At 42.2% G+C, this 288,358-nt stretch overlaps 4 protein-coding genes and 2 long non-coding RNA genes across 12 annotated transcripts in view; 3 read left to right on the top strand and 3 right to left on the bottom strand.

Moving 5' to 3' along the window:
* Positions 1-752: 752 nt before the first annotated feature.
* Positions 753-100,160, top strand: MITF (melanocyte inducing transcription factor). Of its 6 annotated transcripts, none has more exons than XM_064433025.1 (10): positions 754-1,195; positions 55,999-56,245; positions 79,967-80,194; positions 81,303-81,386; positions 82,664-82,759; positions 88,246-88,363; positions 90,864-90,938; positions 91,928-92,003; positions 93,119-93,266; positions 95,327-100,160. In XM_064433025.1, the coding sequence occupies exons 1-10, from the start codon at positions 1,092-1,094 to the stop codon at positions 95,726-95,728; spliced, it is 1,578 nt and encodes a 525-aa protein (XP_064289095.1). In that variant the 5' UTR covers positions 754-1,091; the 3' UTR covers positions 95,729-100,160. The 6 variants fall into 6 exon arrangements, with proteins under 6 accessions (XP_064289098.1, XP_064289095.1, XP_064289099.1 ...); XM_064433027.1 differs by having other exon boundaries at positions 756-1,195; positions 90,882-90,938; XM_064433030.1 differs by lacking the exon at positions 754-1,195 and adding an exon at positions 8,625-8,766.
* LOC135307394 (uncharacterized) lies at positions 15,804-19,764 on the bottom strand. Its single transcript, XR_010368112.1, has 3 exons — positions 19,315-19,764; positions 16,256-16,369; positions 15,804-15,939 (listed from the first exon to the last, which is right to left on the bottom strand). It is a non-coding gene; the product is annotated as an uncharacterized LOC135307394 (long non-coding RNA).
* Positions 100,161-103,090: 2,930 nt separating the features above from the next.
* On the bottom strand, positions 103,091-111,550 carry LOC135307067 (2-epi-5-epi-valiolone synthase-like). The gene is made up of 5 exons (XM_064431739.1): positions 111,378-111,550; positions 108,435-109,068; positions 106,825-107,058; positions 105,922-106,174; positions 103,091-105,301 (listed from the first exon to the last, which is right to left on the bottom strand). The coding sequence occupies exons 1-5, from the start codon at positions 111,548-111,550 to the stop codon at positions 105,162-105,164; spliced, it is 1,434 nt and encodes a 477-aa protein (XP_064287809.1). The 3' UTR covers positions 103,091-105,161.
* On the top strand, positions 107,648-147,458 carry LOC135308178 (D-threitol dehydrogenase-like). 2 transcript variants are annotated; one of them, XM_064433024.1, is made up of 11 exons: positions 107,648-107,714; positions 117,756-117,915; positions 119,574-119,665; positions 120,678-120,910; positions 127,837-128,073; positions 128,698-128,775; positions 129,974-130,190; positions 134,831-135,039; positions 135,555-135,627; positions 140,657-140,774; positions 146,777-147,458. In XM_064433024.1, exons 2-11 carry the CDS (start codon positions 117,899-117,901, stop codon positions 146,970-146,972), a joined length of 1,470 nt encoding a protein of 489 aa, XP_064289094.1. In that variant the 5' UTR covers positions 107,648-107,714; positions 117,756-117,898; the 3' UTR covers positions 146,973-147,458. The 2 variants fall into 2 exon arrangements, with proteins under 2 accessions (XP_064289094.1, XP_064289093.1); XM_064433023.1 differs by lacking the exon at positions 107,648-107,714 and adding an exon at positions 113,933-114,129.
* Positions 147,459-189,857: 42,399 nt separating this feature from the next.
* MDFIC2 (MyoD family inhibitor domain containing 2) lies at positions 189,858-236,788 on the bottom strand. The gene is made up of 5 exons (XM_064433032.1): positions 236,451-236,788; positions 235,692-235,779; positions 202,072-202,140; positions 196,946-197,167; positions 189,858-193,542 (listed from the first exon to the last, which is right to left on the bottom strand). Exons 2-5 carry the CDS (start codon positions 235,777-235,779, stop codon positions 193,283-193,285), a joined length of 639 nt encoding a protein of 212 aa, XP_064289102.1. The 5' UTR covers positions 236,451-236,788; the 3' UTR covers positions 189,858-193,282.
* The window catches only part of LOC135308181 (uncharacterized), a 240,331-nt gene continuing 161,702 nt past the window's right edge, over positions 209,730-288,358 (top strand). Inside the window, exons 1-3 of the long non-coding RNA XR_010368722.1 lie at positions 209,730-210,840; positions 211,614-211,720; positions 230,516-230,627. This is a non-coding gene — a long non-coding RNA (uncharacterized LOC135308181). The remainder of the gene's footprint in view (positions 210,841-211,613; positions 211,721-230,515; positions 230,628-288,358) is intronic.

Consider the following 288,358-nt stretch of genomic DNA (forward strand, 5'->3'; position numbering starts at 1 on the left):
CACTTAGAGCTGTCAATTCTTGTGCTGGGAACTTAACTGGAGAAGTGCAAAGTCCTGGCATGCAAATGCTCATTGCTTTTGTACCCGTCAAAGTAAGTTACAATAAATGTCCCACGCTCTGTCACCACTTGATCTCTGCCGTGGGCATTCAAACCCATCACCGGGTTTAACTCCTGGGTTCTGACTGAAGCTGAGTCCCTGGCAGGGCTGATTCCCGGCTCTGCAGCAGTGCAGGAATGTTGTTTGCAGCGGGACACCTGCAGCCTGTGCTGGTGTTCCCAGGGGGAGATGGAGAGCCCTTTGTGCTGCTCTCTTCCAGTACCTAAAAAAGACAGAGAGGGACTTCTTACAAGAGCCTGTAGTGACATGACGAGGGAGAATGGATTCAAACGGAGGGAGTGCAGGTTTAGGTTGTAAATGAGGAGGACACTGTTCCCTGTGAGGCGCTGGCACGGACAAGCTGTGGCTGCCACGTCCTTGGCAGTGTCCCAGGCCAGCCGGGACGGGGCTTGGAGCAGCCTGGGACAGCGGGAGGTGTCCCTGCCACGGCAGGGGGTGGATGCGATGTGCTTTGAGGTCCCCTCCAGCCCAAACCACCCCGCGATTCTGCGGGTTCAGCGACACCCGCAGCGCTTTGCGGAGGGGGCAGGCCCGCTGAGGGGGCTGCGGGCAGCGTGACGTCACGCGCGGCACCTGTGCCGTCAGAGCCGCGTGACGTCACGGCGCGGGGAGGGGGCGGCAGGTGGCGCGCACGGCCGGGCCGGGAATGGGAACGGCAGCGGGCTGGGAATGGGCTGGCAATGGGGCGGGATGGACGGCCCCGCTCCCCGGCTGACAGCGCCGGCCCGGCCCGGCCCTGCCCTCCCGGCGCGGCGCGGCGGGACTTGTAGTGCGCGGCGGGCGGAGGCGGCCGGGCCGGCCCCGGGGCGGACTACAAGTCCCAGGCGGGGCGGGCGGCGCCGTGAGCGCGCCGAGCCAGCGGCGCGGAGCGGAGCGGAGCCGAGCCGAGCGGGGCGGGCGGCGCGGCGGGGCTCGCTGGGCGCCGCAGCCGTAACCTCCCGTCTCTCCCTCTCGCAGCGGCCGCGGCGACGATGCAGGCGGAGTCGGGGATCGTGCCGGACTTCGAGGTGGGCGAGGAGTTCCACGAGGAGCCCAAGACGTACTACGAGCTGAAGAGCCAGCCCCTCAAGAGCAGGTGGGTCGCGGAGCATCCCCGCGGCCGGCGCTGCGCAGCGGGGCGGCCGCCGAGCGCTCCGTGCCATAATAGCGGCGTTGTTGGCGGAGGGCGGGCCGGGCCCGCGTTATGTAAAGGGCATTGTTGGCCGTGCGGGCCCGGCTGTCACCCGGGGCAGCCCCGCCGGCAGCGGGGGCGAGGCCGCGGCCGCGCCTGCCCCGGTGAGCGCCGCGGCCGAGAGCCGCTCCGAGCTGCGGAGCGTCCCGCAGGGTCTTGTAGCGTCTGAGGTTGTTCGTGGTTGTTTGGCTTTTGGTTGGTTGTTTATTTCCTTTTTGTGTGTGTCTGTTTTTTATTTATTTTTTTTTTTTTTTTGAGCCTCAGAGCGGGTTTGTTACTTGCTTGGGGACTAAAACTTTTGCTAGGTAGGTCACTTTCTTCCTAGAGCGGTTCTTCCCTGAAATAGACTATGTTTGCTTATCTGGAGCGGCTGCATCGCGCAGATACGCTCTGTAAAGGGAAATAAGGCGGTCTGTGTGTGTTTCCCTCCCTCGAGGGCTGTTGGCGACCCGTTGTCCGTCCTAGTGCTGGAAAAAGAAAGTCAGTGCTCTCCCGCGCCTTGAGCATCCTCCTTGCCAGCTACGGCACGTTTCTCCCTCTGTTTTTTCATTCAAGGAACCCTCCATTTCACCTCAACACTCCCCTTGGCAGCACTCTGCTGAATGTAAGGTCATTGCTGTGAGTGTATCGTGTTTGTAATCAGGTCTGTTGCTAGCCTGCCTCTGTATTCGCATTTTAGTTTTGAACACTGCTCTCCGTACGTCTCTGTGTAGTGGAAAAATAAATAAGATTGTAAATGTTAAAAAAAAACAAGGTGCTAGAATGAGTTTGGATTGTACAGGCTGTCAGACAAACTTCAAAGTAAATAAATGACTTTTTTGATCATTTTCACAATGTTTCAGAAGCACTGAAGATTTCTAGTAAGAGGTGTTAAAAATTCTGTTGCTGACAGAAGTGGGGCCACCTCCTGTGGCCTGTCTTCACGGCAGCCCTGCCTCACACCCTGCCCCTGGTCTGGCTCAGAAATGGTGCAGGTAGTGTGGTGACGTGCAGCCTGACAGGCCATCCAACCAAACCGAATTTGGCAGAAGTCCTTTGCTCCCTAAGGTTATGCAGGGAAATTGCCATTACCCAGGTAATTATCTGAGAGCCAGGCTAATGTGCAGAGCAGATGGGGTTCACCAGCACTGATGGGTTCCAGCTGTGATGGAGGCAGCTGAGAGACACACAGAGCTTTGGGTTTAGTGCTTGTGCTGCCAGTGGCGTGCAGCAGTCGTGACTGCTGTGCTGTGGCCCAGTAGCCCTGTTTGTACCAGCTGTGTGTCCTGACTGGTGTGCAGGAGTTGTCCCTTTGTGGCTGTCCTCTCTGTAGTCAGCAGTTTGTGCTTGCCTGGTGTGAGCATGGATAGCAGGTCTGCACTGGAGCTTAGGTGGCAGGTCTGCATTTGCCATTGCACAGATGCTGCAACTGCTTTTGATTCCTGTGACTTGGTGCTTTGGGACCCAAATGCAGCCTTGCGTTGTTCACCTCTCTCAGGGAGGAGTGAATAAGCTCTCTAATGAAGCACTGGAGTATTTTACTGTCTTCTAAATGTTGTCACTTCAAACTTCCCTGCAGTGAATTTCCCCAGTTCATCCTTACCTGATATTCCTGCAGAGACAGCACTGCTCACTGTTTGGGTTTAAAGGGGTCTGTCATCCTGACATCCTGGAGGTGCCTCAGACCAACATCTGCCCTGATGTTTCCAGGACAGCTTTTTGGAGCAGTGACCAACTCGTCCCAGTCTGCCTCGTGTCCCTCCACATGTAGCCATGTGTGTGAGGAGAGGCAGCCCCGAGGGTGGAATAGCAATCCATGGTTTTTCTGGCAGATAGTGAGCTGACATGTTAACCTCAGTGTGGAGCCTGCCCAGCTCACGTACAGCTCGTACCTCGAGGGAGAGTCTCAGCTGTCTTCCTGCTTTTGTGGGAGATGAAGATGCAAAGGAGTCAGGGGCCCTGCCAGGTCCATATAAACCTGTCCCTGGAGCCAGGCTGATAAAACTTGATGATAACAGGAGGCAGAAGTTGCTCCCAAACCTGTTTGTTTCATGATCGTATCTCAGAGGACTTCTGTAGTCCTTCAGCTTTGCTCAGGCCTAGAACCAGTCTGACTGATGATTATCGAGGCTATCAGCATCACCCTGCTGCTTTCTCCTGTGGATGTAAATCAGGAGTAATTGCATAGCAGTGAGTGGAGTAGCAGCAGGTCAGCGTGGTGTAGTTGTGGGACTGTGGCCATGGGAATTGCTTTCTTACCCTCTCCACAGCCTGGCTCTGGAAGGGTGCCTGGGGAGCAGGCAAACCAGAGCTGATGTGAGGAGCTGAGTCTAAACAGCAATCTGCTCTTTTCCCTGGTGAGAACTGCTGATTTCCTAGCAACATTCAGGGCTTTCTCTGATCTTTTTAACCATAAGAGTTGAGAAGCATCCTTGGCTTACTCATAGCAGCTGAAATTGGGAGTACAGAGAAAATTTCATCCTGCTCAGAAATAGGTAAGAATGTCAGTGCCCTGAACCAAGAAAAAGCAGTTGTGTTGACCAGTTTAACTCAGCCCTGCTGATACTGCTGTCTTTCTCTCCATGAAACTCTCCTATTTGTTTCCTCCCAGATTTCTTGTTTTCCAATATGTGACATCCAGTTAAAGATTTCTCCTCTCCACTGTGCCCTCACAGTTACTCCATCCCTGTTTCATAATTCAAGTCTGCAATCCAAAGCCGCAAGGGGTCCAATAATAAAAGCTTTTTGCAGTAAATACTGTACTAGCTTAGGCCAAGCCACAATTGAATGCTAGAGGCCAAGTTAAAATGTAAGCCCAGCAAAAGCTTTAATCACAGGGGGTGGAGAGGATACATGGGGCTGAGATAGATCAGTCAAACACATACTTCCCAAACCCTCCCAACTCATGAGAAGTTGGATCCTTGGGCAAAGTCATACCTACATTCATGGGATCTCTGGAATTTGCCATGGTCAAATGTCTTTGAAAACTGAGATGATGTTTCAGTTGATTTGGTTTCTCCAGAGTAATTTTTCTCTGTGGGAGGAAAATGGGCTTTCAGGCTACCCAGCAAGACAATGAGATCTATTTTTTTCCCCCTCATATTCATATTTTATTCCTCTCCTACCATATTCACAAAGTATAATAGTCTTAATCTACAAGTACATACACTTAAATATGCATGTGTTTATGTAATGAGCAAGCAAATAAGATTTGTTTCCTGGTACAAGAAGTGTACAGTGAAATCGATGGAGTTTTATTACCAAAAGTAAACACAGGTCCTGACGTGTCTGCACGCAGTCAGCAGGGCACTGGAGGATTGAGTTACGTCTCCAATGTGGACACTTTAAATCATTTGGCAATGTTTTGGATGTCAAACTGGTATTGGAGGTAAAGGCTGTACAGCCTGCCATTGCACAGGGCACTCTGAACCAACCCAGCTGTGGCAAATGCAGCAAAATTTTCTATATTAAGTTGATTTTCTCCATATTTTTTTGTTGTCTGCAATGTGTTTCCATTTGGATGGTCTGTGTGACATGGCAAGCAAATTATTGTCAGCTGTTGTAATTTACTGCCATGCTCTTAATAAAGCCTGCAGATAAATTACTGCTATTTGTGCCCTTTTCTGTTGCCTATATTTTCAGACTGGTTAAAAAGCACCTGAATGATGCAGTTACTGAAGTATTTTTAGTGGAAGAAAATATTAGGAAATACATTTAATTTGCATGATAGTTTCTTAGGAGGCTTATTTTTGTTTTATGAGCAATAACATTGGGATGTAGAGTTTGTCATTAATAAAGCAGTGATGTCTTTATAAAATTCTCTTCATTCCTGCTGTCCAAAAACCTTTTCCTTTGTGCAAACCTTCAATATTTTACTCATATCAGCTGGTGCCTCATCTCTTTCCAGTTAGGATCCTCTGTAAAGCTTTCCTTTTTGTTTTTTTTTCCTCCTATCTGCTCAACACTAAAGTTTTGATGTAGTTAAAGCTTCCCTTTTAATACACTATGATTGTTGAGGAAATATTAATTTTGTCAATAGAGACAGGTTTTTGAAATGCGTGCTTACTCTGGAGCCAGAGAGGACTCTTCTGAAGTGCCCTAGTGCCTTAGCCTGCAGATGATCAAATTTAATTTTGTAAATGAACTTTGCAGCGTGATTGAATTTGAACTTGATTACATTAGGCTTAACATTGAGTTTGTGCCTTATTGGAGGTAGTCTTTTCATATTACTGCTATTTATGGATCTTGTTCAAGTGTTTTATATTCTGGTTGGGTTCTGCAATGCAGTTTGTTCAAGCTACTGCTTATATCTGTTCCAGTTGTGCAAGAAGTGGAAAATATCCTTTATTTAGAACAGGTCACATGTTCTTGCATCCAGGAACCGTGTCTCAGTGTGATTAAAAAAAAGTCAAAATGTATCTTGGAGGAACAGATTTAAAAAGTTCCTGAAATATTTTTCCGTCTGTTACAGAGGAACATTACATATTTTAAACTAAAAGGTAATAATAGCTGAGCTGGAAGTGCTACGTAGGCCAGCACTGCCTGAAATCAGTGGTAGAAGTCTGAACCAACGTCAGTGGGAGTAGAGCTAAGCCAGAAGTATGTCTCTGAAATCTCTCTGGTAACATTTTTGTGACTGAGTCAATAATTCCATGTTTATTCTGCACCTCAAATTCGCTGCACTGGGAAGGAAACCCTCACCACAGCTTTTTGTACTTTTTTATTTTTGAAAACAGTCTTAAAAGGAAAGGCTGCTGTTGGAGTGTCTGTTGTATAAACATGTGGAGACAATAAGTGGTATTTCCGTATATTTCTTTACGCAGGGAGCTGGTGCTGCTCCCTGTCTGTAGCACAGCATTTGCCATGGTGAGAGATCCTGGGTGACCTTTTCTCTCCTGCAAAACTCTCACTCTGTTATTTGCAGTAGGCCTTTGCTATTTAGCAAGGAAACAGAAATAGCCCATGAAATTCAGTTCAGCATTTGCTTTGATACGAACTATTGAGCGTCACCTTTTTGCTTCCCTGGCCTGCTTTCCTCGGGAGGGTTTTGTGTGGCTGCCAAGCTGATCAGAGAGGGCACAGATATTTTGAGGCTGAGCTGGCTGCACTGACTGTGCATCTTTTAGCAAGCACATGTGTTTGCTTTTTATTTATCGGACTGCTGGCTGCATTAGCTGTGTACAAGTACATATGCATTCTGCTTGAAAGAAACCCATACTTTTCTGGTGAGCAGGAAACTTCCCTAGCTGGCTGCTGTTGGTTTGCAGATTCCAGGTGATCATTTGAATCAATATATTCTGTCTCTTAAAAGGCTGAAGATAAGCCTGTGCAGCCCTGCTGATGGAGAGCTGGGCTGCCCCTGGTACTGCTCATTTCCCCATGTAGTGTGGAGGTCATTTCACAAGCTTCTGGTATAGAATTTGTGGGGCTGCTGTGAATCTGTCCACTGTCATTAACAAGTAATTGCAGAGCCTCTTGTGCACTGTGTGTGTTTTTATTTGGCACTTAGGGCAATGTATCAGAGGTCCTTCCCAGCACGGTGGTAGGCAGCATGACTAATTCCTGCTGTACAGCCTGGTCAGGATCTAGAAGAAAACTGGAAGCGAGAGCAGAAGAGGTTTGCAGATGCACTGTTTTGCAAGCACATTCAGCCTCTTAAACATGTTCTCTGATTAAAAGTTGATTGGGAAAAAATCAGCACAGCTGCTTAAAAATGAGGGTACAGGAGAAACCTGTTGTGACACTTTAACGATGCTGTCCTGTTTCTGTGTTTGCTTTTAAAAGCAACATGCTTTAAGACTTAGAAAATGAAACAGAAGGAGTAATTTTCTGTTTACTTTTCTGCTAAAAAAAGTTGAAATTGTGTGTTGGCTGTTAATTGTGTTCTGTGAACAATCTGCTGTTTCAGTGTTGGGAACAAAATGAGAGTCCAACTTCCATTAAGCTGGTCAGGCTCTTGGCCATTATTGTCTGTCTCGTTCTATTTTGGATTCAAAAAGTTTTTGAAATACACAGGCTGTAACATTTTTGCTTGGAAAAATTAACTGTCTTTTAATATAATTTTTTGCTGGAACAAAGACAACATGATTAAGCAGCCTGGCATGGCAGATTTTGCTGGACAGTTAACTGTTGCATCACTATCACATTATACAAGAACTGTGATGATTTATTTTTTATAATCTCTAGTTAAACAGTAAAAGTACAACTAATGGCTTGTGTGTAGTTATACACTTCATTTCATACTGGTGAAAAAAAAAAACCCAGCAAAGGAAAATGAATTTTATTGCATATTAACAATATAACTATGCCACTGCTTTATCTGCAGCAGCTGTGGAAAACTTCATGCTGCTTTGAGTGTCAAGATTGAAATATCCAGGTTGAGTGTCAAGATTGAAATATCCAGGTTCACTGGAGCCAAAGTCTTGGAAGAGGTGATCCTGTTCTCCAGTCCATCTGGAGCAGAAGTGCAGTTTTCAGTGTTAGGCACCCCAAGGCTCTGCTTGCTGTGGGTGGGCACTAACAGTTTAGGGTGCCTTTTGAAAGGCTCTGTCTCAGTGTCTTTACCCAGAAATTCAGCTTGTGACTTGCACAGGCCTTAGTCACTGCTGCCTGTGGGCTTCACCTGGGAATAGGTGTTTCAGAGAGGCTACAGTAGTGTCCAAGTGAAACAGGATAGTGTGGGTATCACTGGTACAGGCACAAAAAAGGTGACAATTACTAAGGAGGGCTTGCACTACAACTCTCAGCTTATACTTCTACTCTGATAGTCCCCTTGGACCGAGCTCACTTTTTCTGGTAACATCCCTGCTGCAAGGCCTGCTGTAATGTTTGTGTTAGCAGCTTTCTGCCAAGCATGCAAGCCAGGGGCTGGTGGTTTTTAGCTTTTTTTCCTTCAGTGGTAAGTGATTATGTAGAAACACTCTGTAGGCTCCCCCCACCCTGACCTGCTGCTCGCAGCTGCTGCATGGACTGGACTGGCAGGTTGAAGGGCAAAATTGTGTTGCTGTGATATATAATTACTTCTTCCAGCATGAGCCAACAGAGCAGCTTGCTGTGATGATTGTTACGTGTACTGCTATGTAAAACAGAATGCAAGTATAATGTGGGGTTCGGGCTAGTATTTTAATGTTGTAATTAGCAGCCTCTAACCGTAAACAAGTTTTTTTTTAAAAATCAGTTCCCATGAAGATTATTCCTTTACAATGCAGGCAGACATACATTTGCAGATGTGGGCTTTATGAATTCTGTGTTCCGTGCAGAAATGAGCATCAAGAACAACCAAATGCCTTTTTTTCAGACCCTTTTTCTCTTACTCTAGAGCACCTCAGGTGCAGTGTCAGGTGGCTGGAGCCCTGTCCTGCAGTTGGTATTTCATAGGGATATTACAGCTCAGGGAAACAGTTGCATTGGGGACGATGCTGCAGCTGCCACCTCTGGGAAGACTTGGATTCATCCTCCTCGACTGCTCCCCAAAAAACACTGATCTAGATTCACAGGTACGTTGCACCTTCCTTCGTGCTCCTCTTCTGGCACAAAATGGGCATAAACCCACCTGAACCTGCTGTTTGGGCTGGTGTGGCTGGGGAGAACATGTTGGGGGTCTGGTCTGCTCAGACCACCCTGTGAGGCTGCTACTGAAGAGAGCACAAGTTTTGGAGACCTTGAAGGATGTCTGTGTCTGTTTAAACCTACAAAAACAATCTCTGTGTGCAAGGATTACGTGCCTGGTTTGGCCTGCTGTTACATTAAAGAATTTATTTGTGGTGAATTCTGAGAAAATCTGGGTGAATATTGGTATTTTGGGTTCCTGGAAAGATGTTGATAATCTCTGAGATATTTGGGTGCTGGAATCTTGCCAGTTTTAATGTGATGATAACATAGTATATTGTTAAAGCTTGCCTGTAACCCAAATGCTGAGATGTTGTCTCTTTTCTTTGCAAATCTGTGACAGCACAAACTGCTGGAGGAATGGGGGAAACAAGTAGGGCAGGGGAATTGGGGTCTGCAGGTGGGAGAAAAGTAACAAGAAGTGAGGACAACCAGAATGTCCCAAGTGAAGGATGCTTGGTAGGCTGGAGACTGGAGCAATCAGTGATTGTTACTGATCTTACTGCCAGCTGTCCTGTTGTAACATATAAACAAATAAAACAGGAACTGCTGTGATCCTTCCTGGAAGAGAAGCAGAAAACTGGGGCTGGAGGTACTGCTTCAGGGTGAGAAGATGGGAGCAGACTTAGGAAGCTGTCAGATGGTGAGAAATTGGGAATATGGGCAAGGGGAACATGTGGTTCTGGGGCTTCAAACTGGGAGGTCGGAATAATGCCATAGAAGTGGAAAAGGATCTGGGAGAGCTGAGTGGGAGAGAGCTGAGCATGTTTTATGCACATGTACTACTTCCTTTCAGGATTCTTTGGGTTTTTATCTAAATAAAGGAGAAAACTTGTGTAAAGTATGACTTTGGAAATGCTGTTTCTGGATGTGTCACTGCATGGTAATATGCAGCTGTAAAGCCAAATTAGGAATACAGACCCTTTCCATAATGTTTGTGAACTTCGGTCTGGGTAAAAGTTGCAACCTGAGAGAGTGAAATCAGAATGGTATTGATGTGTGTACACATGCAGGAGGGGATGATCTTAGAGAAAAGCAAGGGAAAAAAAAAACCTAAGGGCTGGAAGGAGTTCAGGGGCCTGTGGGTTTCTTGCACTGTGTCCCCTGGATGCCATTAACTACTGTGTTTGGGTTTCTGCTCAGTCTAGCAAGCTTTATTTTATTTGTAGCAAATATTTACAACTCTGCCCAAGCTCAGCCAGCTAAATGCACATTCCAGCTGTCAGTCTGTCTAGTGAAGCCACAGGCACGATTCACAAGAGTTGCTGGGATCATTTATTTATTTATTGCTGTTGTATCATGAAGGTTGCTATCAGATAAATAATTATTCCACCCTTGGAGAAGGTACATTGTAAATCTGCTAAGCTGCTCCTTTGTTTGTTAGGCTTGTGCATAATGAGTTTGGAATTTAAGATTAGTAGTGTGCTGTGCAAAGTGCTCATTTCGTGACCTCATCTCGGCTGGGCTCGCCTGCCCCTCCACCTGTCACATCCTGTTGGACACTTGGGGCTGTGTTCATTAGGGGAGCTTCGGGTTAGCCTTGCATCATCTCATTTTTATGTGTTCTCTTGCCTAGTGGAATTTAAAAAAAAAAACCCACAAGGTGGGTGTCTGGGTTCCTTAAAGAACTCGGGGTGGCTTCAAAGTAGGCTGGTGAGCACTGGCCTGGAGCTGGGGAATGCCTCAGTTGGCCAGAGCAGGCTGTGAGAGGCTGCTGAGCTGAGCTGAGCTGGGTGTCAGGTCCAGGGGAGCTGTTGCTAAACCCTCCTTGGAGTGACGTGCCCAGGGCAGGAGTGCTCTGACAGAAATGAGGAAGAGCAGGTAGTATGACATCCCCCTGCCCCAGCTTTGTCCACTCAGCACATAGAAGTTTTGAGTTCCAGTCCTGACTGTGACTCAAGACACAGGATTTTGAGTGCCCAAACATAAACCATGAACTTTGAGAAGTGTCTTTTTTTGCAGAAGCTACTCCATTTTGAATTGTAGTGTTGTTTGAGCCTGGTAGGGGCAGGAGTGGCTTGGTGTAACACAAGGGAGAGAATATTTGCATTGGATGTTCTGACTTTGCTCCAGAAAATAGTCACTGGTACAAAGTGGAACAGCTCTACCAGGAAGCAAGTAAGATGTGCTCAGAAATTAGATGGTTTTTGTCTCCATCTAAAAGATAGTTGTCCAAATTTCTGTAGTTGAGGTCGCAGCATGACATATGGGGACCTGCTCAAAGTAAGAATGGTGATATTTGGGGCAGAGAGAGTTGGGTGAAGGGAAGGAGCCCTGAAATGTTGCAGGAAGGCAAGGAAGATGAAGGGTGGTGTGGGCTCTGGTGCCCAGAAGGCCTCTCAGAGTGCTGTGTGTTGGTGAAGCAGCTTCAGGCAAAGGTGGGTATTAAGAGTGACGACAAACATACGTTAGTTCTTAAGAGTGCTTAATTTTTTAGGAATGTGCAGTCATTTGTGGTACAGCAAAAGAAGCTTGAATCTGTGTAGAAACAAGTTACAAAGGAGTAAGGTTAGTAAGGCAGGAGCTGAATTAAGATTATGTCTGTATCATGAACTTGTTTTTTAATTTAGCTGGTTGCGTAATTTACAGTTTCATTCTAATTGCAAAACTACTGTGCAAGTGATAATTTGGTTCCCAGCTAATGCAACTTTTGATACTGTACAAAGCTGTGCTGTAGGGGCTGTTAACCCTGAAAATGCTGTGGGCCAGCAAAGACTTAGTGTTTTTCAAGTGCGTCAAGTAATGTAGAAAAGTGTGAAATGGATCTGCCTGTTACGAGGCTCTCAAAGGTGCTGGAGCTGCCCCTACAACAAAACCAGGGTTGGCTGGAAGGGGCCTGGTGCTGCTGCTGGACATTTTCAGAGCTGAGGAGGGGATCTTCCTTGCAGCTTTTTTGGTATTTCCCAGGGAATTGGCCGCCCAACCTTTACAGCAGCCTCCTGCTTTCTGGGAGAGATCCCTCTGAGCAGGCAGTAATTGCTGTCTTTCCAAAGCAGTCCTCCTTTGTGGAGGAGTCATAATTATCCCTCACTTAGCCTTTCTAATGAAGGTGCTTGTAAGAGTTGTGCTGGGGTGCAAAGATGTCCATAAGGCAAAGTTTCCCTGTCTGTGCCTGCAGTGGTCTCTTGCCCCAGACTGGGGCGTGCATTCTTGGTTTTCAGGTGGGATCTACAGGCACTTGCTCTTTGAAACCGGGGGATCATTTGGCTTTTTTGCCTTGCAGCACTACTTAAGTCTGTAAACAGACCTGCAGAGGAACAGGTCCAGTGATCTTGTGTTCCTGAAGGCTGCTCTGCTGTGCTGAGAGGCACGCTGGGCACCAGCTCTGTGACAGGCAGCTGCTGAGAAAAGGTGACTCTTGCAGTGAGCTTCAACCAGGGGCACCTGATGGTGGCTTTACCAGCTGCTGAACCCACCATTTCTATCCTCAGAGCTTTTCCTGGCAGCCTGAAGAGCTGTTTTAGGAAGGCACAGGGTCCTGCTCTCCCCAAGGGCTGCGAGAGCATCGCTGCGCTGTCGCTGTGCTGCGCGCTCAGCAGGGCTGGGGGTGAGGCCAGCCAGCAGCCCTGCATGAGAAAACATGCTAATGATCTAAAGGGATTTCTTCCTGTTTGAGAAACTCACTTTAAGTACTGAGTTTGCTCACTGGCCTGTTTTTTCCTCTCATTTTTGGGGTATACTCAGCAGGAAGGTGCTGGTTTGTGTGATAACCAGTCCCATCTCCTGCTGTGGGATAACTCCTGCCCTGTTGCTATGAAACATTTTAGTTAGATGCCATGTGAAAGGGATGAATATCCATCTCTGACTGCAGAGAGATTTTTTTTGTGGCTCATCTCTTGCTGATCAGTTTTTTGTTTCTGCTGGTGGTGGATTGAATGATTTCAGGTGTTGTGTAATTACATAGATGCTTGTTTCTCTATCTGTAATTTAATTCCTTTGCATTGATATTTATTAAATAGCACAGCACAGAAAATTGCAGTATCTATCCTCATCTTTTCTCAGTAGGTTTATTTTCTGTGGCAAGGACTTTCACAGCTCTTGAAATTCTAAATCTGTAATCACTATTTAATCTAAGACAGTTTTCCCTGTATTTAAGAGCTGCAGAATCAGGCTGTGCTTTGGAGAAAATAGCAAATTTGCTAAATTTGGCTGCTTGCAGAGTCATTCAAAGTACATAGGTTGTTCAGCAGGTGCTCTTTGGCTTCTTGTGCTGTAGGGAATGCTGAGTTTTGGAGGTTAAGTGGGTGGGAGTGCAGTTCCTCCTTTCTGCATGTAGCACAGGAAAAATGAAGTGGTTGAACTGCATGCAGTTTATTTGGTGGTGCTTACAGCTGCAGAACACCCCTGGCAGCAGAAAGCTGGGTCCTTTAGAAATGCAAGACTGTATTGATTGTGCTGCATTTCTGCTGGAACAAAAATATAATGGGCTCAGCATTTGCACTTTCCACTTGTGCATTGTTTTCTCTTTATTTTGTGTATTTAGAAAACGCTATGCTTTGCAGACTGCTGGTTTAGTATTTTCTGTGGAATGAAAACCATCTGGATAATTTAACTGAATTTTATCGAAATTTTTGGGAACAGGCTCTTTTCTGTTTCCTGGCATCTTGTTAGAAAAAGATGAGAATTTGAGTTAAACTTCAGGGAGGTATCTGATGTGCTGGAATTTTAGAAACAATTTGGGCTTGTTTGAGGTTGTAGAAGCATTTGAAATATTAAAATGATGTATAGTGTCTCCCAAAAGCATTCTTCCTGAGCAAATGCCTACGTAGACTGTCCTCCTCCCTAAATGTACTTTAAATCCTTGGCGTAGTGGGAGCTGCAGGCTAAGAAAGCATCCAGTGTTCAGGATGAGGCTTCTTTGAAAGAGATCAGACTTAAATGCCAGCTGAAGTTAAGCATATGTTTAAAGATCTGCCTCAATCAGACCTTTGTTCAACACAACACTTCTGTGTAGTCTTTATTTCAGAATCCTAAATAATTCAATTGGTTCTGTACTGGTAGGTTTCATCTTGTTGCAGCCCCAGGCCTGTAACAAACACAGGAGGGATGCACCAAGCCTGAAGCATGTGAGCTGTGCTGCTCAGAACTGTTTGTGCTTCACTTTCAGCTCATGGTTTGAGCTCAGATCTATGTTGTTGGACTGGGAGAACAGTGTTCAGCATATGGCAAGATCCTAAATCTGATGTACTTTCCAGCCTGACACTGTGATTTTAATATGTTCCACTTTCACTGAAATACTACTTAGAAAAGTGAAAAATCCCACTAGAAGAAGATAAATTCATAATCTTTTCAGCATGAGATGCAGAATTAACTGAATTTTGGTATATAGTCTGTTGAGCAGAGGATGAACACTATCAGCTGTTTTTTTTTTGTTTTCCTCTTTTTTTCCCCGAAAGACTTAACTGCCCATTTAGTTTCTGATGTCTTGTTGATAATGTTTGAGATGAGTATTTAGATCTGCACACGCTTATATCACAGAACAGTTCCTTCAGCCCCCACATGTGTGTTTGCCTGCTGTGACAGGGCATGCTCGTGTGGCGTCCCTGGAAAAGGAGCTTGAAATGACCACAGCTTTCTGAATCCAAAACTGGGTTGTTCTCAAAGCCAGCCACAAAGTTGTCATATCTGATGCTGGGTGTCACAGGGACAGCATCTGAAAGTCTGGAATACAGTTATTTCCAGCAGTCTGAAGCTTTTCCCAGTGGCTAGACAGACTCAGAGTCACTGAGGTGCCACCTCTGCAGATCATCTTGTCCAGCTCCACTGCTCAGAACCATGTCATGCTGGGTTTTGAGTATCTCCAAAGACAAAGACTTCACAGCTTCTCTGGATGACTTCTTCCAGTACTGATGACTCTCACAGTGAAAAAAGGTGTGGAGCTTTTTTTTTATGTTTTGGGTTATTTCTTTAGTTGTACATAACCTGTTTCCTGACCTTTTTGTCACAGTGCACACAAGATGGACTGTGCAGGAGGCTGCACATGTCTCCAAGCTGCACCCCCTCAGCTTTGTTCTTTGAAGTAAAACAAGGGGCTGCATTTATTAGCTAAACTGTTGAGTTTTGCCCTAAAAACAATGCATTGTACAGGTTAAGCTTAAAACCTGGTGGGCAAAACTTCTGCATCCTTCAGTCGTGGCTCAAGGGCTGACAAGTTTTCTTCCTCATCTTGATTCAGCCCTATTTGACATAGTTGAGTTTTTAGCTCTGCCATTGCCCATTGTGGATGGATGCAAAGCACCTACAACATAACCTTGCATTTAATGAGCAGTTCAGCCTCAGAGCAGAGGCTGTGTCCAGTGCTGCAGAACTGTGCCTTGGTGTTGTTTGTGCAGAGCACTTGACAGATGCTCATCGCTTGCGATGTTATCTGGACTCCTTAACATGTATAATAATTCCACCAGGCTGTTGACTAAAATATTCCTGTTCTTTGATGCACCAGCACTAACTTGTCTGTTATGAATTCATACAGTGAAGTTGAAATTACTTCCAAAATAGTAAACATGAACTTTGGCCATTTCTTGCTCTGGGATATTTCTAGAATCAGTTCCTTGGTGAGCCGTGCACAAAGTGGCTTTCTGTAACCTGTAGCTGTTTCTGTTCATCAGGACAGCATACAATGCACTTTGGCCAAGCTACATTAAATACATATCACATGGAATTGAGCATCTGATCTTTAGCTGGGACTGATCTTGTCTTGACTCTGTAGGACTATGCTTCAGTCTTGTGCAGATTGTTCTTGGCAGCTTCAAGGGCTAATAAACTGGAGATTTTAAAGAATATGTTCTTTAACATAAAGAAAATTTTATTGGAATTACTGGAAAAGTTTATTTCAGAGATGTCTTCCAGGATAAAATGAAGTGTAGCAATTAAATAGAAATCTTCAACGACAGTGTGAATAACAAATGAGAGTACAGTGCTATGTCCTGCCATAGCAATCTCACTTGATTTACTTGGTAGCAGCCATCAAGGTGGCCGTGTTCAGTCTCCAGTCTGTGTTTTCTGAGTCTGCCTTCATTTCTGTATATTCTCCAGCTCGGACATGTTTGGATAATTGCAGATGACTGGCAGCAACAAAACATCACATATAGAAAATAAGCCATGTTTACTGTTCAGACTTCGTTCCTTTTGCATTTACAATAACTGTAGAGAAATAACCAGAAAGTTGTAGGTGATTTCCCAAAGCAGCATTTTTTGGGGAAGAGATAAGATTTCTTAATGCCATCTAGAAGCTCCAAAGCAACTGGGACCCTGTGGATTCAGTGGTCCTTCTTACTTTACGATTTTAGATGAAGATGGTATTAGCATTTATGCAATCCTTCTGGGCATTTCTTGTGGAGGTTAGAGTGTCTGTGGGTGGTTAACAGTGAGCAGCAATACCTGCATAAATCAGGATACTTCTGGCATGGTTAGCTGTTCAGTGCTTTGGTGACATAATTAACACCATGTGAATGCTGAATCTTGGCAGATCTTGATTGCAGTTTTTGCCTCTACCTGTAATTCATGAAGTGAGAGCTCTTTTTACCCATTGCTTTTCATTGTCTCCCCATGTTTATCCTAAGGCTCAGTGGTGTGGATGAGGCAGGTGGGGGAGAGGTCTGGACATCTGCTTACGAGGCCATCACAAAATGCCACTTAGTGGCTCACTGCAAATGCAAGAGTCGGGGTCAGGAGTCCTGTCCCCTGTCATCTGTGTAAAATGTGGGATCCTGGGAGGTCTTAATGTGTGAGCTGCAGCTTGAGTAAAGCTGTTGGGGCAGTTTAACTCTGCAATGCTTAACTTCAATTAAGTTGTCAAGTTTAGCATTGCTTTAGGCATTAATAGAGTTTTACTCTCACTTAAAAATCTGGTTTAGTAATTAACCTCCATTTTATTCTGGAGTTCAGAAGGTGCTCATTTAGTGCAGCAAATCTAATGTCATGTGAATTAAAACATGAAAGATATGCAGTAATGAGAAACCGAAACAGGGTAATGCAGAAATTTGATTATATGCAGTTTACAGGGAGCTGAGTTCTTAATGAGAAGTGTGTTAAAGGCACACTTCTGTTAAAGTCTTGCCTCTGCACTTGCAAGGTTAAGGGATGTTCTGAATTAAATTGGGAGTTAGTAGTGGAGCTGGTATTTGTCGTGTTGCACACAGAGTTTTTGTTGCACTGAGGTTTTATTATACAGCTTTTTCTGGAATCTGGATGTGGGATGGCTGTGACTGTACAACTACCAAAAGGTGTGAGGCATTTGCAGGGGCTGGGAGAGGTGTATAAAGATGAAGATCCCATTTTCTGTTCTAATGGAAGTCTGAACCCCAACTCCAGCATATTCTGCAGAGTTTATTGTTGGAGAGAGGTGCAGAAGGTGGTACATGAAGGAGAATTACACCTGTAGGCAGCAGAGTTGCTCCACAGAAATTGGCCTGGTCTTTGTGATGTAGTTGGTAGAGCTTTTCACACTGCTGTGCCTGTATTTTACCACAGCCATTAGTGTTATAAAGAAAAGTCCCCAGCTCCTTTGACAAGGGGACTGTTTAACTGCTCCTAGCACTGAGTACAGATGGGTTTAATTTTCCTCAGAAAGTGTCAGTTTATTGCACGTGTGATGTGTGGAGTATGTGCCAGCTGGTACGTCCTGCACTTTTTAGGGCTGGACTGCTGGCATCACACCAGTTCATACAGGCTGACTTGCCTTTGGATATAAGGTACAGGCCCTCAAACAGCCTGGAAAACTGCACCAGTTTCTGCTGCCCAAGAGTTTTGGGTGACTGCAATGATAAAGCACAGGTTTCCCCTTTTACACTGGACATTGCATGCACAAAATGCTGATTACACATCTCTTTTTGGTCTGGGAGCCAGAGACTGTGTAAAAAATCGAGTTCAGAACATGAACATTTGCAGAGCAGTGCTGTCTATCATGCTTTTGCCCTGTAATGTGCATTCTCACATGAAAGTGCACTTTTACCGATTCTTTGTCGTTGTCTGCTTCAGAAAATGTTGGTGGCAAAGATGCAGAAGGCTCAGTGTTTTCCAGCCATCTCCTCTCTAACTTAGGTATGTGAAATCAGAGGCTTTGTCTTCACTATCATTTGAGTGATTTAAGGTGAAAAATAGCTTCTTATCACTTACTTAGCTGCTTGATTTCCAAGGCAGTAATGCGGGGTAAAAGTTCACCTCACGCGTGTCAGAAGGACTCTGCACTACGCGGGTGTGGTGTTGTGCTACACCTGATCCCTGCAAGGCATGGCTGTGCCCAGTCCTGAGAAGGATCTGGGCTGCTGAATGACTGTAACGAGAGTTGGTTGAGTGATTCAGTGGGAAGGGACCACACATGTTCAAAAACAAAAGGTTTTCTATCTGCTGACAGAACTGACTTGTGCTATGGCCACACAGTTACAAGACCCAACCCAAGGGAGGATTGAGAAGCAGACTGTGGGCCAGACTCCTCCTGCTGTGGCAGCTTGCAGTTATGCTGGGTTGGATGGAACTTAAAATCATGTTGCTGACCTTACAAAAACATGGTAAAAGTCATGTGTAAGTTGCATGGTTGCTGGTCTGTAGTTGTTTCTTTGTATTCCGTTGAATTTTGCTGTCTTAAAACCAGCATTCCAGTAAAAGTGTGACACGTACCACACTTACAGCCCGTGCCACCTTTACCAATGAGTCCAGTTTGAGGACTTTGTGTCTGATTCTTGACATATTGAATTTCTGAAATTAACAAGAAGCATATGCCACTGGTCTGTTAACCTGCCAGGGCTCTCTTCTTGAGCTTTATGCTTACTCCAGAGGAACCATGACCCAAAAATACAGGCTCACTGAGCTAATCATCTTACAGCTCAAGCATAGTTGAGTTAATTCTGTGTAATAATTTACTGCTGTCAGCTCTACAGCAGGAGTTATCTGTGTGCAAAGTCCTGGTTCACAGCAAATACCACGTAATACAGGTTAACACTAACCCCTCTGACTACAGACTAAGCTGAACTGCCTTAAAACACGCTGGCTGTTGTCTAACCACACACTTGGCTGCTCTGTCTGCTCTGCTGCTGGATGGTAACTTGTTTAGCCAAGGGATTTTGATAGACTGCTGGAGTCCTCCTGCCACCATGGAGGCCTGGAACCATTTGTGTTGACTGAGGCAGTGATGGCCAAGTTGTGCCGTGTTAATCCATTTTTCATGGAAGACAGAAAGTGTAGGTAAAGGATGAAATGGGGTTAAATTCTTCCTGTGAGTAGCTGCTGCTGGTGACTGTGGACTAGTTTGACAGGGTTCACATCTGTGTTAACTTTCAGAAGACAACATGAAGCTATTATGCAGTTACTACCCACTCCAGGATCTGCACATCAATTAGGAGAGGCTGCTTACTCATGCTCCTCAAAAGTTGTGCCAAAATAGCTATTACATTATGTCAGAGCCCATATTTTCATCCTGAACAATTAATCAGAATATAAACCTTGTTTCTCCTCAGCAGAAAGACCTACAACTTTGATACATGTTGCTTTCAGCTGCACTGGTTGAAGAGGGCTCCTCTGCTGTTGACACACATCAGGGAAATTGTGATGAAATGTGATATTATTTTGTCAGCAGTATATCTGGGAAGCTCCAGCAACACCATGTTCTGTAAACAGCTTTAGTTCCATGTGTTGTGACTTATTCTACTGTAACACTTTGGGTCCCTGCTCGGGACGCAGCATCCCGTGCTGCTGGTAGGTGCTGTGTGAGCATGAGGGGAGGTGGTGGGCTGCTTCACAGCAGCTCTGCCATCTCAGAATAAGGCACAAGAAGCAGATGGCTGCAGGGGGAAACAATGAGGCAGAGCTGTCAGCGTGATGGGATGGAGTCCTAGCACACCCACTGCCTTGCTGCTGGCAGAACCCTGCTCTGTGTCCTGCCCTGGAGAGGGCTCTTGATGGACTTGGTCAGGGCAGGTACACTTGGAGGTACCTCTGAGATCCTCCTTTGTAAGTGGGATAAAGCACTGAGCAGGTGTTGTTGGAGAAATGTGGCGTTGTTGGTCACCAGCTTCCAGCTTTCCTTCTTGAGGATCAGGAGCCTGAGGCTCTGGATCCCAGCTCTGTCCCCTTGGGTATTTGTGGTGGTTTATTACAGCCCAGAGATTGATGGTAGGTGTAGGGTCTCAGGTAAGATAGGACATGCTGAGGAAGTAATGCCTGTGCTGAAGTGACAAAACCTGTTGTAACTTAAGCAGAATATTTGTTTTACTGATGTTTCTGGTTTTAGATGTGGAGGAACATGGAGACACATTTGTCTCCTCATTTTCCAGGCTGTCCTCCTGTAATAGCTGCCTGATAATGCTGTTCAGGAGCTCCTCTTGTGGGAATATTTGTACTGTGCAGCACAAGACTTGAATGAGGATTCTATACAGAAATCAGTACCATCATGTTGATGGCCAGACTAAGCTCCGTGCTGTAGTTCTTGATCCTAATTCACAATTTTCTTTCTTTTTTTGTCTTTTGCCAAATACCTTTAATGCAGAGAACATTATAACTCAGAAGAGATGGTGTATGATAAAAATAGAAGCACTAGCTCCAGTTCTTCCATATGTTAATGGCTGGATTTTCAGGCAAGAGATTCCAGTAAGGTGTGCCAGCAGTCTGAATACCTGCATGTGCTGTGGCTCTCTTTGCATGAAAAAGCTGTTTGGGTTGGAGACAAGGGTGAGGTCATTGGGAGTTTGATATCTCTAAATTGGATCCAATTCCATGTGATTTTATTAGAAGAAATGAAGTATTGTAATTCCTGAGGTACGTGCAAGGTTCTTGCTTTGGAAATTCTGTCTTGCTTCCATTTATTTCTTCTCCATTATAAAATCGTGAGTGCATAACTTCAACACTGGAGGCCATCTGGAAATAGCTGGAGCAGGCTAAATTACACATTACATTTGATAAAAACTTTTCAAAGACCCTTTCTCAGGGGAAAGGGAAGGATGGAAGCCTGGAAAAAACTTCAGTAGGAAAAACAGACAGAGATTAGGGTTCAATAAATAGGAAATTATGGTAATGTTTTCATTCAGAGAAAATGCACAGGCAGAGATATTAGATGATGATTGAATACAAATGTTGAACCATCAAAGTGGTCCCTTGCCAGTGGCTGTTCTCCTGGTTTATTCTTTCTTCTACCAGCTAATGTATATGACTTCAAGATGCAAACCACTTTTCATCATTTCACGAGATACCTACCTGGATTAAAATAAAAGTAAACATATTAAATTAAATAATACAGGCTTGTAGGGAAAGTAATAATCTTAAGCAGGTAGTTAACACATGGATTTGGCTATTAGGGAAGCTGTGGAGGTAGATTGTACTGGGAGGCTCAAAAAGATTGGGCAGTTTCGTGGACAAACCAGACAGAGCAGCTGAACTGGGGTTGCTGTATCCCTCAGTTAATGACTGTGGATGCTGGAGGGGAGCAGAGCACAGAGTAGCTGGCCTCGTGTCCTTTCCCACTGGAGACAGGGTGCTGACCAGGACAGAGTGACTCTGCCATGCCCTTGCCCAGCACCTGGGTCTGGGCACCACTCAGCCAAGCTCTGGCAGGTTGGATGTCTCGTTCCTTCTTTCCCTCCTTGTTTCCAACCCAGGAACAACTCGTCAAAGTGTGGACTAATGAATCATTGCAAGTGCTTGATGTGTTGGCAGCTCCTTGCCACCCAGCTTCACACTCTGTTCTGCTGCCGTAATTTTAAGAAACTATTGGAACAGTGCCCTCCTCCCCCAAAAAAAGTCTATCCAGAGATCTGGGAAGTAATATATGCAGCCCTCCCCCAGTTTATTTGTACCAAGCCATTTGGGTAGGCCTTGATGTTAGTTTTAGCAGCAGAGCAGGTTCTAGTGAAGGAATCAAAATCTTGGATATAGTTTACCCTGAGAAGGTAATTGAGTGAGTTATTCCAGAATTGGTGAAAACAAACTCATCTGGGTTGGGAGAATACAGTCCAAGACACCAAAATCTCCCAAGTCCATAAGTGTTTTGCTTTACACGGGGTATTAGTCATTATCCTGTCAGTAATGTTTGTTAGTTTGATTTAGAATTCATGTAGCAGTCTCTCACGCCAAGCTGTGTTCTCTGTTCATCTTTGCATGTACAGGAGACTTGTTTGTTCTCCCAGTGTCTTAGTTTGGTTGAAAAACTGACATCTGTACTTTCATCAGCTATTTGTCATATTTTATTTGACTCACAAAGTCCATATCATGATGTACTTCAGTGTACATGTTAAAACAACTTAGTCCAGTGTTTCTAGAAGGCTCCTGTCTCTGGGGAGCAGATGCCTTGTGAGGGGGACCTGCTTCCCTTGGCTTGGCTGTGGGGTCAGTAGGTGGTATTTGTGCTCGCAGCAGAGAAGAAATAGGGAGTTATGGAAGTTTATGGTCTTCTCCTGACTGGGTACTCAGTGAATCTTTGGGTTTTCACCCCACATCCCTATACTACCTTGGCCCTTTGCTTTTTGAAGCAACCACAAGTCACATTGCAGGTGAGCCTGGCCAGAGGAAGGGTTTCCATTTTACAGAGAGGTGAAATCAGGGACAGTGTTTCATCTGGAAGTTCCTTCAAATCCAGAGGAACAGTCCCCTTCTCCAAGAGCTTAAACCCTTTTCCAGTATTTGAAAAGTTGCCTGCTTGCCTCTGCTAGTATTCCTGCCTTTTATTTTCCTCCATTTCTGCAGTGTCAGGAAGAAAAAATAAATCTGTAATCCAAGTAACATCCTAAATATAGAAGTGCTAGTTTACAAATGAGAAGTCTTTCTGATGGCTTCAAAATGGTTTTGTAATAAAAGGAAATGTATTTGACACTGCCAGAATTTACAGTCCCACCAGAGACTTGTGAAAGAGCTGCTATACCAAACAGCCTGGGCTGGAATGGAGCTTGTTGACACGTAGGGGTTACTGAAGGGTATTTCTGGCTGTTGCCATGAGAATGGCTTAGCAAGAAAAAATACCTTCTCTGCAACTACTGTAGGGCCTGTCTGTACCATCAGCTTTAAGAAAAAGTATTTTAATGGATGGTGGTTAAAGGGGGAGCTGCTTTTCAAATTTGGTACCAAGATATGGCCCCTGAGAGCCAGGAGGAAGGGTTCTGAGCAAATCTGGTGTGGGTGGTACAATCTAATACTACTTTTGGCTGTTTAACCGAGTAAAAAACAGTTTTTCTGGAGTCTCTGCAACTTTCAGGCTTTTTTTTTTCTCCTTCTCTTTCTTTCTCCAAAATCTGTCAAATTTTGACTCTCTCATGTGTTCAGTTATAATTGCAGGAAGGTGTCACAGTGGTGCTCAGGTGCTGTTTGATGAGATTTCAGCTCTGGGTTTAGAAGTGAATGGTCTTATTCCATTTGACAGCAATTATTTACAGCTGCATCCAGGGGTCCAGTTCTGTTTGGCATTTAGAGGCATAACCATAAAGGAGTTAGCAAAAATGGGTAGTTTGCCATGGTTCTGCTTGGTCTGCCTTTGGAGGCACTGTCAGCGTGTTGGGGAGAGAGGAACCTTCCACCCAGCTTCTGAGAGTGTCCAAAAATAAAATGGGAGGACTTAAAAAAGTGGCTGATGATAGAAGGGAATAAATAGTCTTTAATGAACCTATGCCCTACCAAAAGTAGTTTTCAGAGTGAAATAAGATGGCTAAAACAAGTATTGGAAGCTTGATCAATATAATTGTCTATCAAACTGAGGATCTAATGCTTCATTGTCTTCAGATGAAATTCCTTTCTTATTCACTGTTACACACAAGTTTTGCACTATATTATTTTCATCTGCAGGCCTCTTAAGGGCTTTATGGCTTGCCTGGGAATCCTGTGTTGCTGCACAATCAGAAAATGAAATGTCATGGTATGCTGAACATTGAGGAATTGCTTAAACATTTTGCCAAAGATCAGTTCCCCAAGCTGTGTGGCAGCAGTTTAAACAGCAAAACCCCAGTTTTTAAGGCTTAGTTTTCATCCACGTTTAGGCCTGTGATTGTATAACTTGTTTCTGTGGGTGCTGGGGCTTTGCTCTGCTTTTTGCTGTGATTTTAACTTGAGGGCTTCTGCTGCCCTCACACCACTGGCTCTTGTTTGAATCCCCACTGTGCTGGGGACCACCAGGCTCTGCTCCTCCTTGGTACGCAGTGAAAATACCTCCATGAGCTCTCAGAGATGTTTCAGGTTACATAAACCAGGATTTAAAATAGTATCTTTTTCACAACATTTGGAACACGTGTTCGTGAATATAAATTTTCAGCGCAGTGCCAACAGAGTTAGTTTAACAGATGCAGAACTCTGTTACTAAGTATAGTTTCTGCAGTTATCTCCCCACACAAATTTCTCCCTGGGCATTTGCTATGTGCTTATCAACACTGCAGAAGATCATATGCATGTTCTTTTTTTTTCAGAAGTCTGCAAGCTTTCTGCTTTCAGAAGCTATTGAAAGCACGTTCTTCTGAAGCCACATTGAGTTTCAAGTGATGAATCAGAATTCTGCATGGAAAGATTTGGGTACAAACACAATAAGAAAATCTAGCAATACTTCTTTTTTCTCGTGTTTTTTTTCCCCCCATTCTTGCTTTCCCTTGGTAAACAGCAACACTTGCTGGCAAGAATGGGAATAACAGATCAATCTGCTTATTTTCAGTTGTTGGATTCATGTGTGTCAGTCATCCAGCTCTTTTCCAGCTGTTACCCAGTGAGAATTTACCTGGTAGAGAGGAAGATTTAATGTCTTGGCAAACGATCAGACTCCTCCCTAGTGACATTAAGCCCACAAGAGAACCAGAAGTCAGTTTCAGATTTTGTTTGGATGAAAGCCGAATTCTTGGAGTTTTCCCACCAAAATAAAATACTCTCATGGGTTAGGCAAACGGGATTTGTAAGCTCAGGAAACTATATTTAAACAAGAAAGAAGGAGTTAATTGAAGGTTGCCTGTTCCTCTTTTGCCAAGCAGCAGGACTTTTGTAGGGTGTGAAACCGTGGTTATTAGCCAGGGCTAATGGGGATTGTCTCATTCATTACCATGCACTGTTAAGAGTAACTGTTGGTTCCTCTGTTCAAGCAGTGCCTCTGTTGCCAGTGCTGTCAGGAGATCTGCTTCATTTAAAAAAAAAACAAAGTCCTGGGCTTGGTATGTTAGTAGCCATTGAAGGAGAACATAAAAGAAATACAATAGGAACAACATACTGAAAAGAAACACGGCTTTTAAGGTTGTTGAGTGCTTAATTCTTTTGTAATCAAAGAGAATTCAAGTGCCCACACACAGTAAAAATAGGGCTGGGGAAAAGAAAGCATCAAAACTAGCAAAAAGGCTTTGGGTTTGCTGAAGTAAAAGGGGAAAAAAATGGGGGGAAGTATCAAAAAACCCTAAAACTAACTTAAAAAACAAATAAGAAAATCCCTAACCAGGCAGAAACCCCACCTTGTTTTGGAGGAAGCCGAGGGACATAACTTGATTTAACCATGATATACTTGATATAACCATGATCCACTTTCTGTCCCATCACATCTGACAGGTGGCAGTGGAACACGGGGGTTCTGCATCAAGTGTGAGCACTGCAGAATTACTTGTCTTCTGTTCTGCTTTGATGTCCAGTAACTTATCAATGGATGTAATTTTAGAGAAACATTGGTGTTGAGGTTTTACGTCTCTATTTTTGTGCATGTTTAGGTTTTGTTGTTAAGATTGCGTTGTTTCTTTTTTGTAGGACGGCACAGTCCTAAATCTTTGATTAAGGAAAAAATAAAAGAGTTTCTATGAAAGTGTGTGGAGTGATGTGTGTGGCATTGCTTGGGAGAGGGAAGCCCTTGCCTGTGTCCTGTGAACATCACTGCTCTTGGGTTGTTGCTGGGAGATTGGCAGAGTTGGGTGTGCTTGGATAATTCTGAGGCAAGTGAGCATCTGCTAGAGTGGAGACAGCTCTGTGCTTTGGGAATAACAAGGGATAAGCTTCTCTAATAAGTAGGTATTTTATTTTATTGAAATTGATAGCTGTTGTGGAGGTTGCTGGGATTGGTGGTGTGGTCTGTAGTGTCAATTCTCATCTTCCTAATTTGCAGTTCAGTTTGTTGGCATCACTGGCCTCCCTAGTTGTCCCTTCCCCACCCTGGTGGTCTTAACAAAAAATGGATTTTTCAGCAATTTAAAGCTTTTTCCATAGGTGCTATTTCTTTCTGCTCAGCTTTTGCAGGCTTCAGCATTTGCGGTGCAAAAAAAATCTGTGCTGGGGTATTTTCAGGATTCCCTAAACAAGCAATTACTACTGCTCCAAGTCTGGCTCTGAGTGTTGCTGTCCCTTTCCTTGCATAAAGACCACCCGTGTAGTTGGATTCTGCGTGGACTCATCTCCTAAAAGTAACTTCAGGGGCTGCTGTTGGGAGAAGAAAACATAGCTGGGCCAAGGCATCTGGAGCCTGCTGTCATGTACTTCTCTTGTCTGCACCTGGGGGCAAAACTGACTCCTGAAGTTGTGTAGGACTTCCCCCTTGAAACAGGGAGCAGGAATATGGGGAGGCAAAGGAAAGCTTGGGATTTTCCATATCCTTGTGCTTAATTTAAGGCAGTGATTCAGCCAGCCAAGGGAGACAGTTTTATCTGTTCAGCTCTGGTACAGGCGTTGCCTCTTCTTGTGCCAAATACCTTAGAGGATGGGAAGAGACAGCATGGTCCTTCTGGAAACCTGAGAAGAATTTTGGTGGTTAAAAAGAAATAAAATAAACTTGAATCTGCTGAGTTTGTGCTGCCATTTACACCTAATAGAAGAGAGTAGGGATTACAGCAGAGCTCAAGAAAAAAGCCTTGAGTCTATGAGTGTGTAATATTAAGGAAGCCTTTTATTTCTGACTGATCTGTGTACCTTGGTATTTTCATGTCTCCTGGAGGAGGCTGCTGTGTGTGGTTTGTCCATCCAGCAGCTGTGGTAGCCCATAACTCTAAAGTGCTGTGCTGCAGGTCTGAGATTAGTGTTGAAATCTGCACGTTTATTTCTGAAACACGATACAAATGTAACAACTTCTGCAGATCAGCTATAGATTAGCAAATACTTGGTGAGTCATACCTTCCCCTTGCTGCCTTTTTTTTTTTTTCTTAAGCATGTCATAAACGTTTAGGAAGGCTCATTCATCCCAGATAGGTGTGAAATCAATCTTTGATGCATAGGGCTGTGACTCAGGGAGTGGAAACAAAAAGGCTACTTGGTGTAATGTCTGCTGCTGTGCTCTTGCCAAATGCCATGAGCAGAGGGGGAAATCTCTCCTGCTCTAGTTTGTTTGGGAGATGCTTTGAAGATTATGGATCTCTTCCATATAGCAGACACCCAATTAACTGTGATTAGGAGTGTTGTAGGTAATAGCTCTGCTATGAGGATGAAGAGAAGATGAGAAAGATGAATAGCACAGGATGTGCAGGTATTGGCTGGATGTGTGAGGGGAGGTGATGGGGTATTGGGAGTTCTGTTCCACAGGGAACAAGACAGCAGGAGAAGGGAACAAGACAGCAGGGCAGTGTGAGACATCCCGGCCTGGAGGGAGCTTTTTCAGGAGGGTTTCTAGGGCAGGTGTCAGCAGCCTGGCTGGGAGCTGATGTCAAGGTGAGTTTCTGCTTCATCTCCTCTCTCTGGCTTCAGTCCCTCTCTTTGTTGTGTATGTGCCTTTGGCCCTTCTGATGGAATAAGTGGGACTGCATCTCTACAAGATCCTTAGTTCTTTTATGCAGCACAAAGAGGAACTCAGAGCCTTTAGAATCTATCTCTTGTCCATTCTTCTTTTTTGGCTTGAAATTAAGTATGTCAAATATATCTTTAGCTGTGAGAACTTTCCTTATCCTTCCATGTCCATCTTCTGTCCCCAGGATGCTCCCCATCCCCTTCTTCTTGTACCTGCTCTTTCAGCATGGAGGTGGTTCTGTCTGTTGGTAAATGGAGCTGGCTGCCATAATTTCCCACATGTTCTTCACCTTCTTCCTTCTCATCTTAGAAGTCACTATTCCAGATTTGTCTTGTGCTACATCACACCTGCTTCCCCTTCCCAAAGCTTTTGCTGTGTCCAACAGATCGCGTTCCATGACTGTTACCTTTGTGAGCCATTTAAAATGATTTTATTAGGGAACTGTGCTGTAAGTTGAGAGATGGAAGAGAGTGGGTGTCATGTTTTCACAGCTCTTGGTGGCACATAGGAGCCTCTACACTGTTCCCAGTGGGTGCTGTGTACTCTAGAGCTTGCTGTCCCAGGCACAGATTCTGCCCAGCCTCTTGCACTCGGGCAGCTGGGGCTGATGGAGCAGCTCTCAGGGCTCTCTGAGTGTTTGAGCAGTGTTGCTGTTCCTGTAATTGCACTGGGTGGACAAACAGGCTGCTTATTGCTCCTGTGATTGCCCAGGAAATGTTCTGTCAACTCCACCCTTTTTTTCCTGATGTGTAGCACATCCCTCTGATCCAGTGTTGAGCTAAGCTGGAGAGGGGAGCAGAGCACGGGGTGAGTCATCTCACAAAGCTTTTGCAGCAGGTGTCTGGCTGACTCTGCTTACCTGCCTTTCTTTCCTCATGGTCTTTTTTTTGCCCCATCTCTCCAGTTTCTTTGGGTTGTTGTTTAGCAAGGTGCTCTTAATAGAAAGAGATTTATTAGCTTATTTTTTGCCATCTGTTTTCCATTCTTTCCCTTGTGATATTCAGCTTCCAGTGTGGGAGATAAATTGGCAGGTAAAGATGATGTTTAGGTACATTCTGCTGCAACACTTCTATGGCAGCTTCATCCAAAGAAAGGGAAGGGGAAGGGTCAGTAGTGCAGCACTTGGGGAGGAAGGAGAGGGAGCTACAATGCTGTTTCAAGTAAAATTTTGTGTTGGCTTTGTTGCATCAAAATGAGTTGACCATTTCATATGGAAAAGATATTTCTCCTTCCTTCAAAGGGAAGAAGAGATCCACAGTATGAAGTGGTTCAGGCTTTTTTGTCATTATTAAAAAAGACAAACAAACCCTTTGGCTAGCATCTATTGTAAGGACTGCTGCTGTCTCCTGGCACTCTTCTGTCTCCCCTCATGTTTCTTATGTTGTCTGTCTTCTATAATTAAAGTTTTTCAGGACATGAGTGGTCATGTTTGCTATTTGTGTGGTGTTTGTACAAGATGCTGATTGATGTTGACTGCTCCTGTGTTCTGTGGCAGTGCAAACAAGTAATTAAGTAGCAGATAGAGATTTGGTGTATGTATGAGTGGATGTGCATAACCCCCCTGATATGCTAATATAGAGGGGGAAATACAGAGCTTTAGGTTTTGTGACTTTGATAAATTAACTGTTTTCAGGTAGTAGGTAAAATACCCAATGTGCTCAAAGGAATGTGGCAAATTAAAAGCCTTTGAGTACAGAAATCTGTGAGGAATTGCAGACAAGAGTCATTCAGCAGCTGCATTGTTTAATACTTTTAAATGTTACTGTAACTTTTAATGCAGATGTACAAACCTTTACCCATTTAAGCATTTAATTTTGTTCAAATGTCCTTAATAGTGTATTAATGCTTTTGGTCCTCATCGCTTTTTTACCAGTCAGAAAGAGAAAGCTGTAATAGGATCTCCAGTAAGTCCATTTTGATATAAGTCCACTCTTCAACTCCTCCATCACTGGATAAATGCTGTATGGTTTCTTTTCACAACATAAATATTTAAAGGGAACATAACTTGTCGGTGGAAACCATCTAATTAAAAGTATTAGGAGCTGTGTTTATTTATAACATGTATGAATAATTATTACTCAAAGTCTGGGTATTATTTTCTTGGGAAGTCCCTCATTAGAAACTCTGCATCATCCAGGGTGAACTGCACTGTTAACTTAACCAGTTTCGGTTTGCATCTGGGCAGAGGCATCAGAAGAAATTGCAGAGGCAAAAGGAACTTGCTGTGAATATGAAAGCAAATTTTCCAGCATCCCAGCATTTTTTGAAATTATTTTTATATATGTATCTGGAGCTTAAATGCTCTCAGAGCTGAGCTGCTTGAGCAGTGCAGTGTTAGTGCGTGGAGTGTTGTTCTGGGTGGTGCAGGGAGGAAGGGGAGAGCAGTCAGGGAGGGGGGAGTGTTTCCTCCCCTTAATGCCAGTGCTGCTGAGCATCTCTGGGCTGCCATGCACCTTCTGCCAGACTGCACTCCCTTGGTGCAGCTCTGCTTGGATTGTACATCCAAGCATTTGGCCCCTCTCCATTTCCTTTAGAACAGGGACCATTGTTTGCGCTTGGACAACAGTGGCTGTGTTTTCTAATTCAAAAAATGCCTTATAGAAGAGGCCTTTATCATCATCCCTGCTTTGCAAATGGAGAAATAAAGAGAGAGGGGAGCAGCTTACCCTCAGGTGATGGGAGATGAGCAGCAGTGAGGAACAGGATCCTTGTCTTTGCCAAGTCCTGCAGTTATTTAATCTGATGTTAGTGCCATCAAGTAAAACTCTCCTGTGAGCTTGTAAAATAAGAGTTTATTGCAAAGTATTTCAGAACATGGACAACTTTTCCCTCCATGCAGCCAGAGCTGGATTAGTTGCAATTACTAGTAATCATGGCCTTAAGCTACTGGCAGTGATATTCTTTGACAGGTAGGGATATTGAGAGCTCAATAGTTAGTGCTGGAACTTTGAGTTGGAGAGGCCTGGCAGACAATAACAGCACTAGCAGGCTGCTTCTCATCCTTCAGGTTCCTGAGAAGGAAGTTTCTGTACTTTGTGCTCATGGCTGGGGCTGGGAAGTGCTCTTGTCGTGGTCCCATGCATGGGGAGTGAATTCTGACTTGCTCACTTTGTGAAGCTGCTCCTTAGATTTTGTTACACACTTGTCCTTTCCTTAAAGAGAACAAAACCAAAAGCCTTTGGGGTTTCTTGTCCCTATATTCTCAATTCTTCAGTGTTGTTTTTTTTCTACATGACTTCCCTTTTTTTAAGATCTGATGGTGAAGTTCTTCCTGAGCCTGTAAATACTGATCTCCTGTCCCATCTGTCTATCTCTACATACACCCTTCAGCTACTCCTCCATCTTTACTACAGTGATACTCAGTTGTGCTCTCCACACTTTCCTGGCCCTGTCTTTTTTTGCCTCTTACCTCAGCTGCCCTATCTCCTACCTTTCTCATGCTGCTGATGTTTCAGACTCCACCTGTGCCATATCTCTTGGGAATGTTCCTCACAATCTGACACTGACTCTGTCCTGACAGCTTCTTCTCTGCATCTCTTTTTTTTCTTGCATTTTCCTGTGCCCTTTTCTCCTGAAGGAGAAGGCTTCTTGTGCTGCCTTCTTCCTTTGGCGTTATATTTTCTTCACTTTATTCTCTGCCCTCTCTTTTTACTATTGAAGAAATTAAATTTCTGTACCTTTGTAGGTGTCAGCTAGATATTTGAATTTTCACAGTATAAAGGAATCCCAGCAATACCTCTCTATTGTATAGTGTATTGTACAGCACAAACCCAAGGGTGATCCCCACAACTCTTGTTTTGTGAACTTAGTTAATTTGAGGAGCAAAGGATAGGAAAATAATATAAAAACAGAGAATGGTAGTAGTAGTTAGAAATTCAGCTTGCAGGACAAGGAGAGGCTGCTCTCTGTATTAAGAGCTTATTGTTCAAAAGTGGAAATTGTAAGGATTTTGCTAACTGTCCACTTTTGAGACCAGGCTAGGGTGGAGAGCAAGCACTTGTGGCAGGATATGAGTTTGTTTTGTGTTCAGGGTAGGGTGACAAGGGATTCTGACCTCTCTGTCACTTTTTTTCTTTTATCCTCTGTTTGCTATCCATTAATCCCTATATCCATGACCCAAACTAACCATAATGTGTGCTTTGTAGCTGTCATCTCACTGTGATTTATTTCTGCCTGTTTGCTCAGAACTGTTTGCTTGTGTGGCTAGAAGTGGGGTAACCAGGATCTAGCATGAGGGCTGTGCTGCATGATGCCAGTGATGTTAAAGCCTTGCTGTGCTTCTGTCGTGGAAGAGGAGGAATCCAGCCTTGAATTTGCATGTTCCCATTATACAGCAAAGGAAAACTGAATTGGAAGCTGAGGCTTGATTACATTTTTCTATTCTGTTCCTAAACTATTATTTCCTGTCCACCCACCCCTTCCCTCCCCAAGATTAATAGAATTTAAGCAGTCAGCTTTGCATCTAAGAACCGGGCTTCTGAAAAATGCAGTGGAAATGAATCAATTAATGCCTTAAGAACTTTACCATAGAAACATCTCAGTTCTTCCACAATAGCAGCATTTTTCTTGGTTTATGCAACCAGTAGCATGTGAAAAAACTGTGTTGCTAAGGACGATCCACATGTTGACATGCTGTTGGAACACCAATGCACTTCATGGTATTTTAGATTTGGTCAGCCATCAATCAAAGCGTTTTCTGATACTTTGGTAGTTTTCCTTAATCTTGTGACATTGTAGATGCTGGAACTGGAATATAACCATGCAGAGCTCACAGGAGAGAAATGCCTTTGTCCTGTGCCCTCCTTCTGTCTTGTGTGAGAAATACCAAAACCGAAAAGGTGTGCCTTGGAGCCTGGTGGTGCTGTGAGTGCTGTGAGCACCAGGAAGCCTAATGAACAATTTGTCTGCTAAAAGCTTGTGCTTTCCCTTCTCAGTGTTGCTGTTGATCTAAAGAAAAAATCTCCTTGCAAACTCTGGAATTGTTCATGCCCTGTGATTGGCGTGGCTGCCAGCACATGGCTTTTTGTTATTATAAGAATGTAACTTTTGATGTCTGGGCAGAATGTGTTTGTTCATCAGCTGCTCTTAACAAGTGCTTTGTGGATCTGCATCCTGCAGGCATCTGTCCTGGTTTTCTTTATATTTAGGCGAGGCAAAGGAGCTGTACTGAATACTGTCAAGATTGACCCAGGGTGATCTGGGCCATCTCCTTTGAGTCTTGAAGCTCTGACCAGGGTCTTCAAACAATGACTTTGCTGTGTGGGTGCCCGAGTCCAGCTCATGGGATCTGCAGCCTGTCATCCTGAGTCTGGGGTAAGAAACACCAAGCTGGAAGGAGGAAAAGAGGATAGAGACAGGCAGGCAACTTTCTGTCTTGAAGCTCAAAGCCTGACTTAGGGAGGAGATGTGAGAAGTGGGGGTTTCTGTAGGATTTTCTGGTTTGTTTTCTACATGGACATTAATACTTGTGCTCTTGTCAGTGACAATGCAGCTGGAATCAGAGGCAAGTGCTGGGGCATTGGGGTCTCCCCTCTCCCCACCTGTGCTCTGCAGAAGCTGGAGACATCATGAGTGTTTCCTTCAGGAGCTTTGGAAGACTTGCTGTGTCAAGATGTCTGTGCTGCAGTGTCTGGTGGCTTGAGTGACACTGCCAGATGGACTCTGTGCTCAAGTGGCTCTGACCACTGGCCACATCTTCACATGTCTGAGGGCTGAGTCACCTATTAGATGATGGTTTTTGAAATATTTTTTATTTTAGTTTATCAACCAAGGCTTACTAAATTATTCCAAAACCTATGGAATAGTGTTTGTCCTCAGTCCAATAGAAACAGTCATTTTAAAGCGTTTGGAGAAAGTGTATCCCAAGATATGCTCTGGTGTTTCTGTTGACTGAAATTGCTTATTAACTTGGTGATGCAGCAAGGCTGCTGTCTGGTATAGATCATCTAAGACACCCTCTACTGCTCTGCTCAGTCAGTGTGTGTGTTTCCTTAAAAGTGCTACAAGAAGCACAAATATAGCTGGAGCACCTAGTCTGGAGTCAGGGACAAAAATAAACATGACATTATTATATTAGACTTGGCCACAGTTCTGACTGGTGGTGAGCTTTGATAACTTTGACATCTAATATTTTTAAGCAGACTTTAGGGTTCACAAGCTTTGCTAGTTTGGTGGATAAGCCTTTCTCAGTCAGTTTTTTTCTTTGCTGTTCTTGTTTTGGTGTTTGTATCCTTCTCTTAAAGCTGCAATTACAGAAAGCCAGGGTTGTGCTTTTCCCTGCTTATACCAAAGTGGCACTTGGATGCGATGCCCCAGCTGCCAGCTGCAAATGCTTTTTTTTGGTACAGCAAGGTCAAAATTACACAGACCTGCAATCAGCTTGCTCTGCTACCTTACTAAAGCATTTTTGTAGCTCTCCTACCTCCCTTCCTGCACTGAAACACCTAAATTTAGAAACGTTTGAAGCCCAAGGGTTAGATTGTGCTGTGAATTTGCCACAACTCATTTGGTGTGCATTATGCCCATTCAGACAGTTCAATGTGAGTTCCCTTTCTCCCGCTTGTGTTTTGGGAAGCCACGGGCTGCTTGCCAGCAGAGTTTGGCCACTGGGCTGCTTTGGGTCCATGTCACTGCTGTTACTCCCACTGCTATAGCAATAGCTGTATTTATATTTGCAGTATCACCAGCTACAGCCTTTCTATTTTAAGAATCCCTGGCATGCTGTAGCCTTTCCAGAACATGATTTGCACTCTTAGGGAGAATGAAAGATGCATCCAGCAGAAAGGAGCAAGCTTGCAGAAGTTTGGATGTACATCAAGTTTTCTTGGGGCGTACCTTAAGAGAAGTGATGGATGGTTATGAATTATGACTGCTAGAAGATTTCTACCACTTACAGAAAACTAACAAGGAGAGATTTTGACTGATTCTGATTAATTTTTTCCAATGCATATACACTGGTCTAGTACTTCTTGTTTTCAGTTCTGAATAACTATTAACTCAATATTGTGGATTTGTAACTGAAACTGATGTTCAGTAAAGAAGCTGCTTCTCCAAGCCATAATCTTTTCCTAAACTTGCTTAAAGGTGATAAAAAAGTGCTCTGAGACACTGGCACTGCTGTGGAATAGCAGTATGATGAACAACCTGTGTGTGTATGTGTTGGGCTTGAGCAGGAAAACTGCTGAAGGCTGACTCTTGTTTCGGAGGAAGAAGGGGAATTCAGCCACTCAGTGCAGTCAGATTTGATCCTTTAGTGTTTAAGAAGGCAGTCAGGAAATTTGCTGCCTCCACTTGAGGTTCTGTGGTTGATGAGGAAAGGAGAACATGTGTAAGGTTTCAGTGGTTTCTTGTTGGCTCAGCTAACTGAATTTTAGTAGTTGTCAACATTATTAAAAGCTTACATGATATCTCTAGTTAATTCTATTAAAAGAGTTTGGCTAGTATGAACATTCAATCTCTGAATCTCTTAAAATTACAGCAGGTCAACAGACAAACTTACAAGGATTAATAAAGAATTTAACAACAAGGCCCAGAGGGTAAATGACTTGTGTAGAGCCTGTGCAGCAATACATGCACAGAGGAGTTACTGAAGAGTATCAAGAGTCTTGTTGCAGCTATAAATGTTCTTATTAATCTTTCCAGTGGGTGATGCAGTGCCTGGGCCACATCATTCTTGATCCTGTGGCTGAGACCTTTCTAATGTAGATGAACGAAATATTTTTAAGTATATGATAAGTAAATTAAGAGACAAGGATTGAGTCACCGTTTCTGGACCAGAAATAATTTGGGTTGGAAGGGACCCCCAAAGGTCTTCTGGACCCCTTTGCTCTGCCCTTCTAACAGCCCCAGCTCTAAACCATCTTGGCATGAGCAGCCAGCCAAGGAACCAAGACAGGCCCACTGATTTCTAAGGTATTTCCTTTTTGTCAGAGGGCTCAGCAGTGCCAGGGCTGTGGGCTGCTGCTTTTCCTTCCTAGTGCCAGTGCTGGGCACTTCCCAATGCACTTCACAGCCTGGATGTTCCAGGTTTCAGAACATTCTCAGCTGTGCTGATAGGTACATGGTGGGTGGGAAGAGTTTGTTTCCTATTGAAGAAATTAATTGCTGGTAACTTCCCACATTCTTCTTTCTTGGTTTTGTCACTGAATATTTTCCAGGACCTGGGGTTTTTTTCTGGTAGCAGTTTTGGCTGGAAAAGCTATAGGCTGCTTCTCAGTGCTGTTCACTCAAAAGCAGCTAATATTAAGAAGAAAGCTCATTTGCATTTTCAGAACTTGTGGATGATTAATTTTTTGGTAGCAGAGGTTTTTTTTTTCTTTATTTAAGTGCTAACAAAATATGTGCATGTACAAAAGCTGTGTTTGAGTGCACAGAGATTAAGCCAGCTAAAAATAGCGACTTCTGTGACCCTGCTGGAATTTTCTTTAAGCTTGGAAACACTGAAGTGTGTGTTTTGTCAGATTTGAATCATGAACCTTGAAGAAGAGCTAATGACTTCTTATTTCTCACCCCTAATCTTCAACTCGAGCATTCTTTATGTGAACAGCAGATCAGTCTGAAACTGTACCTCAGGCTTTACCTACCATATTTAACTTTGCTTACTTGCTTTGTTCATTGTAACATCTTTTTCTGCTCCAGTGAGTGTGTTTATGAAAATCATTATTTTCAACCCTTATTGTCAGACCCATGCAAGCTGTGCAATTGTTGCTGGGGGTGACAGTTCCCCAAATCTGCCTTCTTTTCTGTTGTGCTTAAAACCAAGCTTTTTCTCTTGAGCATCTTGTAACTCTTTCCCTCATGAAATGTGTGGCTTTCTCTGTTACTCCATCTTGTTTTCCTGGCAGCTTAATGAAGATATTTTAGGTGGGGCTAAATAATCAGCTCTTGGGACAAAAGCTGTATTCTCTGCTACCTGTCCTGGTGGATCTGGTGTTAGGCAAGGGATGGCAAAGCTCTCATTTGCTTTTGGGGCTGAGATTCTGTTCTGGCCTTCAAAAGTGTTCCCTGGATGTGCTGCACCCAAAGTTGCTGGGGTGCAATTAGCATTGCCATTAATTATGCTTTACCAACAAAGGGACAAAAAGAGATTGAAATGCCCCAGTTTGGTTGAAATTGAAATGTTCTGGTAGCAAGCAATTGTAAAGCCTTGCACATCCCCTTTTGATGCAGATTTTCTTTCAGATATATTAGTATTTAAACTCTAATAGATGTTTTAGTAATTGGTTGAATCCTCGCTTCAAAAAGTCTTTTCTTTAAATTTGTCTCTGTTTCTGTGTAGAACAGAATTGCAAAAAATAAATTCCAGTGCTTGACTAGCTCTTGTTTGGCATGAAGTTGTAGAGCACTTAAAATTCCTCATACAACAGCTTTAATTGCTTGCTAATCTTGCCTAAAGATTGGCTGAGAATGTCGGCTCAGTTCTCCTGTTGCTTATTCTCAGTAGCACAGACTGCAAATGCTTGGGGAAAATGTACTGGGAGCGTTTTCTGCAGAACGAGGGTGAAGGGGTATGGAAACACTTGCCTAGAGGTCAAACTGTTGACGTTTTAGTAGTTGGTTATTGATCTCTATCAGCAGCCTGACAGCTGTATGGCTTTTGTAGAATGAGTTAATAATTTCTTGGTGTGATGCAAAATCAACACCCAATTGACCCGAGCCCCTGAGTGTGACCCTGTGGCAGGGGATGGTGTGAGATGCTGCTCCCAGCAGGTCTGCTGTGCTCCACAGAGCCCTCCTCAATGAGCAGCTCTTCTGGACAAAGCCTCCCCATAGCTGTGCCTTCCTCTTTCCTTCCCACGTTGCGCTGGCCTTTGATGAATGTGTTACTGCTCATGTTGGTGGCTTGTTCCCTTTTTTTAGAAACAAATCTTACCCACAGTAACTCTATATCCACAGTGAGTAATGGAGAAATCATTGCTCGTTAATGATTCACTTGCAGGTTCCTGTATTGCTCTTGCTCAGTCACTGGTGTTGCTGTTGGCTCCAAAGCGTTGCTCAGCCGAGCACTTAGACCTGATTTTCATAGTTTCTGTGGGGTTGTTGTAATGACAGGGTGGTGGGTGGCTGCCCTTGGTTACTGGTTGTCTGGTCCAAAATATATCCCTCCAGAGCTGGTCCTGATGATGCTCTTGGCAGGATTGAAGAACCTTTTCAACTGCTTGAAGACCACTTTTACCAGTTATTTTTTGTTAGTTTGCATAAACTGGTGTTGGGTGTTTGCTTAAAAACTACCTCATTATTTACCTCTCCTTCTGTGTGTATCCCCTCTGTGCTCAAAGGTTAAATACTAAATTTGGAATTTCCATTTTGAACCTTATTTTCGGGTAGAGTTCCCATCCCAGCCTCTCCAAAGTGTTTGTTTTCTGTGTGCACACTTGGTGATCCACTTTCTTGGGAAATGCCAGTGCTTTGCTGCTGCACTTATATGAATGGTGCCTCTAATCAAGGAGCAAAAGCATACTTCAGCTTTTAATAACTCAGAAAGAGAATCCTGAAGAATGCCTGGGGTCACAGAGTCCAGTCCTTTGTCTTGGTCGTGCCTGTCATATCCTCCCTGGGCTGATTGAGTTACGCAGACAGAGCTTGCCTAATAATTCAGCTTCCTATTTTGTAACAGTCATTATTGTAGGCTGTTTCATGGTGCTATTGTTCAAATAAACTAAGGAAAAAAATAATAGAAAAGGGCTCACACAAGAACAAGAGGATGCTTTCGCTGCTTTTGACTTGGTTACTTCCTGTGAAAAAAAACATTCACCGGGCAGTGCTTGGGATCATTCAGCAGCAGTCAGCCCAATATCAGAAATTAATAAGCTAAAATCCCCTAGAGCCTTTAGGATGGAAAAATGCTGTGGCTGGACTTTTGAATATTCAGCATTTTTTTTTTTTGATGCCTATTCACCTTCCAGCATGGGCAGCCAAAGCTGAGTGGCACCGAGTCATTTTCCAGCATCATTTGTAGGATAACAGAGGCCTTGGGCTTGATTGTGCTACATTTCAATCCATGATTGGTGTAAAACCTGCACCCCAAAAAAACGAAGGGGAGAGACATGGCCTTTGCTTGGCCAGGGGCATGAGCATGGAGAGGAGCAGGAGGCTACAGCTGACCCCAGGCCAAAGGAGGTGTGTGGTGGGAGGCTTCATCAAATAAAGCGTGGCAGACTTGGGGTGATTTGTGACCCTGTTATTTTTATTGCTTTAAGAAGTTCCTGTAATTAATTTGATTGCAGAGAGGAAAAGCAGAATTTTGTACCGACAGTAGTTCTTGTGGCTTTTCTTGTTTCTTTTTCTCACACAAGGGAAGGCTTTCCTGCGGTCGTTCTCCCACTGTCACTTCACAGCAATGGCTTCATCCCCTCTCTGTTTTCTTCCTCTCTTCTTGCCCTTCTCCACTTTCTCTTCCCCACATGCTGCCCTTTCCCTGTGTGCCACCTGTTTGCTCCTGGCACAGTTGGGCTGGGCAGGAGCTGGGAGCTGCCGGAGCTCCTCTGCCTCCCTGAATCCATCAGCTCTCCTGCCAGGGAGCTCAGACCTGCCTCTGCCTTCCAGTTTGTGCAAGAATGTCTCTGGTCAGATTTATTTTTTAATTGAACTCACAGTGTCTCAAATGAAGGAGCACAAAACGTGATTTTAATTTTTTTTTTTTTGAGGCAAGCCCCTTTGAACAGCCTGAGATTGCTCCACATCATGTTGATCACAGAAATTGTTCCAGAGTCCTGGGCCTAAGCTCATATGGGGAAACGGCCCTGGATCAATGAAAGAAAACATTCAGCAATGTGCATTTTATACAAGCATTTAAACTTTTTTTTTTTTGGTTTTGTTTAGTAATAAAAGGAACAAAGCTATTATTAGTGACCATGGGCTTGGGAGTTTGCTAAAGCAGCAATAGTTACTCATCTGTTTTCATTTGCAGAAGTGTTCTAACAAAGGCAGCCACAAATGCAGCAGCAGGGTTAGGAGGTGGATGGTAGGAGTGGAAGTGCAGTTTCTGGAAGCCAGTGCTTACTGAGACCTTTCTGTTTAGTCTTGGTTCTGTGGCCAGCAGGAGCTCAGGTCCCAGGGAGCTCTTGCCTTGCCTTGGATTGAAACGTGGAAGGATGAATCCCCTGGGTAAGTCCTTGGTCTTTTTCTTCTCCGAGCTGCAGCAGAGCTCCACAGAGCAGTTGTCCCTCCTGGTGCCAGCCTGGGGTTGTGCCTGCACGTCAGCTCCTGCAGCTGGCTGGCAGAGATGGAGAAGCAGCAGTGGTATATGATCATTTTGTTTTAGTTTTCCCTCTCTCCTCCTGGCCCAGGTAGGAATAAAATAGAGAAATAGCCTGACTTGGAACCACAAAAAGCTCCAATATTTTCTCGCTCATTTATTTTTCTTTTTCAAACCAGCTGAGCAAGCATGCACAGGACCTTTTGCATGTGCTTTCATGTGCAGCCAGCTGGGTCAGGGTTTGCTCTGTGGCAGATGCTGTGGACTGCAGAGCTGGCTCTGTACACTGGGGGATCCGCACTGCCTGCGAGGGCAGTGTCCTCAGGTGCAGCAAGGGCAGGCAGGTTTTTGGCTCAAAATGCTCTGCTGTGCCCGAAGATTCTGTGGGAAGTCAGAATGAAATACTGCTGTTGATTTCCTTGGGTTTGGGACCGTGTCCCACCTAAGTTTGGTTGTGATGTGCTGAATCCATACCTGAATTTAATGCTGGAATTAAGTGGTCTGTGAGAGTTGCTGTGTAAAAATCTCAACCAGCCTCTTTTTCTCCCCAATCCTGCAGCAGTTAAAAGCCTGATTTGCAATTTGAGTTTTCATCCTGAGGCTGGCATGACGAATACCATGAGAAATATCTTGAGTAAGTAACAAATTTCAGGAATTGCTGTTTGCCCACATGTCTGCGTGCTGAAGATACAAACTTAAAACCATGGAATTGCAGAAGACCTAACTGGAAAGGAGAGATGCAGAAGGAAAACTCTTGTAACTCTTGTTAGTGCACAGAGATCCGTTGGGGCAGCTGAGCCACAACCTAGAAAGTTGCAATTACTTTTCTAGTGTCAGAAATGATACTGGGATAACAGATAAGCAGGGGAGGAGTCACTGAGCTTCTTTATCGTGCTGCTTACAGAAATGTGAAATTTAGCATGATAATTGAATAAAAGGTCTTATCTGTAGCTACGGTTGTTAATGTCCAGAAACTGACATCTAAGAGGACAGATTATGTAATTTGCAACAACGTTGTAAATGCTTTTTTTTTTTTCCTGAATTTCATGCAAACATTTTTTAAAAAAACAAACCTTCTCTCTGCCCTGCGTGAATAATATTTTGCTTTCAAAGATGCCAGACTTTTGGGAGTAGACTGATGGAATAAGAAAGATGTCAAACTTGATGATATTTTTACACGTGGCATGTTGGAAGGCCTTTTTGGTTTTTAGGAGTGGGTTATTAAAATTTTTCATCTTCTAGTTCTCTTTCCTTTTATCATTTTGAAGGTTTTGCAAGCATAATAAAGTATGTAGGCACAAAAGTTTGAAGTGACCTGGCACTAGAGGGAACAAAGAAACCTTCACCCTCTTGAAACAGGATTCTGCACACAGAACTCCAGCTTGCTCGGTTTTCCTCCGTGGCAAACAAATTTTTGAAGTTTACTTTGGCAGGAATTCCCACCACCATTATGTTAAACAGAAATGGGTGTTTCCAAGCAGCCTGTTTCTTTGTTGCCATGCGGAAATACAATTTTAAATCTGTTTTCTGTAGGCACTTTGTTTTGCTTTTCATTTCCTTGTCTTCTTCCCATGCATCCATAGCTTCCCAACACCACTGGGAATCCTGGAATAATAGATTGCTTTGGGTTGGAAGGGACCTTAAAGATCATCCAGTTCCAACCCCCCTGCCGTGGGCAGGGACACCTTCTACTAGACCAGATTGCTCAAACTATTTTGGGATAAATAGTTATATTCATGTTTTTAATTGAATGAGGGAAGAACTTTGTTCTGGCTTGAACTTCACTGTTTACATTTTTTTTTGCATGTGAAATGTTAACTGATAAAAAATGCCTGCAGGTTGGGATCCACCTTAGATTTACGTATTTTTTTAGTCCTAAGGAACTTATTACATTTAATCTCAAATGAAAAATTATAAAGAGGGACTTTGCTGTAGAAAACCTATCAGTTTTCTGCCAACATATTTTTTTTTCTTTTGTGCTGCAGTGATTATGGAAAACCTTATAGAAAACCCCTTGTGTATTGCTTCTTGGAGGGTAGGATTTGAGAGGTTGATAAAATGATGCTGCTGTTGAATAATGCAATGAGAAAATGATAAATCTGGGAGTTTTTGTGCTTAAAACCTGTTTTTTCACCAGGCTAAGGCTATTCAGCCCATCCCTCCTATCTCCAGCTGTTACTTGCATGTGGACATGGAAAGGGCTTTTTTTTCACCCTCTCTAACATTCACTGGAGTCTCAGTAGCCTTTTATTGCCTTTTTATTTTTAATGGTAGTATGTTGAGGTTTTTCTTAACTAAGGAGTGGTACAGCTTACCTGAAGAAGTAACTCTCAGGCTGGTTTTGGTGTCAGCACCTCCCTTCTGGCACTTGCTAATGCTTCATCTGCATTTTTTGTCCTGGGCCACCACAGTACCAAGGTCTTGGACCTGGTTGAAAGCCCTTTGGCCTGGGAACTGCTTTATTCTGGCTGACTCTGCAATCCCCAATTTACCTGATGCTGGTTCTGCAGCGGCATGTGGTGGGATGGGTGGAGAAAATTGATTATTATGGTTTTTTGCCTAGGGCTTTTTTCCTCTTGTTTCAGGGAATTTCTCAATCCCAGGCTGTAAAGATTTAATGTGCTGGTTTTTCAGTAGTACTTAGCACTTGTAAGATTTTTAAAAACATATATAACCACTCAAATATTAAAGACTACAGTTTCAACAACTTGGATATGGACTTAATTTAATCACACGAATATATTAATGCATTTGATCTCCTTTGGGTTTTTTTTTAGTGTAACTTTTTCAGCTTAGCATTGCTGCCTGTTTTTGAGCTCATCTTTGCTTTTCCCGAGTTACTTTTAATAAACGATTTTAGCAGCAGGAGCTAGTGTAAGTGTCCTTAGAAAACACTTGCTCTGCCAGACAGGAAGGTGTTTTTCAGGTTCCATACTTTGGTTTTGTGTACTTAATTATTATTTCTTTCAGAATAAATTAGCCTGTATTAAAAGCGCACCGGAGGCTGGAGTTCTTTGTTCCCAGGCTGGAAATAACATGGTCAGTGAAGGTGTTTTCATTATGCTCCACTCTTGAACTTCAGGGGAAATTTTGGATGGCATGTTCAGGGTGTTGAACTGTTAGAGGCTGTAAGAGGTTTGGGTTTTCATGCTGCTGTAGCAAACTGAAAGGTTCTTCTCTTCTAAGCCTGTGAGCAGGTGTTGTAAGAGCCTGGCAGCTTCAGCTTCAGTTCTGTGTTCCTTGTCAGTGCTGAGTAGGATAACAGGACATGGCTGTTGGCTACAGAGGATGGAGCATTCTGGGGTTTAGAGGTGTGGTTTCCCCTTCTGTCTGTACTGCCCAGGCTGTGTGTCCCCAAGGGGCTCTGCTCTGAAGCCTTGTGATGGAAGTCATTGTGGGTGATGGTGGCTAAAGGTATCCCTCTTAAATCTGCTCTGGATGAAACCCCCTGCCCTGCATGCCTTCTGTCTACTTTAGGATGTCTCTTTTTTGTAGTACCTATTTCTTGAGTTTGTTTGTTTTGGGGGAGCCTCTAATCTTTAATTTAGAAAGGAGGGGTTGCATTTTGAGGTATTATTTACTGCTTTAATCCAGCACAGTGTATGTGAAAGCAAGAGCTCCTGTTGTGTGCAATATTCCAGCACTACTTCAGATCCGTCTGCTTTGCTAGAGTTTGCTTTGCTCTGCATCTGTCCTTTTGGAGCCTCTGGCTGCAGGGCATCTTCTGTGTTCAGGAAATGGCTGGACATGGCACTCAGTGCTCCGTTCTGGTTCACAAGGTGGTGGCTGGTCAAAGGTTGGACTTGATCATCTAAAGGTCTTCTCCAACCTTATTGATTCTGTGATTCTGTGTCCTGCTATTCATTGCTGGCTGCTTTATTCCACAGTGACCTACTTTGATTAGGCAACCAGTCTTTATTTGCAAAGGAGCATGTTGTTCCTTCACCAGTCTTCCAGCTGGAAATGGTTTCAGGTCTGAACTTCTCAGAATGAGACTGTTGATACCAATTTAATCTTGTTCATGGCTGGTTTATATCGCTTGGTGATGTGCCAGGGTTGTTCTCTCCTGGGTGTTTGTTTCTCTGCTGTATTTATAGACAGCAACACTCACTCCTGTCAACCTCCAAACTTTTCTTTAGCTTCCCACTGTAACATGGGCTTGTTTCCCTTGTCCCCTCAAGTTTAGCTCCATGTTCTTGAGCACGTTGCCCCAGCAGGAGCCCTTGCCCACAAGGCACACACAGGTTTTGCACTTGGGACACAGTGCTTCTCCATCCTCTCTGGCATTGCCTTGTCTGATATAGCCTGAGGCTGCTGCTTTTTGTGCTTTGCAGTGCTTGGCCACTTCTGACATCGGGAGTGACTCATTCCCCTGGGCTCCTCTCAATCCCATTGAGTTTAAATTCATCAGGGAAATACAGATGATGTACCATATCCTGTTGTGCTTTGAGAGATCCTAATGGAGCTGTGGCAGCTCACCAGAAGGATGAGCTGTTTCTCTTGACCTGTGATCTGAAACAATACAGACCAAATCCAGCAGATACAAATCAAGGGGAATTTTATCCATGAGTTGCTTCCCCGAAATGTCAGTGGATCCAAGGCTGGAGCCTGAGCAGACACATTCGGAACAGATGTTTCAGGTTAATAGAGAAGAGTTGGAAGAACTTGTTTTGAAAGAAAATAACTGGGAATATGAAGAGGGATGCAGGAAAGCCAGTGAGCAATTCAGGTGTGTAATCTGGTAATAAACTTAAATGTTGTCCCTTTATATGGAGAGGAAAAGAAGTGTAATTTGACTGTGGTGTGAGCTCAGGCAGTGCCTTGCAGCCATGGTAAAGGCTGGTAGAAGCTCAGCATGGATTGGGACTTGGGATTGTTGAAATCTTCCATTCTTCAAAAATGGCAAAACAGGGCTCTGTTAGAGAGCCAGGAGGGCAGGGTGAGAGCCCAGGTCCTGGCTGGTGTCTTGCTGTTCTGTAGCCACTGCTGCAGGCTGTTTATTTGGGGTGACGCTGCTGTTTCACCCTTTGCCTCTTTACCCTTTTTATCCCAGCTCAGGGCTCTGCCAGACAGCTGGGGAAGAGGGAACAAAGCTCCATCTAGTGTGGAAAGGGAGATGTCTGGGAGCTGGCCAAATGAGAAATCCTTCAGAAGCTGCCTTCCCCTAGTCCAGGCATGGGGGTTGTTTTCTTGGCTGTTTTTATTTTGGGGTTTGTTTTGGCAGCTTGTGTATAGGATTTCAAAGTGCTTTGGCTGTGCAAGTGTTAATTGACTGACTCTGGCATTGAGAGCTGATGTTCATTTTTGGTACTCTGAAAGTGTGTGGAGGATAATACTGGCTTTAATGCAACTTTAAGTAGTCTGTAGTGCCAATTCAAGGCGAATTTAAATATATATCCTTCTACTAAGATTAGGAATTCTGTAGCCAGGTTGTAGCTGTGTGAAGGGAATTGGCACAGAAGTATAACGCTTTTGAGGTAGAATATCTTCGTTGAAGATGAAGTTCAAGATTTGTACAAAAATAAACTATGGTAAGATGGATGATAAAAGCTGTTATCCATTTATACTTGCATTATGTGCTTTTAAAAACAAGAAATAATAGAAAAGAATCTTGTTTGTTCTGGAGTTTGTAAAAAAAAAAAGCCTTCCCCCCCTCAATACTTGTAAAGCCAATTGCAGTTCCTGAATGTGGAAGGCAAAAATATTTTCAGTGTATTAGATATATATTGGCAACTAAGCATCAGGCAGCCACTAAATTTCTGAATTCAATAGTGGTTGTATGAAAAAAAAAAAGCTACTACAGGTTAATCCAGATTTATGTGGGTTATGATGGAAACATTTTTTTGTTTTCCTTAATCCATCTGTGATGTCCCATTCTTATCCAAGCACAGGCTGCTTGTCCTCCTGCCTGCAGTACCACAGTGCCAAAGACCACTGGGCAGAACTGGTCCCTTCCCAAAGTGGTAGATCAATGTCATCTGTGGGAACTTGGGATCAAGCATCTCTGTGGGTTTTCGTTGTTGTTTTGGGGGTTTTCATGGTTTCCAGCTTGTTGGGAATATTGGCCTGCCTTTTGTTTCCAGCGTGTTGGGAATATTGGGGATTGTTCCTGCTGGAGGAGGATCATGAGGAATAGAAGATGGTGAGTGCAGAGAAGGTGAAGTTTTCTTCCACACTGGTAGCTGAGGTGAAGGCAGGGTTTGTAGCACTGCCTTTTCTGAGCCAAGAGGATGAAGAAGTGGCAGGGCCACTTTGCTCCAGCAGCATGTTTCCCCCAAAGGTGCAGCTGCACGTCCTGACTGAGAGCTGCTACAATACTGCTTTTTAGGGACAGCAGTACAGTTGGCTGCTGGGCTCCAGCAAGTCTGGAGCTGCACATCATTTCCAGGTGACTTTGCTGCATGTTTATGAACCTGGCTCACTAATGTAGCACTGTACAGTCGCCTGCTGAAGCCTAAAATAACAGAAGGTGTGAAATGCTGCTCCACAACAATGGTGGGTGCTCCAGCAGGTACTTTGCCAAGGTCATAAATGCTAAGTAAACCAGATTAAACAAAACCCTGTTGCAGGAATGCGTGATTAACTGTAGTCTTTGCAGGATTTATTGGTTATAAGCTAAGCCCTGCCTTTATTTTTTTGTCCTAGTAACTAAGGCAGATGTGAACTTCAAGTCCAGTGAAACATTTTTTTGGCTCTTGACTCTGTTTACATGATTCAGGAGTTTGCAGTAGTTCCACAACAAATATAGCTTTGAACAGAAATAGCCATTCAAGTGCTGTGCTTCTGGCAGTGCAGAACAGATTAGGAGGGTCTGACAGAAAGGCTTGTAAATAGTTTTGAGTTGGCTGCTCTTTTTCCAAAAGTAAACCAAGGGCTGTAATGTATTTTGAAAAGTAAGAAGTGGTGTTCCTGCTACAAGTGAAATGGACAACATGGCTTAGTTGTCACTGAACTGTGCAAAGCATGGGCTGTGCTGTACAGTTTTACTTGAGAAAAATCCCATTTTCTAGAAACTCAGCAGCCGTGTTAATCTTTGAGATTGTATTTGGTAGCATGAAGTTATTTCTGAAGATTTTTCCTGTCTCCTCTTTCAGACGTGCTTGTGCATTTTAGATACAACATAAGACATGCAGAGCAGAAGGGTGATTGCAAAATTAAATTAAGGCTGTGTATTAGCAGGGTCATATTTGAGGTGTTAAAAGACCTATAAATAGGTTAGGGTGGATCTTTATGTATATATTTTTGACTTTATGAAATCAAGAAGTATAAATTGTTTGCATGTTTTTATTTTGAACAAGACTTCATTCTGTACCATGGTTTTCATTTGATATTTCTTTTATTTACGTGTGACCCCATGTTTTAAGTAATTATTTTCCTTATTCCCTCTCCGATGTTCATGAGCAGTTTCTGGCTTGAAACAAGATGCAGAATTATTTTGATGAGGGAAGAGGAGGAATTTCCATAATAGTCCTTGGAGATTCAGTTCCCCAGTGCTGAAGGCTTTAAATCAATGCCAAATATTTCTGTGAAAGACTGCAGTTCCTGCAAATGTGGCAGATTTAAAACAGAATTTACAGCTGTTGCGTGGCAGGTGAAAAGGTCCCTCCAAATATTTGCACTGTCCTGCCTCAGCCATCCTGCCCCACAGTGCACACTCTGAGGTTGTAAGCACACAGAATCTGTACCCAACTTTGGGAATCCCCAAACTTGGGTTTGGGAGAGGTGCCTGGTGACAGAGGGGCTCTTTACTGGGCGTGCCTGTACAGAGGATGCTGCTGACAGCATAGCAATGATGCCTGATGAACTGAGAAGGTTTTCTTCCTCCAGGAGCCTTAGTTTGGGATTCTCCCATGTCAGGGATGTTGTGGGGGCACAGAGTGGCCTAAGCCAGGGAATTGAAGGCCGCCTGCCTTTAGTTGTTTGCAGTCGGGCAATTCCTCTGTTTTGCTTTGCCTCAATTAGCAAGTTTGTAAACATCACTAATGCTTCCTTACGTGGACAGCTGTAGCTTATCCCACCTTCCTGTCTGTGCTGTGAAAACCCAAGGCAGCAAGTCTGGCACATCTGTCCTGCAATTGCAGTGTAAATATCCAAGCGGTTGGTAAAGTAACTTGCTGCTGAATAAGGGCTTTTTTACTCCCACCCCGAGTAGTTCAGCTTGCACAACCCTCTTTGCCCCAATAACTTTTCCACAAATAGATAAAAAGGTAGAAGAAACATGAGCAGTGCTTAAGGGACTCTAAAATTGAAGTTTGTTCCGAGCATGTGGACGCTGAGGAATTGGTTTATGCAGCCTGGGGAATTGCTTTGTTAGAAAGAAGAGTTGCTAAAGACATTTACTGATCAGATCAGGTCCAGTAATGAACAGCTAGTGCTGTGGCTAGAGACTGAAGTGAGAGTTTGCATAATATCTGTCCAAGACTGGTTTAATGTTACAATCATCACAGTGATGGGTTGTTTGTTCCCTTGCATGTTGTTTTTAGTGTTGTGAGCAAGTCCTACGTGCTGACAATGCTGACATACCGAGCACAGAATTCACTGTGTGGTTCTCATCATGACTGTTTGGGATTCTTAATCATTTAAAACAAATCTTCATAAACACTTTCCCTTTTGCTCCTCAAGATCCTGTTTGCTCAGCATGCCAGAGCGAGGGTGTCATCTGCAGGAGATGATGCTTCCAGCTGCCTCATCCTCTTTGGAAAGCCTTGAATAGTGCTGTAACAGTGGAGTCAATAAGCAGAAAACCTTGGATGAATGGGAGGGTTTAGGCTGGGGGTTGCTGGTCCTGGTAAGCCTTGAGGGACACCATTTATTTTTAGTTGGGAAGAACTCTGGGCATTTGAATTATGGATACAGGCTGTGGGCACTACATGGTTGACCCTTGTCTTCTGCTGAAAACTGCCTCTGTGAATAAACTTGCTATCCAGCTGTGGAAGTGATAATTTCTAAACCAAGATACGATGGCAAGGTGCTGTGAAGCCAGACCTGGGCCCCGTGTAGTTGTAAAGTATCAAAAAGTGTGGTGGTCATACGTCATCTTCCCTGTCAGCGACAGTGTTATCATCACTGTTTACCCAGATTAAAAAAGGTAAATTCTGCATTACAAAATCAAAAACTACAGAGATTGCTAGTGGAGCCTTATCTCCTCCCTTTTTCTTTTATCACCTTTTGGTTGTTCTAGCAATCTGGCTTTTTGTTTTGCAAATTTGTGTAGAGCCCTTTAGAGAGGGAAGTGCCCATAGATGTGTTGTCTGAAAAATGGTTCAAAAAGCCTTTAACAAGGTCAGACTTTTAAATGAAAGTCAAATCTGCGTCATGTCTTTTTTTCCCCTCTTTTATTTTTTGGCAATATTTTCTCTAAGTTTGTGATGGAAACTTCAAAACTTTGAGGAAAAGCATCAAACCAATATCAGGTAATGCAGTCAACTACATTTTAAATTCCTTTAGCCCTTCATAGGACAATTTTGGGAGCTTGAGGTATTTTTATAGTTGTGTTTTCTTTTCCAGCCTGTTTGAGCAGAGGTGGAGCTGGGGAAATGGTGTGTGCCCTGTCACATCGGCTCTGTACCGCTACAGATGTAGTTCAGGCTCTTGAGAGATGCATGTCCAGTGGTTCCTAGGAGGTTTGCCTAGGTGAACCTCGAACGCGAAGAAGTTACATCCCAGAAAACAAATTTGTCTTGCACCCACCCTTTCCCTTCATCTTTTTGGTGATAAAGATCGTGAGAAAAGGTGCTGTTACAGACAGCCCTTATCCACTGATGGTGTTAATGGCCTGATCACACCCCTTTTAATTAATGAATGGGAGAAGTGCTTTCAATGCCAGCCCGTGTCTTCGGTTTCTCCCATTCCTTGCGGGGCTGCGAGGGTGGTGCAGCCCCTGGGATCCGCTCAGCCCCCGGCAGTGCCGGGAATTTACCCCAAATCCCGCGGATCCAGGTGCCCATCCGGAGGCTGCGCGGCGCTCCCATGCAGGTGAGACAGGATGCGGCAGGATGCTGGCTCCAAACTCCTGGGCTGTTCTGGAGTTCTTTCGTGGTACCCCCCGGCCGTGCTGCCTCCAGCCCGTTGTTTTCTCCTCGGTAGGTGCTGGATTGCACAGGTCTGCAGTGCCGGGAGCCGCTGCTCCCTGGGGATTGGAGTTGCCAGGTCCTTATCTGGAGCCTCCCCTGGAGACACGGCCGGCCCGGACGCTGCTTGGCTTTCACCCGGGGGTGCTCAGCAAAGCCCTTGGACACCAAATTTGGGGGGAAAGATGGAAGCTGTTCAGATGTTCGTGCCCTGCTCCTTTGACAGCCCCTGTCTGTGAGTGATGCTTTGCCGGGGTTGGTTTGGTGCGGTGGAGGTTGTGCTCTGGGAATTGAGGATTGCTGTGCTTGGGATGACCACTGTCCTCTGCAGAGCCACAGCAGCTGGGCTGATCAGCTCAGCTACTGATGATGACTTTCAGGAGGGGAAGACTCTGTTTAAATATATATACATACGTATGTCTCTAGTTCTGTTCTGAAACTTGATGGCAAAACCGCAGATTTGGGCTCACAGAGGTTCAGTTTGTGTAAAAAGACTTGGTGTATTATCACTGTTGTAATATGGAAATCTTTGAGGATACTTTAGGTTTGCAATTTTTCATCTCCCTTTTATCAGCAATGGTAGTAAGGGATTGTAAAATGTGACCTTTGCAGCTTCTGGATCAAACCTCTTAATTTTACCTTGTTCCTTAATCTGGACAAGATCAAGCTTTCCAGGCTATACTGCAAGCTGTGTCCCCAAGTAAATGGGCATTCAAGCAGATCAACTTACGGCATTTTATTAAGTCAACACTCATGCAAAAGCCACCTCCAGAGCTTAATAATTATTTACTGAGTGCTCCTGGGTCATGAGAGAGGTTTTCATTAAGTTCAGAAAGCATTATGTTCAGCCACTTGTGAAGGTGTGTTTTAAAGACAGGAAGAAAAATGGAAAACTACTACATGGTGTACAACAACTTAAAATTTCTTAGCTGAGGATTGAATATTTTTGTTTGTGGGTTTTGTATGTGTGTGTTTTTTAATTTTTTTTTTCAAAGCAGGTTGATCCTCTGAAATAATTTGATTTGAAATTCAGCCCTTATCTCCTTGGTGTAGTAGGTGTGCATGGTGGATGGATATTGCAGGGTTTTGCCTTCCCTCCCCAGCCAGGTGTACTCAGTGCATCCAGGCAGATGGGTGGGTGCCTCGTGGGCTGTGTTCTGTTCTGTGGCTGCAGCCCATGGTGCAGGGCAAGCAGTGCAGGTCAGGATACAAAAGCATTTAGGAGGCATAGAAAACATTTATTTTGATGATGGAGCAAGGGCAGGCAGCTTATTTCTTTAAACATGTAACCTTCAAGTGCGGAAACCTTTCATGTAGGAGCCTGAAAAGTCGTCCTGGCTTTATTATAAAAGCTGATAAAGGTCTCCACACCGTTTTTGTAACTGCTTTGTCCTTGGCAAGTCAGGACGTAGGAGGGTGCCAAATCTTGGGCTTGTTTTTTTTGCATTGATACTTCAAGCAGCGCCAGGCAGTTGGCGGTGAGCGCAGCGTCGCTGTAACCCACAATCAATTATTAAATGTTAGGAATGAAGTACAAAGTGCTCCAGGGAAAATGCTGTAGTAGTTGGAATCCCTTACCTTGGCTGAAGGGGAAAAGGGATTGTGTAGGGTAATTTTTTATTGTTTGTGGACTTTCTGTGTTTTGTATTAGACTTTTTTTTGGAGTGGTGGTTGTGCGTGCCATCTGGCTTCTGCTTGCATTTATTTTTTTCTTTTGCTATTCTTCAGTTTTCTGTCACTTCTTTCTGAGGCAAACAGCATGGCTGACCTGCTGTGTTGCTTCAGCCACATCTACAGTACAGGGAACTAAAAACTTCTTGAGGTTTTGCTGCTTGGTAGAGAGATTGAAAACAGAATTTGTGCAAATCAACTTTAATTTTGAAGAAACTCTAGTGATTTTGTATGAGTGGTGTTGGGAGCTGTGTGGTGGTCTCATCTGAAAATGTCTTCTGGAGGTCAAGTATTTAAGTAGCCACCATTATAGCATAGAACAATCTTAATCTTTAAAACAAGGAGATGAGAGGTTGTCAACATTACAGCTCAAATGTGGATGCCTTTATTTTCTCTGTGAATAATTATGAAGGAGATAAGGGTAAGACATAAACAAAAGCATTTAAATCCAGTGTTATTTCTTTCCTCTGAGATCTGGTGCAGCTCAGTGGATTTCTTGAGGTCCTAAAACTGCTTTTCTTGGCTGATTTCTCAGTGGACTAACCCATTAACAGTTGGCATGAATGGAGGGAAGAGAGCAGCAGCCTCCCTCATATGTGCCATTTCTCAATTAAGAGCAGGGTAGTCCATCCTGCTCAGAACAAGTGGCTTTGGAGGGTCTTTGTCTAATTTGTCTAAGATGCATTACTTTGGAGACTTTTAAAAGAAATATTCAAAAATAGTTAAAGTTAAAAAGCAAAGTTAAGTTTTTGGTTTTTTTTAGTTCAAAGTCTTCAGAGAGGTTTCTTAATCAATGCATAGATAGTGCAAAATAATGCTTGTACATCAGATAAGTCATAACTAATGCATGTGAACCAGAGCATTTGTTTGATCAATTTATAGAATCTGAAAACAAAACTGTCCAACGAAAGATGAGTTTGTCTTTATGCCTAGGGAGACAGATAAAATAATCAGTAAACATGCGGGAAGGTTATGGTCGGTTATGGTCTCTGTGGGTTGATGGCAGCAAAATCAAACTTGATTTTAATGTGATCAGTTGCCTTATGTTATGTAATGGCTACCTGCATAATAACTCATGTATGCAGTCGCTAACATTTCCCAGGCATCTGTGCAAAGGATATGTAATTTAAACTATTTAATAAAGCTTTATCACTTCATGATTAATTGGATTGGCTCATGACACATAACTAATAACTCCCAGTCTGTATTGCACTGTGCTTATTAGAGTGCTAATGGATAACTGGTTTAATCATGTGTCAATTAAAAGGATGAGTCGTTTCATTTATTGCAATTAGATGGTTTCCATAAACTGTTTGCAGGAAGTATCTGAATTGCATCGTGTATTAGCTGTGTGTGGGCTCTGCTCCTGGCTCCACGTAATCTGGGGGTGAATCAGTTCGTGTAGGGGAGTTTTGGATCCACGTGTCCACTCAGGATTGTTCTGTGGTGCATGGCACTGAGCGTGGGCACAGGGCATCTGCCTGTGCACCAGCATGTAAGGGTCAAGAAGCTTTAAAAATAACCATTTTCAAAACTCTCTGGATGAAGCTTTTGAAATAGCAAGTTTTTAATCGCTTCTTTGGTTGGAAAAGTGAGTTTCTGACAACCCTCCTGTTTGCTCTATGGAGGTATATGGTCATGAAACCCAAACCATCTGTTCCTTCTATTCTGTGCTTGAGGAGATGAGGAGACATGGGAAGATGAGGAGAAGCTGGATGGGAGAATGACCTGTGTGATGCATGGGACAGACTTAGAGGATGAGATACCAAAGCTTCAAAGTGTTTTCTATGTTTGATCAGTGCCACTCATGGTGGGTGGAAGGAATGCTGGTGTGGGGAGACTGTCATGCACACAGGAGGAGCTTTGCAGACACCTGGGAATAAATAACAGGAAATCTGTCCATGTTCCTTCCCAGTGCTTGTGACAGAAGCATCTGGTTAGGCAGGCAGGTGTTGTGCAGCAGCTTTTATCCCAGAATAAGCATTATTTGAGCTCACCTGCACTGATGATGTGATGGTTGGGTGCCCATCTCCCTTTCCCAGTAAGTTAAGGGTAGGATAAGAGATGGCCCCAAGCTGTGCCAGAGGAAGTTTAGATTGAGCATTACAAAGAGTGTCTTCACTGAAAGAGTTGTCAAGCACTGGAACAGCCTGTCAGGGAGATGGTTGAGTCACCATTGCTGGAGGTATAAAAAAGATACATAGATGTGGCACTTGGGGACATGGTTTAGTGGTGGGCTTGGCAGTGCTGGGTTAATGGTTGGACCTGATGATCCTGGAGATCTCTTCCAACCTAAACAATTCCATGATTCTGTGGCAGTAGCTGCAGTCTGGCAGCATGTGGCTGTCCATACTCTCTGTGTTCAGGGTTTGTCTGCCTCTTTGCCATGTGAAATACTGAGCAGAATTGCAGAGGAAATAAAGCCTGGGAGGATCTTTGCCCTTTGGGGAAGAATTTTCCCTAAAGAACAGCATTTTCTAAGGCTGTTATCTCATTAAAAGACACAATACTTGAAGCTTTTGTTTACAATTTCTGATCAACAGTAGAGCCCTGAATCACCTGTGGAAGCTGGAAGGACTTAGTGCAAGTAGGTAAAATAGTTGCATGAGCAAGATGAGGTTCCTGGCAGGAGCTGTTTGAAATGCTGTGGAAATAATTTCTCCTTCCTGCTCCCTCTCTTTCACCAACACTTTTGTATATAGAAAAGTTCTGAGATGGTTTCCAGCACACTTGGCTTTGGTAGGCGGAGAAACAGTTCAAAATGAAAGAAGGTGGGAGGAACTGCTGGGTTACCAATTCTGCAACATTAGGTATCTGTAAAAATTGCCAGTAGCACACAAATGAGAATGCTGACAAGTGTGGTACAAAACTGGCCTTTTTCCAACATGAGAAGAATGAATCCTTTCCTGAATGCAGCATTTGGGTGGCTTTTTTTTCCTCATGTATTACAGTGGTCTCCGAGGGGGGATGCACAGTGTTATTAGTGAGCAGAAAGAAAATATAAGCACTTCAGCAATACATGTATATAGTTCATAAATAAATAAGTAAACATTTTGGGGATGCATGTTCAGACATTGCTAGTAGGAATGTATAATCAAAACAATTGGGAGACCACTGATCTATAACTATCTTGGTCATGGAAATGAAGCATCTCTTCGGTTTGGAAATGTGAAAGTGGTTCAGATGTGCAGCCAGAAAACAAACTGCTGGATTTAGATGTGAGAATGCTTCACCCTTAATTGAAAAGGGAGTGTTTTTTACAAGTATCACAGTCAATGACTTGTCTTGAGCAGCTAATTAGTACGATTATTCCGCAGCTGCATTAGTTTCACCACAAAGGTTTTCTCTTGTTTTATCAAAAGGATCAGTGTCTCTGTGAATGTTTCAACATGACAGGTCTTAAATAGCAAGATGGTCCCCTGCCTCCCTGCCCCCAAAATATGTGCTCTGGAAGAGCAGAGTTTGATCTCTTGGGGCAGTAAGCGTGGGTTCTCCTTTTTTTTTGTTTTTGCTCTGAACTGTGTTCAACATCAGTCCTAAACAAAGCCAGAAAACTTCCAGCAGTGCTGGCCCTGGCTGTCACAGCACAAGCAGCGCTTGGTGCCTGCAGCTTTGAGCAAGACCTGGAAGGGATGCTGGCTCCCAGACTTGTGTGTCCTGCCAGCATCCCACAGGTATCAGCTGGAGCCAGAGGTGGGGGTTTCAAGAGCAACTTCCTCCTAGAGCCAGGAGGGTTATTGCTGGCTTGCCAGGGCATAGCCCATGGATTTTGGTTCTGTCGGCTAAGAATATGATGAGTTGCTCTAGAAAATGTCCCTGCAGTCCCTGGTGAAGTCCTATGGTCTGTCCCATGCTCTCTAAGCCAATGGCTTAGATATATCTCCTAGGTGGTGAAGCTGAGCTGTGTGCTGGCTTGGGCCAGCCTGTTGCTCTTTGTAAAGGATGACTGGAATAAAGCTGTTATTTTTGTTTATTTTGCCTGTTTTTTGTATCTGACAGTGCTCAGAAGATGCTGGTGGGCCTGGGGTGGGAGTTGGGTTTTTTGTAGAGGTCTGTTTTCTAACTCTGAAAAGTCACTGCCAGCAAGCCCAACCCTGGGGTGATATTATACAGGAAATAAGTAACTATATTTTGTTGTGTTTTCATGGGAGAGGTAGATTTACTTTGAGCTAGATCATTGGACTGGAGTATTATCCACACCAATCATTAGACTTGCTTCAGCTCTTTTTTTATTAAGGAAAAAGGAATAAATGTGCCTACTACTGTCTGTATAAGCATTTGTTTTTCTCGTGGGTGGTTGCTGTAAAATTTGAAAGAGCAAATGGCTCTTTACAGCTGGATGTTGATGTTGGGTGAATGGTTTGGCTGCAGTCAGGTTGAGGCAATCTAAGGTGGCCGCCAAGTACCTGAAGTAGTTCGGCTCCGAGTTCCCCTCTTGCGGTGCCGCGGATCCTCACACCCCACGTTCCCCTGTAATTCCACCAGCTCCGGCCTCCGGAGCTGCCATCCCTCTTGGTGGAAGCTGAGCTGTCTTTCTCTGGTCTTCCCACAGCAATTCCGAGCATCCTGGCGCTTCCAAGCCTCCCTTAAGCTCCTCCAGCATGACCTCACGAATCCTGCTCCGACAGCAGCTCATGCGTGAGCAGATGCAGGAGCAGGAGCGTCGGGAGCAGCAGCAGAAGCAGCAGGCAGCCCAGTTCATGCAGCAGCGAGTGCCCGTCAGCCAGACACCTGCCATCAACGTCAGCGTCCCCACCAGCCTGCCCCCCGCCACCCAGGTGCCCATGGAGGTCCTCAAGGTACGCACCTTTCCGCTCAGGAGCTCCTCAAAACCCGCTTTATTTTACAGGGATGTGGTTCTAGGCGTTTTCGGCAACCAAGTTTTGCAAATAAGCTGCGCCCTGGCTTAGTTTGCAGCTTGTTTTGTTGGCCTGGTAGCGAAGAATGGAAGAACTTTTAAAAAAAAGTTTGTGTAACTTTTGTTTTCTTTCAACTTTGAGGTCTCCGGAGGGAGGTTTTGTAACAAAACTAAGTTTTCCGTCATTTTCCCTTTGGAAAACGCTTCTCCATCTTTCTACTGCTTAATTACTTTCAATATGAAGAAATTATTAGCAGATAACAAATGTTTTGGTTTTTAGAGGAAAATAATAAAATAGTTTTGTAAGATGGAGTCAAAACTCTTTACAAAAGAGCTCCTCAGAAAGCCTTAATCTGAAATATGGGTGAGTTTCCAGCTACTTGCAACGAGTCTTTGTAATCCTTTTTTTGTTTAAATGACTTGTTTGCTATTAGTAGCTTTGGATTCCTTGTCCCACTGGAAACTATAGGAGCTTGTTAGTGTCCATCTGTCAAAGGGGATGTAGCTTGCTAATTACTCAGGGAAGAACGTGCACAGCTATAAGAAAAGAGATAATTTCACGCGCTGCTTAAATTCAAGTAGGCTGAAGCACCGTGAAATGTGTGAGTAAAACAATGTCAAATGTTTTGGAGAAGTTTGCTGACATATTTCATGAAAATATGATTTTCACCATTTTTGTAGAGTTTGCTTCGCATTATTGCTGGATCTTTTTATTACAGTTTGTTGTTTAGTCAGTGAGCATATTCTTACCACATAAGTTAGCTGAGCTCGGTGACAAACCACTCATGTTGTGCTTGTTGCTGTTGTATACCAGTGATATGCAGTCAGAAATTCTGTTTTAAAATAGACTTGCTGGCTCAGGATTTTGAGGTGTTCTGTGTGACAGGTTTATGGGGAAAATATAGGATAATTATATGTATTGAATCTGCATTATGGTGTTGTGTTGTCAGCACTAAAACTAGCACTTGATTTGGGATAGTAGAGTCATAGTCCAGTATGTGATCTAGGAGCAAAAAGGCAGCAGTTGAATTTTGAATTCTCTTTCTCCATACACACATTTCCATTAAAAATTAAATGTAATATTCTTTGAGCATGTGTGCATGTATCTATAGTAAGGAGTCTGAAATTGTCTGGGAAGAATTGTTTTGTCTAATGTTTGTGTATTACTTGCAGTGTTTGTGTATAGCAATTTCTTCAGCTTGTTTCCAGGTTATGGCTGTGGTTATAATTCAGATCCAGCAGATGTGTAGGTGCTATGATTTTTTTTTTTTAACTCACATAGCTAAATAAGCATATATTACATTTTTTACATCCTTTCATCCTAATCTGTTACAATATGAATTTTAGGGTATTTTTAAAATACTGTGAACACTTGTAGGAAAATGTTTACTATTTTACTGATAAGGAAGAAGCATCTTGAAGAAGCATTAGCAGTTGTCATTATTGTTCATTTTGCAAATGGCTCTTTCGATGGGAGAGGAGGGAAGGCAGCCCTTGATTTCTGAGGGACAAACTTCAGAAATCTCTGCAGCCAAAAGGTGGTGCAAATGGGGTTCCTGGGACCTGCCTTGTCACAGGATATGTGTGCAAAGCTATAACCTGCTGGAGCACTGCTAGGAAACTTCACCCACAGGACTTGAACCTGACCCCTTGTCCCTTGGGATTCCAAAAAGGGTATTTGTCCCCCATTTCCCTCTGATGGAGAAGGATCTCCTGGAAAGAGGTAGGACACCTCTCCTCCACTTGTCTTTAGCCCAAAGAAGAGTGCATGACCCCGTGGAATAAAAAATTTGGAGAATGTGTCCTTAAGCAGCTTGTAAAATAAAAATAGTTACTGGCAACAGGTACCTTTTGGCAATGGAATTCCATTTTGAAGGTGATAGTTGTGGAAATATGAGCAACCTGCTGGACTAAAATGATGTCTGTTATCTCATCACCTACATTTCCATAAGTAACAGTCAAAATTAGGAAAACCCAGTCCTCTTGGGCTCTGCCTGTGAGAGGAGAAAAAAACTGCAAACTGAGGAAAACAGCAAAACTGCTTTGCATGGTTTTTCTGCTTGTGTTTTTGGTGGAGGAAAGCAGTGAAAGATTCACCTTTTTATCCTTACTCATAACAGTGGACCAGTTCTGTACAAAAACAAAATGCCAGGTTTGAAGTCATGATCTTCCTGAAAATTACCACTGAGGCTTCAGTGAGAGTAAGATTTGGCAACAGATCCATATAGTTTCTTTGTGATTTTGGGGGGGATTGTCTTGGGGTTTTTTGTTTGTCGTTTTTCCAAATAGGATATTTGGCTCAAAAGCTGAGATTAACAATAACTCAGGATCTTCCTGGTGCCAGTGTGCTGACAGCCAGCTCTGGCTGCAGTGACATCATTTCCCTGCAGCTGCTTTTTACACTTCAGTTGTTTTTTAGCTGTAGACAAATTTTCCATATGAGCTGTACAGAAGTTTTAATAGATAAATAGGGAGCTAAGTTGCTAACTTAACTATGCATATGGTCTGGATTTAGTGACCGTAAAGAATGAGGTAGACAAAAAGAGGATTTTTTACTTTCAGGAATGTTAACTTGCAAGGCAACTTTGTTTAAAAGTGATCTTTTTCAATGTTACTTCACAAACAACACCAAATCTAGCAGCTGGTTTTGTTGTTGTGTTTGCTTGTTTGTTTGTTTTGGTACTTTGCATCAAAAAATCCCACTCTAAGCCTGTTGAATTTGTCAGTGTTTAGTGGTTTTAATTATGTTGTGTGACTTGCCCTTTCACCCATATCTCACAGTGTGAGAAGGAGAATAATACTTGCATATCTGAGGATGGTAATTCAGAATGACTGGTTTAAAAAGAAGCCAGAGGTGTTAATGAGCTTGGATTTTATATTTGTTTTCAAGATGTCCATTTAGAAACAATACAGAAAGAGAAATATGTACTAATCTATGTCACGTTGCATAGGCATCTCCAAATTGCATAACATTTTATGCTCAAGGCCATGTGAATAAATTGGATTTCATTTTCTTGAGTAATGACTTCTCATTGCATCACTCCTCTGCCAAGTAATGTAGCTTGGCAAGGTAGGAGATGACCTTCTGGAATTCAAATTTTGCATTGCTTTGTGCTGCCTAATTAAGAGATGGACTGGGATAGGTTTGATGCTTTTGGAACAGTATCCCTTCAACTCTGATAGCAAAAGGAAGATTTGTTACAGCTTGTGGTTATCCTTCTGCAGAGCTGGGATTGGCTTCATGGGCTGGTTTGTCTTTGAGCACCTTCTCATCCATCTCCAATGGTACAGAGAGATGTCACCAGGAATTCTTTGGTTCTGCTGTAATTTACTTTCTTCCTCTGCCTTGGAAATAGGAATATAACATAAAAAATTGTTTATTGGAGTAGTTTCAAGACTTGGTAAATCCTATTAAGGATGAGATCCATGAGGACTCATGGGTCCCATAAAGACACATTCCTTATGTTTTTATTCATTTATATTGAAAAGGATTAGCATCATTGCAAAAAGTTCATCTTAAAACTGAATTGTTGCTGTGGTGTGTGACTTTACCTGTATTATTTTATCTGATTTCTGGATCAGGCTTATTGTATAGAAGAAGTATGACAAAATCCTCTAAATCCTTTGAACCTGCCTGCCCAAAAAACAATGTGGCACTGCAGGAACTGTGGCTGGTCTGTGTCCTCTGTGGGAGCAGCAGCACACGAGGCTCAGGGCCAGCACCGGCCCACAGGATTGCAAATCAGTTCCACTGAAAATATTACCAGTTCTTGCAGGATTGAAAACATTTCTGGTGGGCAGCTGACACCCAGCCCTCTGCATGTCTCACTAAGCAGATGGAAGGTGGAAAATGAAGGGTGAACATTTCTTCCCTCTGGCCCTCCAAGTTACTTGTTGGCATTTTTCGGTGCGTGGATGTGACACTTGCTGTCATGTTTCTGATGTGATGCACCAGGTCACGGGTTGATGGAACCTGAACTGGATGTGCTCTGGGTCCCTGTCCCTGCTGCTGCATGCAAATGCTCCCAGGGATGAGGTTGCTGCACATCCTCTTTGTCCTGAGTGTTGTCACACCAAATGCATAGCATGACAGAAATCTGCTGCACTTCTCATACCTCTTCCTCCTTCTTTGTCTGCCTTTGGGGTTTGAAGAATGTAACTTTTCTTTGGCACAGATGGGAGATGCTTGATACTACTGCCAAGAACAGCCTCCAGGGCTGCAGTGAGAACCTGCAGCGGTACAGATATCTTTGGTGAGCTGCATAAATGCTTTGCAGGTAGTGAGGAAAAAGCAGGTCTCCTCACCAGCAGATGATGTAGTAGGTCCATTTCATCCCCTCTTAGCTTGTTTTTGGAGAATAAGAAAACAGTTCCCTTGCTCCAGGGAATCTGGAGAACATGGTCCTGCCTTGGGGATCTAAATGTTGAGGTCTCTGCTTTCTGGATAAAAATCTCTACTTGTGCATATACTTCCAGCCCTGGCTAATAGGGCAGTTCACCCCAAAATATACACAGGTAAATTTTTTATATATATTTATCTAAAACATATGTATAGAAGCATAGGCCACAAACTAATTTTTAATGTCTGTCCTTAAGCCATTTTAATAGTCTATCTCCATACAACAATGCTTATAGTATGCTAAATATTAAAAAATTTGTTTGCCACTAAAGCCCTCACTTCAGATTCCCGCTGCTCACTTGCCTGGTTTTGTGTTTTCATGGCAGATGTTAATTCATCTTTTGGTGCCAGAATTTCATCATGGCCTTTCTTTCTTGTCCTAAGAAAGGTAAAACCTTTTCAAAGCCTAGAGCCATATCCTGTGTACTGGATTCCCTCTCTTTATTATTCCAACATCTTTGCCCACATCATGGCAGTACTGTGGGCTGATCACTGCTGATACCAGAGTGGATGTGGTTGTCTTCTGCTCAGTGCCATCCCATTGCTGCACTTTGTGCTCATCTTTTCCTGTTCCCACTTTTTCTGAGTGGACAGGAGTGCAGGCAGCCAGCCTTCTCCTTCACCCTCATGTCGTTACTCATTCAGACTTTAAACGTGCCACCATGATAATCTCTGCATCAGAAACCTGTATTTCTTCATTTTTGAAATGCCAAGCATTTTTTCCATTTGATGTTAATGACTGTTGGACATATATAAAAAAATATCTCCTCCTATTCTTTTTCCAGTGTGCTTACTCCAGAGAGTGACCTGTGGAAGTTCTGTCTGGCAGGGAAGGCTCAGCAGCTGGCAGTAGTGCTCTTGGTGTAATAATTACCATAAGACTTCGTTGTGTGGAGGACTTATCTCACAGTTCTGAAGAACAGAACAATGGGATGGCAAGATAAACGTGTGGTAGTGCCTGCCCCAGCAAATGTGTGTTTGTGGACACGTTTATCTGATTGAAGTTAATTTAATCTCACCTGACAATGGTAGATAGTAGTGTGTGCTGGTGTGTTAGGTAAGCCTGGTGTGAATTTGCAATCAAGAACTTAGACAAGTGATTTGCCAGACTGAGTCTTGGTGAGCTGCAGATAAAACATTTAAACTAAAGTTACTCTTGGTGACATACCTTAAGTCATCAGTAAATTCTTCATAAAGAAGAACTTGAGTTTAACCAGAGAACCACTAAAGTCTGCCTTGCCTCTTCAGCCTTCATGTAAGTAAAAGTATCTCTCAAGCCTTAAATCTTTTGCTTGCTCATTGGGTTGAAAGCTATTTTAAAACAAGCACTGGTGCTTGAGGTCTGCATCAGTAATAGAGGTAAAATGTAAACTCTTGCTTAACACCCAGGGTATTAGACATTAAAAATGCACGGAATTTGAGGGGGCAACATACTTCTGTGTACAAGTATCTGATGGTTGACTGCTTGTGTAAAATGCTGCTCTCACTCTTCGTCCCAAATGCCCTTTTCCTATGCATGCAAACACGTGTGATGCTTGGCTATGGAGAGAAATGGTAGTTCCTGATGAAGGCGTCTGTTCTTTCCATCTTGTTTCTTCACCTGTGGTCACTGTGGCACAAATATGGAGCCCCCAAAGTTGTGAGACAAACTGTGCTTGCTGCTGGGGGTGAGAGAATTTCTTGGGAAAATGATGTGAGCAGAGTGGGAAAATAGGTGAGAAACTGCTGCTCATCACAGAGCTATTGCCTTGTAAGTTCACTGTAGTTACCTGGAAGTTTGAAATAACTCATTTGCCACAGAGGAAATCAGGATATATTCAGGCAAAATGATGCAGATAGCTGGAGGTCCAAGCTCTGATTGCTCCTTGGAAATTCTTGCTGGTTTATATCCTAGTTGGTGGTCTCAAGGATTTGCTGTCTTCCTGCTGGCAGGGGAACATCCACAAAATTAAGAAGAACTTGCTAAGTTTGGTCTGTTACAGCTTCAAAGCTCTCTTTTTTTTTTATGGTCTAGACATATTATCTGCTGGCTGAGTTACCAGACCTTGGGAAAATGGTGGTTCACCACGTGTCAGTGGCTGTTTTGGACCTGCAGAAGATGAGTTAATCTTGTGCAGATTAAGATTTGTAGGTGCCCATAGTTGTGGGTATTAAGAGCATTGATGAGGCTCCACAGCCCCCAGCTAACAGGTTTTAGCAGCTTGTACCAAGTCCTTTATCAGGCAACATGAATTTAATAACCACCTAACTCCTGGAGCCAAGGCTGTAAGAAGAGGGTGAGTGCTGGTCACTGCAGTTGTGTTTGCTGAAGCCATGGCTTAATTTAGCAGAAAATAATGCCCAGAGCCACACACAGTGCTGGAAATGTGGGGGCTGGGGGGAGATCCAGGGGGGCCTCTGCTGACACCTTTGATAGGTGTTAAATTTTAAATGTGAAAACTCAGATCTGCTTAAAGTAATCGTTGGGTATTAGGTATACTCACAAATATTTCAGTTCTTCAGCTGGTTTGGCAGCATTATTCTCCGAGATGCTGAACCTGTGTAGTGAATGAATTCAAAGTGACAAGCTGGAGGCATTCCTGCCATTCAAGAGAGGCTTAAGGAATTTCTTATTGGCTAAATTACAAATATGTAGCGTTTTGCCCAGCACTGCATGGCAATTTCAACCTGCCTGACCGTGACAAGATTAGTACTTTTCTTCCCCCTCCCCAGCAGTAATTTTTTCTTTTTTAAATTAGATTAAGAAGTACCAGGCAGAGATGCAAAAGCTTGAAAGAGTGAAAACCAGCCTTACCTTGAATGATTCTGTCTGTCATTGGATTGGTTCCTTAATTAGCCCCATGTCCTTTAACCTCTTGAGAAATAAGTAAGGGATAAATTTGGGGATAAAGACAAAGACGCCTGGAGATTTACCACACACCGCTAGGTAATTCATCAAGGAATGTTGGTAATTAGCCCTGCCTCTTTCCTTTCTGGCTCATTTAATAAAACTGGTTGATTTAAAATAATGCCTGCTGGTTCATTATCAACTACTTTAAGAGCCAAGTTATGAACTTGAAACAAAACCCAGTATTGTGTTGTCTGCAAAGGACCTGGCAAGTGTGTTTTGTTTTGTGTTTTATGAAAAAGAAATTGCTCTGTCTGGTCATCAGTCTCCCCAGCTTGATAATTAAATATTACTTTGTTTGGATTAGCATTTGGCTTTTTGGGTGTATTTATTCCTAGTGTCTACTGCTGAGAGGCAGAGAAGAGGGGAAAAACTCCAAGATCTTGAAAAGGTACGTGTCAGTTTGTGTTAAGAAAGCATGGCCTGATGGAATTCAGCTGAATAAGGACTTTACAATAGTAGTAGTTGTCCAGTTGAGGAAATGGGCAACTGTTTTAACCCTTTATCTCTCAGAAGTGAGTGCCAGCTAAGTTCCTTGAGCAGAATGATCCATTTTATTAACCCATCTCTTTAGTGCTTGTAGTGGAAATTTTCTCTGAGATGAGGACAGAGCTCATCTAGTTTGTATTTGCTTGGGAAGCCGTGCATCTTTTTCTTTGTAGATGGGACTAGCATTACTTGGAAGTTAAATGGGAGGATCAGGCTGACACTGGATCAGCACTGCTGCCTCTGCAGTGTCTGGGAGAGTATCTCAGTGCCCACCTTGAGTTTGTTACAGCAACAATGGATCTGGTTGGGTCTGGGCTGGTTGGGTCAGTCTGCCTGAATTGAAGAATGAACTTACTGTAAATCGCCCTTTAATAATTAATGTCTGTCTGAGGTTGCAACACCTCTGAAACTGTTGTGGGGTAGAGGAAAAGCTGGCAGTGCTGGCCTTCTGCTGATGGAATCCTCTGTAAGACTTTGTGAACATGGAATCTCTCGGTATCATTTGGAGCAGAATTGGATGTTGTGTGTCAGTGCAAATAAGAAAGAACATCCTCCTGCTCATCTTCCATCCATCTCTTTCCCATCCCCTGGGGTAGTGCTTATTCTTGGAATCTTGTGTTCCATAGGTGCTTTTGTGACCCAGCAAAACTAGGTGTCTGATTTTATATTCTTGGCAGATTAATAAATAAAAAAAGAAATTAAATGTGATGGCCTCTGTAGAACTATAACTCTGCCCGTGATTTTTTTGTCATCCATGATAAAAATAACTTTCTCCTGCAAACAATTGCAGAGAGGCCTCTGGGATGTTGGGGTAACAGCTCAACCCTGCAGGTTGTCACTGGAAGTTCTGCCACTGGATGCCAGTTACCTACTTATTTATTATGTTGAGACCTGTTAATAAACTCTGATAGTTTAAATTAATTTTAAACTATGTTTGTTTTTTCCAGCTTGTAACAATGTGGAACAGAAAATTGAGTTATTCTTTAACCAAAATAACCCCCAACAAATGAAACTCTAATACCAGTTTTTGTAAAGTTAGAATGTCCATGCCAAATGAATAGTTTGGGTTTTACACATCATACTGGAACAATATTTATTATGGACCTCTGTGACTTTGTGTCCTAGATTTACTGAATATCAGTAGTTGAAGTTCCAGTCAGTTGTTTGAAAATTCTTGTGTATGTTCTATAGTGCAAACAGATTGTTTTTGAGTTCATCCCCAGTAGCAGGCACTTCCACATCAGTGTTACAGTAATTAAACAGTAATTCATAGTACTGCACTTCCATAATTTCTCAGCAGATGGCATTACATTTTCCAAGACTGTGTATTCCTTGGGAAAGCTCTCAGTTGTCAGGGAATTCATCATTCTAAACGATTCCCTTCAATAATGAAGGCTAATACTCAGCTGTTAAGCCTGTTTTGACACATTATATTAATTGTGTTGTTTGGTTGTGTTGTTGTATTTTATTTTCCCAGAGGTGCCTTGACGCCATTAACCAGGTAAAAAGCTGTATGTGATAGTTACTGCATTCAAAAACTAAGGCAGGCTCCCTGTTTTTAAATAAAACTGCTGCTGGTATCCAGCAGAAGTAATAAACTTTTTCAGCAGGTAAAAAGAGCATTAAAAAAGGTTAAAAGACAATGCTTTCTATTGAACATTCCCAATCCTCAAAGCTACGTAAGACACAACTGTTCTGTGTTAAATTCTGCCCCCCTTCCTGCTTTGTGCTGCAGCTCCTGGATTTTGTACAAAAAGTCAGCTAGTGGAAGAAGAATCATTTGGAGCAGAATTTGATGCCATTGTGGAAACAGTAACAAATATAATTATTTAGAATAATAAATACTAAATATTATTATTTATTATTCTAAATAAATGTGGCTTGCAGAGCACAGAAGGCATCCGCTGTTTTGGGGCACCCCTCCTCTGTGCATCCCTGGCTTCTGACAATGATTTTGTCCCTGACCTGGCTGGAATCCGTGTCCTGTCCCCCAGTGGACGCTCTGACATCAGCAGGAGCGTGTCTTGCGTGTCTGAAGAAACCAAAGTTTCAAAGAGCTGGTTTTCTTTCTTGGAACAATGTGCTCCTTGTATCTGTCTGTGTGTCCATCCTCCCCTTCTGAGTGCAGAGAGGGGCAGATCTGCTCACCAGGGAGCATCACAGGCCATGCCTGTGCCATGGATCCGGAATATCTGGCAGCGCCGCGAGCTCGGGGCACCTGGAGTTATCCTGACCTACAACCCAAACCACTCCTTTAATCTCAGAGGAAGCTTGGAAGTTAAGCAAGGCGAATCAAAGCTTGTATTTCAGGCTGCCTTCCTAAAAGTCACCCAGAAGTTCCTGGTTGAAACCAAAACTAAATTTTGTTGGTGGACATAATGGTTGGCTGTGAATTAAATCTTTCTGTTCTGTCAGAGGAAAATAGGAGTTCTCTTCTTGGAAATTAGTCCCTTCTTTGAAGACACTTGAAGGCTGAGGTGTTGCAAACAGCCTGTCTGCCTCTCTCAGGTCTTCGTGAAGCTTGTGCCAAGGACCTGTAGGCAACACACTAAACTTTTAAGACTACTTCTAACTTCTCAGGCTGTGACTTGTCTGCTTGTGTTTTTTTCTAGAGGTGTGTACATTTCTTTTTTTTTTTGGTGGATTTGGGCAGCCCTGGGAGTTGTATTGTCAGGAAAAACTTATTCTAGTTTACCAATATCAGTGATCCAGAGCGCCTTTGCCCTTAACCAGCATCTCTGTCCTGATAGCACCTAAGTGATAAACCTGCTTTTGGGGAGACAGCTTGTTTTTACTGGGGGGCAAGACCTGCTGTTAGTTCTGCTACAGCCTCATGTGAAGTAGAGCTGTTCCGTTGAGCAATGTTAACATTTCAGAAACTGCTTAAAAATTAATTATAATAGTGCTTTAAAGTTAATTTTTGTCTTGTTAAACAGAAAATTCTGAGAAGTGAAACTTCTGTTTAAAAAATCATGGCAATCATCTATATTGTCAAAAGTTACTGATTGAAATTGAAAGTCCATTGAGCTGTCTGAAAGCATTTTTTCTGTAGTATTAATTTGTCTATTATACAGTTCTGCTTTCTGACTGCCATCAAAACCGTACTTTGCTGAAATACCTGTCTCTCAAAGAAACAGTTTGTTTAGGGAGAGAATAAAATGACCTTGAATGAGTCAGCACTTGTGTGTAGCAGTTGTAAGCCTTCCGTGCTCTTTGCTTTCCAAAAGGAAATGAATTCTGGACCGCAGGCACCATTCATTGCAGGGCACTTAATGGGCTCCATTCACATGAAAGTTCATATATTCCTTAAGGCTTCTGCCCTGTATGGTTTGCTGTGTAAAAGGAAGAATACTATTTAATCATGCTAGTTTGGCTTTTCAAAAGAGTTTATCCTTTTTGTGCACTGGCTTTTTGAGGGAAGGAGTGATTCCTTCTGCTCTGGAGTGCTGCTTATGCAGTTAGTGTTTGCTCTGTGCCAAGTGCCATTTCCTCTGCAGGTCATTGTTCCAAATTGCCTTTTGCCTTTCCCTGCACTGTTTGATCTAAGACATGAGGAGAAAGCTTCCAATCAGGGATTCTGCAGGATTGTCCTTAGAAAACCCTTCTCTCTGAACTTGCACCTTCCCCAAGGAAATGCATGAATTCCATTTATCTGCTTTGGTTAAAGGCTGCAAGGACTGAGTTGGGTCTCGATGGCTCTGCATGATCTGAACAGAGTCTGGATGCTCCTCCTTGGATGCAGAGTGAGGAATGTGCTGATTGCTGCTGGAGCCAGGGAACAATGACAGATGCCTGTTAGAGGAACACTGTTTAACTTTGTGGTTTTTTCCCTGGTAGCTGCAATTCCAGAAGACATGCCCAGATAGCTATTGCTGCCAGCTGTACATGGTCAACAGGCATCTTGGTGGGGTAAATCAGGAGCAGCTTTGGCTGGTACTCAGTCATGGAATCCTGGAATAATTTGGGTTGGAAGGAACCTTAAGCATCATCTAGTCCAATCCTGCTGCCATAGAAAGGTGACTTTTTAAACATCACTTTAGTGGTTTTGATTGCCTGGGCTGGTGTAATCCTGCAGACATCTGTACCTGTGTCACAGGGAGCTGCTGTGGCAGGGCAAGAACAAGCAGTTGGACATCAGCCCTGGCACCTTCTGGGGCTCACTCTGCCTTTAGTGTGGAGCAGCAACACGATTTTGAATTCCCAATTGCCCCCACATATTACATATTAGCTTATTTTTGCTCAGTGCTGTTGATGAGTATTAATTAGATTCTTGTCAGAGGAAATTAAATCAGGAGACCTCATGTTATCCAGCCACTCCTGGGAGTTCAGTCTGAGAGCAGACTAGAGCTGGTCTGACACCAGTGGCTTGAAATGTGTCATGGTGTTCTGAACCATTCACCTGTGGGTCCCACATTTCAGACCACATTGTTGGTAATTGTGGATGTACTGGCATCTCCTTGGCTCCAGCAGATGTTAAAATGTCCTAAACTTTCACTTTTCACCTGTTCAAACTTCATTTAAAATCAACTCCATAGTGTGAGCTTATTTGTATTTTTAAAGCAAATTAAAAACAATTTGTTCCATCCTGTAGTGTTATGCTAAAATGGGTTTATACTTGAGGTTTAAAAAAGGGCAAGGTGGGGAAGTCTGAGTTAAGATCTAGTTAATCTCCATCTAGTCTCTAATTACATCCCTAGCATCTGGTTGCCTTGAATTGTGTTACGTTCCCATACAGTTTCTTGAGTAGCTACAACCTTGTGTGTGTTGTCAATTAGTGATGGGAGGCATGTTGTGAAGTACATGTCATGATGTTTGTATTTTTCAGTGTTAAAAGGAGATGCACTTTTTTTGCATAAATACAATTTTAGTGAAAGATACTTTGCCTGTTTCCCCTTGTGAACATGAAGCTGTTCTTGCAATAGCACTTCAAGGGTTACATTAGTGAGGGTCAAGTGCGGTTTAAAATAGGATTCTTCTGAGACCAAGCCTGCAGGCCCTGAATTTCTTTCTCAAAAGGCATTTTGATCTTCTGACAAACTATTGCTTCTGAATTTCTTGGTGCTTCATATTTGCAGCTAACCTTTGGAGAACTGGAATGATAACACACACTCCTCTTTGTGTTTTGTGAATGTGCCTCCCCTGGTGAGTCGATGGCTTGTGCTTTTTGAAGTTCAGATGAAAATCATTAAAAAGAGTTTTCTGTAAGATGTTTGGAAAGATGGAATTTTTCTGGTGTCATGTAATAAAATGTGTTTCCAGTCTTGCAGAAAGAGCCCTAACCCTTACCTTGACAGGACTTCACAAAGAGAATCAAGAGCTTGTAGTCCCTTACAAGCTGGAGGCTTTATATTTGCTCACATGCTGCAAATGCTGCTCTGACTGGTTTGTGCATATGTTGGAAAAACACCATGTCAGAATTTCAGACTATCTCTTTATATAACCTGTTTTTCAGTCCTAAAATTTTCGCGATAAGGAACACGCTTGTGCAACATCTGTTGAAGTAATGAACCTGAGTGCAGTTCTTTATTACAGCTGTGGTATAAACTGGGCTCCTGACAGCTGACTGGGGTTTTGTCCAGGATTTGACTCCTTCATTTGATGGTCCTGCCAGCGCCTCATCCTTTGGCTACATTGAATGTCATTTATATGGGCAGCAGCTTCTCATTTCACAGGGTAAATCATTATTTGCCTGCCATATGTGCAATAACACGAGGAGGAGGATTTTCAACAGCTCATCTCGGGAAGATGTGGAGGGGCAGGTGTGGGGAAGGTTAAAAAAATCGGCCAAGGGGATGTATCATGTTTTTGTAGGTATAAAATAGATGGTGATGTCATGGCTTCATGCATGTAAAGATTGAGATCTTAAAGGGCTGAATTGCTGGCATCCTTGTTTAATAAATGAGCCCATGTTACTCCTGGTTTTTTTTTGGGAGCCAGACGACAGCTACTGTCTGACTGTTGTGGGAATAAGATCATGGGGTGCAGAGGCCAGGTCATGCAGCCTAATGCCTATTTGTCCTAAATATGTCTTTACAGAATTATTATGGTGGCATGCCTTTAGCTAAGAAATAACTATAACACTAAATTCCATTGTGGGCTCTGCGTTTAAAATTAAGAGTGAAATAAGCATACTTAATTTCTTACTCTTGTTACTTCTAATCTCTTGTGGCCGCTGTGATGTCTGCTCTGGCATCTACTTTGTAAGTGATATGTCAGGAAAGAAAAGATGTGAAGTTGCTTAATGGAAGTGTTGGATTTAAGCACTCCAGTCCCAAGGAAGAGCCACCATCATTCAAAAGCAACCCTGACAGTGTGGCTTTCAGTTTGAATTCTCTGTGTTGCATCAGTTTGGCCCCCTGGGTTAAGTCTCCTCCAGAGCAGTGTCATGCTACTCCACACAAGGGGTGACCCACCTTTGTGGCTTGCCAAAGTCCTCAAAAAAAATCCCTGTTCTGGTATTTAGCAGAATACTTCAAATCAAAGCCAGTTAGGTTTGCATGAAGGTGACTTGGATTATCTTACCTTAGCAAACATGATGATCAAGCACTCTGAGGGACTGAAACTCTTTTATTATAACTCAGTAGGTTTTAATACAGTAATAAATAACAGCACAGCTCGTTGAGCAGAGGGATAAAAATCAAGGAGTTCAGTGGTAAGCCAGCTTGCATTTCCTTCATGTAAGTGAAGTCAGCGATTTATTATTATTTTAGGCTGTGTCTAATGATCATATTAGTGGTGTGAATAAAATGAATGTATCTGGAGTGCTTTATTCTTCTGCTTATTCAAGCCTTCCATATTGGGGCTGACATGAGACATCCGCTGTAGGCAAAGTGGTATAGAGCCCAGCTAAGTCCTTCTGATTCTTTATTAGCTGTAACATGCAGAAGCTCAGGGCATGTTATAGTGTAAAACTGGTTTGAATTAACACCATCTTCATTCTCTTGCTTCTTCTGCTGGCTCTGTGTGTTTGCTGTAAAGCAGATCCCTTCCAAACAGGTATGTTCCAGGACACCTTTGTGCTTGTAGCCAGTGTGTTGCTAAGTGCTTTGTTAAAATAAATGGTCCTTTCAGAATTCTTTTCACTCATATTTTGGGATGCTTCTTTGAATGTTTTTGGTAGGAAGACTTCCCAGTTGATGTTGAAAGCTGTTCCAGCCAGCACTGTTTGGGTTTTGGTGTGTTTGTATTTTCACATTGGGGTCATGATTGGTGGCATGCTCTTGGTATGAGCTGTGTAAAGTGACCTTGAGAGCACCCCAACATCTCCTGTGGAATTATGTGAACAATGAATGGAGCAGTCTTTCACTTGATCTTTTCCAGACAAGTAGGTCAGAAGTGTAGATGTCTTTGGACAAGTAAGCAACAAGATGTGGAGGTTGGGCTTGATGACCTTTAAAGGTCCCTCCAACCCCAACTATTCTGTGACGTCCTGCTGATGTACAGAGTGCCCCCAAGAAGAGGAGATCTTTTTCTGTGATAACCCAAGAGTTGCATTTGAGTTTACAAATGGCTTTTATTTAAAAAAGAGAAGGATACAACTGCTTCTGTGTGTGGCATTTGGGTGTTTGATAGATTTTGATCTGGTGCCATCTTTACGTCTCTTGTGTTTCAGTGCTCAATGTTGAAGTTTTGTAAATAAATACTTCAGTAGCCCACCCAGGCAATATTCTGAACACCAATTCGTTCTTGCAGGCTAATGCTGTGGATATGAAAGACTTGTAAATCAAACTCTCTTCTTGCTTAGCCCCAAAATGCCAACAATTACACTCCTCAATAGTGGAAGTTATCTTGGCACAGGTGTGTCCATGTGCTATACATTTGAGCAACCCTTCACAAACCTTCTAGTGACAAATGAGACCAGATTTGAGGGCATCAGGTTTTAAGATCTATGAAAGCAACAGGTTGGGTGCTTTTCCCACTCTTACACTTTTTATTCATGATTTGGGCAAAATAGCCAGTTCTAAGTTAATTTTCACCTTTGTATTACATGGCACATTAAGAGAAGATCATGCAAAGGCAATGTAGATTTACTGCATTAAAATTTTGAAGCTACTTGAATTTTATTTCTTAAAATCTGGACAAATAAACAATCTGTGCCATTCTGCACATGGGTAACTCTACATCTCTAGGAAGTTGATAATAAGGAGTTTCATTTAAAATTCAACATGTTCTGTCTCTCCTGCTGTTTTAAGCTTAGCTCTGGTTACTTTTTACCCAACATCTTCTATAAAACTGGTTTCAATTTTTGCCATTATTCATTTTGTACAAAAGATGCCATTATTTTTACCTAGTCCCATTTGTGTTCTTCACATTTGACAAATGAGTGATGGAGGAGCAACCTGAGCAAAACCAGATGTGGAGAAGGCTGCCTCTTCTCCCTTGTGGAAGCCGCATACTCAGGCCTTCTCAGGAGCTGAGGGAAAACTCATTTTCCTCCTTTTTTTATAGCAGAGTGCATGTTTTCTTGGGTTTGGGCTTGAGAAATATACCCAGAATCTCCAAATCCTGTGCACATGTGAAGGTTGAGGTGATTTAAGCAGCACTCTGACCTGGCCCTCTGGACAGAGGATGGGCATTCTGCACCTCTTCCCTGCCATAGGAAATGCAGTGAAGTCATTAAAACACCCATTTTTGCAGCTGACTTACAGGCACTGGAGACCTGGGAGCTCCCATGCTCTGTCCCTCAGGTCTAGCAGGGGTTACTGTGGGCTGGAGCAGTGCCAGGGTCAGTCACCCCTGGGCAATGTCACTGACCTGTCCAGGCTGCCAGGACGTGACTGCCACTCAGCTGGCCTGGCCAACGCCGTGCTTGGCAGCCCCTGAAGGAAGATAAGGTTGGACAAATTCTTTCACCCCTCTAATGTGACTCTTTCAAGCCAGCAGTGATCTGTGTTAGAGTGCTCTGGTAAATCTTGTGTTGGTGTTGCTTGGGCTGTAGCAAGGGTGGGGGATTGTGCTCAGGCTATGGAAGGCTTTGCAAGGGGAAGCTGGCAGAATAGGTGGCTTCAGACCATCTGCCTGAACTGGTTCTGGGCTTTCAGGCAGCTGAAATATCTGTAGTCCTGTGACTGTGCTCCCTCTTGAATTCACATCTCCATGCCAAGTCTTGCAAGAGATTTTGGAAGCAACTTTATGTCTATCTTTGACAATTCCTGTGAGGAGGAGTCATCGGTGTCCTACTGTGAGTAATCTCAAACCCTCTAGTGCTGATGCAAGTGCTGCTCAGCTTCCTTCTGAGAGAGAAGGGTGGCAGAAGTGGACCTAAATATGTGGTGCTTGAATTAAGCTTTTCACCGTGGTAGTACCATAACTCAAACTTGTGTGTCAGGTGTAGTTGTATAACTGCTGTTGTTGCCTGTGAAGTCAAAATATTTACTCTCTGAAGCACCTGGGGTAGGTAAAATCATTGCAAAATATTTGTGCCTGACATTTTACGGAGTCAGTTGCTTGTCTGTCCTAAAATGTTGCAGTGTTTTTTGGTATCTTCTCAGAAACTGTATGAAATAAAAATTTATGGCATGTGTGTTGGGAAGTAAACAGCTGAAATGTTGGTTTCCTAACAGAAAAGTAGCAGGACTTCAAAGGACCTAATTCTGACTGAAAGCCACACTTGTAGGATGGCAGCCAGCAGGCCACTAACTTGCAAATTACATCAGTTCCTATCTCCATGAGTACATTTGATTAAACCCTCTTTAATTTCCTTAGATACCATTGTCATGTGCTTCTATAGCTAAAGCACAGTTTTTAAATACTAATCTACAAAACTTTTATTCTTGTTTGCTTCGTGTGTTTCCCTTGGATGAAAAGTCACATTACACAGAGGAATTTTTGGTGATGTACTAAACAATCCCTGGTTGTGTAAATGATGACAATTCTGTACAATGTGCCCTTTCTTTTTCATAACTTTGTGCTTGAAGATGAGCATTGGATTCAGTTACTTAGACTGCAATCATGATGCCAGATCTTAAATAACTTTCTCCTATCTGCTTTTGTTTTCAAGTTCAGAGAGGTTTGGGGTAAATTAGGTAACCAGAGAGTTTTGTTTGCTAACTGATGTAGTTTCCTTGTGTTTGCTGTGTCCTAAGGTGAAATGATGGAATCAGCTCACCATGGTTGTCATTCCCCAGTCAGTACAAGTTACTTTTCATCTTTTTCTTGCTCTTGGGCTTTCTGGTCAGTGTTGTTCTGGCCATTTTTCCTGGGTAATGAGCTAAAGGAAAGGGGAGCAAATGTCCTTTAGAAAATTTGGCATTAAGGGGAGAATGGCAGCTGGAGAAGTTACTGAAAAGATTTATCTATTGCTAAATTCACAGTTGGCTCTATGGGGAATCACAACCCAATCAACTTAATGTTGATGACATTGTAAAATGAGGTGGCTGTTCCATCTTGGAGGACTGGGGAGGTCTCAACAATCAAGAGGTCTGAACTTCTCATGTGAAGCTACTTCAGGCCACTGACGTCTGTAGAGGGGGAAATGTGATGTTGTTTTTTAATGTTTGAATGCAGCATGTGAGAAGATGTCTTTGAGGATGAGTTAAACCATTGTCTGGTTATTTGGATTGCTCCAAGTTTCGTGGTAGGAGGGTACTTCCTGGCATTGCAGTAAAACCCATGATCAATAATTAATGAAGTTAATTGAAGGGGTTTTATGGTCTTTAAGATTCTCAGGCTTAGTGACCAACCTATGGTGAATATGATTTTACAGATTAACAGAATCTTGAACCTGTACTGGAAAACTTAAGGACAATAAATCACTCTTACTTTAAGTGGCACTAATTGATTATCTTTCTCAGATATCATTCTCCTCATTTTTTTTTTCCCTAGCAACAAAGAACAGACACTTATTTATACAGCTCCCTGTTTTTTATTCAAAGTCCTAGAAAATAACTTGTTCCTGCTGTTGTTGGGTTTTTATACTTGGAAATGATGGGTTGAAGCAGCTTTGAAGCCCAGGACTAGCATGGTTAACAGGCATGGTTTTGCAGTGGACAGAGCTGAAGCCTGGAGCCCCTGCAGAACACATCAGTGGATGTGGTTTCCTATCGTTTTTCTTTGGGTACCATTAATTGTTAAATGACACAGAATTTTAACCTTTCTTAAAAATCCCATGACATTTATCTGTCTAGGCAACAAAAAGTTCTATTGAACTGAGAAAACTGACCCAAAAGTATTTTACTTGTAATTGTAAACTGTAAGTCCTAAGGCAATTTGCTTCAAACAAATGGTCTTTTTAATTAAAAAAGGAAGAAAAAAAAAGGGGGGGTGGAGTGGGGTGGGGGAAGAGTCTTCCTTCCCCTTGGTTTACTGTCCTCTGAACATCTCTGGTATGTCCCTGCTTAAATAAAGCGTTGAGTGCTTCTGCTTTACTGTCACAGGAAGCTTCAGGGATGTTTTTGGTGAGAAAAATCTTCTGTGTGGTTTTGGGAACAGGAATGTGCTCCTTCCCAGCTCGTGGTGGCCAGAACAGTGGGGCAGCCTGGAGCTGCTGGCCTTGTAATGGACTTTGGTCACTTGTGTTGCACCAACAGATGATTTTGGGGCATCTTCAGCTTTGCTTTGGAAGCAGCAGTACTTGGAGATGAGACAAGTAGATTATGTGATTTGAAGTAGTAACTGCAATGGGAAAAGCAATTCTTGGTGTTCCACCTTCAAGAAATACTCAGCACATGACCTGCTGGGTTTGTGCTTGTTTACAGAATTTACCCATTGCAAAGAAATCAAAGCTGTGCAAGGACAAATTCAGAATAGTATAAGTAACCCAGACCAACCACCTGAGCATGGTTACCTTCATCCAGATGTAACAGAGACTCAAATCTTGAGCCTACAGCAATTAATTGACTCCCAGCTGTTGTTGAACTTGATAGTCTTAAAGATCTTTTCCAACCTAAATATTTCTGATTCTATGACCTTGAAGCTTTCCTAGAGGACAAGTGGTAGTAATGCCACAGTTCATTAAATATTTTTATTCTGGTGTAAGTCCCGTTAGTTTTTATTGTTAGCCATTTAATTTCTGGATTACTCTGTGCAAAACACATTTACCAAGCCATTAGGCTGCCCTGGTCTGTGCCTGCCCAAGAGTGAGCTCTCCTGGGTGCCTCTCCAGAAGGAATTTGGTTACTGCAGCACTGTTCCAAGTTCTTGCCATCATTAGCAAGTCATTAGTAAATTAAATCTGAGTGATTCCCAGCAAGACTCGACAGAAGGAGCAAGTATCAGCAGTATTGTTTCAGTTGTTTGTGTTGGCTTCATGCAGAGGAACCACTTGAGCCATGTGCTTTGTGCTTAAGCACACAGCTATGCTTTGTGTTTAAATTCTTGAGTCCTTGATCACTTAACAGGAAATATTTTTACTTTTGGAAACTGAAGGAAGTGTGTGGGTCTACTCAAAGGTTCTGTCATTTATGTGTCATATAATGTGGATTTTGAAGAATGTCATCTGATGTTCACCTAAAATTCCCACTGATATGGTATGTGTGCTTAAAGCTAGTGAAAGTCATTGATTAAATGTTTGTTTGATTGATAACCAGACCCAAGGGCTGGGAAATCTGCTCTATTTATATGGGTTATTACTGTTCTTTCCATGATGTGGAAGAAAATAGGCAGCTATTCAGATACTTGAACTAGATGTATGCACTGGAACTAGCAGTCAGATTTCAAGATGAGTGAAGGTATGAGAAAGCCTTTCCCCTGCTTCAGATAATGTTCTCCAGGGTATTTCAAAACGTGAGGGATGAGTGCTGAGTAATCAGGGTGGCTCCATCCAACACTTTTCTAGCCCAGCTCAGCCTTGTAGGAACATGGCTGCAGTCAAGTTTTCTTTCTGCTGCCTTTTTCTTTGCTTCATCTGATGAAAAAGAGTTCCTCCTCAGTGTCAGCATGGCAAGAGCAGATGGAGCTTGAGTGGCTGACAGAGAGACTCAGTGCAGGAGTGCCTGATGCTGGGGCCAGCCCATGGAGAAGTGGAGATGCTGCTGAGCTGGCATTGAAGGCTCTTCTGGAACTGAACCAGTTTTGGGGCTCTACTTCTAAGGCAGTGTTTTGCTCTTGCAGCCAAATTCTTGTGTTACTATGCTGTGATAAATTTATCTTTTTTGCCATCTTGTCTTAGCTCATTTCTGAAGTTCTGCAGATGATAATAATTCTTACATTACATCTTGTTTGTCAATACCAAAGTGCCCAAAACCCAATGTTCTACTCAATTGAGTAACAGTACAGCGAAACTTTGGTTGAGATTGCTGGAGATGGAGGGTTGGAGAGCCAGAGGATTTGGTTTCAAATGGATTTATTTTTCCTTTCATGTCCTTATTCAGTCACATTTCTTAGGAAGTGTATCCAAACCAATAATTTGTCATCTTGCACTTTGTGTCTCATGAATTTGGATGAACAACAGGAACTATTCTTCACCCAAAATGCTAGAAGGGGCTAAGAACCAAAATTAGATCTTAAGTCAAAGCTTTTATTCACGGTTTCAAGTTCAGGGTAGTGGAATTTCATTGTGGGGTTTGTAAGGTTTTTTTGCAGCTCTTTGCTCATGAGATATTTTGTCGGAAAGGAAGAGTGCTTTATGACTTATCTGCACAGTGACTCTGGGGCATCTTGGGAAGTTTGCTCAAGAAGGCACATTTAGGTTGTCTTTGATGTACAATCTGCAGAATAGGATGCTCTAGGCCAAAGACAAATTCTGAACAAACAGCAGGGAGTCCATTAGGGTAGACCCAACAGATTTCCATGGTGGAACTCATAAGGAAACTCAAGAGAGAAGCCAGTGACAAAACAGAGAATCAAAGTCTTCTTCGTGTCATTTTGGAGCAACTTAATGACAGAAAAGGCAATTCTGTGTTCTTTGGTTCATTACTAGACTTGTGTGAGGTTGTGACACATGAACTCAGAATTTGCCTTCCCTGGCATGATGAGGGCAACACGGGCCATTAAAAAAAAAAAAAAATTGCCAGTTGGGCAGTTTTTATGTGTTTGAGTACAGACTTCTTCAAGGAGCTGGATAGAAAGAAAAAGTAAGTTCTGGAAGGTGTAAGGACTGTGCCCAAGTGCAGATAAGTGCATTAGCCCTTTGTCAGCCATTCCTGAATGGGAGAACTTCTTGCAATTATTCATAGACACAGAATCAATGGCTTTGAAGCACCAGGGAAGCTGAGGATGAGGTAGAGCTTTTTCAAGTGCTTCACGTTCTGCTGCAGGTCCTGGGTTGTGCTGGGAAGCCGAGGACAGGACTGCAGAACTCTGTGGGTTTATCCAGGGCACCCACTGCCAGGGAATATGTGTTAGGCTCATAGGGCATTTGTTCAGTTATTTCTTACGCTGTACTTAAAAACTTTTAACCTTACTGCTAAAGAAAACTACCATTGTGTGTTAGTACGACTGGAACGAAAGCTGAATAGCGAATTAGCCTTGAGCGAACTGTCAATCTGACTTTGATAGCCCATCACTTAAAAGGTCCTTTTATGTTTATGAAAAAGCATGACATCAAAGCCAGGGGAAAAAAAATACCAATACTTAGAGCTTAACTTAAACTTGCATAACTTCCAAGAGGAGGCCTTGTGTGAACTGTTTGTTTGTCCACTTGCATGGCTAATTAGCGTAGGTTACTAAAAGTCTGAGCAGTGGCCATCAAGTTTCTTCTGCTCTTCTGGGGTTTGTTGTGCTTCCATATGTGGATCCCTCAAACTGGAGTAGCATAGACAAAGGATACTGCAGTTGCTTTTCTTGCAACCTCTAGGTAGCATGCTGGAAATGCTTGAGTATAACCATTATCAGGTGAGTTGTTATTGGAGACTTGTTTTAAAACCTGTTGCTAAGAAGGTGTACAGTGTATGGGAAACTCTTTTCCTCTGGTGTCTTGGGTGCTTTATTTAATTTCTTTCATTCCAATAAGTGGGGGCCATGCATGGTCACTTATAACAGCAAAGTCACTTTAATGGAATTGTTTTAAAGCAAATTAACTTCTCAGCATGTTGCCATATTCTGGGTGGATTTCTATCGTTCAATGATAACGTTAATGATCAATGAAAGGTGACAAAGTTTCCAGGATATGGTGGAAAATTTTCATGGGAAAAAAAAGGCCTTTCCTCTCTTGCTTATTTAGAGTGTGCAACAGTTGTTCAGTATGAGGATTTTCATATTTTGTATGTAAAAAATTCCTAAGTACTGAGAAGCTTATCTTAAATACAAAAATAGCTGTTGCTGACGACAGTGATTGATCTGAACTGAAACACTTCTTTTCTTGCATCTTATTTGCATGATGTGTTTATAAACAGGCTGTCTTATTTGTATATGATTTAGGCTGTATATCTGAGGTATAAATATCTGTAGGCAGAAAAAGGTGTCTTTGTGTCTTCTTGTATTTTAACCAAGGTCATAATTTAAAAAAACCCCAAACATTCAAAACCTAAACAACCAATAACAGATCTTTTATATCTCTGTTATTTGATTCTGGATTAAGGATAGCAATCCATACTTCTTTATTTTAATTGTTAGCTACTAACAAGTAAAATGAGTCTTGCGGTACAAGTAATTTCTCCATATTTTAGTGAAAACTAAATGTCACATAGCTGAAGGTCTGAACTCAGAACTGACTGTTCTGGAGTGTCTGTATCAACTGAAAACCCGAGCGTTGGTCTTAAGTGAGAAATCTCATGTTGTAGAAAAATAGATGGAGCTTCTTGGTGTACTGATAGTAGATCAGCTGTTGAAAGACCAAATTGTAAACTGATTCCTTGCCACCAAATATGAGTTATTGAAGCGCTATGGACTTCGTTGGAGCTGTACAGGTTTGTCCTTATGTCACAAATCTATAGCTCAGATCCACAGCACCTGCAGTGACGTTGTAAAACAATAAAACCCTTTTATTCTTTTCAAATTGTGTCATACAGGTGCAGACTCACCTTGAGAATCCAACCAAGTACCACATTCAGCAGGCCCAGCGGCAGCAGGTAAAGCAGTACCTCTCTACCACTCTAGCAAATAAACATGCCAACCAAGCCCTGAGCTTGCCATGTCCAAACCAGCCTGGGGATCATGTCATGCCACCTGGGACGGGGAGCAGCGCGCCCAACAGCCCCATGGCTATGCTCACCCTCAACTCCAACTGTGAGAAAGAGGTAAGAGCTCTCCTGTTCGTGTTTTCATTAAAACAGAGCTGTCATCTGCTTTAATTAAGTTGTTTTAAAACCATATTTGCTCACTGTTAAGATGTTCTGTTTATCTTTTTCTTCTTGTCGTGAAAATGTAACTGCTACCTCTGTGTCTGCCTGATTAATAGATATTTTTGGCAAAAATCCCATGTCCCTCTAGCTTCCTCTTGTTTGAACTATTTTAGCTAGTTTATACTTATTAAAACTACTTTTCTTGTTCCCCAGCCTGTTGCTTGATGCACACAGTGAATAATTGACCTTTGGAGAATACAAAGCAGCTTTGTAAGCTGTAGCTTTCTGGAATAATGTTATTTATGGCTTGTTCGTCTAGAAAGTGCAAAGAGCATAGCAAAATAACTGAGAAAACACAAAGCTATTTTGAGATATTTTAGGTATTTTTATGGTAAAATTTGAGCAAGTCTCCTGCATAGCTGGAAGCCAGATTGTCCCAGCTAATATGCCCTAAAATGTTACTGATTGATGTTCCAGTGCTGCAAATATAAGGCTTCAATAGCCTATGTCTAGAAGTCCTTTGCAACCTTGTCTTAATCTTCAGTGGCCAAAACTGAGTTAGATGTTACATGTGTGCTCAGGCTCCAAAACAAAATGGTTGGGAAGATACTAACAAATATAAGAATCATGTCAGAATTTTTGTAGCATGAAAAGTAGGAGGCAATTGTAGAGTTCCTCTTGTCCCCTCATTCCCCCTTCAAGCTTTTTTGCCAGATTTTCAGTACAGATGCATTCCATGAGCAAAATGTTACACAGCTTGGAGAAACTGTTATTACAGGACATATTTTGCACATGCAAGGGTAATTGTTGTGCTCCATAGTTTTGAAAGAAATGAAAATGAGGTATTTCCATCCTATTGTCCCAGCTGTACCCAAGCACATTTTTTCTTGAGGATATTTTCAGCTTCACTTTGCTGTGTCATCGGGGACATGTGTGCATGACACTATTTCATTCGTGCTCTTTTTGGGACTGAGACTGTGCCATGAACTCAGATCCATGCTTTGCTTTTTCTTCTTTTTTTTTTCTTTTCTTTTTTTTTTTCTTTTTCTTTTTATATCTGCAGGGATTTTATAAATTTGAAGAGCAAAGCAGGGTTGAGAGTGAGTGCCCGGCTCTGAATACCCACTCACGAGCATCATGCATGCAGGTACTGGATGACACAGGAGGTGGAGCACAGGTCCCTTTTCTAATGAGCATGTTTCTTTCATGTTATGTTGAAAAATAAACTTACCCCACAGTGTCTTTAAGAAGTTGAATATAAGATATATTTAAGGTTCGGTTCAGCATGTTGTTTATTAGCATGTGAAGATACCTGGAAAAGGCTCATGCTGTTCTAGCACAGTAATGCCATAGCAGAAGAACACATCAACCATTTAAGGTCTTGCATCAGGAAGTCTTTTCTAACTGGATTTTCCAAGACTGCATGGATGTGGGTTTGCCCTGATAATCTCTAACTCCACATTTCTATGGAGATCACACTTGTGTATTAAGAAATTGTATGAGAAGGCTTTAATCCATCTGTGGTAATTCATCCTCAGTAATCACCCTTTTATATTTTCATTCTTTCTCTTAAAACTAAGAGGTTTTTATTTCTTAACAGAATCAGTAGCAAGACTTCGGGTATGGGCTGTAACTGTTAGTTCCTTTCTTGCCCTCACTTCCAGTCAGTGTAATTTGTTGTGATCACACTTTCTGGAGCTGATAAAAAAATCCCATGTACTGCTACTTTTATCGTCACCATTATGCATTGATTTTGTAGATCTCTGCCATTTAAACTCCGTTTTTATAGTGAGCAAAAAGGACATAGTCCTGTCCTGAAATAGTCAATCCTGCTGGACAGTTCAGGGCACGTGTGTGGGTGCTGTAAAGGGCTGCTTCCTCCTGCCTGGAGGAAACCTTCCAGCCAGCCTATGAAAGAAGGTGCTTTGTGCCACCTAAAATCAGCTCTGACCTGCCCCTGGGAGGGTGTGTGAGGGACACAAATCCAATGGATTCTGCTGTCAGGGGCCAGCAGCAAATCTTGGCTCCCTCTCCTTCCCTGCAGGTGTCCAGGGCTCGGTGTTCCTGCCTGTGCCCAGGTTTTGGTCCCATTTTATGGAGGGGAGGCAGCAGTGCTGCAGTGGGGAGAGGGAGTGGTGTCCTTAGAGTCACTTATTCCACAGGCAGCTTCCTCCTCCTCTGCTGCAGGAGGAGCAGTGTGTCTGTGGGCAGGTGGTGCAGGGTAACTGCTGGTGGGAGGAGGGCGTTGGACCATGAATCCTCAGCCCTGCCATGACCTGAGTGTCCTGCCTGGACAGCAGGAGTCACAGCTGAGGGATTGCCCAGCTGCACCTCTGCTGCATGGCTGAAGTGCTTTGTCAGGCTCCCGTGTCCCTGTGAGTCTGATAACTGTTCTGTTTCTCTTTGTTCACCTCTCTGCTGCAGATGGATGATGTGATTGATGACATCATTAGTTTGGAGTCCAGCTATAATGAAGAAATCCTCGGCTTGGTGGACCCAGCCCTGCAAATGGCAAACACGGTACAATGGTCCTTTCCTTCTGGTATCCCTGTTAAGTCTAACTGGTTTTCCTTGAGAGGAAAAACTGCAGCAGGACTTTTCTTCCTTGCAATTAAGTAGTTATTGCATTGTTCTACAGAAAGTAATTAGATTTCCTTTGAAGAGTTTAAGGTGATACTGTTGCAATGAAAAATGTGAATTTAAAAATACAAGCTGGAGTCAGGTCAAGAAAATACAAAGGGCAGTTTTGCTTTTCTGATTTCCAAGTTAGTGGTGAGAGGATTGCAACAGAGGAGTAAACTGTGCTACCAGGAGTAGCTCATTCCCACTGATATTGAAGATTGTCATGGACTTTATACTTTGCTTCAGAAAAGAAGGAACCTCTGGCATCCCAGGTTCCTGAATGTTGTCATATTCAAGTAAGAAATTGTCTGCCATGTGTTAGCATCCCTATCCAGAGACACTTTCTGTTATCTCTAACATCACAGCTTTATCTCTGCCTGATTTCAGGTGGGGAGAAGTCCCCAGCTAGACGTCAGCAAAGATGTTACAGAATTTAGCAGAAGGAAAAAAAAAATTTAAAAAAGCAATCTTCCAAACAAACAAAAGGGAAGGAATAAAGAAGCTTGAAAACTTAACAAGGCAGGGGACGTGGGAAGCCTGTGATAAAAGCCAAGAACACAGAGGTGCAGAAAGCGCTGAGGGAAAGCACAGGTGTCCTCCAAGTGGCTCTTTTGGTTTGGTTCACATTGCTTTGAGAATTAATATAATCATACTTCTAGCATAATCTGATTTTGATCTTCTGTGGAGGGTAGCTCTAGTGAATTTTTTGCCTTAGGCTTAAGTGCTGTTAGATCTGGCTGAGTAGATGTCTGCCAGTGCTGGCGTCTGTTTCTGTTTCATCTGGTGCCAAAATTTACAGCTTACCACAGAGCATTGATTTTGTGGCATAGGTTTGCATTTGCTGACAGTAGTTGTCTGATGTCATGTTAACCTGGTCCTGTGCTCCCACAGATTCCCACAGCCCTCTCAGAGACGTGGTGGATGACGCAGGAAGCGGCCCACCAGCTTCCCTTTCTAAATGGTGCCCTTTGAGCACACAGGGAAAGAGCTGCGCGGTCCTGCTGCAGAGAATAAATTTTCCTTTAATCTAAGATGACTTGTAAAGTGCAGCTGTCCTGGAATTTGAGAGGAAACCTCAAGGAGCTGACAAAAGATAGCTTTCAAAAAGTTCAGCTTTTTTTTTCCAATTTATCTTTCTTTTTTTTTTTTCATTGAGGGATGAGGTTCTTCTGGAGTCTTTCTCTGAAGTTCCATTGGATTGGGACACATTAATTCAGAAAGGGCTTGGATATCTTCATGCTTTTCTTCTTTTCTCATTTCACAAGGACCTCAGAGTGGCTCTTTGGTTCCAGACAGGGATAGAAGGATACTCTGCACTCTTATGGTGCAAGGAGCCCCTGTAGTCAGTATCTAGAGTAGTCAGCATCCCTCCTGTGCTTTGCTGTGCATACTACATGGCATTGTAAAGACTACCTGATCCACATTTACTGTGGAATTTCACAATTTTCCCACTCTGTATGGTGAAGTCTGAAAAATAAGGGTATAAACAGTGAAATTAAGACTTCTTTACTGATAAGTTTAAATAACTGGCAGAAAAAAAGCATATTTCAGTCTCTGAATCAGCCTAGTACCAATCCTGAAGAGATGGAAATTGAACCATGTTTCTCAACAATTGGTTTAGGGAAATAAACCAAGCCAGACACTTTTCTTTTGGGACAGGACTTAGCTCTTAAAACATGCAACATTTTATTAATAAGGAATTAATGCCTACAGACTGAGCTAAGTTGAGGTAGGAGAAATCAAGAGAGGAAATGTTCTCTAAAGAGACACAAGCTATAAATAGCTGTGCTGAGTCTGTGACAAAGGCAGTTGTTGTTCCATAACCAACAAAGAACAAAAGGACCAGTTTGTTACAGTTGGTAACAGTACTTAATTGATAGGCAAAATCAGAGATTTCTGTGCAGGGCAAGCTGAGGGAGTTTCCAAGTACCTTGGATTGAAAATGGCCCCTTGCAGTCAACTGCTTGTGAGAGTGGGATAATACCTGTGGTGGAAAGTATCTCAAAATGGTAACTAGTTTATAGAGGCTTTCTGCCTAGATGTCACCTGCTAATTGAATTACTGAGTACTGTATAAAGTGCTCTTATGGAGATGACAATTAATTCATCCAGCTAATCAACTCCAGCCAGAGCCTGGTGTGGAAAGCTCTGTGAATAGGTACAGCTCCACTTCTAAATGTGGCTTTCTTCTGGAATTTAAACTCCACAGTAGAGGAGTTTTTTTACAGGGGCTGCTGCTGAGCTTGTGCTTGTAGGTCAGGGAACATCACAATACATTGTGGGCTGCACAAGCTGGGGTGCAGAACCCATCCAGTGTGTACTGGTCCCTTAGAAACAGCCTTGTTGGTCACACAGCTGATGTCTCAGTGATTTTAGACAGAATGTGGGTGCTTGTTTTGTTGGACTAGTGGAGGAGAAATGAAAGCCTCAGACTCCCATGAATGTACACTATGATGCATCTGCAGTCATAATTACCATATTTCAAATTTCTGTTATATAAAAGCCATTATTAGGAAAAAAAAAAGCGCAGATGCAAAGTTGCAAAGTGATAGGAAGATTTTAATTTGTTTTACTTGGTGTTTGTGCAATTTCTGATGCCAAGACCTTGAAGTATGAAATCTCCCAAGTGAAAGCATTTTCAACCATGCTGTTTCAATGAAGATAACATGCTAAACCTGGCATAAGCCACCCTTCCTTCATTTACTTTCTGGAAGAATAAAGGTGGATGATCTGGCTGGTGCTGTATTTAAATTCTTTCTTAGCCAGAAATAGCTAAGAAAGCTCTAAGGAAAACCATATTTAGGTTGGAAACATGCTAGAATTTGAAGAAGACAGGGAAGGAGCTTCCTTAGCTCCAGAAAATTCCATGTATTTCTCAAGTTTGAGATTCCAGCTTCCCTATGAAATGGCTGTGGAAGTTTTGACATTTTCCCATCTTGTACTTGAGGATGGTGGTGAAAGGCTCCACTGTCTTAAGAGCCAAAATGTTTGCCAACAATGTGTATTTTTTTACAGTTTCTTCAGATAAGAAACAATTGAAATAAACACCAAGGTGTCACTGCAACGGGCTCATAATAAACTCCTTTTGGGCTTTTTTTGCTCCATTTAAGTCCAGTGGCTGCTTTTGTGTGCTCCCCACACTGCTGTCTTGTGCATCTCAAACCAATGCCCTCAGCACAGGGGTCCTCTGCCCTTTCCCAGTTCCCTAAACCCTGCACTAATGATTATTGGGTTTACCTTAGTCAACCGATTTTATTCCTCTGGCAGCTTTTATAAAATTGTGAACTGAGGATGTGCCTCAATTTTAAGTTATCTTTAGCTGCAGGTATTTTATGTGAGATGGCCCAGAGTGTTGCATGCACTTTTTTGGAAAGGAATTAGTGTAAGTTATGTGTGAGATGTGACCAGAGATGTGACCTGCAGAAGCCCTGGAGAAAAAGCCTCTCAGGGACTCATACTGAGCGTGGACCATGTGTAGGAAAATGTTACAACTGAAGCTTTTGCCTGTGGAGTTTGGATGCTGGGGAAAATGGTCAAAGAAAGGAACTGATCAGTCTCTTTGCTCATGGATCACTGATTTAAGTGGAGATTGTTGGCATCTCCCTCCCCCTAATGTGAATTTCTCTGGAAAGCATTCCTGTGGACAGCTTTAGCAGCCATGCACATGTTCAGCAGTTGCTGCCTGTCGTCTCTGTCCCCTTTTGTGATCATTGCTCACACTGGCCCTGTTTATTGACATGGAAATCTGGCTCAGTGTTTGACTCCTTTGGGGAAAAAAAATCAATCACAAACTGTTGTAGCAATCAGGGTCCATGTTGCAGTAAGGAAAGCAGCTCACGTTTCATTACAACCTGGCTGCTTTACCCAGGCTTTGAGATGCCACTTTCAAGATTTCTAACAAAAAATCTTCTTTTTTATTTCTAAATTCCCTGAAGTTCCTAATTAGATTTCACATGTCTCATTGTGAACTTCAAGTCCTTGGGCTACAAACAAGGTCTTTGTGCTCACCCCATGCTTAGGAGCATGAATAGTTCAAGCACATCCAAGTCAGAAGGGTGTGTGACGCTCTTGCTCAGTGTCAGGGATGTGTTGGGGGACCCAAAGGCACAAGGTCAGCCTTGTAGGGCAGTGGGATTGAGTGGTCATCCTGGCACTAATGTGGGCAGGTTACAACCGGCACAGCTGTGACCTGAGCAGCACTATTAGTTCTTCCTTTTTTTCCCTTTTTTCTTTTTAAATAAGGCTGACTCATAGTGAGAATTCAGCTACATTTATTCCTCTGTCTCTTCAAGTTTTAGTCAGGGGACTTTGGTTTTGTAATTGGCCATTATCTGTTTTCAACAACCATCAGCATGGCTTCTAGCTGGTGGTACTTTACATATCCACTCCTCTTTAATCTGCTTCCATATGGCAGAGAAATTTTCTTAGGTCTCAGTCTGGCAAGGCCCATCAGTAGGAGTTTAATAGTCCTGGCTGTGACTCACTGCATTGTATTCACCAGCATTATTTACATGGGTGTAAAGTTAATACCTACTCTAATCTCTGCAGGATCAGTGTCTTGGAGGGATTGGTTTTCTTTGCAGCACTGATGATTAGTGTTACCACTCAGATAAGATACCTGAGTGTTTTATACCTCTTTTCAAAACCAAATAAGAGATGGGTAAAATAATCCACTCAGGTTAATTGCAAACTTCTTTAAATATATTTCAATATAAAGGGATAGCTTTGATAGATCTTGTTGAAATACTGTCCTATTTCTGTATAAATCTACTTGTTTAAATACCTAAATAAACACAGCAAAGTGAACAAGTAATTGAGGAAACTTACTGTAAAAATAATCTTCCTCCTACTGGTGCGCATTTTTGTTATGTAAGGCGAAAAACAAAGTAAACTGAAATGTTTTCTGTGTAGGTAGCTTTCAAATCACATGAAAAATGTGATTAATTAATACAGTGTTCTTCTTCCAGCATGTGACAACTTGCAAAGTGCTTCCACTCACGTATCCCTGGAAAAAGTGGGGGGTTTCTCTGGGAGAGTTCTGTAGGCTCTTTCAGATATGAGAGAAGTTTAAGGGGTATTGATGTAGTAGTATTAGAGAAAAATAAGGAGCAACAGTGCAGCAATATCGTCAGCATTTACCTCTTCTATTACCTCTTAATATTTTAAATCTGCATGCTTTTGAGGAGAGAGAACAGAATTTTCCCAGTGTAGATGTTTTATCCCTCATGCCTGTGAATATCTGTGGATTTTGCTGACCTTCTTGCAGGCTCTGTTTGCACATGGAAAAGAGCACAGATTACTTAGCATATCCTGACTCTGTTCTTCTGTACAAAGGCATTCATAAAGGCAAACCAAATGATCCTTTTCCTTGTTTATCTTTTCCAGTTGCCTGTGTCTGGCAATTTGATTGACCTTTATGGCAACCAGAGCATGCCTCCTCCAGGACTAAACATCAGCAACTCATGTCCAGCTAATCTTCCTAATATAAAAAGAGAGCTCACAGGTAAATACACCTAAAATACCACCTTGGAGTAATAGTATCATTTGAATTCAGGTGATACCGGACATAATTTCTGTTATGAGAAAGAATTTATGGGTGAACAGTTACTTTTCAGCCTGTGTTCATGTGTGGGTTCATGTGTGTTCTCTGTCACAAGTTCATATCAAGTCCTTAATTGTTACAGTCACACCTGCGCTGTCTTGTGTTCGAGGAAGCTTCCATGCATCTTTTCCAGAGCTGTTTACTACTTTAGGCTTGTTGTTTGCTCTGTCAACACCAAACTTCAACAACTTCACATCTGGAGTCTCTGTGGGATTCATTCAATGATACACATTGGGGCTTTACCTTAGTAGGGGAGGACAGTAATGAACAAATAACCTCTTAGGATGTGAAGTCTGGACATGTAGATCCTTTAAAATGTAAAATCAGGCACTTGGGGGATTGGAATTTGATGATCCTTAAGGTCCCTTCCTACCCAAGCCATTCTATCATCCATGAATATGCATCACCAAATTAAGATGAAAATGAAATGTTCCTTAAAATTTTATGCCAGTTCCTGCAGCAATGCTCTGAACAGGCTGTGGGAGGCAGGGGCAGGAGAGTGGGACATTAAAAACCTCTTTTTCTCAAGCACATGTGTACAGGAGCAAGATAATTTGAAGCAAATAATAAGTTTCATATTCACAGGCATTTTTATTTCTGCTCGCTTGGAAGGATATACCACACATAAAGAGCATATGCAAAGTATGGTTGTCTGTAGGCTGTCAAATGGAGTTCCACTCTAGAACTGATGGCAAAATCACATTAATGCCCAGAAATGCCTGTTCTTAAGCCCAGCAGAGAGTCACTGACCATTCAGTAGGGGCCTGGTTTCTTTTTTGTCTGTCATCTTTCTGGGTTTCTGTTGTGAAAACTCACAGGCTGACTCAGTTGCAAAGCAGGTTCTGGGCAGGAATTAGTTTAAGCAGAGCAGTTTTAATAGGCCAGGAGGAAATGCCACCTCTCTGAGCCAGCAGATATTTGCATTTATAGGACAGCACAGAATTTGAACTCAGCACCAAAAAAAGACACACTGAGCACACAATGATTTGTGGCTGCTAGAAAAAAGCCAAGCTTGTACAGAGATGGAACTGTGCAAGAGGAGGCTGGGAAGGGAGGAGAGCTGCTCAAAGTCCTGCATTGCAGGCAGTTTTGTTGCCCCAAGTATAGAAAGTCCCAGGGGCTGTAGGCTGCAATCTCAGCCCAACTTGGATGTGCAGACTGGTGGATTTTCTGCTGGCCTTTTTTTTGTGTCAGGCTTCAGGCCAAGAAGGCCTGAAGAGAGGGAAAATTGTGAGTGAAGTGATCTTATGGAAGTCCTCAGTACATCAAAACAGAACTGAAATAAGTTTAATGTCCATATGCTGCACTTACCCGTACACAGAATTCATTTAGGTGAGTCTTTTTCTGATCAAAACAAAGTAATACAGGAAAGAAACTTATTGGCTGCAGTAAGAGATTATTTAACAATGGAACGTGTGATAAAAGGTGATGCACTCATTGCTCCTCAGTGACTTACTGTGGAACTGCAAAGTGATTGCTGGTTTTGGGGATTCAAATGCAATGGGGCAAGGATTAATGAATTAATCCTTTTAAAAAAATGAAAAGGGGCAGAGCAGAGATAACATACTTGAAGTTGCTTCAGAAACTTAGGACCAAATGAGAACTGAAAAGAAGGAATTTAGTTGTGCCATTGCCTGAACTATTGTATGAGAAAGTTAATAATTATTATTATAGAAAATAATAATAATAGAATAATAAAAAATAGGTAATAAGTGTGTAGAGCAAGGTGAAGGCCATGTCTGAGTTGAGGAGACAAGTTCTGTGCAGCATGGCTGCCATTACTTTCCTTTTTGCTTTTCCCAAATCAAGAACCATTGTTTTCTAACTTTATTGCTAAGAAAGGTGTTGAATTTTTCACCTTTTTTTTTTTTTGTCATCTAATAGAAACAGTTAGCATAGCTGGAAAATACACTATTCTTAACAGGTCACTTAAGTTATCCCTTGAGTGCTGTGGTGGTGTGTGTGCACGTGCCACAGAAGGATGTAGCCTTAATTTGGGGTGAGCAGAGCTGTGAGTCCTGCCTGTGTCACATCCTGAGCAGGCAGCAATGCCCTGAGCATGCTGTTCCTCTGGCTCAGCTCCCGTGGGATACGTGTGGAAGGTATGCTGGATTTCAGCACCTTGTTGTCCTCAAATCCCTTGCTGAGTCAGGGCCTCCGTGGGAAACATTCCCATCGAGGGAGTCACTCTGGGAAGTGTGGGAAGAGATGCTCCACAGGTGCAGAGGTGAAGCTCAGTCCCAGCCTTGTGTTTTGGCATCCACAAGCCCTTCTTGCTCCTTGGAATGGGGGTAATGATTGGTGTGACAAATATCCATCAGGCTTCCTGTGCAGACATTTCACAGGCTGGAAGGCTGTGATTGAATTATTTTAATTCTAATTACCTCATTCACATGCACAGCATGTATTTTTCCTACAGAGTCGGAAGCAAGAGCCTTGGCTAAGGAGAGGCAAAAGAAAGACAATCACAACTTGAGTAAGTTTTGGTTCCTCACATTTTGCACCAATTCTTGGAATGATTTTGGGTATTAAATGTTCAAATACTAATGTTTTAAATCTGGATGCAGTACTGCACATAGTATAAAGCACTAGATCATTGTTATGCCCAAAGATCAAATATCTCAATTTCTTGTGAAATGTGTCCTTAAATCTACTACTGAATTGTAATCTATTTTTATTTATTTTCAATAAACCAAGTGAATGAGTGATTGTTATCAGTGGAATTGCTGGGTTCAACGTATGACCCAATTGCTTTTAACAAATCCACCTTGCACAATTTTGCTTTTTAAATTTTAGTTTTTTAAAAAAAAAATTAGATATCTGGTCAATTTGTGGCTTTAAAAAACAAATGGGTCCTCAGTATGGCAATTTTATAAATTTCAGTCTTGAAAGGAGCTCATATTTGCAAATTGGAAAAAAATGTTTTAAAATAATGATCATCTTATGACTTAATAAAGGATCCATAACTTTTCTTTTTATACTTTATAGTAGTAGAAAAAAGGAACTGTTTCATGCCTTGAGCCACTCAGAAGCCTTTTCCATAGCATGAAAAGGTAATGCAGGAAAATTGCTATTTAAATTTGATTTTTGGATCCTCAAAGTGTTGTACGTGGAAGACTACTTGAAAAAAGAGACTGTCATTTGTCCCTTTTTCTGTATTGGGATTTCCTTGAGCATCTAAATGTTTGTCTCTGAATTTGTCTGTGATCCTATCCCAGAAAATGCTTGTTTCTCAGTCATTCTGGTTTTTAGTCTCAGTTAAACGCTGCAGTACCAAAATTTACAGTATAGACAGAACTTCTGTCTTAGTGTGTCCATGTGTAGGAGAGCAGAATAAATTATCCCTGGATTTTAAGCTTCAGGCAAACATTTCAGTGGTGCTTAAAGAAATCTTCGATAAAACACTTGATAAGTTGTGATTAAGTGTGAATATTGCTTGTAACATTCGTGCTGTTTTTCCTAAAGTTGAAAGAAGAAGAAGATTTAATATTAATGATCGTATAAAAGAACTGGGCACCTTGATACCCAAGTCAAATGACCCGTAAGTACAACATGCCCAGGGAGACTGTGGGAGGGAGGAGGTAAAAAAAATCCTAGGGGAGAGCAAGAAGTTACAAAAACCCCCAAAATTCCTGTTTTCTACTTGCTTTTAGCACTCTGTGACAGCAGAAGTGCTTGAAAGGTTCCATTATATTTTTTAAAGATTTTTTTGAGGGATTCATTTTTTCCCCTTTTGGAATCTGCTTGTGTTTGTATTAATTAGGTGATTTTTATTTCAAAGCTGGGCTTGGTGCTGGGAGTGACTGTGGCTGCCTTATCAGAGTTGTGAAGAGGGGAAACTTTAAGCTGATCTGGCTGCTTAGATGGCTGCATGTCTTGCTAAATGATTATTTTAATTAATTAGATGTTACAGCTTGGCAAGACAGAACTGGTCCCTGTTTCAGTGAAAATGAAGGACAGTTTATCTGGGAAGCCATCCATTCCCCTTCCCTCCAAAGGAAAAAAAGAAGGAAAATAAGGAGCATAACTCTGTGCTTGTTAACTGATAATTTGTCAGTGTTTGCTGTAATTTCCCAGATGTTCTTTGTGATAATTCTACAATGATTTTGAGCTTTTATCTTGTATTTACACTTTCTCAATGCTGATTCAGTAGAAAGGAACCTTCCTTCCTCTGGAGTTTGAAAGTCCACTTAAATCAATGCCCTGTGATGATTTTGGGGAGTTTTTCCAGTATTTTGAGGCACTTGCTCGTGGAGCAATTTCACAGCTACTCTGCAGAGAGGCTCTGCAGTCTCCTCAAAGGCCAGCAAGACAATGTCTCAGTACCAATGTCCAGGACAGGGGATCTTTGCGCTGACAGGCTGCAGTAAGATGTTTTAAGATGTTTTTTGCCCATTTAAAAAAAAAAATGAGAAAGTGAGACGATGTGAGGAGATGGTGATGCAGCAGCCTCTCTGTCTCTCTGAAGCAGACGTGCTTCCCAAGGGCTGTGCTCCAGCCCCCTCTAGTGCACTGCAAACGCCTTCTGCATCCACAAACTCGCAGTAAATAGCAGCTGGGTGTTATGTGTGTGCATAAGGTGCAGTCACAGGTACAGGTATGAAGGGAACAGCCGTGAAGCAGAGCCTTACCTTGTCCTTTTGTGTCCTTCCAAAGTGACATGCGCTGGAACAAGGGGACGATCCTGAAGGCGTCGGTGGATTACATCCGCAAGCTGCAGAGGGAGCAGCAGCGCACCAAGGAGCTGGAGAACAGGCAGAAGAAGCTGGAACATGCCAACAGGCACCTGCTGCTCAGAATACAGGTTTGCTGAGAAATGAGCTGCAAGTGCTTTTGGTGTTGCAGCGTGTGGTTGCAAATAGTGGTGGCTTGTGGGGTGCGGGTTGGAAGGAACCAGCGTTTAAATTAACAGCAGGCAGTGAGGAGATATCTGCAGACATTTTTCCGGAAAAAGCCAAAGATATCTTAGTTAAAAAAAAAAAAAAGAATCCTAACACACCAATAAAAGCACTTATGAGTGGTCTGGTTTTGTTCTACCATGGCCAACGCTACTTCCAAACCGTACCATCAAAAAGATTTATATGCTAATGTGTTCTTCTGTTTGCCAGGCCTAAGGCATTGGGACTTCATGTGTCATGTAGTTGTTGATAGTCACGAAATTAAGTTCAGCTCTTTGTGAGTCTTCCCTGCTGCTTGCAGTCTGTAGGACTGTACAACAGTTCTCAGCACTGAAAAGCAGTAGGTGGCATGAATATGTTTTCTCTGTGGGTTGTTGCCTTGTTAGATTCACCCAGGTTCCCAGTGTTCTGAGCTACACAGGAATTTAAGGGTGAAAACTCCATTTCTCTAATTCCTTTGTCTTCACCTCAAACTGCATAGGAAGCCTTAACCCTGATGCCAACACAGGTTTTTTTTTCTGGATAGCCACCCCTCTCCATAGAAGGGTAATTAAAGAAGTGTACCAGACCTGGGTGTGAGAACACCTAACATGGAGACAGTGATATCCCAGATATCCTCGTGTTGCTGCTCCCCTGCAGCACGAACAGCTGAGCTCTGCATGCAGCTGCAGCCTGCCAAGAGACCCCTTAACAGCCCAGTTAATCCACCAGGGAGATAATGAAGCTGCAAATACCTGACAGTCAAGTGTGGAAGTAAACAGCTTTAAAATAGAACGGGTCAAGTTGAGCCTCAGCACAGTTTTGTACTTGGTTAAGCAATCTGCTGCTAGAGTGAGGTGATAGAAACACACAAACCTTCTGCAGAGCAGTATCAAGCAGTGGTGTTTCAAAACTAAGTGAGATCACTTCTTAAACATCTTTCATCTTGCTTTGTATTACCCATCTGCTCTGACTTCTTCAATCAAATATCATAAAACCCAGACCCTTGAATAACAGGCAATACATCTGGCAGCAAATAACCTCAAGTGTGTATTTTCCCTTTTTGTGTTGATTCTGATTAATCATGGAGTAAGGAACTCCTGGTTCTGGCACGTTTGCTGATGGAAGAAGTGCCTGCTCATTCCACCTTCTTATCTTGCAGTGTGCCATTACAAGCTTGTTTTAGCCTGGAAATGATGGAAAAGGGTAATAATCATCCTCAGTGACAGGAATGTCCAGAAACAGCACAATCACAACAGAGATTGTGATTGCCTGGTATAATGCAGAAGTAGAAGCAAAATGTCTCTTTTACTGATGTATTTGTGAGAGAGTATTTCTGTATGATTAAATGTGGAGGTGAGATTTAAACTTTTCATGGAAATTTGAAGAATCCTGGCTCTGTGTGGAGTCTGAAACCTTCCTGTGACTTCCTTGTGATTTTTTCTGCACAGGAATAGTGTTGTTGCTCAGTTTTGATTGACCTCTTCCAGCTCTGCCAGACTTGTAGAGTGAGAAATGTCCCCTCCAGAGTCTCAGCAGGGATTGATAAGGATCACACAGACATGCTGTGCCTTCACAGATGACTTTTTAAAAATTACTAAAAACACATGCTTCTGCTAGTTCTTTTTTTTTTTTCCTATTTTTAAATGTTTTCCTCACCCTACCTGATGCCAAACCTGCCTGTCCTGGCACTGCTTTGAGAAGAAGCCTGAGGGGAACATGTCTGTGCTGCAGAGTGTTGGGTTTTGGCTCTGGTGTAGGTGCTGAGGAGGAGTGTGAAGGGTCTGTGTGGGATGGTGTTCACCCACCTCTTCAAGACTCTGCTGTTCAGGTGAAAATCTGCAGGGCTGGAGAGTGCAAGGTACAAGCACTTGTCACTATGGGAAAGGGAGGAAATGTGTACAGGAGAAGGAAACTGGAAGCTGCGAGATAAGGATAAGACAGATTTTAGTTCCAGATTTAATTTGCCCCTTATTCTCCTTCACAGGAGCTTGAGATGCAAGCCCGGGCACACGGACTGTCCCTTGTCCCATCCACAGGCCTTTGCTCCCCTGACATGGTCAACAGGGTCATCAAACAGGAGCCTGTGCTGGACAACTGCAGCCAGGAGATGATGCCACACCACACAGACCTGTCCTGCACCACCACCCTGGACCTCACCGACGGCACCATCACCTTCAGTGACAACCTGGGAAACGTGACTGAGCCAGCTGGCACCTACGGAGTTCCTGCCAAAATGGGATCCAAACTGGAAGACATCCTGATGGACGATACCCTGTCCCCCGTGGGAGTGACTGACCCACTGCTCTCCTCCGTGTCTCCTGGGGCATCAAAGACGAGTAGCAGGCGGAGCAGCGTGAGCATGGAGGACACTGACCATGCTTGTTAGCATCTGTTGGCACACCCTTCATAAACTGCTTTGGTTCTTTGATCAGTAGATGAAATAATTTACCTTTTGTAGAATTTTTTTGATTTTTTTTTTTTCCCCCTTGTGCTTCTTCAGTGTGTGTGCGTGTGTGTATATATTATATATATAGAATTTTTTTTAGAATTTTTGTGAAGAAACTTGTATATTCTATTTTAAAACTACCAATGCCTCCAAAATATTGTACAGCATATGTACAGAATCTGTGAACTGGATTCGCCAAGAACTTTGAACTGGTCAAATCTACTCAAAGCAATAGAATTACAGATGAAGAGTCTGTTTCTACTGGGTGGGGGGGAGGGGGCAATTGCAGGATTGTAAATGCAACCTATTTACTTGGAAACAAAATGTAAAGTTTAAGAATGTAAAGAAACAACAATGACGACAAAAAAGTCCAATTTGTAATTGTATTAATTGAATAGTGCTGCCTTAAAGATACAGTGTCCCTCAAATGTTGGTCTTATATGACAAGTGTTTAGGGAAAATACCCACCCGACTTCACTGAGAAAACAAACTAAACCCAAGTGTTAAGACATCCTGATTGTGTTGATTGTGGTATAAAATGCTGTTGCTGAAACTGCAGGGAGATGTGAGTGTCTCAGAGTGTTGTTTAATTTTACTCTGAGCTGATTTGGGTTTTCCTTTTGATCATGGATCAAGTTTTTCCTCTTAAATTTTTATTTTTGATTTGTGACAGATGTGGGTGGCTTTGCCAATGGCAAACCAAGCAGGAGCACTGTAAGTTGGGAATACACTCTTTGGACAAAAGAAAATTATGCATATTATCAGCTGGGCACATTATGTTGTACATATCTAATTGGCTTTATTTTTTTTTTAAATTGCATTGTACAGTTTCTTTTGATTTGCATGGATTCCTTAGTTATCCTCAACATTTTGTTTTAAATTTATTTGTATTTCATTTGTAAGATTTTTGCCTCTTAATATTGCAGCGATTTTTTGACATTTTTAAAACTCATTGGAAGTTTTCTGCGTTCTTTGTAAACACTTGAAAGGAAGCTTTTATGCAGGGTTCTGTGTTTTAAGAGAGATTTTGAGAATATTTTGTATATTACAGTCTCACTTTGAAAATGTTTTTAAACGCATTTAAGGTAGAGTAAAAATTTAGATTAGGTAATAAAACAACTCTGTAGAGAAACTGAACTTACATATTTATTTTTAGTGATACAGAAAAAAAGTAGTAATATGCTTGGAAACATAACTATGTAGTTAATATACCCGTTAGAGCAATTCGTGTTCTATTTCAGCACCGGGGCTGACATAAGAGAAAAAAAAAACAACAAAAAAAAAAAGAGTAAATTACTGTATCTGCAAATAACTGTTACTTGATAACAATGTTATTAATTTTTAACATGCAACCATGTTGTAAAAGTAGTTTGGTGCATTATCTACTCAAGTGTAGTCCTATGCAATAACGGTAGTTTTCCTTGTATTATATCCAGCCTAGGTGTTCCACGGAGGTGACAGGTGGTGTTCCGAGCTAGACAGAGGGAATGGAATTCTCCACGGCAGCCTACAGCTGACTGGCAGGCGTAGCTCGTTCAGAATGAAGTGCCTTAAACTCTAGTTGTAGTCTTCCTCGACTAGCACTGACTGAAGTGTGGCGTAGACAGAGCTTTAGGGTGGTGGCGTGTAGGGCCTTGAGGTGTAGCATGGTGCCTACGGATAGAAAACCAGAGCTTCCCTTTCTCCTTTGTGCTACACTGGAAATTGCATAGGATGAGTGCAACGGTGAGTAACCTGAGTGCCAGTTTGGCCAGCTTTCCAAGGAAACCTTGGGCTCAGCAGGTGGTGTTCAGAAGCCAAATGTGAACTGGGTAGAACGGGGTGGCTGGGGGTAGTGATGGGAGTTCCTACAGCGCTGAGCCCTCTCCCAGACATTTCTCCAGGAGGGCTCCCTGCCTGGCACTGCTGCTGTGGCATGGGGGGCACGGGCTCCTGGTGTCCCCTGCCTGGCTCCTGTGCCCCCAGCACAGGGGGCCCGGGCTCTGCAGGGCTGTGGAACTCAGTTCCTGTGTTCCTGTCACTCTTCCCGTGGCTGTGTCCAGCCCTCCCTTCCCGCTTGAGCCGCCAGCGATGTGTTAGCGTTGATGCAGCCACGGGGTTGTGGCTTCTTTTCTTTCTTTTATAGTTCTTGAAGGAGGAGCTGGAGTTGGGTTGTAATGATGTCCCCCTCAGCCCAGACAGCTTTTGGGAATATGTCTTTCCTAGGGTAGAGAAGCTCTGGCCCAGGCAGGAGCAGGAGGCTGCAGGATGTGCTGTGGTCACCATGGTCTTGGGGCAGGAAATGCTCCCAGTCCCTGCCAGGCAGCTGTGCCATAGCTCTGAGTCAAGTGTGGGGGTACAGGGTTCTGGTGCTGCTGTTTGGCTGGGGTGACAGGTAGGAAAAGCTGTAAAAAATGGTTGTAGCTGTAACACAGGGCTGTGTTGCCCTTCCCCAAAAAATGGGGCAGCTCTGCAGCATTGGTACAACAAATCAGGGTGTGGGTGCTAGAGTGTAGTAACTGAGAACCACTGAATGTATTGAATGAGGCTTTTGGTTTGGTGCCTGCCCTGGGCATTCAGAAATTCAAGTCTAGACTGTGGTAAATGAATATTTTTCAAGCTTATGTGAAACCACTGGTACTCGCTGGCAGCCGTGACTTCTGAATTTTGGCTGTGTGGAGGTGAGTTAGGATTCAAGGCCAACCATTCCATCAAGAGCTGGATTCCTTGGCAGAAGTCTCTGTGGCTGCAGCAGCTGTGTTGTCTGCTCCTATACCTGGTGTTTTCTGGGGTAGCACAACTTGGCCATGCCCTGCTCACTCTTCCCCTGTGTTCCCTTGGGTTACAGCCCTCCTCTGAGGCTCCCCGCCCTTGGAATGGTGACACTGCAGTGGGGACACCTCCAGGAGGCACAGACCCCCAGTGGGTGCTGAGGGGAGGTGCCTTTGAGCATGGAGGAGGGTGTGGCTGTGACATTTTGGAGGGGTTGGTGGCAGGGGACAGAGGCAGCAGTCACAGCACACTTGGGCATGGCTGGCTGCAGTGAGATGGACAGAAGTTGTTGCCCGCTCTGGTGACGGTGGCGCGTGTGACGCTGGGCAGCGGTGGCTTCCCTGAGCAGCTGGGTGGGGAAACGACCAATTCTCACTTGGCCAAAGCCGTGCAACAGGCAGGGGTGTGCAGAGTACCGTGTTCTTCCTTACTGCTTTTGGCCTATAAAGCAATATTTAACTCTTACAACCTGTAAAAGCAAAAAGAAGGTACATAAGGAAAGCACAAAGCACAAAATAATGCACTTACATTTATGTTGTTTGACATAAAATGCACTGGGGGGGAAGCTGATGTTGATAATAGTATAAATACCTATATTTCTTGAAAAAGTGACATTAATTACTGCCTCTTGCTATGATGCTTGGTACTGTAATGTTGATATTCATCTGCTGTTGACTGCAGCAATAATTTGTGTATGGTCCATAGCACTGTAAATTATGGATCAATATTAATGTATCCAATGAAATAATTTGAACTGTTGTTCTTGATAGATGGATTAAAGCATTTGGTTTTTCACATACATCTGTGTTAGTCACTCGTTTTCCATGTGAGTGGATCTTGTTTTCCTGTGCATTTGAAGTCCCTGCAGTGCTTCTGTGTCTGTAACTTGGCCATGGATGTGTCCATGTCCCTGACCTAGTGTTGGCTGGCATCCTTGGTTCCACCAGAGCTGTCCAGTTGTGTTTGTGGCAATCACAGAGGGGAATGAAGCTGCAGACCAGACCCCACCTGGGCCTTGCAAGTACATGCCAAAGTGGAAAGACCCAGAGCTTATGGTCCAGAGTAAAGAATAAAACAGGTGGGTTTTATTTAACACCTCCTCCCATGGGCTCTTGTCATTTGCCTCCCTCCCTGCCCCTTGGAGCTCACCAGTGTGAGGTCATGGCTCTGTGAGGCCTTGGGGTACCTGCCCCCCTTTGCCTTGCTGTCACTCCTGTCCCCAGCAGTCCTCACCCCTTCTCCAGCTGACCTGTGCATGGTAGCATCCCCATCCCCTCTCTGCTCACTCCTCCCAAACCTCTCAGCCAACACGCAGACAGATGCCCCTGGCTTCTGCTGGTGAGGAAACGGCTGCAGTCTTGTTGTGTCTTCCCATCTTCATTATTTCTCCTGTCTCTGTTGCTCTCATCCCTTCTGGTCTTGTTCTTCAACAGCCTTTTGCTTCCTGTGCTCACAGCATTGAGTTCCTGCTCTCTGTGGACCTTGATGCAGCAGCATTGAGTTATTGAGTTGTCTCAGGGGGTTTGAGCCCTGAGTGTAAACAAGAGTATTGAATTTGACCCGTGTCTTGAAAGTCTGATGCCTATTAGAGTAGAAAATTCAGTTGGATTAAAAATTACTAGCTCAATTTAAAAACCAGCCCAACAAAAATGCCTGACTCTACTAGAACTGCAGCTGAACAGTCCCACTCCTTCTTTGTAGTAGAGACTTGACTAAAAGCTTGTGAGTGTTTCCAGCAGGTTTTGTAACGTAATTTCATAGTATTAGAATGTAGTAGTACTTCATTAGAAAATCTATTTATTAGCAGCTTAGGATGTAATTGCTATTTTGAGTTCTTGAATGTATTTTGACTATGCTTTTGATGGTCAGTTGTTTTTTTATTTTCTGGTCAGCTCGGAGTGAATTTCTTGCTGTGCGTGGCAGCACCTCAAGGTTTTGGCTGGGTTGGAAAACTCGGGAGGAGCAGGAACAACACCCATGATGGGGATATTGGCTGTAGGCAGTAGATCTCTGTCAGTAAAGAGTTGGTGGCAGCACTGCTTAGAAGCTTTTCCAGTTGTGTTGGAGGAGCTTGAAAAATTCAGTGCAGGGTAAGAAAGTGGATTTTAAAAGTGAGTCCAGCTGTGGCTGGTGTGGTCTGTTTCACTGGGAATCTCTGTGTCCAGGGTGGAGGATGCTGAAGCGCTCAGCTGTGTGGTGTGGTGGCACAGCAGGACACTGCCACCGTGTCACCTCATTGTGCTTTCCTTTCCAGGAGACCTGGGAGCCCAGCAACTCCCGAGGGCAGGAGGGAGGTGGTGATGGCTCTGCCTCTGCTGTGCTGCTCCTTCTGCTCTCACACCTGGGGGTGATCCCAGTACTGAAAATTGTCCTACACTGTTGCTCCAGCTCCTTTGAAATACACTTGTTTAAAATTGCGGGGGAATGGCTTGGAAAAGTGTTCCTGAGTTATTAAAATCAATGAGGCTTGACAGGATGCTGGCTCACAAGGCAAATGTGTGTGCATTGAGCAACACCGTTGTCTTTGCCTGTGACCTGAGCTTCACCCTTCCTTGAAACTGCTCCTTTTCCAGCTCAGTTTCTGGGAGTGATGCTCTTAACAGGAGCTGTGCTCTGGCATCAAAGAGGGAAGTGATGGTTCCTGTGACAGACCCCTTTGTGTGAGTGCTGTCCAAGAGCTGTGCAAGGAAAGGAGAAGGCTGCTATGGTCAGCAGGAAGGGCCAGGGCAGAAAAAATATTTATATGCAATATTTATGTGCAAAGTATGTAACTATCAATTGTTCTTATACATAAATGTCACCATGGGGTTGGTGTCCACATTGAGGGTGCTGCCTCAAAGCAGGGTTTGGTGGATGGAGCACACGGCTCTGCGGCCTCTGGTCCTGCTCAAATGCTTTGCCTGCTCTCTTGCTGTTCAGCAGCGCCTCTCCAGAGCTCCCTGCTCCCTCTGGCTTTCCTCCTGTGTGCCTGTGCCTGCCGCAGGAGTTAGACTTGGATTAAAAGAGCAGGGAACAGCACACTCTTGTGGGGCTGTGTCCTTCCCAGCACAGACCCACCGGGCGCGGGTTCCTGTGCTCCATCCCATCCCTGCAAAGTCCCTGCTCCAGGGCAAGCTGTGATTTACTGATGCCGTTTGCAGATTGTTTTCTGTGAGTGCAGAGTGTAATTCACCCAGGGGTATCAGCTCCAGGCGGGCAGGCACGCAGCAGGTGCTGTATGGGGAACGGGGCATTGCTCTTGTGTTCAGCGCTGTTCCGTCAGCCACTTCAAATACATTCAGTCAAAATCTTTTAATGTCTTCAAGACCTTTGGTCTGATCCTCATTTTACACTGAGTACACTGAATGCTACTGTTCACTGGGCATGAGTGATTGCTGCTTAGATACTCCTTTATGCATTCCAGAACCACAGAATCATAGACTGGTTTGGTTGGGACTTCATTAATATTCCTCTTCTTTTTTCCCTGCTGAAAAGCAGTTTGTAGAGCAGGTTGTTGCAAAAGAAATTGCTTCAGCACTTGTAAATAATAAAATAATTTTTGATTCTCTGACCACTAAAGTAATTTTGTTCAAACAAATCCATGAAGAACTTGCTCTGTAAGGACCCAGCTGGGACTTTCTGCTGTTCTCTTTGGAGAAATGCATCATAAGAGAATAAGCAGAGATCTTAGGTCTAATATAATAGTTCTGTTTGAAAAAGCAGGAACTAAATCAATGCTGAATAAATGGAAAAGAATTAAATTCATGCTAGACATTAAAAAAATGCACCTCAAACAATGAGGGGTATTTTAAAAAGTCACTGTTTTATTAATAATACTTTCCACCCATTTCCCTTGATCTTTTGATGACAAGCCTGGCAAAGGCACTTTTTATCAGACACTGAAGCAATTTTGCTGCTGTCATGTGCCTTTCTTGATACACACATATTAGTCACGCAGCCGTTTTATGTTCTTTAGCATATTTTAATATATAATTAAAAATGTGCCTGTCTGCTACCAAGCAACCGAGCACGTCAGGGGCTGATTGTGTTCTGTCACCCACAGCAGAAGTGAGGGCAAAAAATAATAATAATCATGTGTTCACTTTTCAGTCCTAATTGTGCTTCAGCTCCTTGGATGTGTTGCCACAGACACAACCACTGGCTTCTGAAGGCAGAGGCAAAGCCAACATGGGGGAATGGCTGGCAGGTGACCCACAGCTAGGTCACTGTCACCAATAGCACATTGCGCCTGGATGCTGGGCTTTTATTGTGATTCTGTGACTCTTTTTAGTTCAGTTCATCTCGACCCAGCTAAGCTGCACCTTGGCTTTCCCTGGAAATGAAGTTCCAAATGCCTCTGGGCTCCTGACAGTCTCTCCCAGGACATTTAAAATAAGCAGCTCCAGATGATGTTTGTATTGTACCTCCATGGATGTAGATGGGAGCAGGACACTGTGCTGCAGGACACTAACTTGGGCAGGTGATAATCCTCTGCTTCATTCATTTCTAGGTTATCTGTGTGAAAAATGGCCCACAGAGCTGCTGGAGAGGAGGAGGACCGTTTGTGAGAGTGCCCAGGTGATCATTGTAAGCACAACATTAAATGGCTCTCAGCACCTTTGCCCCTCAGACTGCTGTCCCCGAGGCTCTGTGATGCTCCCCAAAAGTTGGGGTCACAGGATATTTCAGGTTGGAAGAGACCACAGTGGGTCACCTGGCCCAACCTCCCTGCTTGATCAGGGTCATCCCAGAGCACAGGATTGTGCCCAGACAGTTCTGGAATATCCCCAGTGAGGGAGACTCCACACCCTCTCTGGACAGTCTGTTCCAGTGCACAGTCACTGCACAACAAAGTTCTTCACATTCAGGTGGAACTTTCTCAGCATCAGTTTCTGCCTGTGTCCTCTTGCCCCGTTGCTGGGCACACTGAGCAGAGCCTGGTCCATGCTCTGTCTCCTCCTTTCAGACACTCATGGGCCCTCACCTGCTCTCCTGCCTGTTCTGTCAGAGCTGGTGGATCCCTGAGAGAAGCAGTGATGCTCTCCCCACACGCTGGCTGCTGTCAGTAACCCACTGAATGAGCCTGTGTTTGATGCTCTGGAAAAAGGAGACAAGTTCACTGATATCCTTAGCCCCAGCTTATTTAACTCTGGGAATTATGGGTTTATTTTTAAGAAGCTGTGGCTCTGAGGATATGCTCTAAAGCTCCTTGGTAAGATGGTACCATCTGTGTGAAACCCTGTCCTGAAACTGGAGGGATGCACTGCTCTAGAGAAGGCTGGGCAGGGCTTTCTGTGTAGTTTTAAGCACCTCTTCTCCAGGATCAAGAGGAAAAGGGATTTATTATACCAGATCTATGCCACACTTCTCCAGTCTGTGTCTCTCAAGCACATGCAAAGGTACTCAGGCATGCACTGTGGGCAGCAATGTAATCATTAGTTCAAAAGTTTTTCATTTTAGTAGCTTTTATTACTTCAGCAAAACAGAAGCCAGCACGTCAGCACAAACTGGTGTGGGACAAAAACACCGGGGGAAAAATCAAATAATGTTGTAAATAATTCAAAGGCTGTTTGTTGATTGCAATTTCTTTGATTGGACCTCCAGGGAGAAGGATGGCATTACTTTTACATTTTTCACCACAAGCATCCATTTTATAATCTGCTCTGAGTCTGCCAGGATCCTGAGGCATGACGCTGAAGCTGCTTGAAGATGATGAACTTGCTTGGAGTCCTCTAATTTCTCTTGGTTTTCCCCAGCTGGCCTTATCTAACCAGAAAAGGCTGAGATGGGAAAGGAGCCAGGGTCTGACAGGTACGAGGAGCCTGTGGCAGATGTGGGGACACCAGGGAGTTCTGCAATATTGCAGGAGCCCAATTTTGTTTTCAGGCAGCAGTGCTGCAAGCTGTGCCCTGTTTTTCACCCCGGTGGCTTGCAGGGGCTACAAAGTGAAACCACCACAAACATTTGGGCAGCAAGGGGAGACTTGCCAGCAAGTCCTCAGTATCTGGGAGTCCCAAGACAAAGGGCTGCCTTACTGCCAGGAGGCAGCCCCCACATGCTCCACAGCAGCAATATTTACTGATCTGTGACTTGTGATGCTGCCTCTAATCAGAGTGTGTCATTCCCTTATACTGGGTGCAAAGGCTGGCAGATGAGCTTCTTTGTTTTGCTCTTTTGAATGAGGCAAAACAATAAGAACACCAAGAAGAAAAGAATGACCAGTGAAGGTGATAACCTACTTGCAATATTTTATGTGGCATAGAAATTTTGCATGGTGCCATACCATGGTCTATGAGCCAGCTACACCTGCTCATGTCAGGGGTCCAAGCAGAAGCAATGGTGGGACACCAGTGGCAAGGGACATGGCAGTTACCAGCTTGGATTAACTAAATAAATGAGTAATCCTGGTCACTTTCCCTGAAAGAAGACCATTTGCTATGAACTACACTACTGGCACTCTGTGGTTTCATTTGTGAGTGGTCACTCCTTCAGAAATCGTAGATTCCATTCAAACAAAGCAATTGAAAAAGGCAAATCATGTCAGATGCCGATATTCTGCTTGTTCCACACAGCTCTGGAGTGTATGCAGTGCCACAGGTGCTTCTGGATTTATCTTTCTCAAAATAGAGTTCTGCCCACTACCTTACAGTGGCACACAGCTCAGGCTTGGGGCAAGACCATCACCTTGGGTTTGCAGATCTTCCTCCAGCCCCATCTTGCAGTCCTTGACCCACAGCTTGTATGCTCTTTCCATGGTCTCTTCACTGGTGTCATTGAATATGTCTGGAAAATAAGAGTTGTGGTTAATAGGAAATCCAGAGGAGCTTTTCCTGCCTGCAAACACTGACTGTGGCAGAGTTGATCCAGTTTGTGAGAGCCTTTTGTCTTATGTGTGGAGACTGAGCTTCATGGAAATAGTGTGTAAAGGAAAGAGATGGCAGAGATCACAACCATGCATTGCTTCTGAACTAGGGGTTGATTAGCTTTTATTTTTAAATATTGTGAGTATTTAATCCCTCATATTGAACAGATATGATTTAGTTTGCAAATATTATTTCTAGGCACAGAAATAATTAAATTAAAATTAATTAAATTCCTTTTGCCAAGGATATTTAACAGGTATTTTCAAGTATAGCAGAGGACTTATTCTTCTCTCTTTCCCTTGCTGGTTTGTCTGCCAGAGCACTGCATTTCCCTTTGCAAAACGAATTGGTTAACCATAATGCAATCAATTAGACCTCATTCCTTAACGGAGTTCTGGGGCTGGTACACAGGAGGCATCCTGTCTCTCGATGGGTTTACCGAGATGCGAAAAAGAGCGCAAGAAATGCAAGAAATGCCCAGCTGCCAACCGCAGAGCACATTTCCCAGGCTGCCACTGCCTGGGCTCCCTCGGGCCGTACCTGCCACGCCGAGGCCGGTGGGCAGGGGCATCCTCAGCTGTCCCCCGCTGTGCTTGAGGCGCTCCCGCAGGGCTCTCTGGATGAGGGCCCAGCTGCAGCCGCCGTGCCACACCGGCAGCTCCAGGCCCCGCATGCACTGCAGGATCTGCTCCTTCTCCTCGGCGCCCAGCAGCCCGCGCGCGTGGGCCACGTACGTCATGAATGCCATGTCGACGTTCACAGCTTCCCCGTGCATCAGCGACGGCAGAACCCTCTGCAGCACAGCAAAGGTGGGTGGCAGAGCGGGTTTGGGGTGGCAAAGAGGAAACAAGTGGGGTTTATTGCTAAAAGTGTCCCTGCAAATCGACATTTGACTCACTGCGGTTGCTGGATGTTGGCGTCTTGTGATTTATGGGTTGCTAGGATGATCCGCTTTACACGTGATTAATCGCAGCTAAAAGTTCCCATAGGGATCTAGGATCTAATTCTCTCATCTAAATCACTGATAGAGCGCCATGAGATGGAGGGTTGAGCTCTGGGTATTGGATAAGATGTAGGTGTCCCCCCTCATTCCACAATGGCAATTTCTCCCCAGCAATACAGGCTATGGCCTCCGTGCCTTGGTGCTGTTACAGTTTGTGTTGGTGATTTCCAGTGGCTTCACTGCAATCTGGTTTTCTTTGAGCTTCAGTAAGTGCCCAGTAAGAAGCAACAACTGGATTGAGGTCTGAATTAGAAATGAGTGCAGTTGTGGGGGAAACAGGGCAGGAGAAGGAGTCCCTTTGATACCAGGCCGGATTGTTGGGTGAGCTAGCATGTGAAAATCTGGAATTTCAACTCCTTTTCACAAGGTTTTAATGAAGCCTATGGATTTTTTAATTTTGTCTTTGAAGTGGATATTGCAATATAAAGTTTGTCACTCACCATTTCCAGTTCTGGGCTAATAAGGTGGCCAAAATCAACCAGTCTATCCAGGTCATCTTCCCAGAGGTTGGGAGCCAGCTCTTCCAGCATGGTCTCAATGGCAATCCTGGTAGTCTGCAGTGCAGCATCTCCTTGGTGAACAAAGCTGTTGCAAGACTGGAACTTAGTATCCAGTAGGTATTTTCCATGGTTCTTGAGCAGGTCAAACAGCCCTTTGTGTTTCATGAGGGCCATCTGGGACAAAGAAGAGATAATTAAGGATAATTGATCCTTGTATGTGCTGTTGGAAACTTGAGTGTTTCAGTAGATTGGACTGCAATAACATGTTATACACTAGTTCCCCTGCTGCTGGGCAGCTCTGCCCATGCTGGGGTTTGCTACGTGCTCCCATAGCCCAGCAGGTTGTTTGTAATGAACTTTGGTTATTTGTGTGCCTGGAAGGAAACTTGGGACTGGATGGTGGCCCTTCCCAGGACAAGGACTGGGTGGTGGGGACCAGTGGAGCTGCTCTTTGGGCAAAGGAAGGAGGGAAAACACTGCAGTATAGCAAATATGAGGGCTTAGAAGTGATGTCTTGTTAGAAGTACATATTTTTTCCGTCTCTGACTCAGGCATTAGCCCCACCCTGCAGTGGGGAATGGTGACCTGAGGGTTTCACAGTGCCTGCCAGAAACCTCCAGATATCCTGGGGATTTCTCACTGTGCAAGAACTGAAAAGTGCTGTTGATGAACTCATCTCTAATACACTTTAATAGCTTGAAGTCTGCTTTATCAAAAGTTTCCAAAGCTCTCCAGACATAAAAACATTTACTATGCACTTTCCAGGTAATTTTAGAAGTAGAATTTGCCTCGCAGGAGATTGATTGACCACACTCGACATACCCACTGAGGTAGGTGCAAATGATCTTGCAGATTATTAATCCCCAGCATAATGAGCCTCAGATTCTCTGCCAGGAGTTCATTACAGAGTGCTATGGATCAGCCTCAATGGAAAGATGAGGCTTTTCTTCCATGGCTTTGCTGTGTCTCCTGTGAGTTTTTGCTGTTTCTGGCTGTGAGTTTTGGCGTTTCCTCTGCAGGGTTAGCACTGGACACTGAGTGTAAGGGATGTTCTAACAAATTTAGCAGCTGTAAAAAAACTATATATAGACTCAATGATAGTTAAAAGTCCTCATGCACCCTCAATGGCCCACCTTGATTCCTCTAAGTTTTTTATACAATGCCATGGATGCTGCTGGACATTTTACTTTCCAGTACTTAAAAGGTGAAAGAGAGATGAGGACAGACTTTTTAGTAGGGCCTGTTGTGCTAGAACAGGGATAGTGGTTCAAACTGAAAGGACATAGATTCAGGCTAGTTGTGAGGAAGAAATTTTTTACAAGGGGGGTAATGAAACCCTTGAATGAGTTTTCCAGGGACTGGTAGATTCCTGCCCCATTCCTGGAAGCACTTAAGAACATGTTAGGTGGGGCTTTGAGCAACCTGAGCGAGTTAAAGTTATCTCTGCTCATCACAGGGGGATTGGATTTGGTGACCTCAAAAGGTCCCTTCCAACCCAAACCATTGCATGACTTTTCAATTTTGAAAGCTGCAGCTGCAGAAGTTCATACCTTTAAAATTTCCCCGAGGCCGTTGGAGATGTGTCGCCGAGGGATGCTCTGCAGGAAGGATCTGTCCAGGAAACTCGCCACGGGTGGCGTGTAGCCCCCGAGCTTGTTCTTACACTGCAGAAAGTTCACCCCGTTCTTGGCCCCCACGCTGGCATCCACGTAGGAGAGGAGGGTGGTGGGGACCCGAATGTAGGGGGTGCGTCTCCTGTAGAGCGACGCGGCGAGGCCGACGATGTCCAGGCACACGCCCCCGCCGATGGCGATGATGGGCTCCGTCCGCCGGTCCAGGCTGAAGCTCTGGACCTCGTGCAAGATGTTCAGCACCAAGTCCATGGATTTTGTCTCCTCGGTGGTCGGCAGGGCGAGGATTTTGTGCTGGACGTTGTTCTGCTCGAAGTATTCTCTGACTTTGGAGCCGTAAAGTTTGTCAACGACTTCGTCTATGACGATGAAGCGCCGCAGTTTCCTCTTGCTGGCCGTGGCCAGCTCTGTCTGCTGGGGGTCAGTGATGTGGCCCCAGAGCAGAGTGGTGTTAGAGGGTTCCAGGATGTTGTATGTTTCTACCACTTTGTAGCAAAAATAGATGGGAGCTTCAACGATCCAGGAAATCCCACCTTCCGAGATGCATTCACCTCTGGCAAGGAACAGAAAACATGGTTTGAAATCACTGTATTCCTAGTTTGACCTTTGCATGTCTGAGCTGGTTTAAGGATGTAGCTGGGAGTTGAAGAATGTGGAGTATCCTGCCTGTGCACTGCAGAAACATGGGGATGTGAGGGTGGGACACCCCCTGGGTATCAGGGCTCAGCAATTTTATTCATGGAGAAGCTCTCCAAAGTCTTAATGAAGAGTTATATGTCTGAATTTCTACACAGCATTAAAAAGATACAGTCCAGAAGGGCTGGGGCATGTTTTTCATGCTAGAAGTTGAAATCTTGTAAAGAATGAGCCAGCCCAATCATCTCAGCTTTCAGAAAGGGAGTGGGGAAGAGAAGAGATTGCCAAAATTTTCCACATTTATGGAAGGAGCATCATCTGATGGTGTATCTGGGTGGTAGGAGTTAATTTATTTCTGTCTATCTATACACAGACACACATCTCCATTCAGACCGCTGTTTCTACAATGTTTTAGTTGAACTAGCAGATCTCTACCTCTAAATAGGTGTGATAGAAATAGGAAATGCTCCTGGAGAGAGAAAGAAAATGGTTTGGGGGTTGGGAAACATTTCCACATTGGAGTTTTCAAGGGTAAATAAAAGCCAAAATTAGTTATCTATCTAAACTAATGAAAAACATAGCCCTACAACTCCTTCTTTCTGTGGGATGGGAAAGTAGGGAAAAAACAAGTTTGGAATAAAAAAAAAAAAAAAAAAAAAAAAAAAAAAAAAAAAACAGGCAGAAGGAAACAGGAAAAGGAATTTTATGTAAGACTGTTTTTTGAGCTGCATTTTGGTAAAAAATGACTTTCTGTGATATTCATTGGATAATCAGATTTCTCTACATGCCCAATTTCTTTTCACATGCCTGAACATTCACTTAGAGGTCAAAATAGATGCTTCTCTGCTTTCTTTACCAAATTGTTTCTAAGTCTTGAACTCTTAAAGACTCTAAGCCCTTAAACTCCATAGCTGTTAAAGAAAACCAGTGAAGATTTACACCTTCCAGAAAATTTCTTCCGGGCTTTTCAAATATGGTATCAGAAAAAGCATTGTTGCGTACATTTCAATGTAACATCCTATAGCTGTACTTAACTCCATGTGCATTCATCTCTGGTGTGTGACCCTTCTAAGAGACAGGATGGTTTGGAATATTTCTTGGTGGAATCAGCTTTGGGTGCTGGATGTTACAACCAGTACCCATTGCAACCCCTCTGCTCTGTGAAAATCATAGGGAATTTGGGGCTGAACATGCCCTTGTGGGAGCATATGCCAGCTGAGGATTTTTCTATGTGTTTTTGGGCCCTAGATTCATCCTTCTATTAACTGAGGTCCATCGGGCTGTTTCTGGGTCTGCCAGAGTCCTACTCTACCTGCTGCAGCTCTGCCTGGGTGATGCTCGTGTCACTGCCAGCGCTGGTGAAGGTCCCTCTGACCTGGCTGACAAAAGGGTTAGACTTGTGCCATTAAAATCTGAGCATGACAAAGTCTGGAAAACTTCTGACATGCAGAAGAGAGCCGTATTAAAAAAGATCTGCATCATGAATGGAGCTCCATGTGCTTGTGAAAAGGAGCATCCTGTAATTAAAAGATAATTAGCTGGAGAGATGTACTATCAGCAAAGAGCTGTGTGTATCCCTGGGGGAAAGTTTTGTCTTTGCTCTATCTGAAGCAGCATTAGGTGACTTCTGGAGTTTGAGGGATGTGTTAGGGGTTTTGCTCCTGTCAGTGACAGTTTATTTTTCCCACCTACCCATTTCATTTGTCTGCAACCACCTCTATAAACCCATCTGTCTCCCATGCCTTGGCGTGAGATTTTGCGCGCACACAGATTGAATTTTCACAGAACTGGAGAAAATGAGCCCAAGTACAGCACACAGATGTCCCTGCGTAAGCTTTTCAGAAGTTTAAAGAAAATTCCTGTCTACAAAAATGGAGGCTATTGATAAAATTCCCTCTGTAACTCTGAGCTGTGTCAAGGAGCGCTGCAACCGCTCGTGGTGCCATACTACCCATGTTCCAAAGCCATGTTCACAGGTTTGTACACATAGGTCAGGTTGGACAGGGCTTGGAGCACCCTGGTCTAGTGGAAGGTGTCCCTGCCCATCTCAGGGGTTTGGATTAGACGACCTTCAAAGATCCCTTCCAGCCTGAACTATTCTATAATGCTGTAACTCTGTCATTGCGTGTTGAAGCCGCCATGGCACCCAAGAGGGTTTTTCCATCCCACCAAGAAGACAGCCCAGTTTGGCCAGCCAGAGCAACACAGGCCCCATCCTTTACTCACATTGTTGCCTCAGAGAGAGTGACCTCGTCCTCGTCATTGGAAAGGACTTCTCCCTTCTTGATGCGGCTCCACGTGCTCTTGATTCTCACCAGCTGGAAATCCGTCTGCTGGGGCTCCTGGGGCATGGTGGCTCCTGGGACTGCTGCAGCACACGCCTCCTCTGTCACCAGCATGCTTCCAGAAGGTGAAATCTCCCTACCCAGAGATCTCCCATCACTGGGTGCCTTTCAGGTGCTTTTTAAAGGCTGCAGGGTGACCAGGCATCAGGAGGGGAGGTCTCGTCTCCATGTGAGAGACTAATTACAAAACTGAGATTACCTAATCTGGGATGCATGTTAGGGGTGGCAGGAATGTTTGAAGACACGTGCGACTACCAGGATGGGGTTGTGTAATCAGCTGCTTTTATAATGCTTAAGATGTACAACAGAAGTGCATACATTTACTTCCAACATGATGCCCTACAGCAAATTTAAAGTTATGAAAGGCAGTTTGTGTGATTCTTCACATCATTCAGGAATCTCCTTTGCTGAGCAGAGCCTCTGATCTGGCTGCAGCTCTATGCTGCTCTTATGGGATGAGACAGGAGCAGAAGCATGGGGATCAATGCCAGCTGGTTAAACCTCTTTTGAGTTCACATTCCTGGGATTTTCTTGAATTGAGGAACAAAACCATATATATAATGGATATTTTAGCTTTTATGGTGGGTTTAAAAAATTATCAGAGAGCGTTTATCTCCTGAAGGGCTGTTTGGGACATGAGCTGGGTTTTGATCCCCACGTGACTGGGGGATGCACAATTCACTTTTCCATGTGATCTTCCAGCTGGGGCTTTTGGAGGGCCTCAGGCTCAGGTTGCCACACAAAGTATTCCCTTGGCACTCAGCTCTGTGTGCTGAGCAGAGGAAGATCTTCCTTTGATTTCACCAGTAGTGCCTGAAGGCACAAACCTGTCTTTGCCACCTTCTCAGCCGTGTTTCTGAAAGCTGTCCTTGTTCAGAAACAAAGATCAAGAAAACCAAAATCAGATGCAAAAGCAGAGAGGGGAAAAAATGGGTCTTAAAGAACCCATTGGACAACTCTGTGTCATTGCTTTGAAGGCTTAATTGCAGCCAAACTCACTTTGGAACCTTCATCTATCTCAAAATTAATATTGAGAAAGAGCTGCAAGAAAAATCTCCAAAGCCATGTAGCCCTGCTCCAAGAAGCGCCTAACTCCTGACTCCAGTCCTCACTGCTGGCTTCATCTCCAGATGGCAAAGTGCTTTTTAAAGAGGACAGGCTGTTAACCCCATTTTGTAGAAGAAGAAAATAGAGTCTCAGAAGTGAAACAACTTTCCCAAAGTCACCTTAAAGCTAGTGTGTGTGAATTAGATGTCACACTAAAGCTCGTAGCCTGTTTACCAAATACTCGTCTGAAATTTTAACTCCCAATCTAAACACAATTTTTATTGCTTTCTGCAGGAACTGCAATTCTAATGCAGTTTGTTGTTTACTAAGTCATAAAATAGAACAATCTTAGGTATGCCAGGAGGTCTGGTTTATTAATCTTGTTTATTTGTTTTAATTAATAACAATACAGTCAGCTTTGAGACTTCTTTTATTTGCTTTTCTTTTACTCCTTCATCGTGTGTATTTGCTTATTTTCTATTTATACTTCCCTATTTTATTCTGAGGACACTGAGATATCTTCTGTTACATTTGAGAAGCTGACAAATTAACTTTCCACAATCCAGCTGCTTGCCAGCACCAATGACTGCCATGTCTCTTTACTTCCATCCTACAGAGGGGCTGCCAAGAGTCAGGGGCAGTGAGGGGCAATGTGAGCTCCCCCAGCCTGTTCACCTCCCCTGCCCAGCCCTGGCTCTCTCTGCACACTTTGCAGGTGCATTGAGTCTGTCCTTGAGTGAATGAGCCCAGGGTGATATCCCCCAGAGGTGGCAGATGCTGTTTTGGTTATGGGGCAGTCCATATTTCCTCATTACCTTCAGTTGTGTTTCAACTGAATGAAGAGGAGATGGCCAGCCCAGCTCAGCTCCATCACACGCTCTTTAAGGACTTTGCTTTAATTCCTCACCAGCCCCAGATCTGCTGCAGGCCACCACAGGCTTTGGGATACCTGGGATGTTCCCACTGCTTGCTCCTGATGCCTCCCTCAGCCAGTCCATTCCTGGGACCCTTTCTTGGGGCACAGACCAACTGGTACCAGCCCCAGCCTGTGCAGAAACTTGGCCCCCAGACCAGGGGCTACTCCAATGTGTGGCTGTACTGTGGTGACCTTGTGGCTAAGGACCACTTGTAGACAATCTGGGGTTCAGAGTCCTGGGGCATTTTTGGCCCCATACCTGGTGGTTTAGCCGGGGCATGTCTGTGATATGTAACTAGAAGGTTATGAAACTGCCAATTACTTTCTTGAGAGCCAGCAGCTTCCCAAGGTCAGGATGTGAACTTGCTCTTATGTAAAGCAGAGGCACTGAAAGTCGGCTCTTTTGTTGTGCCTTTCTCATGTCAGATGCTGTTGGATCTCACCTGCTGCTTGTGCTCTGGGTGGGACAGGAGGGTGCAGCCCCAGCCTGGAGCCATCCTTCCCAGGCAGCCTCTCCCCAGGGCTGGAGCTGTGCCCTGGTGATTGAGGGAGGAGACTTTGTCCCCTCACCAGGCACCCAAGCACCAACCTCCTGCTCTGCAGAGGCAGCAAACCCACCACAGCATCCTCTGAGGCCAGGGGACAAGAAGGAACATGAATAACCCTTCAGGTAAACTCCCTGTGTGGGGTGGGGAGCTCTGGGAGAGCGGTGTGACAGCAGGGACACCGTGTGATGCCCTGGTCCTGGGTCCCCACCTGCCCCATGGAGAGGGTACCTGCAGGCTCTGTGGCTTGGCAGCAAGGAGCAGAGGGTGGGTTTGTCAGGGAGAGGCTCAGCACAGGAACTGGGTTTGCAGGAACCAGGACTGGAAGGAGTGGGACAGTCCCAGGAGAAAGGAATGGTGGGGTGGTGGATGCTTGCAATGTCAAGAGAGCTTTGGCTGTGAATAATTTCTGATGGGTTGTCATGCTTGTTTTAGAAATAATTTCTCTCCCTAATGGAGCTCTGGGGAGATTCAGCTTTTCAACTTATTTTCTAGCAGTAGAACCTGTACCTGTAGAAAATGCATCAGCTAGTGTACATTTTCCTTGCATTCCCCTGAATTTCAGTCAGAGTTCAGATCACTGGTTCATGCCATGAGCAGCAGCATCCTCTGGCTGCTTCCTCAAGCACCCACTCCATCCCTAAGCTGCTGCCTGTCCCCAGGCCATCACTGCTGCTTTGCTGCAGGCTCTGGCACTGTGGATGCTGAGGCTAAGGCTGGGCAGGCTGAGCTCTGCTGGGACATGCTCCCTGCAATGTCTGATGGTCACTCTGCTTTTGGCCACGCTGCCCACCCATCCCTGTCCCACAAGGGCCATGACAAACCCTGTGCTGGGACATTATACACCAAGGCAAAGAGCTGAGGGTTGGGATAAGCTGCTGTCAGTGCCTGAGGTGCCTTGGTGAATATGATGGCTGGAGCTGTTGGGGATGGTTTTGGCAGACTGAATTTCCAAGTGCTTAGCACTGAGCAGCTCCTGCCAAAGGGCTTGGCACAGGAGCACCAAACAGTCTGGCAGCAAAGAGTTCAGGTGGATCAGGTTCAGTGCTCGGCCCTGGCTGGGGAGGGGGGCTCTTTGGAAGGCATTGCTGGGGCTGCAAAACAGATCCAGAGCCTGGAAGGTGAAATGAGGATAGCCCTAAAATGGGAACCAAAGATTTGTTCTTTTTGGTCTCGTGTTTTTGCTTTGTTTTTGCCAAATCCAGATTGTCCTCTTGTCTCTGTGCCTCGTTCAGGGTGTCCCCCTGCAAACAATGAAGTGTTCTCCTCTTTTTCCTACCTAAAAAGTGCCATCTGAGCACAAACTGCAGAGTTTAATTGTGATTCTGGAGCAGCAGGTCCCTCCATGGCACTGCACTGCCTGTCTGCTCAGGGGACACTGAAATCCCACATGTACAACCTTGCAATCCTGACTTTGGTCTGAATCAAAAGTTCCTGATTTCAGACAGAGTAGAAGCTGCAATTTATTGTTCAGCTTAGTTGTAAAGCAGGGTGGCTGTGCTCTCAGCACCTGCCCAGAAAGATGCTGGGAATCATTCTGTTATCAAGAATGATCCATTTTAAGAATTGCCACCTTTTCTTTCTTTATGAAGCTGCTGGAGACTTAAAGCAGCCCTTTCCTGCTCTTTCATGGAAGGGCTATTTTCAGCATTTTCTTCCTCTGAGTGAGCTGTTTTTCTTTTCTCCTATTGATGATAATGTACAACTAGATGGGAAATGGAAAGAGATGTCTGTGCATACAGATCCATAGGGACACAGTCAGGAAATCTGATTTAGTGCTTAATATACTCCAGCAGTTTTTCTGGGATTGTGTAGAGCTCTGCATTGAAATGAAACACTTTTTCCTGGAATAACCTTAAAAAAAAAAGTAGTTACATAAAATTTAGTTCACCTTAGTGCTCAGGGCCTTGGGCCGGGCAGCCAGCCCTGAGCTCTGCTCTGACTTGTCTGGTGCTTGCATAAATGAGGGCAATTCTGACCTCTGCTGTTGGCCCAAAGCATCACCAAGCTGCACAAAATGCAGCACTCCCTGCAAAGGTTGTGTAAGCTTGGATGGAGGGCTGCCCCTGGCATGCCCTGCCTGCACCCCCTCCCTGCAGCACCTCTTGGCTCTCATGTTTGGTGTTATAACACAGCTTACAAAACAGCTGAGGGTAAGTCTTGTTTCCTCCCCTTTGTGTGACAGGCAATCCCTGTCTGTTACTTATCCAGAAGCAGAACATGATGATTACTGAAAGCCTACATGGATTATAAACATGTTTTTACCCCTAAATTAGCAAAAAGTGCTTGGCAGGGAGGATGAGCAGATCCTAACCTCCAGCACTCTCCAGCTGAGCAGTGGGAGCCCAGGGATGCTTCCTCTTGTAGTGGTGGAAATGCTGCAAGAAGAGTTTGTGTCCTCTTCACTGGAAGTGCAGCTGGGCTGAGGTCAGCAGCCAGCATGGTTTGGGAAAATTCCTGCAGCTGCAATTATTTATAAAACTGCTGGAACAGATAAAACCTGCCCCTGACAGTTAGAGATTGGGATGAGATGAAATCATGGCGTTGTATCACAGACTCTGGTTTGAAATGGGCTGGTTTGACAAGATCTTAAAACCCATCACACTCCATCTCCCTGCCATGGCAGGGACACCTTCCACTGTCCCAGGCTGCTCCAAGCCCTCTCCAGCCTGGCCTTGGACACTTCCAGGGATCCAGGGGCAGCCCCAGCTGCTCTGGGCACCCTGTGCCAGGGTCTCATCACCCTCTCAGAGTAGAATTTCTCCCTAATAGCTAACCTAAACCTATCTCTTTCTGTCTTAAGCCATTCCCCTTGTCCTGTCACCACATGCCTTGCAAATGGTCTCTCTTCATCCTTCTTGCAGGCTCCCTTCAGGTACTGTAATGCTTTTTTACAGAAGTAGATGTCCTTTTTTCACTCACTCCATGTAGTTCTCTGCAGCCTTTCTATCCCAGGCAATAAAACCCTGCCAGGGGCACTCTGCTCCACCCCAGCCTCTTGGCCTGTGTCTCACAGGTGCTTTCATAACCCAGCACGTGCTCTCACACTGGAGGAGTGGGGGAGTTCCTCTGGGCCTTGCCTCGCCCTGTGGGGCCACAGCTTGCTGAGATCCATGGTGGATTGCTGCCATAAAGGTTTTCAGGGATCTCAGGGCAGGTTCAGTGCCATGGGCAGCACTGATTTGGCTCCCAGAGCAAGGTGATCTGGATCTTGGAGAGGTTTCCACATTTCAGAAATGATGACGTGTGGTGCACAGCAGCCTCCCTGGCACAGACACAGATTGGGGACACTTGTGCATCCCACTGACACAAAAATCCTCCTTTTTACAAAGCTTCACCCACTGCCTGCATCTCCTGCCTGGTTTGGCAAGACCAGTTTTGGAAAGCATTCTCTTTCCTTCAAGGAAAATTGGACCTGGAGGAGCAAGGTTTATATGCAGTCCTTGGTGTTTGATGTTTGTATTGGATGTTTGATGTTTGTTTTGTCTTTAAAAACAAAATTCATGTGTTTAAAACATTCTTATTCTTGATCAGCTCTGAGGGGAAAAAGGGAGAATGCATGCAGCAAAAATCTGTCAGAAGTATAGGACGTTTTTAGTTTGCAAAGGTTTTTGTGATTGTTTTCATAGCCCATCAAACCCCTATATTTTGTATTTAAAAAAAGCAGCCCTGTGCTTATGTACTTTAAACTCCACTTCCACTGATTGAGCAGTTACAAAATCATTATTCTCCCTTTTAATTTCCATTTCAGAAACTCCGGCTGGGCACATTGCTGAGAACCTTCTCAAAGCCAAAGAAATAGCCCTCAATGACCCTCATGTACCTGAACAGCTCAGGAATTACTTACAAAAAGCTCTTGATGTTGCTCTTGGACTAGACCCTTACCTGGATGCAATGGCAGCTTCCCAGAGGTACAGATTCTCCTTTGTAGCCTGGTGCTTTTGTCTGTGATGGGATGAATATCTTGTTAGATTTTCTGTCCAGAACATGCCAGAGATGTGGGGGACAGCAGCAGGAAGTGGAATGAGACTTAAGTGCACCCAAACATGTAGCAAAGTGTGCATGGATGTGTGTGTGAGCCCACAGCCTGCAGGAAAGGAAGTGAGAACAAAAAGCTTTAAGTGTAAATTTTTGGAGATATTCTCCCAACTGATTGCTGGCTGTCAGTGTCTGAGTTGGAGCAATCCCTGGGGAACACCAACCTCCACACTGTGCTTGCTGGAAGGCTCAGAGAGTGAGCCCCTGGATCCAGCTGGTGCTGGGATAAATAAAGAGTGAGGAAAACCTGCACCTCTGGATCCACCCTCTAATAACAGCCTTTATGTGTGGCTTTTATCTCCAAGCACTCAACAAACATTAATTAATCTGCTAACTAAATTACTCTGGTAACTAAACTAATTAATTAAACTAATTTAAGGTATCATTAATTCAGAAGTCCAACTGATACCCTCATTATTCTTTTTTGAGCTACATTATATTACCCAGCCGTGTGGGGTCTGCTAAACAATTCCCATTTATCAGTGTACATTTTGATATGTGGAAAAAGCCAGTTCTGTCTAAAATTGACAATGTGTAAACTGTTCCAGGCTGTGGATTATGGGAACGCTGAGCCTTCTCTCTGTTGCTGAAATAATAGCTGATAGTTGTTTGACTTACACTTGCTGTAGGATAATAGCTATACATTATCTTATTAAAGTTGTTAAAGCATTTGTGAGGGGCAGAAAAGAGGTTATATGAAATGTTCTACTCTTTAAGTCTTGGATTATCTGACTGTGGCTGACACGGGTTATGAATTCTTTCTCATTTTACTGAGGAGTGGAGGGGGGCAGCTGGAGGAAAAAAATCCACTGAAATGGCTCCAAATTCTGGCCCAAAGAACGATCACCATCCATTTCAGGTGGTTACTTTCTTCACATAGGGTAATCTAACCTGTCTGGAGGCTATGGGCTGCTTCCAGTCCTCTATTGCCTTCCCTATGTAATAGGTAACATCTCACTTCATCCAGAGTCATTGTCACAGGCCTGACTTCTGTGAAATAGCATCTGGAGGCACCCTGCTTTCTGAGCACTTTGTGAGGAAAACCATTTTTTTTCCCCCTGTCTTATTAAAAAAAATTAGATTTTATATATTTTCCCCTGTTCTGCAAAGAAACCTTATTTTTGGCTGGAACAAAACTAATAATTGTAGAACTGAACAAAACCTGGCCAGGGTAAATGGAGTAAATCACTCCAAAGCTGCAGATAGATAGAAATCTGTCTGGGACCAGCTGAAAATGGGAAAGGTTTGGGGTTGAACAGTGGGGAATTCTTTCCTTTAGTCTCATGTTCCCTCCTTCCCAAGCTCCTATGACTGGGGTGGCTGCCAGCACTGAGATGTGCATATTGCCAAACTAGGTTCTCTTAGGACTGGAATTTAGGATACTTGTGATGCTTCTGGGCTAATTTTTCATGGTCATACACAGATGGAGGTTTTCCAGGAGTTCCCTCTTGGTTGCTGCTTTTTATGCTGGATGCTCAGATTTTGGTTATTATCATAATATCAAAATGTCTTTTTTTTTTTCCCCCCCCAGAAAATCTTCACCTGAGCCCATCCCGGGGGATGCTGAAGGAGTTGAAAGCAGAGTCAGGCTGCAGGAAACATGTGCCTCTGGCTCTTTGAATGGCAAGTTGCTCAGCCATGAGGGTGAAAATGCACCAGATTGGTGTAAAGGCTCTCACTGAAGTTGAAGTTATCATCCTCTACTTTGTCTTGAGTAGTGAGGATGAATGCCATAGGAATACTCATAAAATGTGGGAAATTACTTATAAGAAATAGATGAGCTTCCTGTGGGCTTTGATCTTCTCTGTCATGAGTTTTCCTGTACCCTGCCTTCCATGCCCTTGTATTTGCTCACACGTGCCCACACACAAGTCCTTTAATTCCCAGTGCCAGCCCCATCCCTCAGTGAACAGCCAAGAGATCATCACCTTCCTGGAAGGGAAAGGGATGGAAAAGTGCTTCTGATTTGGGTTTGGGATGTCTGATAGGGGTTTATATGCTTTTTGTGGTGAAGGTGGCTATGGCCAGGCACCTTTACAAGCAGAAATACCCAGGCTTGTATCCTCTTATAAAGCGTATTACACTAAATCTATTCCCAGATTCATTCTTCCCAGATGTTCTCATCTTTGGAGTAATACATCATCCCAGTGAAGTACTCTTATAATCTATTACACTAATACATTGTTCGAAGGACACCACTGATGATAAATTTCTTAAATGATGGTGCTGTCTAGGGATAATGACTCTAAGAGCAAATGCAAGGTAATGTAGTGATTTTTTTTTTTTTTTTAATGCTGGATTCCAGAAAGAATATGGAGCCATCTCAAAGCCATTTTCATATGGGGGGAATGTTAAAATATGCAATATTTCAAGCACTATTTAACAAGCACTTGAACAATAGCAGCATTGATGATAAAGGTTCTACATTTAAAATCAGTCCTTTTATTCTGTTGTCTTTTAGCTGCATTTTTAGGTGAAATTTTGTCAGATTCTGTGGTTAAACCTTTATTTGAGAGTGTTTTAAGATTAGAGTTTTTTAATGATCACTTAAAAGGCACATCTACTTTTCACTGTGAACAAAGTAGAGTCTTTCTCATGGTTTTAATTTCAAATTTTCATTCTTGTCTTTCCGCAGGCCAAATTTTTAGGATGTTTGTCCACATGATCAGAGCCAGGAAGATTTTATTAATTGACAAGCTTAAAGGTTGCAGTATCCTTGCTATTGCAGAGGAATTGCCAGACAATGGCAAAATCTTTGCCTGTGCAGAAGAGCCGTACCTCGGAGTGAACAGCCAGGAGGCATTTGATTATTCCTCAGATGGCAAAAAGATAAGCATGCGAGTGGGACCAGTGGCAGACACCTTGGAGGTAAAATCAGCTGGAAAGGGAGTTTGGGAGCTCTTGTGAAGAGCACGTTAAAGAATTTCAGGCAGGTCTTATTCCCTGCCCCCACGATGCTGGGTGGTGGCTCTGGTTTGCTTGAACACACTCTTGCACCAAGGTTATTTCTTATTTCCAGTGTGTGCTGGGGCAGCTCTGTCACACAAGACAGTTTTTCTCCCTTTGAACTAAAATCCCGCAGCTTTTTGATCAGAGGAATCACAGGCTCTCAATGTAGGTCAGTAGGCTTCAATGGCAGTTTAACTCAACAAGGGTTGGCTTTGTTTTGGGTCCCTAATTCCAAATATTACAAACAGGAAGAATGGATCTGTACCCTGCTGAGCCAATGTTTGAGAAGGACAGCTTTCTCCCAATGTTCACAAGAGCTAGGAAACTCCTGGAGAAGTTTGTAATTCTGCCAAAACCTCCCACTATTTTTCCCTGCAGCAAACTCTTAGATGAATTAGACCCCACTTTCTCACTTCCAGAGCAAAGTGATTAGCCTCAGACAAATAATGCCTTAGCTGGACTTGTTTCATTCTGACTGGTGACTTTGTCCCAAGACAGAGAAATCTTCTGATTGCTGGCAGCTCACATTTAATTCCAGTTTATGGATCTCCAGGAGGCTGCTGCAGGTCCAGCATGAGACAGGTGGTGCCCATACCAGGTTCATTAAAAAGCCTTTCTATTATTAATACAAATCAATTTGATCTGATTTCACTTTCAATCAGGATGTGTCAGTGTGAGCTTGATTGTAACTTTATTTGCATTAGCAGGCACCATATTTATTTCTGAAATGAAATGGCCAGGAGCTTTCTGACCTCTGGTTTTCATGACCTCCAAGTTTGATAAGAAAGAAACAAAGAGCTTTGCAAGTATATGAAAAAACCGAAATGTTACAGATCACCTGCAATGTGCAGCATTTAAAATCCCAGCTCCCCGCAGTGAGTGTGAAATTAATTGAATTGCTGTTGCTCTCTAGTGCCCATTCTGTGCAACTGACTTACTGTGACTGAATTAAAATATCTAGAGGCAGGCAGAGTACATGCTGTGTAGAGATTAAAGAAGGGAGCAAAGACATGAAAATTAAATCCTTAAAACAGAATGTTGCAATTGATTTTATATCCTCCAATTGCAACATGAAGGCACATCCTGACCCCAGTTCTGCAGGTGCTCAGAACTTCAAATGCCTCTTGGAGCTGTTGGGAACAGAGATGCTCGTGTTTGGCAGGAGAGCTCCCAGCATGGGGACACCTTTCTGTGCAGGATTTCTGCACTGGGCTCTGAACTTTTGCTATTCAGTGTGGCAGGCGTTTTGTCATCAGTATCAGGACAATCAGGATTGTCCTACAGGTTTAATCCACAATGGCTGTAAATGCTGAAGCAATGAATTTGGTGGCCTTTCTGGTGCATTTGCATTTTGGGCTTCGTGAGGGCTGCCCAGCTGCAGTGTGGCAGCTGCATGGGATGCCTGGGGATGTGGAAGGTGCTCAGCCTGTGGACAGCATGCTGCCTTTTCCCTCCCAGATACCAGTGTAGGTTGGAGAATGAGCAGGCTCCTTTGCTGAAAGGCAGGAGGACACAGGCAGGAGCTGGGGGGTGGGATGGCACAGCAGGGCTGTCACGGCTCAGCTTCACAGAGGAGGTGGAGAACATTTCAGTCCCTCATGGTCTGTGGGGAGGCAGAGCTGGCTAGCGTTTGCTGAGGAGCACAGTGAGGTTTAGAAGAGCTGGATTCTGGCAAGGATTGTCCTTGCTGCCTGCAGAGTCTGCAGCCCTAGGTGTCATTCTCATCCCTGTGGAGAAACTGGAGGGCAGAGCTGGTCACCCACCAATTGCTCTTTGGAGGTGTCTGGTGCAGCTTTCTTTCTTGGTGATGACGGCTGAATCTTGCTTCTAAGCTGAGTACAGCAAGGCAATATTTCTGCTTATCTGCTGCTCCTCAAATTTTCACAGTAACACAACTCCTGGAAGCAGGATTTGCCTCACTGCCCTGGCCCATTCAAAGCAAGAAAATGTCATATGGTCTATAGATTAACTACCTGTCAGGGGATTCCTTCTCTGCTGCATGAACCTGTGATTCAGTGTGTCCAAACTGGCAGAAGAAGTAGGATCTCTCCCTTCTGGTGTAAAACTAGTCTACCAGGAGCTGCATCCCAGCCTCAGGTATCATCCATGTGCTGCAGGATGTGTCCAGGGCTGTCCCCACAACTGCTTCTGCCCTTTACAGGAAGCTGCCAGATCTTGCAGCAGTTGCCATAAGGATAAAATCTGTGCCAGTGCACCTCAGACAGTGGGGCCATTATGTCACCCCTGTGGCTTTGGCTCTTTCACCCAAATCCATGGCCCAGCAGGGCTGGGAGTGAGCAGAGAGCAGAGCAAAGGCAGCACAGCAATCCATGGCAGCACCTTGGCCAGGTTCTCTGAAGCCTCTTGGTGCTCCCTTGTGTTATCACACAGCACTGGGGTTGGCCTGTTTCCCTCCCTCTTGTCCCACATCACAAAACATCTGGGATTTTGACCTGTCAAGGGATGCTAAGTCTCAGACAGGAGCCAGATATCTCAAATACATGGTAGGGTTCACTTGATACCTGAGGGCACGGTGATAAAATTCCACCTTCCCCACGCAGAGGAGAGACACTGTCAAGCTGGGTGAGGTCCCCAGCAGAGCACAGAGCTCACACGGACCACAAACCCTCTGTGCCCAAGGGCTTCAGGAATTCTACATGGTATTTTAATATGTGGACTGAGGGGAAGCCTTTCTTCAGGTTCAGTCTCAGGTACAGGTGTTTTTGGTGGGAATTAGTTACCTATTTAATGTGTCCTGGGCCAGTGTTTAAAAACATTTCCCAACAAATCTTCCCTGAAGTCTGAACTCTGTTGAGCCATGCCTGGATAATGTGCCTTGCCATGGATCTGCTACCAGCAAGAGCCTGATCCTGCACAAAGAGCTTCCTTCAAATCCCAGTGGATTTTGATGAACAATGGATGCAGGATGGAGTCTGGAGGGAATGCAAACTATCAGGAAATTATTTCCATCCATTATTTTGATCCTTCCATTTTCAAATTGAAAATGCAACACAAAAATAACACGGTGTTTGCAGCCAATTCTGCTGATTGCAGGGCAGTGTGGAAGCATGTCGGGGTTTGCTTTCTTCTTTTTTCCCTCCTGTTAGCAGACAGAATAGGTGAAGAGGTTGAGCTGCAGATCTCATTTCTCCTGTTTTGCTGCTTGTGAAGTCTGCCAACAGAATCCACCTTGACAAAGTCAAGGACTCTGCGTTTAATGTTGAACTGAGTGAATAAATTATGCATGAAATTGTGTCGGAGTCTCTAGTGTGCTCTAGAATTGCTCCTTTTGATATGAAAGGTTAATTCAGAAAGGAGTCCAAAATAGCTGGAAATTGTGGGGATAAGTGGATAGTATTCACTGTTGTGAGCTGTTATTACTAGAAATTGCATTCCCTCTCTGGCTTCCCTAGAGATTTTGCTTTGCTGGTGAATATAAACTGTTCTCAATAGAATAGCATTTAGGAGTAACAAGAGTGTATGTCCACACACAGTAAAATATTCTAATGGTGTTTTAAAAGGAAACTGTACTTTTTCATGTATTCTGTGCACCCCAAGGATGGATTGCTATTACATTTAGGTCAAGAACAAGGCACAAGAAAGGTAATAAGTTTTGAGTACATCTTTATTACAAATATGCTGACTGTATGATCCATATCAAAGGAACTGGGCAGTCATTTTTTTTCTGATTGAGTTTGTATGTGCCTTATGAGAGTGTTGTCTCTGATCAGGACTCCAATCAAGTTTGCTCTGAGCTTTGGCAGAAGATTAATTCGTGTTTTTATTCAGGATGTCCTCTCCCTGATCCTTTGCTGTATCCATCAGCAGTGCTGCTGTGCCCTTTCTCATGGTCACTTTTGGTACATCTCCTCAATGGAATGCAGTGTTACACTTTTTTTTTTTTAATCTGAAAGGAAGTTAATGACTCACTGTAAGCAAAAGCATTAATTTTAGCCAAGTTTGTTCTGAATTAAAACTCTTATTGCCATCTGTTACCATCTATGATGACTCTGTAGCAAGGAGCAGGGATTGCACTGTAAACACTCAGGAAATTAGTTTCAGCAGGATATTTTGCAGGCAGATTATTTCCTTCTGGATCTCAGCTTTCCTCACAGTTGGAGGCATTTGGGCTCTGCCTCTCCAAGAAAAGGACAATGGCATCTCCAGAGTGCTGTGAGGTCCCAGGCAGGGCCTGGCCCAGTCTGTGCTGGGAGGGCCAGGGTGTCAATCCCTCATTTTAAACCCCCTCATCCATACTGGACAGCATGGAGCTGTCCTCTCAACCACTGTACCCGTCTTTCCAGTGCTTGGCTCTGCAGTTAGAGCAGATCTTTTATTTTCTGGCTGGTTTTGTCCAGCAGTGGGTGCTGGCAGTGAGGAAACCCTCTCCAGGGTGGTGCTCTGGCCATGGTGAACACCTACCTGGGTGACCTGTGTATTGCTAGCCAAGGGGCTCCAGGAAACAGGGAATTTTCCTCTCCCTGTGGCTGTCATCCTGCTGTTTAGAGGCTGCTCAGAAGGTAAGTCTGGTTTAAGGAATTTAATGGATTGCTCTTATAGCCCTGGAGCTGTTTCTAGCTAAATATGGAAAACCCAGCAGCAATTATGAACCTGTGTAAACAAGAAGCTCAAATGATGGCAGGTCCCAGGACAAACTCAGGTTATTCCTTCCATGTGTCAGGTATCTGGATGCCCAAGTGACCTTTCTGCTTGGCCATTCAGGACTCAGTGAAGTGGCAGAAGAGAAATGTCTTAGAAACCATGGCCTGGCACACCCAAGGACAAGCTGGTGTGCCCTGATTACACATCCAACCCAAGCACCCTCCTGGGATGGATGCTGTGATGTTGAAAGGTGGTTTATCTGTATCAGAAGACAGATAAGAAAGAGATAAGCTGTCAGCAGGTAGGCAGTACAGAAAGAGGGCTGAAATGAGAAGTCCAGCTAATATCCAGAGAGCTGCACAACTCCATATGGACCTAATGAAGTCAATGCATAAAAGTGAGATTCTTTTTCATTAGGGAGCCATCCCACGGAGCAGGAGTAACATATGTTCAGCCATGGCCACATCTGTTTCTGAATGTCTGCCCCCCACCCCCTCCACCCAGGAAGGTTACAAGTCAGAAAGTGGTGATAAGTCATGATAATTACTTGAATTTGGCTTTGGCTCTTCTTGCTGAGGAATGAGACCTCTAACCTCTCTTTGTGATGGGCTCCTGCACCCAGCTTTCATCTTCTGACCCTTCCTGAAGTACCCACACTGGACACAGTGACTGAGGTGCAGCCTGATGTAAGATTCTCTTCCACAGTAGCAAAAATGTCCCTGCTGCTTTCCACCAATGTGGCTCAAGAGGGAACCAGGGCAAGATTTTCTTGTTGGTCATGAGATGAAAAGATTAATCCCAGGAATCCAGATGTCCCAGTTTCTCCTACATTTATAATAAACCAGCATATATTTGGCCTTAAGGTCTTCTCTCATTACAGTGTAACGTATCCTAAATGTGGGCTCGTGAATGCTTTCAGCAGAGTTTCTGTGCTATCAAGCATCCACAGTGAAATGTGGCTATCCAAGCTTAATTCCCCACCACTAACAAGCTCACAATGACACCAGTTTGCACAACAGAGGAGTTCAGAGCTTCAACAATCTGCTTTCCTCAATTTCCTTGTCTGATCCACACACTCCTGCCTCAGAAAGGCTCCTGAAATCTCTCTCTGGGAGACATTAACCTTACTTACTCCCAAAACCAAACCAGTTTTTCACATTCTGTTGCCTTTGTTGATGCTTTTGCTGGTACTTCCCAAGGGATGGCTCATCACTCGTTGTGCACAATGTCTCTAAACACAAAAGGGAAATCTGGATGCAAGAACACTGTTAAAAGTTGTGGTGGAGGCAGTGACTTCTGGAAAACAGAACTGTTTCTCTTTTCCCTTGAAATGCAAAGACTTGAAAGCATTTCTGCTCCCTGAGATAGGTGGATGAGCTGTTGTTTCATTGCAACGCACACAGATGCAGTTAAATAGTCCCAGATGGAATCTGAAATATTCCATAGCAGCCTCTTGGGCAGCGAGTGCATTAACTGCCACAGGAGAAGGCTGTAAAGGCTCCCATCTGGTCATCCATCAACACTTTTATACATTATCATCAGCAGCCTGCTTGGAGGGAAGGTGTGCCACATTTCTGAAAATCCAATTAGATGATAGCAGCCAGTTCTCTTTTATCCTCTCTGTTGCTGAGCCATCCAAAGCATTTTTTTAGATTAAAGAAACATCATTTTCCTTCACAGGGGCTGTGCTGCTTTATCTCTATCATGACCTGTTCTTTCATGTGCTTTATAATTCTATATTAATTGGGATTTCAACCTTTTTCCTGCTACTGAAGTGGGACACACTAGTTTGCAATTCCCAGATCTGCCTTATGCCTCCTTTTTTCCCCAGACTGATATAATTGCCACTCTTCAATTTGTTGATAGTTGCTCTTTTGAGAGGAGAGAACTTGCAGCACCTCAGTGTCAGGGTTTGATGTCAGTCTTACCCTGATGGATCAATTTACTTTGACTCAAGGTATGCAGGTGTTTCTGCTGTGACTCTCAACACCATAAGCTGGGATGAGCCATCCTCTTTTATATCCTGATTTTCCTTGAGAAGTTCAGAGATTCATTGCTGAAGAATTGTTTGCAAAGCATGGAAAACTCCCAAGGTCTCCAGAAGCATTTCTAGCAGTGTCACCTTAAAAGAACAAGTTTATGTCTGGTTTGGGGTTTAAATAAACAACAAATTAATGGCATCATGTTAAAACTTTCAGGTAAATAATTAGTGTTTTTTCCAATATAATTTTTATTTTTCCCAGGCATTACATGCTGAGGACGAGCACTTTGATATAGTCTTTATTGATGCTGATCAAAGGAATGCTGTTCAGTACTACAGCTTTGTCATGGATAACCACTTGCTGAGCATGGATGCAGTGATCTGCGTAGAGAATACACTCATGAAAGGACAAGTCTACCTGGAGAATGTATCAGATGAAAATGTACTAGCTGTCAGAAAATTAAATTCAGTGATTAATTCAGATCCTCGTGTTGAGCAGGTTAGTGCAATGCCATTGGTTAAGGTGCCCGCAGTGCTGTATCTATGGATTTTGCAAAGTACTCTTTAAAATACTTCTTTTGTTGGTGCCATTATCCAAAGGACCTAAAATGAACTCAGATTTTATTATAATTCACCTCACTTGAGCTCTAGGTATGAGTTTCTATATTCAGGAGTGGTCCCTGCCCTGTCTACATCTTGTAGTGTGTTAAAGGCAAGATAAAAGGAGAGCACTTAAGAGTAAATAATCAGCTCTACAGCACAACTAAAGCATCACCACTCTGCTTTAAAGGTTCTGGGGCCTGTAGGGCATCACCAGCACAACAGGAGTCAGCAAAGAGAATAAAAAGGAGAAGTAATAGGATGCACAAACAATATCTTATGATTTTAGAAACGGGAGAGACAAGACTGGATTTTTTTCCCAGGCGTTTGTGTAAGCAATGAGTTTGGAAGAGGAATGGGAGCAAATACAAATGCCTGAAATATTTGTCTTGGAGGGAGCTTCAACTTAAGAACAGGAGTAGGGGAAAAAGTCCTGAGGCCTGAGGGTTATCCTTCATATCAGAGGAATTTGGGTGACAGAAAGCCAGGTACCAAGCAGATGAGGATTTTGTTGTATTTGCAGGTGATTTTGCCTGTGCAGAGTGGACTGAGCCTGATCCGAAGGAGCCCTGTGCCTCCAGATGCAGTGACTGAGTTCAAGGTGGGTATTTCCTCTCTGTGAGCATTTCTGGGAATTTTTTTGACTTTGCCAAGGACAAGGACAAAATAATTTTCAGAGGTTTGGTGGCAAGAACCCAAACATGTGGCACCGTGATCATGGGTTTAGCAGCTTAGAGCTTGGCACCCTTTAGCATCACCAGTCCAGGGCTGCACTAAAGCTGATAAATGCTGATTCCTTGCAAAGCCTTTCAGATCAGCTGGTTCTGTGATGAGTCTCTGCAGGGACTGGTGTACTGCTCACCAGGTTTCAGTGCCTGGTGCTCTTCCATCCTTCCCATGCAAGGGAAGATGGAGCTGAGGACCAGCTGTAATGAACCAATACAAAATTTCTGAAATAGTTCATCTTTTTGCTCCAATGCAGCACAGGATGCCCTCCTGTGCTCTCTGAGTTGCATATTTTCATGGCCTTACATTTTGCTTGTCCCAAGGAAAAAATGGTGCTTTTATCTTTCTCTGTTTTATGTAGTGGGCATCATCCAGCTGTAATGAAATTCCCATCTGGAATCTCAATGGCCTTCCTCAGTAAACCCAGACCCAAACATGCTAGTTGTTTTGCAGTTTCTGAGCACTCTCAAAGCTACACCCACTGGTAATTCCTGGCATTTCAAGCTCAATATTTTAAACATCTTGTATTTTGCATTTTGATTCCAGTTGGGGGAAATGATGTATGGCAGCTGATCAGATGACAGCTTGGTTTAAGTTATTGGCTGATATCTTTATTTGTGCACCAGCCTTGTGAAGATATTTTGATTGCACTCTACTTGACCCAAATCCTGCCTTTGAAACTTTGTTCTTAGCCTCTTAGCTGAGCCTGAGGGCAAGATTGGGCCCTGGGGATGAAATAACTGGAAGACTAATCAGTCAACTTCTGAGACTTTGTACCCAAGCCAGGCTAGGAAATGCCATACACTACTCTCCTGAAAATGGAATGGTTGTAGCATCTCCCTAAAGCACAGCCTTTCTTCAATTGTCTGGCACCTCAGTGCTCTGTTTGAGCTTAATATCTGTATGGATAAGGGGGCTTTTGGGCTTGAATTAGTGGTACTTTTTGTATTAATTAATGGAGCAAGAAAACATGGATCCCTGCTCATGCTCCCACCTTGGTCTTGCCAGCAGAGTCCTCCACAGCTGTTGGTAAGCTCTGCCCCTGACTGTGCAGGGTGTTTGTGTTGTTTCAGACAGAAGTGGTGAAGGATGATGTCTTCTGGGGCTGCAGCCGGCGCCGCATCCTGGAGCGGCTGCGCTTGGACGGCAGGGTGGCCTACGTCACAGGAGGAGGGCAGGGAATTGGCAGGGCCTTTGCCCACGCCCTGGGGGAAGCTGGGGCTAAGGTGGCTGTGGTGGATCTGGTCCTTGCCAAGGCAGAAGCGGTGGCGTGTGAGCTCAGCCTCAAAGGTAAGCACTGAGCGTGGTGGGCGCTGTAATGGGTGTCTTTCCTCCTTCAAACCTGACACTGCTCTGCAGAGCAATCCCTCCCATCCAGCCCTGGTGGTAAAGTGGTTGGAGTAGAGGATTTTCATGCCATGGGCATAAAGCTTCTCCTGCCCTGTCAGTGTTGTGTCAGCAGTCACTGATACCACATCATCTGCGAGAGTTGTTTATCAATATAAACTCCTCTAGAGAGGCAAAGTGACCCAAACAAAATTCCTTGCTAAAAGTGTCCAAAGTGGTGAGCCATTGCTGACAGCAACAGAGAAGGGTCACCCTGCACAAGTGAGATCTGAATGACCAGCACTGAACAGAGATGGTGCTGCTCAAAGTAAATCATGCAGGTTTCACTATGGGTGAATGAAAGATACAGCCTACAAACTCACCCTCTTCCAGACCCTCTTCCTACCACGAGCCAAAACACCAAAACAGAGTAATTGTATTGTCAATCTGAATCTCTCATTGTGCTCTTTAAATTAAAGACAAGTCAATTTTCAAGCCCTCTTTCAAACATGTATGCAAGGTCAGATATGGGAACAAAATACTGATAGACATAATAAGTAAAATCCCAAATAAGAGGTAAAATCCTCTACAAGCCACTTCTGTTTTAGCAGTAAAAAAAGAAAATGTAACATAAAATCAAATTTCCCCCTAGAGCTGTGCTAAACTGCAATTGTAAAGGGGGAAAAAGGAAACTGGAAATATATTTTTAATGATAAAAGAAAGGAAGTATTATTCAATTTATAATTCATTCTGTGAGATTGCACCTGGGCCTTCTTCAAAGTTCAGTACTTCATTGTCTCTAAAGATGGACAATTACTCAGGAAATTTTCACATTCCCACCTGGATAAAGTCAACAGTATTTGTTTCCACTCTGACTTCTGCAAGGGATTGGGCCATTAGAAACTATATTCTCCAGCAAAACCAGCCCCTGCAGATGCATTTATATCACTCAGTCTCGGGAAGAGACAAGGATTGGTGTCATTCTGGTTCAGGTACCAGAATTCTCTGAGGCTCCCCAGAGAACATTTAAAACAAAACACCCCTGTCTGCACAACCCCAGCTCTGCTAAGCAGGAGACACTTCACATGGAGTGTCAGTGCAATGGTTAAAGCTATGATCCCAAATAATGACCTAGAAGAAAGCGTCCAGTTCCTATTACAAATTTTTGAGTCATCCAGTCCCTCCTTCCCTGAAGCTTTTCACTCTCTTATGCACCACAGCCAGATGGTTTTGGCACAAAATAGCTGTGCCCTACACCTCAACTCTCCTTTTGGACATTGTTTCCCTGGGAGATCCTGCATATCAAGCAGAGCTATTCGGGTAGAAATGGGCTACTTGATAGAGCCATGAGACTTTGGATGCCAACAGCCTATTGGAAAATGAACTTAACTCATCTCCAGGGCATTTTCAGTAGGAGTTTGATCATCTACCCTTCAATGGCTGCCCTACATCTCTGCTCCTTCAGCAGTGGGCTGCCAGCCTGGAGGAGGTAGGGGGTTGTTCCAAAATGCAGTCGGAGAGGTCATGAGGCATAGCAAATATTATTGCAGTCTAAAGTAAAGAAAATCTCACTTCTCACTCTTTACACATCTTTATCCTTTGAGGTCAAATATTATCTATCAATTTGACCAGTGCAGCTGGTCAGGGCACATCTCTTCCATCTCATGATGGGTTTTGAGGTTTTGAATTTATTGTCTTTCCCTGTTGGAACAACCCCCAAACTTTGTAAAGCTTTTGTGCAAGGGAATTATATCCAAATGCCCGTTTTTGGAAAGGATCTGAAAAGGTCAGGTTTTCAATCTCTTTCTCTCCAGAGGTAACTAGAGATTCTAGCCTGGACCTCAGAAGCTTTCCCTTGAAAACTTTTTGTTGAAATCAATGTTTCCATGAAACATTATGGCTTCAAAGAAGTATCATGCTCTGTTGGAAATAAATTTTGACAAAAAGGTTCAGCTAGCTTTACACTCAAAATATTCACATGAGTAAATTGAAGCAATCATAACATTAATACGTATTTTTCCTGCTGTAATAAGGACAAAGGGGCTGTGATTTTTTTTCTCTATGGCTGTAGATCTCTAACTCAAAGTTGGAACCTCAGTGCCCCAAGTCATTCCCATACTGATACTTTTTCAAAACATTTTGCTTAGCTTGCTTAGAGCTGCTTTGCTTCTTATATCAAGGAGCCCTTTCCTGCCTTTTGGGATGGTGCCATCATTTCATGATGAGTTTTAAACATCAGAACGCCTGTGATCTCAGTTTTAGCTTTGTTAGACAGCTCGGGTGTACGTCCCTTGGCTGCAGGGCTCTTTGTTTTTAGATCCTGTGTGAATACCTTTTTCAACAGTTACTAATGGATCCTGACTGAAGAACCAAAAATGATGAAACATAACCAAAAAATCCTAAGGGTTACCTTCCACTACACACACCTCTGTCTTCAGGGGGAATCACTGCCTGTACCCTAAGGGAAGAATTAGTCTGATGGGATTTTTAAAATGTGCATTTTCACTGTAAACTATGCAAATGCCTTGTGCAATGTCACTCCTGATCTTCTTGTCTATATGCAACATGTTACTTCCATTTATGCCGAGACACCAGACATGAAGCCCGTGGCAGGGGGACGTGTGCTTGTCCCTGCAGAAGGACACAGAAGGCATATCCAGCACAGTGATTGTCTCCTGCACAGAGCCCCTGGGCTCCTCTCCTGCCCCCCTCATCACAAACCTGCCTCCATGAGCCCCACAAAAGTGAGCTGAGCACTGTAGAGATGCACTGGCCCCACCTGTGCATCATCCTGTGCTGGATGTCTTGTGTCTGTAGATTTGAAGCTATTTTCCCATAGTTTGTTTTATTTATTTTTTTTAACAGGTGGTTTGAGAGGACAGTGGAGAGACAGAAAGTGGTTTCCTCCCCCCTCTCAGAGTGCAGGAATATCAGATAAACTGATTAACATGGAGTGTGGGACTCTGGTTTGAAGTGAGCTTGGTTTCACTGCTTCTTCACTAGACAGTCACACGTGGCACCTTTTGTCTCATTTTTATAAACTGACCTATAAGATGAAGCTCTAAACGGGGTGAGAGTTGGAGGGCAGGTGAAGAGTCTTTCTGTTACCATTAGTAACACACTTGCACCCATTTTATCTGTAAATTGAAAAAGGAAGATTGCAGCAACTCCCTGTGCGTTACATGTCTTGATAACAATTAGGAGGAGCAACAGGGGCTGTCTGGCTATCCTTATTCTTTCAGCATGTTTAGCATGAAACCTGCCATAAAATAAGAGGTCTTGTTTTGTGGCAGAGCATGCATCCATTTTTTAGTTGTCAGTGTTTTTTCTCTGCCATGGAAATCAAGAGAATGGTGCCATCACTGAAAGGGACAGGAGCTCCCATGCCCTGGCACCCCAGAGTGGCATCACCTCGGGCTGTGCACTCTGACAGCTCCTGGAGGCACTGGAGATGAGGAGGAGCTTTTCCATACAAAAGACTCTTTCCTGTCATTTTTTCACACACGCACCACTGGGCAATTCCTGCTTTGCCTTGCTTTCCTGGAAACCTCCATCTCAGCTTCATTTTGGGAGTCTCCTCCTGGAACAGGCTTATCCCTTTTTTAAATGTTTCATCAGAATGATCTAAAAGAGGTACCAGTGTGGAACAAATTTGTCATTTATACAGAAGAAATAGATCTGCTTTAATAGCTGCAACTTCCTTCCCAGACTGCTGATCATGGTCCAACCCCAGTGGCTGCCTCCCTCCTTCCTTAATTAAGACCCATTTCACCACAGCCCTTAATGGTGTAGCCTTGTATGGCTTTGAGGATGGGTATAATCCCAGTGGCATCAGATGCCTCAGCAGGCTTCTTATGCTGTCTAACAATAAGGTTATTTAAAGCTGATTTTTATGATGAATTAAATTAAGTTATTTACAGATCAGCCCTGGTGCAAAAGTCAGTGGCTTGATTATTTTAGGAAAAAATGCAAAGCTTCTTCATGTTTCAAATTTGGTAAATCACTTCCAGATGTTTGCATTATTCTGGCAGTGTGATTTGCAATAAATAAGTCACTGTGACTGCCATACCTGTGCACCTGCAGGTATCCCCACTTAGCTCCCACCTAAAACTGGTTTGGTTTGTCTGAGGCTCCCATCTCTCTGCATGCTGTAGCTCACCCAGAGAGCAGTTTGGGACAAATTAATTTGATTTCTGCAGCATCTTTGGGGGGGACCTGGCATAAGAAAAGCCTCTGCAGAGTGGCTGGGAGCTGGGGAAGCTGCAGTTGAGGGTTTGGACAGAAGATGGTGCAGTGTTCCAAGCTTCGTCCTGCCCGGCGGCAGCCGTGCTCCCACACCTGGGCTCCAGGCTGCTCTCCAGCAAGCAAACCTCGCAGCAGTCAGCAACTTTATAAAGGCATTGCAGTAACAAACACACGGTCTGCTACTACTTGTGGAGCAATGAATTAAGGTGGAATATATATATACACACATGCATGTGTAAAACACAGCCATATATAAAATGTCTCTATATATATGAATTAAAAAACAATCATAAAATAGAATATTTTTTTTTTTCCCTGTGAATTCCCATGCTGACTCCATCATTCTTATTTCAATGCAGGCATTAAAAGCCTTGCCCTGGCAGCAGATGTAAGCAAGCCTGAGGATGTGCAAAGGATGGTGGATGCAATCGTGGCTCGCTGGGGCACAGTCCACATTGCATGCAACAATGCAGGAATCAACCTGAACTCTGCAAGTGAAGAGACTTCCCTGGAGGAATGGGACAAAACTTTTAATGTTAATTTGCGAGGATTATTTTTGTGCTGCCAAGTAAGTGTGAAGTGCTGCACTGGTTAGTTTTGCAATTGATTACTAATATTCTAAGTGTTTACTTTATGTCAAGATATAACAGCACTTTATTTATAATTATCACAATAAAATTGGTCCTAGTTTTGGTGGAGTTTAGGAGAGATTTGCTTTATATTAATTACAGATTTTGGTCAATACATTCAAACCAGGTAGTACTTCTTGGCAAACCAAGCCCAGGCATTAAAGAATGGCCAAAATTTTTTTGAAGGGTGGTTATTTGAAAACCAGAAAACTTGGAGGGGGGGAATTCCCAACATTTGTGATTTTTTGGAAAAAATATTGGAGAGGTGGAGGGGTGTGAAATGGCAATGGGATTTTTCCCTGCATCAGCCATTTTTATACCAAGTTTTTATATCAGGTACTTAAAAAAAATGTGTTAGCACATCAACTCTTCTGAAAAGACTAATTTATTATCATGTCATTATTAGCACAATCACAGAAAGGGTCACTGGTCTTTCCTTTAATTTCTGTCACAGGCTGCAGGCCGCATTATGCTGAATCAAGGATATGGGAAGATAATTAACACAGCATCTATGGCAAGTTTAATAGGTGAGTGATGAGAGCTAACAGTTGTGCTTCAGAATCCATATTTTAATTACTACCGATGCTATTTGAATCAATTAAACCTGTATTGGGAAGGAGTAAATCACTGACATTTCGTATTAGAGGAAATGTACTACAAAATTTTTATTGATATCATTTTTCAACATTTATCTGTCCTCAATGTTTTAGAGCACTTATTACTTTTTATAGAAAAGGCGGAGTCACCTTCTCTGACTCTGGAACAGGAGAGGTGCTGCTCCCTCCATGCTGTTCCAGGCAAACTCCTTGGCACGTGGGAAGCTGAGCCCACAAGATGCTTACAAGCCACCCACAGGATTTTGTGCCAATATTTTCTCTGGTACCCATGGGTTTTATAACATTCTCATTGCCAACAGGTGCCTGCACCAAGGCTGCTGAATCAGCAGTGTCATCAAAAGGACCAATAAACCATTGTAACATATGGAATGAAATCCCTACTGCTGAGCTAATCTGGAAGGCTGCTGAGCTGAAGCCCATGTAACAAAAATTGATCAATTACACAAATTAAGCATAGCCCTTTAGGAATTTATTTTATTGGTCTGGACATCTGTTGCAGTATTGTCCAAATCCAAAAATCAAATGGTGCCTTGGGTTGCCAAGTTAGGCAAGAAAATCTAGTAGCTATAAAAGTACAACTGAAAACCCCTGTATTAATATCGTGTCCATCTGCTGAAGGTTACATAAATATGCAGTCTTTTTATTTTCCTTTGGAATAATGTTTATTTTTACTGTGCCCAGTTTGACATTCAATGTCATTCTACTCAGTTTATTGCCCAATAACTTTAAATGGTTCTTCAAAAATCCATTTATAATGTTGTTGTTAATATTTTTTCAAGTGTCTTTACCAGCTGTTTTACTTATGCTTAAACACAGGGACCCAACTTTGTAAAGTTACAAAAACTCCCCAAGAAAAGTAGTTCTGAAAAGATTGTGCGGCTTTAAATTTCAAATACTTCAGACTTTCCTGCTCTGCTCTGAGCAGTCTGGCTCTGGTCTGTGCTTGGGCTGTCACCATCCACATCATTGTCACAAAGCAAAATTTCCTAGGATGTAGTCCATCCTGGGGAAAGTTAGGAAGCTCTGGGAATTGGTGCAAACTGGGGATCTGCTGGTTTGGCACGCAGCTCCCAGCCCTGCTGCAGCCCAGCAGTGGTCTGCTCTGCTTAAGGAGAGGCTTTTTCCAACTTTTCCTTTGGGGCTTGGCACAGCTGTGCCGAGCAGGGTGGTGATGCCATTCCAACACAGCATCCATCCCAGCCCCAGCTTGGAGCTCCTTGGCTGGTGAGCCAAGCCCAGGGGGTCACATTTGAGGGCAATACCTGTCCTGGAACAGAAAGGAACATTGGAAAGCAGCCCTGAGAGCAAGCTGGAAGGGTCATCCCAAGATGCATTTAAATGTCAGTGAAAGTTAATGCATGTTAGGCCAGAAGTTAAGAGATTGAGAGATGTGTTTACCTTCTGAACCTGTTTGAATCTTGGCATTGAGAAAATCTAGTAGTTATGAAACTACGACTGAAAACCACGATGTTCATATCATGTCCATCTGCTGAATGTTAAATAAATATGTTGGTTGGTTGGTTATTTAAGTACGTTGGCCAACTGGCATAGTATGAAATGTTTCTAGAAATAGTTAGGGGATATTTTTTTTTGTTGTTGTTGTAGGTTGAGTCCTTCCTCAGAGATACAGGAAAATGAGGAGACACTTAGCAGGATAGGGAGGTTTTTGTTTGTGATTTTTCCAGATACACTGCTCAGAATCAGCTTTAATTAATCGAAGATAAGCTGCATACATTTTGCATATGTGCATTTTGATTCTGGTGTTCCAATGGAATTATTCCAGGCGTTCGCTCCGGCAGCGGCGGCTCGGCCGTTCACACAGGTGTAACTCAGAGCTGTAATTTTTACAGTGGATATCTTCAGTGGGAAGTGGTCTGCTCTCCTCTCATTAATATTGTGTGGCTGCTTCAAGGTCAGGCTGGGAGCCTGATGCACCAAACAAGGGTATGAAAGCAGTGTCAGGTTGTTGTGGTACAACCCCACAGCTCTTCCCTCCCACTAAGGATGGGAGAGAGAATCCAGGAAAAAAGGTGAAACCTGTGGGTTGAGATAAAGACAGTTTATTAGGACAGAAAAGGAGAGGTAAATAATAATAAGGAAAAAAGAACATAAAAAACACGTGGTGCACAGTGCAGTTTCTCACCACCCATTGACCAATGCCCAGTCAGTGTAGCCAGCCAACTCAGACCAGTTTTGTTTTTCAGCACAATGTCATGTGATTTGAAACTCTGGCCAGTTAGAGTCAGCTGTCCTGGCTGTGTCCCCTCCCAGGTTCTTTTGCCTCCGACCTCCTCGCTAGCAGGGCAGCAGGGGGCCCTGAAAAGTCCTTGATTTAGAGTAAGACCTGCTCAGCAGCAACTAAACCATCAGTGTGTTAACATTATTCCTGTCCTAAATCCAAAACACAACACTGTAACAGTTACTGGGGAAAAAAAACCAAAACAGCCAAAATCAGAACAAAGGTGTTTAAAACATAACACAGCTGATGTTGGCAGAATTTTTATCTGCTTTCTCCTCTCATCTGTCTTGAATAGGAGTGAGTGTCCTCGCTTCCCAGAAGCCTTAGCAATGCAGATTTTTTGGTGACACTGCTGAAAGCATGGCTTTATTCACAAACCCCATTTTGCATGAGTTTGGAGGGTTACATATTTGCTTTTCTCTCTGTAAGAGACCACTTTAGGTAAGGGAAGAGGAGGTGGTATGGGGTGCTTAGCTGCAGAAATCCCATCCAATGCCAGAGATTCACAGCACCTGTTGGATTCTCCTTGAGTTCTTCCAATTGAGAGGGGCTGAGTGTCTCAGCAGGAGAAAATTTCATGCTGCTACTTACCTTCTTCAAATATTCTTATAAAGACAAAAGTCCATGGAAGGGCTTTTGATAGCTGTGTCCCATCACCCAACTCAGTAGCTGATTCTTGTGGCTTGCAGCAACTTGTTCTCACCCACATGCACTGTGGGTGCAGAGCCAGTGCCAGAACTCCTCTCCTCTTAGCAAGTGATCACCAAAATGATTTATCACAGACAGACATGTTTGGAAAGTTTAGCAAAGAACTGCTTTTGGGAGGTTACAAGGTTAACTACCGAAGTTGTATGTAACTTGGAGCTGATGCATGGCAATTAATCAAGAAATTACGTTCCACTTCTCTTTGAGAGCCCCCACGGCGTGCTGCGTCAGGGGGCAACAGGCACACACTGAGGGCAAAGCAGTTCTGCTGGTCAAAATGCAAATTATTTCATATTGAACAAAAAAGGGCACAGAATAAATGCTGGCAGAGGAGAGCCATGGTAGGAAACGATCTTTTTAACAAGGAAAAAGCCTCTAAATTCTGAACAAACCTGAAGCATATGCAGAAAGAAAACCCTCTAATTGTTGCTGCTATCATGTGTGTGCTTTAAATATATTCACAAACATCTCTGTTCAAGGCAAAGGTCCTTGTTCACATATTCACTGATTTGCAGCAGGGCTTTTTGGCTCTTTCAGAGTTTGGGTAACTCAGTTATCACCTTCTTTCCACCCTTTACATTGACGTATTCAAACCCAAGACCTTAAGTCAATAAAATCAGTAGTGGGTGTGTTGGGATGCCATGGGTGGGAGTGATATAGAACTGATGCATCAGCTTAATTTATTGAGACCAGTTTAATGTCAGCTACCAGTGCTGCTTATGTGCTTTTATCAAAATGTTGGGAGCTGGGGTTTGGCTACTGAACCTTGCACAAACCCAGTGATTCCCTTTCTTCCAGGGCTCAGCATTATCCAATCCCACAGGCTGGAATTGCCTGTCTTTGTGACTACTGATATTTGCCCTGATTTTCCCCTCTCTCCCTCCATCAGAGTCGGCAGCTCAGTGAAGCTCTGTGCTGATACAGAGCTAATTATGGATGGATGCTTTGCTCTGGATTTGTTTAATGAAGTCCTAATGGCAGCCAGAAAAGTCCAAGGAGAGATATTTTGTGGGTGTGAATGCCAACACCTGGACTGACTTGGATTGACTCCCGTGGGTTTAAGGCACTTTACACCCACTGGGGATTTGTCCTTAAGTAGCTTTCACTGAGCTGGAGAGGGGCAGAGCCACCCGAGCACACGGCACTAACAAGCTTGAACATTGTAATTAGCAAGCTGATCATTTTCTGTCTTTGACTGACATGTGACATCTCTGAAACACTTTCAAAAGCTTCAGATTTTGAAAGTGGTGGGTGTTCTGAATTTTTGGGATGCACCTGTGTTCACATCCACACAAACATTAGTTAGATCATAAGATGTGTTTGCCTCAGACTATGGATAATTTAAAAATTAGGGAGAATAATTTGTTCCAAGAAGCTATATATAATAAGTTATATAAAAATCTATTATACACTTATATCATATTCTATCATATAATGTCATATCAATCAATTTACTGTTACATTCAGCTATCACATATTATCTACCACATAATATTATAAATAATATTCAGATATTACATAACACAGAATACATATGTTAGCCATTATATTATTGATTATATAATATTTTAGAATATATGATAATATATTTTATTAGTGCTACAGTGCACAAGTATATAAACATACTTATGTGTACAATATATGAATGTGCATGTGTGCATATGATTATTTATCTTTCTTCAGAGCAGTCAAGTATTGCATATATATGTTTAATACATTGGTTTTGTCTTTGCCCAAATATGGGATCTTTTAAATATCTTTATTTTTATTTTTACCATTGTTTTCCAGCAGCCCATCTGCTGAGACAAAATTGTTAGATGGCAAAATACATATTTAGGGGTTTGTGTTGTAGGTGGCTGAATTCTTGCTGCTCCCTGCCTGGTACCTGGGAAAAGGGCAAATAGCTCATCTCAATGCAGGGGGTTGTCTGTGTAGTGCCTGAGCTATTTTAATTTGGGAAGAATAAATAATTTTCTTCTTCTGAATCCCTTGTAGTCCCTCACCCACAGAAGCAGTTGGCGTACAACGCCTCCAAAGCCGGGGTCGTAAAATTAACACAGACATTGGGAGCCGAGTGGATTGACAGAGGAGTAAAAGTCAACTGCATTTCCCCGTAAGTAAAATGTAGTCTCATTTTGAAACTACAAAGGGAATGAAATGTTCTACAAAGCTCAAATGAACACTATCTCAGCAAATAAAGTTTCTAATTAGCAGGTGGATTGCATCCCTTTTTATGTTGTCTTTTCCTTAACAAAGGTTTAAATACTTAGAACCAAGCCTGCTCTGTTGCTGTGTATACTCAGGGATTTAAGGAGAGGTTTTAGCATTTGGTAATAGGTTTTCCAATAATGTGAAGGGTAGTTTTTAGCATTTCCTTTCCAGATGAAATATTTCTTTAGTCTGTCCAAGCCTTCTGTTGGTAAAGAAAGGGTTTTTGACACGTAAGAGACAATACTTCTTTTCCCTTTTTACTTGAGACAAATACAAAGACACTTTAAAAGCTACATTTTATTGCTGTTATTGAGCTACTGTTCAGCTCCAACAGACACAGCAGGCCAGGTGTAGTTTTGTAAATATATATATATATATATATATAAAAATTATAAATTGCATTTTTCTTATTTTTGGAGATTTCAAGCTCTGTGTTTTAGGGTATTTATTAACAAAGAAAAGTTTTCCTACCAGATCCACTTTGTCTCTCCCTGTTTCTCACACACATGCCCAACCAGTCATTTTATTAAACAATTAGCAGTGCATGATAGTGCTGAGCAGAAACCCAAGTGGATAGCGTTAATTGGAAGCGGTCAAATTCTGTAGACCATTGAAGTCAATCAGAGTAACTAAGAAGGGCAGGATTTTAACCCAGGAGTTAAATTGTAATAATGAAGATAATAATGTAGATCAAATTAGGGAAAACAAATTACATATTTTAATCCACAAAGTGGAGGGGGAGAAAAAAAATCACAGAGCTTAATGGCAAGTGCTTCTGGTTTTACCACTGCTCTGCTCTCCCCTTGCTTGTGCTAGCTGTCTTCCTTATGATTATTTATTACTAATTATACCAGAGACTCCAGCCGTCGCTCTACGTGATCCACAGATTCTTTCAACAACCTCTTACTTCCTAATGGGATTTTCCCCGTGCCCATGCTAGCAGCACTGTAATGGTGCTCCTACAACTAGCACTAGTGAATTTACACTGGCTTTTGGGAGCTGGGGAGATGAAGGGAATTAGGGAAGCTCAGCAGGACCTGGCAGGAATTGTGTCTGAAAACATATGGGTAATCTGCACCAGCAGAGGTGGGATAGTTGTGCCACATTCACAGCAATTACAGATGAGAAGGCTCTTTCAGGAGGAATTACCCATTTCTTAGGAGCTTACATAAATTTAAAAAATAGGCACCAAATGATCAAAACTCATTGTTTTGTACAGCTTGGAAGCAAGAACTCACTTCTAGAGAAGTTAAGTTTCTGGAGACAGTTGCCAAAGCATGGAGAAAAAATAGCTTCTCTTTCTACTTTTCAAGGCAGCACAGGGTTGCATTTTGATCACCTCTACCTGTCTTAAACTCTAGCTCTGAGCTCAAAATCCTACAACAAAAAGGGGGTCATGTATTGCTTTTTTGGAGGAATAGCCAGGAAGGACACACGGAGAACAAATATTTTGCTGTCTTTGAGGTCCCCTGTTGTGGACAGAGCTGTTTTCCCTAATGCAGGTGGGAACCTGGACTGAGCTGCTTTGGAGACCAGCAGAACTTCCCTCACAGAGCCTCCAAGCTCTGGCTGAGCCCCTCATGATGGGATTGCCCAGGGACCTCTGGGCACGAGGAGGGAGCCTGCAGTAGCTCATGGAGCTCAGATCCCTCATCACATGAGCAAAAGCCACATGTTTCTGAGTGAATAACTATTCACATTTGTATTCCTATCTGTGTGAGATGTGAACCTACACATTTCAGTGCACATTTGGATCCATCCCTGGAACTGTGGACCCCACTATTGTTGCTGTCTCTTGATGTGACTCATCAAGGACCAGGGACACATTCAACCCGCTTGATCTGAGTACCCAGCACCAGCAGGAGCCTCAGTGTACTCTTATAACAGGATTGGATTTTAAGGAGTCTGAGGAGAACAGATGTAGATATAAGGCACAATAGTACCCAAGATCAGCTCTGGACAAGTAAAATATTTATGTCCTACTTTGCCCCTCCCAGTCATGGTTGCATTAAAGCTTTAAGGCGCTCCCAGTGTGCCTCTGTCTGAAGCTCCAAATGCTCCAGTCTGGCCTTAAACATTATTTCACCATGCAAACCTTTTGGCCTTTCCCCCCTCTTCCTATCTGGTCACTTTTTATCAACTTAATTTCTTAATGAGTGCATAAAACTTATGCAGAGCAATGCATAAAAGTTAGCAATGCATAAAATGTTATGACAGAGTCCTTAGGATGATTTATTGCATTTATAAAATTGAACATGCAGGCTTCTCTTGCTGGCCAGGCAAACCTGATGCCCATGGAGAGAAGGTGGCTGAGATTCCCTGGATGCTTTGGCTGACTTATGCTGTTGCTATCGTGCAGCCTGTGCTCGGTGCTTGCACCACCATCCAGTGCCATCACATCATAGCCACTGCACAGCTGGTGCCAAAAAATGAAGGTCCTGGAGTCTTCCTGAAAGGAATGTTGGGGTTGAACTGCAGAGGGTGCCTGGCTTTAATCAGGGAACTTCACTTTTGAGTGATGCCCAGCTGCCCACAGGGTTTAGTCTCTTTGCTGGTTCCATGGAAGTGTGTTGGTTGTGATGGAAGAGGAAATTCTGGGAGGTGTCTGGTTTTTGCCATGTGCAGCATTGAATACATCATTTTTGCAGCCATTACAATGAATCAATGTCCATTTTTTTGGTTAATTACTTGGTTAGCAAGACATGAAACTCAGTTATGTGATGACCTTTGGGATGGGGCAGCTGGAAGTTAATATTAAGGTCAAATTGCAGCCAGGCCAGCAGCCCTGGGGGATGAAGTGTGTTCCCCACTGATGCGATGCAGGGATTTGGGTGTGGGCTGCTGGGCAAAGAGCCTTTGTGTGCCCTGCAATCTGCCCTGCTCCTCTGAAGGCAGCCATGCAGTGCTGCACCAGACTTGCAGCCCCAGAAAGCAGGCAGGGCAGGATCACTGCAGGTGTGGGGAACACTCCATAAGGGGGAAGGAGAGGCAGAGCTGGCAGGTGAAGGAGCACCCCAGCATCACCTGAAGGCATCCCAATTAAGCAGCTTTACTATCCCCATTAAGCAGCAGTCATTGCTGGTAAGTATCTTTGGACTTAAATCTTAATTCCTTGGGAGATGTCCCAATTAAGTGGATCTTGTGATTAAACACTTCCTGATTAAGTGGAGTGTACTTAACTCATTCAAATTAATAACTCATCTGAAAGAAATCAAGTTACACACAGATGGAATCTTTTTTTGCTCTCATTTGGGGATTGAGTGCACGTAACAATTCCAGTTAAGTATCTGGTAAGTGATATTTTTCCTAATGCGTCTCTCAAAGAGGAAAGGTTTCAGGCAATTGTTTTTTTCTCCTTTTTTCTTAGTGGTCTTTTTTTTCCCCCTTCATGTCCAACATTGTCCTGTGTATCAATAATGAAATATTGATGCTCATATCTAACATTAAGGAACCAGCAGTTTGATATTACATTGACATGCAACAGAAAGTACTGATAGGCTCAGCACTGCATATGAGATGAGGTAGGGAATTAATGCATTGGCAGTTGTCTTTGCTGGAACTGGTTAGGAGCCAACTAAAATCTGCCTAAAAGGGTTCGACAACGTTAAATTGCCCAACTTGGCACCAAGCTTTCCCAGAAGATGTGTAGTATCAATGACATGCCTAATATTTATAGTGCCATCAGTATGTGTGTTTGCAACTTTTAAGTTTTGCGCTATATTTTTTTCTCATTTCTATAACAAAAAATTTGTAGTGAAGTTTGGTTTCACATCTAAATTTTTGCTACGTGGAGTGAACCTAAAGAAAGGTCCAGCAAGAGGCACAGCATGGTGATTCACAGACTGCAGTGATCAGACCAAAGATCATTTTTCCCAACAGATTGAAAAACGTCCTCTTTTTAGCAAAATCTGTTGTGCTGGAGGACTGTATGTTTTATTCCCTAATATGCATTCCCTTGGGGTTAAAATGTATCTGTAAATGAAAAAAAAAGAAGAAAATCATATGGATCTTATTCTGGTCTCTACTAGTGTAAAGCCAGAATGATGATGATGATGATGGTGATGGTTTTGTAAGCTCAGAGAGGCACGTAATGGAAAGGAGTTCAATATATTTCATGTCTGTTGCTCAAAGCACGTTTCTCTCTGAAGAAAACCAGTTCTTGAGGAGTTTAGGAAAGCAAAGGAGACCATGGGGCTCTGCTTGAAGGAAATAAGTAAAGCATTCTCAGTCCTATACTGGAATGTGCTTGATTTTGTTACATTGCCAGAACTTAAGTGAGCTGCATTGCTCAGTGTTTCTGAACTGCTCTGCTCTTTATTGACAATTACAATAAAACATAAAGCTGATATTTAAATCCTGCCTGATTAGTGCGAACAGAAATGTTTGGGGGAAAATCTGAATTAGTTCCACTTCATAACAGAGTAAATAGTGGATTTCAGCCTTCATTTAAAACAAAAGGTAAATCTCATACCCAGAATCCAGTCTGTCTCAAAAAATTATTTCCTTGGAAGTCTAAATTGGGATGCCGATGAAGTTTCAGAACAAAACGAGTATTTTTATACTTTGTTCATTTCATATTTATCACTAGCTTGTTTGCTAATTTTCATTTGCAAGAGGCAATTCTTCCAGCTAACTGGCTGCCTCAATGGGCCACTGATTTCTTTGAAGTGACAGTCTGTAAATATGCATAAAAAAGAGATGCAATTAGCGTGTGTGTGGTTCAGTGCAGCCTGATTTCATTGGCAAGTTTACCCACAGTGTTGATAAGCTACATTATCTAGAAAATTGGCCACTGAAAAACAGCACCTCTGATTGCCAGCAAAGGTTCCAGATAACAGGGTGCTGAAGAGAAATATAATTGAGGTTGAATATGTTAACCAAGGTGTCACATGCTCCTTAGAAGCGCTAATTTATCAGCATGTTGGAATTTTTATTAACATTTGGAATGCATTTCTACCACACTAATGAAGTGGAATTGGCAGTTCAGGTTTTAGTTATTGTCATTTCTGAGAAGTTAAATGTAATTTCTCGTTAGACACAGTTATGTAAATATATTTGTTCAGGGGCTGAAAAAATTATACATTTCGCAAAATACAAATATGTTGTTAAGGAGGAGTATGACAAATCAGTTGCAGTTAAAGTCATAAAAGCCAGCCAAATCCTTGCCCTGCATTGTGCTTCCTGCAGCATCATTTTTAGGGTACCTGAAATAAACCAAACTTAGCAGAGTTTTAGTAAATAGTGGAGTCAGTCATTAATAAAAAACAGGCATGACCGGTAAATCAGTGTGATTTGTTGGGTGTTGGTTTAAGGGGGATCACACTGGCTGTGTTGTGCTTATCTCTGCCCCTCCTTTTTTTGTGTGGAAAGGCTCTGGTGTCCAGAAGGGTGCTGGCTTCTGTTCCCCTCATTGTTTGACATATGGGGAGTTGGTCTGTATTCAGTTTCTGGGCTGTACACAAGCACACTGTATGACATTAGTCGTAGAGTGATGGGAAATTGGTGGAAGGACAACAATTCCCAAGAGCCGTGACAGACCCAATTCAAGGCACATTCACTTCCAATGCTGTGCTTATTTCCTAGAAAAGAAATTTAAACTGGTGATTGTGAGTAATCTTTTTAGTAAGGGGGTTGTGCTATTAGCTAGGAAGATTGTGTGAGTGTATGTGTACTTGAAAGGAAACCCCTGAGCTGCCCACCAGCAGCGAAAGGTGATGATAGGAAAGGAGCGCTGTGGAAGTTTGCACCACGACTTTCAGCAAGGACAGAGCCGGCTGGACGTGCTCTTCTCCTTTGTGCTGTTACCCTGCTTTCCTTCTGAATTAACATAATACACCTGTAGGAGCTGCCTTTCCTTCTGGGCAGGACTCGTTGCTAAACCCTTGCCCCGTGTACTCGCTGCAGGGGCATCGTTGACACGCCGCTGATCCGCTCGCGGGAGCTGCGGCCGCTGGTGCGGCGCTGGCTGGCTGACATTCCGGCCGGGAGGCTGGCCCAGCCCACGGACCTGCAGGCTGCCGTGGTCTACCTGGCCTCCGAAGCCTCCGACTACATGACAGGCCACAACCTGGTCATCGAGGGTGGCCAGAGCCTGTGGTGAGAGGTGTCCTGCGGTCTCCATTCTCACAGGCCTTGGAAAGTGCGTATTAGAGTTAAGCTTAGTCCCAGCTTTGGCTTGTGTGACTACGTGGCCAGCTAATATGAAATTATTGTTTTCTTCATTCAGGTGTTAATTTGGAGACTTGTGTAATGCACAAGCAGAATAAGGCAAAAAAAAGGCCAATCTTTCAGTTTTCCAGCATTTTTGTGTTTTTCACTGTGCAGTCACGTTTCTGTTGAATTAGTATTTAATGATATAAAAGTGCATTTACTGCAGTGAGATTTGGCTATTATTTAAGTTTAACAGGGGGCATTTTTAAAGCAATCAATATTAGCTGGTCTGTGTAGTTTATTGTTCTTAAGCAATTTTTTTGAATTCAAGTTGTTCCAGTGACATCTGTGAGTGGTAAAAAACAGTTGGATGTAGTGTTAAAAAAAATAAATTAGTTCATTACATTTGAACCTGAATGTTGCCATTTTATATTTACTGGTGTTCTTTAGTTTTTGACAGTGTTTTTATACAAACACCCACATAAATGCCCCTGAAAGAACAGTGCTGCACTTAATAGAGATTCATGGTTGGTAATTATAATGGCTCTAATCCAAACCTATTGAGGTAAGTAGGGACTGCTCATGTACTTTAAGTTAAATGTGTGTTTAAGTGTTGATACAACTGGGTCTTTGTTTTCCATGATAGACAGAAGTAAGCAAAGGTCATCTTTCAGATAATTTCTTTTTCCTCTTGTAAAATTCTGAAGACAACTCTTGGGTGTAAACCAAGGCCAGCTCAAGTGATATTGATACAGTTCTGTTGGCTGAAGAGCCTGTTTTGCTGATAGCATTGGGTTCATTGCTTATAGGCAGTAAAACGTGGCACAATGACCCCACGGTTCTGATATTGCTCTGGATAAAGACAGACTTCCATCCTGAGGGCCCTAAAGCATAACCTAAGGAGAATTTACGGGAAGAAATTCACTTGCAAATCCTCGTGTCATTTGTTTTGCATTTGGCAGCTCTTTGTTACCATAACATAAATAATTGTGGATGGATGTCATTACTTTGATTAAGTGCTACAAGCCCATGCATTGGCTGGCCATTATTGTGGGGAATTGCTGTAATGGCTTCAGACTTGACATTCACTGCTACGTTGTAAGGTATGCGCCTCGCTGACGTACTATCATCGTTATCGTGGATAAAGTGCAAGAAGATACTTGTCTTCATTAAATTTTCTATTAGACCATTGATAATTAATACATATCTCATGTTTCATCTTGAGTCGTTTTTCTGGGGAGTGCTGCTGTTAAGCGACTCAGGGCTAGAGATTTTTGGCTTGAAATCCTTGCCTTGTGTGCATGATCTAATTTATTGACAATGCTCTGCAAACTCACAGGCTTAAGTAGAGCTTGATTTTGGATAAATCTTCAAGAAAAACAATTAAGGATTTAAACGTTTTATTATTTTTCTGGGCCCACAAAACCTTTTCTCTCCTAGCTCCCACACTTGCATCATTTTGTGTCATGCTCTGGAGGGCTCAGTGGAGTTCTCACATCCCTCTGGCTGGCTTTTCACCCAGAGGTTAATGTGCAAACATTGGTGAACTCATCAGGAGCTCTTCCAAGGGATCCTAGAGGGGCTTGTATACTATTGCTTGGACTGCTGGTGAACAGTTTGTTACAGCTTCTACCTAAAGTGTAAAATAATGAACTTTAGTTAATTTGAAACAAAAACTACAGTTGGCACTGGAACTATGAGCAGTGTTTTCACTTTCTCAGCAGAAAACAAAAGACTGAATGGATTGTGAAGGCTGAACTTCCATTCCTTGCCTGGGGATGGTTGAAGTTCAGCACCAAAAGGCACAGGCAGGGCACTTCAGGAAGCTGAACTTCACTGCCCTGGTTTCGGGAAGACTTTCAGCTAGTAAAGGGCATGCTGTGATTTTCACAAGTTTCAAGTTAAAAACAAAACCCAGACATAAAAAAAAAAATCACCTAGACTTAAAAAAAAAAAATAAAAAAAATCAAAATGATCTCTTAACTAAGCAGCCTCCAGTGTTTGGACTAGAGCTTGTCTTGCCTGCTCCGTTTGCCCCCAGGCTCTGCCTTTGAAGGCCTGAGTGGGCAGAGCAGAGGAATGAGCTTACCTGCACAGGCTGGTGTGGGGCTTGGCTCCTGTTTGGGGGCATTGCTGTGTGCCCATGTGGGCCCTGGCCCTGCCCCATGTTGGCCCAGAGAGGCTGGTGGAAGGGCCTCCATCACACAGGACTAAGCAGCCCAAGGGGACACAGCACATGGTGCCAAGTGCTCATGCTAACTGGCAAATACCCTCACAGTACTTTTGTTTTTCATGGCACCCTCACTTTGCCCAGAAACATCCTGGAGGAGACCATGTGTCAGAAGGGAGGTGTCTTTCTCCCTGTATGTATGAGCTGGTCTGTCTCTTCCTAAGAAAACACTTTCATCTCCTCCACAGCCCTGTTGAGTCATCAAATGGTTTGGGTTGGAAGAGATCTTAAAGATCTTCTAGTTCCAACCCCCCTGCCATGGACAGGGAAAACTTGCCCTTGACCAGGCTGCTCAAAATCCCATCCAGCCTGACCTTGAACCCAGGGCTTCATCCATTTGGGATCTCTGGCAATGACACGGTGGCTCCTCACCCTTTCCCACACAATTTCCTGAGGAAAATGGCTGATTTCCACTCAAGGGTAGAGCTGTGACCATGTAGGGCTGCTTCTGTCTGGCAGCACCAAACTTGGCATTTGGGTTGGGAGCTGTGGGGTGGCTGCTCCTTGGGCATGGGGCTCCCCACAGTCTGCCTTGTGCTGTGGGGGAGACTCATTGCTACAGCCATGGGGTCTCTTCTGAGAGGCAGCCCTAAGGCCAAGTGGAAGCACCAGTTTCTAATTTAAAGGGAAAAACAAAGGTCAAGAGGTTTATGTCAATGTCTATAAGTATCCAAAAAGAAGGTGTTGAGAGGACGGTGGTGATGCCAAGTCAAAGAACAAGAGGCAACGGGCACAAAATGATTCCCAGGAAGTTCCACCTGAACACAAGGAAGAACTTTGCTGAGCAGTGACAGACCATGGGAACAGACTGCCCAGAGAGGGTGTGGAGTCTCCCTCACCGCGGATATTCCAGAACTATCTGGCTTCAACACCGTGTTATCTTTTCTAGAATAACCCTGCTTGATCATGGAGGAGACACGCTGTGGTCCCTTCCAGCCAGAACCATTGTGAGATTCTGTGAAGAATGTGAGAAAAGCCTTCCCCCCTCCTAGCAGGGGGCAGGTGTGGGGGCATGCGGAGCAGGGGGATGCGGTGCAGGGGGGATGCTGTGCGGGGGATGCAGTGCGGGGGATGCGATGCTGTGCAGGCGGAGGCGCCGTTCCCGGCGGTACCTCTAGGAGGAAACCTCAACCTGTGTTGTGTCTGCGGGAGCCGGGCTTCCCGGCTCTGCTATTCAACTTTCATACTGCAGCTAAGTTAGTACTTTTGATATTTCTAAGTTTTTTTTTTTTTTTTTAAACATTTATGTAGAACACCACATAATTGCAGAAAAGATAATAGTCACATACCCTAGGGCTTGGTGTACACTTATGTTAAAAGTACAGCTTTTATTGGCAACTAAAGTAATAACCTTTCCATGTCAAATTGCTTTAAATTAAACTTAAAAAAAAATGCTGGCTGATACCCACACTTAGTAATTGTCAAACATTAGCATAATGTGGAATACTAAAGCTGCTTAAATCTTGGGTTTAAAAATAATTATTTACTTAGGTAAATTCTCTATTCAAAAGCATAATATTAGATTTTTTTTTTTTTAATACAGTCTCCTTAATGTATATGTTAAATGCAGACCTGTGCTTGACGTGGAAGTGGGGCTGAATGTTACTGTGGTCTCTGTGAGAAAAAGGGGGATTTTATACCTTTAGGTTGTCCATCCATCATTGCTTGCACGGAAAGAAATGTTTTGAGGTTGTACCTCTGAAGGCAGAGGTGCTGTGGGTGACATGTGGTGACCCAAGGACAGTGACCTGCAGTACTTGCTGATCGTACCCCCTGCTGCAGCCCCGGAGTGCAGCACAATGTTTCTGCTGCTGGACGACAGCTGGGAGAAGGATGTCTCAAGGATGTGGGTGTGGAAGGCCAAGGGCAGGAGGTCAGTAAAGTGTTTCATCCAGGTGCATTTCAAATTTCTGCTCCAGCACAGAACTGGAGCACATGTGGTGGGAACCATTCAAATTTCTAGTGTGAAGCACAAGAGGTGACATTTCACTATGAGATGTGGCTCTCAGGGCTTGCTGCTGTGTCTGAAGGAAACTGGACCTTCCAGGTGCTGTGAGGACACAAGTCCTCATGGTTTTCTGCTTTTGGGAGGCCCAGGCTCTGACATGCTCTTGTGGAGTCCATCCCCTTGCCAGCACTTCCCTGTGAAGTCCACCACAGCACTGTGAGTCTACTGATTCTTCCTCAGAAACATGACAGTGGAACATTTCCTTAAAGAAATCAGCAGTGCCCTTATTAGGGCAAAACATATTTTTGGCAAATAACACCTTTGACTAGCAAGTTAGAAAGGGATTGCCCTTCCCACTGCTTTAGGAAGCTTTGGTGGGCTCTTGCTGCCTTTCCAGCAACTTTTCAGAGGAAAAAAATGGAGCAGTACTAACCAGTTACAAGGAAGTTATGAACTTTGAGTTAAACAGTTATTGGGAGGGGAAACACAAGGAGCTGAGGACTGAAAATTAGATAACTTTCCTAACCTTGCCTAATATCAAAAGTGTTTTACACTGTAATTATAAATCTGATTATATACTAATTTCCACACTGTTTCAATTCTTTAAAGCAGGGAAGGAAAGTACATGCTCTTTGTTGGAGAACCCTAGTGCAGTCCTACAGCATATGCCTTCTCACTCCAACAGATTGGAATTCTTCAAAATTCCTCAATAACAGTGGGTGTTTGCTGCTGGATTCTCATCTGCCTGGTGTCTTTTGTCCATTCACACCTCTTTCCTCCTTCTCTAGAGCTCTCCTTTCCCCACCTGTCCTACCTGACCTCTTTCCCTGATCTGCTGTCAGTGCTACTGCCCCATCACACCAGGGAAAAGAGCACTGCAGAGGGACCAAGTGCAGACTGCCCAGAAATGCCTCTCAAGTCCAAGGCCTGGATTTAACCTTCATTTACTTGTCCCCTGATCCACTCCATCATAATCCATGTTGCATTGGGTACCGGGACTCCTTCTGTGGTAGCAAAAGCAGGAAGGCTCTTGTTGATGAGTGAGTGCAAGTAACTCCCACCTCGGTTCCTTGTATTTGAAAACATGAAGGTGTTGTTGAATACATGCTGGGTGTGGGGATAATATTCCCTCCCCGGGGAGATGTCCTTTGGGACACAACCCCACACTGCAGCTGCAAGTGCTCTCTGCCATGCTCTATTTGCTCCCCTCTCTCCGGCATAGCAGGCTGTGTACAGACACACTTTGTGTCTTTAGGAAGCCTCATTAATTCACAAGATACATATTTTTTTTTCTCAACAGTTTGTAGCAGCTTCTTAGATGTGTAAACTGGCATTTTCAGATTTGTATTAAAATACTGAGAAATAGATTTATGTTTCCATAGGCTACTTCCTATGTCCAGACAGACTTCTGACACTACCTTACATGTACAGTTGTTGCATAAATGATATGTTAACGCATGAGAGAAGCCATTCACTTGAAACTGTTCAGAATGATTAAGGGCTTTAATTACAGCTCTGATTGAAACAAGGCTTTTGGTAAATAGCAAAATGGCAAAGCTACACTGTTTCATTACAAGCCTTCCTTGATGACAGTGTGGTTTGTCTCTGTTTCTCCATTTATTATCATTACACTCATCCAATTCTGCTGTCCAAATCCCACCTAAGAAATGGTAAGAGGCTCTACTTTAATGCTTACCTGTGAATAAGATGTTGGAAGTGTTGGTTTACTTTTGACACGCTGCAAAGTGCTTATGCTGTAACAGAGGAATTGGATGTGGGGCTTGGCTCACTACTATATGTTACTTTTTCCAGACCTCAGGTAGATGTACATCATCTTGCATGAAACCACGCCAATGCCTTTCAGCAGGAATTCTCAGGGCAGTGTGATGATCATCTGGGAGACCACTTTTCTCCTCCTTTGCAGGGGACTGTTGCCTCTGGTGGCAGAAACTTTGGTTATATTTAGATCCTCCAAGCAGCACCACGCAGAACACAAGCTTCAATGAACTTCAGCATCTTTCTGTCCAAGCATTTCACAAGCTCCTGAATCGTCTACATAGATTTTTTTTTTAAATTCTAATTTTAAACAGATCTTCCACTGCAGAAATGTTGGAAAGTCTCTTCTCAGTGCTAGAAATGGCTTGAGTGGGTCGCAGATGCTCGGGAGTCATCCTCCCTCCTTCTCTCCTCCGGTACTTTCTGGAGTTAGTCTAAGTAGTCCTGAATGAAGAAGCAAATCTTCTCTCTTCCGAAGCTCCTCATAAATGTGCTTGCAGTTAATATGAGTCCTTTTATATTCTCTCCCTTCAAATTCTTTGGATTAAAACAAATACCGTCTGGTTCTTTTAGCTCTTTTGATTATATATTCAGAACTATTGTGTATCCTGGAAAAGGAATTCTTTTCAGTTTTCACTTTTCTTGACAACAAGCTGAAAATTTTCCCCAAATGAAAATTTCCTGCAAAAGTCTTGGTTTGTTCCAAGACCCATTTTTCAAATAAGTAACGTTTTGATGAAAAAATGCCAACCTGTTCTACTTAACAACTGTTCGTGGAACTGACGAGAGAAAAACAAGGAATTGGAGAAAAAAATTACCGAATCTTTTATGTAGAGTTAATCTTTGAATATTCCTGTTGTTTCAGTAACAGACAAGATGTTGGTACAAGTAGATGAATATTTAAACATTAGTGTTGACACTGACTTATCTTCTCGATAACATATTGATCCTGTTCTTTCTATAGAGATTATTCCGGACTTCCCATGGAGTCAGAGAGCAGCTTAATGAAGTCACAGGCTGGATGTTTATGTAGGTATTTCCTTAGAGGTTGGTTACACAATCTGTGCACAGAAAAAAACCCCAGAGATACACCTCAAATGCAAAATCAGTGCATGTTCCTGCCTTTTTATCATGGGCAGCATGTGTGATAAGGTGGAGATGGTGGAGATGGTGTTGTGTTGCAGTCTTGACTTAATATCTGTTATTCATTGCATTTAAAATGACCACTAGCTTTCTTTTTACCAAGGCATCTGGAAACTGATTCAGTATCCCCTTTGTATGGAAATTGATGTTTTTCAGGCATCAAAATGATGAAAAGAATAAAACACCACAGCCCTTCCCGGTGACACCTGTAAATCTGTGCCCATGATTTTGGGAAGCCTCTGAAGGATTCTGTGCCTAGAAGGGTGTCCCAGTGCAGGAGCTGTCACCATGTGAGAGGATGACTGCCAGGCAGCCATCACTGCTACAAAAGCTAATAGTGATAGAAGTATCCTGCTTGGATTAATACACGATCTGTGTTGTATTAGCAGCACCAAATTAATTTTGCAGTGGATGGAGATGTATAGAAAAAGAGGCTCTAAAATGAAAAACATATTTATTGCAGTAGGATATATGCTAGTGTCTTTCAAGAGAACTTTTTTTTAAAAAAATGAACAGTGCTAGGAAGGAAAAACATAAGTACACAATAAATCATGACTCAGAGCAAAACTCTCATTGACTTTCAGAGGAAGGCAGGATTTAATTTTCACTGTAGTTATTAAGAAATGCCTCTTACTTATGTGGAGATGAGAGGCGGAGAACACTGATCTGTGGGACAGTGAAGAGTTGTTAATGCCATTAATATTTAAAGCGGGCAGTATGTTTGGGGTTCTTCTTATAAATAGCTGCTTTTTGCAAGCTTTGCAAAGTCATGCCCGTGCTCCAAGAGCCTAAAAATCTTCAAAGAATTATTAGTCAGCCTTGCTGTTCTCAGCCTCTTTCTTGCAGTTCTTGATGTTGGGCTTCTTCCAAAGGGTGTTTAGGGCAGTTGCAGTTTTGGGCTGTTGAAAGTGTTTTCACTTGGGAGGTGCTCCCAGTGAGGTTGGAGGTGCCAGTTCTTGGTGGGCCAGGTGTTTCCCCTCCCCATTAGTGCTCTGGAGAACAAGCAGAGAAGTTTCTGAAGCTGGGGAGTGTGGCCTTCCTCTGCATGCAGAAATGCTGAATGCCAACTCAAAGTGGTAATGGAAACGACCCATTCCCCAGGACATTTTTGTGCTTCTCTGAACGTCAGCATCGGGCAATAGGGGAGAGTTTATGTCACAGGATTGCTCTAAGTATAGTTTGCTAAATTGTCTTCCTTGTCCAGGCTCCATACAGACATTTTTAGGTTTCAGTCCAATTAGGTTTACCCCTAATTTGAGATCCAGCCTTGAATGAACCCTATATTTGGAGCCAAACTTGAGATGTATTATACAATTTTTGATAATACAAGGATCTGGAATTTGGACAGTGCCAGAAAAAATGCATATATTGATCCAGGGTTGTTTTAAATTAAACTGGGTTCCCTTAAAATATTCATGAACTGGAAAGGGTCAGTTAAAAGCTTCAAGCTAAGAGATTTATAACAGACTTATCAAAGCAGATGCGTTTTGCATCATTTCTAACTTTTGACTGGTGAGAAGTTTAGATTTTTTATAAATACATATACATTTTCTCTAGCAAATGTGTGTGTATATTTATATAGATATAATTTTTTTTCAAATACATCCCCATATGCACCCTCACTCTCAGAACATTTTGCTTTTACTCTCCCGGCGTTTCAGTTGCTTTGCCTCAGCTGTGCGCCGTGTTGCCTTCCAAATGCAATGCATCATAAATTCATGATGGTTTGCCAAGTAAAAGAGGGCATTGAGCTTCCTTATGAAGAGGATATTTTTGCAAACTGGACCTCATCTCTATCCCAGTGGAATTTTCTGATGCTTCCCTATTACTCCCGTACAAAACTTTTAGGGAGTTATAGATCAGACATCAAAACCAGTAATTAAAGTCCAACTTACTCCACTTCAATATCTGTCTATCCTTTTCATTAGGGAGCAGAGACATTCCCTTCCTCTCCTATAACAGTCAGTTTAATGACCAGCCATCAGCTCTTCTGCTTCTCAGATGTCTAAGCCTTCCAGGTTGAAGGATATTGCTTGTGCTGTTTTGTGTCCTGTGAGGTGTGTGTTGTGTCAGTCCCATACCAGCCCTGGGTAATCCAAAATATTGGCACACATAAAATTAAGTGCAAAGCAGCAGTTACCAGGTGACCAGTTTGGTTTTCTGCTTGGAGTCTGGATGGATGTGGGCATTGAAACAGAGCTGGTACCTGTTTGCTGGGAGGAGTCACAAGGGACTGGGAAATTCTGAAGTGTCTGAAGTAAGCCTGGTGTCTTTTAGGGATAATTATTTTATTCAAGCATATTTTGAAACCTTCTAGACTGAAATAAGCCTAAAGATGCCTGTGTGTAGCACTGACCACCAAGCCAGGTTTGATGCTGGAGGTCATGGCATTGATGCAGTTTGTATCTGTTTACCCTACTCTCCACACATGTCCTGCTCCCATGTAGTTTGCTCTCCTCTTCTCATAACACCCCAGACCACCATCTGAAAACCTACTGCAAACAATAAGCACAAGAACACAGCACAATTTTCCTGGAAAACACATCCCCTTTAGGTTTTTGTTGGTGTTGTTTTGTTAGTTTGATTTTGAGCATTGGCAGAACCTCACTGCAATGTCTCCAGATAATTTTGAGTTAAAAGAAGCTCCCAAAAAGCCTGGAGAGAGGAGAAACCTGGCCATATCAAGGGCCTTGTTCCTAGAACTGCTTCGATGCCTTATGGAAGAAAAACAACCCTGGGAAAGCAATGCAGGTTTGGTAGACCTGACCTCACACGTAGGCAGGGTTTAGCTGTGTAAAGATCTAATGGACCTCTATAAACTCCTTTCAGCTTTGGGAGTGGGCCTGAGAAAACCCCGTGCAAAGCAACACTAGAGTGGTATCAGCACTGGTCCCAGAAGCAGGCACATGATGCTTTATGGAGATCCTGGCTCTCCCTGCTGCAGGACATAAGGGAGCTTTTAGCACTGGCAGATGAGAGCTCACACAGAGGACAGCTGAGGAGTTTTCATTAGTCTGTGACCTCTGCTTTAATGTCCTCAGGAGCAGAGAAACTCCTGAAGCTCTTGCTGGGGTGATGGGCCTTTGCAGAGATCTGGCTCTTCACTGCCATTCAAGCCTTGGAGGGGTAATTATGCTACAAGTGATTCACCAGCTTGTAGGCTTTCAGCTGTCTTTAATTTTACATTAGACAAAAAGTGATAAAGAACTTGTTTTCTGTAATCTATGGATTTAACTTTGAATAGCAGGTGGTAAATGTTCCAACAAATATGTATATATATCAAATCAGTGAGTGCCCAAATATTTACATCTTCAGCCAAACAAAGGCTGGAGACTCACGTTGCCTGAGGGGAAGATTGTTTCAGAGAAACAGGTTGAAAGGAAATCAAGAATGGGAATTACAAATCCTCTTTCAGAGATGAGGGTTTGTGGTGGAGAGGAATCATGTTCCTGATAGATCACTGGCTTAGGGAGATAAGCTGGCTTGCAGAAAGGGGTGTCCCATTGTGTTTTGGGCTGTGGTCTTGTTTCTTTGAGTACTGTGCATATTTGAATCGAAGTCTGCACGAGGAGCACGCCAACAGTAGTCAAAGTTTGTACCAGGTTTCCCAGCATGGGCTGTCAATCTGGTTGTATGGCAAGGGGATGTGATCTGTAGCTGATGGATGGATCTGTGTTGGATGGCAAGACTAGCAAGTCTATCAGCTCTCCACTGCTAGGGTGGCAATCTGTAGGGACATCAGTGGTTTTGTGGTGGTCCATGGGCCCCAGAAGTCTGGGAACTCTCACATTTGTGTTGTAAAGTCCAGCAACAGGGGGACTGGTCTGCCAATTACAATTTTCACACTGATCTGCCATTTGAAGTCTAAGAATGGCTAAAATGATGATGTTTTGTTCTTACCAGAGAGCTGCTAAGCAGAGCTAAAACTTCTCTGAATAGTGAAGTTTGTCCAGATGTCCAGCCTCTTCTTGAATCTCCTAGGGTTGTAGGCTTCAAGGGCTTTCTGTTGCACTTGAAGAAATTGGGAAAATACAAGCCACCATCAGGTTTTAATTTCCCATTTTTATATTCCTTTTATGTTTTGACTCAGGGAAACCAAAAGTCCTAGCTGATCTCTATTAACTGCTTGCCTTGTATATCCTTTCCTTTAAGGTAAACAATTTAACTCATTTCCAGCTCTTCCCATAATGATTTTTGTACAGGTTTGATTATTCTATCACTCACCTATAAATTACTTTTGAGTAATGGGTTCTGATCCATACACTGGAATGATTAATCAAATTTTGTGGTTTCTTATGGAAAGTTGTGCATCATTTGCATATGCAAAACTTCAGTAGGACTTACAGAAGTTAATGGTATATTTTCCTACTGGAAAAACTCCCTGATTTTTTTTCAAAAGGTGTTGCATGTCTGTTGCCAGATTATCACTGTAGAGGATAAAATTTTGTATGTATCTGCGCACTAGTAAGAATTCTTAATATTCAGGAAGCTTTTCTAGAGCATCAAGAAAAACACCATTAGTATAAAGCACAAGATTAAAGTCTGCCTTTGACCTTTGCTTGCGGGCTATTTACAAGAAGCTGGAACCAGACTCCCATTGCACTGCCTGAGCAGTGCAAAAATAAGGCAAGTACAGGATAAATGCCAGGATGAACAGGTACACTTTGCTAAGCTTTGGATGTGTTCAGTGACAGATGCTGCAGCCTGGAGGTTTTCATGGGTATGTGTCACCTGTCATGAGCTGCAGATAGATCCAGGCCCTTTTTAGAGTCAGGGAAATGCAGGCAGGGACAGTGCTCAAGGCAGAAGGAGGAAAACAGGGAAGAAAGTCATCTCTCCTTGCCTCATGGCTGATGCAGCCTTTCCTGTATGTCAACCTCTCTTGTCCAGACTTCAGTCACCTTTTCATTTCTTTTGTTGCTACCACTTTTAGAGTCAGACAGAAGCTGCTGCTCTTCCTCTTCAAGGCTCTTCTTGGTCTCTCTTGACCTATGTGTTCATCACTTTAATTCCACCATTCCACCAGTAAATAGAGATGGGGATTTTTTTTCTGACTTGATGTAATTGTACAGAGGCTTCTTTCTCTGTGGGTTAAACACTGTAATAATGTACAAGCCTCCTTTTCTTCCTCCAGCTCCTTCCCTTGCTTCCACACTTGAAAAAATAGTTATGGCTAGATTAAAGGGTTACCCACCCATTTCCAACCAGGAATAATTGACAGAACCCTTACAGGACTGGTACCTGGTGTTTCTTGACCAGAATAACTGAGGCAATAAGGAATGTATTAGTCATCCAGACATAAAAGTAGGAATTTGATTAATATAAAAAGTTTACTTGGACATCCTTTACTGGCCATGTCACATTTGCAGGATTCTGAATAGCTTGGTAGAAGAGAAAGACCAGATTGAATAATGGAATGATTGAAAAATTAAATTATTAATTGTTGTATATCTCTGAAGCATAGCAAGTAGGAAAAAACCCTGTGAAGTTGAAGGGACATTGAATTTTTTTTTGGAATTAGGTTTCAATGTATCTGTAACTTCATGAAAGGAAAGATAAAAACATTCTGGAATTCAGCTTTTCAGTTTGCTATATTTTACCATATGATTGAGTTTAAATGTATTGGTGTATTGGATATGTTTTTTCCATTTAAAAAGCTCTTGTAAATGAACTATTTATTTACATGAAAGAAAAGGATTTCCAGTGCAGCCCACAATATTTCTCCCTCCAAGCCTGCCTTGAAAGAAGGTTGCCTTTTCATATTTGGCTCCAGCTTTCAAAGTTCTCAAAATGAAAAAAATAGTATTCTTAAAACGAAATAAAACATATATATTAGTATTTCTGGCAGAATGAAAGAGCACTTCTCCTGAATAGACCTATTTGAATGGCTACTCAATGTTTTGTAAGAAAAGTATATTAAAAAGTTGAAAAAGCCTGCTGAATGAAGGTAAGGGAGAGAAACAAAATATAAAATGTGTCATGTGAAAAAAAAAAAAAAAGAGACCCTTTATCCAAGAAGATCTTGGTAAAACTTTAAATGGAAAAGTGACACTCATCAAACGATTTCTATATCATCTGCACTGAATAATTTACTTTTGGGTGAGATTCACTAACATCATTGCAGAGGAAGTGTAATTGAAAATTATGAAAGCTATATCTTTATTGTGTATTACAGCACATGCCTTTGATATGGCGTTATGTCTGCCACAGCGGGAAGTGTTTTTCAGAAAAAGTCAAATCTCTGGGACAGATTCTCAGTGGTGTAAATCAGTGTTACTGCACTGACAGCATCATATGTGAGAAAGCCTCTGCCTGCTTCTTACATGGGTAGAGCTAGGGAAGAGCTCTGCTATTTTGTTTATTATGGTCGGCTCCAATGTGATCTTAAAATTTCGGGGTCTTCTGCTCAAAATTTATACAAATATCTATTTCTCCCAGTGCAGTTTAAGCCAGCCTGGTTAATGATCACTACTCAATGTCACAGGTCGCCGTGGTACATCCTGCATCTAAGCAGCCTCTTATTTGAGGTCTTGACCGTGCACTGGCTTTGATAGCACAGACACTTCAGCTTCAAAAGGTGCTTCAGAAGTGGAGTCTGAGCAGGAGCTGGTCTGAATACAGAACTGGTGTCTAAATCAATGAAGATATGCTGGCTGAGGACTTGTAAATGTCTTTTACGAGGTACATGGCAAGTCCAGTGTATTTTTTAATTCCTCCAAGAGTATCTGAATGGCTTAGGCCTCATTCCCAGGTGATTTAGAGAAATTAACCCCCCTTACCAAGGGCTGGCAAAAATGGGCAATGCTGGCTTAAGGCACTTAAGCAATGTTTGAGCAAAATGTTTTAGTCTGGCCAGTAGTGCTGGGCTGAGCTCTGGCTGGCTGGGCACAGCCTCAGTGCCCCAGCAGGATGGCCACCAGCTCCTCCAAGCTCAGCTGCTTCCCAAATGACTTGTGCTGGTGGAGAAAGTCTGCCCAAAGTAGAACACCATGAGTGACATTAGCATTCGGAGAGCATCTGTTCACCCATCCCCAGTTAGCGTATGACTGTCAAACTGAGACACACGTCTATTCCCAATCCAACTCCTTAACCCCTGCTTTGCCTAACCCACTGCCTCGTCTCCCAGGGCCCTTTCTCAAGGGAGAGGCAGGCCAGAGCTGTGTTCATCCAAAGGCACATGAATTAATGATGAAGGCCTGGCTTTCTTATTAGCAAATATTCCTCTTGGCAGTGCAAGGAGAGTGCCTGACCCCGCTGTGGGCAGCTCTCAGATGTACCTCATATCTGCCTCTCCTGGCTCTACCCTGCTCAGGGACGTGGGTTTGCTGTTCTGGAGGAGAGGTGGGAATTTTGGCAGCCTTGGCAGCTAGGAAGTGTTAACCATCAGGAGTGAAAATCTGTGAGGGTGGTGTAGGGACCTGGACTCAGTGAGGTGCAGATTTCTTCCAGCATCTTCAGGTGAGCCTTAGCTAAAGAAAGGCCAGCAACCTCTCTTGTAGTCCATGAGAAACAGTGCCAGAGAAGGCCCAGGAGAACATATTCACAAAGGGCAATGGCACAAAGCACTTTTTGTTTTAATGCAGGTTTCCATTTAGTGCAATTTCTGTCCATGGCTGACAGAAACCCTAATCTGTCCTGCTCTTCTGAAGTGTGTGTGTGTGTAGATGAGTAGAATCTGAGTGCTAATTAACATTTGAATAATACTTCAGAGCACCTTGTGTAGCAACTGATGTTTTTTGAAAGAAAATAAGGTGTTTTTGTTACTTTTAAGTAGAGGTCTTTCTCTGTGTTGGGGATAACTCCAGAGCTGGCACCATTAAACTGCCAGCATTTGCCAAGAGACACCACGCAGTAACCACGGGTTTTGCTGTGCTACCCACCATGGAGTGCTGGCTTCTCCAGGAGCTCAGGATCAGGACTTGTGGTATTGATCCAGAGGGGGTTTTGGCTTTCAATATCCTTTCAATGCCATTCATTGACAGTCCTGTGAGAAATTCATCGCATGCTTCATCCCTAGGCCAGCAAGGGTGTTCAGTTAGCAGCTGGCCTTGTGGTGGAGTATGGGTTTGAAACCCTCAGGGATGCAGGTTTGACTGTCCAAAGGGCTCCTTGTGTGACCTTGGGCAAACACCTCAATCCCTCTGCTCACGTGGCCATCTGCCCCCTGCCCAGATGTTTGGGGAGGTTCTGGCACTCTTGTGCCTTGATCTTGTTTTCAGCTCTCAGAGTGCAACTGTGATGTGAGTATCAGTGCTTAGAAGAGTGCATTGCTTGCTTTGCTTCTCTTTTCAGGAGCTTTTGAACTTTCTATGAGTTCATTTATTTCCAACCACAGAATGATTTTTAATCAAGTTGGCTGCTTAAAACTTTGCAAGCAGTTAAGGGGGTTTGCTCAACAATGGCAAATTATTGTTTTCCAAGACTAGTGAAAAATGCCAGTGTACTTATATTCCAGTCCCTGAATTGTTAAAAAACCCCATTCTCATAGGTGTTTTAAATGTAATGCATTTTCAGATACCATTTATAAATGTCCAGTGGATAGAATTTTATTATTTTTTTTAATTTCCTTCATCTGATCTAGGTCTTTGATAAATACTACAGACAAACTGAGTGCTGTAGGATCAATCTTGACAGTTCTTCAATAAAAGGCTGTGTGGTTCTTCGTCAGTGTCTTCCTTTCAGTGACAGCTGCTTTGTTCTTTTTCAGTCAGATTTTCTAGTTAACACATCAAAAGTGTATCTGTGTACATGAAGTACTGAGAAAACAGTTCAAAGAGGCAGGAGATTCACTTTTAACTCTTCACTGCATCTCCCTGCACTTGTCACAGAAGATAGCTTATACTGAAAGCTTCAGAACAAGGTGAGTAGTTCACCAAGGAGCACTGTGAAGTACAGCACGAGTGGATTAGTCTTAAAACACAAACTGGTCAGTCAATCCACTTACCATCCCAAATCAGCTTTCTTTTGAGCCAAGCCATTAAGTGATAAGAAGTTTTCAGGTTTAGGTAGCAAAAGCCTCACATTGGACACAGATAAAGCCATATGTTTGATCCAGCACTGAAGTTTTGTCTGATGGTTCTTGCTGTGGTGTCAATACCTTAAAACTAATTAAACTGAGTTCAGTGTTCAGTTTAAACTTATTTCTTTGGAGGGTTGCCATCAGCTTCTAAACCAAGGTAAATAGTAAGGACAAGCAGCTGCTTTGCATATCATTTATCTTATCTACTGTGACTGAAAACTTATTTCTGAGTGCATTTTTAATTGCTCATGCTTCACCCACCAGCTCAGCAGTGTAGCACAAAACTTGGGATGCTCTCTGCTACTTCACAGCTATTAAGCAGTGCTCAGGTAAGGAGCCAGAGGAGCAGAGAATGTGCTAACTCAGGAAAGCACATTCCAGGCATCCCGTCCCAGTCTGAGCAAGGTTTCAAACCTGTGCTAAAATCTGGAAATGGTAGATCTTACAGGAAATTCTGCTTTTGAGTGCCTGTTCTCATGAGCTGTCTCCTGAGTAAGACCAGAGAAAGCAGCTGGGATTAGCAGGGATGTAAGCTTCCTCCAGGGTTTCTATCAGCCCTGTGGCACTACAGTAGTCACAGTTGCAAACTCTTAATTGCTCTGATTTCTCTCGTTCACCCTTGTTTTTATTGTACAGCAGTTCAGAGCATCCTTGTGCCTCCGTACCTCAAAGCTACTCTTTGTACCTTAAGCAAGAGGATGTGTCACACGTTGGTGGGAAGGAAGAGGAGCTGCCACTGTCCCAGCAGTGCCAGGAGGCAGGAGGGGAGCAGTGACCCCATCCTTGCCTCCCTCTGTTCCTCCCCTGGCGCTGCTCCGCTCCCCTGTGTGGTCTGTGGTGCAGGTAGGGGCTGCAGCCTCTGCTGGGGAAATTTCCTGTCTTGGCCAGACCTTGCCTGTGAAGTGTAAGCTGTTAAAGGCACACAGGAGCTGTGTTTGTTCAGAGGCAGCTGTGTTCTCCCCAGCTCAGCACTCCCCAGCAGCTTGCTCTGACATGTCCTCTGTTTGACTCCTGCAGATAATGGAGACCAGAAACACGAATCTTCCTGGAATGAGCCCCACCAGACAAGCTCTCCTCAGGCTGCCCTTGCTGTACCCTCCTGTGGGACAAACAGCCTCAGACACGAGGCGACAGAGTGTGTGGGAAGACAACATCAAAGCCAGGGCTTGTTACAGACCCTTCCTGGAGTCCTGTCATCTCAGGAGTGGGCTGGACACCCCGGTGGCAAAACCACCACATTTCCACAGGATGGGATTTATATGGTCTGGGGATTTGTGTAGCAGCTCTGGAAGAAACCATCAAAGGAAGGACAGCTGGTTACAGGAACAGATAAGGAGGTATGTACCACATAATAAGGAAAACAAGGGGGAGCTGGTGATTTATGTGCAGTGGAAATCAGTCATCATTAAACCAGATGGGTTAGAGGAATGAGAGGGTGGAGCCCTGGGAGGAGGGGAGTGAGTCCAGCAGACACATCCTCCAGGAGACACAAAAAACTGTTCTGGGCTCCTCTTAGGTATCAAGGAAGCAGGAATATATGCAGGAGGGATCCTCAGATCCAGGGTACATCCAGCTGCTCTGCAAACATCAGTGAGTGAAGCATCACTGCCTACCAAGAGTCTTTATTCCACACTCTGGTGGGACACAGATCTGTAAATGAGGGGATAATGCTTAAATGACTTAAAGAGAAAGATGGCCACATCTGAAGTTTTATGTGGACATGTTTTGGTTACAAAGAAATCATCAACACAGTGAAACTGGCTATAATTAAAAACAAGAGGTGGAGAGAACACTAATGAATGGTACAGAGCTTCTGGTACAAGAACATGTTTTAAATCAAATATATAATTTCAAGCTCAATGTTTTTGGAATATATTCTAGTATGTGACTTGTAATCATTATTTCTGGAAACTAGGCTTCTCCCTCTCGTCTATACTGTATTGTCAAATATTACATGAAATTTGCCTAAACCCAACAAAATAAATGCTACTGCAGATATGATTTAGGGTATAAAATTAGGCACTGAAAGGATTATATAATTTATTTTGATATTTAAAAATGCCCAAGAGAAGACTCTTTTGGGTTAGCTGGATATGTGTTTAAATAAATTTGTTTTGTAAAAAGATGACTTTGCAGGAAGGAGATATCCAAGGAGTAGCTGAAGAAGAGAGAGTACAGGGCAGCTGCCTCTCACAGAAGATATATGGGTGCAAGAAAGAGATGCTGGAGCAACCAGGTCTGTCACTTTGTCCTCCCTTCATTGTTTCTCTGTGCTTGCATTTCCCAAAAGCTGGATGTTGTCCACCAAGCTTGCAACTCCTTTCTTGGTTCCTTGAACCTCCACACCCATTTTGCTTCCACAAACAGGATTTTTTTTCTCACTACATTGGCTGGGATATAAAATCTGCTGTGCTGACTCCATTTTAACCAAACTCCTGAATCTTTTTCCCACCCTGAAAAACATCAGTGGGAATAGCCTCATTAATTTCAGTGGTCCTCTGCCATCAGCTGGTGTTATTAACAGTAGTGAGTGAAGAATCTGGAAAAATGTTTTTTATACACTGTCAGCCAGGTAGAAAGGTGGCAAAAGGAGTGCATTAAAAATCAGCATTTATTTGTCAATATCAGAGTGTGCACTGTCAGTAACCTCTGGCTACACTGTTTTATCATGTCAATATTTCATAGCATCATAATGCTATTATACGGCTGACTAATGGGAATGGCTATTAGCAGTGTTGATGTAGTTTGAAAATAGCAATCCATATTTTATGGACCAGAAAGAGACCGAGCCTTTACCTTAGACCTTAGCAAGCATAAAAAGGGAGATAATGTAAATGAAATTTACCTTCTCATTTCCATCTTCCCCCAATTAGTTCATAATTCACATATTGTCCGTCTGCTTTCATGCTTTGAATGCACTTACACAAATTAAAATATCCTGAGGAGGTCTGTTGAAAACTCATCCTTTTCTAGGTTGAGGTAACACAGACAGCTCTGCTCTGCAGCCTTACTAAATCACAGCTGTCCTTTATGTTGTGGGCTAGGCAGTATTTTGAATGATTTACTAAAGTTACCAGCTGAGGATATGGACCATCACTGCAGGGTGTCTTGGCAGGCAAGAACATGGGACTGTGACTCCCCAAGGTCTCAAATGCTGACCATAATACCTGTGACCACAGCCAGGCTTGCGGCAGGTGGAACAGTTAAACTGGGAATGTGCAGATCTTACATATCGTGTGTTTCATTGGATGTAGAGTCTTCTTTCAGGCACTGGCCGTGTTTACCTGCCTGAGTATGCAAAAATATGAAATGCTTTTGTGCCCAGCAGAGAAACACACAGCTCTGTCCAAAATCCCCGTTCCCCTTACCAAAAAATGCAGCTCCCCCTCAGCTTGGAAGGCCAGGAGGAGACAGACACATGTCTGCTCTGAATCTGTGCAAGTTTCCAATACATCCTCTGGAAGGGCCAAGAAAGAAACCTATTAGGCTGTAATCGTCCATCTTCTGCACTAACCTGCACTAGACCTTCATGAAGTTAAATCTATGACATTAAAGAGAAGAGAAATGAACATTGCAAATGGCCTGTGAATAGCCTGACTCTGAGAAGCTGCCATAATGTGGTTTTACAGAGGCCGACTAAATATACTTTAATAGTAACCTAATGGTGGAGCTAGAAATTAAATAGATTGTGTGTTAATTAGGTATCGGTTAATGCTATTATTTCACTTCATTATTCCATATTCCACTGCTGAAAATGTGAATCCACCCTGGTGCTGAGAGGCTGAAGTTGTCCCAGACAGTGCAGAGCTGCAGAGGATCCCAGGCATGTAACTCTTACATCCACCTGAACCTTTTGGGGTGTGACACAAACACATTTACTCTGTGAGAAAAGCTGGAATAACACATTTGTACTTTGCTACTTCAGCAATTAACAGCATATTATTAGTACATGATGAACTTCTTCCTAATGAAAAAAAATCTCCCCGAGCTAGAAGATCATTAGTAAAGTATTCAGAGAAGGTGATGGGAAGATTTCGTCAAGACATCCCATTAAAATGTTTTACATTTTTTACCTTGGCCTTTATTGTCCCCATTACACAGTATGCATTATTTATTAAAAATGCTGGCTACACAGCAGTGGGCAGCAAATTGCCCTTTAAGCCAAGTATTAATGAACAAGTGTTAAAACTTCCTAAGAAAGGGAGTATTTGGAAATACAGCCTGCTGTGTCCCAGAGAGAGAGATGAATTGTCAAAATTCATTTTACATGATGGCCACACTCCCTGTGAATGCAGTGGCTGATCAGTGCTGAGATAAACTTGGTGGAAAGAGTGGTAATGTAACTTAGTGAAACTGAATTTATCCCAAGGCTTCTTTAAACTCCTTTGTCATGACTGTTTCCCTTTGGATCAAGGCAGTAACTGTACACAGCATCTTCTTTGGTGCATTAATGGGCAAGAGTTACACTGCATTGTCACAGCAGCCAGTTCTAGAAAGAAAAGGAGGGGAATGTAAAAGATAATGGTGCTTTCTCAGAGGAAAAGAAAGTCTTACCTATTTGAGTCAGCATTGTGGATGCTCAAATACTGGATGGTTTCCTAGTCAGATTTTGCAGAAAAAAAACCCAAACCCAAAACCTCTTATTTTCTTTTTTCCTCTTGAAATCAGAAGATTTAATGTTCTAGTTATGACAAAAAGCTATTTTCTTTTTTCTTTTTTTTTTCTTGTGTTGGTTTTTTGGGTTTTTTTTTTTTTTTTGGTAGTCATGTCATGTTTGAAAGCCTACACTTTGAAAAACAATTGGCATGCCTTCACCTGTCCCTTGGGACATTTTATTAGCTCCTGATTCACAGTCAGCCCAAGCCTTTGCTCTCTGGCAATCAATTCTCTTGGGCAGCCACCCAAAAAGAGCAACTAAACCCAGCAATCTCCTTCTGAAATCCAGAGTGATGTGCTGTTTTTTGTACCATCAGCTGTGCTGGGGAGGAATTCAGCATCCCTGAGATGCCTGCCTGGAGGTGCTGTCCTCCCTCCTGAGCTGAAATGGGGGTCCAGCACCAGGGGACAGGAGTCTAAGGTCAAGGACATGATGTTTCAGCCCCTGGGATCTCACCCAGCATGAACAATTGCAGCTGTTGATTTGCAGGATGGGACAATCAGATAATTTTCTTCCTTCACTGTTTTACTGTTAGCACCACTCCAGGATTTCATTCCATGCAATCCATGTGACTGCAGTCTATATTCTTCCTAAACTTTATAAAAACCTTCTTTGACTACCTTAAACTTCTAGTGCTTTTAGAAAAGTTAATTTTCATTCTTTTCTTTCTTTCTGCTGGTTTATCATTTCCCAGCTCCTGCCATGACACAGCTACAAATCCTCTGATGCAAAGCCTGCACCATCGGAGACCAACAGCCGCTTATCCGAGCGAGTAGGGAAGAACCTGCTCCTCAGTAATTAATGCAGGAACCATCAGATCATATGAGACCCCAGGCTATGGAGGCATAATTTTGTAGGTAAAAATGACCCACAAGAGCTGCCCTGGAGCTAAATGCAGTAATCTTTACAGTAGGTCAGAATGAAAGAGCAGGCCAAAGGAAATGCCTCCTTCTTGCTCGTGTTCTTTGCAGGCTGGTGCATGTCTTATATTTTAAGACATTTCAAGCCCTTTCTGCTCTAATTACGTACACTGGTCTCTTCCTCCCACCTCTTCATTTTTAAAAATTTGCAGAGATCCTCCTTTCAAGAGGATCTTTCAGTTGGCAGTGGGATTTGTAAGCTGCTGACTGTGAAACCTTCCTGTTTTATCTATTCCAAACTAGCACTGCACTATTAAAACAACTCTATTGCTTTTCATGCCGTTCAGCTAGCTGGGTTGGAGTGCTGCAGGAGCAGTCCTGATCACAGAGTGAGCTTTAAAAGCATATGATTTAATCTAGGAAATTTGAATGGAAATATTTTAGGGCAATGTTTTCACTTTTTCTGGTAGTTAAAAGGCATTAGGAAATGTTAGCTTGGAGAAGAGAGTGCAAATAAAGCATTTGTACAACACAGATAAATTATTATCACCCTATTTTACTGAAACAGAAATCATAAGGTTTTTTTTAAAGAAAATTGTGGATATGAATTTGTAATCCAATATTTATTGGCCTAGGTTTCTTCAAAATATATGGTTTCCAAATCTGAATTTAAATATTTATACTCTAGCACATATTCCTGATATAGCTAATATAAGTAATATATTTATCTTTCAAGGCAGCAATATTTTTTCACTCAACCTTGACTTTCAAGTTAAATATGCGGGTGGGAAGTGGTGCTATCTGGAGGTTGTTGTCACTTATTTCTATGTAAAAATCAAGATAATTCCAACTACTCTTTTAAGAGGTAGCATTTTTTATTTCTATGCTCCAGCTGATCAAGCAGATTATAATGGTTCATTGTTACTTTTCATTTTTCTACCTTGAGTTAGACAGATTTTTTGCATGTGTCTTCCAAAATGAGGAGGTGAATTTCCACAGCCACTGTAACTGTTAGGAAAAAGTTTAATGATAAATTATGCTTTTCCCTGTAAAAATCCAGGATAACATTTTCATACACGTGAAGTCGGTCTTGCATGATTCTCACACTTTAAGGGGCATATGATGTGTGTATATTTAGAAGAGCATGAGAGGGATTTAGGGTAACTGAGACTCTTGTCCATATCTCTGAGTAGGTGGAAACATCTGTTTCTGTAGGAAATTTTTGATAGATCCCTGAAATATTCTTGTTTGGTATCAAATTCACTGCATTTATAGCCATTTACTACTGCTGAGAACGTGATTGCAAGACCCACCACTTCTTGAGTTTCCAATCCTCAGTTTCCCTTTGCGCTGAATTTTCTTTTTATCAGACAGAATCCATAGATACAATAAATTTTACTTTATTATTCTTGTGTTCGAGGAATAACTTTCCCCGCAGAGAGCCCTTTCCTCCATCATTTTTTCTTCCTTTCTTTTACATTTCACTGTTCTGTACAGCACAAGAAGATGGCAATGGGATTTTTTTCCCCTCTGGGTAGGTGGCTCTTGCCTGCACTGGCATCTTGGTCAATGACTAAGGGACCCTGTGCTCACTGCTGGGGAGGGGACAGGTCCCTCTCAGCAGGTGACTGACATGGGGAAGGGACATGCCAAATGGCATTCTTGTCCTGGGAAGCAGTTTTGTCCTCTTTTGGAAAGTGACAATGCTGCTTTTCCTCTCTCCTGCTGAGGAGGTTTGAGCCAGCTCTGGGAAGCAGCCCAGAGGTGTGGCTCCAAAACTGATCCTTGTCCTTATTGTCCACAGCACAGGATGTATAAATTCCCACGTTCAGAGGGAGCTGACACTGGGTTTCACTGAATTTTTGCATGTGTAAACCACCAGTTAGTCCAAAAAGAATTCAATGGGCTGAAGACTCTGCAGCTGCACCTCACTGACTGTATCTTGAGCTCTTCATACAGGAGGACAGCAGTGAAAAGTCTTCCCTTCCCCCTTCCCAAAATGGAAAGTGTCTCATACAGCAGCTGTGCAAGAGAAGTATTATTCTGTCAATACAATGGCCCTTGGGATGTCAGTGGTAAAAGTTAAAAAATCCAAAGTCAAGAGAAAAGCCTAATACAGTTGCACTGACTTTGCATACACTTTGAATGAGCCATCACTATGTCAATCAAGTGTCTAACACAGAGCAATCTCACAGTGTCAGTGCAAGCTCTGTGCTAAAATCAATGGCAGAGTTCCTATTAATATTTGGAATTTCTATTTTCTTAGACTCTTAAAGCTATTTTCATATCTCTTGAATATTCAGTAATGCATGTGAGAAATATTGCTGCTCTTCAGCAGTCTTGTTTTCTGCATTAGAAGTTGTGTGACAGTAAAGGGTTTTTTATAAGCCCACTTGCTGTCTCCTTTTTTTACAAGGATGCCTTGAAAAGATCTCTGCTCAGTTCTGTGCACATATGCTAAAAGAAAAAAAAATGTTCCCTATGTGGTGAAACACCCTGAGGTCTCCAAACCTGCTATCACTGCCCCTTGACTAGAGTCCAAGCAACCTCAGAGAAGAATATTTTGGTGAAGGCTTGAGTGTTGGTACAGAAAGTCTTCTTTCTGCCCCTCTACAGGCAGCCCTGACCCAAATCCCTGCCAGAACTCACAAAGCCAACCACCTGGAATTATCTGACTCCTCCCATAATTCTGTAAGCTATAGAGGGACTTATCAGTGCCTTTAAAATCATTACCCAATGCCCCATTAAATTTCCCTTCAGCTGAATTATAAGATGGGAAATAAGAGACAGCAAGCAGAGAATATCATTCCTCAGCATGGTACAACCACCTACCCCACCAAGGGAGCAGAAGGAGAAGCAGCACTGAGTTTCTGGAGATAATGCTGGCACATCAGCATTAGGCAATAATGGGGAATGTATTCCTCATCCTTCTTCTCCCCCAGACAGCTAGAGGTGATATATCTTTTGGCACTGTCAGCCTAATCTAGGTCAGTCCTATTGTCAGGCTTCTCAAATAGTACCTGTCCACAGTTAAAATTTATGTTGGAAAAGCATTAATGCAAGCTTTTAATAAGATGAAGAATTTAACAGTATGCTGTTATCTGGAGATGATATATTTTATATACAGGAGACATATTTAATTAGCTCTCGAATAGGCAAAGGGGCTCGTGCAGAGCCATGGATCTACCTCCACTGCTTCCCTTCTGTAATTAGAGACAGCAAATGCAAAGCACACATTAACTTTTCTGGTGGCTGAGCTGCCTTGTGTGGACCTCCATACACACTGCTGCTCAAATATAAATTAGCCCTTGCGAAGTGTGCTCAGTGGATAAATAAAAAGGAGAGAAAGGACTCCTTGAAGCTTCTCTGGTACCCACAGCAGGGGAGGAGCCAGGAGCTGCATGACCTGCAAGCTGATCAGGTCCTTCAGGGAGGAGAAGAACCCAAAGAGGTGGGTGAGATGCTCCTGATCCAAGGCCCTGCCTGCTCTCAGAGCCACCTCCACAGCCAAACCTTTCTCACAATCCTCTGGTGGGAATGCAGGGAGCTGGGCTGTTCCCATCCTTGTCAAACCCCTCATTTCCTCCTGTTCAGCCTGTTCCAGAGGAATGATGTTCAGACACCCATCAGAACTGAGGGGGTCACCTCCCTCCTGCCTGGGGGATGCTCTGGAGCCAACAATGTGGGTGAAGGCAGTGACTGCAATGAGCTGGAGCTCCCACTGATGGTCCTGTGCAGGTCTTTGCAAACACCACTTCAGCTGATACCATTTCTCCCCCAGCCCTCCTCTCTTCCTCTGCATATGCTGCAGAACCAGGACATTTCACTGATGCTGAGCAGTAGCCAAGGGCATCTTTGAAACCCTGTGAGCTTTCCTGCTCATCATGTACAACCCATGCCAAGGCTTTTCTCCAGACCACAGTCCACCTGTGCACCAAAAGGAAGCCCACGTGAGTCAGAAGGTTGCAGGGTTGAGTGTGGTGCTAAATGACCCCACACTGCTTCTCCTCCCTTATCTTTTCCTGCCCAGGAGATGGTAGATACCCTTCCCAGACAAGGTGATGTTTCTTCAGGCCACATCCAGCCCGCTCAGCCCCGTGCACAGCCCAGACCTCAGGGTGCTCTGTTCCACCATGGATGGGGTCACATCTGGCAGCTGATGGCTGAGGGACTGTTTCCCTTGGACCCCATAATGTGACAGCCAAGGTAAGCACTGCTTTGCTGTGATTTTTGTCTCTGGCTGTGACCTTGGTCTCTGAGGACAGCTTAAATACTCTGTGAGGGACATTTTTAATGCCAAAATACTTTGTATGGATTGGTGATAGCCAGCAAGTCTGTTTCAGAGGAGACACTTTTATTAATGCACCACCATGTTGTATCTGTATAGACAAAAGTCGGGAAAAATACTTTAGTCCTCTCATAATGATGATATATATGAGGCTAAATAGACAAATATGTTTTATAAATATAGTCTTCTAGGCTATTAAGGCTTTTCTCCTGGCTGAAAAGATATAAGAAATCACCATAAACTAACTAAATTTAAATGGCTTCTGTTAAAAAAACCCCTCGCTATTAATAAGTTGTTGAATAACAGGCATTTAAAGAAAGGCATAACTCTGATATTAAATAGATAAATGTAAAATAATCTGTGTGCATTTAAATGTGAAGATCACATTAAGAGTAGAAAATTACAAAAATTTAAATACTGTAGGAGGTTGTTATGTAGGTAGTCTATAAAAAACAGGCAATTTGGAATTCCTCTAAAGAACATAAACCCTAGATAGAGCTGCTAGTTCCTTTGATAAAGACAGGTCTCAAGCTGAAGGTTTGATGTATAAAACCCCCAAAAGGTGTCTGAGCTATCTTTTTCTAAGGGATTATATAAGATAAAAGCTTGCACTGTAAGTCCCTATTTTAAGAAACAGAGTTGCTAGGAAGTTGCTAATACGAAAAGGCTAATTGTGCATGCAATGAAAGTACTGCTCCATTCACAAAATAAAGTGCTAACGTTTTAATAAGGGCTGAAAATTGTCTGCTCAGGAGCTGCTGCAGGGCGTGTGTCACTCGGGGGCTGCTGCCTCCTCCCCTGGCACCGGGGCTGCTCCTGTCCAGCTCCAGCACCAGGATGTGCCATGGACACCATGGAAGTGCTGCTGTCACTTACAGCAGTACTGGAGGATTAAGAGGGATATCCAGGTTTTGCACAGTTCAGTCTTCCCAAACTGTTCACATCTCAATTACTTACTTCTTTTATTCAGTTTTCTTCCCCTTCCAGCTTCCGGTTTCTCCCCCAGAGTTCCAGTATGCCTGCATCCATTAGCTTGATTGCCCTGAGATATTTTCTCTTTTGGGTGTTGGGACATGGCTCTCCAGGACCCAACATAATGGCTCAGCACTTTTCTTGCTGTCAGAGAATTGAGGCTTTCATCCCTCAATCAATGTTTCATATCTTAAAATGGACTGCACCCCCATCTGGTTTGCCTTCCTTATTCCGTGGATTAGGAGTGCAGATCTGGACTGCTAATTTAACTAGTGCCATTCGTTGAATTTCTACAGCTTTGTGTAGGCTTCAGAGGCTGAACCCAGAGCTGGTGTGAAATGTCTTTCCTCCATTGGGTTTGCTGATTCATGTAAGTTAGATCCAGGAGTGTTTTGTGCTGAGGCCCTGGTACAGGCTGCCCAGAGAAGCTGTGGCTGCCCCATCGCTGGAAATGTCCCAGGCCAGGCTGGACTGGACTTGGAGCAATCTGGGATAGTGAAAGCTGTCCCTGCCCCGTTGTAGGGGAGTGGAATGAGATGACCATTAGGATCTCTTCCAACCTGAAACATTCTGAGATTCTATAGTTTTAATATGGGATGAAGTTAAAAAAGAGCTGAGCCCAACTGGGACAGCAGGAACCCAACATCCAGCACGACCACGTGGCCTCATGGTGGGCAGACCCCTCTCCTTCTGTCTCCTCTTCCTGGGCTGATGAACACATCTGGGTCAGACCATGAGTTCCCACCCACAGCATTTTAAGGGCTCATTTTGATTATTGAGGTCTTTTATTCCTGGCAATGCAGCAGGTTATAGCTGTGTATAAGAACTTGTATTAGAACTACTGAACAGATTCTCAGCTGCTGTATATTGTGTCACTTCATTAATGCGGCTACTCTGGTGCTATCAGTGTAGCTGGGTTGATGTACAACAGCTGAAAATCAGGCCCCAGAGCTTCCTTTTATTAAAACATTCTTGATCTGTAAAATAAAGTTGCGAATAAGATGCTGGTGACAGAAGGGGATAGCCTGCTTTGTAGTACCTTGTTCACTGGCATTATAAGTGATATGGAAATTCAGTTGATGTTTTGCCTTTAAAATATTAGCTAAATCATTCTGTCAACACATATTTTTTAATACATATCCTCCCTGTCAGATTTTACACTTAATCTTGGATTCTGTAGACAGCTCAGCAGCATCGCTTTCTTCAGCAGCTCCTGCACCAAGGTCTCCTTTCCTGTTATATTCAGCTTGCATCTGTTTAAACACAAGATACGAGATAAATGATAGTGCCAGGCTTAAACATACATCATCAGGACTCTGATGTGAGGCTCTGGAAGTGGCAGGCCAGATGGTGTAACACAAAACTCAGACATCACAGTTTGTCATGCCGTGCTCCAGTCCACCGCACTAAAAATGGACTTTGCTGTGCACTTAGTCAATCATCTCTCTGGTGACCAGAAAGCAGGGGTCAAAACAAGAGGTGGCATCAAACAAAGGTTGTGGTCATGCTCGGCAGCTGTTCAGCCCTCCAAATCTGGCCATCGTCCTTGCTAGCTGCAGAGATGGAATTAATAGCGGGAGGAAATATTCCAGATAATATCAGTCGATCTGAGCAACCACTCTAACTTTTTTATTGTTAACATAAAAGAAAACATATTTATTAATTCTGCAGAACAGAGTCAAGAATATAAGAACCCTTTCGGAATAATGCTGCATTAGGGAACTGTTTTTTGGAGGACACAAGAGATCAACACATAAATAAGTTCCTGTGATGTTTGCTGTAAGGGAACTATGTAAATGCCACTCAAAGAAGAAAAAAAAACCAAGTAACTTGCTATATTTATGTGAAAAGCATTCATCAGAGAGTAGAGAAGAGAGGCAGAGCCAAAAGACACTAATTTGAATGAAAGTTGTTGGCATTAATTTTGATTTATGATATGCAACCACATTTGAAATGTGGCCACACATTACAGTTTTTACATGCTGACCTCAAGACTATATTTAGAAGCCAATCTTGCTGCTGAGCAGGACTCAAGGTGGTATACAAAGAATTTCTAGGAACAAGTGTATTTCATGATCATTAATAATCAAACCACTTGTATTTGGAGGCTAATTCATCTCTATATTACTTCAGTTTTTGGTGCGTGCAATTTCAGTGAAACTTGAGAGTTCAATACTTTTCAGATAACTTGAAAACCTCCAGTACAGGTGCTTTGCCCCAGTTGTGTATCAGTGCAAATCCTGGAATAATATGGCAGTGAACTGAGCCTGTGGTGCTAAAGACAAGGAAAGAAAATGAGCCACAACTTGTATCAACAGAGCAAACACCTTCCAACCCCATTGAATTTGAAATGCTGCTCCTAGTTATTAGAAGAATATTTGTTATATTACACAGGGCAGGTTTGTTTGCTAAACTCAGTCATCTGGTGAAAGCACTGTATGGGAATTTACTTTCATTTAGCAAGGTATGTTACTCCTTGCACTGCTACACTTTGCAGTAGAAGAGAAGGATTCTTTGCTCATAAAATGCTCATCTCTGTGAGATTTTGCTTTATCAAGCAGCAACCTCAACATGTGTGTGAGGAGTGGAAAAGATTCAAATAAAACAAAGCCACATTTAAAAATATTTTCTTCAATCTACTATTCTTTCTACATTTTCAAACTGCCCTGAGCATAGACAGGGCTGAGCAAGAGGCCAAGGTACCTTTACAGCTTGTTTAGCAACATTTATCTCTGCACTGTAAAATCCAGTTTAACCTGAAATGGGACCACATTTATAAAACTGCTTTTCCAGGCTCCTGCCATCCCCACAGAGGTTACACTTGCTCTGCTGTGGATGTCCTTTGAGCCAGGTAAAGGTGGCACTGGAGGGGCAAAGGTCTGTCCCATTTGGGAAAAAGGAAACCCAGACACAGAGTTATCCCTGAATACAAGTGAGTGGAATTGGATTTAATTCTTTACTTTACAAGGAACAGATCATTATTTGTTGCCTAGAAAGACATTTTTGGAAGTGCCTGTTGCTGATACAGTTAACTTTTTGGAAGAGGCCAGAAAAAGTAGAATCAGCCTGTTTTGAAAGTGTAGAGTTAAGCCGAATTGTATTTATGGGAGCAAACCACCAAGAGCCCATTGGTATTTTATAGAGATTTGATTTGATAGGTTATTGATTTTGGCTTCGGGGGATATAGCCCCCGTTGAGAAAGTATCAAACTCACACCGAGTAAAATTGTCAAAAGCCTTAAAACCAGTAGTGAGGGACTGGCTGGCTCTCACTGCAGCACTTCAAATGGAGTGGGGAAGATATGCCTTATTGCCTCCAGACCTCTGGAAGCAGTTATGTGTATTAAATACTGGAATAACTCGATATTTTAAAAGCTTATACGCTCATCCAAGTAAAATGGGTTTAGAAGACTGCTGGGAGTTTCATTATTTTATGGCTAAATCGATACCCAGATTTATGCCTTTTGGACATAGAAACTTGAATTTAATTGAGAAAATGGATCTAATGAGGATAGACATTTTTCATGCAGGTGCCCTTGTTTAAAAACACACATGCACACAGCTCTGTACCACATGAAAAAAAAAAAACAAACTTAGTTTTAAGAGCTGAATAGACCCACCAGAGAGAGTGACACACCCTGAAAACTGGGGAAGCAGGCAAAGAAACAGTAATACTTCTGAACTCCTGAGAATCCAAAGAATTTTTTGTTGTTCCCGAATAAAAAATTCATTAGTTCACACAGAAAAGAAAATTATTTTCCAACATACCAAAAAAATTAATGGCCAGATGGCAGTAACCTGGCTATCAAAATCAGCACTGCTACTGATTCAAAAGCAGCATCTCTATTTCCTATTTGCCCACTCTGTGGCAAAAGTGTGATATTTATGGCACACTCTTCCTAATACAAGCTATTATCTATAGAGATGAAAATCAGAAGGAAGCTATATTCAATATATTTAGCTAAATTCTGCTCCTTGTATGGAATAAATTTTTAAAAAAAGCCCCAGACAAATTTGTATGCTTGTGCTTAATTTTATTCCCGTCTCCAAGACCAACTTTAGACCACATGCTTTGCCAAATCGAAATCAAAATGCAGAGTAACCCCACTGACTTCAGTGAAATAACTTGTGATTCAGTCCCATATATTTGTCTCAGTATGTGTTTCATTGGCTATAATAAGCAGAAACTATTTATGACACAAATTTCCTGGACTTTAACAGGCACAATTAGCACTCTGAAGGGCAGAAGAAAATGCATAGGAAAAGCTAAAAAGTAAAGAAATGGAGATGGAGAAATCATTAACATTTCATTTCCTCTATACATGTGCTCACACACACACATACACACAAATGACTCTCCTCCGGGAATGTACACATCCTGAAAATCTAAATTACACACTGAGAATAGGTTTGTGTTGCAATGTACTGCAAGAAATTTTCAAGTTTGTAGTTGGCAAGAAATTAGCATTTACTATATAGAGAGACAACATGATGGAGTATATTTTGCTCTTTATGCTAAACTTCCATTGATTGCCATGGGAATATTCTATGTGTGGAAAGGTGGTAGGAGCTGTGCCTTTAACAGTAAACAACAGTGATAGTCAGAGATGTTTCTGTCTGCACTGAAATGAAGTGCTAATAAAAAAAAAATCTGTGTTCTTATTGTTTAAAACCCACAGTCGATAGATTTTTATTTTCCCTACTGACTTGAAGAGTAAACTTCTATAAACAAAATGTGACGTGACTATCTTATTAAATGTGATTTAAATGAGCGCTTGGTAAAAAACCCAAAGAAGCCTTCAGTGAAAAGACTCGAGGATGGGGCTGGAAAAGTCTCAGGTGACACTACTTTTCCTATGTAATTTAAGGTATGCTCCTTGAGTTTTCTCTTCCTTGCAGAAATATTGGGGAGCCAGGTTCACATGAGGTGCTTGGGACAGTGAGGAGACAAGGTGTGATGGGGGCTTGGCATGGTGCCCACTGAGCTCTGTGGTTGTGAGTCCCCATGCTTTGGTGTCCCATACCCAAACCAGGTTTGACCTGCAGGAACATGGGAGTGATGTTTTCCTCTCCTTGACTCCCCTGCATGCCAACCAGTGTCTGTTTTCCTTCTAACCAGCTGGGAATTTCAATGGCCATTAATGGGGTTGATGCTCAGGCTTCATGGGTGATGCGGTCCATGGTGTGCCCTCCACCCAGCTGAGTGGACTTTCCTTGGCAGCCAGATTTATCCCTGTGGTTACTGGCTAGATTTGGGTACAGATATGAGCCACACAGAGCGCAAGAGCACAGCCTGCAGCAGTAAACCCAGGGAGAGGTGCCAGTGTGACTTGGTGGCCCTCAGGATCACACTCCACGGTCCAGGCTGGCCTGAGCACCCACAAATGTGCAGCTGCAGCTACCTCTGTGAATAGCTCCCAATAAAAAACATTTCCAGAGTGAATAACTGCAGGCTGTGTGCTTTGTACCTATTACTGCTTGCTGCACTGAGAGAAATTCCCCAGCAAGTCTTTCCTGTTTTATTCAGGTGAGCAGGTTTCTATTGGAGTTAATGGCACGGCTGTCGTGTACACTGAGCTGGATTTGCACAGGGTTTTGCCCCAAGTAATTTTACAGGCAAGTGCATTCCATGATGGGCTCATCAGATGTCCTGCACAACTGTACAGCTTTGTCCCGTGACTCCGGTGTGAAGCCTGGCTGTTCCTGACTAATTCTGCAAGTGCTGTGTGCTCAGGAGGAATTAGCTGGTTTTAAAAATTGATCACTTCCTGTCACATCCCAGTATTTTTAACATTTCTGAAGCTTTTTTTTTTTTTTTTTTTTTTTTTTTTAATAAACAGCATACTATTAGGGGAAAAAAAACAACCCTGGGAAAAAAAAAATCTGTAAAGATAGTGCCAAGGAGCTGCGAAGTACTGGAAGAATGAATGTTTTTAATGTTTTTCTGCATCGATACAGGTTCAAAATGGATCTATTTTTTCTGAAGTTTGTGTGAATCTGGAACACTTGATGAAAGAAATCATTGTAATGCTTATTAAAATATTCCAGGCTGGTACTGCAAGGAGCAGTTCAGCATCTCTGTATCAGGGACAATTCTGGGGCAGAGCAGCATTACCCAGTGAAGGCTGACCACTACACAAGGGATACAGAACCAGCCCAAATTCTAAACTTCTGCCATAACCTCACCTTAATGAACCCACTGACAGCAGTATTGGGGTATAGACTATACACTGGAAGATAAAGGATATATTTTTGCCTGTTAGTGTCAGATTGTAATGGGATACTTGTAATGACTAGGACAGTCCCATCCTCTCTCCCCTACAAAGAACACCCAGGCAAGGGCTGTTCATTTGGCCTCTCCTTAGAGAAGGAAGAGACTTTCAGCTTCATGATTAAATCTATCTAAACAGCTTAAAAAAGAGTCTGCACTTTCATGCTAGATCAATTTGCATTAGGTTTTTGCCAAGTAATTTTTTTTTCCAGGCATGTTTTTTTGCTTTATTCTGTACATGAATAGCGTCCAGGTAAAATATTTTTAATTCATTTCAGGCTGGATTATTGGAAAAAAAAGAGATTTTTTTTTCCTTGTTGTTACTTGATTTAATTAGTGCTCTGTTTTTAAAGTGGCAAGCCAAGCTTTGCCAAGTCTGGATCTCTGACTCATGCTAACAGGGTTTTATAGCCCCACCTGCATCCAAAGCAGCAAAAAAGCCCCAAAGCTTTATTTTTAACTCCATGTACATACCTTGTCCATTCCATTAAAACACACAAATGTCAGCACCCTCTGCCTGCCCAGTGCTGGTCTGGGAGGAGGAGTTGGAGCCCAAAATCCACATTCTGAGGGACCTGTGGGACATCACTGCTGCAGGCAGGGAGCATCACTGGTGTGCTGTTTGCTATGGACACTGTGTAAGTGAGCCTGGGGGGAAGACAGCCTCTATTTTTGTCTATTTTTTTTCTAGTTTATTTTTTATTTTCTTTGTATTTTGTTCTTCTCTTACAGGAACTTGCACCCCTCCAGAAGCAGAGGACCACGTGGGTGGAGCTGGGGCTGCCTGCAGTGGCGACCCAAAATCTCATTTACCTTTACATCCATGTGAGAGCTGTGAATGAGAAAAGGTGCACCTGCAATTCCCTTTCCCCCCACTTCTTTTCCCTTTCCCAACTCAAATGCTCCTTTTCACTCCTGAACCATGTCCAGATGCTGATTGAGGCTGTTGGGGTGTGGATGAAGTCCTTTCCCCACCTCACTGCCCCTAAGGCAGGTCTCCCTCCTTCACCAGGAATCTGGGTGACTAAAACTTTAATCCCATTGGAAAAAATGTTGTATTTAACATTGCTGAGGCTTTTTTGCAGGATGGGGCCTATTTTGATGATTTTCTTCAGCTTGAAAAGGTTTGTGGTGAAAAATGCTTTTTAAAAATATGGAACCTGTCCATGTTTTGACTGTTAAATTTTTCATTTTGCCTTGAAATGGTCTTTACTTTCTTCTTTGGGTTAAAACCAGTAAAAATGTTCAAGGTTAAAAAAAATGAAGAAAAGGTTTCAAAATGACCAAAATTAGTGATTTGTTTAACTGTGCTTTTTTTCCCAGTGGTCAGCTCAGAAATATTTTTTCTTTAACAATCCGTTCTTTCTTCATACTGAACAGGGACAGAAAAAAAAAAACCACTCTGAGGCCAAAACCTCTGACAAGGTGGCAGAACCCCAACTTCCCAGGCTGTGCCCAGAGTCACCCCCCAGTGAAGGAGTCGGGGTCTGCTCCTCCAGAGGTCCCCAAACCCCTGTGCTGGGGGGCAGGGGATGGGCAGGATGCTCCAGGAGGTGGCTGATTCCTTCCTCCTGCCTCTCTCAGGGCCAGGACAGCCTGGCACAGGGTTTGCCTGCTCACCCTGTGCTCTGCCTCATCCCTTTGGCCTGCAAGGGCCCCAATCCTGCTCTTCCCAATGCCGCTGGCAACCTCCCCACTGGCTTTGGCAGGAACAGGCCTTTTGCTGTTGATTTTTTTTCCCTGTCAATCAGTTACTTTGACATCTAAATGTCAAATGACACCACATGGCATTTTTTTTTCTTTTTTCTTTCTTTTTTTTTTCTTTCTTTTTTTTTTTTTTTCCCTTGTAATTTAATTGCAAGCGCAAAATGGTGGGATCAGTGCGAAGGGTTTTGAGGGAATGTATCATTAGCAAATTCAATTAGCTGGCACTTGTGCCTGCTGGCATGGAGGGCTCAGAGAGTGCCAGGGAGGCTGGTGCTGCACAGAGGGGGCCACGGCAGCTCTCCCAGCCTTCCTGGCTCACCTTTCCTCCCTACCCCCCAGGGGCAGGAGAGCATCCCCTCTCCCCTCCTAAACAGCTCAGCAGAAGAGGCTGCACAGTCAAACTCTCCCTCTGCAATGATAATAACACAAGAGGCTGTCCTGCTTCCAGGAATTGTCTTACTGCACCAGCATTTCTTCAGTTGTAGCATCTTTCCTGGAAATAGTGTAACATGACATGCCCTCGCTGCCTGTCTCAGTGTGAATGAGAATACAGCAAAGCTCATGTTTTCCATTGTTGAGATATGAGCATAAATCTTTCACTAATGCACTGCTGTCTTTTATTATAACAGTCACTGCAGCAGAGAAAGGTATGTCAAATCTCTCCTTGTTGGTACAGTCAGTTGTTGGCATTGCCCTGACACGTTGTTTCTTTCCTTAAAATGGCTTTGTAAAGGGACTGAAATGAGTTGCTCAGCCTCTGGCAGCACCTTTGCGTGTTTTGACAAATCTGAGCCTTCAGTGTTGTAGGTATGAAGGTTCAAAACAGTGGGGAAACAGAGCTGGAATTATAGGTTTTGACAAAAGTCAGGCCCAAGTCAGAAGTGATTGCTCTGGATCTCTTTATCAGGGCAGATCCTGCACTGATACCTGCACGAGGTGAGGGACGAGGGCAGGACTGGGAAGGGACAACCCTTTGGTTGTGGGATGGCTGGGACCGTCCATCCCAACCCTTCAAGGTGTTTGTCCATCCTCTGCATCACCTGCTGATGTGGAGAACCAAATCCTCCCTGGCAGCCACCAGCAGGAACCCTCACTGCAGCCTGAGGATGCCAGTTTGCAGGAGCTGAGGGTAACAGCTAACTCAAAATCAGCTGTTCTTTGCAAAAGACAGATCTGGGCTGACCCATGAGGGTCTGAGGTCCCCCTCAAAAGGCTGCAAAGCATTTGGCATAGATGTTAGGAAGCAGAAATTGTTTGGCAAAGCTCCTTGGCATTTTTTAGTTTTTTTTTTTTTCCTCAACACTGCACAAGATATTTTACAGCCTTTGTGAGTCTGTAGAGAGGCTGGTTTCTGGCATGGGGTGTGCTGGAGGCTGCAGGCTGTGCTGGAGCCTCAAGAGTGCAGCTGGTCTTTAAAACCAGCTTTATAGAAAGGAAATTTTCTGGTCCCGCTGGAAGGAGGTACGGTCTTGTGACACTTAGTGGAAATAGAGCAGGTTTAGTTTGGTCAAATGGGGAGTATTTCCAAGGAAACATAAGGTTTTTTACAGTGTCCCAAAGCTGAGGCAAGTCCAAAGTTTTCAGTCCAATTGTCTTGCTTTCCCAGGCTAATTTTATAAGGAGGCCCTAAAATGTGAATGAGGAGCGATCTTGTTCGGCCTGAAAAATAAAATTAGCACCAGTATGAAAAGGGCTGAATCCCAGACAACCTCAAATGTATTTTTTTTTAATGGAAGGATGCAAAGGCTCAGCTCAAAATATAACTGAAGTCCTTTTGGAATAAAGTATTTCAGACTTGCCTGTGGTTGCAAACCTTTTTTAGTGCAATAATGGAGACTAGTGATGCTCTTTCTCTTTGTTTTGTAGGACTTTTTATTCTATCCTGGGACATTTTCCCTCAAACCTGGTATTTGTATCAGGTAGGAAACTTCATCCCTCCCAAGTCAGCCTGTCTTTCCTTTTCTTTCCATTTTGTGCTGGGCACTGTTGGAGTTCTCAGGCAAATTTCAAAAAAAATCTGTACGCCACTAGCCAGGAACAAGCCTGGACTGTACCACCTCCCTCCTCATGACTTCTGGTCATGTTTCTTCTCTTCCTTGCCAGCAGCTTTGGAGTTCATCTTGAGTCTCTGCTCTTCTTGTTGGTGCCTTAAATGCATTTTGATCCCCTCTCTCTCTTTCCCACTGCAGCCCCACACGCCAGCTCACCCTCTGGCTGCAGCCATTCCAGATACGTCACCCCTGGGGTTCCAGAGGGCTTGTTAAAGAGCAGTGATGACAAAACCTGGCTAACCTGGGTTGTGGCAGTGGCTGCCAGCAGCAGCTGCTGTAGGTAAACCAGAACCCTGATATTTTTACCATTTACGTTGCCTTGCTCCCCCAAGTGAGTTTCCACAGTGTTGCTCTCCTAGGTGTGACTGTTTAGGGTATGGTCCTCCCTGTAAGTTAGACATTCTCCCATAAAACAAATTTCAGCAACTTCATTCAACTTCTATATATAAAGTTTCCCTCAAACCTTTTTCAAACTAAGTCCTGTCTCCTCCCTAGGAAGCATCTGCTCCCCATTGCCAAATTCTTCCACGTTCCTGTCCCTTTGGTCGTGTTTTCTTTAAATCCTTTAAAAAATGTGCATTTTGGCTGTGCGGTCATGCCAAGGAGTGTGAGAGTTTGCACATTTCAAGCAGGGATTGGCCCATCTCGAATTGGTGCATCCAGAGAACCTGTCACAAGTTCCTTGAAGCACTTCTGCCTTCTGTTGCGCTGGCACGGAGCTGACGGGCGCTCATTTTGCATGTCTCGGCTCCGCGCTTGGCTGGGGAGGATATTTGCAAGGCTGGATATTTCTGGTTCTACTCCACGGAAGCCTTAAATGGAGTATTTGCTGTGCCCAGCCTCACGAAAAGGAGCCTCATAAAAAAAAAAAAAAACAACTTTGAAGGCTCTTGTTCAAAACCCTGATGTCAGACCCGCCTGGGTGGTGGTTTGTCTCTCTCCTGGTTGCTGAAGGAGTTTCTGAATTTTTTGGCTGTCGCCACGCTCCTTTAGCTCCCCTGCAGCTCTGCTGGCTTTGCCTTACCAATGGCTTTTGTGGGGCTTTCAATGCCATTTCCTCTTATCCCGCCCAAGCCACTTTCTCCACATGGGTTCAAAGATCTGGAAGTGGCTCACATGGTGGTTTGGGTTATTTTCCACTGTGCAGAGCTGCAGTGGTGCAGTTCCCTATGCTTTGAACCACCCCATGGGGCTGACAGCTGAAAGTGTTTATGGTCTGAAACCCCAGAGCAGGTCCTTTTCCATGAAAAGAAGTCTTTGGAGCCTTAAGAGGTATATTTCTGCTTGTACCCTTGGGATTCTTCCATCAGGCAATGGCAGAAGGAGCCTGTGCTGAGCGATCAGCAAACACCAGCAGCTGTAGATCCCCATCGTGCAGCAGGAGCCACATCCCTTGAGGTTACCAAACCAGCAGTGATAGCATTGGGATGCAGGTCTATCACCTGTCTCATCTGTCAGTGGTGACTTAATAACCTGGCACCTGGAATCCTCTCACTTACATGAGTAAGAGGGAGGAATGATTGATTTAAAACCTCCTTTCTCCAAGTAGGTGCCGATTTTGTGTTGCCAGATAATATTACTGGTGCCTTCTGACCTTAAGAGAGAGTAATCTAAGTTAAATATCAGGCATTTGGATCTTGGCGAAGTTCAGATTGCCAAAATGAAGAAATACAAATAGCTGGGAAGGCGACGCTGCGCCTTCCCTGGATGGCTGAACAAGTGCCATTAGCGCTTGAGTGTATTCCCAACTAGATATAAAAGGAATCGGGAGTGTTAAGGAAAAACAGAGTAAAGTGAATGCCTCTTACAGCTGTCGCAATGGGAAAGTTGCAACATTTGCTTGTAGGAAAAGATGCAGAAGCACACAGAGTACCTGTTAGCGCGAGCGGAGCCAGACTTGGGCAGGATTTCAAGTGTTACAGACACAATCCTGAAGGCTATATGCAGAGCAGCATGACTTTTCCATGATGCTGGTTAAGAAGACGTGCCTTTGCAAATTTTTTTTTTTTTTTTTTAAGGCTGCCTAAGTTTTCTTGGGCCTTTATAGAGCAGATGTAGCTTAGGAGTGTTGAGTGCGCTGGGGGACTGAGCTGAGGGAATGGCATCCTTGGCTGTGTTATAAACACGGCTTGTCCCTTGGCTCCCCTCGCTGCAGATCAGGTTTCTAGCTGAGAAATAAAGTTCTCTGAGGGGAAAAAAAATCCGTCCTTGGTCCCTTTGTTCTGCTTTCCCATGGCAGACTGTGCTGACTTGTAGTGTTCCCTCTTTTGTCTATAAAGTTATGAGCTCTCTGGCTCAGACTTGCTTACTCCTATAAACAGGGGTTGTGACAGAGCCATTATGGGCAAAAGCAGAGCAGTTCATTCCACCAGAGATTCTGGAGTTTGGGGAAAAATATTTGTCCAGATAGGTGTTAGAAAATTAAAGACCTCATGCAGGAGGATTGTCAAAGAGAACTTTTTCTGGAATAAAAAAGGAAAGGTTTTTCTTCTTGTTATTATTTAATGTTTTCGTGAAATGGAACAGAAGGTTGACCTGAGTCTCCAGGACTTTCCAGGCTGCCAGGCAAGGGCCTGGGTCATTCCTCTTTCTGTGGAGCAGCAAAGCCCCATGGAACTCCCAAGGGAAATGAATATTTCCCAGCACCCATGGTGCTGCTTTAACAAATGATCCCTCTGTCATGAGCAACCCTTTCACAGGAAAATTTATCCTCAGGCTCAGCTGGGATGATTATACAGCTTCTGAGGGTATTAACAAATAGTGTTGGTTCTGGCTTTGTCTTAAGAAGGTTTCTATCACAATTAATTTTTGCCTAATCTCCATCCTTTCTTGTTTCTTGGAACATAGAGACATTGCTATAAATATCTGTGAGTTTAAATATGGATTTCTACATTCACATATAGACCCAAGTGCACAAATGGACATTTTATCATATCATACCATGCTGCATCATATCTTTTAATACAATATTGTGTGTCTGCAGTGAGAAGACACATTTTTCTGTCCTGGTTAGTCAAAATGAAGCATCAAAGGTTAATTTCTTTCTGTCTGAAATCTGCATGAAGCAAGTTAGACACGACTTTACTGTGCCACGATAAACTTTGCATAGTATACCTTGTATAAAGGTAAAATACATTTTCCATGACTTAAACCTTTGTGGATCGGTGCTATGCTAAGGGCAATTAGATTTAACATCCCTGGAAGCTCCAAAGGCATTTTAAAGGACTCGCTCTTTTGTTCCAACTCTAGCACTCAAAAAGACTGAGACATTTTTGGAATAGGTTTTGATGGACTTATATGAAAATTTATATGACTAAGAATTGGATTTGTTCCTCTGGAATATTATGGATTATTTTTATGTGGGAATTACATAAGTGTGCAGAGCTGCATGCAGTTGGCTTAATGTAGCTAAAAATATATATTCTGATTTCCATTTGGAAAGGTAGCTGGATTTTTCCAGCTTCCCCTCTCAGTGATGACTTTATGGTGTGTACGGGTTATAGATTACAGGAAAAATTGAAATGCATAGTAAAATCAAGGGTTTTAAAATGGATTAATATTTGATTATATCTTGGAGAAGATGAATACTGATGTGTGTCCTTCTCCACTCCTGATTTTGAACTGTGGTGAAATCCCTTACAAATAAAAATGTATCTGAGAGACCACCTGGATGCAAACAAGGACAGGAGTGGGCAGCACATGAGGAAGCAGAAATCTTTGAGGCCTGGGGCAAAGGCTCATCCTGCTTTCATCCCATGGCACATTTGCCTCTGGTGCAGCAGAAATCACAAGGATTACCCTGACAAGAGAAAACTTCACAGAGCAATCAGAGATCACAAATGAGGGACAACTGCTCTCAGTTACATGACTCAAAGATACTCCATCTCCACCTGCCTCTTCATCCTCTCTCTCTCTTTTTCTCTCTCTCCATATATATATACAGAAGAATTTATTTGACAGAGTAGTATCCAAAAAATGCTTCTTGGAGAAAGATTTTTTCCATCTGTATTTTTGATGAAAATCCTTATGAAGGGGAGGCTGAACTCTCCTGCTCCAAAAGAGAACACATTAGAAAACCTGATCCTTTTATTTTAAACTATTGGCTGTTCCACTTAACACCAAAGTTTGGTGAATTTTGCTTCAACTTTCATGTGGAGAAACACCAGGTTACAATACCCCAAAAGATTTTAGGAAGTGGAATTATGGTTCTGTGGGCAGCTTTGCTGTTCCATTAGAAGGGTTTGTGTGATGACTCTATCAAGTGATACAGCACAGTGACTCTCTGAAGGGAAGAATGATGCAAATATACTGCAAGAGAGATGAACAAAGGGTGTTCTTCTAAATTATCTGCACATTTGTGGCTCACCTAGAACAAATACAGTATAAAATTGCAAAGCTGACAGGACAATTCCATCAGGTTTTTAAATGTTGTGTGAGATGGAACATGTTTTATGGCATAAAACCCAAATTCTGCTTTTGTTTTTTTTCTTCTGTATGTTTTCTAAAATGGACATGTCACTTTGGCTGTATAATCTTATCATATTTAGATTTGATTTAAGTCCTGTCTTTTCTCAGCTGTGCTTGCTAATGGAATCATTCATGCTTTTTATACAGTTGATCTAATAATATTTTCCACACTGCTCTCTGGCATTATTTTTTACTTTGTAGGACGCATGGCAAAACTGGCAGTGTAAATTGAGTCTGCATTTTAATGACATTGATGGTGATTTTTTCATGCATTTGGATAAGGTGGGGATTTTTTTCCTCTCTTTGTACCATGGTCATTCCAATATACTGTGGTGTGGGTATGTGAATGACTGATTGATTTGCAGGATTCTCTAATAAGGAAGAAGACTTTTCCAATATTACTTTGCTGCTTAAGCTGCTCTGTTCATGCAGGCCATCAACAGAATGTCCATGAGATATCTTCATTCTTCTCTCTTTATTTTATAAGCAGTGTACTCCAGTAAGCTATGAACTTCCCTGTTGGAAGTCCTTGGTCCCTCTTCAACACAACTAAAATGGTGTCTCCCACTGGAAAGCACTAGGAGATGGTAAGTCAGTGACTTTCAGCATTTTCTGATAGGAAGATTTCTCAGATTTCAAATGAGGATTGGTGAACAAACACTTCTTATTTAGCAACAATATATTTTTTTTCTGGATGCACTTAAGAAAGAACAAATTATTGACTGTAGCAATGACTGTCTCAACTATATTTTATACTTGCACAACCCCCACAATGACTTTAGTGATGGTGGGGGAAGAGGTACAAATGTGGCCCTTCAGAGAGATTTTTCTTCTTGTTTTACAGAGGGTCCAAGTTGCCAAGTGCTACCTCAGGAGAGCGAAGCCCTTTAGAGAGGCAGCAGATGCAGTTCAGCATTGCTCATTCTGTTGTGCTTCAACTCTGACCACGGAAGCGCGAGCTCTTGGGACAGAAAGTGCTCTGTTTACACTCAGACCTTGGCATTTTTCCTAAGGGTACCAATTATAATGGTGTTTTTTGTGATATGGGCACACATCCATTATGAATTGGCTTGCACCCACCAACTCATTTTGTACAGGCCATGGAACATCCATCAGATGGCAACGATTCCCATTCGTGTGCAATGTTAAGGAAATCTAGATCATTACCAGCAGAATAATGAATTCCCTAAAATTGTTCCATTGTGCAATTATATGAAGTATGCTAAGAGAAAGGGCAGTTTCTCAATAAAGTACTCCTTTTTATTTTCCTAAACCACAGGAATGATAGATTATTAATCATGATTAATGCTCAGTTACAGTGAATTATAGTGGAGCAGTGCCTGGAAATCCCAGTCTGCTTGGTAAACTCATTTTCTTGCATAATAGGAAACTTACCTTGCATTTAAGAGAGCCCAAACAGATGAAAGCAATGGAACCACCCAATTCATATAATTAAAAGAAAAATTTAATAGATACATACATTATTAGTCTGACACTCTTAAACTTTTTTTGATACTGTACAAGCATAATAGAAGAAATACAATTGCAAACATCTTAATTGTTCCCATATTTTACTTTCTTCCTGAGAACCAAAATCTTCTAGAGCTCAGCTGTAGCACTCAGCCTGAATCCCTAAGCAGCATTGGAGTTAAGGCAGAGCTGTGCATTTTCTGGACATTTGGAAGAAGTTGGTTGTTCTAGTTGATGATTGCTTGATAGAATACGAATGATCAAAGTGCTTTAGGAAGCAGAGGGAAGTCAAATAAAGTAATATAATATATTTCATTCCTATATTTGGGGATGTACATGAGATAATTTTTGCCAGGCCCACATCTAGGGGACTTACTGTACATGGAGAGTAAGGCACCAGAATGACATTATGGAAGGGCTCATGGTCAGTCAGAGAACTTAATATCCTTTGAGATAACTGAACATTAAACCTTTGGAAGCCTCCAGAGGCTTATCCAATATTTAGCAAACATCAATTCCCCTAAAGTTTACATCCTAACCTGTACTGTGTTCTAACGGAGTGAAAAGAGGTGAAAAGACATTTTTGTCTCAAGGATGAGACTGCTGGGTCATTTCCAAGAGGAGATCCTTAGAGAGCATCCCATGGTCCTTTCCTGTGGAAGGTAGCAATGCAGCTCTCCGTTATTCTCTCTGTCTCTCTCTTCCCCCAAGCAATCTGTCAGTGCATTTCTGGCGCCGGGGAGAGGCGTCGTGTCGGAGCGCTGTTCCCGTTTGCAAAACGGGAACTTCTATTTGTTGTTCTCAGGAGCTGGTTTCACGCGCTGACATCTCCCCGGGAGCACAGCTGAGTCCAACATGTTCCCAACAGCCATCCACCCAAACGCCTCCTACTCCAGCACCCAGACCTTCCTTCCCAGTAAATAAAAAATACAGAGACAGCCTCGAATTGTTCCAAATGCTTCGGCTTCACTGGAATGTCTGCCCATGTTCAGATCTGATAAATGGGTATTTTTCTGCACCAGGAAGTCAGTTTAGTGTGGGAATAGGGTGGCTTTTCAAAGAGTTTCTGGAATAGTTAGTGGAAAAGTCTGACTGACTTTCTCTGGTGTCAATATGTTTAAGTGTTCCTACGTGTCATGAAAGTACAGTGTTGCAATTACCAACTTTAAGACAGAAAACAAAGTTATCATAAGCTGCTCATTCTACTGTGTTGTATGAAATAACATGTTTTTCAAGGTTTCATTGATCAAAAATGTCTCAAAAAATCTACTTCCTAAAGCAGGAAACTGAGCAGTGTGCCCTTGTACACTTCAGGCAAGGAGATATTTCTGCATTATTTAAAACACCACCACCAGCAGCTCTCAATATATTCCAGTGTGATTCCATTCATATTGCTGGGACATCCTTTCTAATCATGGTTGTAGTAATTCTGTCTTTGACCTTACCTGTGCCCTGTAGTAGACATGACCTCAGTATGCCAACCTATGGATTATAACACAAAAAAAATCTTTTGAATAATGATTCCCAGGAAAAGAGTTAGGAAAAAAATCCACATTTGTGCCAAAAGCCCCCAGTTCAGTTCCACAGCTGAATGAGACTTCAGTTGCCATGAGTTATACTGGTATGGTCAATGTTTTTTCTTGCAGACTCAGAACTGGAACAAGACATCCTGGTTTGAAAGGCAAAGTCCTCATCTCTAATTCCCTCACTGACAACATTTTGGGGTATGCCACCCTCTGGTTTCCCCTCTTGGGCTCCATCCAGACACTGCACATGAAATCTTGCATTTTGGAGACTGACATCAAGAGCAAGGACTGCCAATGTACATTTTTATTGGTGCTTCTCTAGGAACTGGTATGTGGAACAAGCTTCCCTCTTCTCTGATTCCTAAATGCCTTGGGTCAGAATTTTTATTCATAAATACCCATGTGCCACTTTGTCAAGGACAACTGTGGTAGAAAGGATAGAATGATCCAAACCTCTGTGGCCTGGTATGTAGAAGTGAGAGTTTAGCTTAGCTTTGGAAGATTTGTTCTACTTCTGGATTTCTGATTTTTTTTGAACACATGAGTTTTCTAGAAGGGGGATAAGGAAAGGATATACCCATGATTTTTTCCCCCCATTAAATGTTTGTGCACCAGGACTACTCTGATTAATAAACAAGAGGCTTCAATGATTTTAGAAATGCTTAATATTCCAGCATCTTGCCCAGAATCCTTGTTTGGGATTCCAGAGGCACTTCTGCACTGACATGAGTAGGGGTTTTGAGAGAAGTTTTAGTGTTTATACAAAGTAAATACTGACTTTGGTGTTAGTCTATAAATACCTAATGTGAGCAAGCAATTCTGTATTTTCCTCTGTGCTTAATACCTGTGCTCTGCACCCCCAGGCAGCTGAATTTACATGCTTTTGTTGTCATATGTGTAATGTGCAACATATATTTCCTTTTTGTTAATCAGACCTGCCATCAGAAAAGAGATAGGGGGAATTTGAAAGCACAACCAGGATAGATACTGTCATTTTGTAATCTTTTGTGCACAGGTAGAGATGCCTGTTTGTTCTAGAATAGGTGGCAATATTTTGTTTCTTGCAAAAGTCTTACAAATGAAAATCAAGCAAAGGAGTTACTGGCTATCTATGGGATAATTCTCCTCTGGAAATATGCAGTCAATTCCCATTTAGGTTAATTACACTTAAGAAGCCCTTTCCTATAACTAATGAACAATAGGCATAACCTGTTATTACATAACCATGGGCCAGCACATTAATACACTGTTGAATTGCAGTACGCTGTGAAAATGCTTCCTCCACAAAATTCACTGGAGATTTTCAGTGACATTCGCTGTAATTACCAGTAGCATTGTTTCTAATTCATTAATTTTTTCTACCTATACTGGGCATATAAGAGTGTTTTAAGAGATTGAATAAATAAATTTTTAATTATAAAATGATACTATATCATAAATTATTTATAATAACCAACAACGTGTAACACATGTTTAGGTATGAATCCATTAGGAAGATGAACTAATATATATATATCAGTCCTAAAATAACGTCCTAATTTGTTCTGTGCTTATGAATGGTGAAATCAGTGTTTAAAGCAATTAAAGGTTTATAAAAGCTTGGATTGACAGTGGGTAAAGCAGCGAGCATACTTGGCACTTAGGAATTCTGTTGTCATCTATGGCAGAGAAGACCCCTTTTTGTCCTTTATTGGTTTCAGCAGTTTGTGATATCACGCCACCAGAGCAGTACAGATATAGAGACCTCCAGGGAGGCAGCAACAAGATGCACATAGTCCTCATTGACAAAACCTCTGGTTATGATTAATATTAAAAAAAAAAATCTCCTTTGCAATCTGTCGGGTAGTTTTGAGGGATTTTGTCAATTATTTTCCTATCAGCGGTAGCAGACTTCTGAAATCTCCATGGCGAGCTCCAGGCACTCCCCAGTCTCGTGGCAGGACTCAAAGAGGCTGCAATCAATGTCACAGTCACAGTTGCAGTCGTTGTTGCCGTGGTCTTCGTCGGAGGTCTGGTAATATCTATTGGATGGACAACAGGTATCTGTCAGCCAATGTTCACAGGTATCAGGCAGCATTATAAGAAAGTCCCAAAACTGGCAGAACAAGCAGGCCAGGATAAGTGTTGCGCATTCATCTAAGAGAAAGGAAAAGCAGGGAGACGTAAGAACAAGTGTGAGCTGGGATTACCCAGTTTAGGCCAGTGTGGCTACACAGAGGTGAGGGGCTGGGCTAAAAGTACATTGATGATAACAACTTCCATAGAGACAAGTGAAAAGTTTATTATCTATTTTAATTGCTCTGGGAAAACAACAGCTGTATGAAAAGAATTTGAATGGAGACATTCTGTGGCAGTGAAATCCAGAAGAACAAGCCCTTTAAACCAAATTTTATCTTCTCATGCCTGGACAGCAAGGAGGCTGAAGAGGCATGAGAAGCTGGGAGGGGACACAGCCAGGACAGCTGACCCCATCTGGCTAGAAGGATAGTCCAGACCCTATGGCACCAATATAATTTAGGCAGAAAACAAGCAGGGGTTTCTGCTCAGATAACTAACTGGGCATCAGTTGGTGAGTGGTGAGCAATTGTAATTTGTATCCCTTGTTTTGTATATTCTATTATTATTATTATCATTATTTTCTGCCTCCCATGTAAAACCACTACATTGTCCTATCACACTGTATTTATCTCATCCCATGAGTTTACTTCCTTTATTTTCATTTTCACAAGAGTTTGCACTAAAAATGTTTAAAGGCTACCAAGGACAGAGAGGGAGAGCAGATCTGGAGAAGAGCATTCAGAGAGGGCAGTGTGTCTCAGCTCCTCCCAGCTCCTCACCAAACAGGGTTCTCACCTTTTTGTTCACAAATGTCAATTTTTCAAAGGAGACAAAAGTCTGGAAAATAGATTATGTAGGATGTGCGTCTGGAGCCAGTAAATATTCCTGAAACTTTCTCACCATGACTAAAACTCTGTGCTATGTTTGTGCCCTCCCAAAATCAACTAATTAACTCCTCACCCCTCAGCCTCCAGCATCTGGGGAGACTTCTTGGGTGCAGCAGGTGTGAGATTCCAACTGTGTGAATCCACTTGGAGCACAAACCCAGACCTTTCCTTTTTTTTTTTCTTTTTGTTTTTGGAAAGGAAAAATGCCTTCAACAATATGAATGTCTTTTCATTGGTTCTTTCAGGAAAGCATATGGTTATAACCACATTTCTTGCCCTAGGATGACTAACTGTGAACTCATTCAACTGCATTGGTTCTGTTGTGGCATTTTCTAGCTCACGTAACATGAAGTTCACTGCCAGGAAGTTTCCAGAATTATGCTTTTTTTTTTAGAAAGCTTTCTTGATGAAAAAAACAAAATTTAAAACAACATTCCAGCTTCTTTATTAAAAAGGCAAGGTAGCAAGAGCAAATAGCATATGACTGAACTTCTTTCTAAATGGAATATCATCACCAATGTTATCAATTTTAATACTTATTTAAATATGTCAAGATCTATTTAGGTTCAGACAAGCACAACTAAATTCTAAGTCAGTCCTGTCAAATAAGAATGACTAGATTTTGGTGATACTCAGTAAGTTCATGCTTATATTTTTTCCTAGCTAAATGAACTGAAATAATTATAAAATTGAAACAGTTAATAAGGTGACACCACTGTATTTAATTGTATGAAATTTACACTGTAGAAAATGTAATCATTTTATCCAGTAGTTCTTGGTGTAATTAAGATTATTTTTTTTTAGATCACTTATGTTTATGAAATTTCTTTCCTATACATAGATGTGAGAGACAGAATTCAAAGTTATGTCTCAATTAAGGATTTAGCAATTTTTTTCTCCCTCTCCAAAGATCCATTTTTTAATAACAGGTTTTTTTCCCTGAATGTGTTACCATAATGATGCTTATGTAATCTGGAGAGAATAGATACGATTCTTAGGACTTCAGCCAGGAAAGAGAGCACACAAAAAGCACAAGATTTTAATAATAAAGTAATGTTTCAGCACAGACTCTGTGATGTGCAGTAAAGATGCTTTTAAATTCCCATCAGAGCACACACCATGAACTGTGATAATGGATGTAACACATTTCAAAAAATCTGCATGTGTGATGCTTTTTGGTCCTGTTTTAAGTGGGGTAATGTATATAAATAATAGATATTAGCAATTAGACATCCATTCCTATGCATTCATTTATATATTTGAAAATAAATTAGCCACAAACTGCATAGAAGAAGATGCAATCTCTTGTTTTTCCCTCTGTTTTCCCTGCTGTTTGCCAAACGGCATTACTGTATTTATCTCAGTGAGAACAATGACCTCAGATCTCATTCTCTGCATTACTTGATTAATTAGCACAAAAGAAGAATTTATAATAATTTTTCTAGCATGCCTCATCTCTAAGTTTTCCTGCTCTTGTTTGGTGGCATCTGCTCACACAGATGATGCTCTGAACAACCGTGGTCCAAAGCTTGCTGAAGCCTTTCTGGTCATCCTTGGTGAGACCTATGAGTGTTGTATTTGCTCTTGTCTGAGTCCTGGGTACTCACCAAAATAATCACCAATTTCCTCATCTATTGCTCTGCCTTCAGAGGTTCTCCAAGCACCAGCAAACAGTATTTGGCCTTGTGTATGTAGAATAAGCAGTGAGTTGTCAGAGTGGAGTGAGCTGAGTACGCAATGACAACCACAAATCTGTCTTCCTTTGGTTTTCTTGGCTTCTATCCAGACCTTAACATTATTAATTAAGCACAGATTGAGTTTTTTTTTTTTCGTTGTTGTTGTTAATTTCCTTCACGTTTAGCTTTTTTAAGGAGGATGAAATCTGTTATTTGCATCACATGGTACACACCTGTGTGCCAGTAGTGGTTGAGCTAGACCTCAGACTCAAAAATAGGGAGTGTCTGGACAAGAGGCCAAGCCCCCTAAATAAAATAAATACTTCAGAACCTTCCCTGAAATTAAGCATATGCCAATAGATGTATCATAGACATCCCTTTTGTAAGGATCTGTGACACAATAGAGATGTTAATGATTCTTGGAGAACAGGGCACTTTATTGTGTTGATCTGTATTTAGAAATGCTTAATTTAGGAATTGTTGAATGATATGCACGACAGATCCCAGCCCCATTGGATATAACAGACTAATCCATTATTGCAAAAGGCACTCAAAAGAAACTTCTGAAATACTTCACAGAGCCTTTTTTTAACATCCACTGGAATAACCAGGAATAGATTTATCTGATACTGACACTGGTGTCTCTGTGCAAACTCTCATTACTAAAGTACAAATGCTCTGTGGCACAATAAGCTCTAAGCTCCTCTTCTATGACTTTAGTATCACTGACAATTTAAGATCATCTTCTAGAAATTCTCATCTATCACACAAATGTCTGCAGGGCAACTTAACATTGCTTTTGGCGATGTTCTTGAACCTCCTGTTCAACATTTAATTTCGAGTTGGTTATACATAGTTCTTTTGCAGTGGGCATTATTTAGAAATCAGCTCAAATGTGATCTGTTTTATAAAACATACCGTCACTGTCTCTCTGATGTACTGATGCATCATCTTCAATGTAAGTGAATTCTCTGCATTTCTCCAGGGAAGCAATGGATGATCTGCTTGCATCTGACAATTTCTTCTCATTTTTGGTACCCTTTGATGAAGCGTCTGTGATGCTGAATTCTGCGACAGAACTCATAACAATACCTTTCATAGGCTTTTCATCTGTGTGTTTTTCATTTGTAAGCTGGTTATCTGGTGGGATTAGGAAAAAAAAAAGACTGTGATACCAAGGCAGAGATCTGAGAGAATAACATATGCAGAATTTTCAGACTTACAGTTGTTTACTTCCAAGGCCTAACCCTTCTCACCTAATGATTTCAGTCTCTTTGCAGAGGTTTATTCATAGTAAAAGTATTTGTGAACTTGCCTTCTAAGGCTTTCTCTTAAACCCAGAGGACTTAGAGGCTAAGTAATAATTCACTTCCAGTGGATGGGATCAGGTTTGGAAAGAAAACAGAACTATTGCCTTGGTTGACATCTATTTAGAGTTTGATATCCTAACTTCAATTTGTGACATAAAAGAAGGCAAAACAATTATCTTGTTATTTATCAGCTGCAACTTCCTTGCCCTAAATTAACAGCCAACAACGCGCACCTAGGCGGTACCTGGATGCAGATGTGCCAGCTCACCGTGGCTCATAATCTTGTAGCAAAGACAGCCAGATGGTCTCTGTTTAGCATCCAGATTCCTCATTTCATAACTTCATCCCCACTTGCATTGTTGGCCTGGAAGTCAACTAGGAGATGGGATACTTCACATGCTGTCAGCGTGCCAGAGAGGCAGCTCAAAAACCAGAGGGAGAGCTTAATTTTAAGCCCCAACTAGGGGAAAGGTTAAGAAGAGTTCTGAGTTCAATTTATTCTCGAAAAACTCCTCAGGCACAGATAAACATGGGTTGATATATAGTTTCACTCGATCTCTGAAGTGATCAAGTGGCCAAGAAACACAGTCATTCTCTCCATGGCAGGAATGATAAAACCTCATCAGTTCTTATCTACAGCTGATTAACTCCTGCACCTCACATCAAGCACAGCCTCACTTTTTATCTCACTTAAATCTTGTGATGTGCTTGCTCTTGAGCTATATACAGAAAATCAATCTTTACAAACACCTCAGTTTTGCAAATGCTACTTTTTGAGAGGAACAGTGAGTGCTCTGAAGTGGTTCATCTGCACTTGCCTGCAAGGAGCCTGAAGAGAGGCCCCTCATGTCTCTTGGTTTTTAGGTACCTTTGACTTCTGACACATGTTAAAGAAAAGCCAAGGAAATGCTGACAGAGAGTGAAACCTTGATGAGACTGCAGCTGTTCCCTCAGTATCCTTGCAGAGAGAGGAGGAAATGTGGATGGGATGGATGGATTGCAGGGTAAGTGAAAAACCAGTGCAACCCTAAGGCTTGAAGAGGGGGGAAGCAAGGATTTGAGAGATAAGCGGTATCTTGCTCAAGTCCAGTGAAGGCCACTGAGGTGGTGAGGGGTCTGGAGGACCTTTTGTGTGAGCAGAGGCTGGGGGAGCTGGCTTTGGTTGGTCTGGAGAAGTCAAAGAACAGTTCTGGATGCTTTGTTCCCCTCCAGAGCCAGGGAAACTGAGAAGCCAGACCCCAACTCCTCCCAGCAGGGCACAGATGGAAAACGAGGAGAGGGCACTGTCAGAAGCTGCAGCAAAGGCAACTGGAACTGCCCAGGGAATGAATTCCTCATCATGGGCTGTGTAAAGCACCAGAACAGACTACAGCAAGGCTGTGGTTGTGTGAAGAGCTCAGCTGGGCATGGACCTCAGCAACCTGCTCTTACTCTGGGTTTTTGACAGAGGCCAAACAAGGTGATTCTAGAGTCCCTTCCAAGCTAATTTTTCTATGATTTATATGACTTCATTTACTTATAGAATGAATGAGCAATTAATTTAAATTTCTAGATGTGTTTCTAGCCATTTTTATCATTTTTACCTAGTGAAATACGTAGAAGCAGAAAAGCTGGGTAGAAGTTAGTAGAGTAAGATCTTGGGATAAGAGAAGCATAAAAACTAGGCTATCATTTTCATTTTAAATCACTGCTTTAAAATTGTGTGTTGGTAGAGGTATTGTCTTGATTTTGAAGTCATAATGACAACAAAGTCTACTGTGATGGAAATGTGAATTTCCTTGTCCAGGAGACTTGGCCTTGGGCATGGAATGAAAGATGGGGTGGAGGCAATAGGAGAGCAGTGGCACAGAGCGGAGTCTCAGAAACTTATAACTGTCAGGTTTTGTGAGCATTATGGTGAAGGAAAGCCACGGGCGAGATGAGAAGGGCAGGAGAGGCAGTGGCACCACTGGGTGTGACCCAGCAATGCAATGCACAGCAGTTCTCCCCTGAGCTTGTATCCTTGGTCATAGGAAATCAGCATCCGAGCCTATGCATGTCTGGGTTTGCCCATCTGTGATGAGCTCTTGATGGTTTTCTCCTCAGAGTAAGCAAATACAGCTTTTTCCTCCCTCCTTTCTGACTTCTTGGCCAGCCTCTTCAGTCCAGAATGTGAAAACTCATGTATTTTGGACGTCCTTTCATGTAGAGTCATGACTGTTTTCCAGTGTCTGTAAATCAATGACATTCCACAGGTTTGCCTGCACTTTATTCAACAACAAACCATCTCCAGGAAAAGTTGTGCTGATTAAAGCAGCAGAGCTCAGGAGGAAGCAATGTTCTGCTTAGGCATTGGATTTATTGGATAACAATTGTTTTGTGAGTCCAAAAGACACAAGCCCTACCTGTTAGCCAGGTGCCAATATCACAAATGGGTCCTGTTTGTTCACCCTGAGAGCTACACCCAGGCTGAACCTTTGGATACACATGGATCAGATCAAAAGGCTTAGGCAAGAAAAACTATTATTTTCCACTTTCAAAATCTGCCCAAAAATCTAAACTAGATGTGTTTTAATTCATGATATATTTGTTGAGTTCCCCAATTCTGCAACAATACAATGGCCCACGGAATGCATTTAAGCATTCAAGAGGCGAGACTGAAAAAAAGTCTGACAGAAGTAATCAGTAAATGCCAGACTGACATTTACTGTATCCACCGACTTCTACTATTCATACTTGGAGTCAATTTTTATTCTTGAAGTGCTGTTGAAGAGAAATCAAAACCAGAAATAGAAAGGCATAGACATAACCTGAATTTTTCAATACAGCACCATCAAACAAAAGGGTAACAAAAGCTGTCACTCAGGGACTCTTCTGTTTGTTAAAGCATACTACATCTTGGAAAATACAGTACATTTTAGTGTCAGACTCTTAGTTTGAAAAGCTCCCTTTCAGTAATGTTATACTTGTCTTGTACAGCTAGATCAAGTCTTCACGCAATCACTGTAACAAGCAACTTGCTATGACAAGCGAGATCCTTGCTTCCAGAAAACACTGCAGGAGAGGCTAAAGCAGTGTACAATTATAGGTCTCCATTTCATTTTTATGCAATTACCTTCAGTTCAGCTGTGGGTCCATCTACATTATGTCTTTTATCAATTTAATGTTTGCACAAAGTGTCTGAAGAAATAAAGATTGTGCTAAACCAGCAGAAATAAAAGGTGGTTAGCACTTTTTTTTTTTCCTATTATAGTTTTTTGCTGGATGGAACAGTAGTAGGTTGAGAGTTTGGAACAAATAGATGTGGCTAAATAGGCTTTAAAAATATATTACATACCACTGTTACTAATTATGATTACTGTTAATCATGAGAATATAAAAAACACCAAATTACAGTTAGAGATGGGAAGAGGGTCAAACTTTGCAACTGTCTTTTAAGATCCTGTGTTCAGCTTCAAATGCCCACATATGTCTGTGTTTTTAACGTATAGAAATCAACCACTGAAGTGAACTTAAAGGGAAAAATAAGTGTATCATGATGAAGAAATCTCAGATTATTCAGTGTTAGACTGTTAGGCAGAGGCTGCTAAAGGTACACCCCCACAATGTGCCATTTTTAAGTAGTATGAAGTAGCAACTTTCTTCCTCACATGGGGAAGCTGGGACTTGCCTTGGCTGTTGCAGTAGAACACTGGGATTGTTCACCCGTGTTTGTATTAAAGATAGTCTCAATACTCACATGGAATTTATTTTTTCTTTTTCGTTTTGGAGTTGGGCGATTCAGATGGCTGACTACAAGTGTCTAAATTCATGAAACCACAAAGAAAATCACTTACTTTCCACTGAGGCCAGCCCCAGATCCCTCTGGTTAATAGGGAGGAGCAGTGATACCAAGACTGGCATTTGCAGTATGTCCCCTGACCTCTATTTCTCTTCAGTGGCTTTAGGCACAAGCCAGCATCTTGCAGCCCTGCAGAAGGGGAGTCTGCAGTTTCCCTGCATGCTTCTGAAATTAGATTTACTATAGAGCTATACAAGGGCTCTAAGTCTATTTTTGATAAGGAACAGAGGGTTTAAGAGGTGCTCTGTTCTGCTGAACAGGGAGTGCAGCAATGCAGGTAATCCAAGGAGCTCTCGGAGCAGCTGTTTAGGAGGAGAATCCACTGAAGGAGAAGGAACTTGATCTCTGACCTTCTGACCTTCCTAGAACTCATCCACATCTTACAAGCAAAGGATGAGGGAGCCTGTGGCTCTGCTCAATGCTGGCATTTATTCCAAATCCATCCTGGCAGTGGCCCTTTGTCTCATGCCCCTGTAGCAAGGAGTCCCAAGGGTTAATGGTAAACTGTGTGGAAAACTGTAGCAGTTTAGGACCTGTAACTTTTTAATTTTCCCCTGAGGCATGTTGGTGTATCAGTGCAGCACTCATTATCCTGTGCCCTGCTGTCACTACCTGTCTGTTTAATGTAGCACATGCTCATCACTGAAAGAGCTGTGTGCCATGTCCATTCAGTCCCCAGATGACACAGGCAGAGCTGCATCAGGCCTGATGGATGAAAACTTGTACGTATGAAGGCTTGGTCTGAACACACTGGTTCTCATAGAATAAAGAAACTCAAACCTCAGGGTGTGACAGCAGTGCTTCAAAAAGGCAAAAAGCCAAAATAAAACAAAACGCTTTTTCTTGACCATTTAAGGGATATAATGGTCTGCTAGGGAGGGAGTATCTCTGCATGCATGGGGACAGCAGCTTACCTGGATGGTCCTCACTGCTCGGCGTCACCCCAGGGAGGGCCAGTAGAGGCAGGGAGCTGGTGCGACGGTCTTGGTGGAGAGAAGAAAACAAAATTGAAGAGGGATAAGTGTCAAATGAATGTGGTTTGGCATAGCTATTGACCTCAGCCACTTAGTGAGAGTCATTGACTTCAAGAGTTGTTGGTCTGAGGTCAAACAGAGGCAAATCTCCTTCCTTGCAAAGGGAGGTTACATAGCATGGTGTGCTGTTTGTGTTACCCTCTGTCTCGTTTCAAGAAAAGAAGCAAAAAATATAACAAAATGCCGAGACAGAAAGTTTCACCAAGAAGAGGTGAAGAGGATCACAGCAACACAGAAATTCAGGTAGGTACAGAAAATTTGAGAGCCGGGAGGTCTGAGATGAAATGTGGGGCATCATCCATGCTCAAACACCTTAGAAACCTTAAATGAGGATCCCAGATCATGAGTAAAGGAGGAGAGAGGAAATTTAAGCCCAAACTCCAAGCTTCATGGCTTGTCAGTCTTGGTGGACAAGATGCCCAGGGTCCCTGTAGTGGCAAGCCCAGGTCCCCACACGGAGCAATGCTGAGCTCCTCCACCTTGGATATGCCTACCAGGATGTTTACTCCATGACTAAGGCTTGGAGGCTTAAATCACCTTTCCTTCTCTCTCCACGTGTCAGGGAGGCAAAGCAGGAGGGGGTGTGGGACTGTCCCAGCAGTGAGTGCAGCAGATGGAGCAAAATCCATGGGAACTGCTGTTGCCCACATGGGAGAGGCCAGAGGGAGCGCGGGCGCCGTGGCCCATCGAAGGGAGCTGCTCCAGACCAATATATCACAGGGCCTTTCACAGATTCGTGCCCATTACATTTTGCTGAGCTCAGGCAGAAGGATGCAGGGGATTTGGAGACTGTTTATTTTTGTCATGAGGAAACAGGAAATAGTACACAAGGCTATAAATACATCCCGGGCTTCAGATGACATCATGAACTCGTGCAAGTGCTTCACTACTGATTTACGATGATGGACTGGTAATTCACAGGAGCTTTGGGTTTACTTTATTTTGCTGTTGCAGTAACAAAGCTAATGGTGCAATCCCGGGAGGGGGTATTTTATCAATAGTGAATTTTTGACCTCATTGCATACATTGTAACTTCATGAATTAGTGACCCAGCTAACTGTAAAGCCTTCTATAGGCTTATTGTAAATCTATCACAGGACTGGCAAAAACTTTTGGCCCAGATCCTAAGCTCTGACAGGCATGTGTTGATGGACTGCATAGCAAGCACTTCCACTAATATTTCTCACTAATTATGCCATATATTAAGAAAAAATGAATGAAGCCAATGTTTATATGCCGCTTTAACTGCTTTTCATATAAGAAAGCAACACAATCCCTAATAAATTTTCACCTTCAACATTTCTATTCATTATAATTTTTACCATGATGAATGAAGTTAGAACTGGAAAGGGAGGGGGTTCATCTTGAAATCTGTTCAGTGAATGACTGAATTTACTTCCCTTCCCCAACTTGTGTCGAGGAAGGAGGGAACAGATGGACACAGGAAGAAGAGGGAGGCGAGTGCGGAACGAAGGAGATGGGTGAGGAACAGATGGAGTCAGGAGAAAGTGAAGAGGAGAGTCAGCAAGGATGGTAGAAAAGTTTTCCACTTGACCTTGAGTTGAAATGAAGATCTGCATGCAGCATGGGGCAGCTAGCTTTTTGGGATGCATCCTTTTTTCTCTCCATGGAATTCAGCTATAAGGTCCTGTGGGCCATCCCAGCAGCTCAGTGTATCCCAGGGGGCCTGCAGAACCAGGAGCTGGATTTTCCATGGGAGTCACCTGCTGCAGAAGGGCACCTGCACTGTGTTCAACTCCTCTAATGGCAGGGGAGAACCGTGTGCCAACACAGGAACAAAAATGGGTTGGGATTTTGTAATTCTCCCAGGCATCCTAGCCAAGCCTGAAATTGGAGTTTATAATTTTGAAGAAGTGTACTACACCCAGTTTGTTAGGATCCAATGGCCAAAATACTCAGAGTAATTTATGATTTTACCTGCTTAAAGCAAGACATTTGAGATGGCCTGATTTTCAGAATATGCTGAGCATCTGTGTTTTGATGTGTATTGAATTATATATCCCAAATCACTAGTAAGTCCTGGAAAATCTTGATTGTATTCTTAATTCGGTTAAATTGCCTGCATATACTCCACTGGTTCTGGCTTTGCTAGCTAAAGAATGGAAGAGGTGAAAGCTAAATATTGGCCATGTGTGTCATTCCCTTTGAAGAAAATGGGAGCCATGTGCACTCACCTAACAGCAATGTTTGGCCCCAACTATGATTTCACAGCTGGGCCCTAACTTCAGGAATGCCAAAGCACTAAATGACTCAATTGGAGTAATCTGATCAATGCTGTATTTTCGCTGTGGATTTAAATTGCACACACAGCAAGAGCAGAGTTGGTTTTCTTCTCTCTCAAAATCACTTTTCTCTGCAGACTTGATAGCATAAATATGAAGTATTGCTCTCATCACACAAATAAGTGAAATGGCAGAAAACGTATGTCAAATAAAATGCACAACATTACGTCCTTTTTACTTTTTGGAGGCTGTTTAAGAAAACGGCTTCATTAACTTTGACTGAATAAAAGGTTCCTTTAAGGGATTTCAATAGGTGACATGAAAAATGTTAATACGAATGATCAAGACAATGAAGGTTAAAACTGTTTTGAAAATATGTTTCTTTTATAGATCTTGGCTGTTGGAAGAGTTACAGAATAAATATACGGTAGTGCTGACATTCAGTGCTGTTTCATCTTAGCAAAGAGTTTTTAATAAAGAAAATTCTTTTCAAGGAATGCTTTCTGCAGCCAGTCTTCAAAAAGAGGTTCCCCCCCCCCCCAGTTTAATAAAATTAAAGTAATTTATGTCATATTGATATGTCGATATGTTTTTCAATAAACTTTTTCACAGGGATTTTTTTTTTAAATTCTCTTCACTTTAAAAATTATAATTATATGTCTTCCTCCCACTTTGAAAATGGCACAAGGTGCTCATTTGCAGAGCTCTACTGTTCAAATCTTCACTGAGAATAGAAATGTCATGACTCAGTTAACAATGCTTTATTATTCACATTGATCTTTTTTTATAGTGTTCTTTATCTCAAAAACATTGTAAATCAGATATCTTCCTCCCACTCTTTTGTTCATTTGCAAATTTTTATTATTCTAGTTTAAAAAAGCAATGGAGTGTCAAGAGTCAGTGTATATTGTTTATGTTCTTTTTTGCTTTAAAATTACTTTTAACTATAAAAAGTAAGATGTATAGCAAGAAAAAAAAAAGCTGGATTTAAAGATGCTTAAAAAAGAATTGAACAGATCAGTGTGAATTTTATGCTGTTCTCTTACACCTTGGAGTTGTAACGACTTTGCAAGAAGGGGGACTGAACAATTTATGAAAAGGTTTTTATGTGCTAAGTCCAAAGTCCCTGTTGCATCAGACATCATCATCTGTGTTAAAGGCTGGACATAATTCATGCCCTAAATGCCCACAATAGCAAAATTCCCAGTGTGCTCACTGGCTGGTTTGCAGGGCCTGCCCAGAGCCCTTCCTGTCCACGGCTCCCTGTCACAGCCTGCTGCGAGGTCCTCAGGAGTCCTCAAGTGCTGAGCACCAGGATAAATCACTGAATTGTCACAGGAACTCACAGCTTTGGTATCAGTGCTAACTGCAGCAGAAACACAACATCAGCTGATCAACAGGCAAGGCAATCCCTGAAACCCATGGGGCTGGATGTGGGATACAGCTGTGCACCTTTCAGGAGAGCCTTATCAGAGCCCTCAGGACTTGTTTGTAGATTGGTTCTCCCAATTTCAGCCACTGTTTTCTGTCCCTGTCATTTTTTTCTTTAGGTCCATATTTCTGTCCTGGCAGTCCTGACTTTTTGAATGGCTTCCATGAGATAAATCTATTACAGGAATTGGGGTTGGTCCAGAGAGCAGCAGGATCTCGTGGTATTTCACATGCTTCTTGCTGTTAGGTAATTTTTTTTTATCATCTTCTCCCTGTTTTGAATTTTATGATCAGAGCATCCTGGCACCCTGTTGTTATTCCAGCAGGTCTTGAAAGATTGAAAAAGATCATCCTCTCGAGTGGCTGTATAGCCTGTATTCAGGCTATACCTGAAGTTGTACTTAAGCTCCAGACTGGATTTTTTTTTTTTTTGTCTTACTGAATTATAGAGTGGTTTGGGTTGGAAGGGACTGAAAGACCATCTAGTCCCAAACACCCACCATGGGCAGGAACATTTGCCACTAGACCAGGTTGCTGCAAACCCTGTGGAACCTGGCCTTGAGAACTCCAGGGATGGGGAGGACCTTGTAGGTGTGTGGTGGCCCTATTGTATGAAACAGCCCTAAAAAGTGATGTAAATGAAACTAAAGTCTGCTTTCCCAATGATTTTTTTCTTTCTTTTTGTTTAAAACTGCACTATGCTGACATTTGCTAAAGGGGATAATTTAAAAACTCAGAACAAGTAAGTAAGAAACTGAACCTGAACTGAAAGCACACAGCCCTGTCCTTCCCCTTCCAAGTGGAGAGCTTAGCAATGTTTGTTTTTATTAATGTCAGTAGGTCACCCCTGTTACCATATGTCTGTGCCAGTCCCTGTCCTCTTCCCCAGGCTGGGATTTGGGATGCACAGCACCACACAGAGCCCCTGAGGCCACCCTCTGATGGGGCTGCCTGCACACCCCTCAGTGGCTGCTGGGGCAGATCCATCCCAGTGCTCATGGACATCTTGTTGTTTTGCAGGGCTAACTCAAACCTCTCAAATTCTCTTTATTCCTCGCTTCACAGAGTGAAACTGGAAGGTTTGATGTATTGTCTCATTTGAATTGACCCTACTGTTTTCAAAGCAGAGAAAAACCAAACTTTACAATTGTTATTGTTGCCTTGATGTCACAGCTGCATTAATTCACTCTTCCTTCCTCTCATGGTAAATGACTCACCCCACAATGAGGTTAAGACTGTCTGCCAATATGGCCAAATTTCAGAAACAAAATCCTAACCTGAGCTGAGTAGCCAGAAGTGGACAGGACTTTGTTTAATCACTGCCACAGTAACTAAAGGTAGATGTCACTCATGGACAGCCTTGTGTAATTGCTCACTCTTTAGCTGGGAAAATTTATGGGTAATATAAACCAGAAAATGCTGAGTTGATTGCAAAAGAATTTTTTTTTTCCATGTAAAACTCTGTGTCATTAAATTTGGAAAGCACTTAAAATTCTCAGTTTTATTTTTGGCAATCACTATGTATTGAAAAGTGAAAATATCAGAGGGATCTCTAGGCAGAATTTGTGAACTTTCCAATGAAAAGACAGCACAGTGTCTTCCTTTCGTGTCCCAAGGTCCTTGACAACTGTGCTGCTTTCTGAATGACACAGAAGTGGTGTGCCAAGAGTTTATTCCCAAAGCAGGCATTACACACTGTTATGGTCACAAAGATATCATTGCACAGCATTAATGCCAGAGCTGCTCCAAGAATGTCAGCATTTTCGTTTGGTGGGGGGAAACACTAACAAACCCACATATACTAACACCATGAAACCCATGTATATTCTTAAAATATATGTCCAAACATTTTAAATGCTGTGAAATAGAGCTGTAAATCACAAAAGATGCAGAAATTCTCACAGGTAGTCCTTAGAGCTCTACTGTTGGTAAATTGACATATGATATATATGACTACAACCCTCCACGTCTTCTAATAAGGTATAAAAGCTTTTCTTTAACTTGAACCCAATGGTGAGTGGCAATCTGTGAGTCTTATGTCTTCTATGAGTCTTTTCCAGCAAACACTTCCATTTGTTTCTCTCTTGCTTGCATGCTGGGCTGGAACACAACTGGGAGCTGGACTTGCACACTGTAATAAACATTATTAATCTTATTGCCATCTGAGCACCTCCCCAGGTGTTGCAGAACAGGCTGTGCTGGACCATGCTGGAAAACTATTTATTTATCTTTGCAAGGGCTTGATCCTGTACCACCAGATGTCAAAGAAAACAGTTCCAGGGAGCTCAGATCAGGCTCCAAACCAGCCTCCAATATGGTGGCCTTCTCTGGGTTTCCTTGCTCTTTTCCTCAGAAAAAGGCACAGACAAAGCAATTAGCAATATCTGAAGCAGAAGATGTATTATGCTGTGCATCTTTTCACAAATCCTCTTTTCCCCCTGCACCAAAGATGCAGAACATCTATTCTGGGGGCAGACAGATGACATCCACTGTTACTTGTGTATGTAATAAGTACTCTTAAAGTGGTGTAGTCTTGCCGGCTCTGGCAAAGGCAAACATGGTAAGTGTTCTGCTCACAGCATTAAACACACTTCTCTCACTGTGCAGTGGAAGAATGTGTTTAAACTCGCAGTCTATCACTATTCCTGGATAGTGTAGGAGAATCAGGAACACTCAAGATGTCTTTTCCTGTGTATATTAACTTGTTCTGAAGAAAATAGTGTTCTTAGAAAACACGACTCTTATGGCAGAAGAAAGTTTCCTTCATGATTGTGCTACAAAGGTTTCTTAACAGCTGCTTGTTCCTTTGGGTGCATGAAATATGAGGTTCAGCCTGCTCAGAAGTGCAAACACGTAATTTCTTCTCACCGTGGCACCTTCACTGCGGTCATTTCCACCTGGCTTTGTGATGCTGGCAAGTGCAGCAGTAACACAATGTCTGCATTGTGTGAGCTCTTGGAGGAGAGCTGTAGAGCTCCACAGCCCCAGGGAAATGCCAGTCTCCCCAGATCTGTCTGTTTGTCCTGCTTCACCAGGAGCTGCATTCACAAGGAGTTTTGTTAGTCTGATGTGGGCAGTGAACCCCAGAGTTTCAGGTGCTGTTGGATGGTAGCACACAGCTCCCACCAGTCTGTGCACCACACACAAGGAGTGAAGGGCTGTTGGGCAACCTTCAGCAGGCTGGGTTTGCCAAGGACACAGGAGTGGAACCTCTTGTCCATCCTCCTTGGGGCTGCCTGGCTCAGGGACAGGTGAGAGCCCAATGCTCTCCCCAACACTCCCTGATATAAAATAATCACTGAAGTTTTGCACAAGGCTCAGGTGTACAAACCCTTCCAGGCGATGAGGTCACAGCCCAGGCCCTGAGAGGAAGAAGTGGGTGTCAAAGAAATGGAAGAGGTGTCACTATTTTAACACAGATTAGGCAAAATCTAACCCCCATTAATCCTTCAGAGCAGGGCCACTGGTTTGTTCTTTTTCAATCTCTTCTGTATTCAAAGCAAGCACAGTTTTTTCTGTCGCTATACTGCTATTGTTAACAACTATAAATGTATTAAAAACACAGGGGCATTTTAGTATGTGTATTGTGCATAAGAAATATTGTTACATGACAAGCTCCAATTGGCAAGTGAAAAGAGGTTTTATTGAAGGAAATAGCAGTAGCAAACAGTGAACTATGCAGAATAATGGTAATTGTTCCTTTAACATTGGCAGCGCGCGTTCACTTAATATGACTGCTCCTCTGTCTCTGCCTCATCCAGACCCAGAGGACCTGTTAGACAAGCAGGCAGCCACCTCTCTCTGGGATCAAGCTGTCAATGCAAACTTGCTTTCTTTCTATTTCTCCGAGCTAAGCTATACCCCCAGAGCTCCTGAAGCTTTTCCTGAGTGAAAGCTTTAAAAAAGCTCCATTCTAAATTACATCACACGAGCTGTTCTCTTCAGACTGACAGAACAAAAGCAGGAGGGGGGGGGGAAATGCCAAAAGTACCATCTGAATGACTTGAGTTGCACAGGATGATTTACCTCCTCATGCTTTATCAGAGCAGGGAAACATCTTGACCTTGCCTACCAAAGCCTCATCAGTGTCCTCTAAATAGCAGAGAAAGTTTGCATTGTGTGTGTTTCCAGTACAAACAGAATCACAGAATGGTTTGGGTTGGAGGGGACCTTAAGTATCATACTATTCCCAGCCTCCTGCCATGGGCAGGGACACCTTCCCCCAGCTGAGGGTTCTCAGAGCTCCATCAGCCTGGTCTTGAACATTTCCAGGGATGGGGCATTCACAACTTCTCTGCATAACCAGTACCAGTGTCTTGCTGTCTTCATAGTAAAACATCTCTTCCTAATATCAAGTCTAAACCTACTCTTCAGATTTAAACCATTCCCCCTTATCTATCACTTCATGCTTTTGTCAAAAGCCCACTCCCAGCTCTTTTGGAGGTCCTCATGAGGTACTGAATCCATCAGGTGTGGGCTTTTGATGGCAACAATGGGGTCTTGGGTGTCCATTCCTAGTGGGGCCATGGTGCTTTCTAAAATTTTTGGACGATGTGGTTTCTAACACAGCCAGCTCGTTGCTACTGGAAGAGCCCAGCCTGTGGGTGCTGCCCAGCCTGGTGTACTCGTCCTTTAATCAGCAGCACCCCAATTAATGGTCATGGTGAGCACTGCTGAGGGCCACTGCCAAAATCTGAAAGGTCTCTTGGGTTGGCTCCATCTGGGATGCTCCAAATGACATTTTCAGAAGTAATTGGAGCAGATAAGCATTACCCACTTCTGGAGTGGCTGGGTAGAAAGCAGATAAATTGGCATATCTCCCCATTCTAAAGGCTTTCAGATGGTGTTAATTGGTATGAGAAGCCTCAGTTAGGAAAACATCCTCAGCTGGGAGGGGAGAGGGCCACAGGCCTTGCATCTTCTTTAGCAGATAAATAGAGGAAAGAGGGCAAACAACATCATGGCAGCTCTCCAGGTAACGTGCAAAATTGGTAGTCCTGGAAAGGAGGCAGCTTAAGGGCTGCCTGATACCAAAGTAATCAAGTGAGATCCTACAAATGGGAATAAACAGCATTTTTGTGGCTCCTAAGCTGACCTTTTTGGGGTTCTTACTCAATTTTCATAAGAGAATGGTGATGAGGTTATAAGCTCATTCTCACTCTCTAAAGCTTTTAGGCCTCTGCATAGCATTTTTGTGTTTGTACTGCTGTTTTGAGTAAACTTCAAATTGTTTCTTTTGCATCATTAACATAAAAAATAATCTCAATTTAAATATGGGCTGAAAGCTGAAACAGATGAAAAATATTAAGGAAAAAGTGTTGCTTCCATCCCCCAATGGAATTAGACTTATTGAACTAATTTTTTTTCATGGAAAGTGCTACTTGAGCACCTGAAATGATGCCCTATCTAAGAGCTGAGAAGATGAGGGGTTTACCTGAGTTTCTAAGGGACTGCCCAGTTTGAGAAAATAATGTGAAAAGAAAGTTTCACTAAGCAGGATAAGTTCCTTAGCTGGTGAAGTGCCTTTGTTAGCCACAGGGGTGTTTTGTGAACACCTCAAAGCTGTGTTGTTATTAGAGGAAAGAGAAAAGTCAAGCTATGTCCCCTTACTGACTTCAGGAGTATGTTAAAAATAACTCCTAATAGAAGTTGAGAGATACCCTTTAGTTAATGTCCTGTGACCTCTCACTGAGATGATCTTGGATATGTTTTCCAACCAAAGTGATTCTATGATTCTGTTTTCCCCAGGGAATGCAGCAATTTTCACACAGTTGCTACAACTTGTCTTACCCAAAAGGGCAGAGACTGCTTGGGGATCCTGATTCACTGATGCAGCATTGAACCCTGATTTTTGAGTGAGTAAAATTTGTCTTTTGCTGTCTTCTTTTTTTTGGTAGCCCATGTCTGAGCTTTCTTTATGCACCTGACCAGTGAAATGAGTCTGTCTCAATCCATGAGAGACCATCCTCATGTCCATTGAAGGTGAGGGAAATATTTGGCTGCAGGGCAAATGTTGTATCTCAAACCTACATCAAAATTAAAATCTTAATTATGTAAACCTTCATTAAAATGATCACAACTGAGGTAACCACTGGTAATGAGCTGTATGCTTTGTCACATCCCTGCTACTACCAACGCTGGACTTTTGAATGTCATGGAGTAAGTTATTAAACATAACCCCAGTCTAGTTTTCTGAACCATGGGTTTGGAATATTTTGAAAGTTCAAGTTTAGCTCGCCCATCTTTATTTTTCTGTTTCAGCATAGCAATGCTTCCTATCTTGTTAGGTATTGTAGGCTTTTGCATTGCCTTTCACCACCATGACCTCTGAGAATCTCAAAATCTTTAACTGGCAAAGTTGAAAAGTTGGTGATGTCTGTAGCACTGTGCCTTTCTCCTCTGTTTGGTGGGGAAGATGTAGCTCTCATCTAAATGACTGAATGCTTGGGTGGCACTGGGATCCCGATGGGTGTGGGATTTTGTGCCACTCAGAGGTCACAAAAATAATGTTTTGCAGTTTCTTTGGTAAATCTTGATCTGAATACAAATTGTGTCTCAAGTTGTGCTTCTAATAGTGCTAACCAGTAGTTTGCTTTGCTATAAAATGAGGAAAATGTAATCTGGAAATAACTTTCAGATAACAGGCAGGGTGCCATATTCCCAGATTCAATTCCAGCATAGCTGGCCTTCCAGCTGGACAGCAGGGAAGCTTTTTGTGGCTTGGGGACAAGTGTGCTTGCAGGCAAAGGCTTGTGAGACTCTGACACTTTGCCACAAGCAAGACATGGAGTCCCTGGGGAGCTGTGTGTCTGAGAAGGGATTAATTTGCTTGTGCCACCGTGCAGACCACACTGCCCTCTGCTCCCACCCTGTTTGATTCACAGCCTGGGCTGCTCTGTCTGGCTTCAGCCTTTGGGGGTGGATTGAGGGAATGACTTATTCCCATCTGGATTGAGGTCCAGAAAATGTGCTTAGAAATCTGTAGATATCATTTCTCCTTTTTATTCTCCAAGAATGTGTAAGACAAGCTTTATGTTGTCTTTGAGCTTGCTAAAAAGGGAACAGAAATTCACGCCTGTTTCCATGTGTTTATTTTGAGTCATGACTCTTCTGGGAAGGGTGATTTGTTTGTCTTTCCATGACAAATGACAATGGTTTAAGTTGCATCTCTGCCAACCTCTTTCTAAGTGGTTTCAAGTAGTTTACTTACAGGGATTATTTCATCTGCCACAGAACATGAGGCAGCTCTGAGGTAGTGTCTAACTTGCACTGAACAAAACCATGGAAAGTTAGCTTAAGGCAGAAAATTTAAAGTTCAGTAGACAGTAGGATCACAGGAGCATGAAGTGATGGTTTGCAAGTGTTTTGCACTTGGAGAAAAAAGAAATTTGACTTTTCCTCTCCTGATAGCACCAGGAAGACTAGGAAAGTCTTGTAACATTGGATGTGCTGACTGCTTAAATTCTGACTGTCCTTCAGTAAGAACTTGTGCTATTTAACCCCCTGTAAAGTGGGAACATAGAGTACCTAAGCATATATGATTTGGTGCTGAAGTAATGGCTGTAAGCTAATATAGGCTTTGTAAATGTCATTGTCAAGGTCCTGTGGTTGCCTTGCTGAGCTTCTGAAAGAGTCTGAAATTTCTGTGCAGCAAACTTCTCCAGCTCTCACATCCTCTGGTCACTCGTTATCTACAGCAGGAGGGTCAGACTTAGGAGACTGCAGCTTCTTTCCAGCCTGCAGGTTTCCTCCCCCTTCAAGTCTGTTTTTTACTCTTGCCAGTACCCTGCCTTCTGTTTAAAAGCATTAGTAATACCAAATAAAGCTAAAGACGCTTGCTATAACAACTAAGTTGTTTCCTTTTTAATCAGAGCACATGCTTATGCCAGGTTTGGCATGAAGAATCTGTGGAAGTGTTTGGTTCAGGGCACAGTAAGCTGATCATTTGTTAGAAGTAGTGCATTACATATAATTTTGCTTTTAATGGTACAATTTACTGGGAGGTTGGTACAAGCATTGGTAATATAATTTTTGCTTGGTTGGAGGTGGTTAAAACATAAAGACTAGGAAATAATTCTATTGCCATGTGTGTTGAATTGTGGTTTGGTCGCAGCAGTTGTCTGCAGCTAAGTGGCCATCAAAACCTTTCTTGGGGTGGCAATAAATTATAAAAAAATCTTCTGAAAATATCAGTTTTCAAAGAGTAAAAGATGCAGCAATTATTGTGACACAGGTTTGCAGTCTGTTTCTGATTATCTTTTTGGCTGGAGAGTTGGGGTTTCTAATTGTAAGGTTAAGGAATCCTTTTTATCTATCTCTTGCCTCCTAATCCTATGCTAGACAGTATTGATTTCTGTGCCTTTTGTCTTCTGGGGAAGGAGACAATCTCTGGCTCATGCGAACATCTTGTTAGAGTCTGCTGAGGATTAGGGGGTGTGACAGTTTTCTTGCTGAGCCTTTTTATTGGGGATTTTTATGCCTGCTTTTCTGGGAGGTCTTTGAAATGTCTTTTATGTAGCAATCATTTCACTCTTTCTTTGTTGTCTCAAAAATGTTGAGGCTGTATTCTTCTCATCTGTTCCTGTTTATATTCCATACTAGCTGGTCATAACAGTTTAGCTTGAAACTATCATCACACCGTGTGCTTCTGAATCACAGGAGTGTTGCTAACAGCTCTAGGACGACTGCAAATTTGAGGGTTTTTTTAGGGCATCTGAAGATTTAGCATGGTAGTTTAGTATGAAATACTGATAAAGAGGTTCCAGATGAAAAACAGTCTGGGAATTGGATTTTTCAAGCATCCTCAGCCAGGTATAGGCCTTTAAAAATGCTCCTGCTCTAATGAGAGAGGTCCCCCTTAGGGTGATATTCATCATTCCAGCTCTACCTGATTGTTGTTCAGTCTTGCCTAAACTCCTACAGAAATCAATAGAAGACAAACCCATCCTGCTGCAAGTCATCTCACCTGGACTGGAGAGATTAAGCCAGGAAGAAATTGCTTTTTTGAAAGTCTAGTTTTGTCCCTACTCTCATCCCTACCCCTTGCACTTGGCTACAGATAATTATTCAAACCAGAACTCAAACTTCTCTGAAGTCAGATGATTGACTAATCCTGGCCAAAGAAATGAGAGAAATTTAGCTTCTCATAAGTCTCTTCATCTCAGCTTCAGGAAGTAATGGGTTCAGTCAATGTACTTCAATACAGGTAAAGCAGTAGATTATGTTTCCTAAAATTTTTATTAAATCAATGCTTCTATATCTTGAGTAGCTATCTTAAAACATATGGACTTCTCATATATTTTAAAATGAGATGGTATTTCTGACACTGTGTAAGTTCAGGTACCAGCTGGGCAGATCCCAGATTTAAGGTTGGGCAAGGAGCCAGGGTTATGTAACCTTGCTGATAATGAAGATATGAGAGACAGGTTTCTGAGACATTCATAAGGGAAAACTGGTTGCATCACCTTCCCCTTAGATAAGATTGCGGTAAAATTTTTGGTATTGTGACTTCCTTACCAAAACTGAGGGACTGACATGCACAAGATGCTGTCTCCAAATATTAATCTAGCTAAACTCTTAATTTTACTAAACTGTGTATCATACCTTTGTGGAGGAAGAAGCTACCTGCATACATGCTTACTTTTTGCTGCAATAAATACTTTCCTGAGAGCTGGTTTCCTTTTTTCCCTCCCTACCAAAAATTTGCCCCATATAACAGCACTTCCACCTCCCTTTGTGTACAGCCTCTCTAGCTTAATTTTTAGTGTCAAAAGCCATATTTAATACAGTTCAATTTCACACATAACCACAAACCCCATTCTTCCAGATATGGCCTCAGTTTATTTTATATCACACATCTTTTTGTTAAGATATTTTATACATAGCATAATATGCAATGATACGGCACTGATGTTTATCAAAATTGTTTTACACTGTACTTATTTCTATTCCTGTCTTTTGGATCAAGTACAATACAGCTGCAGATTAATACCACCTTTTAAAAAAAGCTTAATGTGTTTATTTTCTCACCACATTCACTTCATCCACTAACTTGTTATATGGATTATATTTAATGGGAATCTTGTGGGACCATCAAAGGGCATTTATTTTCTATTGAAATAACAATTAAGATAACACTCAACTAATATAGTAATCAAATAAACCTGACAAATAACAAAAACTTTTTTAAAGCTGCAGAGGCATGCTAACAAATCTATTTGATCAATATATGGGATGTGAAAAAAGAGGAGACAAGATTGACTGATGAATAAAATGGAACTGACACAAATAGGCTGACAGCCAGTCGCAAGTCTCTTTAGGGCAAATGCAATTAACTTAGAATAATAGACTCAAATTTGATGGTTAGAAATGCATTTTTATTAACAATCACAGCCCGAATCATTATGCACTCTTATGAATAAAATTGTAGTTATACTGAAAGTCTGTGTATACATGTACGTACAAAAAAGCCTTGTTGAAGGAGAGCTTTATTTTTGTGACAGAATGGTTGTGTGGGATTTAAAATATAAAGCATACACAAGTATAAATCTAAATATTCAAACTAGTGATATAAAAATTACATATTTAGTGTGCTAGTATTAATGATAAAGGCAATAAGCATTGGTCCCAGGACTGCTTGTTCTTTTGGGATGTGAAATTGCAATCAGGGATTTACAGATTTCATTCTGAGGCAGAGAAGTCATTACTAGAAACATAAGCTCATTCTCTTTACTTTAATAGCTATTTTAAATCATTCATTTAGAAAATACATTAACTATTTATTGTATAGGCAGTACGTTTCCACTGGCATTTCATTTTCATGCTTTTTTATAATCCTTTTTAGCAAATTATTTTATTAAAAGCAGATTAGAATTAGCAAAAGGATCCTAACAATTTTTGAAAATGCTACTCTTGAAGAAGAATATTTCCCATTATTAACAGGTATGCAACATTAAAACTTTAAAGGAAGGGAAGAGATTCAATTGCTAATGTGTCCTTTTTCTTTTGACCTTCATTGCAGTGGCTGATTGCTATTTGTAAATTGCTTTCAAAATTATTAATCTCATTTAATTTCTGAATAAATACATAATCTTCCCTTTTTTCCCTCCCAAAAATCCTCAGGCTTTAGATATTAATAGAGCTGCCCAAAGGTTATGTTGTAGTGTAGACATCTCTTATTTGTGGGAAAAGAGGAAAAAACACCACTTAATGCAGGCAATCACTACAAGGTAGTAGTAAAATATAATATGAAACCACAATACTTGCAGTGCTTGGTGCTTAAATATCTTCAGAAAAAGGTGGAATAGTAGGAATTAAAACTGCACTGGGAGTTATTTAAATCCAGTGTTCTCTAGGTTCATGTTTGTGGAGGACTTCTGGCTGGGCAGGGACAGGAGAGCAGCAAGACACAATGCCCTGGTAGCCTACAGCATGAAAAACCTCACTCAGGGTCTCAGCCAGCTCCTGGGGCTGCTCAGATGGACCCAAGCAACATCCACACTTGGTTTTCTCCACCTTGAAGGTGATTTTAAGCCTTCCCAATTCTCCAAAGTGAGAAGTGCAGAGACACACTGAGGAGGCAGAACACCTCTTGTCAGATAGGGGAGAGGCTTATGGAGACCATTGAGACCAGGGATGGTGTCTGGCTGGGGAAGAGATTTTTCTGGTAAACACCTGGTGTCTGGGGAATTTGTCTTTGATTTTCTGTCTCTAATTAGCCTTAAAGTCATTATTGTGAGGAAGAAACTTCTTGGGAACTCCAACAGTTGCTGGAGACATTCCAGCCATTTCTTTATCTCATAATGTATTCTAGATAGTCACCAGAGCACTTTGTGAGCTGGCTTCTTGAATCGCTGGCATTGCTTGTTCTTACAGATTAGATGGACGGGTCACATGTTGTTCTAGCACCACCAAACCTGGTGTGTGCCTAAAATGGCAAAAATCCAGTTGGTTCTGTCACGGTTGTTTTACTTTTACCCAGAAATCATTGCAAAATATTCCAAGACTTGGCTTGCTGAAGATGTCTCAGAGATCTGCATTTAGTGTAAAAAGGAGTCTGAGTAACTCAACTTGTGTTATCTAATTAATGTCTCCTTTGTAGACATGTTGCTGGAGACTGATGGAAGAAAAGCTACTTTTTTGAATGCGTTGCTAGAAAAAGAATGTTCTTCGACCGCGCTTACTTTACATTTTAAATGAGAAACAAGTCTTACTAAATTTTGCTAAGTTACTTTAGGTAAACAGACTAAAGAAGAAGGAGCACATGATCTCCTGATTTAGATGGGGCAGCTTCTTTAGAGCCAGTGCACAACTACTATGTGGAACTGGGGCTGTGGGCTCAGTGCTACCAGCTTGATGGTTTTAGGGTACTGAAATACTGACCAACTTCACACAGTGTTTCCTGATGTATGGTGATGTAGGAGAATGGAGGCTCAGGCCCTGCATGATGATAGACTGATTCTCCACTGATGCAATCATCCAACCAGAACAGGAATGACTCATTCCACCCATAAATATCTTGAGGCCTCTGTGTGATCATTTAAACTCGTTCACACCAACCTCATCTCATTTGCTTGAATGGCCTTTCTCCTGAGTTAGGATGATACATGAAAGAGAAAATCCAGGCCCTTAAAAATAAAATCATAATTAGTTTCTCTTAATAGCTGCTCTATTAAAAAAAAGTCAGATCTTCAAAAAGTATATTAGCAAAAGACAATGTATCTAAGTACATTGGGGTTTTTTTCTTAACTCAGCTGCCACAGGCTTGTTGCTGTTTCTCATTTGCAATAGGTTTCTATTGGCATTTGTGTTCCATATTTTTTATATTGCCTTCTCAGAAATTATTTTGTTTAAAGATTTAGAACTACCAAAATGTAGCTACCATATCTTGAAAACACTTATCCTGAAAAAGATATTTCTCCCCAGCACCTGCCACTTTTGCTCCACTGTATCTTAAACCTGCTCTAGTTCTGAACTCTGATTTCACTGTTTCATGCTCCCAAAATGTTAAAAGATTACATTCCTCATCGGTTTACACTTTCCTCAGTTTTTATCTTCTACAAATAAGGCTTGGCCGGAATGTTCTTGATGAAATAAAAATACTTTTGCTTTGCTTTCTGTTCACCTCATCCTCGAGCAGGTGCCAGGCAATCTGCGGCAGCTCTTCTGCTACCTGAGAAATATTCAGATATAGAAACACCAGGCCAGCCTCTGTTGTCACAGCATGGAAAGCCAAAAATAGATGACATGAGAACATATTTCTTCCAATGAAAATTTTTGCAGCTACGTGAGTTCTTCAGATAAGCAGGTTGTAATGTTGGAAGAGAACAGTAGTGGAATGAAGAATCTAGAATGTAAATTTATAATATAATATAAAAATAGTCTGTGTAATGTAGGCTTAATTAGATAGGGATAGACATATTTGAATATTCCTTCTTCCTGTGGTGAAGAATTGTGGCAACAGCTGGTCTTTTATGTCAGGTCTATGTTTCCTCTTATTAATATTGTTGGAAAGCCACAAAATAAGTAAGTTTGTTCCAAAAGCTATATTTTAAACATATTTAATTTGCCCTTCCCTGTTTTGCAGTGTGATTCAGGACTATCCTGAAGGCTGGTTTTCACAGACATCATCTTGTGTTAGGGCCACAGGAATGGGGGAATTAAGGAATATTTTAAAGCTGAGGAATGGTGCCAAAAAGGATTACAGGTCATGCAGATGCAAAGGATCTCAGTTCAGGTAGACCCAGTCTTCATGACATGAAAATCTCGGTGGACTAAACCCTTAGGTGATTTCCCTCTTATTTCTCCTTAAACTTCATTAAGTGAAAATGCCTGAATCACTTCCTAGGGCAGAGCATTGCCTGACCATCCTTGCTTGGAAAACATTTCCCTAGCATTCAAGCTGTGTTTCATTCTTTTCCCCAAATGAGCACAAGGGCAGGTGTCCCACCGTGAAAGTGGAAAGTAATATAATGGGTAAGTAATTCCAAGTGGAGTAAAGAAGTTGGCACTGCAGATTCTTCAAAACTTGATATTTCTGGAATAATTTGTTTCCTCCTGGTTTTGGTGGTACTGCTTACTTGTGCTTTTCTTCACAGTAAAGGGTCATATTTTGTTCTCTCATGTGGTTTTCTTTTAAATCAAATTACCCTTAAAGACACCCAAGGCAATTGCCATTTCAGTTAGAGTCTAAGTATGTTTGATGGATATCTTATTTATAATAGGCAGTGTCAGTGGTGCTAGGACAAGGGGTTGATTCTGCTTTAGCTTTTATGACAGTGCTAATAAAGTTCTCTGGTTCCCAGATAACATGTAACAGCCCCGTTACTGCAGTGCAAAATTATGGTTAAGACTCAGCTGGTGGTTATTGTCCTGTAAATGTTCAGCATATTTCAGTGGTGCATTAGCACAAAGTTGCTGTGAGGAGTGACTGGTGATTTCTGCCATGGCCAGAAATCTGTCACACTAAATGCTCAGTGCAGATACAGGTGAAACATTTCCGTCCCTGAAAACTTGAGGTCTGCATGGACAACTGAACTGTGGTGATTTTTACAGATGATAAGCTGCAATGTGGACACAGATTTATTTTTTTCTGAAGAACACAAAAGCAGCTCAAGTAAAGTCAGGTACAAAACTGTGTTCATTTGAGTGCTAAATGGATAATGAAAAGTCTATTTTTTTCTCCAGTGTTAAATAGTGTCAGCTATAGCCTTTATCCTTTCCATTGCTTAAAAATCCTTGCTTTATTTTCTGCTGTCATCAGGGAAAGAACTACGTTGATTCACCTTCTAGGTGGCTTTCCAGCTGTGTATGGTATATATTTTTAATTCCTTTAGGTTCAGTTTGAATTGTTCATAGAACACTTACGTAATTTCAGTGAAGGTTCTAATGTTCTCCCAAGAGAAAGTGAATTTGTGAGGGTTGTCATTATGCTTCTTTTCAAACAACCTTTCCCAAAATTTTAAGGAAGGAAAACCACAAAATTGCACTAAAATGGCAAAAACCACCTATATAAAATGTTGCTTTCTTGTGAAAATAAGCAAAAATACCTTGGAACTCAGAGTAGTCTATGGAGCTCTGTGATTTTTGGGAACAGGCTAGCCCAGTACAATTATCCTCTCTGTCTGGAGCTCACAGAACCCCTGTCAGTAATTTTTCTTCCAGAGGGATTTATTCTCTGCTGCTTTAGTGAATGCAGTCAAACCCCAACACACCAGCAGAGAGCCCTGTCTAAACCTAGGTGCTGCTCCCTGAACGCCAAAGGGAGTTTTGCCATCCACTTTGATGAAAGTAGGAACAAGCCCTTTATTTGCAACTTAAAGCAAGTAGGTTAGAATTATGAAGAATGATTATTTAAAATAGCAATGATGTAATATCAGTGTCAATTCCATTATTTTAACAGATGTAAATTTGCTCTGCTCTTGAACTCTGGTGAATTTTAATGGCAATATTAAAGAGATACTATTAAGACTACTTAAAAGAACTATTTGTAAAAAGTGTCTCCAGTTGGGGGGGGGTGGAAAAGTTTAAATTGCTTTTTTATTCAGTCTGCACAATTATTTATTGAAGGGTTTTGTATATTACAAATTAATATGCATTAGAAGCTGAAAAGATCACACAATAATTCCAGTAGTCATTGAATATGGGAGAGCTTGCACTGTTTAGACAAAGCAAATAGAGTCTTTATCCAGCTGGAGTTTAGGCAGTCTTCACCATAGTCAAAATAAGGATTTTATAATGTACATTATGGGCAATGTAGATGAAGAAAGCAGTTTAAAATCAGCTGCTTAAATAACTGTAATGTAAATTTACATACATTCCGAGGCAAGAGCCATGCCAACAACCCCAGTGTTGTACCTGGCTAATGGTGACTGCTGCCTCTTCCCTGGCAGTCCAAGGAAAGCCAGGATTTGGAGGCACTTACAGGATTCTGATCTAATTTTTAAAGAAACCTGCATTCCAGTGGGGACACTGATGGGAGAAGGAGGTCAGAGTGACCAGTCCTGGAGTGAGACTTAAAATTTATGTACAAAGCTGTGAGCATCTGCCTCAAAAATGTTTATTTTTGGGCGTGAAAGTTTAGTTTTAAAACCAATTCTAGGACTTCATTTCAGAGCTGATAAAATGAAATGCAATATTTTGAACAGGCTGGTATTGCACAAACAAGGTTATCACAGGCCAGAAATGTAGGTGTTGCCACTTTTTTTTTATTTTTGAAGAGTGATAAAGCAACAGAAAATGAGACTGACAATCAGGGAAAGCCAGATTCTAACAATTCAGTACTGGCATTTTTATTAAGGGCTCATTTCTCTCATTAAAGCCAATGTCAGTCCTTTGTGATTTTTACCTCATCTACAGCTATTAATTTTGGGTGCTAAAATTATTTCTGTTTATTTCTTGGCTATATGCAGAGTTCATTAAGAGGTGCTGGGCACTGGAAACTGCAGTCAAGGGTCTCAGCTACCCATAAAGCTGGATATTTAGAATATCCAAGTATTACATATACCAAAAGCAATCACACTTCTAAGTAATTGCTTCACCTCCACTCCTATTAATCACCTTCATGGAGCAAATAGGCTGCTTTAGTGGTTAAGTGCTGAAAAGGATTTGAGAACCTCAAGTGAAAAGTAAAAATTTGTCAAGTTTTTTTACCTCATAAGGGAAAACAAGGTGCCTGAGCAAAGCTGGACTTAGTGAATCATTTGACCTCACAACTGTTTCTTTTGAGTAAAGTCTGGGACTGCATTCTTGCAAGAATTCAGCTTTGATCCTAGAGGAAATGTCTCTTTCCATTAGTTTTTATTTCCTTTTCTTGCTGCATACAAACTTGAATATTACCAAGGGCAAATCCATCAAACTTTCTCTAATTTTCCTCTGGGAGGTGAATCAGGCTTCATCTTCAAGTGACAGTCTTTCAGTCATGGAAAAAAAAGGTCTTTAATTCTGTAAAAGCCACCTAGCTGAGAACTCTAGGCTGACCTGCTGGGCCAGGAGAGAAGGTGGAGGGGGTATTTGACTGCAGCATCTGCTGTGAACTCACATGCAGACAGATTTAGACATCACTGCATGTAAACACAAATTCCAAGGGTGGAAGGAGCTTTTTTCTCTCAATGGAGATGCACCATGACTAACTTTTTTTAAATTTTCTCTGCATGTCACAAGGTTTTCTATATTATGCAACAAACCACATTGATCAGCTGCTGTAAGTGCCTCTCCTGGGTGTCACCCTGGCTGTGACACCACTGACCCACAGCAGAGGTGTCAGTGCAGCCTGTTTGCATCACAGTTGACCCAAGCAGCTCTAGCCCAGCACAAACTTTCAAAGCTCAGCCTAAAGCAGCCCAACAAGCAAGGCTTGGAAGAGTTTCCCTGCCAGAACTCAAACCCTGTGCTGCCAGTTTGCTTGTAACTTATTGGTATGGTCTACACAGTGCTCTTGAGATTAATAAATACATAATCCCATATCCCATTACCACGCAGTGTTTGAAACATTTCCCATTAACAAAACACAGCACAAGCAGGTAAAAATATCAATGCATCTCATTAGTGGGGGGAGAATGGAAAATATGTATTATATAAATGCCAAGTTTTGGGCTCCTGGGAGAGGTTTAGGGGGGTGGGGTGGGGAATGTATTTCTCCAGGTGGTCTCAAGTGGAAGGATAGAGTTTCTTGACTACACCAACAATTAGAAACAGCGCAACACTATAGCCAAGATGTGGGCTCTAATCAAAATCAAGGCATTCTTCATCTTCTATCAGAAGCAGATTCAGCAACAGGCCTAAGCACAAGCCTAACTTCAGGCCTATGAGTAATTCTGGTGACTCTGCTCTTGAAGTCTTGGCCTAAAGAATCGTATCCGATGTTTTCATTTTGTCAGCATGTGCATGGGTTGTTTTGGGTTGCACAGCAACCTGCACTGTCCTGTGCTCTGATTTTCTTCAGCAGTAATAGAGAACTTGAGTGTGACAGGAATGAAGGTGGGGCAAAAGTATAGCGAGATTGAAGCCTTGGGAAAAATAATACAGGAAAACTGTGTGTGATTAATCCATGCACTGCAGACCCACAGCCTGAAAACCAAACAGACTAAACCTCTAAAATCTTTGAGTGGCAAGATGTTTTTCTCCCATTTTATAGGAATGCTGGGGACTAAAATCAGCACTGCAAAATACTGGGAGAGGAACACTGACATTACCAATTTCATTGTGCAGCTTCTGTTCTCTAGATTTTCATAGCTGATCCTCTGTTAAAACACCTAAGCCTGGGCATAGGAAAGCAGATGTTTAATTTGTGTTTTGAGTGTGGCAGGGACCTTGGTAGTTGCTGCACTCTGTCTGAAAGATGAGGTTCCTTTTATCCTTGTAAGGTTGAGCCCATGGGGGTGGGAACAAGATGGTCTTTTTAAGGGTGCTTCCATCCCAAAATATTCTGTGGCTCTAAGTAGATCAGCAGTTCTTATCTGCTTTTTTTACATTTTAGGTTGAAACAATCAAACTCAAATAATTCAATGGGTGGGTAATATTTCAACCCAAACGCAATAATTCAATGGGTGGGTTTTTTTGGGAAGCAGCTTTACTTGGTGTAGATTTAAAGGATATAATACACCTCTTCTTGGCTAAACGCAAGCAGGTAGTAAATCCGAACAGGTTTCCTACCACGGTTTAGGATACCTTAGGCAAAACCTGGAGTACCAGTTTTTACCTGGGATCTTTCTAACTCACTCTTAATGTACTGTTTCTGGAAAGTTCTTCATGGGGGAAAAAAAGAAAAACAGCAAAAGAAATTAGAAGCTTGGAATGGGAGGTCTGTTGGTTTTCTGCTCTCATAAATTGCCTGCAAAACACACGTGGCTGTTGAAGGGCTGTGCTGGGGGGATAATTCCCCTGGCAGGGCAGCACCACATGTTCCTGCTTGTCCATGTGCTCCGTGCAGCTGGACAGTGGATCACATAACGCTGTCCATGCCAGCTGGCCATCCCTGGGGGCCCCCAGAACTGTAAACAGAGTGGGCAAAAAATCCTCCTGGAGCCACAGCACTACCTGTGGGAGCAGGAATGCTTGAGCCAGCTGCCCAAGCCTTGTAGTCAAGGACACTTGACAGGTGGCCATGCCTGGCCCAGGGCTCTGAGTTTGTCCCAGGCTCATGGTCTCATGCCTGGAGCCTGGATGTCTGCCAGAGTGGTTAAAAGGTCACTGAGGGGAGTTTGGGGACAGGCTCCTCATGAGGTGCTCAGCATAACTGGGGCTCTCAAACACTCTTGCTGGCATTGCACTGAAAAATAATTCTGTGAGCAGAAGGGGCACGTGGTGTGTGCACAGCTGAGATTCTACTGTTATTTGATTAACACTAGTTATTAGTTTATGTATGAACAGTTTTTCTTTAATTGAGAAAAGTCTGGACTATGTAATCAAGCTCTCGTACAATCCATGCCCAGCTTTTCCAATACCTGCACTCCTACGTGGTGCTGTGCTCACCCTTCCCACAAGTGATGTCCCATCCACGTGGTGTCCTGAAGCTCCTGCCATGTTTCCATCTTGTCCATCCTCCTCCCTGTCCCTTGGGAGCCCAGGCAATGCCTACCCAAGGGGTCCAATAAGAAATGAGGGCATTATAGAGCCAGCCAGCAGGGATATCTGCCTGTCAGAGCTGTGACCTTGAGAGACCACCCCTGTAAGGTTCAGCAGCAGGAAAACATGAGGAAGAAATGTTTGGCAGGCAGGATGAGAGTCAGGGAAGATCAGGTTGGATGTGGCTCAATAGACACTGCCTAGACATGTGCACCATTTGTTTTCCCAGAGCTGATGAAGATGCATATTTGTAGTTCAATCATCCATTGCTCAGTGTTCTGACAAGTTCTTGTTTTATGAAAATGTAGGGAGATAAAAAAACCCAACTTGGGAAAACTATGGCATTGTACATATAAATCTGTTTTATTCTGTGTGAAATTTAACTGTAATGATCTTAATGATTTATGTAAAGTGAAATATTGGGTTTTCCTTTTTCTTTCTCTTTTAGCCCTGGTCTCACACAGGCATATTAATGATTATTTGTCAAAGTCACACTGTTTGCTTACAAGGTACGAAGGCTTTTTAGACACTATAATGACAGCTTTTGATTCACTTGATAATATTTAGAATAAGCCATAAAAGCCAATCTCTGAACGAACAGACCGCTTTTATTGGCTTTTAGTGCTATTACTGCTATCATAAGTGGTAAATTGGCCTAATGCAAGTAATACTGCTGTGTCATACTGTAAAAACCACTGCTGAGATTTTATATTTTATTTATTTTTTCATGAAAAAATTTCAAGGCATGGGGACTGTACTATCCTTCTACAAGTATTGGTGATTCCCTCCAAGTCAGAGCTGGAGAAGCTTCCACTGCTGTTTGGAATTTCTTTGCTCAATGGTTACCATTTCTGATGGAACCGGGCTGATCATAAAGTTGGTGACCAAGAGTGTGAAGGGAATATCTTCCTAAAGCTCACGGGCTATTTATTTATCTAAATCATAAATAAACTTGGAAAAGGAAAAAGGATTGCTTAGCTGGAAGCTGAATTGGATATAGTTCAAATACTTTATGCTAGATTTTATATGCCTTGTTTTATAATAGCAATAGTATTTTTTTAAATAGTAAGCACTTAAAATACCTGCTGACAATAAATTTGGTCACCACGTCATCTAACCAGAATGACTACCAGGTGCCATAATTGCTTTTTCCTATGATTCTCTTGGCTTTCTTCCCCTAATCTCATCATCTCTTATATTGTTTTGCCCACTCCTGGAATATAAGCATGGACTTCAGAGCTTCAAAATTAACCTACAACTTTTTTCTTTGAATAAGTAAATTTTGTTTTTTAGTCTTTATAGATGAGGGAAACTGTTGAGAAAGTGAAACTGAGGACACTTGAAATGACTTTTGAGTTTTCAGTCTTTTATCTTCCCTCTTCTTCCTCTTTGCTCATGAACTTTCATAGTTGATATTTTTCAGAGGTTCTTGTTTGAGGGGGAAAAGTGTAGTGGGTTTTAAATTCAGTTAAAACTTGAATATTGTGAAGGCAAATAAAACTTCATCATGGAATACTGTGTAGTTATTAAAAAACTAGTCTAGTGACAGAGAAGTCTGAGTAATAATCAACAACTTAACTTGGATGCATGCTTGAAATAATTATTCATATTCAATATGCTGTAGGAACAGGAAGAATCATATTCCAATTTAAATTCTGGCATCCAAGCATTTGTGGATACATGAAAACATTTTGGCACAAGTTTTAGTTGCCATGGGCATGTAACTAAACACAATTTTTGGTGCTAAAAGGGTTTAACTTCTATTTAAGACAACTATATTTACAAAGATCACAAAGCAGAAAGTTCCCTAAATCTGATGTCTGAGTTTTCTTTAGTTGGAAGATACTGATTTGACTTGTACCTTACTCTGAAGAACTCAAGTGGTTTTATTTACCCAAAATCTACACTTCCTTTGAATTGCAGGTGCAGTGATATAAGCAGAGATTGTTCCTAGCTGCCTCTCTGCTGCAGTAGCATCTCCTTTCATTTGAAGCTGTTTGTAGACTTATTTCAGCAAGAAGACCATGATCTGTCAGTAATCAGTTCCCTCATGTCTCAACAATATCATGGCAATGTTTGTTTTTCTGTAGAGCACAGCAGTGACTGGTGCATCTACTTCTCTGTATCTGGAGCCCACTGATGTATTCAGGGAGAAGTTTTTCTTCCTGGGCATATTTCTGTGCTGTGTGTTCATTTATATGTGAGAGAAGACAACATTATCATGTTTAACTGCTGCAATCATAAGCACATTAAGTAGACAGATAATAAACAATCCATCTGAATTTATGATTAAGTTAATTGTGTCTGTGTTTTTCTAATGTGTTTATTCAGATTAAAGACTGAAATTAGAATGAGACTATATAATCAAGAGACCCTAAGAGACTGTTTGACTCCTATAAAATAAAAATTAATTTAGTTTAGGGGGATAACAAAGATCTCTGCAACACTGAAATATCACTTAGGGGGTTAAGAGTCCTTGTGCAATTCTCTTCAAAGAGATGAATCTCAGGAGCAGTAGGAGTTAAGGAACTGAGGGCTGACACTGACACTGAGGGCTTCAGCACCTCATTTTTGCATGTGCCCTTCTGTCCAGCAGGCAGCAGACTCCCAGGTTCAACCTTCTACACAGTGCATGCAGAGGGTCAGGAGGCTGGGATTCAAAAGGTGAGGGGATAGGTGAGGAAACAAGGAATTAAAGTTGGATGAGGTGTTAAATCTCAAAGATTTTCCACTTTTTACTGATAACTGAATACTTTCCCTGACAGAATTAGAGCCCATCCTTTCACTCAGGTGTCCTTCCCTCTATCTTTCTGGAGCAATGAGCTTTAAGTGGTCAGTCCAGACAGAGACACTTGGGAATCTTCAAACCATGATATTGCACGGAGTATCTGACGCCTGGGGATGAGAGTCTTCTTCTGGAAGGAGTGAATCTGAGTACTCTCATGTTCATGTGTCCTGAGCCCAGATCTGAAGTCCCAGATCTAATAATCAAGATGTTCTGAGAAGGGGTTTGTGTCCAGGATTTTATTACTGGTCATTTAGAGCAGTCACTTTTAATGTCTCTTTCCATTTAGACTTAGTTCTAAATACTCATTAAAAAATAGATGGAAAATAATTCTGTTGAATCTCAGCTAACAGGAAAGGTTTGAGCTAATTTCACTTCTGATCTTTTTTCCTGTAATATCTTTCAAAAGCAATATACCACCAGCCTGCCCAGTATTTAGCCCATCCACACAGCATTTTGTCTTGAGTAATTAGAAGAGTTGTATTTTAGAGAATGATTGGAAATATTCAGTCAGATGAGGGGAGGTCTATTTTTTTTTCATAATCTAATTATATTTAATCAGAATATTTCATTGAATTGCTCCAATAATAAGGATTTTTCTACACCTGTGTAGGACTGTGACTGTCAGTTTGGCTCCACATACCAGTGTGAAATCTCCCAGGCCAATAAAACATGAAAACTGGCTGTAAATAATCCATGATTATTCTGCCTTCTAACTCAAAGTAAATCAGGCCTGCATAGTTTTTGTTGTGTTGGGCTTGCACTGCCTCTGATCTAGCAGAGCAGTTTGGCATTTGACCCTTCCCTCTATGAACTGAGGTGGTAAAATGAGCCATGGCTTTGTTCCTCCTTCTGCAGTGATGCTCTGAGATGATTAGTGCTATCTATTCTTGAGCATATTGGGACAAATCAGATTTTTTGAAAGTCAGTGCAGCTCTGTTGCTTTAATGGAATTATTCATCTCTTTGACACTGACCCTTAGGCTAAGATTTTCCATGCACCAATTTCCCATCTTAAGTAGGAAGTGCTATGGAGGCCCTTGGACATGTGGGTTCTGCTTTAATGTTTATGTTGCTGAGATATTCAACAATTAAAGAGTGTCTGTACTGTTATTTCATGTTTTGTTCAACTGACACAATGATGGGCAAAATTCTGAATATTTTGTCCAAGTACAGCAAAGAACACAGTTGGTCTGGAGGACTTCCAGTAGTGAATGAAACAATACATTCAGGTCTTCCCCAGAACTGGCAGTTGAATGAAATGAACTTTTCATTTGTAGAACAAATTTACTTCAGGCAATCAAACCTAAATAAACATTAATGTATATTTTTATAATAGATATCCAGGATATCCCCACATAGGAGCGTGACTTTAAACCTTTAAAACTTTAACACTATCACCCAGAGAAATACCCTTGTCTGTACATCCAAAGTCTTACATCTTCAGGGATCTTCCAGCTCAAAGGTCAGGGACCCCTCAGTTTATAACATTGTAATTAGGAACGGTGAGCTGGGACCATTGCAGATTTCATATACTCCCTCTCCATTGGAAGAGTCTTTAAATCTGCTGTTTTACAACTTAAAGGAAGGGTTGTCTTCATTAATTCATTTGGTCATAGTCCTGAAGCTGACAAGGCATCTTCCAGGAATTTGAGCCCCCTGGGATCCTTGTCATCAGTTTTTAAATGTGCTCTTTTTTTTGTGTGTGTGTGGTGTTCTTATCTGGAACCCGTCTGCTTGGATTATAACGTTCATCTGAGAAGCATTTGGCATTTTCTGTTACATGAAACTGAGAAGTCTTTCTTTGCTATCAGTCTTCTATAAAGCTTTTCAATGCAATGACTTAATTCAGGCTGAAAAAAGAGAGTGAAAAAAGCTTCTGGACCCAAGTCAGCAAAATTCAGGAAACAAGTGTCCAACCTTGTATGTAAAATTGCATTCACTGACTTGTGAAATTTTAGGAAGAAATTCTAAAAATGTCATTTAACTCCCTAAATGAAGGGATGCAAGTCAGATCAAAACACTCCGCTGAGAATAGTCTCAGCAAAAGTAAAAGCCTTGTACTTTTACTCCAGTCCTCCCAAACCAGGGATAAAACTGGAAGGTTGTAAAAACTGGGAAATTCCCTGAGTGTCTCCAGGACAATTCTCCTCTGTAATACCAGTCTTGTGGCATTGTGTCCTTCCCACTTTATTAATGCTTGTAAAAGTCTCTTCAAGCCCCTGGGTAAATGGGAGAGAAGTGTTCTTGGGAAAAGGCATTTTTGAGTGCTGCCATATAGAAAGGTTTTTCCCTTATCCCAGGACCAGGCTGTGGGAAGTTTTGGTGAAGACAGGAATAGTCTGCTCCTGTGTTGGGATGTACCATGAAGAAAAGTGACCCAGTCTCACCCAATGGGACTAACACTGGAATAAGGTATTATTTGAATAATGCCACTACAGCCAGGTCTATGATATAAGTAAATCTCTCTTTCCATATGAAATGTAGTCCTTTTAAAGGGTGAAATATAATCCTGAACAGAGGCTCTATTTACCACTTAAGCCCTATTTTATGGTTTAAGTGCTGACCTTGCACTGACCCTCAGTACTGGGCTGAATTTCACCCTACAGCAAAAATCTGCTGGCTGGAGCAATGGATTAAAGAAATTGGGGCTAGACTTTTTACTATTTGCAAGACAATGAAAACAGGCTTATTTTAGACAAAAATGTTTCTGATTTATGAGAATTTTAGTGCAAAAAGGGGCTATTTTGGAGAAAGTCTTGAGATTAGACTTTCAGTTATATTTTTGGCAAGAGAGCAAGGAAGCCATTTCATTAACTTTTCACTGGAAGTTATATATGGAGGGCATTTGTGTACACAGCTGGGCAGCATAAAACAGGAGGGCTTTGTGTGAAAATATCCTGAAATGAAATTTCATTTCTGTGTGACTTGGATCTGCGTTCCTGGGCTGCCGTGGCCAGTTTGGGATGAAACCGTGGGAGGGCAGTGTGAGGCCCTCAAACATTTTTTTTTTTCCCCCTTGCATTTGCAGTGGATGCAGAAATAGTGAACAGACCACTGTGGTCCCTGTGCAAAATCAGTGTCACCTTTTATAGCTTTATGTCCGTCAGATAAGCTCCCGCCTGCTCCCACGTTTCCATATGGCTGTAATCACCGAGCGATACCAAGAGATTTGTTTGTAAGGAACTCCAAAAGCCACATGCTGAGGCTGGTGTGAATTTAGCTCTGCTTTGACCTCCCTCCTTTCCCACCAGATGGCTGCTAATCTGGCCCTAAATCACTGCCATGGTGGAAGGAGCCACTGGCCCCTGTGGAAAGGCTGTGTTGGGCAAAGTGGGATCATCCCAGAGTCAATTCCTGGGAGTGTTCCTCATCCTTGAGTACTGCCTTTCTAAAGGCATGTCTTGTGTGGCTTCCAGATTTTACAGGACCCTCTAATGTTGGGTTAGGGGCACAGAGATTGTTCCTGAGATGTGATGATCTGCTTGTTGCTCATCAAATCACAGAATCCTAGAACGGTTTGGGTTGGAAGGGACCTCTAAGATCATCCAGTTTCACCCCCTGCTGTGGGTGGGGACACATTTCACTATCCCAGGTTGCTCCAAGCTCCATCCAGCTTGGCCTTGGACACTTCCAGGGAAGGGGCTGCCACAGCTGCTCTGGGAACCCTGTGCCAGGGCCTCCCCACCCTTACAGGGAAGAATTTCTTCCTAACATCTAATTTAAATATCTCCTTTTTGTTTTATTTTATTTTTTCAATTTTAAAACGCCTCACACTTTTCTTGTCTCTCTCTCTCCATGGAATCTTGTGAGTGCATGAAGCAGGTGGGGATGCAAGGCCTTGCAGAGGACATTTCTCAAATATTATCTTCAAGTTATATTGGCTGTTCTTTATTTATACCTGTCATATTCTCGGTACTGTCATTTATGTTATTTTGTGCATGTCAGGGCAAAATGTGCATAAGTGTGGATAGCACATGCACTGAAGATTGCTGCTCCAGTTTTCTATGGCAGATAACTTTTGAAGTGCTTCTTTGCTAATGAAACCATATTTCACTCTGCCCTGATGTTTTTTAGGCACCGATGTGGGGATCTCTGTATCTCCATCCAAAACCAACTCCCATCTCCAGCAACTCCCTGTTTCTTCTCATGGAAGGAAAAAAGTTTCAATAATTGTCTCCCCTCCTACATAAAATAGGAGTCATTGTCTGGTTTTGCTGCTATATCCCAGTCTTTCCTTGGGTTGGTTCACAGCAGTGTTGAGGTCAGGCAAGCAGAGCTGCCTTTTCTCCATGCTCATTCAGACAGATTCTGGTTGATGTGCATCTGATGGTCTGCTGCATACCATTCGGATGCAGGGTTTCTCATCTGTTGTGGGATCTTTAGAAATAAATAGTCCTGAAGAATATTCCATGCTATCAGAAAACATTTCTGGTGTATATATTCCTTACCCTGAGACATCACGGAATAGGACTGTAAACATTTCACCATCCTTGTTCTCGCTTTCAGCCCTGGGAGTCTTTCATGTTATCCACATCTAGACTTCAGTGATAAATGCCTCAAGAGATAAAGATGTTTTGGGACTTTTTGAAGTCTAAGCTAACCTAGAAAACACATTTAACACTCTTCTCCCCTGTTTACATTTTGATTACTATTTCATTATGGTTCTACATTCTGCAAGTGCTGTAGAGGACCCCTCACCAGAAAAAGGCTTGTAGTACAAGGGAAAAAAGAAAAGGACAGGATAAATTTGTCATTGTCCTTTAAAAAATACAGACCAAGGCCATAATTATGTTTTCCCAGACTGTGTTGACTTGTGCAACATTTTTGTCCCTGTGTCATCTCTAACTGCCATCAGTTTCCTGGTGCACCCCTGGCGGGGGTGTGAGGGCACATCAGTGGGTAAAAATGACTTATTTAGAGGCAGAGCCATGAGCTGAACTGTTTGTACTCTTCCTGCTGATAAGATACTGCCCTAGATGCCCAGCCTACTGTTTTTCTGTAATACTTCTGACAAGGCTGGTTTGGTTTCTGTTTTGCTTTGGGAAAGTTCTCCCTCAGAACGAGGCTTTGATTTCTGCTTTTAGAGGGTCATGACAGAAGTAAATTATCTTCTTCCAAGAAAAAGCAGAAGATAAATAACTGGCAGCCAGATCAAAATCCCTCTGCCCTGATTAAACCGTTTCTAATGCTGAAAGACAACAAAAATTTATAGATACCTTATTTTGCTGTTGACCCACAGTACAACCAGTCCATGTGCTTTTACTTTGCAAAGCATTAGGAAAAACTGAAGTCTAGGAAAGACACTAAGACCACAGCCTAGTTGTTTATTTCTGATACTATGTGGTTCATTATTGTTTCTTTTAGAAGGAACAAATAATCAATACAAAACCATGAATAAAAATAACTTTTCTTTAACACTGGATGCTAAAAGAACATATAGTCTTCTTACTGTGCCTGATGGAAACAGTACAAGTCTGTTCTCCACAATTCTTTGTTTATTGGAATGCCTGAAATCTATACATGAGGTATTTTTAAAACATTTAAACATAGAAGTTAAACTTCTGCTCCAGACAATTTGTTTCACCATATTCTAAAATCCCAGTGCATACCACAGAAGTGCTTAAAGTAAAGAAACAACAACAATTTTTTTAAAAAACAAACTTCAATTTAAGATAAAATAATTTCCATATTCTTATTTCAAGGAAAACTTGCTTTCCTCATGAGACACATTCAGTTATTGACTCAGCTGCTGTAGGAGATCTTCAAGGCCCAATTCTGCTCGGTGGCACTTTGGAAAGGAGAAGTGCCAATAGTCAACACTTGGCTCTTTCTGAGAGATTGTAGCTCCTCCAAGCACAGAACAATCAAAACATTGCTAATGATCCTGAAACTCTGCATAGTGTCTCTCCTTAGGAACTGGAGGAATAAAACCTTGTGAAGCAGCCTAGCTAAGGGAAATGAGCTCAGGTAGCGTACGGCTCTGAGGGATGTAATTGGCTCCTGGAGGAGGTCTGGACCAGAGGATAAATGACAATATGGGACTCTGAGGGCCTTGCCATCACTCTTACCCTGTTCAGAGACATGGTAGAATCCTTTGGACTTTTATATCCCTTTGTAGAGTCGCAGATCTCTTGTGTTTTACTCTCTAGCGATGGAATAAATACTCAATTCAGTTACGTGCTTGCTGTTTGCTCACTCAGCTCTGTCCCTCTCTGGGACACTCAAACTACAAAGTTTCTGCTTGCTGAGTTGTTGTGAAGTTAAGGGACCCCTTGCAAGCAGAGGACTTGGGGTGTCCAGTCAAGCCAAGTCTGCAGGTTGGTCAGTGAGCCCTGCTCCAGTAGGAGCTTTTCCTTCTATGCAAATGCTGCAAAAACATGGAAGGTTGCAAGGCAGGGACATTAATTCAAGCCTGCTTTGCTGAAAACTCCTTTGCAACTAAAAGATCTAACATACAGCTAATGACATGAGCTTAAAATAGTGATGCACGTCTTACAGATGACATAACAGCGGCTATAAATGTGCCCTTTGGCCAATACTCCCATAGTCAGCATTTTCAAAATATGAGGTCACTTGTTGAGTTTTCCCAAAATAATTTTTTTAGGATTAGAATACAACTATTCTCATTAAACAGCATAATTTGCACCCAGCCACGGACATTTAATTTCTATCCTGTGCATCTTGAGAGCTTACTCTTGGAACTTCTATTTAATTCAAATCCTACTTGTCTGTAATTAATGCAGTAAAGGGATTCTGCTATGACCAACAAATTTGCATAAAGATGTAATAAGCTATGTTCTAACTTAGCAAATCAGTTTTTTTCAACAAGAAATATGTCCTAAGAAGATTCCTTCTTTATCGGTACAAACAAAAAGGAAATCTTTCAAATTTTTTTCTTTAAAAAAAAATTAACTTAAAAAATAGAATGTAGTATTTGAAATACTGGTATTTGTTGCAAATTAGCTACTTAACACCATTTCTTTTTCAGCCTTTTAAACCTGAAAGGTCCCCATGCTTGGCTTTATGACTTGTCTACATTTGAGGGTCTATGTTTCTGTACATCCAAAGCGCAGACAACTGATGTTACTTTATTCTAAGATAAGACACTTCCAAATCTGAAGATTCAGGCTTGATCTTTACTCATGTTTGAGAAAAAAATTACTAATAATATTAATCCAACTCATTAATAGTTTTAGTTATTAACAACTTTTCATCAGAAATAAGATGATCATCCATACTTAGAGGTCAGCTCAAACAAAACTTTCCCAGGAATGCAAGGACATTAGAAAAATGAGCTTTCAGGTTGCTTTAAAATTTGATAATTTAGGCCTTTCTTTACCAAAAGAAATTGTATGTGCACATTGAGCAGAAATTTCAGGCCATATCCAAGCCTATAGGCTATTTTCTGCCTTTTTTTTTTAAGAAAAGAGAAATGTCTGAACACAAACCAGTAACTAATAACTCAAAGTAACTTACCTTTTTTCAGCCAAGAAATATTTTGCTTTTCATGTTCAAAACTTTCAGCTGCTTTGATTTTTACCTTGTCTGTCTTGTCCTCTGACATCTGTGGGAGAGAAAAGAATTTGGGGATGTCAGGTTCTCTTAAAGAAAGTTTGACAGAGAAAGATGTTCTCTGTTTAGGTTCCTGCCATAATAAATTGTGCATACTTACACAGACACTTTTTTTCCCTGCAGATTATTGATACTACATAATATCTGAGCCGGTGAATTTATGTTCTGTCCCTAAATGCTTTATCAATATTACATGGTTGCTGTTTGCAGAGGGATGCTTCTGTAATGTAACTATAAATTACATTATGAAATAAATTATAAGCTCAAAGCATGGTGGTAATAGATAAACATATAACACATAGAATAGGTACAGTCAGGCTGGGAAGGAGGCATCCAGGCTGCCTGTTTATTGTGGCTCAAAGTTGCTGTAAAGCCTGCTGTCAGAGAGCTATAATTATATAAATAGTAATAAATATTTATAAAGGCAGCTTGAACAAAATGTACCCCCCCCCCCAAAAAAAAAAAAATCTTTACTGCCACTTGCAGCAATTTATTTGCTGTAAGACGAAGAATCCCGAGCGAGTCCCAGTACCTGAGGGCATTACGTGCACAGCCCCTGCACTGTGGTTTGTGCTAGGAATAAGATTAGGCAGCCTGGGCTTCTGCTAACTGCATTCAGTGGAAATAGAAGGCAGTTATCTCAAGCATTCCTCTGTTTTTTACCTGTATCTCCCACCCGGGCACAGAGCAGCAGGGTTCAGGCGCCGAGGAGAGGAGCCCTTGGCCGGATCCCTCGCTGGGTGTTGGTGTCCAGCATTCCCACACACGGCAAACCGAAAGGATGAGCAGTGCACTCTCTGCCTGCCTGCTGTGTGGTGCCAGATTTGTCTTGCTGCCAGCATCAGCCAACTTGCTGCTGAGGGTTTGGGGCTTTTTCTCCCCCCCTCGTTGTTGTTTGCATTCACTTCTAGAGCTGGGGAGGGAAGGAGGAGGGTAATGAGTATCCCAGCACTATTGGAGTGGTTTAAAAAAAAGTATCAGAGGCTTTTCAAATAGAAAAAAATTGGTTTGGAGATGTTATTACTGCAGTTCATAACCCAGTGAATCTGTGAGAGGAGGAAGAAAATAGAAAGGGAACCAGGAAATTAATAGCAACAAATCAGATAAATGTGTCATGGTTTTGGCTAAATATAAATAAAGATACTGAAGGATATAGAAATTAGACACCAAATATCTATTTACAGCTGTCATTTTGGCAGAGGAATGGTCTCAGCCCGTGGGGAGCTGAGTGTTGTGACCCTCCCCAGCCCAGGAGGGTGAAGGGCAGCTCAGCCCTTCCCTCCAGTGCCACGGGGCTGAGTGGTCCCTGCTGGGGACAGCACAAGGGGGCAAGGGACCACCGGGGTGGGCTGTGCCACACCTTGGAGTCACTACAAAGTTCAACTTGTTTGTTGGTTTTAAAAATCCTCTTGCTACAGTTACCAGCAATATTGCTCTACTGGTAATAGGGGTAGGATGAAGCCTAAAGAGAAGATGATTTTAGGGTGTTCAGGCATGTTGTCGTTTCATATAGGACAAAAAAAGTCACTCTGCTTCTCAGAACTGAATTTTGAAAGGGTTGGTTGTGGAGTATGTGCAGAATTACTCATTTATCATACTTTTTAAGTGATATTTACAAAATTTCAAGCAACATTTGTCAGCAGATACTATAATCCAGGATTCCAGTGCCTAAGTGTGGCCAATAAATAATAACATATTCCTTTGTTATGACAATTATCTTCCTCTATCCTCCCATAACATGTCATTCTTGCTAGAAAAAAAATGTTAAAAAGTTTTATTTCTTTTTTTTTTAATCTCCTGTGCCAACCTGACTGAGATTCTTCTACCATCTTTAGCTAAGTGCCTGCTTACCTCTCCAAATTGCAATGATTATCTTGTGTGGTTTGAAAACCTGTTTTAAGCAGGGTACTTCAGAAAAATTGCAACCACAGTGGGGGGAAGCTCTAGTGATAGTATTTTAAGATCTTTGTTCCATTCTCCTTGGATGCAGCTTTGAGAATCATGTATTTTCAGTTGCAGTTCCTGTTCTACTAGAAACACCTATTTTTCCATGTTGTTGCATCTGCAATGTTTTAGATTTATCAGTGGGGCTGGTTCTTCCGCTGGATTTGCCAGGCTGTGGAGCTCCTGGTGGATCCTAATAAAAGCATCTGGGCTCCACACAGAGCAGTCTGAACCTCTCTGATTGTAGCTTGGGTCTGGTGCTACTCTGCATTTCAGAAGCCACTGTTTAAAATGAAGATACGGGTGGTTTCCAAACTAAACTAGAGTGAAAGTTCCCTAGTTCATCTGGCACATCCTCACTGTTTTCCTAGAGGTTTTGTCAAAATCCTAATGCCTTTCCCAAAGAAAGTAAAACAGATGAGGAGAAAGCCCTTCTAAAACCACAGACCTGAAAACTGCTGTGGCTTGAGGTAACAGCCCCTGAAGTCTTGTCCTTCAGGGGTTTTGTCACTTAAACTCTTTTTGAAGCCAGCAGGAGCCAGGACTGAGCCTGGACTGAGCCTCCAGGAATGTGAGCAGCCAGTGGTGCTTGAAGACAGCTGAATGTATCCCCCAAACCTTGACAAATACCAATTTGTCAATACCAAGCAAACACAGACCTGACTTTCCATTGGGTTTTATACCTTTGTATTTGAGCATTGACAAAGGTAATGCAGATCAGTGCTCTGGGATGTTCTCTTCACCTGCTGTCCTGAGATGCCCTGCAGGACCCCCAAGTGTTGGTAGATGGTAAAACCAACAGAAGTTACTGAACACAAAATAACCCATCAGTGAGTTAAGAAAACATTAAATAACTTTCTTACTCTTTATACTCTCCATTACTGATATTCAATTAATGGTCCTGATGTTTTGCAGTCCAGGAATATTAAATGTAACCTTTCATGATCTTGATCAGCTCCAGTTTTCTACTGAGACATGTTCCTCTGAGCTATTTTTTGCTTCATTTAATTAAGTTATTTTGGATAAATGCATCAATATTTCTGTTTCCTAATCAATCTTAAAGTAGTTAGAGGAAAGACAACCTTACCATACATCCTCAGTAATGCCAGGTTTTGCAAAGGAAGAAAAAAACATTATGAGAGAAGGTTATTAAAATATTGAGTAAACTTGTTTCTGTTAAAGCTGTAATTGAATTTTTAAAGCCCTGGCTGATTTTAAACACCGAACTTTAGTTTATGGTTTGATAATTCATTTCACTTTCATTTTTATAGGTTTTATTTTATAGCTACTAAATATCTATGGGCCATCCCATGTTCATTTTCCTTCCTGGATGTGAAATAGGGTATTTAAATGGAGGATTAAAAATAAAAATCATAATGCCAAAATAGATGTGGTATCAGTTTCCAAATAAATGTACTGTATCAAGTGCTTGTTGAGATTCAAGAGTATATTTTTCTGGTCTGCTCAACTGGGTCTGCAGTCAAGTCTTTGCGGAATTGGAGAATAGGAAACTTTAGTTGGTTGTAATAACCATCAAAGCAGAGGAAAAATATCATTGTTGGTTCTAGCAAGCATCAAAACTGTTAAAGTTTTGTGAAGGTCAGGGGTCCGGTACTGAATCTTGGGATAAGTACAAGGGAGGATGTGTAGCCATAGTGAGGAGAGTTTTTGGTTACATCTATGAGTACAGCATTTATAATATTTAATTTCACTACCTGAAGTTACCTTTTACTGGTGGATATGAGCAGTGTGCCTAAAAGTTGAATTTTCCAGTGTGAATTTTACACAGCTCAGTATTAAATTAAGCAGTTACTTCTTTCTTGCACAATCCAGGTAAAATATAGCCACTTGTCCACTGGCAAGTGGCGCTCTGTAGCTTTGGAATACCCCACACTGCTGTAAATGTGGTTTATTAAAAAAAAAAAAAGGTATGATGAAACTATGCCTTTGCTCCCTTTTGCACCCTGGGGTGATCATTTCCAATAATAAAGTGAGTATAATGTGATGTGCCCTGTCAAAGTTAAGGAATCTCTTCTTGATCACGCATCTGTAGGTAGAATATTAAGTTGTGGGAACACAATATACAGCCAAATTATCCTGGTGATTTCATGTAAAATGCATGGTTTTTTAGCCGAACCATCATGTCCTGTGAGTGCTTCAAATGCAAAACAGGCTGTTTAGAGAGACTACCTCAAACTGGCACTGACAAATGATCTATATGCTGCAGAGACCCAGAGCAGTACAAAGATAAGATTTTACTCCTCATCACTTGTAGACACTCCAGATAATTCCTCAGTAATTCTGTGTCCTGCAAGAGGAGACACAGGGCTTTATTTAACTTTTCCACTCGGTGCCACTGTAGGTCAGTGAAAGTCTGGGAATGTGTTTAGGCTGGAGGATGGAATAAAACCTTTAAAAGAGTTGCAGAGGCAGGTTAGCATAGAGGTCACTCATAACATGGAGAAAGCCCAAACAAATGAAATTAAGAATGGTCCATATTTCCACTGAGCAGTAAAGAAAAGAGAGAGACTTCACATCTTTCATTGTCAGGAGGGCAGGGAGGTTACTTGGTGTCTGTGTGAGAAAGTGACAATTGGGACACTGCTAGGAAAAGAGGATGAAGCTCCAGTGTGAAATAAACGTGAGGATGAGTGTGGTGCTGGGTGGGGAAGGCAGAGAGACCCAGGCACTAGCCCTGGAGCCATGAAAGCCCTGTCCCAGCTGGGAGAGGGTCTCTGAATGCAGTAGTGGCCTGGGCCATTTTCTCTCCTACCAGTGAAAATTCAAGCCCAGAGTTTGAGTCTGTAGTTACACACAAGCTGTGTGTTTCTCTGCATATCCTGGCCTGCAGCAGGAAATCCTCCCATGCTGTGTTGTGTTTTGCCCATCATGGGCCATGTTCTCCATGACCTCTTGTGTACTCTCATTACAAATCCTTCTGCTTTGCTCTGTCATTTGGGTGGAAGGTATCTTAAACCCAAGAGGTTTTCTAAACACTGGTTTATAGTGTGTTACAGGGTGATTTGACATTTTAGAGGCTCAGTTTGGTGCATTTAGAGAGGCAGGTGAAACAGTGTCCATTGACCTGGAGGGATCCATCCCTGTGACAGGAGACTTCTGGAAAAATAATTGAAAGCTTCTTGGATATCACAGCAAAAGTTGGGACAGACTTGTCATGATGAGATGGAAAATAAGCAGAATAATTGCTGCTGTATCACAGTATTACTGGTGTATGTGAGACAGGAATGTGACCATTTCAGGGAGGTGTAGCCTTTGGCAGATGGGTGCAACCAACAGCAGCTACAGGACTTTTATGGGAGTGTACAGGTGAAAAATGAAGATAATGTCTTCATTGAAACAATTCTTTGCTATCTAAGAGCTGGATATCTTGGATTATTGCAATGCCACTAGAGGAATATTTTTACAATCACCTCCTTTTAAGTTCAATGCAGGATTGTCCTGCCAATGCTCAGACAAGCTGTCCTTGAAGTCCTGTGAAGACACTCAGACACATGCCCTTTTTAGACAGTCCAGTGCTTTTCAATCCTGGTCACAAATACATAAATTTCTCATTATGTCTATTGTAACTCTTCCTTCACTGTAGATTTAACCCATAACTCTTATCCTTTCTGAAATGATCATGCAAAGCTGAGTTTCCTGGCCCTTTGCAATAATCTTTACAGCAGATGAAGGAATGTTATCACGTCCTCAGTTTTCATCAATACTTATATTTAGATCACATTCTTTAGTCTGTGGTCATGACCTTTGCAGGTGTCATTTTCTGGTGTCCAGAACTGTTCTTGTTCCTCCTAAGGCCTTGCCCACATGGGACAGAGCAGTGAGGTTACCGGCATGTTTTACAAACTTTCTTCCTGTTAGCCCATCCCAGACTGATATTTGTATTTTTCATGACAGCATGAAATTGTTGACTTCTGTTTGGTTTATAATCCATGCTGTTCCCCAGATTCTGTTCTGCAGCACAGCAATGTAACCAGTTGTTTTCCTTTTTAATGCTACTGTTTTCTCCTACGTAAGCATAGGATTGTGCAGCAGTGCTTCCAGAATTTCACCCTAATCTTCTTCACATTGTTTTCCTGGTTTGTGAAGGTCATTTTGAACTCCCATCCTGTCCTATAACATGCTTGTTAGCTCACCTTGTTGTGGTCCCACCATCATCTGGTGGACGTTTGTAGAATTTCTGTGGAAATCCCTTGCCTCTGCAATATAGGTGCTTGGAGTAGGTCAGAAATGAAGCTCTGTGCTTCCCAAACTACACATGTGGCCCCACAGTTTCAGGAATCCATGAATATCTTTAATTTCTGACTCTTCATGGTCTGCTAAACTGCAGAGCCATCCTCTGGAGAATCAGTATGACCCGTGTGGGGACACAGAGAAAAATCCCTTGTGTTTTCAGCAAGTGCATATTGAGAGCACTGACAGACAGATCACACTGTCTTTAACATTATTTGTGAGCCAGGTAGGCACAAGAGTGATTTGTTACATCTTCCATCAAATGTAAAAAGCTGGTGGCAAGTATTTTCTAATGAAGAGGAACCTGAGCACTTACGGACTCCTTTGTTGACTGGCAAAGCTTGACAGCAGCTCCCTAAACAGCACTATCCCAGAAAAGATGTCAGTGAAATCACTGTGCTTTTTAAACAGAGAGAAAACTGACTTGAGTGTTTTCCCCTCATGCTTTTAAATAAGCTGCTTCCCAACAGTGGTTGAAATGTGGTCGCTTCTCGGAGGTGCTGAGTAGAGCTGAGAAGGAGGGGGTTTGTCTAAATTACTCTTACAAGAAAAAGACAAAATTAGATCTCTACATTATTTCAGGAAGGTGTCAAAGGAATTTGTAGTTGCCTTGAAGTCAGTGCTATTATTTCTCAGCTAACCACTACTGAAATGAGATTTTTTGCATTTTTGCTAGGTTTGTTTGGCTTGTTTAAATCCTGATCAGGCCAGATAGGAGGCAGCAGTAACAACAAATCAGCAACTTGGTGAACTCTTAGATAGGCTCTCACTGGGGTATAAGAAACCCCAGGTCAAACTCCTGCATGATTATATTTTATTCCAGCTGGAGGGAAACAGGTCCGGCAGGAGAGATTAAGGGATTGTCCTAAAGGAGAGAATAGGTTGGTGGACAAGGGGGTTACCTGGAATCTTTTTGCTAATGCTTCTATGAGATTCTTCATAAGATCTGTGCTTTGGACTAATGAAAAGTTGGCCTGGAAGTGTTAAATTCTGGTTGGATGGGGTTCTGAGCAACCTGGTCTCAGGGAAGTTGTCCCTGGCCATGGAAGAGGGGTTGGAATCAGATGATCTTTAAGATTCCTTCTGACCCAAACCATCCTATGATTTTATGGAATGGTGAAAATTGTGAAGTCTCAAAGTTTTGTTTAAGAGGAAATGTGTTTCCTCCCTGAGCACATGCAACTGCAACTGAAGGAAACGTGAGCTCCAGGAGTTCAGAATCTGGAAAATAAGGCCTGATGTCTAAATGAAATTGAACTTCAAAAAGAAAAGTAGTTTTCTGGCCCTTTTGGAGCCAAAACAAAGAAGTATTTATTCTATTTGATCAGCTATTCACAAATGATGCCTTTGTATCTTTAAAATAACTACAAACCAAATTTAAAACTGGAAGCTCTCATCTTTGATGTTATCTGCAGATAAGATAGAGCTTTGAAGCACTGACAGAGGCTAATTGGAACAGAATACCAAGACAACCAAAAATTAATAGAAAACACAAGAACTGTTTGGAGCACTGTCATTCTAAACTGGGACCATTTCTTTTCAGATCCTACAGGATTTCAGGAATAAAGTGCAATCCTATGGACTGTAGTTAAAAGGGTAGAATTGTCTGATTCTGTGTACCATGATACTTCAAACACAGTCATTACATTAGTTATTTGTTGTGTTGTATTGTATTTGTGTGTTGTATTTTTAAGTATCAAAATCTTTCCAATACATAGCAGGCTGAAATGAGGTGGAGAAAGATATGTCACAGGTGAAATAGTATCCAATTCATGTTTGCATTTGAAACAGTCTTTTTTCCCCTGTTTTGTTTCAAGGATGGCATTACTTTCCATCCTGAACTTGAAAAAAATTTGTGAAAGTTGCTGGAGGTTTAGTTGGCTTCTGGTGAGAGAAACCATGGAAGGGCAGAGCAGAGTGGAAATGCATTTTATTTTGAGGAACATCTTCCCTGGATACAAGTTCAGGCAGCCCTTGGATTGGATGTAGTGCTGCTTTGCCCTGTGGACAACCTCAGACCCTAAACTGGGATGAGGCAGTGGAAATGAGATGTGTATTTCTGTATCCTCACTCCCAGCAGTGTAAGCAGGCAATGTGCTCTCTAGACTTGTAAAAGAAACCCCCTTGATAGTAAAAGGAAATAATTCCTGTTGCTCAGGCAAATACTCTGATATTAAGCAATGCCAGAGCTGAGGTTGCTCAGGCAACCTTATTTCTACTCCCTCATTCATTAACATACGAGGTGATCATATGATTGAAGCTGCTAATTTTTATTTCATGCTGTATCTTGGGTTCAAACAAGGACTCGTGCAAGACAACTTGTTCTGCCATGTAAAGTCTGAGGACAAGACCTCAGAGTTTTTCAAATACTTCACCTGCTTTGCTGGAAGTGTGAGGAGTAAGCAGGAGGTCTGTGGCCATTCTGAAAGAAATCTGTCTAGTGTGAATAAAATCTCTGAGGAGAACTGTGCTTCTGTGATGTCCTAGCATGGAGACCCTCTGCCTTCTTGGGGACAGCACTTCACCCTCTGCTCTCTTGCCCAAGGGTAGCACAGCTATCCCAGCCTCTGTATCCACATTTCTCTTAGCTGTGGTTCTCATATTAGGGAGAATCTTTCTGTTCAGACAGGTACCCACAGATTTCAGGGACCAGGCAGCCCTTTATCTCTTGTAAAGCACCACCTATCCTTGCCAAAACTGCAATTGAAAATAGTGTTGATGTCACTGCCTGCAGTGTTTCAAACTACTCACCATGGCTATTCTATTTTCACAAGTGTTTTGCTACCAGTAGTCATTAGCCCTTAGCTAAACCAAGTGACTGTTTTCAAATATTACCTGGGTGGTCAAACATAGGATTTATACATTTTTGCAAAGGTCTCCTTCTGCTCTGCAGTTTGGATGACAATAACCCTAACACTTATTTAGCTATGCTTAGTCCTCTTCTTGAAAGCAGAAGATGTGTCTTATCTGTAGAAGTGAAAAGTTGTACAGTATCAGCAGCTTTTGTTTTAATGCCTACTGCTTTTCCTTCTTGAGATCTTGGAATTTTGCAATCCTGTTAAGTGCCTGTATTCTCCGATAAATATTCTGCGCTGTTGCTGTATTTCAGTTGTTAGGTTTCTCAGGGGAAAAAGGCAGTAAAGAAAGAAAATGAATAAATAAACAGTTCAAAGCCTTGAGTGTCCAAAAATATTGCAGTATCTTGATTTGAATAATCGAAAATTGCGACACTCTATTTGGGTACATTTCATCACATTGAAAGCTTTGCATGCAAATCCAAACCCTGCTATTCCCTCTAAATCCTTGGAATATTTTCATTGCTGATCTTTTTCTATTTTGTTGGCTCAAAAAAAAAGAAGAAAAAAGAAAAAGATCAAGGCTACTTTTTATTTGTAAATAAAGTTAACCTGTATTTAAAGCAAAAAAATGACCCACCAAATAGAATAGGAGGATTGTATTCCCACATGTTTGCAATTACTAAAAATCCCTTGATTTTCTTCTTTTTATTTAACTGCAGAAGCACAAGAGATTACTACATAGGATGCAGATCTATTTCAGAATATGTTAAGCTGTAGTTCTGTTAGTCTTAGCTGGAAATTCTGAAAATCTAAGTCAAAACAGCAACAAGACCCCTGCTCCCATACTTTATTGGGAAGCTGGACTTAGAGAGGACTTAATGCCATCATCCTAAATGAGAGCATTTTTGTGGACTTTTGTTTCTACTTAAATTCCAAAGAAAGGCCATGGATCAGCTTAGTCTGAATTCTCTCGACATTTGAGTTTGCCAGGAGGGTTTGTTCAAATTACATCTTTGATCCAGATCTGTTTCTTTCCATGTCTGATCACAGAAGTAAGGAAACTTATCACAGAGAAATTTGAAGAATGAGGGGAAGAGCCTCGTTCCTAGCACCTAGCCAGGCTTTGGTTCTTCACACAAGTTCCTCTCCATAGTCCCCTTCTGCCTCATCCTTTCTTTCACATCCCTTTTCCCTTAGTTTGTGCCATGATATAAAACCCTGCTGAGCCAAAGCACTCTGAAGAACCAGGGAACGACTTCTGAACATCCTCAGATGTGCCCAAATCCAGGGAAAAGAGCCCAAAAGGCCTTGGTTGGAGGGGGCAGTGGCACGGTAGAGCCCAACACATCCCTCAGAGATGGAATGAGTGACGTGAGTGCATTGGGGTGGGAGCTCCAAAGGCTCTCATTGCCTGGCCCAGCTTGTTTGACAGTACTTAATTTTTAACATGTGGAAATTTCTGAAATATGCGTCTTGAAATATCTGCTTAGCTTGCCTAGAAAGCTTTAATAATTGATGGAAATTCAGACTTGAGGTATAGTAATGATTTATATGGGGAGCTGTCTTTACACAATCTGCTCTCAAAGCTTTCTAGAGTATTACTCTTAGTGTCTAATTAACTTCCGAAGAGTGATACTGCTCCTTTCACTACACTGATTGATCAAGGGCTTAACTGCAAGTCATATTTTCCAAGTGATTCCCCAGTGTCTTCTCAGCTCTTATGAGCTTTTGCTGAGGAATAGAACTGTCTTGGACACCAAGAACTACTTTCAAATTTTCAGATAGTACATTTTTTACATCAGGCCGTTCCTGTTGCTGTTTAGCCACTGGAGCCATTGCATAGAAATTTCTAGTTCTTAGATATGGCTTTGAGTGATGTGATCTAAATATTTCTCTTCTCCCCAGTAGCAGTTCTTCACAGCATATCTTCTGGAACACTGTTTCAAAACTTTTGATGATAAACATTACACTAAAATACACTAAAAATTCAAGTAACTAATAATAATTTAGAGCTAAGATGTGGTAGTGCAAGTCCCAGCTACCAGCTAAGGACCTTGAAAAGACAGAGTCACTCCCTTGTTTAACCATTTGCATGCTGAGGGATCTGTGTAAATCACCTATAGAGACCTTAGGATGATCAGAATTATTACCATGTATATTTTCAAGCTGTTGAGTATTTAATTTGTTTAAAACTCTATGAGAATGAAAATAAAAGCTGACAGGACAGTGAACAGGGAAGGTCTTGTGAATTTCAAGGTCTGTTCTTCTGTGAGTAAATTTGCTGTCCCAAGTGATACAAACCCTTAGAGATCCATGGATATGGAAAACACAAAGTGCAGACAGCTCTTTGACTAACTCTTTTTTTAAGTTCAGGTCCTTTTGCAGAATAATTTTTGGGGTCACCAGAGGATGGCGGGAAAAAAATGCACATTTTCTCAGTAGTTAACTATCTGTTTATGGCCTTTTTGTCCAAGTATTCCCTGTTCCTTGCTCGTGATCTCAATGATTGTCTCAGTTCTTGGCACAAGTTGCCTTGTTACCCACAACCAAAGTGTTTTATAACTATTTTCCTACCCATATCTACACTGACATTTGATATTGGCAGCTCATGGTCAGCTGATTCAAACCTCAAGGAGGGGCAGCTCTTTCTGGGCCACAGACAGGCTGCCCTGACCCCAGAAATTACACCCCTGAAACCTCTTTTGAGTATATCAAGTTCTGCAATCTGCTATTTTCTTAACCACTTCCCTCCCCATTTGTGGTGATAAGTCTTGTCCAGTAAAGGCTGCTCTTACAGCAGTATTGTGTGTGCCATTTGTTCCCAGGATAATTTTTTTTAAAATCTATTTTGTTTCTTTGAAATTATTTTCACAAAATCTGTCCCTTCACCTTGCACCTGAGGGCTGTGCAGCAATGGATCTGGCTTCAGGGACTGTGTGCTCAGGCTCATCTATAACTGAGAGCCACCAGCTTGAGAGGATCTACATTCTTGAGATCCAAATAGTCCTCTGAAAGGATTAATGGCCCCACCTTTTAAGAAATTAGCTATACCTCCATTTCCTCTTTCCATCCAAACAGCATTTCTGGTACTAATAACACCAGCCAGAGCAAAAGAGGAGATAAAAGCTCTGGTGGCAGAGTTCCATGTGTGAAGGAAGGTGTCATAAAGTCTTGGAGGGCTCATCCAAAGTTTGCACCAAAATTAATGACTGGCTTTGTCATTTAAATCACTCTGGAACCCCAATGTATTTATTGGGAAATTTCATCAGACAAAAACAAGTCTGAGAGTCCTACTTTGGAACTTCTTGGAGAATTTCATTTCTCTGGAACAACAATGAGGATACTTAGTGTATCTTCACGAGTTACAAGCTGATAACCAGATTCAGGCACTCCATGGATTTTTTCTCTCTTTCTTATATGGAATTACATTGTTCAACTTTCAGCTCATTCTGTTCAGGTGTGAGTGAGTTTGGGAGCTGCTTTGACAAATGCCTTGTGCTAGAATTCCCCAAGGAGAGCTTCAAAGGGACAGATGGACATTGTTGGTCCAGCATTTCTTCCAAACTGAAGGATTAGGACTTGATGCAAATTATATTAGAAATATTAGGATCTTGCTTCAACTAGATTCTGATCTACTTTACCAATGGGAAGGAATGCACATAAAGCATCTAATGAAGATATAAGGCTCTTGTCCAACCAGTTGTCTTACTTAAAGCAATTTGAAAATATATAATTTTGACACCTAGATGTTGATCCTTCAGTTCTCCTGTTTGTAGTATTACTTTCAGAAAAGAAGCACTTCATCATCATAAAAAAGTGTTTGGTACAGGTGGAATATAAATATAATTCATTGTAGATTATGATGCTTTGTCCAAACAGGAAAATGTAACCCTGGGTTTGTCCAGTGCTTTGTGTTGGTCCAGTACTGCTCCTAAAGAAGGATAAACCTAGTGTTAAATTTTCTGCTGATTTTGTAAGGCTAATCTCTTGTGAAAATCTCACCCTAAATCAGTTACATAATTAGTGAAATGTGCTCAAATAATTGTAGGTATGGTTCTTATATGTCATGTCGTAGCAGCATTGGTAGAAACCCTTTAAATGTCCTAAACCAAAAGTTTCCAAAATATTACATGGTCGGAATGTCAAACAGTTTGGTACATCCCTGATTCTGTTTCTGGTGCTGCCTTCAACATCTGAGCAGCTACTGATAAAAATTGTGGCCCTTGTGCAAAAATAAGTGGAGTTTGGGTAATAGAAAGTGTTAAATCCTGTAAGAAAATCATGTCTCAACAAAAATACCTGTATCTCCTACTAAGATGTCTTGTTTATCAGCCTGCCTCCCTCCTGGTGGTACAGGATAGAACTGCCTTGGCTTAAAAACAAAAAAGGTGGGTGGAAAACCCTTGCAAATGAAGGCACACAGTTGTCTTAGTGCACTTATGAATCACTTTGAAAAGCTCACATTCCTATTACAGCAATTTTAATAACAAAACACATTGCCCAGACAGCCTGATGTTAAATGTGTGCAGCTCTTTAGAGAAGAAGGGCTGCAGACAGCAACATTTAAATTGTGGGGCTTCTCCAGGGTGAAGCTGCACAAGAGCTGATCAGTAAAGCAAGAAATCACTGTGTAGTGTGTGCAAGGGAAGGAGGTAATAGGGATGCTGCTACCTGAGGAAAAGGGCAAGTCCTCTCACAGATAAAGGAAGAGAGAGATGTAAGAGGAGAAAACCATGTAAGGAAAGATTAGAATTTTTTAAAATGTGGAAAATTGTTTAACACTGAAGTTGTATCTCAAGGCAGTCCTGCCTATCCCAAGACCACTGCACGTTTGTAACCTCAACTTTGCAGACCACACTGTTTCTCCCAGATAACAGGGATATGCAGATAGCAAGAGACACAAAAATAAATTAGAAAAGGATTTCTTTAATGCTTCTAATAATGTATTTGGACATGATTATCATAATGAATCTTGTAAAAGGAATTTACTGTTTCCCCTTTTATATGATGTATTTCTGACCTTCACCCGCTTGATATGCGATTCCTATTCAGTGAAGGTGCCCATAATAGAGGGGCAAGAAGGATGATCAGAGTTCAGACAATAGGGTAAGAAATGCAGAGTACAGGGAAAAAGCTTCCATTTTCCCATAAGCTGGGGCATAGAAGATACTGCAGCCTCAGCTCTACAGTATCTTATGAACAAACAAATTATGCATGAGTTTGCTCAGGGGACTACTCAGCTACTCAACAATAATGGGTAATTGCCCTCACAAACTTATCCTCATATCACTCATACACACCAACACTTATACTGAAAAGAAAAGACGCGAAGAACAAATTTCAATATAAAACACATTATTATTATGAAAATGACACATTTCCATTTAACCCTTCTCTAACAAAAAGAACTCGCTGCGTTTCAAAGAAAATGGGGCTGGGGAATTTTAAACGTTAGTCTCAGTATTTTCCCTTGGAAGGCACACTCAAGATTGTTTTACTTGGCACATTCTGTACTCTTCATTGTAGCAAAGGCTTGCGGGTATCTAATGACACAATCACAGAATGCCATAGAAATTTGGAACAAAATCCCCATCTTCGATACAATTCAGCAGATTCACGCCATATGGAAATCCTGCTGTTTAATGTAACACCATTAAAAGCCACATATTGCTAAATTCATCTCTCAAAGATTTTTGCAAAAGTTGCAGGAACAATATTATTTCTGAGTTTTTAACCTTTATTCAGCCTCCAGCATTCTTAGGAGTCAAACATGTGTTTCATAACTGGAAATCCAACTACTTCATATGCTGGTGATATTTTGATTTCTCTAACATGCATAGTAGTATAATGGTCTTGTCTCCTTCATAAAGAACTAGTCAGTTACAACTTGATCAATAACTGGGAAAGAGATGAACCATAGCTGGCACTCAGGGTCCTAAAATATAGATTAATTTAAATGTATTCTCTACATCTTCACCCTGAGCATCTTATTCATTCCTTTTCTTTGTCATATACTTTCAGTTCTAAGTGGCAAGCTCTCTGGGTCTGAGACTGTGTGTTAGCATTTTGAATTGCAAAGCTATTCGGTGTTTCTGGACTGCAAATGAAATCATTGATAAAGCTGTTTGCTGCACAGCCACCCATTTGCATTTTCAGTCCATCCCTTTAGGAAAATCTTCTACTGAGGGCAGTGCTAAGGACATGGAATTTGAGTAGAAAGAAGGTGGTTCTGGCTGCTGTGTAGATGCTTTACCAAAGCTTTACCCAATGTTTTCCATGCCTCCACAGATCTCAGCTCTTCTTACTGGACTGCTCAGGGTGCAAGGATTTCCCAGCTTTATATGCTTGCAGGAATTGCACCAGAAAGGATACAGAAAATGGTAAAGAATCCACCCCCTTTTTACAGGGTGTTTTCCCAAAATCCTTCTGAAATCTGAAGCAGTCTGTCTACCCAATATTGGGAGTGTGACTAGAGAGACATCATAAAAAGACAGTGTGGTGCAGTTTGCCATGTTAAAAGAAGTATCTTCAAACTCAGAAGTACCTTGTGTGAGATGTGTGTACCAGGGATCTCAGAGGCACTTGGGAAGAGTGCTACACGAACTGTAAGCTGCCTTTTCAATCTGAACTTATTCCAGGTGTATCCACTTCCTTTCCAAGTCCAAAGCTGGGGTAGAGATCATCACAAGAGTCAGCATCTCCAGGAGGGGCAGGTTCAGTCACACCACCAAAGAGCCAGCATTTCCAGATGCTGAGTCCTCATGAACATATGGTGATCACAGGCGTCTAGAGAAGGGTCAACATCTTTCTGAAAATGTAATTCAGGGAGGACCCAAAATATCTTCTAAGTCAGCAAGAATAATGGCAGGTGACTAAGAGCCTGAGAGGTTTTGCAGATACTTTTGTTATTTATATGATTGTGTCACAGATGTGCAAGACGAGCTGGGTCCAACACCTCCAGGAGATGACAGGGGAGTTCAGAGAGGAGGAGTGAGTCAATCTAAACTAGGAAGAGAGAGGAAACATGGGTAGCTGTCCATCTTTTTTTCTGCAAATTTATGGTTTACGAGAATGTTGCCCTTGATCTAGGTGGCCAAACTTCTGGTAAGTTTTCAGAAGTTGTTGGCAGCCCTGTAAGTCCAAGATTTCCACTCCAGAATTGCAAGGTAGTTACTTAATTTGTCAATACAAGCAAAGCAGGCTTTACATCTCTTTAGGGAAAACTAGCAGAGCAGCAAAGAGTTGTAATGGAAGGAGTAGTCTTTTAATAAGATCAAAACACACTGAGTAAGAAATTACCTGGGTGAGAGAGAAGCACCAGTCCTAGGAACCATTCCCAGATTTTGGCTGCTGCATTTCCAGCAAGTAACGATGTGTCTCTGTAGTGGGAGCCAGTGAAGCTGCATTTAAGGGCTCTGATGACATTTGTATGTCCCTAATATATTTATAACTTAGGACAGAGTACCTGTGTGTATGTCTCTCATTTTTTTCCTAGTAGATATGCAGAGATTTAAACAGGTGAAAATGTGTCCACAAAGGACCATAAAGAAGAAAAGGAGTTATAAGGTAATGCAGCAAGAGCGCTGGTGCATGGTTATTGAAAGTAAAAATGGTTAACATGTGGAAAGAGGTATATAAATGACTGCAAGCCACTTTTTCAAATGTCTTTCCCTGTTGCTCTCAGCAATATCACTGAATGTGATCAAATCGTTTTTCCGCTCCTCTGGCACAGTACCTTCCCCAAGTTAACAGCCACCTTAAAAAGAGGGCACAGGGGCCACGGCAGATAATGCACGTTCTGTTGTGTGATTCTCAAATGCTGTTAGGGCTCTTCGTGTGGGAGATTAAAGCCACTCACCACTGGTTTGCCTCTGCTCCTGCTGGTGTCGGCGTGAGCTCCCCAGGGGCTGAGCACAGCTCCCAGCCCTGCTCTCCTGTGGGCTGCAGGATGAGGCCCTTGGCTGCAGGTTTGGTAGCACCCAGCCTCCGTCAGATCCCCATGTGTAAGCACTGGTATAGTTTTAATTTATTTTTAAGAACACAAAGAGCCATGATTTAAATATTGTGAAATCCTGTATATATTTTGGCTCAGTCAGTCATATGCCTGTTTACTCACAGATTCCCCAAAATCTGCATTTCCTCAGGCATTCATGTCTTTCAGATTCTTTATGCTGCTTTTTCTGCCTCAGTTATTTCTTAACACCATGCTGCCTGCTTTCTCTTTGATCCAGTAGAATGTGGCCTTTTGGTAAGGCTTGGGTTTATCACATGTGGTCGAGTGACCACTGCTTGGTTCCTTCACTGAACAGCCAACTACTTTTTGTCAAGGTGGGAAACACCTTTCTGCCCCCTGATTGCATCCATCCTTCTCTGTGCAAAAATTAATTAATAAATCTAATTGTGAGCAGCACCATAACAGCAAGATGAGGAACAACAAAGGAGCCCTGTTGGGTACCTGGCTACAGAGGAGCAATATCTGTTGTGTTCTCCCAGGAGTAGGGCCAGAGTTTTTCCACATTCTGGACAAAAACTGTTTAACTTAAATATGTGTTTAAATTTAAAAGGGGATTGTGAAATGCCTCCCTCCTTTGGTCTTCATGTAGGGCAGGTTTATGTTGCTGGATACTGAAAGGGTTAATTTTGGGGTATGTATTGTTTGGAAGTTCCAGACCCAGTAGCTTGATGAAGGATTGGGTTTCCCTTCCAGGGGGCAGACACCAGCCTCCCTGTCCAGGCCTCAGTCTCTTTGCACCTCGATTTTCTCACTGCAAAATGGGAAAATCTCTTCTTTTCCTTTCCCTTCAAAGGTGCCATCCTAGGGGTGGGCCATGTGCTCATGCTGCACCCCATGTAATGGGATTCTGCTGTGGGTTGGAACATCTTGGTGTTAATAAATCAAATTAAGAAGGTTGAAGGCTTTTGTTTCCCTGGGTAACACGAGCTGCAGGAACAAGCACACCTGCAGACTTCAGTAAATGTGGTCTTTGCTGTCATTGAGAAATCTGTCATTGAATTCCCCTTTCCCTCTCTTACCAGAAAGAGTTTTATTTTAGTAGAAGTTTAGGGTACTTGCATTATCAAAGAGTTTGCAATCCTGATTAGAAAATCTATTTAACCTGGTGTCAATTGGCCTCCTTGATGTGAAAATACACCCAAATCCTGGGAGAGAGGGTAGGCAGTGCCCCAGTCAAGATTTCTCCAGGAAAACTAGTTTTAGGAAGAAGCAAAGGAAAACAAAGGCATGCCAAACAGTCAAAAAATGAAGGGAATGTCTCAGTGGAGCATTGAAGGGAATAGATGCTCAAGCTGGTGATGAGATTTTGTTTTAATCATAGTGATAAACCTTTTAATTTTGGTGCGCAGTAACAGCAGCTTTAAAAATGAAATAAAGGGTTTGTGACTAGCAAGAGTCCTTGGTGTTGCTTCCAGAGCATTGCTTGGGCTGTTATTAAAACCCTGCCAATGGTTTCAAGTGGAACAGCTAATGTTTCAAGTGTTCATAAATAATTGTTTAATGTTCCAAGCACTTTAAGGGCAGGTTTTAAAAACTAGCCTTGCACTGATTATTTCCACTACTATAAAAACATTCTTTTGACAGTAGCTTTGCCTGCTGCTTATAAAAAGGAGAGAAGAAAGCAGCCACTGTCCTTGTGACCTGATAGAGGGATGCACCCAGTGATGAACCTGTAAAATTACCTAAAACTAGTACGTATTCTCTCCAAAATTAGCCAAAATTTGAAATAACTTTGTGGTGTTGCAAGACCAGGGCCACATCCATGGCTGGTATTTGAGGAGTGATGATGGCCCATCTTTGCTTCTGTGGGTGCAGGAGGGGTGTGGGGGTCCCTGCCTGTGGCCACTGAATCCCAGAGAGCTTGTGAATACCTCAATTTACCCCCTCTTAATTAATTGATTGCTCAAACCAAGATTTTTTTTTTAACTTTTAAAATTTATTTTCTTTTAAATCTGGAGCAAAGAGTAAAAAATTTTCATAAGCAATCATCCTATCAAAGTGAAATAGGTTGCAATACACATTGACTCCTAACTATGCTGAAAATTCCCAGGAGTTTAGAGACTATCAGCTTGATCCCTGTAACTTCCTAGGAGTAGTCTGAGTACTTTTCCCTAACATAAATGATGTTTTAGTGTTATTTTGCTGTTGTGTATGTCACATTCTTTTCTGATGTCTGAAATTCTATTTCAAATATGATTTTTCCTTAAAAAAAGAAACATTTCATTAAAAGGATCCAAGCAATTATATGTGCACATACAAATTTTAAGAAATTAGAAGTTTTATTTTGTAAGAATTTTGTGTTTACATATATTTTATATGTATGTTGGTATTTATAAATATCTGTAGAAGACATCCATGTGTAAGCTCACGAAGAATAGTCATACAAGCCTCAAGTTTCCCATGAATGAGTGTTTTCAAGACTGATCCCTAGGTCTTAGCCCTCCTGCAAGTATTTAGCTACCAGTTCTTCCACTTCAAAACCACATTCCCCTTTGTTTGCTGCTATAATTTGAAGATAAAACCCACGACTTAATTTGTGCTGTTCATTAGAGCTGGATCATGCAGTAAGACTGGAAGCTGTGCAAACACCAGTTGCCACTCTGGTGGTCACTTTTTCAGGATGGGTGGGTTTTTTTCCTCTGGTAAACATATCTTTTAAAAATCTCACCAGTTATCTGGGCAGGGCAGTGCCTCTTCTTCAGGTGGAGGGAGCTGGGTAGGAAACAGCGAGCTGCCCTGCCAGGGATGCGCGCGTCGGGAAGGGAGGGAAAAACTGGAGAGAGGGATAGAAAAAAAAAGGGTTTTGAGGCCAGTTGTTTGATCTGAGGAATACCTGGAGCCAGTATCCCTGCTCGGCTGGGATTATTCCTGCTTGGCTGCCCTCTGCCGGCATCCCCGAACGGTGCAAAGCCGGGAAGCGGCTCCGCGCCCCGCGCAGCGCCCGCGGCCGGGCGCGCTCCGGGAAAACACCCCGAGCCTCCACGGATCAGACAGCAATCACCCAGAACGGCTGACCAGAAAACAATTGCTTGTTACTGAGTGAGAGGATTGCTCTAATTAATCCAAAAGATATCCCCCCTGCTAAATGAGGTGAGGAAAGAGCACAAGGATAGATTTAACTCCGGAGCCTACTGCAGCTGAGGCAAGGGGGCAGTTTATGACTCAACACAGTAGAATTTCTGCTTGTAAATGGGATTGCTAACATTCTTTTTTTCCCCCCTCAGCCGCAATTTTCCTAACTTGCAAATGAATCTGAAATATCTAGAAATAATAGTGTCTGTCGGGTAAAATGAATGCAGGTTTTTCTTCTTTAAGGTTTTATTTTTAACTGTCTCTAGTAAAAGTGCTTTAGTCATATTTATCTCACTCATGAAAGAGCCTCTTTCTGTAACTCGTTTTGGATTTAACCCCTTTAGGGTTACCTACAGTGTCAGCAAACTGTCTGCTTTAGATCACGGTCTGTCCCTATTTCTTCTTGGTTGTTTTATTGAAATTTGGGAAGCTATGCTGTGTTAAGAAACAGCAGAATACCTGCCCTCTTTGTGGTCAAGCAGCCTTATCAATGCAGAGGGAAAATAAAGCAAGGGAGGGAGGGCTGCTTTCTCCAGTATTTCCTTTCCCCTCCTCACCGTTTCCATTTCCTCTTACATTTCCCACTTTAAAAGATGGACGATCAGTACCTGTGACCCTTAAATATCTTATTCTCTGCTACATTTACACGGAGAAGATTATTAAATCTGCAGATAGAATTAGAAGCCAAACTAAATTCTTTTGTATTGATATAATCATGGGGGTTATTTGAAATGTGATGGATGTAACCCGAGACCAGAGAACGTCCAGGATGTCTAAAAGGCAGACACTGTATGAGTATTTATGAAAAAATCTGTGTGCTCTTAAGATGTCACGCATAATCCGCACTGTGTGTCTCTTCAGTGTCACAAGCACATTTACATAGATTGTCATGAATTTCAAATTGCACCTCAAATCAATGCCAGAGTAAAATTACCTTGGAGCACAATGCAGCCTTCCTTTAAGAGTTAATCACCCAGGTCCTGCTCTGTTCTGAGGCAGTGCTGGCCCTGCAGTGGCACTCACAGCTCGCTGCCAACGTCAGGTGCCCCGACAGGTTTGTGGCACCTCTGTGGGACTGAAAGCCACCAGAGTCTGGTGCCACATCACACACTCCACAGAACACCAAGTGTGAAAATGGTGTATTACAAACACAGCCACCACCTTAACTGGTGCTGGCAGTGCCTCCAAAGGGTGCCATGTGCCTGCTTAGGGCTCTGCTTTGACAAACCGCTTGTAAACATCCCGTGGGGACTTTGCTCCGACAGGTATGAGAGCTCTGATCAAGCATTTTCCCAATGCTGTAATGCTGTTGCTGTCATCTAATTGCATGTGCCTCAACTGTGGGGAAAGATGCCTTAAGTAGGCTGTTCTCTGGTTCAGCCTGACCATAAAAGGCTAAATACAGCCTTGCTCCAGCTCCATTGGTTTCCCACATCCAAATGGGATTAAGGCTCAGGCAGCAAGACCTTCTGGTTATGGGGAGACAATAGGAACTGGAGATTTTACAAGGACCAGCCCAGCTCAGGGTGATGCCACTTGGTGAGAACAGCTGGGTCATCTGATCCCAGGCTTCTTGCCATGTCCCGAGGCATGCTGCATCTTTCCAGAGAGGATAAATGCTTCCACTATGCCCAGAAACAGTATTTATCTGGTGTAATGAGTTTATTTCTGGAGCGAGACCATATGGCTGAAGCAGTTTCTCGTGGCAGATCACCAGTTGCCAGTGCTGTAAATCATGGTGCATCCCATAATTTTGCCACGACTCTCTCCACTACAGGCCACCCTTCTACTGTGCAAATCCCTGTATCCAGAAGCAGGCTTCCAGCAAGCCTGGCCATTCAATTCCCAAGCTGGAATTACCACATGAGGCTGGGGCAGGATGCTCCTCCTGTGCTCCTGCTGCTTGGGAAGGGAAGGGAAAAGGGAAAGAAAGGGAAGGAGGAGTGTTTGGGCCGATGGCAGCGCAGCAATGAGACATGTAAATGCCAGCAATGCTTTTTAGCTTTTCTCAAGCAAGAGAATGGGCCAGCAGATACGTCGTGGAGCCTCGCCAAGCATGTAGGGGGACATGTTGTTAACTTGCTGGTGGCTGCTGTAGCCAAGAAACCGAGTAGCCATGTAGGGACTGCGGCGGGCGGGAGAGAGAGAAGAGCACATGTAGAAATAAGGCTTCTCACTCAACAAATTCTGCTGTTTGCATGCAGAAAAAGAGGTATTTTTGCAAGCAGGGACTTAGGAACAAGATGAAATCTTCCCACTTTTATCAGCAAGGCAGTTAGTGACAAGCACATGGTGAAAGGCTCAAATTTTGGTGCAAATTACCGTGAAAATAACTGAACACACAGAAAATTTGGAATTGCAAATATCTGGAAGCCATGGCTTTGTGACAAGACGAAAAGACATTCATTCTAAAGGCTTTGAGGTGTAATTTAGTCTTCTGGACACTATCTTCCTTTCATGGGTTTGAAGCAGGTTGAGGCATCCCCTCTGAGAGAGACAACAGGTATTTTATGTACATAGAAAATATTCCAGGCACCTGGGACATCTAACCAAGTAAAAAAACACTGCCCAGGACTGGGGTGAGCTCTCCTGTGAAAATTCTCCTAGATATCAGCCCTCTGTGTACTTAACTGGTTACCTGAAACGATGCAGAATTTATTTTTCTTTTCCAGTCTCATTTTAAAAGATGCAGGGAGCTGGAAGTGAGTGCTTTGTTCCATCCTAAGGTAGCCACAGATTGGTGGTAGGTGAAGTAATGACTATATATAGTCACTAAAGTGCCTTTGGATAGTTCTGGAGAACAACTGCTATATAAATTTAAGGTATTATTATTATTGTTAAGGTATTATTATCCCAAGTTTGCTGCAAGTTAGAACAAGACTGCAAGAATTACCTTAGAGTAGCTAATACTGGCACATTTGCGGAGTTTAAAGTTCTCTTTCTGTCAATATTGTGTTAATTTTATCTGGTGCTTTTGATTAAACAAACTAACCTGGAACAATTTCTGTAACTGATTTTCTAAATAGGAAAGGCACTAATAAGTGAACATCAAGTTGCACCCCCCTGGCATCCAGAGAAAGGAAAATCCTTTATGAACGAATCAGATGTGGTCACACTGAGTCCTAAACACTACTCAGCTACCATCATGCTGATTTAATCAATCCACACGAAGTAAAAGAGGTAGAAAGTGGAATAATACCTTTGATGATGAGATATTTTAATGAAATGCATTGGGATAATTTAGTGGGGAATGAAAGTACTATGCATAAAAGTGAGTGAGAAAGCATGAAAAAACACTGAACAGATCAGAACATGTATAATATCAAACAGAGGTTGAACATCCCAAATCTGTGCTTCACAGGTCAGGGGATGAATTGGAGGTGATTTGGCTGTGAGCCAGTGGGGTCAAAGAGGAGCTGGTGCAGGAATTAAATGGTGGCTGAAGTCTGGCAATCAACAGGAATAGGTCTTTTGGGATTCTGCAGTTGCTGTATCTTGCTGGTTCATTATAAATCATGCAGGGAGAGCTCCTGGAGTGGGGAGAGGTGAGGAGCTGGTGTCCCGTAAGTGTGAGCCCACAGACTTGTACTGCTGGCTGTGAAACAGGGTCCTCAGTGTCTCCATAAGAACCACTGTGGACTGAGCTAAAAGAAGAGGCTGTGCATAGTGGGGGCAAAGCAGATTGCCTGGGCTCAGTGGCCCTGCAGTGCCCTCCTGATCATCATCCTTCATGATCAGTGTGAGGGGTGCAGAGGGGTGTAAGGCATGCTCAGGGACTAGGTGCATGTGCTGTACTGTTTGGACCATGACCTGAAGGTAGAGAAGCTCACTGCAATTTGTTCCTCAACATTTTTGTCCGTGAGGTTGGTCTGAGACTGATGTTTGGGACATAAAGGTCCAGCCAACATGCATGGTCAGGTAATAAGATTTCAAGTAGAATTTGGCTAAAATCCCCAAGTGAGCCGGAGCACTTTGGGTGCTGGAAGGCACAAGAGATGCTCCTTAGCCTGGTATGTAATGTTGGATGTGTGTGAACAAAACATTGTAATTGTCCCATCCTTCCTGTACCATCAGATGTGCTGTTGACAGCTGTAAACAGGAACTTGTAAAAAGACAAAACTAAACCAACAAAAGACAAAATGACAATTTGGAGAAAGATCAAAACACGTGCATCTCCGTCTATTATTTATGTGGGCCTAACAAATTACAAAGCAGAAAAACCAATGGGCAGTTCTTGAATGGATGTTGCTTCCCCTACCTTGATTATCCATCTGGAGATTGGGCCCATAGCTTTTCTGAAGCAGCTTTATTTTTTTTTTTTTTTTTTCTCAGAATGCATAGAAGGAGCAGATCTTTTGAGTAGGAAGGTGCCATTTTTACACAGTCACTGTTCAGACCATAGCCACACTTGAAGCCAAAAATAGAAAATATATTTTAGAACTTGTTAAATTAAAGGGAAAAAAAAAAGAAGAAAGAGGAAAGAAAAGCCTCCAGCAGAACTTTGCATTCTCTGACTTTTCAGACTTTCAGGTCTGCTCTCCTGATTACACATTTTCTAGCTGATGACATGCCATCAGCTAAAGATGGATTTTAAACACAAGTCATGTCAAAAGTTTCATTTAACCTCTTCAATATAACAAGCTGCTGATGGTTTACATTTCTGACAGTAGAGGTAAATTAATCTCTGATGGATGTTTGGAAGGGGGAGAGAAGATCTGCAAAGAGTAAGGAAGAAGTAAGATGGCAACTGGTAAAGGCAGTGGACATCTTCTAGGATGTAGTGAGGGGTGGGTGGGATGTGGGTGTGGTGATATTTCTAGATCTGCATCTCTAAGTATAGATACATCACACTTGCTATGTGTATGTATGTGTGGTTTTTAAATAAAAGTAGTTTTCCATTATACTGTGAAAGTCTGACATTTGATGAGGTAGAATATTTCCAGATGGGTTGGATTTTGGAGAATAGGGAGTAGGTTATGATTTGTCTAATGAAATGTTAATTTTTTGGCAGTCAGAGGGGTTTAGGGTAAATCAGTTAAACCCAAAGATGATTAAAAAGGGATTTGTGAAAGTTTGGAGTAGTAATTAGTATTAATTGAGGCCATCATTATTTTATATGGTAAAGGTAATATGCACGTGTAGTTGGACAACAAAAAGAACGCCAGGCTCATCTTCCTGATTTCTGGGGGTTGCGAAAGTTTGGGAGGGAGTTCTTGTTAGTAAGTAATCCCAAGAGACATAACACAGGAAAACCTTGACACAAGGAAATTCAGCCAGGAGACAGTTGATTTCTCAGCTGGGAGGTACTTCAGGAAGAGATGGCATCTTGCCGTCTCCACCAGGACTTGGTAATAATTCTCACTATTCATGAACAGATGTCTTTGGTTGGATTCCCTAGGTGCATTTGAATTCATTAAAGGATCTAGGGAATCAAGATATTAATTCTAAATTATTACATATTATAGATTTTATTTTCTGGAAGAATGGGAACATGGCAAAGGAAAAAGGAGGTTGTAGCAGAAGTGGTAAATGATGTCAAGGTAGCATAATCACAGAATACTATTATGCCACTCTTGGCTATATTGTGTCTTTTTTTGTTGTTTGAACAGTGGCTATCTAAAATAGAGTGACTTTTAAATTTTGTGTGCTATGAGACCACAATGGGGATGTTCATAAGGGGCATTTGTCCTGTTATTCAACTGAAATAAAGTATTAGAACCCTGTTGAAATCAGTGAGGATGGCAATTTACAGCAGATGAGGATGTGACCAATGAACCTAAAGCATGCTGCAATTCCAAGCTCAGCTATTTAATATCTAACAAGTAAGGACTGAATTAAGGGGCCATTAGGTCTGTGTCACATAGTTATTCTCACTGATCAGTATTTTTTACTGGGACAGTGGAGGATTGATAAAAACTCCCTGCTGGTGGAAATTGTATATGGAAAGAGCAGCCTGCAAACTTTCCTTTCCCCAGCCAGCGACTTAAGATAACTTTAGAGATGATATTTTAAAGCTCAAAATCCAAAAGCTTTTTGAATCTTCATGACTGAAACTATATTCCATTACATAGTTGCATTAACAGATGTGATTTTTGTCAATGGGAACTTAGCAGAAAAACAAATTTCATCAGTTAATATTTGTAAACTGCTTTGAGATCCACTGATGAAACCTGGACTGAGAATAAGAAAGCCTGAAGTCTGTTTGCTGCATTTTCCATCTTTGAATCTGTATTTATAGGATTTCTTAACATCACTTTAATTATCACCTTCCAATTTTATTCCTCTTTATTCCTTTCCCATTTGCTGTGTACAGACTGTTCTTTAGTAATTTTTCTGCTCACCCAATGGTTTTTAACACAAAGAAGGGCCAGGTCACTTCAATTGGTCTCACAGGTGTGCTCAGTTGGAGTGTGCTCCCTCCTCTACCTCTTTATAAACACAACGTAAACCATTATAGCAAGCACCCAGGACAGGTATCCTGCTTGATGTTAAAATATTGATATGAAAATACCACACAGTGTCCTATTTCAGAGTCCACCTCAAAGGAATGGGGTTTTTTTCCCAGTTAGATTACAATTTCTCTGTTTTGATTCTAGTTTCCTTATTCTTCTATCTCCATTTTTTCACAACAGATTTATACGAAGGGAATCCTGGGCCAGGGGCACTGCCAGTGAGGGAGTCTGAGAATGATGCACATGATGAGTTGTCTTGGTCTGCCCATCTGCCCCAGTGATGGCTTCTCAAGTTGCAGCAAATCTTGCAAAGGCCCTTTGATCATCCTCCTTTGCTGGATTCATCAGCATGATGAATTTCCAACAGGAAAACATTCAAGGGTTCATTTTTCCTACTTGCACTTGGAAAATTTCTAACTGGACACTTTTTCTTACTAAGTATTAGTAATAGTAACATTCGGTATTAAATATCTTAAATAAAAGTAGTTATTGCAGCACAAGATTTTTACTTTTAGTATTTTTTTTGTGTGTTTTCTTTGCACAGGCTTCAGAAATGTGACATTTTTAAACATATATGTTGCCTGGACAGGCATCTCTTCCAAAGTTGGTGTATGTTTTATTTCCCCCCAAGCACTAGCGCAACATATGTTTTGAGCCAGTCCTGATAATGTTTTTCAGTGGTATTCATCTGTGATATTTGTAGTGAGTTTCCTGGTGTAATTGTAATTCAGAAGTTGTCTGTAGCCCTGTGATATGTGCATAATTGTCCCTGTCCACTGCAAGCACCAGCACCTCTTGTCAGCAGGATTGATGGTAACGTTTTGGTTCCTTTTTTGATAATTAATTGCTGTTCCTTCCAACAACAGGGGACTCAAGCAGAGCTTTTGTTGTTCTAAATTTGAAATCTTAAGTCTGTGGAGATGTTTCCAGGAGGTATTTTCTCCAGTTCAACATACACTGTAACCACAGGTGTTGTATCATCAAAGAAAGAACCCATATGCTAATATAGAAATAACAGGCCTGTTTATTGTTGCAGTGCATCACCATCAAAGCAAACAACAACAACCACCTGTCTTTAGCTGTATAATTAAACTGATGGGTCTTTATTCTGTGCTAAATGATATGGTAATATATGGAGAATAAGAAGAATCATCCTTTTAAACTTTTGAGACGTTTGCAGCACTGTTGAAAACTGGTTTTTAAAATAGTTTGGGGTTTTTTTTTTGGTTTTTTTTTTTTTTTTTTTTTTTTTGGTTTTTTTTTTTTTAGCTAATCTCTTCCTAGTAAAATGTTTTTCCTGGTCTAGTTGTGCTTTGCTTAGCACTTTTTTCCATGCTGGAAATTCATCTTTCCATAGCTTTGGATGGCCACCTGTTCTGTTATCTTTTTCTATGAGGTCTTCAGTGATTCATCTGGTTTCATTTTTATCACCTTTTACTTTATCGCTCTCAAGGGCCCATTTTTTGTTTCTCTCTGCAGTCAAAGGCAAGCTGAACCCCAAAGATGGTCAATATCCTGCTTGGATATCTGGCACATGTTTTTCTCCCTCTGTGTCACACCACAGAGATGCAGCAGTGGTGGTTCCATTCTGCAGACAGAAAAAATCTGTTGATTCTTTTAAAACCAGCACAACACTGATGTTCCCCCCTGCCAAGTGCTAGCAAACACCTCGAGTTCTGAATGTTGACTTCTCAGTGCAGGAATCAGACAGGAATGTGTACAAAACTTTCCTTTGTATGCAAGTTGGACCTTTTGCACATTACACCAGCTCTGGAATGGCTTGGTCAGACCTTCACGGCCAAATCTTCTGCTAGTTGACCACGTTTCCTACCCAAAACCAAGCTCTAACAGAACATGCCTACTCCTACAGTTACTTTAATTGGAGAACAAATTATAATGTTGTTTTCACAGATCACTCTTCCTCCAGAAACTCTTTTGACACAGAAACTTGCATAACTAGTGCTCTTAGATGAGTAATCCGAATCGTGTTTTCTTTCAAAAGGCCAATCCTAAGTCCCTTTTGCTATCCACCAGACCTGTTAGTGCAGGCAGAAGGTTGTGCTGGCCTGCAGGGATGTGTCATATTGAACCTGTCATATAGGACATGGCTCACAAAGAATTTGGAGCATTAGGAATTTAAGGATTTTGACAAACTGAGAACTTTCGTTATGAATTATGTATTTCTGTTCAAGAATTAGTGTGCCCTGCTTTTTTAATGATGCCTTTTTGCTATGCCCTTATTTAAATATTTCAGTCTGATTAAAGAGGAAAGGTATGGCAGGTCAGCTGGGGGGCTGTGCACCTTTCCCTGTTCTTGCAGGGATAGAGAAGGGGCAGACCCAGCTTTCTGAAATCCCCTCTTTCAGAATTCAGCCTTATTCTTCTTGGCATGTTATCACTTATGCACCTTCCTATTGTTTGGGACTCTTAAGAAAAAAGTGCCTGTCTAAAGTGTGTGCCCCTTGGGCAGAAATACTGCCATGAGGCAGTGGGCTGGGATCTTCACCTTGGCAGTTGTGGGTTTATTATTCTGAGGGCAGTGGTTGGGTTTTGAGCAGATGCTCTTTTCTTCAAGGTGGTAGAAAGGTTTTCTTCAACAGGCTACTGTGAATGAGTTAGTGCCAGGCAGGAGTGCTGCTTTTGGATGTTTTGTGGCCAAGGGTAATGATTGGTTTATGAAGCTGGCAGTGTGAATTTTGTGTCTGTTTGTATCATATTAGTTCAGTTGTTATAGTTGAACAATAAAAGTGATTTTTTGTAAAGAAGCCAATGTATGCTCAGTGCTTTCTGCACAAGCAGGAATGGTGGTCTGCAGAAGCCACACCAGTCACTGCTCCTGTTTAATAAGGATTGCAGTAAACCTGAAAGTCTTTTCCATGTGGATGTCCAAGCCACAAATTAGCCTCACTAGCCTGTTTAGGATTCTTTGATCATTTACACATAAAGTGTAAACTGTTTTACACTTTTATCTCAAATACCATCCTGTGAAATGCTTCATTTTGCAGCACAGGTCCCCTCCAGATGACATTCTGCACCTGTTTGCACTGGCAAATCTCTCCTCTACTTTTTTCTAGCACTCTGTTATGTTGATTTATTTCTAATCATCCATAAATAGACTCATCTGTGCTAGGTCTGTATGTCTGAGTAAGGGAAGCCACATGACAGCACGCCTCACTTGTTGGAGCAACAGCAGATCTGGGGAGAAAACTTGGTTTCATGGGAGTGGATGGAAAATTCTCATTGGATTAAACACCTCCAATATCTCTGACAGTTTCTTCTCCAGACTCAGCTTCCTTGTGTGGGACAGGGTGAGCTGTACAAGCTTGGTTTATCCTTCAAAAATATGGCTAGTAATACTCAGCTCTGCAACAGCTCTGGAACTGGGGAGAACAAGAAGCTGAAGAAGTTTTTTATATTTTTCTTTAAACAAATGCAGCACAGTTTGGTTTGCCTTTTCTGGACAGTGGGTTTGCCCAGTTTATTTTGTCAAATATATGTTATAGAAAGTTTAGGGATATGGCATTATGACCAGATAATCATGGTCATTTTGGACTTAGGCATGTGTTGAAGGGTTCACAGGATGTCTATTTACATTTCATTATAGAGCTGGGCTAAAAGATAGTTTTTCAACTATCAACTGTAGTCGATAAACTGTAGTTTATCAACTATAATTTGGCAGTTTCAGCTTGTTTTTATATTTTATGACTTCAGTGAATGAAGTATGTAACTGATGTTTATTGAAGATAATTGAGGGGAAACATGAAAAAAGGTTAAAAATTTTCCAGTTTTATTAGTCAATGAAATGTTTTCTTTTCCTTATGCTTTTATTTTTAGGAAAAATAATAACAAAAGTGTTCCCATTATAAACTGGTAATTTCAAAATTACCACTTTATAGCTTTGAGAAAATATCAATGATTTCATCACAGTGTGACCGATGATACAAAAACCTAAACCACTGAAGGTTTTTAAAATCAGGGCTGTGATACGATTAGAAGAGCGTGAAGAGTAAAAATGTATGTGTTGTTTTGGGTTTTTTTTTTTCCCCAGGAGGGCTACAATTTTGAGAGTTTTTAGTAGTATTAAAATGTTATTTAAAATAATTTTGCAGTTTGGGCTATGATAGATAGGATTCGTGTTCTGCCTGTTTCCCCAGGCTGCAGGACACGTACCAGTCCCATCTTTCCCCGCTCTCCACCTTAAGGCAAGACCACCTGTACTTGTCATATCTGATGGACACTTGTCTAATCTATTTTTTAAGACCTCCAGGGTCAATCTCTCCATCCTCCCCAAGCAATCTATTCTAGTGCTTCCTTAGCCTCATTGTTCAGTAATTTTCCCTAATGTTTAACTTAATCTTTCTTCCTTCAATTTAATCCTATTACTGCCTCTCCTCTCTGCCATGGGCATGGAAAATAGATTCCTCCCTGCTTCTTTGCAGCAGCTTTTTATGTGTTTGACTCTGCCCTCCAATGCCCTGTCTGACTTGTTTTCTTAAATCTAAGCCACCCCGGTCCTTATTTCCTCAGAGGTCCCTGTGGTCTGCACCCCTGCAATGACTCTCCAGATTGCACTTGGGTGGTTTTCTTCTTTCTCCAAACATATTTCTCAAGTTTTAGTGCTGCATTTTGTTAGCTGTGGGAGCCTTGATGCTACAAGGTCTTGCTGAGTGGGAGAGCATTAAAGGGAGTGGGATGAGTGGTTAAAACCCCCACCTTTGTGCAAGCCTGTGGACGGGTGTCCCCATCACTGGAGATGTCACAGACCAGTTGCTCCTTACCTAGGGAAGAGGAGGAGTGTGTGTTTTGTATTTTTCTGCTTTGCAAAATAGGTTTTAGCTCCTGGGGCTCCTAGTGCAGCTCTAAAAGGGCAGCCAGAGACATCCTGCACCTTCCTGCTCCCATTGCTCCCCGCCCTCCATGCACCTACCTGCCTCATGCCATGCTGAGGTGTTATTTTCTGCCCTCTCCTACAGCCTGGGCATATGGACCTGGAGCAGAAACTTACGGGTATATGCAAATGTTTTAATGATGCTATTTGCATATCTGGAAGTGATTTACAAAAAGCTGCACATGGAGTTGCTTAAAACTTGGCACCAATAGTTCATGGAGGATCATGCCACAACACAACAGAAACTGAATTTCAGCTGGTTTTTGCCAGCTCTCGCGCTGCACTTTTGGCGAAGGCTGAAGCGAGTCTGTCAATGAGGAAACGCCTGAGTCCTCCTGCGAGCTTCAGTCCTGCCCCAGGGCAAAACATCCCGTCATGGACTGCCTTTCTCTGCTTTCCTGTCACTTCGGGAGGAGCAGCCAACTGCAGTTGGTCCTGGCGGTGGGAAATGCTCTCCTGAAAACCCTCGGGGTGCAGGCAGGGGGGTCCCGGGGGTCCAGCAGCCCAGGGAAGAATATTCTTACACAGAACTACAGAATGGTTTGGGGTGGAGGGGGACATTAAAGGATCATCTTGTTCCACTCCCTGCCATGGGCAGGGACAATTTCCACTATCCCGGGTTGCTCCAAGCCCTATCCAGCCTGGCCTTGGACACTTCCAGGGATTCAGGGGCAGCCAAAGCTTCTCTGGGCAACCTGTGCCAGGGAAGAATTTCTTTCTCTCCTTAATCTAAATTCCTCTTCTTTCAGTTTAAACCCATTTTCCTGTGTCTTTTATGCTGAGATCTACACTACTGCTTTTACAGATTTTGTTTATTTATTTTTCCTTCTTGGGATATGCATTTATAAGACTTGGAGATGCACTGAATTTAAATATTTGAGTTTGAATAATTTTCAGAAACAAGTAGCATTTTACATTGATCTGTAAAATTTGGTTCTAGCTGGACCCCATTTTTGGAGTCCCTGCATTATGAACCAAATGCACTTATCCCATTCCCATTTGTAAGAGCTGATAGTGTCAAATACACAGTCATTGTCTATGGAAATGTGTGTGGTAGGGGCATGGCACAGATGACACCCTGCAGAATCATTTTCCTATAGGAAGCCAGTTTGTACTTTTTTGTGTTCACCTTTACATTTGCCACTTCTATTTGCTTTACTTTCCTTTATTCTGGATTTTCTTTTAGCAGTAATAAGAGTGAGGGCATTGGAACTTTTGAAGAGTGCCTAGAAAATATGTGCTCTAGTCAAAAGAAAATCTATCTCAAATCCCTGTATACAAGACCATCATAGGTGAAGCTCAAAATAATTTATCAGATCTGAGTTCAAGCACACAAAAATTTTGAAGGTTTTTTTGCAGATGAGAAGCTCCTTGCAGAAAGGTCTTCCATGAGTCCAGGTGAATACTGGACATGTTCTTGGAGTAGGAATCCACAGATTTCCGTTAAAAGAAGGAAATTCCACATGACTAAAATCAGAGTTAAGTGGTATTTAAGGGAAGAAGTTTTATTTAAGCTTTATTTAAGCTGCCCAAGCATTTCCTTGTGTCTGGAGGTGGAGGCAGATGCAGAATGAGAAGGACTTTTGCCCATTGCAGCTATTTTGATGGTTGTTTGACTTCTCTACCATCAGGTAGAAAATTTTGTGCCATCTTAGAGGAAGAGGAAGGAGAAATCCAGCATCATTCTGAATAGCATATTTAGGTTCTCTGAGGGTAAACAAACTCTGTCTGCCCATGATGAAGATATCCCTTTCCCAAATGCCCTTCATTGTGCGAGTGAAGGGCATAGCTGAGGGCCCCTGCATATTAAATCACACGTTTCTCACCTACTTATGTCAAGAAACAAGTGGTTACAGCAGATGAGGGGAGTGCAAGGAAACAGCAAGGCAGGATATCTTGCAGTGCACCAGCCTCTGAGCCACTGCCAAGCATTTTGTCAGCTTGGTAAGAGAAAAAAAAAGCCTAGAGGAATTTTAAAGAGAGAGAGCCCAGTTCAGGGCTGATTCCTCCAGCTGCTCAAGGCTGTTCTTCACAGAAATATTTACCTACTTCATCCTGCTTAAGGGGTTCAAAGTACTTCACTCTGTGTCTATGGGATGGAGTGCTACGGTGGGACACTAAAGGCCAAATATTTGCTCCACAAGGAAACAAAAATGTCCTGTTGCAAGAGACAAAATCATTCCCTAGGTTGTCCCTGCTGCAGACAATGCACAGCTCCCATACACTCACAGCATGTTTTGTTGCCATTCTGCTAACATTGCATGTACTTTATATTTTCTCTGCAATTGTATAAATAGCATATAGGAAGAGGGAGACTATTTAGGGAAAATACTAATTAAAATGAACAATAGAAAATAGGAGACCTTATGTTTCTAAAATTAGAGGCTGGTTATTCAGTAATAAATAGCCCTGTCATTATTAGTTTGTAGTCCCTCCTTTCTCTTGCCTGACACGCACAATATCGCTGTTATCCATGGTTTGCCTGTCTAAACATGGTTTCTTTCCAAAGCTCTACATTGTTTGCTAGCCCTTGTTAAAAAAGCTCCCCAGTTCTGGGCTTATCTGGCAAAAGAAAATAGGGAGAAATATTCTTTCTAAACAAAATGAATTTGATGAAGGAATAAAAAGAACGTTAACAAAGGTACTTTCATGCGCTTCCTGCCACATCTCGCTATTGGTCCCTGGTAATTTCAGAATCCTGGGAGCACGGGCCATGGTTTTATTTCCTGATAATTAGCAAGCATGTTGATGGGTTTGATGGCTTTATTAAGAATGTGCTTGCTTAGCTTAAAGGGAAAGTGTGATTTGAATCTGGGAGCACGGTGAGTAATTGCCCTGTGCAGGCATGGCTGTGCTCGGGAGGAAGGCAGCGAGGTTTGTGCCTGTGTCAGGAATGGCCTCAATGTGTTTTTCTAGCCAAGCTCATGAACAGCTTCAGAACTCCTACATCCCAAGCAAAAACATGGAGACAGGTGCAATTTATGGTGTTTTAGTGTACATAATGGATGGCATTTTTTGGCTGAGAGGTGCTGTGCCCGTGACAACAAGGACTGACAGCAGAAATGTCCATTTGAGGGTGCAGTTAGGGCAGCTGTGGATTACCTGAGCTTCTCACTTCATGGAAAATCAGCTCCTCCAGGAGGACCCACCACCACAAGCTTCACAAACTTGTCCTCCTGTTGGGCTTTTGAATACTCAGGAATGAGTCTTACCCACTTACCACCCAGGCCAGTCTTGTTTCTTAATGCTGAAATTGTGTTGCTCATCACTGGACTGTGTTTTGAATCTGTTTGAAAGATGCTGGGCTGAATTAATTCACCTTGTGCTGTCATTGCCTCATTTCTATTGCTGTCTGGAGCAAAAAACAACTTTTGTGAAAGGTGAAAAATGGATGTGGAAGGTGTAGGAATCGCTACTGACTCAAGGGACAGTAATAGGGGAAATGGAGAAAGGAAGAGAATTAAGTTCACAGAGTAAAAGATAAATACAAAGAAGGAGCAGGAAAGGAAAAGGCATGAACAGCCATAAAAATCCAGTGCAGTCAGCTGAAAACTGGCGTGATTCTGCCATATTAATGATGGGAAACCACACTTCTATTGGCTTTCACTGATAGAGCTACAAGCAGCTGCTGTGGAAGGAAGGTGACTTGAGCAGGAGTGAAACTATCTAAGACACTGTACACTTATTTTGTGGAGACAGTGTAGTGAGGATTCATCTATCATCATCATATCCTCTGTTGAATGTATTGCCCTTGGCAATGGGTATTCAATAGCTAATTTAGCTTTTTTGTTGTTCAGTAGCAAGATTTTTGTGCTTAGTTCCCTTAGCTGTGATTTTTCATCAGCAAAGAACAAACAAATCCCTGAATTAAAAACTAGAATTTATGAGACACATATTTTGGTTTCCAATGCTACTCATCTGCTGGCATTTGATGTATCAATTGCAATTAGACTGCTTGCTAATTGTTTTTCTGGATCTCCTGTTTTCAGTCATAACTGCATATTAAGGGGAGGTGGTGATAGCAGTCAGAGCTTTCTGTTCTGCTAAATGAGAAGAAACTGAGCAAAACTTCTACAAACCCTGAGTGTAAAGTAAAGGAGATATCACTAGACTTTACCACCCATTGATTCTCAACACAGGGTCTGCTGTATGTCAAGATGCCAAGCCCAGGTCTGTAGCAGTCCAGATAAAAAGAAACTTACAGCTTTCCGCAAAATAACATATAGTTGTGACACTTGAAGCAAGAACGCTAAAATAAATTTTTCTCTTGCAAAAAAATAAATTAAAAGTGGCAATGGATTTGGCCATATGAACAAGTTCCTTCCAAAGACAAATGTGAAAAACCCCTTATAATAGTTTACATTGGACTTAATTTATTCAAGTTGAGGGAGAAGAGGTGGCTTGACACTGCTGATACACTCCTGTGGATCTGGCAGTTTAGGTAGTCCCAAACCAGTACTTTGGTCACTCAGTCATGCCTTGCTTTGCATTTATCACTTCACCAGTGTAATATTCTACAATAAAATTGAGAAGTTAAGATACTATGCACAGCGGCCATCAGCTCATATTTAAAGCCCTAAGTGAAGGAGCAGTAAAATCTTCTAGGAGTGTAAAACTCAGACACCTTCCTCTAAACCTGTCTGAGGCAGCTCAGAAGATGAACTTGAAACAAACAGCACATGGTGTGATATTGAACATTTTGTCATCACGTGCTGACTTTTGTAGACTTTAAAAACTCCATGGCAGTTTAGATAAGAGGAACCAGTCTGAGATAAGAGTTTCTGAGAATGGACTCCCCTCCCTTCACAGCACAGATTTCAAACCTTTGCTGAGCAGAAGCTGTTGCATTAGGGCGAAAATACTGGTTTTGCATGGGTTTAGCTTAAATCCATCTGGTGAAAGCATAGACTACTGGCTTATTATAGTGCACTGACCAGAAGCCTTGGCCTTTTCCCTTCAGTGGTTCTCCAGGGTTGCCTCTTCTGTTGTTTGTCCATGTGGATTATCATCTCCTTGGGCAAGGGATGCTCCACACCTATGCCTGAGACTCTTCTGCTAAATATTGTACAGATCTTGGGGGAAAATTCCCTTTGGGTCTGATTTGGGTGCTGAGCAACCCTGACCTCCCCAGTGCTGGCTGAGTGAGGGATTTGTGGCACCTGGTTCCTTCCCTTGCACAGAGCCAGGCAGCCCTGCAGAGAGGGATGGGGAACAGGACAGGCTCTGATATTTTGGAGGCCTGTCCTTCACCTCTGCACCTTGTCTGACTGGCATGAAGTCCTTCTGAGACTGTTGCTGCCTTTCTCTCCTCCTCCCACTTTTTCTTTATTCCTCCTCCCCTTCTGATTAATTAAAAAAAAAAAGGGGGGGGAGTGGACTAAAGTAACTGGGGAGATGTGGTGGTTTTCAGAGTTAAACAACACGAAAAAAAATACTTTCTCTTAATTTAGTATTTTAAAAAGTAATAAGTGACACGGCAGGATACGATTGCAATAATATGAAAAACTCAGAGGTATCTGAAGCTTTATTCTGTTGCCTCCTGCCTCTCCTGATCACTATAAGTCATGCATGAGCTATTACTTTTACTGTACATAATTTCTGTTATCCTTTGAGATCCAATCACTTCCCTGACAAAGTGATTTTCTGACTTTTTCAGCCATTTTCTACCTGTTTGTGTATGTGTTGATGTAATTTATCTGTTTATTATAATTCCAGTAATGAAAAGAAAGTGAAATGCTATTATGAAGCTCAGCATGGTAATCAGTTTGTTGTTATTGCTGGCCATGACAATCATTCTTAAGTCTCCATTTTGTTAATGGCACACCTTAGATTTTTTCCAAGTTAGAGGGGATTTAGCCATGACTTTAATGAAGATATGTGATGGTAGAACAGGACACTTGAGTTTGAGAATAAGTTCACTCATGTGAGTAGAGCTACGTATTTCAAGTGGACATTTCCCACATAACTTAAAAATAGTAGTTTTTAAGGTAGGGAATTACGGCTACCTTACAAAATCTAGACTTGTGGGATCTTTGTAAAGTTCATTAAAATTTGTGTCAATGAGAAATAAACTTATATTTTGAGTAGCTTTCAGAAGAGAGAGAAATGTATTTCTGAGTCTTGCATCTACACCAAAGGAAATGAAACAAAACAATACATAGTTCAAGGATAATGGATGTTTGCTGTTTGTAGTAAATACTTCCAAGAGAACCATCATAAAATTAGTTTTGTGACTTGTATGGTAAAAGCAGTGGAAACAATTCCTCAGTCTATGGGTAAACAGGTTTTCTAACATTGATGGATACAAGCTAGGAAAACTATTGAATTTTTTTCTAATTAGCCTTTTTTCCCTACAAAATTGCCTCTTCATAATTTCCCTCCATGTCCAGTGCATAAAGGTATCTGTGTATATGAATTCAATTTATATGCCAATGATGTTTTATACATTGTCCTGCCTGCATCTCATTACTGTCATTAATAAGCACTCCAATACATCTCGTTACAAGGTTAATTGGGACAAATCTAAAATACGTCCCCTTTTATATTGTAAATATGATATCTCCTGGCAGCACAGTCCTGGTGGATGGACACAAAAATTAGGATGTCTTATTAAAGTTTCCTATAAGGTATCATAGCTGCATTCCATGCCTACATTATGCTGTAAGTGCAACTGTATGGAAAATTTGGCTGCATGCAACAGAATCAAGGTGAAACTTGCACTTTCCTAGGACAGGATGGGATATAATTTTGTACAGATACTCTCCTTTTGTTTTTGATTTTAGCCACACTTGTGGGTCAAAATCTTTTCTATTATGTTACATGTGCTGGTCTTTCTAACAGCTGATTTCTGGTTTTGAATGTATGGTTTGAAAAGTGCATTCCTGCACAAGGCTTGGCTGCACCCAGGTATGGCAAATTTTAAAAAAGGGCATTTTTCCAGTAAAGGGTGTTTTCTCTGGGCAACAGATAAGAGCCTTGGTGTTTTCATATCAAAATTCATCTCATGTCATTATCTGTCAGTGTCAGCTGAGATAACACACTGGAACAAGTACATGGGTCACATTTGTGGCTTTTCTCCACAGGACCAAGTGTTAAAACTCAGGGAAAGTGGGACTGAAAGGTTTCTCCTGCAGATGTGACTCACACTGCCAGATCTGGCATGCTTCACCTGATGAGCAAAATTCACCTCACAGGTTTTGGGACTTGAGTTTGTCCATTGACTACATTGAGCATGAAGGGTTAAAAGCTTCCACTGCACCTGTGAGTGGTGTAAGTGATGTTCCTTAGAGAGAGATTTATGTCCCATACTGCAGATCAAATTAATTCCTCTCCAAAGACCTGGGCTAAGGCTAATACACCAACTAAATCCCTCCAAAAGAGGGCTGTCCTGGCCTTTGTTTCCTCTTTGCAGAGCTGAAATTCAGTGAATCTGTACCCCTTAGTCAGGAGATCACCCTGCCACAAATTTTTGATTATAAGCACTACCAAACTGGAGACATGAGCGGGAATCCTAAAGAAAGGGCTTTAGGCAATGGCCTGAAACCCTGCAGCTCCAGCCTTTCCTGTGATGTTAGAACACTGTGATTTATGCTTATCTTAAGTTGAGACAAAATTTAATTTAGCCCACTATATACCTGGAGGAAAAATAGACATCTATAATGCTGTTTCTGTGCGGGGCACAGAAATATTGTTCGTGTTCCAAGCTGAGGAAGGAAACAAGAGTACAAAACTCTGGACAAGAAAGTGAGTGTGTATTACAGAAAATGGTAAATTCCAGCTCCTCATTAGCACAGAGAGCCTATCCTTTCTTCCCTGACATAAAATGTAAAGTTTCACATCCCCAAGCATGAGCTAAATAGCTTAGGCAGGCTGTGTACCATAGCCCCAGTTTAATTGATACAGTACTGTCACTTCAAACAAGCCATATTAGTGGCATGTTATCTCTACTGTTGTTTGTTCCAGACCCTAGGCAACAATTAATTCTGTCATGCCAACAAATACTTCATTTGATTTCTAATGCACCATTGCTAAAACAACTTGGATAAATATACGCTATAAAATCTATAGATAAGTTTTTCAAAAGGTGGCTAGCTGATAAAAATCTGAATAAAAACCCAACCAACCACCCAACCAAACCACAAAAAACATCCCACCACAGCCCCACGGTCCTGCAATTTGAGTTTGCTCAGTGGATCTTACATGTGATGACAGGAAAGGCTGTGACAGATTAGGTTGATGCCATTGGATACTGGACTGTCCATGTATGGTTTCAGTGACCAGTTTTGCAGAGCAAAGCCACAGGATTCAGCTAAGACCTGACCTGCTCTGGTCCTGGTGTATATTGGATAAAAATAAAATTCTACATTAGTGATACTGATGCAGAGATGATTAGCTAAATAACTTTCTTAATTATATATACTTTTTTTTTTTGTCTAAAGAGTCTAATGAAACTTATATAAGTCCTGCAGGAAATAGCATAGTATTTTTGCATTAGAATCAACCTTCAGTAGCACCCTGTATTGCTAATATTAAGTAAATGTTTTAACAGATTAAACAGTTTTTATTGTGCTTGAAACTTCTCTGACTTGGCAAGAGCAAAACAAATAATGGGTATCAGAGATCTCATCCTGTGGAAAGTATGCCTCAAACCAAACCCCCAAACATGTGCTTTTATCACTCAAAATCATCCAATGTACACATGAATCTGCCAGCCCTGTCCGTGGTGAGGCACTCCATAGGGCATTCAGAAAAACTTATTGTTTAAATTCACTCTTGCTCTGTAAGTTTTTAGGAAAATAAGTTTGACTTTACTAATATCCTGTTGAAAAACTGATGAAAAAACATCCATATGAGGCACCTTACACTTTTAAACTAATAATTTTATGTGCTACAAAGTAATTTACTCCTGTTACTTTCAGAAAAAAAAATTCTATGCATTCAAAATCCACTATCATGTTTTTATGTTCAAAATCTCTTACCTGATTTTTGGCAGGATAAATTCTTCAGAATCTGTTATAGATACTGAGATACTTTTAGTTCTTTCTCCAAAACACTCTACTTTCTCTTTTTTTTTTTTTTCCCCCCCCTTAATGGCTAGAATTCCTAGAAGAGACAATACAAGTATTAAATAGTCACTGTGATATAGAAATATTTAAGTTTTTGGGAAAGATACCCCTAGTCCATGTGTCTGTATGTGTGTGCTGGTTTTTTAATCAAATTTTCAGGAAGATTGAAGGGGAAAAGCAAGCCCCAAACTATCTTCCCTATATTTCAAATCCCTTAAGATCAGACAAGATTCTTCAGGGCAAGGTTGGATGCTGTGTCATTCTGATCCTGGAGATGTCCCATGTTCTGTAGAGGTCACATGTGCCACTGGAAATGCCACTTTCATTCCTGACCTGACCTCTGTGTGACTCACTGCTGGTCCCAGGGGAAGGAGCTCCCTATTTTCTCTCTCCTCTCTCCCTCTGGATGGTTGTGCTGGTACCAAGACAATAAATTAGCACTGACAGTTTCCTAATAGTGCCTGTAATGTCCAAAGATGTTCCATTTTCCATGGCTGGCTCAGGAGCACTGCAGACAGTCCTCAAGTCTCAAGAAATGTTGAAAGATGCCAGTTTAGTCCTCAATAACAGACCTTTAACATGTCAGAAAGGCAAGGATGTGTTGAATTTTTCTGTCTCTTCTTCTATAGCCTGAGCAGAGGCAGAGCAAAGCCACCTACAGAAAATATTTTAACTTGTTAAAGGACTTAAATTCTGGGTCTTTTGTACAGTTCCACTCACCATCTTTGAACAGTAGTTCTCTCACAGTTTTGTGTATTAGTGTATTTTGGTGGGTTTCCTCTGAACACGTTTTGGAAAACAAAGAGAAATTCTGGTGCTGTCTTCATATCTGCAGTGGTTAGTTTGGGGAAAATATGGGAATAATAATTTCCCTAATAAGCAGAGATAATGTTGCTACTTACCCAGAGAAAGCAGCAATCAAAGTGTCATCTAACTTTAGAGCTTTTCAGTCATTAATACAAACTATCATCTCCATAAGAATAATTTATAAAACTTCCACCATGTGTGAAGATAACAAAGCATATTTTAATAACCCAAACACCGTGGCTGAAAAGCCCATAAGTCTTTCTTTCATATATGAATTCCTTCCTAAAACTCCCCTTACCCCTAAAATATATCTGAAGACATGGAGATAGCAAGCATGGCTCTGTCCTAGCACTCCTCCCTGGCTGCTGTAAAATTGAACTATTCAAATGTGCTTCAAAAGATGAAACAAAATGAAAAGGGAGCTAGATTTATCTCAGAGGCACCCATTTCTGCTGGCTGAAGTGTTTGAAGTCCAAAGAGTTTCCATTGAGTACGAGCTAAGGAGCTCAGTTGTGTTCCCCAGGCAGATGTGACATCCTTCATGTAATTCTTCTCTCATCAGAGCAAAGCTTTGAGGTGAATTGTTGGGTATTTCTAAATTCTCCTTGTTTGTCCACCTGTGGCCAATGACACAGCCACTTGTGTGTTTTGTAAAGTGACTTTTGAGGTGTTTTGGTCTCTTCACACAAGTGAAGGTCACTTCACCATGGAGAGCTGTGTGACAGGCGGCTGTGATGCTGTGGGATCTCCTTCATTCCTGTGTGCTGCCATAAGGGCTTCAGTCCCCACTGACATGGGCAATCTGTATGCAGAGCATATGGAATTTTTTTATAAAATGGTACAATTTGCTAAACCCCACTTTTCAGTGGTTTCAGCTTTTCTGATTCCTGCTGTTGGGAGGGAGCTGTGTGCCCTGTGCCTCGGATGTGGTAGGGTGTATGTTCCTTTTGTCACCAGGTAGCATCTCATTCCATCTCCATCTCTACCAAACACAAACATGCCTAGAATGTTTGATGAATCAGTGATGGTGTTTTGATTTTTCTCTCAGCCAGTACTACCAGGCAATCAACAATGAAAAGTAAAAAAACAAAAACAGGGAAAGCATGTTCTTTCAGCCTGTTTTAAACCAGAAATAACTGGCATTTTCCCTTCTGCTAACACGAGTTCCAGGTAGGCACAGCTCAAACTCCCTCCCTCAAGCAACCCTCTGGGGAGGAGAGGATGGGATAAAAGGGCCAAGCACTGTGATTTGCACTTGAGAACAACAGAAAGCTCAGCTCAGCACCCTGCCTGCCCCAGCATGTATTGGGAATGACTCAGCCTTGCTGCCACCTCAAATCCTTCATCCATTCTGGCCTGCCTGGTGGGAGCAGCCAGGAAATGCTGCAGTCCAGAGACCAGGAATACCTCCTGGCTTGTGTCCCCAGACAGAACACCCCTTGGTAGCTCAGGGTAGCTCTGCATCCTTCCCCATTGCCTGGGCTGTCACTGCAGCACTCAGTTTCTGAACAGACCCTGCACCAAGGGGTGAGACCTTCACCACTGCCTCAACAAAGAAGCTGGCAGAAAGAAAACCTCTTTGCTGGTTTTCTTCAGGCTGCTGAAGCTCCAGGAGGTCCTTTGCCATTATCTGGGCTGATACTTTGGTGGTAGATGCTTGATTATCTTCCTGAGTTTCTATAAAACTGATCTGGTAGGAGAGCTGAAAATACCCTCAGCAGTGTGGGATCTGGGTAGTGAGACAGTACTTAGAAAAACTTTATAAAACAATTTCCTGAAAATGTTGGAGGGTGAAATAAAATAGAAAGGGCACAGGCTCTTTCCATTGAAGATTTGATTCCCACCTTGGTTCTGCTGCTGCAGAAATCAGGACCATGGTCCCATGGTCTCAGTCTTACTTAGAGTGGGGGGGATTTGTTATATATATTTAAAACTGGAAAAACAGAACTTTGCTGTTAGGATGAGCATGATTCTTTGGAAGTCAAAGGTGATCACATGTGCTGCAGAGCAGGTGAAAAGAGATTGTATCCAAACAGATACATTTATCTTTAGAAAATAAGTAAAAAAAAAAATAATTTTGCTTTGGCAAAATGAAAACTTTATCATGTTTCTTCCACATTCTTCAACTGATTTTTTTTTAGATACTGTGTGACTCTGATCCCTCCCTATGTTCCAGTGCAAACTGGAAGGAGCTCCTAAGCTGCTGTAGCACTGGTGGAAGTGGGAATGCAGTCAGACTGAAAGAAGGAGGTTTTTCTGTCACTCTCAGATGTACACTTCTGTTACTGAGGTTTCTTATCAGAAAATGCACAATAGCACTTGAGTGTACAAAAATGAGAGCTCCCACCAAATGTCAGTCACTGCTGATAACAGGAGTTCAGTAGCAAAAACAAGATATTAGAGCTTGTTTATCTTCTGGCTGCGTTGTAACCGTCCCTTCTGAAGCACAGACCTGCAGCCAGACGGGCTCTTGCTGCCCTGTGCAACACAGGAGTGGCTGGGTGTGTGTCCCAGGGAAATGTGTGTGTCCAGAAGAGCAGGGGAGGTGGCATGGCCCTCCCAGGAGGAGTCAGAGATAATGGTGTTGTCTGTTCCTCTGTCCAAGCACAAGTGTCTTTATCTGGGAGACTCTTCCCTGTCCCTTCAAAGAACCAGAGGAACATTTTGTACCCGGTTGCACCATAAGGCAGTTTCTGCTTTGAGAATTTTGAAAGGATTTAAAAAAAAACAACCCAAAACAAACTGTTTTCAAAGCAACTCTCACCCAAAGGCTGGGCTGGAGGGAGCTGGGCTGTTTGCCCTTGCATGGTCAGAGGTGGGAAAGGCACCATAAATGGGAACATCTGTGAGTTGTATCCAGTAATGGACTCAAGTACTTACAGTTTAGAGCATTATAATATAAAAAATCCTACTCCCTTTCTGCCTATGCAGAAAGCTGGGTGCTGTGAAGAGCCAGTTTTGTCTGTGCAGATACCAAGAGTTGATCTAACCCTGATGGACCCGATGACTTGCATGTGTGCTCCTGGGTGAATGCCACAAGGACAGGTCTGTGGCACAGTCAGAGCAGCCTTTCTTTGCTAAGTGTAGTTTGGAACTGGGTTGGATTTATCATCCTACCTGTGAGCATTTGTTTGCAAATCATTTCAGAGAGTCAGTGCTTGGGTTTGCAGGAGAGCAGAGCAGTGAGTCACAGCACAAGCTGGCACTGGCAAAACCTCTCCATGCTAAGGAGCTACACCCAGGAAATGTCTCCTCTGCCTGGGGGAGCTGCACCCCAGCCATCCTCCCCTGCAGCTTGTCAGGTCCTTGGTGTGCTGGCAGGGAGTGTGGGCCATGTGGGACAGGTCACCCCTGGGCAGAGCTGGAGGTGCTTCCCAAGTGTCATCTCCAGCGCAGGGAGGAAGCACCAGCATCCCTTCCCCTGGTGTCACATTGTAGGGAATGAAGGCATCCTGCTCCATCTCAGGAGGAGCTGGTGTGCCTGGTGTCAGTGCCTGGGGGAGCTCAGGGGTGCAGCAGTGATGAGCAGTGTCCCCATCCTTGGGGCTCAGTTGTCATGTGCCTGTGGACAGCAGAAAGAGTGGCTGGTGCTCTGCTCCCTCGTTGTGTTCACTCTGCAGGTTGGCTCATAATGATCTAAAACAAAGCAGGGCTCACAATGCTATTGAAAAAATCACTTTTCAAGGAAACAAATGTGCTTTCTGTGAACTGACTGCATGTGTTTATGTAGCAGATAGATTAATATGAGGGGGATCTTTTCACCACCCAGTGAATTACAATACTAAGATAAGTGATGTTATCTTTAAAGGCAAATGTTTTTGTGTACTAATACCTTATCAGACATTATACCAGCAAAAAAAAAAAGTTCTTTTTCTGAGGCTGATAATACAAAGCCTTATGCATGTGCCTGTCTTGAGTGTTGCTTAAGAACAGTGAAACAATGAAGGCATTTGAAGACTATTAGCACAAAATGAGCTCAGCCATTGATTTTATTTCACTTAGTGTTTTAAAGTAGGTTGTGTGCTTGCTTCCCACAGCACATATTTGATGTCTGTGACGCAGGTTTGCGTGTGGTTTGGTTTGAATCCTGAGGAAATAAATGCACTCGGGATCCCATTCTGTGACAGTTGTGATGTTCCCCCCAAGTGATCAGGCTGGGCTGGGTGAGGGCGGGCTCCTAATGCCAACTGAAACAGCATTTCAGCTTCATCAGCGAGCAAAATCCCACACTTGTCACTCAGAGAAGCAGCCTGAAAAAAAATGTGGGATATCATCTTTTACATCAGTTTTAAAAAACTCCTCTTGCTAGTGGCATTTGTACACTGGAATAATGTTTGGAGTTTCATGGTTTAAGGGGGTACCACAGTATGAAATAAAAATCTATTGTATTTTAATCATGAAAACAACAAGTAATATTAGAGTTGTGCAAGTATCAGCTAGTTTAGGCTATGCTTATGTTGACATTTTTATGAAACACTTTGGAGGTATTTTTCTATGAGTACCCATAATGGTTTTTGTAAGTGTGAATTAATCATATGGGTTAGTACCATTATCACAAATTACTTGTGGAAATCTGTAGTAAGGAAACTGAACTGAATATGGGCAGGCAATATTGCTAATAGCATTTAAATTTATGTGGCAAATTTACTAACATGTTGTTGAAAAAATATACAGTATCTAATTAGAGAAGAAAATCCTTCACTTCACAAGCATTTTATTTTATGCAGCAAGGACTGTCATTCCTCCTGTGAAGTTTATGTTGGTTGAAAGCATAAATTTTGCTGATATATATACAGGTTTCTGTTCCCAGTGGTGAACACTGTTACATTTAGAAAATTGACAAAATCAATGGCAGTAAACCAAAGATCAATTTAAATTTCACATTTAGCTACTTGTTTTAGAGTTTCTCTGAAATTTACAGTCACTAACATGTTTTATGTTTAGAAGAAATAGATGAATACAGCTGCTGCCCATTTGTAGGAATTGTTTCCTAAATCCGTGAACTGAAAATATATAAATGCACATATAAAATTGCACATATGATATAATATACATGACACCACTCATCTGTCATATAATTCTTTGCAGGTTGTTTCCTTATCTGTTGAAAGCATTAGAGAATGGTCACTAATAAGTGTTATAAAAGTAATGAATAGTAATTGTTTTAGATACTCAAGCTTTCGAAGCTGTTAATTTACTCTCCCATTCTGCAATAGTTGTCACTCTAAAATCAGGTCACTATAGAGGTAAGAATCTATAAATATAGTGCCTGTGTCATATCCCATCATCTCCAAAAGGATCATGCTCTCTGTCTGTTTAAGAGGTTTACATATTCCTTATAATACATGTATGATAAATTAAGCACTCTTTTCCGGACCCCTTTAAATGGAAGGAATTGAAAACACAATAATGATATAATTAATTACGGTCTTACACGTGCAGAAAAATTACACCTTTTTCGATTAGTGTGAAATATAAGTGTCAAATCAGTAATAAAATCCTGATCAATAAAACAATAATAACGATGTTGTTAAAAGCGGACTTAGAAAGGTGTTCATGGCAACATGTTTTAGGGGTTAGAAACCCTTTTAAAATAAACGGATTTCATCTTTACACTATGTCATCTAAATCATTACAATGTTTGTGTATACAATTATCATCAGACGATAAATTGCAGCTATTGAATGGATTACATTTGAACTGTTTGACCTCATAAATCTGGGTTTGTCATAGCTTCAGCAAATGCTTGTGTAACAATCAGTTGATTACATGGCAGAGCAGATGTATGTATGTTAACTGGAAAATATGAAAGGATCAGGGTAATTCAAAGTTCATTGGAAGAAGTTTATAAATGTCTGACAATATCATGTTAACACGTTCTCCATATACCTTTCTAGTTGGCATATTTTCTATTCTATTTTTTTCTCCTGTTTTATTGTGGGTTTTATGGTTAATAGAAAAAAATCATAAAACTAAAACTAAAATCTTGAAATATTTGGAAGAGAATTTAATGGAGCAGTGAAATATTTTGGCAGGATCCAGTGAGACATATTCTAAAAACATCATTAAAAATGGACCAAATAGCAATCACGAGTAAATAGCATTTTGGAAAAAAGCAGACAGACATACTTGAAGCGGAAAAATGGCATGAAAAAGCATGAGGCATTTGACAAAAGAGGAGCTATCAATTTCTCTGGGATTATTTTAATCTGTGAGTCATAGCCCACAGATGAGGATTATGGATCTGTCTGATGTGGTTCACCTGAAATAAGCATGGGCAGAAAATGAAGGGAGGCCAGGACTTTAATTTTTTCTTATTGTGTTGCAAGGCCAGTCTTTTTTTCAGTAGTACTGATAATCAAGAGAAGGGATCAGACAAAAATAGTTAATTTTACACACTGACACTTGTAGTTATGCATAAATAATTTTTATTGGACTATTTTTTATTAAAGCCTGAATGCTTTTGCACAAAATTTCCCTGTGCACACAAAAACTCTGCCTCTGTCTCAGGCTTCTCATAAGAAAAGAAAAGAAACAACCACATCTTTGAATATGTTATATGTAAATAAAGCTCAAATTATTGCATATAATGAAATATTTTCTAGGCTGGCATCAGTTTGTGAAATCAGCTCAAAAATTATGGTAACTTGATGGTTTCTCAGAATCCTATCACTACTAAAGGCAGGTTGGACTGATTTTGGAAAAAATACTAAGCTGTAACAAAGCAATTAAATCTTTGTGCACATCTGGGTCAAAATTGTTAAGTGATTTTTGGCCATTTTAATAATATCTTAGTTTTTGACATACAAAAACTCTTTCTTGAGTATTTCATTTTAAAAAATACTTTATTTTTTCAAGGTAAAATTTAGCTTTTTTTCCTGTTAATATTTTTAAAGGATCTTGTATTCAAATCAAACCATTCTATGGTAAAATATTTGAATAAATCCAGAAGAAACTTTTTTTTTTGGTTTTCATTTAAGTATTAAATTGTTTAGTTTTGGCTCCCACATGAAAATTATTCTTTTCCCCCTTAACTTCTTAGCTGACTAATGTAATGTAAAAAATCCCAGCCCTTTGAATAAGAAGAGACATGTTCAGAGTGCACACCCACCAAAAGGTATGTGTAGTGTAAGTGCATTCTGCGCTATCCACGTCTCTTCCTATTTTTGTTCAGAATGCCTTTGAAAAAAGGTTTTCCTCTTTGTGAGAAATACCGTGCTTAACAAGTGTCACTTGAAATTACTATTTTTGTATGCTCCTGTGAGAAATATTTGCAAGTAGTGCAATCGTGCTGCTCTTTTTGAACAGGTCTGCTCTGCCCAGGCTTCAGAGCAGGGACTTGAAGGTTGGTGAGGGGACAGCCTTTATGTCATAACACGCCTTTTATTGTGAAAACCTTCAAAATCCAGCCAGGTTATACACTGACAGAAATTGCAGTTTGCACTTGAGCGACAAAGACTTTGATATTTAGCAGCTCAGATTTCCATATGTTCTGTCCTTGTGGAGCACAGGCAGAGCCGCTGCCCCTGCACTGAGCCAAACCCATCCATCCCTCCCCAGCTCTGGGGCACCTGCACCCCCAGAATAAATCAGAATATATTCCCCTAGCTGTTCCTAAATGTGTTTAATTTATTTGTGAAATATCTATGATAATTAAGAACTAATTTGATATGATAATATCAAATATGATAATATTGAAGTCTTACTGTAGGAAAAAAAAATTATAACGTTGTAGTCTTTCTCTGTCATTTATGATTCCTACAGCATTCCTATATGGCTGTCTCTGTTCTTAGCTCAAAATTTACCTGCCTTTAAATACTGAAGGTAGACTCTCACTTTGAGGAAGATCCTTGGGATGTAAATTGTCATTACTCCAAGAAAATCAGTTAAGTGCCAATTTCCACCACTGGAGGAAACTGCTCCCAAATAATACCTTGCTAAATGTAACAGGAACCACTCTACTGGGAAATCTCCCTGTTGTTGGTATAGGTGTCTGTGTGAAGTCCCTTATAAAGTACCTGGGATGAGATTGTTTGTTTGCTTAATTTTTCTTTTCACCTTCAGCCTTGTGGCTGTGGAGGGGTTAATTTGGAAGGCATTACAAAGTCATTTCTCTATAGCTGTTGAACTACGAGTCTGCTTGAATTTGTGCTACTCCTTCCCATTTAAAAATGAAAAAATAAACTGTCACAGAGATAATGTTGTGGTATCACTTGAGTTGCCAGTGAACAATAGTCTATATCATAAGAAAAAAATATACATATTTTGCCACAAGCCTCTGATCAGTAGACACTCCACACAGAATGAGCATAGCAACTACATTATCTTTCACCCTGAGGTTGAGGTCATTGTCAAGGATTTGAGGACAAGCTTGTATTGCAGCTGCCTGCGTTTAGAGCTGTCAGAGCTTGGAAAAACCTGCCTGATGGACACATTCTTCTTTTGTATTAATTTTTTTTTAAAGCCCTGCAATCCTATGGGATATTTAATTAAGAATAAGTGTGGAAATCTCCAGGAAAAGGATAGCACCTTTCAGTACCCGTAGTTGTTTTTCATTCCAGTCTTGTGAACTCCTACAACCGAATTTAGTGTAAGAGAAGCAAATGACTAATGAACAGTAGCTACCCTCCAGAGCAGCTCCCCATTCTTTGCTGAAAGGCAAAGGCTGGCTAAATGTCCAGCTTTGGAAGGGCTTGTTTCATGGATATTCAGATCTCAACAAAACAGCTGGCTGGAGCCCTTAACTGTATTACAATTGGCCTCTTAATGAAGAGATGAACTTTTCTTTTCACTGTTTCAAGTCTGTTCCAAGACTAAAGGGTAGCATGGCTATTTCATTTCTGACCTGCCTAACATATAATTAGAAGGTTCCTGGAGGTACTTATAATTGAATTATGGGTTGTTTCATGAGCATTCTTCCTAGTAGGTAGGGATGTAAAAAGCAAAGCTCATCTGGAATGCATGCAGGGAAAGCAGATGATTTAGTAGGTCTGTATATTGCCTGAAATATTAGATTACAAGTATGAGTCAAAAAAATCCGCTGGTTAAAATTTATTTTTATTAGGAAAATTATCCTAAGTCGAAAGCACCAATTTCTATGACAGTATAACTGCATACAGCTCGATTGATTTTAGTGAAGCTCTACTCATTTATACCTACCTCAGGTTAGAGAAGGGTCCAGTGAATTAGTCCCAGTCACATATTTTTCAGACATGAAACATTCAGCTAATCTCTTGGAGCCCTGTAATTGGCTAACATAAAACATTACTGGATGATTAAAATTACAGTTGACTTTCAGATTTGTTGTCAAGTAGATTTGAAATGTGGGGAAATAACTTAAAGGGTCCCTTTTGCTCTCTCTCTCCCATGTTTATGGATTGATTGTCAGATGCACAGCCCTTGTAGGGGAACAACTCATGATTGCTCTCAGCAATACATGTCCTTCACCTCCTGTGGAAACTGCTGCTCTCAGTGCATGGGCAGGATTATTTAGATAAATGTCAGCTTGGAAAATACAGGAGTATTAGTAGAGGGGAAGGACAGCACCTTTCAGATATGACCAGCATTGTCCTCTGCATCGTTGTGGATTTGGTTTTGATGGAGGTCCCAGCTCCTCTCTTTGAAAATGCTGCCAAGCAAAAATTTTCACTAATCTGTACTTTGACTATAGATAGCTAAATAACAGCCTATTTCATCCTGTCAGGGATGCTTTTGGAACAGGAACAGTTAGTGTTCAGACATCAAGAATACCTGCCAAATAGCCTTGATTTGTTTAAAACAAAACCAAAAATTCCCTCCGCTTTTAGCTATATATGAACTTTTCTTTTCCCCTCCAACTCCCTTTTAGTATATATGTGCTATTTTGCCCAAAATATAAATTGAGCAAAAGACTGAAAAACCACATAAATCAGAATGTTCCCCTTCCATGGCAATCTCTGCATAAATGCAGAGAAGAGGGGTGGGTGGAGAAGTAAAAACATTGGCCTTTTCAGCTGCAGAAGAGGCAAAATTAAGTTCTGAGGTGACAGTGTGCTGCATGATAGAATAAGGGTTAAGGAGCCACTTCCCACAGCATTACCTGTGTGCTGGGAGCCATCGTGATGGCTGTTTGCAATCTCTCATTTAGAAACAGGCTAGTCTTAGTCTTTAATTTAGAATATAATATTTCATGAATATGTAAATAATAGCAAGGAAGACTTTTTCTAAACTGTATTAAACCATTTTATTGTGGGGGGAGAATCTGATTTATGAAGCTGATAACTGTCAGCTGCCTTCAAGTCCAGTGGCAGAGGAAGAACAGGAGTATTGGTTTTATTTTGTCTGTGGTACATTGTTCACGGACAGCTTAATCCCACCTTACCTTTTAAACTAAGGGCTTTATTGTTAACCTTGGTGTGCTGAGGTTACTATTCCACAAGTAAAGACTATTTAAAAAATATCAGTCATCTTTAAGTATAATGACCTGTGAATGTTTGTTAAGAGTCTTCAAATAGTTTCTGATCTGTTTCCTAATAAAGCACTGAATAACAATAATAAATGCACTGTGCACTAGTCTATCAGAATTATCTTAATAAGTAGTGTAAGCAAAGCAAATAGAATGTGAAAACCCTTTCCTGGCATCAAAAGTCATAAATCTGTTTGTATTGTTTTCTTCTGGAGATCCCGTTTCCTGTATGGTCATGTTGACATTGACTGTTCCTCTGGCCTGGGCATAATCAATATTTTAAATACGAAACGAAGAAATAAATTAAAGATGAAACTTAAATATGAAACTGCAGATTGGAGTTATAGACATTTCCTCTTCCTCCCCAGCTGGCCCTACATCCACGTTCTGAAAGAGTAGAAATCAAATGCACTCTTCTTTTTTAGCATGTGCATTACACTACCAATCCAAGAGCAGGTCTTCAGCAGTATTTTCCATAAAGTGTGTCAAGGACAGTGTGGGGAAAAAAGCAACAATGCAAAGTAGAAAAAGAGGAATATGAAATGGTAGAAGAGTAGAGGTCTTGCCTCATGAGCAGTGTCAAGATCACAAACAGAGCAATACACCCTATTCTGGGATCCATACCCCAAAGAGGATGGGAAATATCCATGAGATTTGTGGCACAATGTCATTTTTCCATGAGAAATTATGAAGCTTTTTCTAGTCCATGTTTTTGGGCACATCTGGATGTCTGCAGGGCTTCCAAACAAGAAGTGGTCTTTGTCAGTGCAGCAGAAAGGAGATGCACAAGCATAATTCTCCTTGACCTGTCTGGCTCCTGTTTTTTTGCCTGTTGA

The sequence above is a fragment of the Passer domesticus genome, chromosome 9 (genome assembly GCF_036417665.1).
Source record: "Passer domesticus isolate bPasDom1 chromosome 9, bPasDom1.hap1, whole genome shotgun sequence".
NCBI classification, from domain to species: domain Eukaryota; kingdom Metazoa; phylum Chordata; class Aves; order Passeriformes; family Passeridae; genus Passer; species Passer domesticus.

Excerpts from the sequence above, each read along its gene's own strand:
- LOC135308178 (XM_064433023.1), top strand. Across the intron at positions 130,191-134,830 it reads GTGTGAGCTCAGCCTCAAAG|GCATTAAAAGCCTTGCCCTG; the intron begins GTAAGCACTGAG and ends ATTTCAATGCAG. Across the intron at positions 135,040-135,554 it reads GATTATTTTTGTGCTGCCAA|GCTGCAGGCCGCATTATGCT; the intron begins GTAAGTGTGAAG and ends TTTCTGTCACAG.
- MITF (XM_064433025.1), top strand. The coding sequence starts at position 1,092 with ATGCAGGCGGAGTCGGGGATCGTGCCGGACTTCGAGGTGGGCGAGGAG. Across the intron at positions 88,364-90,863 it reads TATAAAAAGAGAGCTCACAG|CATGTATTTTTCCTACAGAG; the intron begins GTAAATACACCT and ends TCACATGCACAG. Across the intron at positions 93,267-95,326 it reads ACCTGCTGCTCAGAATACAG|GAGCTTGAGATGCAAGCCCG; the intron begins GTTTGCTGAGAA and ends TCTCCTTCACAG.
- LOC135307067 (XM_064431739.1), bottom strand. The coding sequence starts at position 111,550 with ATGCTGGTGACAGAGGAGGCGTGTGCTGCAGCAGTCCCAGGAGCCACC. Across the intron at positions 106,175-106,824 it reads TTAGCCCAGAACTGGAAATG|AGGGTTCTGCCGTCGCTGAT; the intron begins GTGAGTGACAAA and ends GCTGTGCTGCAG. Across the intron at positions 105,302-105,921 it reads CACCGGCCTCGGCGTGGCAG|ACATATTCAATGACACCAGT; the intron begins GTACGGCCCGAG and ends CTTATTTTCCAG.
- MDFIC2 (XM_064433032.1), bottom strand. The coding sequence starts at position 235,779 with ATGTCAGAGGACAAGACAGACAAGGTAAAAATCAAAGCAGCTGAAAGT. Across the intron at positions 202,141-235,691 it reads TATTTCTTGGCTGAAAAAAG|ACCGTCGCACCAGCTCCCTG; the intron begins GTAAGTTACTTT and ends CTCTCCACCAAG. Across the intron at positions 197,168-202,071 it reads GAGCAGTGAGGACCATCCAG|ATAACCAGCTTACAAATGAA; the intron begins GTAAGCTGCTGT and ends TAATCCCACCAG.